Consider the following 288,358-nt stretch of genomic DNA (forward strand, 5'->3'; position numbering starts at 1 on the left):
GCTAGTTCATCAGCAAGACATTCCCTGGGAAATATCCCACCCTCTTTCACCCTCTAACTTCACCACTTCATCCAAGCTTCACAATCATCATAGCTGTGAACAGTATTAAATTGTTTGTTTAAAACATATACTGTGTGTGTATATATAGTGTTTTGTCTGGTGAAAAAAATTCCCTGGAACCTAACCCCCCTATTTACACTAATTCTTATGGGGAAATTGGATTTGCTTAACATCATTTCGCTTAAAGTCACATTTTCCAGGAACATAACTACAACCGTTAAGTGAGGAGTAACTGTATATCCCATTGACTTACACAGAGACTTAGGCACTCTCTCAAAAATTTAATCCTGAATCTTACTGAAAGTCAATGGGACTTAGGAGCCTAAGTGCCCAAGTCACTTTTGAAAAGGAGACTTTTGGGTCACCATAGCCACTTGCACAAAAAATGATGGCATACCCATCTTTATATATATTTGTATTGTGTGTCTGGCAGTCAGAGTGTTAGTTGTCTGGAGGCAGGGAGAGAGTAGGAGAGTGAGAAAGGCTGTCATTTAAACTCTAACAAAACTGAGTGGTCAGATGTTGTCAGTGTGAAGAGCAGCATTGAAAAGGCAGAGAGAGAAAGAGGGGGAAATGTTCTAGTAGAAGAAATGTCTTTTATTTGGAGATGTTTATAACACGGTCTCATTAGAGCTTATTACAGAAGCATCTTTGCTTCTCTCTCTATCATCTATATGACATGCAACACTGTGGGGAACAGGTCTACTTGAAGAGTAGGTAGGACAGCACTGCTAAAGATTAATTGTCCTCTGAAATTCCGTGAAATACAAAAAGGGTCCAACTTCTCTTTTTCCTGATGTAATATTTCCATTGACATATAATTTAAATTCATCCCTTATTAATGCCATTCTCTGTTACTCGCAATATCTATAACATATATTTCCCTTTCCCCACTGAGTTCAATGGGACTTTTCAAATGAGTAATGTTACTTGCATGTATGTTTGCAGAATGGGATTCAGTAATTGGAGGGCAACCTCTTTCTCCTCACTAAAGTACATTATGCTCTTTAATTTATCCTGAGGGCAGAGAAGAAAGTCATTACCCCTTGTTGGAAGGTTAGGATTTTAGTCCGAAGTATAAATGTGACTGAGTCCTGGAGTTTCTAGTTAGGAAAGCCATGCAAATATGCACAAAACATCTCCAACATCTTATACAACAACAGGAAGACATTGATATACATGATCTAATAGTAGAATATATCAATTCATTCATATATCAGAATATATATTATGTAGGAGGCACTGATAGAATATATCAATGTAAAATTAAAATTACTTATGTAGGGACAGAAAAAAATTGCTGGAACACTTTGAACACTATTCCATTATTATTAATTATTAGAAGAAGCTGTGAATGTAAAGTAAATAATATGCTTTACTAAAATTTACCCCTAACTACTGAAACCAACTAGATTTATTTTCATTGACTTCAGTGACAGTCAAGATGATGGCCCAAGATGGCCCAATTCAGACCACATACATTTTTCTCCCCTCAGTTAACTACATGAGCAAAATTTCCATCCCATGATGGAAATGTCATTCACTGAAATGTGAAACTGTATTGCTTGAACATCTCTGATATAGAGGCACCAGCCAAAGCTTAAAACTCAAAGGATTTTCTTCAACAAAATTTCCAGCAAAATCTGCATAATTTATCAAGACTTATCTGGTCAGAAAGGGACACAACTTGATCAATTAATTGTGTAAACCTTAAACAACTGAAGTGTGCAACACAGCCTAAGAAATAATGCCATCAGTTTAAGTCAACTAGAGTCTGACCCAAATCACATTAAAATCAACATGCTCAGGGTTTAGCTGATGGCCATATTTGGGGTCGGGAAGGAATTTTCCTCCAGGACAGGTTGGCAGAAGCCCTGGGGGTTTTTCGCCTTCCTCTACAGCGTGGGGCACGGGTCACTTGCTGGAAGATTCTCTGCACCTTGAAGTCTTTAAACCATGATTTTAATGGTTTAAAGGTTTCAATGGCTCAGACATAGGTTTGATACAGGAGTGAGTGGGTGAGATTCTGTGGCCTGCATTGTGCAGTAGGTCAGAGTATATGATCATAATGGTCCCTCCTGACCTTAAAATCTATGATTCTATGATTCAATGGAGACTCCCATTGAATTAACTTGATTTGAAACAGATACCTTGTGAAGAATAATTGGCAAAGTAAACGGAAGTCCAGTAGAGTTGGGGTTTTTTAAAGTAAAATATGTTATGCAGCATAGACAGCAGTGCTATATGAAAATACAGCTAATTAACATATGCTACTTGATCAGTCCAATGTACAGCTGCGCTTGTATAACTGCATAATATGAAACTTTGACTGCCAACCTTTTCATCTTCTCCAATATCTGATACAAAGGAAATTGAAATAAATTCCTAATTATCGTAAATATATGCAGCAGTTTGAGAAGAAACATGCAGATGTGCCAGGGAAGTGGGTTATTTAATCTCGGATCATACAACTTGATCAAGGTATTTAAGAAAAGAATTAGTAAAACCATGGAATTTGGTCTGCATAGCCTTCCCAGCAGAGGTTGCTCTATCTACAGGTGGAGTAGGCTGCTTTGGGCCCTGGGGCAGCTGGGCCAAACCTGAGTGTGATACTGTGTGCTAGCCAGGTCACAATGCCACTCACTGAGAATTGGCTCACCTACCACCTAAGGGTGGCCAGGTCATATCTGAGTGGTGTGCCCCCCACTTCTACCATAACCAGGGAAAGATCAAAAGGATTGCTGCACTATCCCTCCCCCCACCCGCCAAGTCTGACATCCCCTCCCAGGGGGGCAATCCCCAGTTGAAAAGCTGTGTTCCACAGGAAATGGGGGAGGGGGACACAGTACACTGAACTTTTGCCTGAAGGGGCAGATTGTCTTGAGTCTTCCTAGGCATGCAGGGAATTTGAAGTGTTGGAAAGGTTTTCCGAAAAACACACACATCTTCTGTGTGAAGCTTATTAAGGGTATTTCGCTCACTCTTCCAAGTTAATCAGGAACATGTGCCTCTTCTATTGAGATATATTTAACTATATCCTGTAGCATAGCTTCCCTGCTCTGACACCCACATCCTGGGATAGATGATTCTTCCTACACCCATGTGTCTGTTAGTTGTCTCCTTCCCAGTGGAGTGCATGCCAGCCTGCCTTACCGAACCAGTTCCAGGAGGACGCATCCAGCCTAGTTCGCATTCCCCTCGCACGCAAAAGTGGGTCCGTTTCACACCAACTCCCACACCGGTGGCGAGGGAACTTATGTGCTAACTACCCGCATGCTGTGCCACGAGTCTGTGTGCTATGGATCCTGCTGCGGGCGAGCCTAGGAACTGCAGGAGCGCCCTGCTGAGCACCCAAATCCCGGAGCCTGACTCTGTCCCGGCCACACCAGGAACCTCCAGCAGGCTAAATAAGCACCTCGCCTTCCCCTTTGTCTGTTCGCGGAGCTCCCAGCCGCCGCCGGGGCGTTAGGGGGCATCTGCAGGGAGACAAGCGGCTTACTCTGCTCCCGAGCTTCGCGCTAGCTGGGCAGGGGCAGTCAGCAGCAGCAGGCGGTGCCGCGCCGGGGCCAAGGAGCTGGGGGTGAGGCAGGGGCTTGGGTTGGCTGCGGGGCTGCCCGGGGCAGGGCGCGCTGCTGCAGCCCTTGCCCCAGAGGCGCCTGGGGGGGCGATAAGCATCTGGCGTGACGTCAGGGAGGAGGCTGGTAAGTGGCGCTGCCAAGAGGCGCCCGGGGCTCTCAGCGCTGCTCCCCCCGGCCCAGCAGGACGCCAGAGCGGAGCCCAGGCGGGCAGGACCCGCGGAGAGCGGACGGAGACCAGCAGCAAAGGAGCCGCGCCGGGTAAGCGCAGCAGCAGCCGGGGCGCCCCGCGGAGCTCGCCGGCTAGTCCCGGGCTGGGAGCGAGAGATAATGGGCGGGAGCCGAGAGTTGGGGGGCAGGGGGCCTATGTGGGGGGCAGAAGAAGAGGGAGGGAGCAAGGGCAGAGACGGGGAGCGGTGACAGAGGGGGGCAGAGGGCTGTGGGGGGGCAGGGATAGAGGTGGGCAGTGGGGGGCTGTGGAACGTGAGGGGGCAGTGGCAGAGAGGGGGGAGCAGTGACAGCGGGGGCCAGGGGGGATGTGAGGGAGCAGTGACAGTGGGGGGTGGGGCAGTGACAGTGGGGGGCTCTAGGAGCGTGAGGGGGACAGTGGCAGAGAGGGGGGGAGCAGTGACAGCGCGGGGAAGAGGGGATGTGAGGGAGCAGTGATAGTAGGGGTGGGGGCAGTGATAGTGGGGGGCTCTGGGAACGTGAGGGGGCAGTGGCAGAGAGGGGGGAGCAGTGACAGCGGGAGGCAAGGCGGATGTGAGGGAGCAGTGACAGTGGGGGTGGGGGCAGTGACAGTGGGGGGCTCTAGGAGCGTGAGGGGGACAGTGGCAGAGAGGGGGGGAGCAGTGACAGCGGGGGGAAGAGGGGATGTGAGGGAGCAGTGATAGTAGGGGTGGGGTCAGTGATAGTGGGGGGCTCTGGGAACGTGAGGGGGCAGTGGTAGAGAAGGGGCGCAGTGACAGCAGGGGCCAGGGGGATGTGAGGGAGCAGTGATAGTGGGGGGCTCTGGGCGCGTGAGGGGGCAGTGGCAGAGAGGGGGCGCAGTGACAGCGGGGGCCAGGGGGGATGTGAGGGAGCAGTGACAGTGGGGGTGGGGGCAGTGATAGTGGGGGGCTCTGGGCGCGTGAGGGGGCAGTGGCAGAGAAGGGGCGCAGTGACAGCGGGGGCCAGGGGGGATGTGAGGGAGCAGTGACAGTGGGGGGTGGGGGCAGTGATAGTGGGGGGCTCTGGGAACGTGAGGGGGCAGTGGCAGAGAAGGGGCGCAGTGACAGCGGGGGCCAGGGGGGATGTGAGGGAGCAGTGATAGTGGGGGGCTCTGGGAACGTGAGGGGGCAGTGGCAGAGAGGGGGCGCAGTGACAGCAGGGGCCAGGGGGATGTGAGGGAGCAGTGACAGTGGGGGGTGGGGGCAGTGATAGTGGGGGGCTCTGGGAACGTGAGGGGGCAGTGGCAGAGAAGGGGCGCAGTGACAGCAGGGGCCAGGGGGATGTGAGGGAGCAGTGACAGTGGGGGGTGGGGGCAGTGATAGTGGGGGGCTCTGGGCGCGTGAGGGGGCAGTGGCAGAGAGGGGGCGCAGTGACAGCGGGGGCCAGGGGGGATGTGAGGGAGCAGTGACAGTGGGGGGTGGGGGCAGTGATAGTGGGGGGCTCTGGGAACGTGAGGGGGCAGTGGCAGAGAAGGGGCGCAGTGACAGCAGGGGCCAGGGGGATGTGAGGGAGCCGTGATAGTGGGGGGGCTCTGGGAACGTGAGGAGGCAGTGGCAGAGAGGGGGCGCAGTGACAGCGGGGGCCAGGGGGGATGTGAGGGAGCAGTGATAGTGGGGGGCTCTGGGCGCGTGAGGGGGCAGTGGCAGAGAGGGGGCGCAGTGACAGCGGTGGCCAGGGGGGATGTGAGGGAGCAGTGATAGTGGGGGGCTCTGGGCGCGTGAGGGGGCAGTGGCAGAGAAGGGGCGCAGTGACAGCGGGGGCCAGGGGGGATGTGAGGGAGCAGTGACAGTGCGGGGGCTCTGGGCGCGAGCGGGGCAGCGGCAGAGGGGGAGCAGTGACAGCGGGGGCCAGGGGGATGTGAGGGAGCAGTGACAGTGCGGGGGCTCTGGGCGCGAGCGGGGCAGCGGCAGAGGGGGAGCAGTGACAGCGGGGCAGAGACAGATTACTGGCCAGCCAGTGTTGTCCTTTCGATGAGACTGTCACACCTCCAGCCTCCCATCTGCCTGGTGGTTCGGAATCGGGAGCGAAGCGCGAGGTGAGCTCTGGCCGCAGCAGCAGCTCCAAGTGAGAGCAAAGCCTTTGATCTGCTGATTGGAAGGGCCGAGGTCCCAGCATAACTCAGCCGTAGGACAGTGAATGGGAGCAGCTGAGTGAGACAGAGGACTTAGAAAGGGGGCAGTTTGCTAGACGCTCTTGTTTTCCTGCAGATTCACGCCAGGTGCTGCCTTCTCTCCTGAGACGGGGCTCCCAAGAACAGTTCGGCCGCACTATATTTGGAGGTAGGCAGGCATGGGGCAGGTTGAGCCCGATCAGGGGGTACAATGTACCAGCACGGCTGACATGGCCCCGTTAGTCCCTGCAGAATCCAAGCTTCCTTTAAAGAAATAAGTTTCTAGCCCGTAAGGCTAAGAAGTTCGGTAAATATGAACCAGTGCAGGGATGAGTCTGCAAGCGGAGAGGAGGAAACCGCGCTGTATCACCTCTGTTTGTGGGGAAGGTCCCAAACCCAGCGGAATGGCTGCGATTCCTCTGTGCAGAACCGATGGCTGAGGGGTAAAAGGCATAACGCGGGAAGACAGGAGTGAAGGGCTGAGTAGATTTGTTCCATTTCTTTGCAGCAAGAAGACTAATCCTCCACCACGTATTGGAGGCCATTGTGCTAAATTGATGGGTTGCGGGGGGCGGGAATTTCCTTCACTTTATGACACACAATAATGACAATTTGAAGCCAGGATTTAACTGATCATTTTGAGAGAAATATCAGGCTAGTCTAGGATTATGGGTAGAGATCTAACTACGCCTCTGCCGTCCACCCCTGAGTAAGAAAGAAACTAATCAGGGTCTACAAATTTCCCCTATTGCCAGAAATGGGGAAACAAACCTGCGCCAACTAAGCGGGTCATGAAAGCAACAGGGAGGCAGCTTTTCCTGGATTTGCCTAACTCTCCTTTATATGTTTGCAGTGTAAGTCGTTGCCTGAGGGAGCCTAAGCCATGGCTTGGAATGAATTCAGTGTCCTCAGCTGGCTCAGGGAGAGTCGGCAGTCCCGAAAACTAATTCTGCTTATTGTTTTCATTGCATTACTCCTGGACAACATGCTGCTTACTGTAGTGGGTATGCAGAACCTTTCTTTCCAGCTTATTTTAACAACAAAATCTTCTCAATGGATGCACTGAACAGTCTGTGTACAGTATCTTCTTCTGCAAGTTTGATTGGTGTTTCTTTCTAAACAATATATTCTCTGCAATACATTTTTTCAAATTATATATGAGATATTGTAGATTTTGCACAAATACATACTCTACTCATCCACTCACCTCATAGTTTTGGTTTAGTTTATATTTATTAAAAATACATGATAATTGTCGAAAAAGTTCTTCACAGAGATATCAGTAATTTCTAGTGGGAAAAAGTTATCTGTTATTTCCTAAATGATTTTAACTGTTCAGCGTTTTCTTTCCTCTGTGGTCATGCAAACCAGAAGGACAGGCTAGATAACACTTGAGAAATATGTTTCCTCATGATAATTCCTATGCACTTGCCCCATTGCTCTTATGAGATGATTTTGGTGGCAAAGCAATGTTATTTAGTCAGACTAATATGAAGGCCTTTTAGATAGATTTTAAATAACTCATAACTAGGTTTAACAAAATCAGCTTTGATCAGAACAAAGATTAAGGGCCCAACTGTGCAACATTGAAATCAACGGCAAAAGTTCCATGGTATAGATGCAGAACCTAACCACATATTAGGATAGAATACTTACAGTTAAAAATGCATTTAGAGTTCAAGTTTTTGAACATTTTTAACTGATTGTTTTAGAAGTCCTCATATTCGTATAAATTTAGATACAAAGATGCAAATAAAAAAAGTCAAAAACAAAGGAAAAATACCAGTTTGTGTTTACACACTTGTAGTACATTGATATACACGTATAGATTCTACAGATTTGACACCTTGGGCTATACCATGGCAGTTTTTAAACTAAATTCCTTATTTATTTCATTAGGAAGATCAGCTTAAAAAGAAAAAAAAATGATGGCACAATGTGGTCTCTAATGAAAGGCTAATATATATTTTTGGCAAGTAATTTTTTTTTTAAAGGAAAAATGTTATCTTGTAAACAATATATGCATTTCATTAGTTGTTCAATAGTTATGTTAGAAGACCTTTTATGTAACCTCAGTTTGCAGGTTTGCTGAAAAAATATATTTCAGAACCATATATAGTTTCAGACCTTTGCAAGAGGCAATACACGTTAACTGTTGATTTTGTTACTAATATTTCCTGATTAAAAATTACTGTGTCATCTGCTTTTATTATTTTAAAAATACTAATTTTCCTTTATTATATATTAATCCAGTTAGGATATAGCTAATATCTTAAAACATGTACAAAATTTTACTTTTAAATGACTTCATTTTATATGAACTGAAAACCCTCTCACCAATGAACAGCGTGAACATCTTAGATCTCTACTTATTTAATATAAAAATAATATAAAATCTTTTCCCTCTGAATAGTGTTATTCCGAGCAACATTTATTGAACATAATATATTTTTATTGGAAGTGCCCATGGTTTAAATGCCTTCTTAGCTCAGTAAGTGTTTCTTGTAAAAGTATCACACGACAAGACTGGACAAATAATGTCTTGGGGTTCCTCACATGTTTTGCCCTTAAATAGTACTTGTGTAGACAGTCATGCCTGTCAACATAAACTGAATATCTAGGGAAAAGCCTTGCAGAAGTTGCTTATAACTATACTTCCTAATTATATTTCAGTACAGTGAGTATTTTTTTTCCTGGAATAATGTATGTTGTTATAATTCTTTGCTGAAGGCACAATAATAATGATAAAATAAAAATAAAACCCAACAAACTCTTTATCATTGTTCTATATAACAAAGCCCTATTTTTATTTGTTCTGATGTTACATTTTCTGTGATAAAGTATGCAAACTAATGAAATTATGGCATTTACATACAACAGATACTAAGTTACTTACAAATTGTGTTTGCTTTTCCAGTGCCAATAATTCCAAGTTACTTGTACAGCATTAAACACCAGAAAAATGAAACAGAAATCCAGACTATGAGACCTGAGATAGCTGCTTCAACTGTGGTCAGTTTTCAAAGCATCTTCTCCTATTATGACAACTCCACAATGGATACTGGAAGTCAGTCTGATAGGACAAGATCAAGAGATTTGTTTCATACTCAGACAGAGCAAATGGTGGTAAATGTGACTAACGTACCATCTGATTGCCCCACGGAAGACAAGGACTTGCTAAATGAAAATGTCCAAGTTGGTTTATTGTTCGCTTCTAAAGCCACTGTGCAGCTAATCACAAACCCTTTCATAGGACCAATGACAAACAGGTATGTTATTTCTCTTATATTGTTAGCATTTTATACTAAGATTTTACTATAATCAGTATTTCAAACAAAGATTTATTTTCTTTTTCTATGGCCCCGACTCCCTGGAGTTCTCATTTTTTTTATAGCCACTGGAATATGCTTGACTATCACATCTGCTTTATAACTAAAGGTTTTTCAAAGTAAACTGGTGTATTATGCTTGAACCATTTTGCTATTTTAATAATCTAATTTCTTTTCTCTTAACTCCTCGGTCTGCATATCTTTATAGAAGCTTTTACTGAAGCTTTTCCTGAAAGGGTCAGTCAAAAATACCACATTACTGGGCCAGAAAGACAAGATGGGTTCAGTAACTAAAACAGCCAGATCATTGTGAATAAACCTATAATGTGAGAATTTGATATTGAAGTTGTAGGCAGCATTCACAATTTTTTCCTTGCATGTGCTGTAGAGACTCATTATTTATAGTGCATCTTGTGAATCTAGGACTCTGGTTAATGTTCTCTATCAGCTCATAGTGAGAAAAAAAAAACGCAAAGCTGTGCTGGACCTCAGTGGGAGAGGGAGCAAGACTATTGTATACAATACATAGTTGATGCTTTGTTGTTCCATCACTGAACTACACTGTAGGAGGCTAGATCCTCAGCTAGTGTTAATCATTTTACTTCATTGAAATCAATGGTGTTGCATTGATTTACACTAGCTGATGTTCTGCTCGAATGTCTTCATACAAAAATGTTCTTTTGTAGATGTCATATATGTGGAAATATTGAAAGTGTGATTAAAAGGGACATTGCTGAAAATTTATTTGAATGGAATTAGAACCACAGATATAGTATTCATACTATTAGTATTTCATCAATGAAATTCAAAAAGAAAATAAATGAAGCACAGTGTTCTTTGTTTGGAGATAGCGTATTTATAATTGTAGTTTATTTTAAGCATTTCGTGTAAGTGGAACAGACTAGAGGTTATTTTATTGATAATAGCTCAAGTAGTACAGAAATGACAGTATCATAATAAGTGACATGATGAATATGTGGACAGCAGTGCCATGTGCACAAAGTACAATACTTGTAAACTTGATAGATTTTTTTAAACAATTGTGGGAGTTCCATTATTAATTATGAAAATGAACATAATTTTAAAGCCCCTTTTTAATGTTAATGATTTGTGTGCATGTTCCCCATTGAAGCAATTTCTTTCAATTCCTGGGCATAATACTATATGTTACCTAATCACTTGTTACGTGTTACCTAATCTGTAAAACGTATGAGAATATAGGATCAAAGTTACTTCTGATTTTGTTTAAAGTCAAAGCATTATTTTCTGTGTTTTTGTGTTTTGTGTAACTTGTTCTTTCAACAGTTTGCTCTCTGGAAAGTGTTCTTTGGCAAGCTCTCTATTATATTATCCTGGTCAGATGGTTTTCTTTTGTTGGAGCATGCAAAGCTTATCATGCAGGCCTGTTATACAAACAATCAAAACATTTTTGGGAGTACTAGATATTTCTGCTTCTGAAGTCAAAACAGATATCCCTCTTAAACCTTTGGGTTTGTCTATACACAGAAGATGTAACAGTTTAACTAAATTTTTTGTGATATAGAGATATATACTGTACTACAGCGGGGTTTGCACTGGTCAAATCTTCCATTAAATCTGTACAAGTTTGTGTTTATACTAGCCTTTAAACAAGATTCTCTCTCATCTCACCTCACACCCCCTTGCAAAAATTTGATGTGAATATCTAGTGGAAATAAGGGATTTTTTGTTGCTGATGAGCAACTCCTATCAATTTATTCATCAACGGTCGTCATTATGATAAAGGTAGCATGTAGATTATTTGCCTAGATTGGTACATTTTGATTATAATTTTGCAAGGATATATCCCACACACAGACACTTTCATATAAAGAATAGTCATCTTTTAATAATATGCCATTTACAAGTATTCTGTTGATTTTTTTAGTGGTCAATTTAAGTGGTCACACTGATAATACAGTTTATGTAGTATCTTCAGAAAAAATACACCGTGGAAGTGCCTGGAAGCCACAGTGTGTGCATAATTATGGGTTCATATCTGTTTGTATTTTATGAACATAGTCCTGATGTACCTGTGTCTTGGGAGGGGTGGCATTGCTCCTGTGGAGCTGTGTTCTGGGAAGGATATTGGATGTGATTCCTGCTGGGGCACAAAGCCTGCACACAGATGGCCCTGAGCTCCTGTGGATCTTGAGGGATCTGTGTGGATCTCTGGGATCCACTAGGTTTGAGATTGGTCTGCCTAGCTTATTTATTTATTTTAACATGGCTATCCCCTCCTTCCTATCAGGACAATGTAGGGCTAACTTTCTGAGAGGTTGCATACTAAGATTTCCTCCAATGGGAGGGAATGTTGTGAGCCATTGCATTACCTACCATGTTATACGTGGGCAGTGTAAAATTTATGTTGTCCTTAACTATTAATTTCCTGTTTAAGTGTTTGAGCCTTGTAAACAAACAGTATATTCTTTTTAAGTATACAGAAAAGAATGTGATCATGACACAACAACCCTAACAAGGTATAATTTTTACCTTGATCTCAGTATCTAAATACTTTCTTTTGAGGGATGTTTTAAGGAAAATGTCATCAATTAATATATTCATCACCTCACAGCAGAGTTTTTTGGTGAAGAACTTATAATAGCTGTTTCTCTCTCTCTGTAGGTTAAATAGAAAGTGTAACAATATTGATTTATTATAGGTGGAACTGGTAGCACTGCCTATAGTTAAAGTTGCCACAGACTTCTCTTTATAAACACTCTGTTTTCAGTTGTTTATAACTTTGCTAATCTAAATTGTTCAGGCTGAGCTTTTCCATACTGGGTATTTTCTTCAAATTGAATTATTTTTGGAAAGTTTCAATAAAAATGGTTCTGCTATTTTAAAGAATGGGATTGGGAAAAAAATACGTTTTGTCCATGTTAAAAAAAAGTCATAACCTTTTTGGTGAGAAGCTCAGCATGTTTCTTTCTCAAAAGAATTGCATGTTAATGTTTTTGTTTTTAGATTACTGGGGAAAGAATGATATTTATTTTGGGTTATTCAGATTGTATGAAGAAATGTGCCCTTTCAAGCACTCAAGTTTGTACTTGATGCCACAGATAATTACATTAATTTCACTTTGCAGCTGCAACTGGCTCTCTTTTACTTGTTTTTAGAGTTTCTCAGCATTTTTTCCCATCTTTAATTCACTAATCTAATAATTAAAAATTAAAACCACCTCTAACTACACAAAAGAAAAAATGAGTGAGTGCTGCTAACTAATAGCTGTTGTAAATTCCAGCATCATTCAATGGACAGCTGACAAAATACAAATATTTCTTAGAGAACTAGGGGTATGTCTACACAGAAAAAACTGTGCCTAGACTAGCTTACCTGAGCTAGTTTACATCCAGCTAGTATAGGAAACAGTAACAGTGCAGACAGTGCAATGCAGTCAGGATAAGCCCTGTATGGATCTTGGGTACATATTCTGTTCACTAGCCTGCTCCAGCACCTCCACTGCGCCGTCTTACCTGAGGTTGTGTCTACACTACACTATGCTTGCCTCTGTGCTCCCAGATGGGAACAAGAGGAAGCCACCCAGGGCTTCTTGCCTCCGGAAGGGAGACCCACATCCCGAGTCAGGTCAGCTGCTATGCTCTCTGCAGGAAGCTGGAACTCTGAGGGGTAGCAGGGCTCCCAACACAGAGTGTGATGTCTGGACAGCAGGCCAAGTTGGGAGCCTGGTGGAGACCCAGAGACAGTTTCTTGTCAATCTCCAGGAGAGCCCTGAAATTGAGAAGAATGACACCCAACAGTGGATGTAAAGAATGCAGTGTCTACACCAATGGTCTCCAACCTTTTTACACCCAAGATCACTTTTTGAATTTAAGGGCAACCCAGGATCTATCCTGCCCTTCCCTGAGGCCCTGCCCCTTCCCCAAAGCTTCACTCTGCTCACTCCACCTCACCCCCCAGCCGCCCGTCGCTTGCTTTCCCCACCCTCACTCACTTTCACCAGGCTGGGGTAGGGGATTGGGGTTCAGGAGGGAGTGTGAGCTCTGGGCTGAGGCTGAGGGGTTTGCAGTCTGGGAGGGGGCTCTGGGCTGAGCCTGGGTCAGAGGGTTGGGGTGCAAGAGGGGTTGCAGGGTGCAGGATCTGGGAGGGAGTTTGGGTGCAGGAGGAGGCTCTGGGCTGCTGCACAGTGTTGGAGTGCAGGAGAGGGTACAGGCTTCTGGCTCTCGGAAGGGGGGTCAGGGCTGGAGCTTGGAGTGCAGGAGGGAGTATGGGGTGTTGGCTATGGGAGGGGGCTCAGGGCTGGGGTTTGGGGTGCAGGAGGGGGTTTGAGGTGCTGGTTCTGGGAGAGGACTCAAGGCTGGGGCTTGGGGTGCAGGACAGGGTTCAGGGTGCAGGGGGAGTACAGGGTGCTGGCTCCAGGAGGGGGCTCATGGTTGGCAGTTGGGGTGTGGCTACCTGCTGGGCAGCACTTACCTGCAGCGGCTCCTGGTCTGCGGTGCAACGTGGCTGCTGCTAAGGCCGGCTCCCTGCCTACCCCGGCCCCACGCTGCTCCCGAAAGGGGCCAAGGCACCCCTGAGGCCCCTGGGGGAGGGGCAGGGGGCATGTGGCTCTGTACCCTGCCCCTCTCTGCAAGCACCACCCCCGCAGCTCCCATTGGCCGCAGCTCCCTGTTCCCAGACAATTGTAGTGGCGGGGGCGGTGTTTGCAGGCAGAAGCAGTGCACAGAGGGAGACCCTCCCCCTCCAGGGCTATGCTGGCTGCTTCCGGGAGCGGCGTGGGGCTGGAGCAGGCAGGGAACTTGCCTTAGCGGCAGGGCTCTAGCTTTCTTGCCGCCCCAAATGTCGAAGGGAAAAAAACCCAACCCCCCGATTAAGCTGTCGCCAAAGTGCCGCCGAAGAGGAAGAGAGAGTGAAGGATCCACCACAGAATTGCTGCCAAAGACCCAGATGTGCTGCCACTTTCTATAGGCCGCCCAAGGCAACTGCTTCCTTCGCTGGTCCCTGGAGCTGACCCTGCTTAGCAGCAGCCCCGCTGCACCGCCAGAGATCGTGATCAACTGGGAAATCCTCTAGGATCAACCAGTGGATTGCGATCAACCGATTGGTGACCACTGGTCTTACACATACACACTGCATTGCCCTAACTACAGCAACATAAGTCCTTTGTCTCTCGTTGTGGTGGTTTTATGATGTCAGCATAGCAGGGGAGTTACATTGGTGGAAGGAGCATTTGAGTATGTACACCTCCACTCTTTTGTCCATGAAAGCTGCCTTTTGTCAACAAACTGTGTGGGTCTCATACTGTTACCTGTGCTAGCTAGATTCAAGTTAGCTTGGATAGGGTAGCCCAGTGGTTCTTAAACTTTTGTACTAGTGACCCCTTTCAAACAGCAAGCCTCTGAGTGCGACCCCCCCCCATAAATTAAAAACACTTTTTTTATATTTTACACTATTATAAATGCTGGAGGTGAAGTGGAGTTTGGGTTGCCAGCTGACAGCTCACGACCCCCATGTAACAATCTTGCGACATCCTGAGGAGTCATGAGCCCCAGTCTGAGAATCCCACCCCATACACAGCTTTTGTTGTGTAGGCATACCCTTTGTTTGCCATGGAAGAGTGAATAGCACAGTCTGCTTTCACTCTAAATATTGGTAAAAGTCACTTAACAAAAGCAAATGTAGAGCTAGATTGTGGCTTTTCCATAAGCCCACAGGCAGAATCTAGTCATGCTGCCTCAGGAGCAGATCAGGGATCATATAAGTCAGTCACAATTGATCCCTGCTTTCTCACCTGGATTGGAGTGGAGTTGGTAGGGCGTTATCTGCTGCAACAGGAGGAGTCACTTTACCATATCTGGTAGGGTTTCACATGCCCTTCCCCCCCGCCCCTCCCCAGACTTTTGAAAAGAAGCTTAGACTGGTTCGGAGGTAGATGATGAAAATATTCTCCTTTGCCATGATGTTTCCACTTCATAAACTTGATTGATAGTGAATCATGTCCAGCTTCCACATAGTGGCAATTTCAAGTATTTTACTATTTCTACCCTTGAAAATGGGCTCCTGCACAAGCCAACATCAAAATCTACCTAGGATTCAAATACGATGGTATAATTTGACTTTATTTAGCAGACAGAGGGACAGAAACAAAAATTAGACACCTACTGAATGTTTCAGAAAGCAGCCATTTTGAAGTCTTGCAATCTCTAAGTGTTAGTTGAATTTTAGATTTTATATAGAATTTTCTGCTAAGAAATTTCACACTTAAAATCCTCCCCTATGCTTGACAAGACAAGTTCAGGGCCTCATTAATATCCTTAGTGAAATAACACAAACTCGTACACCACATTGATAAACAAATAGCGCTTGCCATATTCGCAACCAACATCAACTTTTGATATATTGAACATCCACAAGGCAAGAAAGTTAAAAGTATGTGACCAGGCTATACTTTTCCCTCAATGATTGCAGCTTGAAGTCAGTGTGTCTTGTGCTCCTAAGTGACTTCAGAGTTGGATATTCTAAAGCTCCTAGGGGCCTAACTTTTGGCTTCTAATTTTTGAAAAATTTGGCCTGTGTGTATAACAAAATGTTTGTGAACTTCTAAAATGTATTGAAGTATAAATATTTTTTCATTGTTAACACTGAAGCAATTTTGTTTTGAAGTGACAAAGGTTTTAATGCCACCAGGTCAAAGATTTTAATGCCACTAAGAGAAAAGATTAATATAAGTCAGTTTTAGTTCCTGTTACTGCATATAGATATGTACTGTGCTTAACATTAAACACAAGTAATTATTTTGAAGTCAGGGGAATTATTCATGTGAATAAAATTACATACCTGCCTAAGTATTTGCAGGGTGATGGCCTTAATTTTCAGTATTTTGTTTTTCCCTGTAGCACAGGGGTAGGCAAACTATGGCATGTGTCCCAAAGGCAGCACGCGAGCTGATTTTCAGTGGCACTCACACTGCCCGAGTCCTGCCCACCGTCCGGGGGGCTCTGGATTTTTATTTAATTTTAAATGAAGCTTCTTAAACATTTTAAAAACCTTATTTACTTTACATACGACAATAGTTTAGTTATATATTATAGATTTATAGAAAGGTACCTTCTAAAAACGTTAAAATATTTTACTGGCACACAAAACCTTAAGTTAGAGTTGTCATAACATTTCTTCCCAGATCTGGACCTTAGCATCCAAAATATGGGTGTTAGCATGAAAACTTCCAAGCTTAGTTACCAGCTTGGACTTGGTATTTGCTGCCACCAGCTAGGAATTATACAGTGCTTAGCTCACTGTGGTCTCCCCAAAACCTTCCCTGGGGGACCCCCAGACTCAGATGCCTTGAGTCTTACAACAAAGGGAAATAATCCCCTCCCCTTGTTTCCTTGTTACTTCCTCCCAGACTCCCCTCCCTGGACGACCCTAGGAGATTCCCTGCTTCCAGTCCTGGAAACACAAGCACCAAGAGAGCTAACCTCTCTCCCCCCTCACCCAGAGGGTATGCAAAGTCAGGCTTAGTAAATCTAACACAAAGAGATTTTCCCCCTGACGTCTTCCTCCCACCAATTCCCTGGTGAGCTGCAGACTCAATTCTCTGGAGTCCCCACTAAAGAAAAACTCCAACAGGTCTTAAAAAGAAAGCTTTATATAAAAAGAGTGAAAAAGGACATAATATATAGTCTCTGTATCAAGGTGACAATGTACAGGGTCAATTGCTTAAAGAAAAAAAAATGAATAAACAGCCTTATTCCAAAAAGAATACAATTTAACACATTCCAGCAACTACACACATGTAAATACAAAAGAAAACAATATAAACCTATTGTCTTACTATCCTTGTACTTACAACTTGGAAACAGAAGATTAGAAAGTGAGGAGATAGAAAAATCACTCTCAGAGCCTAGAGGGTCAGACCCAAGACAAAGAACAAAGAACTCACACCCAAAACTTCCCTCCACCCAGATTTGAAAAAGTCTTGTTTCCTGATTGGTCCTCTGGTCAGGTGTTTCAGGTTCCCTGTGTTAACCCTTTACAGGTAAAAGAACATTAACCCTTAGCTATCTGTTTATGACAAGAGTGAATAAATTAAGACTCGGCACACCACTTCTGAAAGGTTGCCGACCCCTGCTGTAGCAGTTTTGTAAAATTCAAGTAAGATGCCTTTAGCAGTAGTAGCATTTAACCTCCCACTCCCTAGCCTTTATAAAATGTAGTACATTATAAATTTTAATCTAAAGTTGCAATAACACAAATCATCAAATTAGATTTAGAAAGTCTCAACCTGAATTAAATAAATTATTTTAAAAATAAGTAATTTAATTTAATCATCCCACACTGTCAAAACCAGGGTGATAAGTGCTTGAAATGTTAATTATGGAGAAACCATCTACTTTCTACAACAAAGCAACATCAGGCAGGCCAGAGACTGAAACCTTTGTCCTACAGCTCCCAAAACACAGCTCGCTAGCCCTCGAGCTGAAGAAAGTCACCATTAGCTGTCTGTTATAGAAGTGCTTTTATGTTCTTTTTAAGTTATAGGCAGCGATTATTGGGTAGTGTTCTCTCTCTCTCTCCCACCTACCCGCACTAGTATTTTCAAAAGGGCATCAAATACTCAATGCTTCAGTTTTTGTTTGCCCAATGAGTTAAGCACCCAAAATCAGTGGATATTTTGGAAAATCTTGGTTGTAGCAGCTTGTCTTGTTCCCATTTAAAATAACAGAAACCCCCCACCTCCCAAATTGACATTAATGGCAGCAGGATGGATCTCTGCAGCTATCCATAAAAAATCATTAATTATCTTACTTAATTTCAACTTAGGTTCTTTTACTATAGCTCATGCATGGGATTTATGAGCTAAAAAGAGAGAATGAAATGTTTTAAAAAAAGCCAAAACATCTCAGATCTGGATAAGTTTTTAGTTACATGTATTAACTCAATAACTTAAATTTTAAGACAAAATTACAGGAGAAATAAAACAGGTCTTAATAATAATGGAAGCTAGTTGCTACCTTAGCTATGGAGAGTGACAGTTTGTTGGAAGAGATCAGGGCTCTAACAATATTTGGGTTTGCTTCCTGCTGCCTTATGTACTTATTTACATAGATATAAACTGGGTGCAAAACAGTAGCATTTTATATTTAGTTTAAACATAGATTCATAGATTCTAAGGCCAGAAGGGACCACTGTGGTCTGACCTCCTGCATAATATATGGTTATAAAACTTGCCCAGAATAATTCCTTTGGAACTATACCATCCACTCTTGATTAAAAGATTGTTAGTGATGGAGAATCCACCATAAGTCTTGGTAAATTGTTGCAATGATTAATTACCCTCACAGGTGAAAAATTTACATATTATTTCCATTCTGAATTTATCTAGCTTCAATTTGCAGCCATCGGATCTTGCTGTACCTTTGTCTGCTAGGATGAAGAGCCTATTATCAAATATTTGTTCCACCACATGCATATGTATGGGATAATCAAGTCACCCTTAACCTTCTATTTGTAATCTAAATAGATTGAGCTCTGTCACTGTAATCATGTTTTCTAATGCTTTAATAATTCTTGTGGCTCTTCACTGGCCACAGCATCACACTGGGAGTCATGTTCAGCTGATGACCTACCATTTACATGTGTAAATGTCTACAGAAGGCGTAAGGAGGTTAAGAATCAGGCCCATTCACCTATACCCAGAGAACAGAAGTATGAGGTAACAGGACAGTGAGATGATAGACTAAATTGCCTTTTCTGAAAATGGCAGAATTCTCAGAGTAAACATGCCAAAATGCAGAACCAGACAGCCTATTCTCAGTTACACCAATACTACTCTGGAGTAATGGCACTGAAATCAAAGTGTTTGCACCAATGGAAGTAACAAAAAACACTGTTTCTGCTACCTTTGCCTTGTTTCAATTTTATTTCATTGCAGCACAAAACCCATCAATGGTTTGTCTCACCACCATAAGGTAATCTCGCTAATTAGCGTAAGACAGGGTCTGAATGAACTCTTTCCTGCTATTGATGAATTGGGGGAGCCCCCCTCGCAGGAGCAAAATATATTTGCTTGGACACACCTACTTTGCCTAAGTGATCAGCAGGCAGACCTGCTTTGCCTAAGTGATACATTTGGGCTGTTGTGGTTTAAAATTTACTTTTGCCTTGGTCACAGGGGCAATGAAATGTTATTTTCTGTATTGTATGACTAAAGGGCAGGAAAAAAAATAAATTAATGGAGGTAAATGGTAAAGGGGATGTAATGTAACACAAGTTTACCAAAAATAGATCATGCCAGAGTGACCTGTTTTCCTTCTTTGAGAAACTAAGAGATTTTTTAGATAAGGGGAAATGCAGTAGATCTAATATACTTGGATTTCAGTAAAGCATTTGGCATGGTACCACATGGGAAATTATTAGTTAAATTAGGAAAGATGGGGATCTGTGCAAGAATTGTAAGGTGGCTAAAAGGGAGAAGGCAATGGGTTTTGCTGAAAGGTGGATTATCAGACTGGAAGGAAGTAACTAATGGAGTTAGTAACTAATGGAGTTAGGATTGGTCTTGGGAACAATTTTATTCAATATTTTTATTAATGATCTTGGCACAAAATGAAGGAGCTAATGATACTACATTGGGAAGCATCATCAATACAGAGGAGGACTGGAATATTATATCGGTAGATCTGGATGACGCTGAAGACTGGAGTGACAGAAATAGGATGAAATTCAATAGTACAAAGTGCAAGATCATGCACTTAAGGTCTAATAAGAAGAATTTGTGCTACAAGTTGGAGGCTGATCAGCTGGAAGCAACAGAGGAAGGGAAAGACCAGGGTGTTGGGCGGTTGATCATAAGATGACAATGAGCCACCAGTGAGACATGGCTGTGAAAGAGACAAATGCAATGTAGGATATGTCAGCTGAGGTGTTTCCAGTAGAGACAGAGAAATATTAATGTCATTGGGCAAGGAACTGGTAAGACCTCATTTGGCATACTGTATACTGTTCTGGTCACCCACATTTGTGAAAGATGAATTTAAACTGGAAGAAGTGTAGAGAAGAGCTACTAAGATAGTCTGCCTTATGAGAGGAAACTGGAAGAGCTTGGCTTGTTTAGTTTAGCAAAAAGAAGGCTGATAGGGGAATATGATTGCTCTCCATAAATACATTAGGTGGTAAATACCATGGAGGGTGAAGAGATATTTAAGCTAAAGGACAATGCTGGCACAAGAATAAATGGATATAAACTGGTCATGAACAAATTCAGGCTGTAAATTAGAAGATTTCTAACCATCAGAGGGGTGAAGTTCTGGAACATCCTTCCAGTAGGAGTTGTGGAGGCAAACATCATAATTAGTTTTAAGAGAGAGCTGAGCAAATTTATAAGTGGAATTGTATGATGATGTTGCCCTTGGTGGCAGAGGGCAGGGCTCAAGAGGCCCTAGGGCTCACTTACGGTTTATGTCTTAGGTTCCAAGAAACTCATGCTTCAGGGTTTCAGCTGGTCACCTGCAGGAGTCAGAAACATATCCTCGCCCACTATGAATTCTGGGTAGAGGTTGACCTTCTTCCTTTGATGTATCAGGTATGGCCATGGTTGGAGATGGCTCATTGGATGGTATGGACCAGGGCTTTGAGGTGGCTCCTAGCAGTCTCTCTCCCAGGTGCTTGGCTGGTTGATTCTTGCTCATATGCTCAGGGGCAGGAGGTGAACCCAAGTGAATGCACCTCTGAATTCTGGCACTTCACTGAGCTAGGACAAGCAACTGTGAGGGGGGTGCAGCAGAGGGAAGTAGCATGTTAAAGGGACATTCACCTATTGGACTTTCACTCTGCAAGGTGGGAAACGAAGGGAAAGGACTTGTGTTCAAGATACTATGGGGCAGATGTTTTACTTATTGTTAGTTCACTATTGTGGACTTATTTTTGATTAATTATTATGGCGTTTTCCCAAATTAATAAGTTTCCTTTGGCTCTTAATAAAAGTTTTCTTTTCTCACACAGATTTGGTGCTTGTGAGCAGGGAATTATTGCCTCTTGGCACCGAGGGGTGTTTAGTTCTTTCAGATTTCTGGGTATGAGCTGGATTTGTCTTGTACTGTTAAGAGGAACTCATAGATATGGAACCTTGTTGCTGCCGATGCCACCTGGCAGAAGGGTTACATGAGTGTAATCACTACCAGACAATCCTGTAATATTGGATCAATCTTGTCATTGAATCTCAGCAATTTATACATACTTTATCCATGGCTGCCTTCCGCCACTGATTAATGATAGATATTTTTCCTGAAGTCACAAATACTTGCGAAACCTTTTCTAGCTGCAGAGAGCCCTTTGAAATATATTGGATTTTGTCTCAGATTTACCACTGAGCAAGTAATTCCTTACTTGTGGAATTAAAGAGAGAGTGAAAGAAAAAGGAGCAGTAGAGATAGAAGAGATTTACAGGTCTCAGGGTTTTCCTCTGCTATATGGTGTAGAGATATCAAAAATTTAGGGAGAAATGTCATGGGAAGGGAACAGAAGCTACATGAAATGTTCCAACCCATTGCATAGTCACAGCTTTTCCCTGTACAAAAAACACCACAGAACAATGATGGGGAGTGGCCCAGGAGAAGGAGGGAGGAGTAATTAAAATAGTTGCTATGTGGGCTTATTTACATGTAAAAAAAAAAGTTTAGTGACTGATCTGATCAGAGCACAAACTCCTAATCTGTGCTTTGTAAACTCTATTGGAGGGGTCAGAGAACACAACTACAGGATCTAATGGTACCATGGCAACCAACTAATCAGTGCTGCTATTTTAAGAAGATGTGCAGGTGTATTAAGAGAGGACCAAACAGGAAGAGACACTGCACATCTGTAACGTGTGGGTGAGGGTTTCCCCAAGCCTGTTTGTTAAACCCAGCCCCTGCCTTCTAGTGAGCCAGGAGCCCCATGCCGAGTTAGTGATGCTGCATCAGATCAGCATCTCCCCAAACCCGGGGCAAGATTTCAGGCAAGCCTTTCCTTTCCCTGTGTAATTTCCATAGTAGAGGGATCCAGGGCTATAATAACTTGAGCCAGCAAACACATTTTGCATTGAACCAATACCTTTGCCTCATACTGTTGAAGGATTAAAGAAATTTGAAATTCTGTTTTGATTCAGCTAAGGGAAATGAATATGTACAAATGAAGTCTGGGTATACAGCAATTAATGTCTATATGGACAAAAAGTTTTGTATCAAATCTTAACCAACTGCATTACTTGGCATGGCCCACTAGATAGGGCACATGGGACAGGAGATCTGGGTTCTATTCCTAGTTCTTCCGCAGACATGCTCTGATCACAGTGCAAGTCATTTTCTCTCTCTGTGATTCATTTTCCCCATAATAAAGCAGGAATAATAATAATGCTTATCCAGCTTTGTAAAATGTTTTAAGATATAGGAATGAAAAGTACTATATAAAATGTTACAGTTCTTCAGGACCAGTGGGTTCCAACATTTAGGTTTCTTTAGTGCCTTCAGTCTACAGAATTTCCATGAGTAGAAAAATTACTTAAAGACAGTGAAGTAAGTTAGAACTTGAAGGCCTTGATCCTGCAGTCAAGCAGAGTTTGACCTGCTCCAATGCGGCAGGATTGGATCCTAAATTAGTATCTGTTCTCTTGGTGTAGCCACGTAGAGTATGGGGGATGTGACAGCTGTGTTCCCTAAGCTGGTGTTGGGGACTTCAGCATGAATGTGGCAGTCACCTTAGCATGTATCCTCATCCACATAACATAATTTGAATTCAATGCACCTATGGTCATCATCAGTCTGCTTCCTCACAACCTTACTCTCATAAATGATTCAGATTTTTGGGATTTCCTTACTAGCAGCAGAGATTCTGGTCACTCCTCTTTTAATTCTGAACTTTGTCCATCAGAGGCATATCTGCGGTGCCATTATTCACAGTCATAATCAAGACCTCACTTCACTGAGCATCCAAACATGTTTTTCTTAGAATGACTACTGTTATCTTCTTATATATGGCTTTCCTTCCCATCTATTCCCTTTCCTTACCTTTTTTCTTATTGCAGTACAACCATGTAAGCTGGTGTTCAGACTACCAGCTAAGGATAGAAAAATAAAGTCCAAACCATAAGTTTTTTCACATACTTTTGTTCAGGGCTTGCTTTATTTCCAGAAAACACAAACTCAAAATCAGAATACAACTCAGACTAATGGCTAATAACCCTTTCTACCTTCAGTCAGCTGGGAAAGGGCAGGGGACACACCTTCCTCTGCCCAGATCAGCCTGATGATAGACAACAACCCAGTAACATACCAGTGCACTTTATACCGTGTCACTCTCCCAGAGGACCCTTTGGACACTGCTTGGTACTTGCACATACTACAAAATGATGCCTGCCCTGAGAAGCTTACAATCTAAGAAGACAAGACAGAAAAAAAAGAGTATTATCCTCATTTTACAGATTGGAAACTGAGACAGAGAGAGATTAAGTGACTTGTTCAAAGTCATATATGAAGCCTGTGACTGAACTAGGAATTGAACTCAGATTTTCTGAGTCCCAGTCCAGTTACCTAATCCTAAAACTAACCAATTTGCTTTAACTGTTATCTTGATATCTAAATAATAGTGCCATATTATTTTTAATAAAGAGAAGCATTTAGGGCAAAACTCCCCCTTCTAATCTCCATTGCAGATTTTTATTTCATATAGACTCTTAGACTTTAAGGTCAGAAGGGACCGTTATGATCTTCTAGTCTGACCTCCTGCACAATGCAGGCCACAGGATCTCACCCACCCACTGTTGTAACAAATCCCTGACCTACGTCTGAGCTACTGAAGTCCTCAATTTGTGGTTTAAAGACTTCAAGGTGCAGAGAATCCTCCAGCAAGTGACCCATGCCCCATGCTGCAGAGGAAGGCAAAAAAAAACCTGGGCCTCTGCCAATCTACTCACAGGAAATTTCCTTCCCGATCCCAAATATGGCGATCAGCTAAACCCTGAGCATGTGGACAAGACTCACCAGCCAGACACTCAGGAAAGAATTCTCTGTAGTAACTCAGATCCCAACCTATCTAGTGTCCCATCACAGGCCATTGGACATATTTACTACTAATAGTCAAAGATCAATTAATTGCCCAAATTAGGCTATCCCATTTTACCATCCCTTCCATAAACTTATATATTCTATATTTCTTGCATATACGGAGCTTCCACTGATGCTAATGGGAGTTCTGCACATGAGTGAGTGCAGCATTTGCCTTTCTAAGACAGATGTATTTTGTGCAGCCCTTAATTAAGAAAGATTCCCATTAACAATTAGAGTTTCATTTAGTTCAGGACCACGCCATTTAGTCCATATAAGTCAGCAGCATTCTATTACTTGAAATACAATACACTGACTGAAAGAAGTCCTACAGTAGCGGAATGAGCTTATTAAATGCATGGACCCTCCCCATCACCTTTCCATTATCTCTGCCTACTTCCTTTCCTCCTTGTCTCTTTCCCCCTTCTCTGAAGTTTGCGTCTGTTCTTTATCTTATTTTAAAAAATAAGTTTGTCTATAAAAAAGGATAGGGCAGAATAAGATTTAAAACTATTTGAAATTTTATAAGCAATTTTTTTGTAAACTGTAATACAAATAATTGATATTTATTTTAACTACTCATATATATAATCAAATGTTTCAAGTAGAATTAAGGTTAAGTAACAAATGATTAACATTATGAGACATTTATGTATAGTTCATTATGTTTGTTTTTCCCTATATATTAAAGATTTAATAAATAGTAAATAGAAACAAAAGTTCTACAATAGAAATTCTTCCACTGTTTTGCTTGCAGTGCTAAACCGATCAAGCCTACCAATTTAAGGACCTGATCCTTGCAAGTCATTGAAAGGGTCATTCTGCACCTTTTAAGAAACAATCAGCACTGTGAAGGTTTGGAGTCCTAAAAGGCTCACATCACAAGGCTCACATCCCATGGAAATACTCATTTTGATGAAAAAGCCATTTCTTTGTAGCAAATGTTGCCAGTGAAGAGTTTTGACCGGCTGTATTCTTATTCCTGAAGCCACAGGAGAAGCAAAGTGTTATTTTAAGACTCTTTGGGCCCAGTCCTGCAGTTCTAGTGTAGGCAAAACTCCTGATGAAGTCAATGGAAATTTTTCCCAGGTAAGGGCTAGTAGACTGAGTCTGTCATTGGCCTGACCATATCTCACTGCAGTTAGTGGGACTGTTTTATGTGCTCTTGGTAGTCTAGTTTCAGTGTATAGAGAAGAACAGAATAGTTTCTTAACCAACAGTGATATGTTAGTAGAATATTTCAGAGTTCAATACGCAGAGCCAAATTCTGCCAGACTTATACCCCATGCAACCCCTCTGAAGCCCCGGGGGATTGCAGAGGATATAAGTGTAGCAGAGTCAGACCAATAGAATTACAAGGGGCAAGTCATTTGAGATTTCTGATACAGAGTACAATCTATTGAGTGAGAAGGTATGTATCTATATCACAGCCAATTTTAATCATGTGGCCCAACATAGATTCAAGTCCAAAACCCACAAACCTAGCAGCTAAGTTTTTGCAATTTTCTTAATACATAAAAGGAACCCTCCTTTGCCTTCAGCAAGGATTTTACCTGAACAAACCTGTTTTAAAGTGTGCATGAAAAAGTACCATTTTAAAATATATTTGTGCTGACTTTGTTTTCCAGAATAGGCTACCAGATTCCAATGTTTGCTGGCTTCTGCATCATGTTTCTGTCAACAATTAGTAAGTGTCTGTTTTTTGCATACTTCGATGCAGATGCTGCATTTTTCATAAAGGATCCAGCCGACCTAACTCTCTCAGAAGACTCCATGTTTCTATTGGAGGGCAGGGGGAACCTTATTTTCAAAGTAAAATACTGGGATGCCTGTTACAGGAAGAAGTTGGTGCTGAGATTTGAATGCATGCCTGGAGTGATTTTGGTGGGCATCAAGTAGGTGAACATGGGATGGTAGGAGAAAAGGATACCAATTCCTTCTCTTCATCTGAGAAACTCACCTGACTTGTTTTCTGCCACCCTGTGAATTAGACTGTGGCTCACACTAGCACAAATCATCAGTAACTCTATGAAACTCAGTGAAAACTGGTGAAAGACTAGAAAAGATGGTTACTCACCTTTGTAACTGTTGTTCTTCGAGATGTGTTGCTCATATCCATTGCAATTAGGTGTGCGCGCGCCGCCTGCACGTTCGTCGGAAGATTTTTAGCCTAGCAACACTCGGTGGGTCGGCTGGTTCGCCCCCTGGAGTGGCGCCTTTATGGCGCCGGATATGTACTCCTGCCAAGCCAACGGCCCTTCAGTTCCTTCTTGCCGGTTACTCCGACAGAGGGGATGGAGGGCGGGTTTGGAATGGATATTAGCAACACATCTCGAAGAAAAGACGGTTACTCACCTTTGTAACTGTTGTTCTTCGAGATGTGTTGCTCACATCCATTCCAGTTAGGTGTGCGCGCCGCGCGTGCACGTTCGTCGGAAACTTTTTTACCCTAGCAACTCCAGTGGGCCGGCAGGTCGCCCCCTAGAGTGGCGCCGCCATGGCGCTCTATATATACCCCTGCCGGCCCGCCCGCTCCTCAGTTCCTTCTTGCCGGCTACTCCGACAGTGGGGAAGGAGGGCGGGTGTGGAATGGATGTGAGCAACACATCTCGAAGAACAACAGTTACAAAGGTGAGTAACCGTCTTTTCTTCTTCGAGTGATTGCTCACATCCATTCCAGTTAGGTGACTCCCAAGCCATACCTAGGCGGTGGGGTCGGAGTGAGAAGTCGCGGCCCGGAGCACCGCAGTTCCGAAGGCCGCATCCTCCCTCGACTGCTGGACCAGGGCGTAGTGGGAAGCAAAAGTGTGGACCGATGACCAGGTTGCTGCCCGACAGATTTCCTGGATGGGCACACGGGCTAGGAAAGCCAGCGATGACGCCTGCGCCCTGGTAGAATGCGCAGTCACACGGCCCGCAGGGACATGGGCCAAGTCATAACAAGTCCTGATACAGGACGTAACCCGAGAGGATATCCTCTGGGAGGAGATAGGAAGACCTTTCATACGATCTGCTACCGCCACGAAAAGTTGGGGGGATTTTCGGAAGGGCTTAGTCCTGTCTATGTAGAACGCGAGAGCCCTACGGACATCCAGCGAGTGGAGCTGCTGCTCCCTGCCTGAGGAGTGAGGTTTTGGGAAAAAAACCGGAAGGAAAATCTCTTGGTTGACATGGAAGGCTGAGACCACCTTGGGCAGAAAAGCAGGGTGTGGTCTCAGCTGCACCTTGTCCTTGTGGAAGACCGTATATGGGGGGTCTACCACAAGAGCTCGGAGCTCCGACACCCGTCTAGCTGAGGTGACAGCCACTAGAAAGGCAGTTTTCCAAGAGAGGTAGAGCAGGGAGCAAGTAGCTAACGGCTCAAAGGGGGGCCCCATGAGTCGGGACAACACCAGGTTAAGATCCCAGGTGGGAGCAGGGGGACGGACGTTAGGGAATAAACGTTCCAGCCCTTTAAGGAATCTCGACACCGTCGGGTGAGAAAAAACGGAGCGACCGTCCGCACCCGGTGAAAGGTGGAGATAGCAGCTAGGTGGACTCGCAACGACGATAAGGCCAGACCTTGCCCTTTGAGGGACAAAACGTAGTCTAATATTTCGGAAACCGAAACTTCCATAGGGCGGAGATTTCTCTCTACGCACCAACAGGAGAAGCGCTTCCATTTCGCTGAATACGTGGCTCTTGTGGACGGTTTCCTGCTGCTCAAGAGCACCTCTCTCACAGGCGTGGAGCATCGCAGCTCTGGGCCAGTCAGCCACGCAGGAGCCACGCCGCTAGGTGCAGCGACTGCAGGTCTGGGTGACACAGGGTCCCGTGGTCCTGGGTAATCAGGTCCGGATGAAGGGGCAGGGGAACTGGGTCGGCTATGGCCAAGTCCAGCAGCATGGTGTACCAGTGCTGCCTGGGCCACGCCGGGGCTACCATGATCACGAGCGCCTTGTCCCTGCGCACCTTCAGGAGGACCTTGTGGACCAGAGGGAACGGGGGAAATGCATAGTACAGGTGGGTCGACCACCGGATGAGGAAGGCGTCCCCTATCGACCCCGGTTCCCTGCCCTGAAAGGAGCAGAATGCTGGGCACTTCCTGTTCCCCCTGGACGCAAAGAGGTCCACCCGGGGATAACCCCACCTCCGGAAAATGGAGAGAGCGACATCCGGGCGAAGGGACCACTCGTGCGACAGGAAGGATCTGCTCAGTCGATCTGCCAGAGTGTTCCGTACTCCAGGGAGGAAGGAAGCCCTGAGGTGAACGGAGTGGGCTACGCAAAAGTCCCAGAGACGTATCGCCTCGTGGCACAGGGAGGAGGACCTGGTGCCGCCCTGCTTGTTGATATAGTACATCGTCGTCGTGTTGTCCGTAAACACGGCGACACAACGACCCTGAAGCTGATGACAAAACGCTTGACAAGCAAGGCGGACCGCTCTCAACTCCCGTATGTTGATGTGGAGCCCCACCTCCTCCTGGGACCACAGGCCCTGTGTCCGCAGGGTCCCCAGGTGGGCCCCCCAGCCCAGATCTGAGGCATCCGTTGTCAGGGATACCGATGGCTGAGAGGGGTGAAAGGGAAGACCCGCACATAACACGGACTGGTCCAACCACCAGCCGAGAGAGTCCAAGACCTTCTGGGGGATTGTGACTAACATGTCTAAAGGTTGCCTTTGCGGCCTGTAACGGCTGATAAGCCACAGCTGGAGAGGCCTCATGTGGAGCCGAGCGTAGCCGGTCACAAAAGTGCACGCTGCCATGTGGCCTAACAGGGTTAGACATGTCCTTACTGACGTCAACGGGGCTGACCGCAAACGCTGAACGATCGCCGCCATGGTCTGGAACCGTTGCAGAGGCAGCGAGGCCCTGCCCATCGTGGCGTCCAAGACCGCCCCGATAAATTCCACCTTTTGCGTGGGCCTCAGAGTGGATTTGTCTGTGTTTATCAGGAGGCCCAGACTTGCAAATACGGCGGTGATCAGGCGGACATGGCTGCTGACCTGCTGCTCCGACGTGCCCCGAATCAACCAGTCGTCCAGATAAGGGAACACGTGGACACGGTTGCGTCGAAGATGCGCCACGACAACTGCCATGCATTTTGTAAACACCCTTGGGGCCGTGGACAGGCCGAAAGGGAGGACTGCAAACTGATAATGAAGAGCCCCCACAACGAAGCGGAGAAAGCGTCTGTGGCGCGGCCAAATGGCAATATGAAAATACGCGTCCTGCATGTCGAGGGCGGCGTACCAGTCTCCCGGATCCAGGGATGGAATAATGGTCCCCAGGGATACCATGCGGAACTTCAACTTCACGAGGTATTTGTTGAGTTCTCGCAGGTCGAGGATAGGCCTGAGGCCCCCCTTGGCCTTGGGGATCAGAAAGTAGCGGGAATAAAACCCCTTGCCTTTCTCGTTTTCCGGAACCGCCTCTATGGCTCCTTTGCTGAGGAGCGTCTGCACCTCCTGTCGAAGGAATTGCTCGTGAGAGGGGTCCCTGAAGAGGGACGAGGAAGGAGGGCGGGAAGGAGGAAACGAAACAAACTGCAGGCGGTATCCCGTCTGCACCAGGTTTAAGACCCAGCGGTCCGATGTTATTTGGGACCACGCCGGAAGGAAAAACGAAAGGCGGTTTGAAAACGGGGGGAAAGGATCCATAGGGGAAACTGCTACAGCGCCCTCGGGCGCACCTTCAAAATGAAGGCTTAGGACCAGGCGGGGGTTTTGAGGAGCCTTGGTTCTGCCCCCCTTGGTTCCCAGACTGCCTGCGCCTGCCGTTCCTGCCGCGGCGCCTGTAAGGGTCCTGCCGCTGGCGGAACTGGGAAAACGGCCTACGGTACGGCTGCTGCTGTGGCCTAAAGGGTCTACGCTGCGTCACGGGGGTGTGCATCCCGAGGGACCGCGCAATGACCCGGTTGTCCTTCAGACTCTTGAGTCTGGGGTCTGTCTTTTCCGAAAACAGGCCCTGGCCTTCGAAAGGAAGGTCCTGTATCGTGTGCTGGAGCTCTGGCGGAAGGCCGGAAACCTGCAGCCAGGAGATGCGACGCATCGTAACTCCCGACGCGAGGGTACGGGCAGCCGAGTCCGCAGCGTCCAAGGATGCTTGTAAGGCCGTGCGCGCGACCTTTTTGCCCTCGTCCAGGATGGCCGTAAACTCCTGGCGAGCATCCTGTGGCAGCAGCTCTTTAAATTTGTCCACTGCCACCCAGGAGTTAAAAGCGTACCTGCTCAGCAGGGCCTGCTGATTAGAGACCCTGAGCTGCAGGGCCCCAGCCGAATATACCTTACGGCCAAGGAGGTCCATGCGCCTGGCCTCTCTGGATTTGGGGGCCGGAGCCTCCTGGCCGTGACGCTCCCTATCGTTCACCGACTGCACCACCAGTGAACCGGGAGTCGGGTGAACGTGCAAGTATTCATACCCCTTGGAAGGGGCCATGTACTTTCTCTCGACTCCTTTCGCTGTCGGAGGGATGGAGGCCGGGGACTGCCAGATAGTATTGGCATTGGCCTGAATGGTCCGTACAAAGGGCAGGGCGACCCTGGTGGGAGCATCCGAAGAGAGGATGGTAACAATCGGGTCCTCTATCTCCGAGACCTCCTCTGCCTGCAGACTCAGGTTTTGGGCCACCCGCCTGAGGAGGTCCTGGTGCGCCCTGAGATCCAGCGGGGGGGGGACTGTTGGAGGAGGTACCCGCCACCGCCTCATCCGGGGAGGAGGATGAGGAGACCCCAGGCACGATAGTGTCCAACTGAGGGTCTTCCTCAGCCCTCGCCTCTACCTCCGGAGCCACAGCGGAGTCCTGCTGTTTGGACCCTTCCTCCGCCTCCGGGGAGGGAGGGGGGCGAGACAAGGAGGCTTCAGGGGCCCTACGCTCCGCATTCGCCGGTGTGGGAGGGAGCTGCTGGGGGCCCTGGGCCTGATGGTATGCCCAGGGTGTCCAGAATCCCCACTGTGGTGGGCCTTGGTCTTCCAGCGGCGGATCCCCGAAGAGCGCCGCCTGCCGGTCGGTGCCGAGCGCATACGCACTGTCCGCCTGCGAAGATACGGACGGCTGTCTCGAGGGCCACGGCGGGGCCGACCCCGGATGGTACGGGCCGGCGCGGGTCGGCACGGAGGATCGTCTCGGTGCCGGGGACCGGTGCCGGGAGTCGTATCGGTGCCGGGATCGGGACCGGGACCTGGATCTGTCACGGTGCCGGGATCCTGATCGGTACCGGGTGTCGCTTCGGTAGCGGGACCTACCACCGGCTCGGCGCCGGGAGGTCGACCGAGACCGGGACCTGCCACCATCTCGGTGCCGGGAGGTCGACCGGGACCTACCACCGGCTCGGCGCCGGGAGGTCGACCGAGACCGGGACCTGCCACCAGCTCGGTGCCGGGAGGTCGACCGGTGCGGCGAGTAGCGATGGGACCTGCTCCTGGAGTCGCGGTGCCGGTGACGCCGACTGGAGCTTGACCGCGACCGTCCGGAGGTCGACCGTTGCCGCGAGTGCGACCGGTGCCGCTGAGGGGAGCGGTGCCGGGACTGCGAGCGGCGTCGGGATCTGGAGCGCCCAAGACGTCGGGACCTAGATGGCGAAGGACTGTCTCTGGGCGGCGCCGACATCATGGGCTTGCCCCTGGACACGACCCGCACCGGAGGTACCGGGGGTGGCAGCCGAGTGGGCTCCGTCAGGGCAATAAGGTCCCGAGCCGAGGCGAAGGTCTCCGGTGTTGACGGGACCACTATCTCAACCCCAGATCTCATGGGGGAGCTCGGCGGCACCGGACTCAACGGACCCGCCTGGCCCGGAGTCAACGGTGCTGACGGTGCCGGCGGTGCCGCGGCCGATGTCGAGGCCGGGCGCTCAAGCCGGGTCTGCCTGGCCGGAGTAGCAGACTTCGACGGCCTAGGCTGTGATTCCGGTGCCGGAGAAGGTCGGTGCCGAGGAGTCTTCTCGGTGCCGGAGCGATCCGGTGCCGGTGCCGAGACCACGGTCCGCGAAGTCGACGGGTCAAGTGCCGCCTCCATTAGGAGAGTTCGGAGTCTCTGATCTCTCTCCTTTTTTGTCCTCGGCTTGAAAGCCTTACAGATGCGGCACTTGTCAGACCTGTGCGATTCCCCGAGGCACTTCAGGCACGCTTCGTGGGGATCGCTGGTGGGCATGGGCTTCTTGCAGGCCGCACACTGCTTGAAGCCCGGCGAAACAGGCATGAGCCTGGCGCCGGGTGCCGGGAAGGGCTAAGCCCCCGGCCAAGAACTATTTAACAACTATTGACTAAACTATTTACTTAACAACACTAATTAACACTATATAGAACTAGAGATAAGCGATTGAAAACTAGGAGAGCTAGGGACGTGGAGGACAGCTAAGCCGCGCTCCACAGTTCCAACGACCGACACGGCGGTAAGAAGGAACTGAGGAGCGGGCGGGCCGGCAGGGGTATATATAGAGCGCCATGGCGGCGCCACTCTAGGGGGCGACCTGCCGGCCCACTGGAGTTGCTAGGGTAAAAAAGTTTCCGACGAACGTGCACGCGCGGCGCGCACACCTAACTGGAATGGATGTGAGCAATCACTCGAAGAAGAACCACAGTTACAAAGGTGAGTAACCATCTTTTCTTCTTCGAGTGCTTGCTCATATCGATTCCAATTAGGTGATTCCCAAGCCTTACCTAGGTGGTGGGGTGAGAGTGAGATGTTGCAGAATGCAAAACTGTTGATCCAAATAACGCATCATCTCTGGACTGTTGAACCAATGCTTCATGTGAGGCAAAGGTGTGAATCGATGACCAGGTAGCTGCCCGACATATTTCCTGGATGGGAACATGGGCCAGGAAGGCGGCAGATGAAGCTTGAGCCCGAGTGGAATGGGCGGTGAGGTGGCTAGCCGGAATGTGAGCCAAATCATAGCATGTATGGGTGCAGGATGTTACCCAAGATGAAATTCATTGGGATGAGACCGGTGGGCCTTTCATCCAGTCTGCCACAGCTACAAAGAGCTGAGGTGACCTTCGGAAGGGTTTTGTTCTCTCGATATAAAAGGCGAGAACCCTGTGAATGTCTTGGGTGTGCAGCTGTTGTTCCCGACGCGATGGGTGCGGCTTCGGGAAAAAGACTGGGAGGAGGATGTCTTGATTGACATGAAAGGCGGACACCACCTAAGGGAGGAAGGAGGAGTGTAGTCGCAGCTGTACCTTGTCCTTATGGAATACCGTATATGGGGATCCACTGTCAAGGCCCGAAGCTCAGATACTCGTCTTGTCATAGTAATAGCAACGAGGAAGCCTGTCTTCCAGGAAAGGTACAGCAGCGAGCAGGTGGCCAGTGGTTCGAAAGGAGCACCCATAAGCTTGGCTAGCACCAGGTTGAGATCCCAGGTAGAGGTCGGGCGTCTGACTTGAGGGTACAAATATTCCAATCCCTTGAGGCACCTTGAAACTATGAGGTGAGAGAAGATTGATCGGCCATTTTCCCCTGGGGGGAGGGCGGAGACGGTTGCCAGCTGCACCTTTATGGAAGAGACCGTTAGTCCCTGTTCTTTCAGGGACCAGAGGTAGTCCAGGACAGTAGGAACAGACACCTGCCTGGGGACTGAGTTACGCTGAGCGCACCAGCAGGAGAAACGCTTCCACTTGGCCAGATATGTCATCGTATTGGAAAGCTCCCTATTGCCCAAGAGCATCTGTTGGACCGTGGCAGAGCAACGCAACTCAAACTGGCTCAACCACGCAGCAACCACGTTGTGAGGTGAAGAGACTGCAGGTCCGGATGTTGAAGCCTGCCGAAGTGTTATGACATCCAGTCAGAGTGGCAGGGGAATCGAATCTGCCACTGAGAGGTCGAACAACATGGTGTACCAGTGCTGCCTTGGCCACACTGGAGCAATCAGGATCAGGGGAGCACTGTCTCTGCGGAGCTTGAGTAAGACTCTGTGGACGAGGGGAAACAGTGGGAAGGCATAGAGTAGGTGCCTCTTCCATGGGATCAGGAATGCGTCTGAGAGGGAGCCCGGGGAGCGTCCCTGGAAGGAGCAGAACACCTGGCATTTCCTGTTCTCTCGGGAGGCAAAAAGGTCTGTCAAGGTTTCTCCCCCACTCTGAACTTTAGGGTACAGATGTGGGGACTGCATAAACACTTCTAAGCTTAACTACCAACTTAGATCTGGGTTCGCTGCCACCATCCAGATTCCTCTGTGTCTGGAATACCCCCTTTCCCCCCAAAACCTTCCCTTCCCTGGGTAGCCTTGAGAGGCTTTTTCACCAAGTTCCTGGATCTGCTGAGGTGATCCGCCAGAGTATTCTGGACTCCTGGGAGAAAAGACGCTACCAAATCGATCAAGTGGGCTATGCAAAAGTCCCAGAGGTGGACGACTTCTTGACAAAGGAGGGAGGAGTGTGCTCCGCCCTGCTTGTTTATGTAAAACATGGCTGTTGTGTTGTCCGTGAACACTGATACACAACGGCCTTGGAGATTGTCTCGAAACACCTGGCATGCTAGACGGACCACTCTCAGCTCCTGCACATTGATGTGCAAGGCCAGCTCTTGAGGCGACCAGAGGCCTTGAGTGCGAAGGCCCTCGAGGTGGGCACCCCAACCCAGAGATGATGCGTCCGTGGTTAGGGCCATCGAGGGTTGCGGTGGGTGGAATGGCATCCCTGCACAGACTAGAGTGGGGTTTAGCCACCAGGTTAGGGAGCCCAGAACCTTCCAGGGAATAGTGAGCACCGAGTCCAGGCTGTCTCTGTGTGGTTGGTATATTGAAGCAAGCCAGGTTTGAAAGGGATGGAGGCGTAGCCTCGCGTGCTTGGTCATGAAGGTGCAGAAGGCCATGTGACCTACTAGGTTGAGGCAGGTGCGCACTGACGTTGTTGGGAAGGTTTGAAGACCTCGAATAATTGAAGCCATTGCTTGAAAACATGACTGTGGGAGGCAGATTGGAGTCCAGAACCGCTCCGATGAAGTCTATTCTCTGCGTGGGTGTCAGAGTAGACTTCTCTGTGTTGATCATCAGGCCTTTGTCGATGCGCAGGTGCTACGTCACTTGTAACTGGGAAGTCCCTCGAATGAGCCAGTCGTCGAGATACTGGTAGACGTGTACCCGACGATGCTGGAGGGAGGTGGCGACTACAGCCATGCATTTTGTGAACACACGCGGAGCTGTAGAAAGGCCAAACGGAAGTACAGTGAACTGAAAATGTTGATGGTTGACCACAAAACAGAGGTACCGTCTGTGTGGTGGGTAAATTGTGATGTGGAAATACGCGTCCTTCATATCGAGAGCGGCATACCAGTCTCCCGGATCCAGGGACGGGATAATGGTCCCCAGGGTTACCATGCGGAACTTTAGCTTTATCATGAATTTGTTGAGTTCTCACAGGTCTAGGATTGGTTGTAGGCCTCCCTTTGCCTTGGGGATTAGGAAGTAGCGGGAATAAAACCCCTTGCCCCTCATGTCTTTTGGCACCTCCTCTATGGCTCCTGTGGCTAGGAGTGACTGGACCTCTTGTAAGAGGAATTGCTTGTGAGAGGAGTCCCTGTAGAGGGACGGGGAGGGAGGGTGGAAAGGCGGGGTTGAAACAAAGTGGAGGTATTATCCCACTTCCACCGTGTGCAGGACCCAACGATCTGAAGTTAGCTGGGACCAGACAGGGAGAAATTGGGAGGAGAAGGATCCGGTAGAGCAACTGGTGGTCCGCCCTCGGACGTCCCATCGAAAGTTCTGCTTGGGCCCCGCTGCTGGTTTAGTGGGCGCCTGATTTTGACCTCCTTGAGGGCCAGACTGTCTCTGATGATTCCCTCTACCACGCCTTCTGCTAAAGTCCTGACGCGGCCTAGGTGGAGAGTAAGGGCGGTGTGGCTGGAGCCGGAAGCTCCTGCGTTGGGTCACTGGCGTGTGCATACCCAGCGAGCGCATTATAATGCGATTGTCCTTCAGACTTTGCAATCTGGGGTCAGTTTTATCTGAGAACAGGCACTGGCCTTCGAAGGGCAAATCCTGAATAGTTTGTTGTAATTCAGGGGGAAGGCCTGATACCTGGAGCCAGAAGATACACCTCATCGTCATTCCTGACGCCAGAGTTCTGGCTGCAGGGTCCGCTGCATCCAGAGAGGCTTTGAGGGAGGTTCTTTCTACCTTTTTACCTTCCTCGAGTAGGGCCGTAAATTCTTGAAGGGATTCCTGGGGAAGAAGCTCTGTAAACTTCCCAGGGGACACCCACGTGTTAAAGTTATATCTACTTAGGAGGGCTTGTTGGTTTGCCACCCTAAGTTGAAGGCCCCTGGCCGAGTATATTTTGTGGCCTAGGAGGTCCATGCGCCTAGCCTCCTTTGACTTAGGATCTGGAGCTTGCTGGCCATGATGCTCTCTCTCGTTCACTGATTGCTCCATTAAAGAGCAAGGAGGTGAGTGATTGTAGAGATATTCATACCCCTTTGAAGGGACCATATATTTTCTCTCTGCTCCCCTTGCTGTAGGTGGAATCAAGGCTGGGGATTGCCAAATGGTATCCGCATTAGCCTGTATGGTGCGGATAAATGGAAGAGCCACTCTAGTAGGTGCATCAGCCGATAGGATGTCCACGACAGGGTCCTCTATTTCAGGGACTTCCTCCACCTGTCTGAGCCACTCGTCTCAAAAGGTCTTGATGGGTTCTGAGATCAATTGGTGGAGGGCCTGAGGAGGATGTTCCCGCCACCACCTCATCAGGCGAGGAGGAGGAGGAGAGGCCCGGGACCGGGGGTCCTGTGGGGGATCCTGCACTTGAGGAGTGTCCTCTGTGTCAGGTGGAAACTGGGTGTCTGCAGATGGTATCGGAGCCTCATCCGTGCCCCTGGGGGGGGGGCTTACTGTTGCCTCTGGTACCCAGTGTTCTGACGGAGCTGACTGTGGAGCCACTGATGGAGCACCTTGGGCTTGGTGGTATGCCCACAGTGTCCAGAAGGACCAGTGATGAGGCCCATGCTTGTGGCTCTTGCTCTCTGGGAATATATGGCTGGGGACGTCAGAGTCATGCTTCTGAGGATAGGATGCGCTACCAGCCTGCGATGACACCGATGTGTGTCTCGATGGCCATGGTGGTGCTGATAGACCCTGGGAGGGTGCCACTGTTCTGGATGCTTGATCCCGGGGCGGTACCAGGGAGCGGCACCGGGAGCTATAACGGTACCATGAGCGAGACCGAGACCTTCTACCGTAGCGGTGCTGGGAGGTTGACCGGGATCTCGAGTCCCTTCATCTGGAGTGACTGCAGGATACATGGTGCTGAGAACGGTGCCGTGAGTCGGATCAGTACCGGGAGTATCTGGCTGGCGAACGAGATGTCGAATGGTGCCGCGAGTGCGACCGGTACTGTGATGGAGAGCGGTGCCGGGACTGTGAGCGGCACCGGGAGCAGGAACAGCGTGATCGAGAGCATCTGTGAGACCGTGATTTTGAACAACGTCTCCCTGTTGGACCAACGGAAGGTGGCCTTACCAGGGCTGGTTTTCCGATGGATTGTATGACCCGCATTGGCGGGGCTGGGGGTTGAGGCCGTGTCTACTCCGTCATGGCGATGAGCTCCCTTCCCGTGGAGAAGGTCTCCGGTGTAGAAGGGAGGGCAAGCTCAACCACAGCATGAGCTGGGGAGCTGTCAGGCACCGGACTCAATGGCCCTTGTGGGACTGGAATTGACGGTGCCATGCTCAGTGGAGCTGCAATCGGTGGTACCACAGTCGACGGTGCCGCGGCAGAGGATGGTGCCGGACGAACCGTCTTCGAAGAGCGCTCCTTCTGTGGAGCTGAAGCAGCTGGAGCGCTATGTTGCTTTCTGGGTCTCGGGGACAGGGAGCAGTGCCGAGCAGATGTCGGTGCTTGTAGGGGTCGGTGCCAGGGCTCCTTCTCGGTACCGGAGTGGTCCGGGGCCAAAGGGGCGCTCCTTACAGAAGCAGTCTGTTGGGCGCTCGGTACCGACGCTGCAGGACTAAGTGCCGACTCCATGAGGAGCTGTTTCAATCGAAAGTCCCGCTCCTTCTTCGTCCTTGGTTTAAACGACTTGCAGATGCGGCACTTATCGGTAAGGTGGGATTCCCGTAGGCACTTGAGGCAGGAGTTGTGGGGATCCCCTATTAGCATCGGCTTTTGGCACGCCGAGCACGGTTTGAATCCCGGTGCCTTGGGCATGGGACCGTACCGGGGTGGAGGAAAGGGGCTAATCCCCGATCCCCCCTTCAACTATATACACTAACTATGAATAGAAGTACTAACACTAACTATAACTACAAGAACTCGAACTATACACACAATAAACAGCAAAGAACTACGAGTAGCTAGGGAAGTGGAGATCAGTTAAGTCGCGCTCCACTGTTCCAACGACCGACACGGGCGGTAAGAAGGAACTGAAGGGCTGTTGGGTCGGCAGGGGTATATATCTGGCACCATAACGGCGCCACTCCAGGAGGCGACCCAGCTGACCCACCGAGTGTTGCTAGGCTAAAAATCTTCTGACAAACACGCACGCAGCACGCGCACACCTAATTGGAATGGATATGAGCAAGCACTCAAAGAAGAATAAGGCCATATGTGCACATGAGGGCTGGTTCAAGGGCTCATGCAAGGTCAGGGGAGGAGGTACTTGAGACTCATGTGTGTTCAGCCAGCAAGTTGTCAGCTTCACCAGCTCAGCTGGTTGGGTACTCCTTCAAGTGGCCAACTTGCAGATTTTGTAAAACTGACAGTGACACAGGAACAGGCCCTGAAAGAGTACATTCCTTATTTTCAGGGACCAGTGTTCGCCCTACACCAGGGGCGAACTTTTTGGCCAGAGGGCTACATTGGGGTTGCAAAACTGTATGGAGGGCCGGGTAGTGAAGGCTGTGCCTCCCCAAACAGCCTGGCCCCCGCCCCTATCCGACTCCTCCCACAGCCCGCCCCCGACTGCCCCCCTCAGAACTCCTGACCCATCCAACCCCCCCTGCTTCTTGTCCCCTAACCGCCCCCAGGACCCCCCTATCCAACCCTCCGTGCTCCCAGTCCCCTGACTGCTCTGACCCCTATCCACACTCCCGCCCCTTGACAGGCCCTCTGGGACCCCATGCCTATCCAACCCCCCCTTGTTCCCTGTCCCCTGACCACCCTCCAGAACCTCCGCCCCATCCAACCACCCCCTGCTCCCTGTTCCCTGACTGCCCCCCGGATCCCCAGCCCCTTATCCAACACCCTGGCCCCCTTACCATGCCGCTCAGAGCAGCATGTCTGGGAGCCATGCTGCCTGGCTGGAGCTAGACATGCTGCTGCGCTGCCCTGCAGGAGCATGCAGCCCCACTGCCCAGAGTGCTGCCCATGTGGCGGCATGGCTGCGGGGAAGGGGGGAAGTGGGGGAGGAGCTGGGGGCTGGCTAGCCTCCCTGTACGGGAGCTCAAGGGCCGGGCAGGACGGTCCCACGGGCCGAATGTCGCCCGTGGGCCGTAGTTTGCCTGCCTCTGCCCTACACTAATGTCAGTGTGGAGTCTTTCCAGAGTAGAGTGTAGGATCCGGAGCAATACCCAAGAGGCTAGCTAGAGCCTAAGTACAGCCTTATGCAAGGGGCAGCGCACAGATGTAGTCCTCCAGGGGCAGCCCTGGGAGGCACTGTGCCTCACAGACACGGTTTCTCTAGTGCTCCCCTTTTAGGAGGAGCTGTAAGTTGTGAGAGTCTTTACAAGGGTGCCACACAGTCCTCTGCATGCCCAGCCAACTATGTGAGGCAGAACATAGTGGGGAGCAGAGTAGAACCATTGCTAAGTCTCCCTTTGCCCACTTACTTGTGGGAAGGAGCATCTGGGGTGCAGCTCCTGCTCTCCCCAATGCTTGGAGCTGCAAATTGGATCATGGTAATGCAGCAGTGCAGGTAGATGGGGTGAAGGCGGGGGCAGTTGCATTAGACCAGTGCATATTCTAACCCTTACTCATTAGTAAAGATAGCTTGTATACATTTTTTTTTCTTTGTTACCAGGAGGCTTAGATGTGGAGAAACAATTCAACACTGACAAATCTAAATGTAATAAGAGAAAATAATGTGGTTAGCATTGAAAGTGACAACAGTGACAGAAAACACTTGGCTGAATGGTGTTTTCATGATTGTTAAAATATCTTTAACTTTTTAACCTCGTTAGATTTAACCTGATTTTAAAAATCTACCTTGGCCTTTTCTGCAGTGTTTGCCTTCTCGGGAAGCTATACATTGCTTTTCATAGCAAGATCTCTTCAAGGAGTGGGTTCCTCCTGTTCTTCTGTGGCTGGTAAGAATGAAAGTGTAAATGATAGATTAAATTAACTGTATTTTAGCTTGTCATTCTAGTGACAGTCATTTCCTTAATTGTGTATTTTGTCTGGCAGTTTCAATAATTAATGTTGAATTCAATTACATTCATTTTACTTTGTATGCAAGAGGTTGGCTGAAAGTATCTCAGAGAAATGTCACTTCTAAATTCTTTGGTATTTGGGTCACATTATTGTAGAAGACTAAAGATCCATGCTTTTTCGGGTACTTGTGTACAAGTGTCTTTCGATTTTTTAATTCTTTTAATCAATGTAAAAGATCAGCAAGAATAGATGTCTGCACTGAAGGCTGGTAACTTGCCACTTCCCATTATAAGACCCTATTTTCAGTTGCTTTAAACTTTGCCAAACTTTAACTGTTTGGGCTGAGATTTCTATGTTGGGAGTCTGCCTCAGCCAGAATTGTTTAAAAATTTTTTAGGAAAATTTTGCATCAAAATAGTTCACAGAATGAGTGTCTGAATAAGAATGAGGCTAGGGAAAATCACATTTTTTTGACCATTTAAAAAAAAAATCATGTCGTCAACTTTTTTTTTTGGTTACAAAAAGCCTATATGCTTTGGAACAGGGACTTGAAATTTAGCAATGAGTGGCCTTTGTGTCGGGGACGTGCCTTTTGGCATCTTCATGAAAACCTACCCAAATTTAGCCAATTTAGGTCTTTGCAAAATTGCAGCGTGCACATGCTTAGCAAAGACTTGTTAAGAGGTTGGCAGCTATATTCCATGAAGACTCCATCTGCACTGGGCATGCTCCAGCCCAGGGCTGATCAGGACTTTCCTGAAGCTCTGGGCTGCTTGGGTGTTCAGGTCCAAAGTGTGGGCATCTGAATCAGTGGCAGGGAAAACCATCTTTTCTATACTTTCAGTGATGCCAGGAACATCAATGAGATGAGGAGACCATGGGGAGGGGCACTAGAACTGGGATGAGAAGCCTGAGAAGGGACTGTCTATGTGAGGAGAATGGGACTGTGATGAAGAGCAAGGGATAGAAAAGAGACAGGACTGGGAGAGGGATAGGTTGGAGGGGACAGTACAGAAAGAGTCTGGTTCAGGAGGAATGAGAAGAATAGTCAGTGCCAACTACAGTATACTCCCCCTCCACAGCCTGGAACAGAATCAACAATTCCCAGTCTCACTATTCCTCTGCTGTCAGCAAATATCTGTGAAATCCAGTGGCAAAGTGTCCCATCTGCCTTTAGTGTTGGTCCACATAGAAGATGACAACCTGCTACTGCTATCAGTTAGCTCAAGTGGCAGAAATCTGTACCATGGCTCTAAAGATTCCAGCCTTGCTGGTGACCACTTTGCTTGTCAGTATGCCGCCACATGCCTCATGAGGGAATTTGTTTTTTTTCAGTTTGCTTTTATAAATGAAATTAGAGGAAAAGAACAGTAAGATTGCAAAGTCACACTCAAAAATTAGGAAATGACAGAATTAAGATTGCCTGCATGTAAACGCTTTATGATACAGTCTTTGTTACATGACTACATACTATTTTTTCCACAGAAACTTTACCACATTCAGTGCACAGGATTGACCTGCTCTGATCCCAATCTCACTTGTTGCAGAATTTGCAAAATGTAGTGAATGAGACAGGGGATTTCAGGCAGACAAACAATAGACTCATGGTTGAAGTAGTTGAATACTGCCCTAGAGAACTGAATTCTATCCCAGCTTTTGCCACGCAGTTCCTGTGTGATGCTAGTCAAGTCACTGAAACCAGACTTTTCACAAATGGTCACCAATTGTGTGTTCCTCATTTTCTGAGCACCTAACTTGAGATTCTGGGGTCTGATCTACAGTACTGCTGAACACTGGCAGCTGCAACAGAATTCAGTGTGAGCTATGCATTGAACATATAAAATGCTGTACAGTACTAAGTACTCTGAAAAAGTCAGGTCCTAGGCACCTCAATTTGGGCACCCAAAATTAGCAGATACTATTGACCACAGAACAGAGATCAATATCCACTCGTTTTACAGAGGTGTTCTGAACCTAAATGCATTAACGTTTGTGAACCACTTACTGTATAATGATGAGCACCCTTGAAAAGTCCATGAAGAAATTAGTAATTCTGTCTTCAACCAGGATTTGAATTGTGTACAGTAAATAAGGCCTAGGACCACACATTGAACAAGGAGTAAACAACATATTGACTAGCTGCTCATTCAGTGAGCACTCTCCATTTGGTGCACTACATGGAAAAACGTAGTATGTGATCATGTAATTAGTGACTGTATCATAATGAATACATAGAAGGGGTCCAAAGTAAGGTTGCACAGGCAGCCTTCGTTCTGGCATTTTCCATGAGTGCTTGATTTTGCAACCTAATAATGTTCTTTTAATATAGCTTTTGTTTATGTAATGGCATATATAATGAGGCATAACCTTATAAGCCATCTATGCTTGCAGGACTTTCTTTGACTTCAGTGGGAGTTACATGTGGAGGCATGCATATATATATATATGTGTGTGTGTGTGTATATATATAATATACACACACAGAGTAAATGTCTAATATCACATCTTTCTAATATTCAGTAAACTGGTGTGATGAAAATAAATTATATTATAGAGCTGCCTAATTTATTTATTTTTTTATTTTAGGGATGGGTATGCTGGCCAGTGTTTATACAAATGATGAAGAGAGAGGCAATGCAATGGGAATTGCATTAGGAGGACTGGCTATGGGAGTATTAGGTCAGTGAGATGAAATATTAATGGAAATAAAAAAACCCCAAAACCAACCAATCCCCTGCCCCAAATCCAAAAAACCCACAATGCATATCTGTATTGTATGGATGCTATAGGAGATTCCACTTGGTATCTCCCGTCTATGAAATAGGATTTTGTCATCCTATCTCCAGATTATATTAACAGTGCACACTAAAAATAGTTTTAAAAAGTTAAAATAAATTTAATATGCAGATACATTTTGCTAAAGGAAGACAAATCTTCTGACTTTCAAAGTCGGTCACTAATCATCTTCTCTGATTCAGAATGCCTCTCCTTAACTGTGTGCTGGAGAACAGTGATTAACATCCAGAGGTATTATTGTTCATTCTCAGTTACATAAATGGCTTTTAAGCGGTGCAGCTGCAGTTTGTTTGGAAAAGCCTTTGAAGTTAGAAATACAAATACTATGGGCTATGTTCTCATCCACATAAATCTATTTTTAAATCCAAGAGTTGAACGTATTTAGATTAGATTAGATAATTTCCCAGAGATTGTTGTCTGCAGTCTACAAACATTGCCTAAACAAGAAATGTCAAGCATGGGCCACATCCCACTTGCTTTACTCACACAATCAGGTCCACTGATTTCCCTAGTACTATCTGTGTGAATAAGGCAAGCAGGATTTTGTCCCTATGAAAGTAAGAATGTTAGAAACCTGACAAAGGGTCTGAAAGGTGCTCATGAGGATGAGTATTGTAGAAATGCAGTTTGACTGCAGCATGAACAGGCTCTAAGATCAGTATTTCCACTATACTCATCCTCATGAGCACCTTTCAGACCCTTTGTCGGGTTTCTAACATTCTTACTTTCATAGGGACAAAATCCTGCTTGCCTTATTTACACAGATAGTACTAGGGAAATCAGTGGACCTGATTGTGTGAGTAAAGCAAGTGGGATGTGGCCCATGCTTGACATTTCTTGTTTAGGCAATGTTTGTAGACTGCAGACAACAATCCCTGGGAAATTATCTAATCTAATTTAAATATGTTCCTCATACTGAGTTACAGTGCTTTTGTTATTTTAATTAATGACCATTAAGATGGATCGGAATTTTCGCATTGAATTTCAGTGTTAAGAGAACTGGTCCCCCAATGTGCTGAAATCTTAAAGGAATCTTAAAAGAAAAGGACCGTTAATGTTTTCCTCGTTTTTCTTTCCTAGTGGGTCCACCTTTTGGGAGTGTGATGTATGAGTTTGTGGGAAAGACAGCACCTTTCCTTGTGTTGGCAGCATTAGCTCTGTTAGATGGAGGTCAGTAAATACTAACATTCATAATTCTGTTTGTTTCATTCATTGATTTTTACTATGTAGTATAGCCACCATCTTAAACAACAGCTACAGCATTGATTTCTTTTTGCAGCTGTTCAGTTAGTTATTCTACAACCATCCAGAGCACAACCAGAAGTAAGTACCACCATAAAAAAAACATTTATATAATGGGTGATGTTTTGCCCTTCCTAACCCTGAGGTTTTGTTATTTGTCTGACAGACTCAAAAAGGGACACCATTATTGACCCTCTTGAGAGATCCATATATCATTATTGCCGCAGGTACAGTTTAATTCTTATACAATTTAATTCTGACTCTGCTTTTTTGCTGTACCTTGAATCCCAGACTGCCTTACTCTGGCCCTGGTTACGAATAACTTTCTACTAATGCATCACAACTCTTTGCAATATTAATTTAAAACAAGATTCCAGGAACAAAATAATTCATGGACATTCAGATGGGCTCAAGATGCAAGTCTTGGATTCACATCAGACTTTGAACTTCCCAAAGAGCAGAGATTATGATTCACATCCGTCTCTGCATAGTACTATGTAAAGTATGCATTGTTCACCTGAGAAACTTGCAGGAAAAAATACTTGTATCAGTTAGGCTTATGTCAATACACACTTCTGGTCAGCTAAAAACATACGTAACTCTTTTTCAAAGCCTATTATTTACTAGGATAAATGCTTTGCAATAGGGAAAACTCTAATGGAATTGTAACAGACTGGTAGATTGGAAACACTCCAACCTGTTAACAGATGTTGGTTTTGCTGGGAAGGGATTAAGTGAGTTCTGCTGACTCACTGAGGGTATGTCTACATTGCAACCAGGGATATGAATGGCAGCTTGTGTAGATGTACTTGCGTTAGCTGTACTCTAGCTAGCTCACCAAAAAATAGAAGTGAGGATGCCACATGCAGGCTTCTGTACTAGCTCCATAAGCAAGTACATACCCAGAAGGTGTCAGGGTACGTCTACATGAGATGCTATTCACAATCTCATACACAATGTAGGTGAACCTTGAGTCAAGAGACAATTGTGCTACCTTGATATATGGGAAGTGTGGCTGTCTGAGGAGAAAGAAGATCCAGCATATGGCTGAGCAGTTGTGAGGGAAGATTTATCAGACCATCCAAGCCTGGGGAGAAGGATTAAGCTGAACTTTGTTTTCATTAGCAAAGGTGTGAGTTTGGATTGTACCTAGAGAATGAACTATGTTTATAGGATTTTGGGAAAGGCACCTGCTCGCATGTAGCTCAGGGTCTAACGGTAAGTGTCATTTGCTATTACTGGCATTATTCATTTGATTAATCTTTCTCACAGGAAGCGCAATCGTGGCTGATGTAGCTATGTAGGCCATACCTTAGGCTCAAATAAGTTTGAATTTTCCATTCTCTCTCTCAGGGTGCTATCCTAAGGGATTGGGTGGGGATGCCACTGTTCATTGTGAGCCTACTGGGAACTGTCAGGCTTGCAATGTACAGGAAGCTTATGGAGTATGACAGACTTGTAATCCATAATTAGCTACCAGGGCAAACCTTTCACTACAGCTCCACTGGGAAGCCTTGCTAAACACAGGTAAAAGTCATGAGCATTTTAGGAGTTATAAAGATTGACACTTTAAAATGTCTTCTGCATTCTCATTTTGGCGGTATTAGTTTCATAGTTATAAGTTCAGACTCCAGGGCTTCTGCGTGTAGGTCAAATTCTTGCTTCATGATTGTGTTCTTGATAGTCAAAGGTATATGTATTTCTCTAACTAGTTTGGCTTATCTGTAGCAAGAAGCTCTATGAAAAGATCTCTTGATATTTCTAAGAGGTGCTTCTTGTGACCTGGCTTACATTCAACAGAGCATTGGGGTTTAAAGAAAGACATAGAATTGTGTGTCATCCAAATACTGGTGAGATTGCATGTCAAAGTGCCTCAATATTTCCTCCAGTAGCTTTCACACATTGACAGTATATAGCACATTCAGGAATGACAAATTGGAGTCATATCATGAGAAAGCCCTGAAGAAGGAAGAGAGGGCTGTGTGTGTGTGTGTGTGTGTGTGTGTGTGTGTGTGTGTGTGTGTGTGTGTGTGTGAGAGAGAGAGAGAGAGAGGAGGGGGCGGCAAAGCCCACGCCCCACCACCTGGGGCCCAAGCCCAAGGGCTTCAGTCCTGGGTGGCATGGCTCAGGTTACAGGCTCCTTGACTGGGGCTGAAGCACTTGGGCTTCAGCTTTGAGCTCCCTGCCCAGGGCAGTAGGATCAGGCTCTGGATTTGACCCCCCCCTACCCAGGGTGGCAGGAGTTGGATGAGCTGAGGGTTTGGACCCCCCTCCTGGCTCTGTGTAGTAATTTTTGTTGTTGGAAGAGAGTCATGGTGCAATGAAGTTTGAGAACCCCTCTCCTAGAGACATTTTCTGTCATGTATTGTTAGGGAAAGGGATTCAACTCCTTTATACACATTTGTGTTTTCGAACTCTATTTTTGGGTAAGTTTATTAAGACCTGAATAAGAATTTTGTTACTTGATCTTTTCTTTGATTCTAAGACAGAATAGAATTCATTCCTCCACCTGTATTTTGTGTGAGATGAAGTGATTTTCCAGCATCAAGGTGTTCTTTCAGGCTCAATTGACTTGTGGTTTTGGACAAGTCATCTTTGTGTATTTAACTGGAACTGCTCATAGACATTTGAAGGTTCCAAGAGCACAAAATATAGCGGAAAGTTTACTTTAGCCATTGTTGCTTGCCCCAGGAATGTATGGGTAGTGAGTCTACAAGTTTGTCTTAGGGGTCTTAGATGTGCAGTCTAATACATCTTGGCATTTTTGAACAAAGAATGACAGTGGTGCTCATTTTGTGCTGAACTGTATGATGAGAGGTTTCTTCCAGGAGAAATAATTTCTCTATGACCTCAGACAAATTAGACTTGAGTTTTTAAAGATAAAAATTGACTGATAAACTACTGTAGGGACACCTGAATGTCTCTGAATACCAGTCCAAGACTGTAAGTATTAGAAAGAAAGACTTGAGGATTACATATCTATGGGTACTGGTTACAACAATGGCTTTAAAACTTTATGGAAGCTCACTTTGTGGTGCATTAGCAGATAAACATATATCTTTCACTATCCTGCACTTACCCCTCACCCCCCAGCTTGAGGAGCTTTAACAAATGGGGTAGGCTCCTCTAGTCAGGGAATCAGAAAAAAATACCTTGTGACTTCAACCATGTAACAAAATACAGTAGGAAAAATTTGGTGAAGATGCAGATAAGTGTGATTGGGAAATCTGGAAAGAAACTGAGTCATTCTGGCCCCTTGAATTCAACAGGTAAATTTATAGCATATTAAATTTCATAAAACATTCCACTTGGCTCTAGCTGAGGCATATTGTAGCACAGTGTAGGGATGTTTGAAATACCACTACCTGCACTAGATCTCCTTTGAGCATAGACGATTTACATCCAAGGCTGTAAATCCAGCCCTTATACAAAATAGTAGAGGGTTCCACAGTAATGGTCAATGAACAGTGCTATGGCAGCACTTTATAATATTACTGTAGAATACTTTTGATAAGGGTGCATCTTTCGCCAGCACTAAACTGAATGCAGCCAGTTCATTCACAGCTACACTTCAAAATATTTGAGACCACAGAGAATGCCACTTTTATCAGAGGCCAAGTTCTGGTCTTCTCTTACTATGGATCAAGCGTGTCACTAGTCTTTCATAGAATCATAGACCTTGAAGGAACCTTGAGAGATCACCTAGACTAGTCCCCTGCACTCATGGCAGGACTAAGTATTTTCTACATGTACACCCATGTTGGCTTTGCAGAGAGGCCTGACCCATCCTTGAAATGTTTGGGTTGGAGAGGAAATATCCTTGCATCTGGTTGGGATACATTGAGCCTCTCAAGGTGTGGATAATCCATAATAATGAGCACCCTGCTTCCTATAGAAGCCATCAATGGATCTTGGACCTTTTCCTTCACTGTGCTGCATCTACAAAGTTAACTGCAGCCCCTGTTGAGCTGCTGTAGTGGGAGAGTGGGACCAAGATGGACTTAAGTTTTACAAAGTAATAATAAATAAAAACATCTCTCTTTTCTGGAAGTAAGTAGGATGCTGATGAAGAAAAGGGGAGATTAACTTTCTATCCTCCCCAATATCCTGGCGGGAGTAGCAGGCATCCCTCAGGATCACAGCTCCTTTTTGCTTTAAGGGATACACAGCTCCTTTAAGATTCTCTGTGGCTGACAGAATTATGGGGACCTCCCACTGAGCCAGAAAGGACACAGTGCCGCCTCTTAATCATCCTCAGATACCTCGAGAATGGAGTCAGGGGCCATGCCTTGTACACAAAAGGGCTAGGATTTAGCCCCAAGAGAACAGATGTAAAGAACAAAAGATTATAGTTATAACTTATCATTTGTACAACAGTCAGACCTAGTGCACTTTCTAAATGTCACCAAGCTCACTGAAATCTTTGTCTCCCTCAACCCCATTATGGAAATAGCTTAACCTTTATTGTACAATTCCTTGGAGAACTGAAATAAATAAGAAGTCGGAAACTTAAGTGATCTCCCCCCTCACCATTTAAAGTTAATCAATATTTGGTGTACGAGAAACAGGGCTACAAAGAACACATTGTTTCTATAAACACTGCCCTTCTCTGTTCAGCTTTTGGTGTTAACATTCAAGTGATATAATCCCTGCATTTCCTTCCCCCAAACCCTCCTCTCTTTAAGGATCAATCTGCTTTGCAAACATGGCTATTGCTATGCTGGAACCAGCATTGCCTATCTGGATGATGGAGACCATGTGTTCAAGAAAATGGCAACTTGGTAAAGTATAGTGCAATATATTTTACTTGAGTCTTGAATATTGTAGCACAAGGGTCAGCAACCTCTCAAAAGTGGTGTGCCAAGTCTTCATTTATTCACTCTAATTTAAGGTTTCGTGTGCTAGTAATACATTTTAATGTTTTTAGAAGATCTCTTTCTATAAGTCTATAATATATAACTACATTATTGTTGTATGTAAAGTAAATAATGTTTTTAAAATGTTTAAGAAACTTCATTTAAAATTAAATTAAAATGCAGAGCCACCCGGACCGGTGGCCAGGACCTGGGCAGTGTGAGTGCCACTGAAAATCTGCTCGTGTGCCGCCTTCGGCATGCGTGCCATAGGTTGCCTACCCCTGTTGTAGCATGAGGCTGTTCCAATTGTGATTTTGTTAGCAGTGGTCTCCTTGGGTGCTTTGATGATAGATGGCAAGATGATCATTTTTTTCATCTTTTCGTCAACGTCATACTCAGTTGTGTGATAATGTACACATATTTAGAGGTCGTGAGATATACACACAGCAGAATTCAGTTTTTATTCTTTTATAATTTCAATGGATAATAGATTTTTTTATTGAAGCAGTTTTTATTTTTATTCATTTAAAATGTGGAAAATTATGGAGGGTCAGAATTATTTAATGAGAGCAGACATTGAGAATCAAAAAGTTAGAGTCATAACTGTTAAAACACAATCTGCCAACATATGTTGAAGTTTCAGTCTTAAATCAAACAGCATTTTTCTTACTTTGCCTATCAGTAAATTTCAATCATCAACAGAAATATTTTTTCATCAGTTTGTGTGTATATGGTGAAATCAATGTTTATTGACACTTACCAATAAAAACTTAATCCTTCCAAGTCTATATATCGGCGTGATGGAACAGCATGCCAGCTATCATGATTTTAGTATGAGTGTTGCAATATTTGATGTTTGACTTGACACCCCAGCTCCTGGAGACCAGTGAGTATACAAAAATCTCAATTTCATTTAAAAAATAAAGTTTCTGGCTCTTGTGGTTACAGAGAAAAGTATGAAAATGTGACCTAAGTGCACCATAAATGCTCAAAACCCAGAAGACAAATAAAAAGAACCCAAGATTATTTTTTATTAAAGTCTCATGATTTAAACCACTTGATTCATAGTTTTGTATGGTTGGGACTGGCAGTACTACATATGTATCTGTGCTGTATGTAGTACACACACGTATGTACACATCCCAGAACTGTCGGTTTACAGCAGTAATGCTGAGGGAGCTCTAGGCCCTTGTTAAAATTTTGCAACCAAATTGAAGGGAGGTTTGGGAGGACCTCCTTGAGTCTGAAGGATTTCATCCTCTTCTATTACTATTAAATCATCTCTGTCAAAGGGCTTCTCCATGGAGCTCCTAATACTTCTTAAGATCAAGGGCAAAATCCTGGCCCTACTGAGTCAATGGTAATTGTGTAATTGAGATCAGTGGGACCAGGATTTCACCCCAAGTTCTTTGCCTTTGGAATGAACAAGACTGCACCAAAAAGCAAAGTATTCAATAGTGAGGACTCTGCCAAGATACCAATCACAGCACTCCTTCGTACTCCTCAATGTTTGGGGCACATTATGAGCATTTATGGCAATATCTTGTTCTACTTTTAATATCTTTGCATTTTCTTTATCCCAGCCCATCCCCTTGTGTTATTTATCATGTTTATTATACTAGTGCTTACATAGAAACTGAGAGTGGGGTGGGCCCCATTATAATTAGTACTGTACAGATATAGATTAAGAGAGAGTCTTGCCTCAAAGTCTAATAGACATGACAGACAAATGGATAGAGCATACAAGCGGAGCGAACAATATGATGGCAGCAAACGTTTCTTTTGAGTTATTTTATTTAAATAATTTGAGTGGAGTTATTTTAGGAGGGGATTAGCTATATGGATTGATTTACCTATTCATTAATCTGGGCTAGTTTGCTTTCTGGAACGCATGCTGTGTCTGATGGAGTTGTTTGCATGTCTGAGAAGGGTGAAATGGTGAACCAAATTCTCTTTTCACATCATTGAAAATCAGGAGTTGTTTCATGATCTATTCAGGGAGAGGGAAGAGAATGTGTGCAGGGGATATTGTAGAATGATGTGCGAGCATGTGCATGTAGCTGGAGGTGGAAACTGGCTAGTACAATTAGATTATTTTGTGATGCTCCAGAGTGGGGTAAAGCAGTCAGAGTTTGCAGCTTAATCTGGCCTATAAAGTTAACATTTTAAGAGGCTGAAAGTTCATATCTTCACATTATTTGAGTTATCACATGGTAACATTCTTCGTGTTTCTTCTTTAGTGTTAATATGTGATATTTTAATTAAAAAGGTAATTTTCTAGTCAAACTTTGTTAAACTGTAGTTAACATTGAGCACATTGCAGTAGCTGAAGGATAACATTAAAGGGATGTTATAATTCTCCCAAATACTATTATCTACAAACAATATTATTCACTCATAATTGTATTATTATAGGTCATCGCCACAGATGACATGCAAACTTTAGTTCTAAAAAAAGCACCCTCAGGAAGCCAGAATGGAATTAGGCATCAATAATTAAAAGATTGCCAAACCATCAACCATGATAAAGAGTGCTATATTGTAATGTGAGAGCATTAATGCATAAGACGAGATTTTTAAAGCCTTCCTTACAGAAGGAAACATAATCCATCTAGTGGAAAGCTGCTTGTTTATCTGCCTTCCTCAACCAGAACATATTATTGATGTCAAAGAAATGAGGCTTGAGAACTTCCTGTTTGAATAAAGATTGTTTGGAGGAGACTATCCATTTTAATTAATACTAGTTTTATCCCCTAATGATAAAAGCAGTTGATTTCATCATGCTTTGTCTGATTTGATGGCATTAGCAGTTGAAAGTGTTTAAAATATATCTTGACCCGGAAGCTTTGAAAATGATGACTTTTATATGATTTAGAGTCTAGTTGTTTAAAGTATGATCTTGCAGTTCCTTCAGAAATCCTGATTTGGATCAGCTGGTTTTATAGTCCATAAAACTTAGAAAAGGAAAAACTGGAGATTCAGTATGTCACAGCTTACCCATTGCCTTACATAGCTAACTGCAAGTCTTAGCTAAGTTCAGTAACATTTTTGTAATTTTCCAGTTCTCCTATAGTAAGTAGAATGATGTATACATTCAGCTCACAACAGGACTAGGGTAATGGTGTCCATTTATTATACGCAAAAATGGCATGTTTTTCATTAAAAGCAGCAAAGAATCCAGTGGCACCAATATATACCTGCCCCTGGAAATTTCCACTACATGCATCTGACGAAGTGGGTATTCACCCACGAAAGCTCATGCTCCAAAACGTCTGTTAGTCTATAAGGTGCCACAGGACTCTTTGCTGCTTTTACAGTTCCAGACTAACACGGCTACCCCTCTGATACTTGATGTTTTTCATTGTAAGCTGTGTATGTGTGTGTAGGGGGAGGTCATAAGATGCTGCTGCTAAAATGTCTCCCTAAATTTTGTTTATGAACACCAAAGGGAACGATATAGGCAAGAAAAATATATGCTGGCTCAAGAGGAGAGGCTGTGGTGTACTTTAAGGGAATTGTTTGAACACATACCATGCTGATTTATTTGACTGTGAAATGATTGACTAGAATGCTAGGCATGGTCTGCATTGAATTGTCATACACTTGCTGGTTTGGTTTCAAAAGAGGTAAACAGAACAATATATTCACAGCAACAGTTCTGCATTCCTCTACTATGTGGAAGTTAGAAGTAAGGTCAGGAAATAAAAGAGGATTCACCCAGGGGGAGGAGCAACAACAAAAAATGCAGTGAGTGTATCTGGGGAAAGCTAATCAAAATAGCAGATATTCAGATGAAAGAAAGAAACCTGAGGAGCAATAATATCAAGAGAAACCTAGATGTGATAGCAAAGAGCAGTGAAATATGAGTTTGCTATATGAAGGTCATATGTAAAGGCCAGTATGATTTTTGGATACTTACAGTGACATTAAATAATAGGCCAGTATGTGACCATGGTGAGATTGCATTTGGAACAAGACCATCAGTTTTTAGTTCATTATTAGGAACGTACAAAGAAATGGGAGAGAGCTTAGAGAATAATCAGGAGTAATAGAATTGCTTCATTTCTTCTATCCTTTCCTAAGTGATCTTTGACAGTTACTAGGACCCTCACCTCACCTATCTACAGATATCTGAAGAATGTAAAAATACCAGAACAAAGGACAGAAAGGAATTACTAAGCCTTGTACAAGGAGGCATAACTAGGAGTAATGAGACAGAATTAACAGAAACTTCAGGCTGAATATTAGAAAAAGCTTCTTCATAGTGAAGTTTATTATGCTGTGGTATTACCTTTCAAGGGGTATGTTGGAAGCTCCCTTGCTTGGGATAGCTGTGAATGTGTAAGATACTAATAAGTTGTTATTGCCTGTTGTACATGGAAGGTTGTCCCTGAACAGATCCATAAGTAGAACAGATTCTCCTTCTTAAGGTCCTTTCTTAAGGACCCTTTCTGCTGTGACATCTGCAAGGAGTCAGGCAATTAATGTTAGGTATGTTGTGACAATCGATGAGAGTTCAGTGTTAGGGTGGTTGGCATTAAATGATTCTAGTTTATATTTTAAAAATGAATGATTCGGAACAAAGAAGTTGGTGCCGAGTTTGCCTAAGTAACAGCATTAATGTAATAGCCTTGTCCTCTCTATTCCCTTTTCTTGTTTAAAATGTAACTAGTATGTCGTAAATTAAGCTCCAGTTCTGGAATTGGCTCCACACGGGTGGAGAATCCTGCGCCTAAGAGAAGCGTAGGGAATGTTCAGACCCCCTTACATTGTAAATTGTTTAGGGTGAAGGGCTGTGTCTTTCTATGCCAGAAGTTCCCAGACTATGAGGCACACTATTCTAGGGGGAAGTGCAGGAATGTTTTGGGGGGCGGGAGGGCGTTGTGGCCTCAGGCCAGCCCAAGGGGGCAGTGAGGGCGTGGCACCCAGATCTGACCCACCCACAGCTCTGCGTCAGCTCCGCCCCCAGCTGTGACCCCGTCTCCCAGCCCTGCACCCGGTCCCACCCCGAGTCCCCAGCTGCAGATCCACATCTGGCCAGGGGGCCTGGCTGCCGGCCCACCACCATGGCCCAGCTGCGGCTCCATCCCTGCCCTCAGTCTCAGCCCTGGTCCCAGCTCTGCTCCCAGCCCCGCTCCTATCCCCAGCCCCACACCATCAGCTGCGGCCCCAGCCTTGACCCCCTTACTCCTGTCTGCATCCTCCAGCCGTGGCCACACTCCCGGCCTGGCTCCGGGAGGCTGGGATAGCATGGCCAGGAGTAAGGGGGGGCATGTTAATACAGTGCCTAGTACAATGGGCCCTGATCGTGCTACTATCACTATAGGGATTAATATAGCGAATAACACTCATGTCCTGGCAGGTGGATAAATAAATGTTACATTTTAGTCAGATATTTTCACAAACGTACTCAGGGAAAGAAATCCCACACTATTTCACCACACAAAAACCTGAGAGAAATAATAGATAGTCAATATAATCCAATTATTAGTCCCCCATATAATCTCAGTGTACTCTTCCTCAAATCCAGGTTCTGTAATCTCACAATGTCTAAAAGAGATAGGCATCTGAATGAAGATGATCTGGGTTATCACTCAGCCTGGATAAGATGCAAGTAATACTATTCTAGATACTTCCTTATGCCAACAAGTGTTTCTGAGCCAATGGGTCACAAAATACAAATTGAGGGGTTTGCGAGGCATGAAAATTTTGTTATATCTAAAGCAAAGAAAAATCTCACTCTGCCACTTCCTGCACACTCTTGCCCAGCACGTATTCTCTATCCATCTCAAAACACACACACAAATTATATATAGGTTACTGTTATAATTGATATATTAATTATAAAGTAAGTAAAAATAGAAGGGGGGGTCACAAAGGTATTTGACTTTGAATAAGGACCAAGCAACATGCGACAGTTGAGAAACACAAATCTAGAGGGATAGGTCAAAGGTGATGGCTATACAGTGTGTTACCAACATACACCTGACTTTGGTCAACATAATTTGCAGCCTTGGGATCCTACTGGCTCTTTGCTGCTCCTGGAAGCCCCAGACAGTACTGGAGCCTATGATGCTTATCATCACCCTCTGAATGGGCTAGAGACTGCAGTCATTTCTATCTGATGCAGACTTTCATTCACACTTTTCATCCAGTCTGCACTGTTGTATCCCTCTCTTTTATGGGCACGCAGACAGCCAGTTAGCTATAAAATCTCTGTTAGTAGCTGTACTCTACTTGCTTTACCTGTAAAGTGTTAAAAAAGTCCACAGGTAAAGGAAGAGAGTGGGCACCTGACCAAAAGAGCCAATGGGAAGGCTAGAATTTTTAAAATTGGGAAAAAACTTTCCCTTTGTGTTTGTTGTTCTCTGGGGAAGAGAGGAACAGGGCAGCAGTTATGCTGTGAGAAGCTGAAGGCCAGATATGAAAATCATCAGAATCATACCTAGAAGTTTCTTATTTGGAAACCCAGTTATGTAAGTAGATCAGAAATGTCTAGAAAGATGTAATTAGGTTTATTTCTTTCATTTTGTAAGGCTTGTGGACTTCTCTGTGCTAACCCTAAATTCTTTTGTTTTGCTTGTCAGCTTTAAGCTGGACCTCAAGAAAGTTATTCATTTTTGTAAATGCGATTTTTTAATCTAGTCAAAGCCTAGATCCAGATGTATTTCTTCCTTGTTGTTTTAATAAAATTTACTGTTTTTTAAGAACAGGATTTGGATTTTTGTGTCTTAAGAGATTTGTACACGTTTTTAATTAGCTGGTGGCCACAGCTGATTTATTTGTTTTCCTTTCTCGGCTCTTCCCTGGAGGGGGAGGGGTGAAAGGGCTTGAAGGTACCCCACAGGAAGGAATTCCCACTGTGCCTTCCTGGGTTTCCAGGGGTTTTACATTTGGCTGGTAGCAGCATCTACCCAGCCAAGGTCAGAGAGAAGCTGTAAACTTGGGAGTTTAATACAGCCTGGAGGGGCCAATATTAATTTTTAGAGTCCTTGCAGGCCAGGCCCTCACCTTCTGAACTCAAAGTTCCAGAGTGGAGAATCAGCCTTGACAGGGCCATCATGAATACATAGCACCTGTACTGGCTTGTTGCTTACTTCCAAATACAGTTCAAGTATTGATTGTCTATCTGGAAGCTCCAAATAGCATAGAAAGCAGCAGTCCACCTGTTGAGATTAATATATCTCTGATAGGAAATCTACTGTACTCTGTAATACAATCAGGTACATCTGAATACTCCATGTTTGATGGGATGGCTGTCTCAGTTAAGAGCCCTTGCCTTCAGCGCTTTTCCGTTCATCAGTCCAGTAGAATCAGACTCTGGTCACCTTCAGACAATACTAGGCACATTCATTTCCATTTACTATTTTATTTACTTTTTGTGCCTCCTGTTTTTTTAAAGTTATATTTGTTTATTTAAAGTGTTTAACTAACAAGGCAATAACTGCTATAGACTTTATTAACAACAACTATCACATGAAATTAGTGTACTATACATCTGCAATGTTAATCTTCTATATTCCCCAGCCAATGAAATATTTTCTTTCCTTATTTGTTCCAAGTCTAGAGATATGGAAAAATATATTAAAAAAAAAAAAGACAGGGAAGATATTGCAAAGAAAATCTCAAGTTTTCAGTGTTTCAAGCTCTGTAGGAGTGTGTCATACAGATTAATATGGAACATTTTTCTTGTTTTTTCAGCTGCCCCAGAAAGAGCCTTGGCAGAGAGGTTATGTTTTACTGAGGCACAATCTCTCCCGGAGCTTTCTGGTATGCAGGGAAACTGCTTCCCCTCCTCTGCCGCTGGCTAATCAGAAAGGGGCCGGTACCATGGTTCCTCCGCCTCCCCATCCCTTTGAACAATGTGCACCCTTTAGTGCACTCCCTGGCATTCAAGGACTGCTGTAATTCCTGATCCTTGCATGGGGCCTGCTAGTTTTGTTTTTTTGAGGGGCTGCAAGGGGCAATAGTGAAGCAATTTTTTTGCCTCCATCGCCTCATCCACTCAACTTCCTAAGTGCCCAGGACAATCTCCCCCTAAATGTCTTCTGACTCTTTCCAGCTTATCCCCAAATTCCTGATATAAATCTTACAAGAACATTACAGTTAAAAAATATACAGCATTACTGTTAAACATGTCTAAGAAATTCAAAGATCTTAGTGTATGAAAAGGCAGTTAGGCATCCAAACCATCTTAAACTTTATCCTCGTAGCAATGTCTTGGGAAGGCCAGACACTAAACAGCCTTAATGTTTCATAACAGACAGATCCATCCCTTCAGTAATCACAAAACTAGGATACTTTACACAGTCTGATAGCAACTCTGGTGTTTACAGCTGTACACACTTCAGAAAGAGATACTGTGCAAACGTCCACTTAGGCAAACATCATTCTCACTCCCATTCACAAAGATACCACTTGTCATGAACTAAGAGTACCATTAGATACAGACCTAGTATATCTACCCACACAAGCCTCCTAAGCTTACAGCATGACATTATAACACTCACATGAAAAACAAAGGTTAGCACAGTCACAAAACACCACCATGTCCTGGGTACCTACCCAGAAAAGTCAGATTTTTCCCCCAGCTCCCATCATCCCTGGTGCAGTGGGGAGAGAAAGCTCTATAAAGCTGCTACTCTTCCTTTGTGGGCAGAGAAGGGTGAAGTTGAGTTGATGCAGAGGGGGAAGTAATCTGCTAATATGAGTCAGCAGCAGATTACTCTGCCCCCTTGCTCAGGAACAGAGATCCAGGGAACAGGCTTCTGGGATGCTCTTGGAGCAGGAAAGTTGCACACCACACCTTATTCAGAGTTAGAAGGAGAGCAACTGTCTCGCTCTTAAATATCAGATTCAAATATTAAAAACATTTTCAGAACATTGCTTTCTGGTTCATGTTTAGTGCTCCATGCATAGTATGGGCAAAAAAAATGGGGATGGTACATTAACTTTACTGTATCCATATAGTTGCATAGCAGCAGCTTACCTTATCCAACATCAGAATGAATGCACTACCTCAGCTTCTGACCTGAGGCCTCAACTGATCTGGGATTGTTGAGGACTTGCTGTTTTGGCTAGAGGACTAAAGCAAGAGCCGTTCCAGGACAAACTGAGTCCTGTAACCCTCCCCAGTGCTCAGCAGTCCTCCTCTCCTCAGCATAGCATTTTTTTCACCATCTTTCCAGGCAGCTCATGTCCTCCCTACTACAGTGCTTGGGACCCTGAATAGGCCCTAAGACCAACTGTCCTGTTCCACTGGTTCCCAGAGCCAGTTCCTACAGCACCTTTTTCTCTGACTCTTCTCCTGCCTTCTTCCACAAACAGCCTTTCTCAGTGTCCTTTACCAGGAAAACATCAGTCCTTACAAGCACAGTACTATTTCTACCAGTTTTCTTCTCCTACTGAGGGCAAGGTTCCTCTTCTCTCTCCCAATAGGCCTGGCTCTCAGTCACCTGCTCTCTGTCATGTGATGCAGGGGAAGAGAGCTGGAATCACCAGGTACACTTGAACCTCTTAAAATCCTAGTTTACCCTCTAACACAGTGGTTCTCAAACTGTGGGTCAGGACCCCAAAGTGGGTTGTGACCCCATTTTAATGGGGTCACCAGGATTGGTTCAGACTTGTTGGAGCCGGGGGCCAGAGCCAGAGCCAAAGCCAAAGCCTGAGCCTACTGCCTGGGACCAAAGCCAAAGCCCAAGGGCTTCAGCCCTGGGTGGTAGGGCCCAAGTTACAGGTCCCCTGCCTGGGGCTGAAGCCCTTGGGCTTCAGATTTGGCCCCCATGCCTGGGACGGTGGGGCTCAGGCTTTGGCCCTGCCACCCAGGGCAGCTGGGCTCAGGCTTTGGACCCCCTCCTGGAGTCATGTAATAATTTTTGTTGTCAGAAGAGAGTAGTGGTGCAATGAAGTTTGAGAAAGCCCTGGTCTAACAAATAGTGAGTGTCAAGTATCAGAGGGGTAGCCGTGTTAGTCTGGATCTGTAAAAGCAGCAAAGAATCCTGTGGCACCTTATAGACTAACAGACGTTTTGGAGCATGAGCTTTCGTGGGTGAATACCCACTTCTTCAGATGCATGCATCTGAAGAAGTGGGTATTCACCCACGAAAGCTCATGCTCCAAAACGTCTGTTAGTCTATAAGGTGCCACAGGATTCTTTGCTGCTTTTACAAATAATGAGTGCAAATTCAAAATTCCACAGTCATAGTCTGTGGACTGCTCAACCTTTAGAAAAAGTCTTTGATCAAAAATAACATATCTTATAAAGTAAGTTTGAGGGGGAGATAGAAGGCTGGTGTTATTACAGGGTCAGAGTTAAGGTTGGTTGGGTGACCTTAACTGCAAATTGCCTTAGATGACTCAGATGATTTTGTTCTTAAGTTTAGCTTTAACTCTGAAGATATTAGCTCTATAAATTTTTTTTAAAACCAGTAGTGTTCTTTAAAAAAAATTTTTTTTACTCTTAAGTTACTGAGATGCACTCTTAACTTTAATTCCTGCCTAACAAAGGACTGGGTTTTGGCAGGAGAGAGAGGCACCTGGACTCTGCCCCTTAAGTAAGTGTGCCTCTTTGTGCCCACCTGCAGAAGGGGTAATGTAGCAGCTCTGTAAAGATGGTAGTGCCATGCCTGGCAGAAGCAGCAGTAAAACACATTGGTGTAAGGAAGTTAGAGGGAGGCACCCCCTTGCAGTGGCACACAGAATGGGCCATGATTTGGCCCAAAGTTTATTATATTTATTCTGAATATAATTTGTTGTCTCTTTCTCACACACATACAGAGATTCTTATAGCTGATACTGAAATACTCTTTTTGAAGCGTCACAATGGTATTGCATTTGATGGATAATCTTGTTAGATTCCATGAAAGGGCTGGAACAAACCGGATATTTAATGCTTTGGTACAGGCTCCAGGATTCCATTAGATTGTTTTAATCACAATTGCCATGTCTGAACTTATTAGTTTTTCACTTCACTGAAATCATTGTTGATAAAATGGTTTTGTTTTTTTTTTCATATTTTCCAGGCGTCGCTTTCCTTCCAGCTAGTATCTCTTATCTTATTGGAACTAATATTTTTGGGGTACTTGCACACAAAATGGGAAGGTATGCTTAATTAAAAAACCACTATCCTTCAGCATATTCATATAGCATTTCCAATTTTTCCTCAGGCAATTACTTGATAATAGAAATCATTAGATTTTATTAGATATTATTAACCTGAAATTTCATTTAAATATATCATGTTACGTATTTGGTTTCATAACCCTGCACTACTACACCTCTACCCTGATATAACGTGACATGATATAACACGAATTCGAATATAAGATGGTAAAGCAGTGCTCCGGAGGGGGGGCTACACACGCTGGTGGATCAAAGCAAGTTCAATATAACACAGTTTCACCTATAACACGATAAGATTTTTTGGCTCCCGAGAACAGTGTTATATCGAGGTAGAGGTGTACCTTAGAAATAGCATTGAAAAATTCCAAACCATCTCTAACAAATCTGCATTTTTTTGATGTCTAAGAGATAACATTTTTCCTTTCATAGGTGGCTTTGTGCTCTACTTGGGATGATAATCGTGGGAATAAGCATTTTATGTGTGAGTAAAATTGACATGTCAGCAGAATGAACTACCAAATTCAACTCCGCTCAAAAAAAATTTATATATTAGCTTTGAGTATGTGTTTTGCTCATGAGATTTTACTAAAGTTGCATTTTTAAACATCAGTTTGTTAATCAATCCTGAGTGTTTTCAAAAAAAATTGCCTTCTAGAGAGTGCTTATCATGTTGCAGGAGGTGACCAAAGAGTTGAAGAATACGAGCCATAATTTCTTAGAATTGTCGCCTAATCAACAACTTTTATAAGTTGTAATTAAATGCAATAAGTATTTGTTATGACACAATCATGCAAAACAATTACGTTTTCATCTGTATTTCTGTACAAATTGCTCCATGCTGCCATACTAAACATTTAAATCAATTGTTTTAAGCATTTATTGTGAAAAAGACAATGATCCCATTAGCAAGATGTTATGGGTTATACTTAAATCTCTGAAATTTAATTTGCAGGTACCATTTGCCAAAAACATATACGGGCTTATAGCACCAAATTTTGGGGTCGGGTTTGCCATTGGTAAGTAAAATTACTTGTATGTACATATTTTGCTGTTTATTTAGAAAATTAACATTAGTACAGAATTACATAAAGGATTCTTTTTCTTGCCATTCTGAATGGGCAACACCCACGGTTACACTCTGAAACAAATTTGTCAGTAGTTTAGCAATAGTTTTAAGGCCTACACTCAAGGCTGTTCAGCCTAGACTTTCAGCAATTGGGCTAGATTCTGACCTCTGTTACCTGGGAATAACTCTATGACCTCAATGCATTGTTAAAAAACAAACAAAACACAAAACCCCCAGCACTTTACTATTGCCTCACATTCACATAGAAGCAAACACACTTGACTTACCGCTGACCCAGCGTAAATCCTCTAGCATATACATGTGCCCTCTCGTCACAGTACACATGAATGTGTTTGCTTATAATGGGCCATGCAGTGAAACTTGAGTGGGATTTTTTAATGATTACAGGGTATAGAGGTTGACAGATGGCTTAGTAATTTGATATTTAGCAGGTATTCTGAAGTGTCTGCAAACACAAAGGACTTTTAGTAAGTGTAGAAATTACAGTAATGTTTATAAACCACAAATATCATGCAGCTTTTTGATCTGATAACTCATGAGGCTTTTATACTCTCAGTGAAAACAGCTCACAAATCATTCATGTGAAGTATAGCATAATAATGACAGACTTGAAACTAGTACAGTCCTTTATGCTCATAGGCATAAGCAAAGATGTATAAGCCTGGACTGAATAGTTTTTCTATAGGAATATGTTATTAAAAGCTTCTTTAGATTAACAATTCTTCTAGTTTCATTTACATCTTTTTAGATCATATGAGGTTGATATATTAAGAGAGAAAAATGAAAGCTGTTTCATGAAATATAATTTTCCTCTTATCATCATAATCAGGAATGGTGGATTCCTCAATGATGCCAATTATGGGCTACCTTGTAGATCTGCGTCATGTTTCAGTCTATGGCAGTGTGTATGCAATAGCTGATGTTGCTTTCTGCATGGGATTTGCATTAGGTAAGGGCTTAATTTTCTCTTGTTTGTAATGCATCTAATAGAGGTGAAAAGAGAAACTAAAAAAGGGCTTGGGGCAAATACCCAGAGCACTAAAGGCTCTATAGACTGCAAAAATGGTGTGATTCTGCTGCATTAGGTTGCTATGGGAACAGAATGCTGGCAGCCTATATGGAGATTCCACACTTCCTATATGTCATGATGGGGAAGGGCAGGTGCCAGTCAAGGAACTTATGTCCCCAGTATGGGGGCATTATAGTACCCGAAGCTACAGCAGTAGTTTCTCCTTTGCCTGGCTGGAGAAGGAAAGGATTCCATTGACTTCCCCTCAGTGCACTGTGCCATGGAACCTTGTGCCTAGCCTATTTACTTAGGTGTGGTGCAAGAACAGTGTACAAGAGTTCTGATTCCATGACCACTGAAACCAACATATGATCTCCAATTACTTCAATGGACATAGGCTTGGTACCCAACAGCATTTTGTACTTAAACATGAATTTCAAATGCATACACTATATTTACTTTTCTTAAATGGATTTTTATATCATGAATTTTGTATTTAAAAATATTTTTGCCCTCAATGCTTTTCATAAATATTTTGCCGTATTTAGAAAGAGCTTTTTATTTCCAAAAGGTCCCTCTGCTGGTGGTGCCATTGCAAAGGCAATTGGATTTCCATGGCTCATGACAATTATAGGGATTGTGGATATTCTCTTTGCTCCTCTATGTTTTTTCCTTCGAAGTCCATCTGCCAAGGAAGAAAAAATGGTAAGCAGAAAATGTTATTTTGCAGTAACACAAATAATGCCGTATTTATACTTCTCTAGCACTAATTATCCAGAAAACCAAAGGACCCAGGTATTTTCTGCCATCTCTGCCCTTCCTCTTTGGAGTAGTAACTCCACTGTGTAACTGGAATAGCATTTCCTGAGACATTCTACAGTGTTTTAGCACCCCCTCCTATTGTTTTTGTAATAAAATGAGCAATGCATGGTTTATTTGACTGAAAGCAGTAAGGGCCCAAAAGTTGTTCCCCAACAGTGTAATGGCTGGACTCAGTCTGAAATGCTGCAGTGCCTCTGGTGTGGAAATCTCAAACTCAGATTTGCTCTATCTGCTTTCCTCCTACCTCTGAAAAAGTGTTTTGCTGAGGTTCATCAAGTCCATGTTTATTACAGACTATTTCTTTGAGTCATTTCTACTGTACTCTTTGGGTATGTCTACACTGCAGTGAAAAACCCATGCCAGCTGACTCAGGCTCATGGAAATGTTTAATTATGGTGTCGCCATTCAAGCTTGGGCTGAAGCCCAGGCTCTAGGACCATGCCAGGTGGGAGTGTCCCAGAGCTTGGGCTGCAGCCGGAGCCCAAATTGCTACATAACAATTGAACAGCCCCTGACCTGAGCCCAAGTCAGCTGGCACAGGCCGGCTGAGTGTGTAATTGCAGTATAAACATACCCTTAAAGGCCCTTTATAATGTATTTTGCTCCATCCCCATCTCCTCTTTATTCCTCCTTTTTGCAGCCCCTCTTACAAGTTAATTGGTCCTCTTTTCCTGGCTGTAGCTGCAGGCCTTCTCTTGAGTCTCTTTTTGTTTCTTTTTTCTCACATCATCATATGCCTTAATCTTATCATCTACATTATCTTCAGCCTTGTTTGCTTACAAGCTAGCTTTGTGCAAGGCAGTTGTTGGTTTCCCCCCGCCTTCTTGTGTCATGGCTTCTTGTTCACCTCGTTCTTTCACTGCTCTCCTATTCCTCTTGCCATAGAATATCAGGGTTGGAAGGGACCTTAGGAGGTCATCTAGTCCAACCCCCTGCTCAAAGCAGGAACAATTCCCAACCAAATCATCCCAGTCAGGGCTTTGTCAAGCCTGACCTTAAAAACCTCTAAGGAGGGAGATTCCACCACATCCCTAGGTAAGCCATTCTAGTGCTTCACCACCCTCCTAGTGAAAAAGTTTTTCCTAATATTCAATCTAAACCTCCCCCACCTCCACAGCTCTCCTCCCCTCCTTGAAATCTGCTGCTCCCTCTCCCTTCTCTCCAGAACTCCCTCTTCAACTGCCCCTACCCATTATCTCCTTTCTCCAGTTACCTACATTCCTTCTGCAGGATCCTCTCACCACTGGAGCTGATGTACTGCTCTTCTCTTATACCTCTTCCAGCTGCCTGGCTACCTCAGGAGACATGATACAGCCCCATCATTAAGTTCAATACAGCCAGAACAATGTAGAATGACCACTATTCTGATTCCAGGACCCAGACAATCCTACAAATCCTGTACGATACTGGCTACAACATCTCTCCAAGCCCCATAGAACTGCAAGTCTAGCCCAATACTTCCTTCTAGGGGACCTGCGTCCTTCCCAATTTGGAAGAATGCTGGCTCTCACCCAAGATGTACTCCTTAAGTAAGCCAGGTGCAGTCAGTTTTGCACTTAGGATAGCAACAAGTAATTATGCATGGGCCTTTGTGTTCCAAGTGCAGTGACATCTCTCTGAAAGGTAAGAAAAGAACCACCTGACATGACTCTATCACACTTAGTACAGGCACATGCGGAACAGAAAATGGGATGAAATACTTGCAGAAAATCTGCCAACTGTGGATTCGGCGTATATACAGTAGTACACAGACTCTGAAGGCAATTCCCCAGAGATTTCTGCGGACTACTCATTATGACCTCTTTAGACTGTAATGATCATTTTGCACAGTGATTAGAGGTAGGGACAGGGGAGGAAAAATAACTAACTACTGTTGTTTGCCAGAGATATACACTTAGGCAAACAAGTTCTATAGCTTTGTTTCAGTCTTTGCTATGTGCAGATGCTTGTTTCTTGGAAAATCTGTTTGAAAGGCAGTAGATTTGGTGAGAGGAAACATAAGAGGGACATTTCCTGTCGCAAAGAGAGCCAGCCAAGAAGAGAAAATGTAGGCACTTCAGGAGCAGGAAAGCCTAGCTGCACCTATGAAAAAAATCCAAAACAAACACCTGGGGTTCCCAAAAAGTGGCCTGAGGAAGGAAGAATAAGCTAGAAGCCAGGGAAGTATACCATTTTGAGAAAGAAGTATACTTGGTGAAAGTGATTCAGCTCAGAAAATAGCCAAAGCTTAATTGCTGGAATGCATCTATGAGGATTGTAGCCACTAGAGTAGTTATAGAACACGGGGGCAATTGCCCATGTTAGTGATTTTAGGGTCACGGATTTAAACTTACTGAGGGTTCTTTTTTGTTTTTATAAAACATGCATTTTTTTATCCCATAAAATGACATTCTTCATACAAGCCAGGATAGGTGATACATATTTTCAGTTCAGCTGCCATATTAAACTGATTAAGCCACATTGAAGGAAAAGGAAAACAGAATTCAAGCATAACATGCACAAGCAGCACTTTCCTTCTCTCTGGTCCCTTTCCCCCTTTACTCTTTGCAGTAAGGAGCAGGTTATGATGGATGAAAAATCCAAGACTGATGAAGAGATATGCAATGATACCATTTTTTCCCCACTGAAGTTCTGATATTTGAAGCACTCATGATGAAATGGAAAATGTAGCTACATCATCACCATTAGTAAAACTACCCATCATTCACTATAACTTGCGGCATTCCATTAAAATTCAAAAGTATGGGGAGTTGGCATTTAGTTCTGCTTTTGTGAACGCATCATGACCCTGAATACACATGTAAATAACAGACTGACCTGTGAATGAACTATAACTAGCAACCTACAAACCCAAGAAAAAACAGAACTATTTTTGGGAGCAAAGAAACATTCAGTATACATTTAAAAAAAAATGTATTGTGTAATTTCTAACTAAACTGAAGGATCTTTTAACCTTGTATGTAGGCAAGAAATTCTTATAGAATATATTACTCTAGTTTGATATACAAAGTTTTCCCAAAATTCAGTTTAAAAAAATCTCAGGGACAACAAGACCAACCAAAAAGATAATCCTTGAAACTAATTTGAATTTAACTCTCTTGCAATATATTTAGCAATCTTTTGTATATAAGCAGTTAGACAACTGCACCTTTTTCTTCAAAAATTATATTACTCTCTTGTGAGTAAGTAGCTGCATTGAAACCATAGGTCATGTACAGCATCATTGATACGACCATTTTGTTTTCCTGTGGCAAGAACAGTAGACGAGGGGAAAACACTGTTCATGCATGAGTGATCAAAGCCAGTTTCCTTCTGCCTGTGCTGCAGGTGAGCTTAAAAAAAAAAAAAAAAGTGGCCCACTGTGATGACAAGCTTAGTTTCAGCTGTCTTGTTAAGGGCAAAAGGCCAATTCTGGATTGGAGAAATTCTCATATAACTATTTATACTGATGCAAAAATACATTGTCCCTTACCCTCAAAGATCTTAAAGTCTTGTGTGCAGATTGCTATTTTGCAATTCTATGGAATTAAATCCTAACCCTATTGCAGTCAAGGGGAGTTTTTTTCACCGACATCAGTGAGGCCTGGATTACACCTATGATGTGTAAGTTCTTCAATCAGACATTAATACAGCACCTCATGAGGGGCCCAACCTTGATTGGGGCCTATAAATGCTACCATAATGCAAATGTTAACTGCATAGTTCACTATTCTCTAAGTAACATGTTGCATGTCACTGATCTGGCACTGCTCTGCTTTCAATTTTGATTAAGAGGACAGAAAGGCGATTTCCTACCTTATTCACTTTGCATAATTAATAAAAAGCCATAATCAATAGAATGATAATGATTTGTAGTTAGTGGCCTTCCATTGCAATAACTGGATTTTTATAGGTTAGCATTAAATACAAATAAACAGGCCACCAATCTCTGTTCTCACAGATAAAACCTGATATTACAGTTACAACTCGCAGTGGTCTAATTTCAGTCAATAAAATGTACACTGAGATATTCCAGGAATTTGGGCTACCAATTTCATTGGTATCTAAAGGTATGTCTACACTGCAATTAACCCCCGCTGGCTGGCCTGTAGCAGCTGACTCAGGATTGGGGCTGTAGAATTGCAGTGTAGACATTTGAGCTTGAGCCCAGCCTCTGGGTTCCTCCCCTCTTGCAGGGTCACGGAGCTTGGGTTCCAGCCTGGGACCAACCGTCTGCATCACGATTTTATAGCCCGAGCCCCGTGGGCCTGTGTCACCTGACAGGTCAGCTGCAGTGCTTAATTGCAGTGTAGACATACCCTAAGAGCAGAATTTGGTCCACTCCATAAGAGTAGAATAAATGCTACAAGTTTGAATTGGTTTCTGAAACCAGAAAAAAAAATGTTCTCTATGTGTAGGGGGTAACTGGTAACATTCTGAACAGTAGTCATGGTGTGGATTATTCACAGAGCTGTGATGTGTCAGAGGTGGAGGTGGTGGGGAAATTAAGTGACCCATGATAGAACCATTCCTTAAAGCAATGGTATTCTGCTCTCTTGTGCTTTAGATTAACAACAAAAACGAGGAGTCCTTGTGTCACTTTAGAGACTAAAAAATTTATTTGCGCATAAGCTTTCATGGGCTAGAACCCGCTTCATCAGATACATGGAGTGGAAATGATGCAAAATGTAACTGTAAATTCATTATCTGTAACACACTGGAAAGATAACTTACATTTCAAGTTAGTGACACTGGGTGAAATCCTGGCCCCACTGAAGTCCTATAGATAGAAGTTTTGCCATTGACTTCAGTGGGGTCAGGCTTTTACCTATAATATCCTTTATGGGCTTGATCCTACTCTAGCTGAACTCAACAAAGGTTTTGCCACTGACTTTCATAAAGAAGAATCAGTCCCTAAAACAGTGGCTGAAGTTGTGTGGCTTTTTGTGAAAAACAGTCAGCTGCAGAGATCATTAAAATGTTTAGCAGATATGCTAATACCCCTGCTCTTTTTCTCTTTTAGGCAATACTCATGGATCATAACTGTCCTCTTAAAACAAAAATGTATACTCAGAACAACGTCCAGTCATATCCAGTAGGTGATGACGAAGAATCTGAAAGTGATGAATATTAAAAGCCATATTGAGTATTTTGGTGTACACAATGCAGTGTTTCTTGTGAAACATCTCATACAGAAATATGTTTTAGGTATACTGTACTTTCAATGGTGAAATAGTAAAAAAACCAAAAGGTATATTATTTATTTCCCATGGTTATAATGCAGATTGCCAACTGCCTTATAAAGAGAAAATAGCTTTTATAGGGGGTTTGTATCGTGGTGAAAACTTTATTTTATGTATTTAATTTTATTAAATATTATACAGTATATTTTTGATTAACTGTGTAGTTAAATCTGTATAAACATTTGAATCCAAACTATAATTTTCTAAATCTTATTCATGGACAATGACATAAGATTTCCTAGTTTGGACTCATTAGTGGGTAATGAGTTCTTGACAGTAAAATGCTTCTATTAATTATTCCTTTGATTAAAAAAATGTGAAGTTCAAAGAGTACACAACCTATCCGACTCTCAGCTCTATTAAATGTACTGTGCTCTTTGAAGCACATTCACAAGAGATAAAGTCTAGAATTAAGACAGCACTTTATTACCAGTTGCTCAGCTCAGGGTCATACAGTGCCATCAATTTTAGTTTCTTTGCAGAGCTCCCCAGATGATTCCAAAGGTGAGCTCTGCATAAAATTGATGGCATACTGAGACCTTACGGTAAGAAAATACAACTTTTAAAAACAAAAATTGTTTTCAGACATATCAGTGTATTGCTAAAAAAGTTAAAACGTGTTTCTGAAGGATGGGTACTGCTCTAACTCCAGTCTCTTGCTGGCTCATCCACTAAAGGGTATTGTCATAGCTTCAGAAGAAACTGTGTATTTGCTCTCTCACACAGGAGATACTATGGTTTCCATCTGATGTATGAAGGAACGCTGGGCAAGTTTCAAGTCAGGAACTCACTTTGGATATATAGGGATGAATTGAAAGGCCAGTGTTTGTTGGCTATTAATCTAAAATAGCACTAGGCCAACTAAGGAAACAAAAGATAAGGTCAAAATCTGTATGCATCCCCCCTCTTAAATATAGATGTAGCTGCACTGAAATCAATTCAGCTACGCCAATTTAAACTAGCTGGGGATCTGGCCAAGGACCTGTAAATATACAACATAATCAAAGTTAAAACATTGCCATTACTTTTTTGCCCTGTAATATAGTATTAGATAGCCAGACAGTCTTGGTGCTGGGAAAACTGGACAGAAGAGTATTTGATATCTCCTGCTAAAATTATTTATGTACAAGTGAGCTATTATACCTTCAAGAAGCGTTGACATTTACAATTTTTATATTCAGATTTTATTTTTGTCATCTCAACTTTATTTCAGGTACTACTTACACATTCATTTCAGGATTTTTATGATTAGTTAAGATCATTGCAGTACCACAGTATTTACATTTAACATCTTACTTGCAGGGCTCAACTTCGGTAGCTTTGACTAAACTATTTTACACTGATTTGCCTACATGTCTAGAAATTTTGTTTGTATGTTTCTTTTATTTGAAAATGAAGTCAAATTATAAATTTAGTCAAAATGGAAAAGTAACAAATAGCTCATTATCAATACCTCTAGTTATTTGATGAGACTAAATCTAATGCAATGAAAATACTGCATTAGACAATCTTCTTATCTGAGAAAAATCAAACTTCTAAAGTAAACACTCAACAAAAAATTGAAGTATGTTTTTTAATCTAGTGTTGTTTACATGTAGTTTTTGTTTGTAAATTAAAATCTTTATGTGCCTTCTTTCATGTATCACCAGATGTTTTATGTACTACAGCAGATACTCTATGTTTACATATGGTTTTGTAAAGCGTACATAGTATGGTCAGAAAGTATGGAAATGCTGTGAATCAAATCTCAAGTATTGCTTTGTTCATAATTATGCAGTAAGACTACATAAAATAAATAAATAAAAAGTAATCTAAAATAAATTCATGATTTATTGCAACACGGTACGGAAACTATCTCAGCACTTTCTATTCTGTTATGGCTTGCACACACCAAGAAGTGGAAAGAAGGTAATCAGAATTTATCAAAAGCAACATTTAATTCATACCTAGTCTATTTATGATTTCTAACAGGCAGGTTAAACGTTTCCATGCCAGGAGACAAGATGCCTGTGTATAACCTGCTAATGTAAAATGACCTCCCAAGCAATCTGACAAATGATTTTTGTTCCAAATTTTAATTTTTGTAAACTGTTCTAATAAATAATGCAGAAAGATGTAGAAGGGATTACAAGGCATACAGGACACTGTTCACTACTGAATGGACATATGTAAGTAAGTGGAAGTTATGAGGCCACACCACAGCAGGAATTGACTCCTTACAAAGTATGAAGGATCAGAGCAGAGTCTTTGACAGAGTCTGAAAACTAACTTATGCTAGTAACTAATTTTGCATGTGGCTGTCTTTTATTATATTTTATTGATGCAACAGGGTTGACAGCATTTCTGTAGTTTCCGACACACTTAAATTACAAGAAAATGATTCCTTCTGTGCCTCACAAAATATTTGGAGGACAAACATTTTTAATACAACAGAGACTGAGATTTGGCAAGTCTGTCACCAGTTCCTTCAGTCCACCGCATTGGTTGCAACACCAACTATATGTAAACTGCCATGAAGAGCAATATCCTTTCTACGGAGTTTTCTTTAATAGAAGTAGTTTGTATTTTCAAGATTAGCATTTTTTTAAAAATAGCTTCAACTGTGAGATTTAACAGTGAATCTGCATGACTAGGTAATGGTAGATATGAAATTCATGTTTTGATCACTGAAATGAGTGAGAAATGTGGTCTGCAAATTATGACTGTTCCTTTGGGATTTGGATTTTGCAATGTGTAATGAAACAGTAAAATAGATTATTAGCATTTTTCATGGCCTTGAAATTTGTTTCCAAACAATTCTTTGCCTTAAAATGTTATATCATACAAATCTGTAGATCAAAATAAAAAAAAAAAAATCAAACTTCAGCCCAAGGAAAGAAGTAAGTCTTTTACTTTGTTTTTGTGAACATTTCTGGTTGATATCAATTGTTCAGTAGAATTTATTGCCCTGAAGTTGGATCTATAATACTAACATTTAAATTTTAATTAGATACAGTATATTCATCTGGATGAAGTGCAATCACCAATTGCATTCATCAGTGTACTGTTTAAATTCATATTTAGATAACATAAGTTGCTACATTTAAAAGATTATATGGAGAAAAAAGGTAGAATGTCCTGTTCACTGGATTTATTTTTGCATTTTTCTTGATCAATTAAAAATTAAAAAAAAATGAAAATTAAGGGAGACATTCACATTGCTATACAAATCCCAAGTAAATGAGCTTTGTGGGAGAGATCCATGAGGAGAGATTCAGGCAGTCAGTTCAGTCCTCTTCAAGCAAGGAGCAGAATGCAGAACAAGCGGACTATGGCTCTGTGTATCCCCCCATTGTGGGGTTTCTAGTCAGTGTATCCAAACATATCATAGCTGTTCCCTATCACTGTGCCCCCAACCCACCCATATCCCATGGGAACAATGGAGACCCTCTGTATGGCCTCTCTCTCCCTCCCCCCCACCCATATACTAGAACCATGAAAATTCTGGGTTCTGTACTTTGGGTCTTCTGTGGCCATGGAGGAACAGGTGGATTTAATCTCAAATCAGTATTAACAACCCAATGGTACCTCATGGCTGTAATTATATTTACCTTTAACCACATGGGAAACTTTGAAAAACATTCTGTTTAGGAATAATTCTGCTGCTGTCATTTAGTGTCTTTTTCTGTCCCTATTTCCCCTAAAAATATTTGCTGCTTAGTAGCTTATTTGCTGTGCTACTCCTCCTCCTCCTGTAGTTCTAAATGTCTATTTATGACAAAGTACACATTTCAGGAGAATACAGATGGGGAATTAGCAGGAGGAACAAATAAAGTGAGTAAACTGCAAGAATTCTATTTAAAAAAATGTTACAGGGAATAAAAAAATAAAGCACGAGGAAGAAAAAATATAGGATAGATCAGAATTATTCTTAAACAGAGTGAATCAGATTGTTACCATCATTAGACCTAGTAGTATTTGGACAGAGCCCAGAAGTCTTAATCAAGGATGAGTCCTGCTATTCTAGGCATGCTGCAAACAGTGATAGAGTTACACCATGTATTTATTTGGCCAATGTTTTTGAAAAACTTCCATATTTTTTAAATTGTGCTGAATGTAATTAAAATACATATACTAAATACAGAGAATGCATTAAAGGCTTATACAGCAAATCAGTAATTTTACTTTTCTATAAACATGTATTCTCCCCAGCCCCCAAAAGGTACTGCGGTTTCTAAATTATCATACCTTAAAAAGTAATTTTTAAAATATTGCATTGCAGTAGTTTAACAGTGCAAAGAAGTAACTGATAATTTAGCAAAACTACTTTATTAAAGCTTGTTCTCATGATAAAATCATAGCCAACAAAATCATATCAGGCAGAGTTTCTGTAAATATTTGTAGCTGCCACCTAGCTACATATCACTAAATCAAATATATTCTCATTTTCTGTGGTATTCTTTATTTTCAGCTATTTACAGGAAAGCAAAGATTACATTAGGAATGTAGTATTACAGCTTTTCCTCAAGAGTCAGTGTTTATTGTAATTAATGCCAGATAAGATTTTTATGTTTTCCTTATCACTCAAATACAACTATTTCCCCTCCCCATTCAACATATTTAAAAATATTGCACTACATTTTTTATGTTTTACAATCATCATTAGCAGTGTTATATGAAGAAAATTATATCCAGCTTTTCATATCCAATGTATTACACAATTATGTAATTTAAAACCTTGAATGTGCTTTTGTGAAAAAACAAAATTTATGTTATTTCTGCAGCAACTTCATGCCTGGCGGAGTTTAATGATTTACTTGGATATATTTGAAAGCTCTTATGGTAATCCATAATGAGTTAACACTGATGGAGATTTAGTCCAGATTACCACCAATGGTGAGCTACTCAAAAATAAAATGTGAAAGACATAATATGCATTTCAATCAAGTAGACGGTTAAACAACTATTTTAGTCATTAAAAGGATTTTATTGTGTGACACTGTTTGCTGAAGCAGAATTTTAAAAAGTGTAATATATGCCTATTTGAGCATGGATAGTGTTTTCCACACATCAGCTAAATAATCATCAGGTGTCCCAAAACTTCACCAAAAAAGGGTGTTGCATGAGTGCAAATAATTGATTTTACTTAAAGGTACAAATAGGTTTTTCCTGCTGAAACTATTTTTTTTTTGTCCCTCACAAAATAAATTGAGAGACAAATTCAACAGAATACTATGTTAGTGGCTGCCTGCCAATTCAAATCATTTAAAAAAAAAACCAAAACAATTTAACTGTATTAGCTTCACTGTTGTTTGCACAAAGGCCTATTTGCTATGATACATGATACAATACAGTACCTAAAATAAAGATGAAAACAATATATGGTCTATCAAATATAGAAGATGAAACCTCAAGACACATTTATAATAAAATCAATAGGAATATCATACTTAGCCAGACGATGCTAGGATCCAAAACTTACACACAGCACAAGACCAGATGGTTCTTTTCAAAAAGCGCTGGCCAAAATTCCTCCTCACCTCTACCGGATTAATTTGTTTTGATCGAATGCAAAGATGTTACACTTTGCTGAATAAGGTGGTCTTTTTGCTCAAACCATTTCTTCTGGTTGAGTGGCTGAATGCAGTTCTGTAATGCATGGTGACACCAGAAGTGTTGAGACACGTAGCATATAGTGATTCTGTTTAAATATGAAATTTATTTTACACTTAATCTGTGGGTGCAAAATAAATCTTAAATCTTTTGAAATCTTAAACATCCTTGCACGTCTTTGCAAGGAGAGTGGTAACGCTAATTCTAAAAATCCACATTTTAGAACTGCAATTTTCCTTCAATAGGTTAAAATGTTACATTTAAAAATGTGATTATATTCTATAAGGCTGGCAGCTATTTCTATCTTAATAAAAATAATATTGCTACTTTTGCTGGAATAGTCCAATACAATTACTAAACAGTATTGGTACATAATTATGTATTATATTCAAACAGGGTTTAATATCCCAAAGGTCTAAGGAGGAAATATTTTGTTTGGTACAGCATTACTAGATTTCAGATTAGCCACAACTTTTGAAAAGTTACCTGTGTTTAACAAAAGTATAGAAAGAAAGCAAGCAACTTGATATGCAATAATACCTTTACTGGACAGTTGTTATAACAGACAAAATAAAAGCCACAGTGTTTTCATGATACATTTGGCAAAAAATATACAACTATTCAGAAGACATAAATCAATGCAACATGATCAAAATTTCAAAACCTGGTCCCTCAATGACTGCTGTGTTGTCATCAGTTTAGGCATGCAGCAAGCTCACAATGTTTTCATCATATAATGGAAATCAAACATTTCAAAAATTCTGTTCAAAACTTTCCTGTTCAAATCACTAATTCAAAAACAAAAAAGGTCAATAATACACAAAGGACACCACATATACATTAACATGAAATGTTAGCTCACATAATTAGAAAAAAGTTAAAAATAAATTATTAAAAATAAACTCCCAGTATAAACCCAAAAATGTAGTTTTAACACAATTTGAACCAGCCTGTTTAACAAAAGGATGGTACTGTTGCTGGAAAAATAGCTCTACTAACCTTACTCTTACACAGGCAAATAACTGTGGTGAAGCAGGTCATGTACATTGTACCAGTGTTTAATTAAATTTTGACTTATCTGATTTTTTTTTATTAAGTGCAAAGTATTCTTTTCAATCCATTCTTCCGAAAGCCAAATATGCAACTCTCAGTCTACTGAACGAGGAGTGTCAAGCGGTTCTTCCGATATGCTGTTGAATGTTGGAGCCTCTGTCACACTGACATTTTCATGATCCATTTCTTCTGCAGTGCTAGTGTCTTCTGCATATTTAGTCACTTTCCTGGATTGCTGGTCTAAAGGTGCATTTTCCAAAGATTCTATATCCTCAATGCCTGCTCTGTAGTGGATCATAAGCAGCGTAAGGGCTTGCAGTCTTTCACCTGATTTAGCCAATGCAGCAGAAATTAGCGCTTTTTTCCTTGCATCACCTGCCTCTTTTTCTTCTCGAATGAGTGAATTATTATTTTCCAATTCTTGGTCTATTTCATTCTGCAGTTTATCCAACATGAACTCTAATTTCTGGAACCTTTCCTCTGTAGGCAAGCTTTTATAGAGATCACGGCCAATTTCTTTTACTGCAACAAAGACATTGTCATCTAGTCCTCCCTCCTTTTTTGCTAACTTTATCCCTGTGCTTGCTGCACGTTTTGAGGGACTATTTGGACTGCAAATTTCAGTGTCACTGCTTTCATTATCTGAAGTGTTTGGAGTGTGCTTTGGTGAAGGTTCTACGATGTCCATCCCTGGCTCAACAAAGCGAGCTTTAGGGACTTGACGAAGATTTAACAAACGAGTACTTGTGTTGATGATATGTCTTGTTAAACCTGTGGTTTTGTTCACAGATTTAGATTCTGAATCAACACGAGAAGATACAGCTTGAGGAGCTTCCTGCCCGTCCATCCTATAACTTCCCATAATTCGGTCAAGTCTCCTTTCAGCTCCTACACAAAATGGGGTTTCAGCTAGACATTTTTCTTGACATTTTTTATGACAAACGTAAGCACAGAGCATGCACTGGGAAGCTGCTTTAGTCCAAACCTTCTTTTTGCAGTAGTCACACCAGGTTGGATTCTGGAACTGCGTATCTTGAAAATTATGCTTGTTTTCCGTAAAAATCATTTGTCCCAGATAAGGATCCTCTTTCTGAAGTGCATGAACTTCTTCTACCAAATTATATTCCTTTTCTTTCTCCAGCAGAAAACTTGAGTCTTCTGGTTCCCCTTCTTTTAGATATTTAAAGTGTAAAGTTATATCGCCATAGCAAAACTTTTCATTGAATCCCTTATGCACTGTCAAATTGCGCAAAGCAGTTCTAGTGACTGCTGCTTTAGGTGCAGGAGCGTTTAATCTAAGTGTTCTAAGGTATTCCATGGATGATGTAGCTATACAATCTAAAGCAATTTCTTCAAGTTTTATACTTATGTGTCCTAAACAGATAAGACCACCCATTTTGAAAGGGTCTCTGCACCAAAGTGCAACATTAAGGTACTTATGGTATCCTTCCACTTCAAATATACAGGAGGATGCCCTTATCCTTGCCCATCGACCTTGTCGATTGCGATAAGGAATTTCTGGTGATTCCCATGTATGTTGGTCATCGCCACTTTCCTTAGAACTACGTGAATTTTCTGAAATTGTATCTTTTACTATTTCTGGTTTTGTTATTGTTGGTTTTGATATCTCTGGGTCTTCCACTTGATCATTATTTTTTGTTACCTTTGCTGTGCATTTATCTCCATTGTTTGCAGGTGGAGGAGGCCTCTCTGGTTTTTCAGAAGATACGTCTCCTGTTTCTAACATATTTTGAGTTTCACTAGAAGGCAAAGTAAGTTTAATTTGTGGCCTAGGTGGTACAGGAGGTTTAGTACTGCTCCCCTGAGGTGGTCTAACTGATTGTTGTGATGTGTCCTGACCCTCGGAACTTTTGGGCACTACCAGTTTGATTCCATCTTTTGGTTGTGTTTTTAAAGTAGTCTGATAATTTCCTAAATGCAGCTTGCGATTTAGAATTGGAGATATTGTTCCAAGTGGTTTAGTAGCAAACGTTACTACAGAACGTTTGGGACTCTGAGTTGTTGGCATCTCTTCTTTGAGCTCAGGTGACTTTATCTCACAAGCTAAATCTTCAAATTCTGAATCCAGTTCTTTGTTATCAGCATCTGCTGAAACATAAGTTTGTTCCTCTTCTGGGTGTGCCAGAAAAGCAGGGTCTTCTAATTGTCCAAAACCATCCTGGAGTCCTGCACCATGCTGATTATAACCAACGGGCCTTTCATAGAACACTAAAACTCGGTCACCAGCCTGCTTGATAAGCTTGAGCACTTGAACAGTCGATGTGATTTTAACTCCTATAAAAAAAAAATAAACTTGAAAGCAAAAAGTAACGTCAGTGTCCAAAATCAGTACACAAATTCATTCAAATCTGTAATATTTAGTAATATTGTTATTAATATAGGGGAACAGTCAAGCTATTATGATAAAAAGATCCCAACTGGAAGGTAATAATGGTAGGATTATTTTCATTATTCTTACCGAAGTAGAAGAGTATTGGTGCGGGGGAAAAAGAATAATTGATAAACAGTTTACTATGAAACTAAAAATGAATTAGTGCCTATTGGGGATTTTCAGTAGTATTTAGCACCCAGACACTAGAAGGATGGGTACCTGCTTTAGAAATATGCATAGCTAAAATAATAAAGGTAGTGTTAGGATAACAAACAAATCAGCCCCAGTACATTAACAACAGTATGTAGGCACAATGGCCAAGAATCTCAGTTGGGCTCAATGGCGGGAGGAGGTGAAGACGGCTCTAAGCAACCTATTTTCCTGATCCTGACCCCCAGGCATAGCCTAGACTGATAGCTAAACATCGCTCTAAGGCCCTGATTCAGCCAGGTAGAATTGTACTTAAGGATGTGCTTAATTTAAGTATATAAATAGTCCCATTGAAGTCAGTGAAGTCCAGGGGTGATGTAAGGCAGGCTACACCAGCTTCATGCCAGGCAAGAATTCTGTCGGGCATTCTTCAGCTGCCTGTCTGAGCCAGCTTGAAATCCCTTTTAGACTGCTAGAGCAATGAGAATTTAATAGGGTCCAGGATCTGGCCCATTGTGTTGTTTAGTTTAACACTATAATGTAAATCAGTTTATTGTTAGAGTTCCATGGGGTCATCAACAGAAGTGGACTCTGTGGTCTGAATCACTGGATATCTTTCCTGCACTTGAGTACACGGGCATTTGATTCAGGATTTGGCCCTGTTTGAAACCCAAGCATGCCCTACTGCTGAAGCATGGAATTGTGTTACTGGTGACCTGAAATGTTTTAAATAATTGTCTGACTTATTCTGTGTGTCTCAGGAAAAGAGTAAATGGTGACTGAGGTTCTGGCTCCGTGATCAAGGCCTTGTCCTGCTTGCCATAGCAATCTGAACAATTCAGCATATTATTTTACCATAACTGGATAGTTCATTTTCACTTCAATTAGACTTGATATTTACACATCTATTTAGAGATAACTAACAGCTGTATCATCTTAATTTTCATACTGGTAATTATAAAGATAATAAATATGCAAAATAAATGGACTGTTTTCAGATTTTCAATCAACTGCTAACAAAAACAGCATCTAGTCAACTATTTTAAAAAGAAATAGAGAGGTTACTAGAATCAGTGGTTGATCACGGTTTAATACCACAGTAGTGTCTGTTGGACAAAGAGCAGCTATACGGTCCATTTAGATATGGGCCATATAATGTCAAAGTCTTCCTGTAAAGAGGGTTGAATTCCATTTTTAACTATGGTCTGTGAGCCCAGGTGTCATTTTAGAACAACGTACTACCCTCAGTCCATACCAGGATTCCCAATGATGTCAAGGGAGGTTTGCACAAAGATCAAGGATAGATCATGGCTTTTACACAGCAACTACACTTTCAATTAACATTAGGTACCCAGATTTGCAAATTTTGGCTAAAGTTAGACTCTTAAGTAATATTTCAGCTCCTAAATAAAAGTGGGCAGAAGGTCAGACACGATGGGAACCTACAGCTCCCAATATAAAAATGGTACTTTCATACTCAATCTCCTTGGGGCACATTTGAGTTGTATGTGATTATTTTATGGTCAGAAATAACTTAACACTTGTGTTAGCACTTCAGAGCCAATACTGGGTTTGCAGGCCTGGGAGACAGAAATACTCTATTTTGCCTTTTAAGTAAGCAGATGTTGTAGTAAAACATTAAAAGACCATGAACAGAGAACCCCACAATGCTGTTTTTAGAGCTGTGAAGAGTACAACTACACTTTAAATGTTTCTTCAACAGTTGTTTGGATTTACATCAGGTATAGAATAAATGTTTTAATATGCAAGTAAATGGGTCATAGTTAAATTATACACCTTAGGTGTCCACAAATACACAAAAGCTAATGTAACAATAGGAGACTGTTTTTGTTGTTGTTGTTGTTGTTGCTGTTTTAAACAACATTTTACTTGAATAAAACTGATAACTGCTCTTTTGTGATGACAAACTACTGTTCTTTTTAAAAACAAATGACATGATTGCTTACCTCCAATCGCTATAAGTCTATCTCCTCGTTGAAGATCAGCAGCTGCAGCAGGTGAGTTTGGTGTAACAGTTTCAACAACAACATGTCCTCCATCCTCTTCCTTAGACGGAACTAGACGGAGAGTGAGTCCAACACTTTGTAAATTCCCTTTAATTAGTTCTGCCTGGAAAGAAGAAACATAACGTTTACTGGAATACAGTGGCTAACTGACAATGTTTCAATGGTTAGTTCCAATCATATATTTAATTATAATAATATATATAATATATATAATTATATTTATATTTATATAATTATATATAATATATATATAATATATATATAATTATAAAAATAGGCATTATGAGAGAATATAAATCAATTTTTTTGACTGTACAAGGATCCACTTGACTTCAACAGGCACTGGATCAGGTCCTATATTCACCATTTACTAAGTCAGTTAACAGTTGGGGGAGGAAGAAATAAAACCTCACCAATTCTCAAGACTATATGCAACTTCTACATTGAAAGGTAATGTAAGAAATTCCCATGTATACATATTGTACATACTTTAAAATATTGTACGCACACACACACACACACACACACATATATACACACACACACACACACACACACACGTCAGATCCTCAACAACAGCTAAACTGTACAAATGCAATTCAGGAGGGAAATGGAGCTTAAAGATCACCTTTGCAATGCTCTGATCCGGCTGAAGCTGTGTGTAGGCTGCTCCCCCTTACTTATTCCTATATATTTATAGTATGGCTTCAAGGTTTTGGTAACAGAGCATCAAAACCACCCACTTTTAGGATGCTACTTTGTATGTAACACATTATATTTGAACCATTTGGCTATCTACTGTACTTCTGCTAAAGCGCTTTTCTATCCATTTGAGAGATTGCAAGTTCCCCCATGCCTAGTCTCAGCTTGAAGGAGTGAAATTTAATTTGCTTTTTTCCAGGACTGAGACACAGCTGCTGTTTGCAGAAATCCTCTAAAGGAAACTTTTTATTTGCTTTCAATTTACTGAGTTTAGGTAGGCAGTTCCTCCCTACCCCCTTTTCCTGAGCCACGATTCAATTGTCTATGTTTGAACTGTCTGGAGTTTATCCTCCTCTTTTGAGTGTATGTTGGTTTGCTCAATATCATAAGATGGCTTTTGTATATGAAGCAGATAACTTATGAGACCCTTTCCCTGCCCATACCTGGCTTTATCAATGCCCGTCTGCGATAGTCATGACACTCAGGGCAGTCTTGGGTTTTGATAAATCATTACGTTTTGTACCGTACTTTGTAGCTATAAAAGTGCTACGTACTACAATTCATTTTCTTCTTTTACCTAAAAATGGTCTTGTGGTTAAGACAGGAGATCTGGGTTTACTTCCCAGCTCTGATGTTGACTTTCTAGGTGAACCTGGGAAAATCATGTAATCTCTCTCTGCTTCAGGTCTCCATCTACAAAATGGGGATAATATTTTCTTTCATGCTCTTTGTCTATGTTGCCTATTTTGAATGCTAAAACTGTCAACTTGTCAGGGCAGCAACTGTTTCTTACTATGAATATGTATAGCACCTAGAACAATGAGGCCTTGATCTGGTCTCATCTGGGGTCTCAAGCGCTTCTGTAATGCAAATAAATCATCGAATTGCCTATAAAATTAGCTCCTCCCATTCCATTCTGTGTGAGACATAGCTCTAGTATAAGTGTTGCTTAGCAATAGGCTATTCAGTCAGGATTTAAAAAAAAAAATTGAAAAGTTTTAGAAATATTTTTGGAAGAAAGAACAGAAATTTTATAAAAGGCCAATTACACGGAAAGAGACTCTTGACAGTTTTTGATACACTTGATACACTTTTCACGTCATCAAGTTCATAGACAGAGCGACTTTAGGTTATGTAGCTTTGCATATTACAGGATTAGAAGATGACTACTGATGGCAAGAGACTGACAAGAATGAACTGTCTCTTTTGGTAAGAAAGTGACAGGAAAAACCAGGATGATTCCCATCTTACCTGCATTAGGATTAGCAGGTTTTTCAAATTTAATTGCACTTTATTAATACGTCTTTGGAGCCTTTCTGCCATTTATTTTGATGGTCTACAGTCCTTTATTAAATCTAATTCAAACTTATGAACCTCAGCCCATAGAGTCTGGAATCAATTAACAAAATGTGATATTTCGATGTCATGGTAAGAAGAAAGGCTGGGGTCTGGTCTGGTCTGTTAGCTTTGTGCTATCTAAGGAGAAGAGCTCTGTTATCCTAGTCACAGGCGTCAGCTTCTAATTTTCCCTGGGGATGCTCAACCTCTGCTCAACCTCAGGCCCTGCCACCACTCCACCCCTTCCTCCAAGCCCCTCCTCCCCAGTGCCTCCTGCACGCTGCGGAACACCTGTCCTGCTGCGTGCACGAGGTGTTGGGAGGGATGGGGAGGAGTTGATTAGCGGGGGCCACAGGCAAGTGGGAGTGGGGGGAGGGAGGGGAGCCTGGCTTACGGTGGGTGCTAAGCACCTGCTAATTTTTCTCCTTGGTTCTCCAGCCCTGGAGCACCCATGGAGTCAGCCCCTATGATCCTAGTCCTGAATTCCCGGATAGTTGAAGTAACTGCTCAGAAAGCTTGGCTTTCATAATATTTGAGAGTTGCTTTTCCAGTAGGGTCAAAGTGTAATTGGAGAGAAGTCTCAGGATTATTTCTAAGTCCATTTTGAAGAAAGTAATGATAACTTATTTGAAAACTAGTACCTGACAAGATGGCCTCTAATACAGTGCAATACAGTGTGAGGTAGCAATGATCACTAAATGGACTTAATATTAGTTCTGAGCAGTAAAAATATGTGGATGGGGAGGAATGGAAAGGGAGGTAACTGACTACAGTACCTAGCACAATAAGCCCCAGTCCAGATCATGGCTTTTGGATACTAGACTCATAACAATAAAAATAGACACTAATAATAATGTGTGACAGATTTTTGAAAAAAAATAATTACCAGTAGCTCTAGTTCTTAGAGAGCTTGTCAGCAAAGATCCCCATTTCTGGAAGGGGCATGCACTCTAAAGCACTGACTAGGAACCTTCTATAAAGCGCTGAGCATTAGGATCACACACATGTACTTCCTGGAAAAGACGATTACTTACCCATACAGTAACTGTTGTTCTTTGAAATGTGGGTGCAGACACGTATTCCACTCAGGTGTGCAGATGCTCAGCACAGCAAAGCCAGACTGTAGACCATCAAAATAAATGGCAGAAAGGCTCCAAAGAAGTATTAATACAGTGCAATTAAATTTGAAAAATCTGCTAATCCTAACGCAGACAAGATGGCGCTGGTGACCTCTGACTCCTAAACCCCTCCCTTGGCTATTTACAGGTAGCATTGCCCTACCTCCTCAGTTCCTTCACACCAAACTTCCAAGTTGAGATTCCAGTGCAGAGTGGATGGAGGATGGGTTGTGGAATACATGACTACGAATTTCAAAAAACAAGTTACTGTACAGGCAGGTAATCATCTTTTCTTCTTCCAGTGGGCTGCAGCTGTGTATTCTACTCAGTGACTCACAAGCAGTATCAAAGAGATGAGGCTCGGAGTCTCGTAAAGACCAACTTCAGACTGCTTACCTGTATGAGAAAATCAGGTTGAACTGGCTCAGGAAGAATGACCTCATAGTATGTCTGCAATGGAGGTGGCTTGGGAAGAAAGACTGCAGTTGGGATTGGAGATCTTGCCCTGGACCGGGTTGAAGAACTGGATCTTGCAGACTGAGAAATGTCCCAAGAAGGCCATTGGGAATAGAGGTAAGGCACTGATGGCCAGTAGGTACTAGGCCAGGAGCCCCTATTGCTACTGCAGCAAAGGTGACAATCTCTGTACTGATTGTGGTCCAAGGACAGTCTCAAGGACTTCTGAGAGTGTTGCTTGGAAAGCAAGGGAGAGGAAAAAAATTATGCTGAACTCAATCCCGATGAGCCCTGGAAGTTACCTGATGGTAGCAGAGGAGCCACTCCTGATGAGAGAAAGCAAATGACCAGTCTTGTCCGAAAATGAATATGGAGACAGCATCAGTACTGAGGATGGATTAGCAGTTGGTGCTTTCAGTGTCGAAACAGGTATAGCACTTCCATGCAGTACCAGAACAAAATATGGTAACCAGAGCTGAGACCAGTACCACCTAAGACGAGGTCTGCAGTTAAGATACCTTCAGTGCCAAAGATAACATCTGCACTGAGGGACTAGTCAGTGCTGAAAAGAAGACTGACCACCCCCCACTCCCATGCACTTTGAGTCTTAGGCAATGCAGAACAAGGTGCTGACAAATGAGACGACTGTGACCAGATCACTTGGTGCCAAGGGCACAGCAGCAGCAGTAGACATGGCAGCTGAATGCTACTGAATTATTGGGGAATAATCAGAAACAGAGAATAAATGCAGGTCTGATGCCACCTGCTGTGCCAATGACATAGGAACAGCTGGTTCTGACACTGACATCATCAGTACTGGACTCAACGGATGCCCTGTTACGGGAGTCACTGGTACAGTATCCAACTGATCTCGGTGTGGTACTAGATGGCCCCGCTCCACTCCAAGTATTGGAGGAATTACGGTGCTGGTCGGCACTCCTCTTAGAAGATGAAGAGAAATCTCTCAGAGTCCTGGAATGGCCTTGGTCTGTCTCATGAGAACTCTTCCTCAGAGGGCCAGAGGAAGGAGAATAATTCCTTTAAGGGGAAACATCAGATCTCAAGCATGGAGCAACATCTTGTGTTGGCTCCAAAAGGCTCTGCTGGATCAGATGATCTGCAGAGGCGTGTGGTGCCAATCTGGCCTTATGGTCTGCTCCAGAAGTGTTGCTTAAGGTGTAAGTCTCTCACCGCTTACATTCCCTTCCTGAACTACTTGCAGATGGAGTACCTTTCCTTAATGTGCCCCTCTCCCAGGAACAATAAGCACAAAATGTGTATGGGGTCACTATTAGGAATAGCCAGCCCACATGATGGGCAATGTTTAAAACCTGGGGAGCGCATTCCACCAGGCTAAAACTAGGATAAAACCTGTTACTAACTACTTCTAATTAACAAAAACCTAAGAATACTATTAAACTGCCAACTATACACATACCACCACAATTCAGAAACACTAAACAGAAAGAAGCAAGAGGTAAACACCACAAAGAATTCTCCCATTCAAGTTGCAGGCAGTGTGAAGGAACTGAGCGGAATTGAGGTGGCACCACCCTTATGTAGCTAGCAGAAGAGTTAAGGGGTCAGAGGGTGCAAATGCCTGCGGGCAGAGGCAGCACGCAGAACCGCCTAGCCATGCTTCCGCCTTGGAGCAGCAGAGACATGTCGCCACTTGTGGGGAGCCTCCTGAGGTGAGCACCACACGGATCTGGCACCCGGCACCCCCTCCCGCACCCAAACTCCCTCCCAAAACCCATGCCCTGCACCCCCACCCATGCCCCAACTCCTAGCCCTGAGCCTGCTCCCAAGCTCCCTCTCTCTTAGTTAACTGGAATTTTTGACTTACCAGCACTCCCCCCATTCTCCCATCATGCCGGATAACAAAGCTTTCACTGTACTTGAAAGAGTTATTTGAAAAGGAGAGATCCTTGGAACATGAATCAAACTCATCCTTGGTGTGACTGTGTTAAAGTTGATAAATACTTCTTATGAAGACATTAAACTGCTCTCATTTACCAAACTAAACCAGATGAATGGATTTCTTTCTGGCAACTTTGAGATTTTCAGAAAATCTAAGCAGCTCTAATGTTTCTGAATCTTTCTTTCAAAATGAACAGGTTATCATCTTGAAGACTTGATTAAGGGAGCTTTCTATCTGGGCTGATATAGGTCTGATCCATTTGGGCACTTACGAACTGATGGGTGTCTACATTTTAACTTTCTCTTCAGTGCCAGGGAAGTGTAAGACATTTCTTGTTGTGGAACAATATTAAATGTTTCAAAGATAAAACACAAGAAAGATAAATCAACCTCCTGATTAAAACTTGTATCTCTTGCCACTTTTTCTACAACTCTGAAATTATACGATAGGTATTTCTGTCACTCAAAGATGTAAAACAAGTATTTAAGGATCAGAGGGGTAGCCGTGTTAGTCTGGAAGAAGTGGTTATTTACACATGCATTCACCCATGCATCTGAAGAAGTGAGTATTCACCCATGAAAGCTCATGCTCCAAAACATCTGTTAGTCTATAAGGTGCCACAGGACTCTTTGCTGCTTTTACAAGTATTTAAGGAACACCTATATCCAGTTTTAACAAGTTTGCCAGAGCGGTCTTGTTGTCAATGCAGATTATTGCTCAAATGAGTGAGGGATAGTTCTTAAACTGTGAATAATTAGTGGTTGGCAGAACACTCTCAGATGGTCCCAAAGACAGAATGGTGTAGAATCCGCCAAAATACCAACAGTGACACTTCCTGCTAGTTATAGCGCAGTCCAGTGTGCTTTCAGAGTTCCCAGGGATTATTTAATCAACTGAACTCCCAAACTTCTGTGCCTTACATGCAGCTGTTTCATGTCTTTTTTTTGTTGTGTACGTTTTTTGGTGTAAATTAAACTGAGATTTAGAAGGATAGGAAACACTCAAAGATGGAATCAACTTGCTAAATGACAGAGCAATTAGAACAGTGGGGCTGCAGGTAATGCAAGGAAATTACATTTATTAGTAAAAAAAAAAAAAAGTCTTATTCCAGGGAGAAAAAACAAACTGTAGATATACAAAACCCATTATAGCCAAAAGTAGCTGCACTCCTCATATTAAAGTGAGTTTATTTTCATTTGGTGTCATTAAATATTAGATCTATCATTACTTTTTTTCATGTAACCACACACTATAGTTCCTTAAGTAATGCATGGGATTAGATGGTACGGAGGGGAGGTTGTCAATGAGAGGATCTCTATATTCAGAAATGGTTCAGTTATGGTTAGAGAACCACTGTACTACATTGTGGTATATCCTGGAATATATCATAAAAAGAGGGGCATAAATGTAAAACAGCCTCTCAAGCATCATCCTACAGATTGTTCACGAAACAATCTGATGAGTAGGCACACATTGGGATGGGAATAGAGAATTCAAAAGAAATACACCATAAAAAGCCAAATAAAACTTGTTCCTTTTTTTTTTAAAATATATATAACAAAGGACACAAACCTCTTATTCAGCTTGGAATTAATAAAACATTGTAATGTGGTGTCACAAACACAAAATTTAATGGGATATAAAGTGTATGAACATTGATTTCACAATAAGGGTTTTGGAAGCTCATCAATACTACTACTATTTGTGCTTCTAAATACATCATGGAACATAACCCTAACTATCACTATTCAGTTTAATAATAGGGCTATGTTCTGGAAGTAAACTGAAGGGGAAAAAAAACCAAAACCATTCCCTGTGACTCATAGCTTTCCCCACCCCAGTCTTGTCATTTTGGAAGTCTAACAGATGTTAGTTGCAAGTGAAAATCAAAGTGTTTCTTTAATCTTTATGAATCTGAACAATGCGTTTATGATGCTTAACTTCATAGCTACACATTCACAGCTTAGAAATGCACAGCTTGCTAATATAATTAAAAATATTCTCAAAAGGTGTTAACCAGAGTGTTAACCAGGATCTAATTTATATCTGCAAATACCTGCATCTGCAATTTGTTATAGGGGCAAATACTGTGCCTCTTCTGAGAAGGTGGGGAAAATGTTTTCAATATTACTGTAATAGCATAAGTAGGACATAAACTTACCACGTCTTTTAAAGGCTCAGTTTATGAATTAAAATTGGGTACAGCTACATAGTTAAGCATCTCTACGTAAGGAATGTAAATAATGCTCATTCACAAAGTGTACTTGGAAAACTACCTCATCTAATAACGGCAGTAATATTAGACTTTTGCAGGCATAGTGGTGGTGTCATTTTGACTAGCCTTCCAGAACATTAAACTACACCAAAATGATATACCATGACATACTTAGAAGAAAGAGAATTTAATTTTCAGTAACTGAAAAATTCCTGTCTCTCTTCAGTTTTACCCTATTCACATCTCTCTCTTTCTCATGCACACATGAATGACCAGTGGTACAAATTCTTTTAAGACAAAAATCAATGTAAAAAAATATGTCTGGCTTCTACCTAAGTGTAGAGAGGCTCTGAAAAATCCCTCTTCAGTGGCTCTGTATAGGTTTCCTGGAAACCTGACATTTTCTTTTCTTGCTGTATTGGCCCTTTAGGCCGAATAATCAGCTTTTACAAATGGTGGACATTTGAAATTAACAAAGGTGTTGTTCAATGTAGATCTGATTTTTTTTAACCTCACATAGAAGGATAGGAGCATTTTTACAAATAATTCCTATTAACTAGCCAATGGAACATGTATTGATTGTTTACTACTATGTGGCATTTACTATAATTAGAGGTAATTATAGCTTAGCTGTTGTCATTACGGTGGCAAATGTGTATGTCACAAATTGTCCAAACACAGCTATCACTTTCTTTAATTTATGTCAGCTGAAAGCATTTAACAGATTTTTAAAACTTGTTAACAGTATTACAGCTGATTCCTCTAACTACTGTTAGTATTGATAGGTGCAGCATAAAGTAGTTTTAGGGAAAAAAAAGTAAATAAATGTATATAAAGAAGTTTGTAAAACTAACATTTCTGAATGCAGAGCTGACATGGTGGAATCACATACAGAATCATATACCAGGATTTCATACTAATCATTACCATTGAAGATCACTATTTGAGAGGTAGTTGCTTGTTTTCTGGTGCCTCAGAAATAATTGTAGGTATAAATTATTAAAGACTGTTGCAGCACATCACCCTATAAAATAAACTGTGGATTGAAACTGCCATTTCTTCATCCCTAGAGTGAATGCAATCATCCTGGTTCCATCTGCTTTTGTGAATAGATTAGAAACTTATATTTCTGGGCCAGAATGAGCTGTGGAAAGGATCAGGGAATGCCAGTGCAATGGCATACACTCAGATTCCACTACAGCCCACAAAGTACCTCTAATAGATGCTCTGTTGGAGTCCTGATGTTAGGAGGGAGTAGGCTCTCCTCTCTTGGTGGCATGCTCCCACATCTATAGGGCAAAGAGAGGCAAATAACTGTCGTAGAGTCTGAAGTCCTCCTCTGCATTACAGAACACCCCTTGGGGGGGATCTAGTCTGCAGGGATAAAGAAGATCCACAAGTTTAGACAAGTGAACTCCCTTCCTGTCCCAAAGTGGAGAAAACGCCTCCTGAAAGAAGAACAAGGAGGAAACTCTACGAACATTTGACTAAATCCCGAGGGCCAAATTCAGCCCTCAAAACACTCACTTTACAGAAAACTATTTAGCACAATTTTTAGAAACAAGTTGGTTATTAGTTTATTAGGCTGAGATTTCCAAAACAGTCTATGAGAGTGAGGTGCCCATATCCTACCCAAATTCAACAGCAATTGGCCACTTAACTCCAATTTGTGCCTTTCAAAAACATCCCTTTAATCTTTATATTTCCTTTAGCATGTCAACAGATATTTTGTGAAAATATGCTTATAAAAATTAAATTGAGAGAGAAAACAAAAAATAAGTAATTGGAGATATACCTATCTCCTAGAACTGGAAGGGACCTTGAAAGGTCATTGAGTCGAGTCCAGCCCCCTGCCTTCACTAGCAGGACCAAGTACTGATTTTTGCCCCAGATCCCTAAGTGGCCCCCTCAAGGATTGAACTCACAACCCTGCGTTTAGCAGGCCAATGCTCAAACCACTGAGCTATCCCTCCCCCCAACTGAAAACAGAAAATAAACAATATATTTTCTCTGATTGTTTTATGTATATTATCTTATAAATTGTAGCAAGATCTCTCTTCAGTTCCTGTAATAAAATGATTAATTCTGGCTAACACTTCTGTATCTTTTCTAAATCCTATTCTTTCCATTAAAAACATACATATGGTAATTAGTCCATAGTTTTAGCATACACGTTTGATTATTTAATACAATAGATGGTACACAAATGTTATAAAAGCTAAGTAGACTTTCATGAAATTGCAGTTAGAAACCAGAGCATACTCAGAGAAAGCAAAGTGGACAGGTAACATATATGAACTTAGAAGGTAACTGAACTGTGCTTATTAAATAGGCTGTTAACGGAGGATGAGAAAAACCAGGCTCAATTATATGAAGCAATAACAGTGAGTCTGAAAAACAAAGGCACAAAGATATAATCAAAGCTTTCATTTTAAAATATGGCTTAATGAGCAACTCATGGCTGTGCTCTCGTCCTAGGCTCTTGAACTCCCTTTAGGCTGAGGTAAGAATGCCGATTCCAATATATATATAGAATTTTCAGTTTCCTCTTGTGCATTCAAGATACTCAGATAGCTTAGATTAGCCTTATAGGTATATGATGTAACTACGAGTTGCACAAGTTTCAGATCTGAGTTGGAATAGCCAATTGATAGGAAAGTAACTAACCGCTGCTCAGAATGAATTAAATGCCGCAAAACATCAAAAACTAATTTCACTCACATATTCAACCACCACTGAAGATGAAATTGAAATGAGAGATTCCCCCATCAAGCAACAGAAAAAAAAAGGAAAAAACCTCAAACCTTTAAAACTCAGTTCAAGCATTATTATATCATTTATATACTGTTACTCTAAAGGATATGTTCTCACATTTACTCTAACTATACACTTACGAACAAAGGATACAAATCTTGGAAATACTCATCAAGGAAAGTGGCATAGAGTAATGTAATGAGTCTTTCATGATTTTTGATGGCTAGGAATGGGAATTCTCCCATATTTTTATTTTACTAATTTCTAATTAAAAGATACAACTGACTGTGATGTTTTAAAAATATAGAGAAAAAATAACTAACACGCTTGTATGGTTAAACGTTTCACTTCACCCGATTACTATGGGAATAAGCATCTTAGAAATATGTACAAGAACAACTTCATTTTTTTAAAACCTTTTTTTTAATATTTGAACTCAAGTCCTATATAAGTGCAGAATAGTAAGGATCAGACACAATGCCACACTAGACTGATACCTCTCTTGCAGCCCAGTAAGAATGAATCTTTTATTTAAACAAATGGTTTTAGCCCTACTAGTTGCCAGGATAAGCTTCTTCAGCATAAACCAATGCAATGTTGTCTTAATGAACTGAGGACAGAACAACTGTTACACTGTGGTCTGTTCACTGGAGTGGTACAAATAAGTGATACAATAAGCCTATTTAATTAAAATATTTTATGTATCTCACTACTGATCATTTTAGCAGAAATATCTAGCTATTTATGGTCAGAGGTTGAAGAGAGTTCCACCCTTTTCACCATGGCAGCATGCTTAAATGCAACATTCTAAGGAAATTAAAATTACATTATTCACATTAAAAATTGTGAATAAACTTCATGTTAATTCATTGCAACACTAATTTATGGATTATAAATAAACTATATCTATGGAATATGTTCAATAAAGTTTCTTGACTAAAAAGTTTGAAACTTTCCTTGTTTCTATGATTGGGCCCAAATCTCCAAAAGTAGAATTTTGTGTGCTAAATATTTTTTCAAGACCCATGCAACAAAGATCCACATGCTCAGGTTGCTGGACAATTCTCCCTCTATACCAAGGAAACTGACATTTGCAGTATTATAGCTAGCAGAAAAATTTTCATCAGAAAATGTCAATTCATCAAATTGAAATGTTTTTTGAGAACATGATTTTTTTCTAAATGAAAGTTAGTCAAAACCAGCAACATGAAGTGTTTCAAACTTACTGGAATGAGAATTTGGAGTTTTTTTTTCAAAATGAAAAGTCATTTTGAAATATTTTATTGGTTTATTTTATTTATTTCATATTTAATTTTATTTTTAGATTAAAATTCATATGCCTATGTTGTGGCATAATAAAAGTAATGAGACAAAAGACAATGGAAAATGTTTGTTCTTAACGTCTAAAGGATCCCATTGTCTGCTGGGAAATTAGAGGTTCCAATGACCTTGGAATTACTTGCATAATAAATTCTCCAATATACAAGTGGGGTTTAGCCTGAAGTAGACTCTCCCGTCCATTCTGCTTTGTGCAGAGAAAGTCTGATCAATAAGAAGAAAACCAAAATTAAAGTGCAACACCAATTGACTTGTGGAAAACTAAAAACTAGGGACTAGATTTTCAACTCAACTAGACTTCAACAGTAAGAGGCATATAAATTCATGGCTACCAGTACTAAACTCCAGTTAAGTGAACGTAAAACACCATTTTAAAAAATCAACTCTCATCAAACAAGTCTTTTTCTGAAGGAATACTCTGGAATTTCTCTTGGTGCATGATTGCGCTCAACAATTTGACTGATGATATTTCCTGGTTTAATATTTTAATGCACAACTGTGCATTATCCATTATTCCACACAGTTGCAGAGTCATACTGAATCTCTGGACCATAACAACCATTCAGATTTCAGTCCTCAGTGTCTTCAGTGAATTTCTCTTTTGCTTTATTTTGGGCCATGGCTTCTGTCAGTTCAGCCCTTACTCTGACTCCTGGATTAGATTCAGAGGCTCTAGAGAGGTCCTTCAATGCTCACATTAATATCCTCTGCAGATATTAATTACCTAATCTGTCATCCACTAAGTCTTGAGGAAAATTCCTCCATCTCCATCTAACGAGCAATGTCTGACACCACCACAACATCCCGTATCTTCACTGGTCATAAATGAAGAAAGCAAATAACAAAACATTAAAACCAAGTAGTTAATGAGCAATACAGCACAGGCCTTCTCTCTTTCTCTCTCTCTCACACACACACACACCCCTACCCCCCATGGGAGAAAAATCCACCATCAAATCATAATTTTTTAATATAAGTTTTTATACTATATGGTATTTTACATATTAGATTTATTTTATGCCATTTTTATATAGGAAGAAAGCTAAAAAATGCTAAGAGGTTTAGAAAACTTGACATATGAGGAAATTTTAAAAAACACCATGTTCAGCCTTGGGAAAAGATGATTTGAGGGGGGACCAGATAAAAGTCTTCAAATCTGGTAAAGTCTGTTATTAAATTGTTCTCTGTGTCTCCATGAGAAGTAATTTTTCCACTCTACTCTGCACAGATAAAGCTCAACTGGAATATTGTGTCCAATTCTGGGCACCAAATTTCAGGAAAGATGTGAATAAACTGGAGGAAATCCAGAGGAAAGCAACAAAAATTATTGAAGGTCTAGAAAACATGACCTATGAGGAAAGATTGGAAAAAAATGGCCTTGTTTAGCCTGGAAAAGAAAAGACTGAGGGAGACATAACAGTTTTCAAGTGCATAAAAGGTTGTTACAAGAAGGAGGGTGGAAAATTGATCTCTTTAACCTTTGAGGATAGGACAAGAAGCAATGAGCTTAAATTGTAGCAAGGGAGGTTTAGGTGGGACATCGGAAAAAATGTCCTGTCAATGTAGTGAAGAACTGGAACAGATTACCGAGGGAGGTTGTGGAATCTCCATCACTGGGGGGGTTTAAGAACAAGTTAGACCAACACCTATCAGGAATGGTATACTTATTACTTAGTCCTGCCTTGAGTGCAGGAGACTAGACTGGATGATCCCTTCCCGGTCTAGATTTCTATGATTCTACCAACTGCAATACTGATTATCCATTACAATATCAATTACAAATGACTAGTTATACCAGTTACCAAAGAGCTAACCAAGCAGCCACCAGCAAACCAGTTAGAATACAAATTACCAATTAGAATGCCATTTACCAATTACCAAGTATCAGAGGGTAGCCGTGTTAGTCTGGATCTGTAAAAGCAGTTCATCTGCAAATTTGACACCATCAGCTCAGGATTGAACAAAGACTGTGAATGGCTTGCCAATTACAGAACCAGTTTCTCCTCTCTTGGTTTTCACACCTCAACTGCTAGAACAGGGCCTCATCCTCCCTGATTGAACTGACCTCGTTATCTCTAGCTTGCTTGCTAGCACACATATATATACCTGCCCCTGGATATTTCCATTACATGCATCTGAGGAAGTGGGTATTCACCCACGAAAGCTCATGCTCCAAAACGTCTGTTAGTCTATAAGGTGCCACAGGATTGATTTACCAATTACAGTATCAGTCACCAATTACAGGATTTTAATTTTGTTTCTAATTTTAAAATTATTAAATCCTAGTTTTACAATAAAATACAAATACAGAATAAGAATATGCAGTTGACATTTAAAAATATAAAAGTCAAAATCAAAACTTTTTTTTATTGAAACGAAACATTTTGATTAACTCCAAATGATTTTTTCCCAGAAATTCCATTTCACGGGAAATTTCTAAATTTTTGCCTTTTTATTTTAAATGCTGGAATTTCTGTTCCATGGTAATTCTGAGTTTTGACCAACTCTACTCAGTACCAAGGAATAAAAGTTGTGATTTTCTTAAAGTACTGTGTGTGTCCAGGGTTTAAATTTAATGAAACAATTACATGACAACATTAATGGAATAAAAGTTTGTACACTACTCATGGTTTACTGCCAATAAAGAAATGCCGGGTGAAGACAAGACAGTTTTAGAACAAACTATCAAAGCACAAACCCAGGTTTCATTAACACTGTTACACCAAAACAAAACAAAAAGTAAGCTTTCAAAAGTGGCACCTTGGGTTTCTCTGAGATAGGAGGCAATCCAAGATACTGGCCAGTCTCACTTCCTGTGGGACATTAGCAAAAATTAGAAAAGTCTTATTTTTCAATGTCTTTATTGTTTCACTAAAGAGAGGAGATGTTAGACTCTTATTCTGTAATTGACAGCACATGGGTGGACTTCCTTGCCCACAAGGAATCTTACTGATATTAATTAAAGGATCAAGGCCTTAATACTTTACTTTACTTTTATGAAAACTATTTTGTGGTCAGTGAATTTTTATATTTTTAAAAATGTTCATCAGGACACCTATGCAGTACATCACCATAAATCATAATGTCCTATAAAACTACAAAGAAGTGCATATTACAAAATAAGCAGGTACAATTCCACTCCGGATTATCTTATGCTTTAGACTGAGATGTATACAAGCAATAATTCACCAAAACCCTAATTCCTGCAAATGTTTATGGACAGGTTTAATTTTATTACCTTGAGTAGTCATAATGATTTTAAGGAAACAACTCTCTGTAGAAAAATTAAGCATTTGCAGAATAAGGACCTAACCAAATAAAATACGGACAAACTAGTCAGGCTGATTGGTCACCATTAAGCAAAAGAGGGTCTGCAAATTATTTTTCCTCAATATTTCTGACAAACTTGCAGTAGCAAGTACAATTATAAAAATTGTACAGAAAAACAGTTTCTGTGAAATGCAAAAAATAACCCGTTATGCAATTATCATGAATTGCTGACACACACTAACTAAACAGCAATTACAGGAGTTGAATGGAGGAGTTAAAGACAAACAAGGAAACAGGCAACCTGCATTTAACTTCACAATAATGTTAGAAGCAGGTAAAAAGCAAACCTTCAGTTTTACATGTAGCTCTTCCACGGAGAGCAATTTAGTAGAAACACCAATGTATCTCTTCTTAAAATGCTCTTATGCACTGACATCCTTTTAGTGTTTATTAAACCCCACTGTGATGATTTCCCTCAGCTCTGAAAAATGGAAAACATTGATTTTTTCCAACTCTGATATCACCTTTTATGTATTTGACAGAAAGAAGGCTTCCTCTTGAACATGACTCAGCTATTATTAAAGAATATTTTGCAAAAACCTCAGGCAAATAGTCTAACAATAAATATTGAGGCAGGTTTATTGAAACCGGGTACTGAGAAGAGGGAGAAAGTTGAGGGCATCACTTTGGACCACTAATATTATGTATAAGACAGGACAACTAAATTTGGTCTACTAGGACGACTTCTTGTGGACTCTTAGGATAGAAAATGTTGATGCAGCAGCTAATTACAGGGGACATCAGAAACATTTTCTTTCAAAAAGTGTTTGAGATGGAGAAGAAAAACGTTCAAATACGTATACAGTAAAAATCAGTATAAATTTCAATCCATCCACCCATAGCCTGTAACTGTCCTGATCTAAGAACCGTTCATTTTCCAGAAAGAGAATTCCAAAGTCCTCAGACATTCAAATCTACTAGAAATATGAAGTCAATGTGCTGCACTATGGAATTCTAAGTGACTGTGGGACAGGAATCAGCACATTTTTCTTTCTACACAGGTAAAATATATTGCTTGAAAATTTTGCCCATACACTTCAGTAATGAAAATACATATTCTGATCACTCACAGGGGTTTTACTTCAATAGTTCTATTTTTAACAAAGTATTTAGTTACCACTGTCATCATAGCATCATGTGGTATAGATACAACTTTCCAAAGAAAAACTCATCAAAGCAGCCTTGTGAATTTTTAAAAATAGCTTTAATATAAACAGATTTCCAAATTCCCTTGAATTTTTCTACTTTGTTTCTGTTGCTATATATAAATCCTTTCCTTTGTATGTATAAGAACAGGCAAACTGGCCAAGACTGTCAACAAGGTTCAAAAGCAAGGAGTTCCACAGGTTGACTATGTGTTGTGTGAAAAAAATACTTCCTTTTGTTTGTTTTAAACCTGCTGCCTATTAATTTCATTTGGTGACTCCTAGTTCTTATGCTATGAGGAATAAACAACACATCCTTATTTACTTTCCCCACACCAGTCATGATTTTATAGACTTCAATCATATCTCCCCTTAGTCGTCTCTTTTCCAAGCTGAAAAGTCCGAGTCTTATTAATCTCTTCTCATATGGCAGCTGTTCTATAGCACTAATAATTTTTGATGCCCTTCTCTGAACCTTTTCTGATTCTTATATATCTTTTTTGAGATGGCTGCAAGCAGTATTCAAGATGTGGTCGTACTATGGATTTATATAGAGGCAATATATTTTCTGTCTTATTATCTATTCCTTTCTTAATGATTCCCAATATTCTGTTTGCTTTTTTTGACTGCTGCTGCACATTGAGTGGATATTTTCAGAGAACTCTCTCTGAAAGAAAGATCTCTTTCCTGAGTGGTTACAGCTAATTTGAACCCCATCATTTTATATCAGAGGGGTAGCCATGTTAGTCTGGATCTGTAAGAAGCGACAGAGTCCTGTGGCACCTTATAGACTAACAGACGTATTGGAGCATAAGCTTTTGTGGGTGAAAACTCACTTCATCAGATGAATATAGTGGAAATTTCCAGAGGCAGGTATAAATATTCAGGCAAGAATCAGTCTAGAGATAACAAGGTTAGTTCAGTCAGGGAGGATGAGGCCCTCTTCTAGCAGCTGAGGTGTGAACACCAGGGGAGGAGAAACTGCTTTTGTAGTTGACTAGCCATTCACAGTCTTTGTTTAATCTTGATCTGATGGTGTCACATTTGCAAATGAACTGAAGCTGAGGAAGGGGGTATTCACCCATGAAAGCTTATGCTCCAATACATCTGTTAGGCCTTAGCTACACTGGCACTTTACAGTGCTGCAACTTTCACGCTCAGGGGTGTGAAAAAAAAACAAACCCTGAGCGCTGCAAGATACAGCGCTGTAAAGCCTCAGTGTAACCAGTGCCACAGCGCTGGGAGCACGGCTCCCAGCGCTGCAAGCTACACCCATAGAGGATGTGGTTTATGTGCAGCGCTGGGAGAGCTCTCCCCCAGCACTGGCGCTCCGAGCGCTTTGAAATTTCAAATGTAGCCATACCCTTAGTCTTTAAGGTGCCACAGGACTCTCTGTTGCTTTTTACAGATCCAGACTTAACACGGCTACCCCTCTGATACTTGAAGCTCAGCAGTTTCTCTTTGAAGTCTGATCCTGAAGTTTTTTTGCTGCAGGATGGTGACCTTTAAATCTGCTACTGTGTGTCCAGGGAGGTTGAAGTGTTCTCCTACAGGTTTTTGTATACTGCCATTCTGAATATCTGACTTGTGTCCATTTATCTATAGCAGATTTAAAGATAGCCATCCTGCAGCAAAAAAACTTCAGGACCAGGCTTCAAAGAGAAACTGCTGAGTTTCAGTTCATTTGCAAATTTGACACCATCAGATCAGGATTAAACAAAGACTGTGAATGGCTAGCCAACTACAAAAGCAGTTTCTCCTCCCTGGGTGCTCACACCTCAACTGCTAGAAGAGGGCCTCATCCTCCCTGATTGAACTAACCTCATTATCTCTAGACTGATTCTTGCCTGAATATTTATACCTGCCTCTGGAAATTTCCACTACATTCATCTGATGAAGTGGTTATTCACCCATGAAAGCTTATGCTCCAATACGTCTGTTAGTCTATAAGGTGCCACAGAACTCTATCATTTTATATGTATACTTGGGATTATGTTTTCCAACGTGCATTACTTCGTATTTATCAACACCGAATTTCATCTGCCATTTTGTTGCCCAGTCACCCAGTTTTGAGAGATCCTTTTGTAGTTCACAATCTGCCTGGGACTTAACTATCTTGAGTAGTTTTGTATCATCTGCAAATTTTGCCATCTCACTGTTTATCCCTTTTTCCAGATCATTTATGAATATGTTGAATAGGACTGGTCACAGCATAGACCCCTGGGGGACACCACTATTTACCTCTCTCCATTCTGAAAACTGACCATTTATTCCTATCCTTTGTTTCCTATCTTTTAGCCAGTTACCAGTCCATGAGAGGACCTTCCCTCTTATCCCATGACAGCTTACTTTGTTTCAGAGCCTTTGGTGAGGGATCTTGTCAAAGGCTTTCTGAAAATCTAAATACACTATATCCACTGGATCCCCCTTGTCCACATGCTTGTTGACCCTGTCAAAGAATTCTAGTAGATTGATGAGGCATGATTTCCCTTTACAAAAACCATGTTGACTCTTCCCCAACAAATTATGTTCATCTATGTGTCTGACAATTTTGTTCTTTACGATAGTTTCAACCAGTTTGCCTGGTACTGAATTCAGGCTTACCGGCCTGTAATTGCTGTGATTGCCTCTAGAGCCTTTTTTAAAAATTGGCATCCCACTAGCTATTATCCAGTCATCTGGTACAGAAGCTGATTTAAAAGGATAGATTACATACCACAGTTGTACAATTTTATGTTTGAGTGCCTTCAGAACTCTTGAGTGAATACCAGCTGGACCTGGTAACTTATTACTGTCCAGTTTATCAATTTGTTCCAAAACTTCCTCTAATGACACCTCAAATCTGGGACAGTTCCTCAAATTTGTCACCTAAAAAGAATGGCTCAGGTTTGGAACTCTCCCTGACATCCATGAAGACCGATGCAAAGAATTAATTTAGTTTCTCCGCAATAGTCTTATTGTTCTTGAGAGTTCCTTTAGCATCTTGATTGTCCAGTGGCCCCACTGATTGTTTAACAGGCTTCCTACTTCTGATGTACTTAAAACAATTTGTTTGCTATTACTTTTTGAGTCTTTGGCTAGCTGTTCTTCAAATTCTTTTTTGGCCTTCCTAATTATATTTTTACACTTCTTCATTTGCCAGAGTTTATTCTCCATTCTATTTTCCTCACTAGGATTTAATTTCCACTTTTTAAAGGATGCCTTTTTGCCTCTCACTGCTTCTCTTACTATGCTGCTTAGCCACAGTGGCACTTTTTTGATTCTCTTACTATGTTTTTTAATTTGGGGTATACATGTAAGTTAAATCCAAGTATATTTAAGTGTATCTTACTAAGGGGCTTAAAATTGCTTTTATGATGAAGAGGATAAAGTGGATTCAAGGAATAGCTTGAATATAAGCTAGATGGATTTTATTTTGTACCACTAATGTTTTTGTTATAATACTACTAACATTGCTTTTAGGAGGTTCTTTAACTACTGTAAGTTCTTTTCTTTTAAGCAGTGGCTTTACAGATTATCCTTCCCTGAGAGCCCTCACACAAAGCTACCATCCTTTTTGAGGTCCCAGTCATGTACTCATTCAGATCAGTGGGAATTTTGCCATTAAATTCAATAAGATTGAGAGCCAGCTCTGACCACAACTTGAGTCCATCTACTTCATGTGATGAGCCGTAACTACTAACACAGTTTTCAGAGTGGTAGCCGTGTTAGTCTGTATCAGCAAAAGGAATGAGGAGTACTTGTGGCACCTTAGAGATTAACAAATGCATTTGGGCATAAGCTTTCGTGGGCTAAAACCCACATCATTGGATGCATGCAGTGGAAAATATAGTAGGAAGATTACACACACACACACACAAACACACCATAAAAATGGGTGTTGCCATACCAACTCTAATTAGACTAATCAATTACGGTGGGCTATTATCAGCAGGAGAAAAAAAAACTTTTTTACTGATAAGCAGGATGGCCCATTTCAAACAGTTGAAAAGAAAGTGCGAATAACAGCAGGAGAAAAATTAGCATGGGGAAATAGTTTTTACTTTGTGTAATGACCCATCGACTCCCAGTCTTTATTCAAGCCTAATTTAATGGGGTTCAATTTGAAAATTAATTCTAGTTCTGTAGTCTCTCATTGGAATCTGTTTTTGAAGTTTTTTGTTGGAGAATTGCGACTTTTAGGTCTGTAATTGAGTGACCAGGGAGGTTCAAGTGTTCTCCGACTGGTTTTTGAATGTTATAATTCTTGACGTCTGATTTGTGTCCATTTATTCCTTTGCATAGAGACTGCCCAGTCTGGCAATTGTACATGGCAGAGGGGCATTGCTGGCACATGATGGCATATATCACATTGGTAGATGTGCAGGTGAATGAGCCTCTGATGGTGTGGCTGATGTGATTAGAACCTATGATGGTATCCCTTTAATAGATATGTGCACAGAGTTGGCAACAGGTTTTTTGCAAGGACAAGTTCCTGGGTTAGTGTTTTTGTTGTGTGTTGTATGGTTGCTGGTGAGTATTTGCTTTAGGTTGGGGAGCTGTCTGTAAGCAAGGACTGGCCTGTTTCAATCAAATGGTTGATTTAGGACATTTCATGTATTAATCATCTCATTAAGCATTTGTGAGAGTGCATTTACTTCTAAAACTTATATGGTGCCATGAAAGAGCTTGAACACAGGAACATTTTGTTCCCTTGTAAAAATAAAAATTTTCAGCAATTCATAGGAATAAAATTCTCAGCAGTGTGGTAGTCAAAGTATTGAGCTGCCTACATCTATAAGAGAGAGGCAACATGACTATACAAGTTAATACTGTACAACACTGATTAATACTGTTTTTGTGATTTTTATAGTACACACATCCTACTTTCTCACCTCCTGATAAGAAGTTGCACTCTACTATAAATAATGAAATAGCCACAGTAATACTATAGAAAATAAAGCAGCAAACCTAAATATCTAAGTAATCTGATCATTTTTGCATACTGTTAAATTCATACTGAACTAGTCACTATCAAAAGGAATGAAAACACGTTTAATAAAATTAATCAACATTATTATGACACTAGAAATTCTATCAATAAACACTGGGTATCAAAATGAAAAGTAACTTTAAAAGCTTTTCAAAAAAGAATAAAATACCCCGACTTTTGAAATTTTGCATGGCTAAAATGATCGTAATTATGACTGACATTCTGAAGACTTATATCTAACTTTTACTTTCAATAATTACCATTAAAAGGTCAAGATTTGCAAGAAACTGCTCACTTTGCGTCAATTCAAAAAAGAAAAGAGAACGAGCCCAATGAGTTTCTGAAGATCTTGACTTGATTCATGCTGCAGTATATATTATATACACACACACACACACACACACAGTAAGAGGTATCTTAGTCAATGGTTGTGTGCCGATTTTTGGTTCTTTCTTTCAAATACAACATGTCAAATCAATTTGCTTATGGTTATAGAGCACAAGTTGCTGCCAGGCAATAAAACAGCAGCTCACTGTCACTTTTAATTAGAAGCAGCAAGAAACAACACATCTGAGGCCAGAGTTTCATTCTGTTACTATCCGTCACTTGTAAAAGTTGCAACAACTATACTTGACCTTTATGTCAATCCAATGCCGAAAATTCATTACGCGGTGAACAGATTACAATCTATATGAATATTTGCTTAAAATGCCTTAAAGCATATTTTGGTAGCCATTTCAGAATTTTTTTTTCCAAACATAAAAAGCACCTTCCAATTTATCAGAAAAACCATTTAAAAATCGAATTTCACATTGGCTATAAATGGGAATCAATATGCTGTCAAACTTTCTGCCTAACATGTACAAACACAAGCTGAAGAGTTGAAGGCTTGATGTCTTGTCTTTCTTTCTGAACCATCCATTTCACTATATAATTTGATAAACAAAATTTAGTTCCCCATAGCGAGAAGTCTGACTGGCAAGAAAACAAAACGGACATAACTCTTCAATATGTTTGAACAGCTGAATGTCATACCTATCTAGGATATGGAAAACATTAATTTTAATACACAGTCAAAAAAAACCAACTATGTCACAAACTGTACAACCTTTTTTACGTGGGTGTGGGACAGGGCATAACCCTGAAGCTAAACAACCTGAGTTCTGGAAGGAATTCTAAAATTCATCATATTTCCATATTGCCAAAATAAACCTCTGGAGATGGTGGAGAAAGGCTATGTTCAGGAACCCCTTCTATGATCCAGACTGTTAGAGTTCAAGGCCATAGAAGGTGGTCTGAGAATCAAGAAAAAAGTGAATCTTCCAACAACAACCTAATCAAGGAAACCCCCAAATCCTAAATCTGTGTCTGCCTACCGCAAAAGTAATCACTTATCCATTCTGATTTTTTTTTTTTTTTGCAGTACATACGGGCTCAGGTAGAGAGGAAGAGTACGTCCACACTATATTGTAAGCCCTGGCTCAGATTCAAGTTTGCATCCAAACCCCCTACCATCCACATACGGTAACTCCTCACTAAATGTTGTAGTTATGTTCCTGAAAAAAGCAAAACAATGTTAAGCAAATCCAATTTCCCCATAAGAATTAATGTAAATAAGGGGGGTTAGGTTCCAGGGATTTTTTTTTTTTGCCAGACAAAAGACTTTTATATATATATATATATATATATATATACATATACATATACATATATATACACACACACACACACACACACACACACACACACTCTCTCTCTCTCGCGCGCGCGTGCTCTCTCTCAGTTTTAAACAATTTAATACTCTACACAGCAATGATGATTGTGAAGCTTGGTTGAGGTGCTGAAGTCAGAGGGAGGGATATTTCTCAGGGAATGCCTTACTGATAAATGATGAACTAGCAATTGGCTGAGCCCTGAAAGGTTAACTCGTTAATGTAGCCTCACACTCTACAAGGTAGCAGGAATAGAGGGAGGACAGACAACATAGCAGTCAGAGACAGACACACACACGGGGTGTGTGTGTGTGTGTGTGTGTGTGTGTGTGTGTGTGTGTGTGTGTGTTGCGCATTTCCCCTTTAAGTATGCTGACCACACTCTTAAGTGCACTGCCTTGTTAAGTTAATTAGCAAACTGAGACACAGCTGTTGCCAGGAAACTCCCTCCTTCGTCCTGAGCCCTGTCGTGTGTCCCCCCTGCTCTATGGAGATGGGGAAAGCAGGGTGCAAGAGCAGGGGGGAGGGAGACACCCTGACATTAGCCCACTTCTTCTCTCCCCCCATCCTCCATATAGCAAGCAGGAGGAGAGGACAGGAGCAGCACATGGCAGTGGGGGGAGGGACAGCTGAACTGCCAGCAATTGATAGCCTGCTGGGCGGCTGCTGCACATGGAACTTACGGGAGCAGGGAGCTGATGGGGGGCTACCGATCCACCCTGGTACCAAACCCCACCAGCTAGCTGCAACAGGCTGCTATTCCTGCAAGCAGTGGACAAAGCAGGCGGTTGCCAAATGACGATGTTTTAAGGGAGCACTGCACAACTTTAAATGAGCATGTTCTCTAAGGCTACGTCTTCACTACCCGCCGTATCGGCGGGTAGCAATCGATTTATCGGGGATCGATATATCACGTCTAGACATGGGGAGCCGCGGACATCGATCCCGCGCCGTGAGGACGGTAATTCGATCTAAGATACTTCGACTTCAGCTACGTGAAGAATCTTAGATCGATTTCCCCCCGTAGTGTAGACCAGCCCTAATTGATCAGCAATGTAACAACGGAACGACTTTAACCGGGACGACTTTAAGTGAGGAATTACTGTACAAACATTTTTGACTTGGTCAGTAAGCCCTCAGGACCAGAGTCCTAGGACCTGCTGGGTTTAGCGTGAGTGAGAGGGTGTATCTGAGTCCAAGTCCCACTGGGATTTCGGTCAGAGTCTTTTTTTTTTTTTTGCTGCGTGAAAGTAGCTCAAGCTTTAGTCCCTAGTTTCATGTCCAGAAACTCCATCATGACTATCCCACAATCCCCTGGGCCAGTGTTTCTCAAGCCCTTCTATCCCCAAACTACTCACTTGATTTCTAGGAATGAAGCAACCCATCCATCGAATGCTGGAAACAAAGTTTACCATCTCCTGCATTAGCTACGGCCACCAACAAGAAGTGGTCCTACGCCAAACGTGCTGTTAGCTAGCCACAAGAATGCAGCCAGACTCTGGTTAATCTCTGGTGTGAGGCAAGCAAGACACTCAGCAAAGCATCAGAAATTATGTGTACCAGGAAATTAGGGTGACCAGATGTCCCGATTTTAGAGAGAGAGTCCTGATTTTGGGGTCTTTTTCTTATATAGGCTCCTATTAAACCCCACCCCCGTCCCGATTTTTCACACTTGCTGTCTGGTCACCCTATAGGAAATCTCAGAGACAGCTTGCGGCATTGCAGATTCACCAGACCACTGATCAATGCAGATAGCCAATCAAGCAGCTCAAGACTAACTACTGTGAAGTTAGGAATAACCACCACTCTTCTGAGTAAGATTGAGACACCCAGGTCCAGAACCTGTAAACCTGGGTTCACTATATAGCATGGATGCAAAAGTGTTGGTTTAGAAGCACCAAGTCTGCAGACTAGTGTCTGACAGACCAGGGTTTACAAAGAAGTGCAGATATACCTGAGGTTGCACTCTCCAAGACCTTGAAACACTGTAACCCATGCAAAACTGAGAGTAGGAAGCCGTGCCAGATTTAAGACAGATTGTCCTTTTTTTGTTTTAGTACTTAACCACTGTTTCATATAATCTAGTCTATGAATATTATCCTTAAAGCTGCAACAACTCCATTGATGACTGTCACATTTCAGGGTGCAATCCAGACCAGTGAGGGATTATGTCACCACCTGCCTCACAATCTTGAGTGCCTCACAATGCTTTGCTGTTGTAGCTCCCAACCTGGGTCGCTCCCAAACAGCTCACCAGCATGCAGGTCACACACTAAGTGTCTGTGTATAGCTATAACCCTGGTTCAGCAATTATGACCCCAGCAACTTGTCAGCATCACACCAGTCACAGTCTGGCTTCCATCAACCTTGTTTACTACTTATAGGGTGACCCCAACATGCTCCCAGTCCCAAATTTTCCCCAAAACACGTGTTTTGCCTGTCCAGCCCTTTCCTGGACAGTTCAGATATTGAAGGTCCATTGCCCCTGTCAAGAGTCAATATTCAACAGTTTGCTGCTTTAACTAGAGTTACCGAACAGTTCAGTTTAAAACACAACACTGGGTTTGTTTAGATTAAAAATCAAACAAGTTTAACTACACAGAGATAGGTTTTTAAATGAGTCTAAGTATAAGGTATTAAAGTTAGAAATGGTTGCAGGAAAAATCAAGACAAAAACATTTTCTAGAAGCTATAAACTTAAGTTAGACTTGGTTCCAGGTAAAATCCTTACCACGAGTTCCCAGCAACATGGCTGACCAAATTCTCAGGTCAGGATCCCCCTGCAAAGTCAAATGACTGGTTCCTTTGTCTTCTGAGGTAGAACAGAAAGAGTGCAAGAGTGCTTCGAGCGTTTTTGCCCTTCACTTTTATAGTCCAGCCACCCAGTTACTCCTAGATAAAATTCATTCCAACTGTGAGGACAGGCACAGAGTCTCATAGTGAAAGAGGTTCCATGTTGCTGTTTACTAAACTGTAGATTGATCTGTTCCTGCCTCTTTTGTTGCCAAAGAATGGCCACTTGACAAGTGTTTGCCAATCAGCTTTGATGACACCTGGTTAGAGGCATTGATTTGTCCTTTTTCTTTGAGAAACAGGTTTATTTCCCTGCCCGCATTTGTCCAGTAAACACATTTTAGTCATAATTTCAGTGTATGCTCATAACTCTTAATATGTATTTCATACATAAAATATGCAAGAACATTAATGATAAGTGTGTTGTTTTAAATGATACTTCACAAGGCATATTTTGCACAAAGATTATTACATTAACATGCAGAGCGTGAATAGAAGGGTGCTTTCAGTCACAATGATACCCAAGGAAAATGTAATAAACAATAACTACAATACTGTGAAGGCTCAATAGCAAAGTGTTCAGATTTAAAACATCTTTCCATTTCTGATTTTTTTTCAAATAGAACCAGGACTTGGTAGCTATTATTTACTAACTAAATTACAAAGATTCAGTTTTCAAAACTAAATCATTTTGGGGCTAGCGCGTGACAAAATTCAAATGGAAACCTGAGAAATTATCTTAATCAATGTATCATTTAAATCCTAACTCCATCACTTAAGTCAGTCATTTTAAAATGATCAAAGTAGTAGTAAATATACTCTAAGGATAAACCTGCAACGAGAAGGGGTCTGATTTGAAGATTTAAGCGATTACTTCCCTCAATTTCTAAGCACTAGAGTCTGCTCTCAGTTACACAAGTACAAATCCAGATGAAGCCCACTAAATCAAGAATTTACTCCAGCATGCCTGAGAATAGAATCTTGCTCATATGATTCAGTTATACAACACAAGATCATGCACAAGTAATAAAAAAGGAAGTTGTCAAATTACATTAGAAAAAATATCTACATGTAGATATTGCTCCGTTTAAAAGCAAGCATGATTTATTGTTCCAAATATCACAACACTGATATCTGTATCAGTTCTCAAGCCACTAGTTGCCTTATGTCTTGGTTTGCAATGCTCAAGTTTGAACATTTCATTTTATCATCTTTTGATTGCAAGACCTTTATCAAAGAAAAGCAAAACGAAATATGCTTGTGGCTTGCTTTTATTTTTATGCTGGACCTCAGGCTGATGGCGGATCATCTCTGCAAGTGTGTCTGTTGACATTTAAGGGGGCAGACAAAGTCAACAATGAAGCTTCAGCCTTAGTCTAAAAGGCCCAGGCTGCACCTGTCCCATTTTTGTCATAAGCTAAAGGTTGCAACTTCGCAAAACACTGCTATGTGCTTCAAGTGCTTTCTTTACAAAGTCCTGAACTGCAACCCTGAAATACTCTCTTTCAAAACAAACATGACTCACAGTTCTTGGGTATACAATATTTTTGGGTATTAAATATCTGCTCTTGCTCAATTATGATACACTAAGGTAAAATAATTTCTGTTTTTAAAAACATTCCAGATAGTATGCTTGGTAAAAAAACATGTATAAGGTGTCTAAAATATAATATTAAACATAAATTGATCTGAGGCTTCTGAATTCAAAATGAACTTTTTTCTCTGTAATTTTCCTATAAACAATAGTATGAATACATTTTTGTCACCAAAAATAGTGTAATTAAAATTCTTAATATAAAAACGTGTTGATAAAACCTGTCAATTGATCTTGGAATGCTAAGCCTCTAAGATGTGTTTCTACAATGTAATTAATATTGAAGAACTCCTGCAGTCAAACTTCAAGATACACAATTAGACAGGATCACTCACCAATTTCTCCATAACTAGCTATGCAACTGCCCATCCCCCATGGTAATTTGAGGAGAACAAGAGTTACATAGATTAGAGTCTGGACAACTGGAGTCAGTTCTTCTACAAAGCAATCCTCTTCAACACAGTCAAACATACTGAAGAACTAGTAAAAAGGAAGTATTTGAAAATGACAGAGATCAGAGTTTAGAGGGAAAAAGATAGTAAGGACAGAGTAGGGGAAAATTTTGCAAGCCACTCTTCTCACTATTCTGTCTTCAATTCCTTTGGTCACTAAAATATCCCAATTACATCCTAAAAAGAAGAGACAACCGCATCTCTGATAGCTGGAAATGCCATAGCTGATTTTTAGACTTAAGTAGAGTGAAATGCTTAGTCTCGGAGGTGATGACAGCTATACCACCATTAAAACATTCTCCTGAATAAGGTAGGAAGCAACACTCATGTTTGTGCTGTTAAGAGAAAAACAGGTTGAGATTTAAGAATTAAATATTAAAAACAAATCCAATTCTTATTTACCATCAAGTTAATCAGAGACATGATAGTAAATTGTCTCACTTAAAATCTGAACAGAAAAAATAGCGAAAGAGGATATATAACAAGAGATGAGTATGCTTTATAGAAAAGGTACAGAAACCCAAATTTGTTCTGTTACATTCTAAACTTAAGGCAAAAATTAGTATATTTGCAGTGAGGCAGATGTACAATACAATATAGCCAGTCGGACTGTGGACAGCACAGAAAATATAACTTCATAAGAATACGTTTTAGACCCTTAAGGGAAGTTGTAACAATGATCACATCATTGCTATTTGAGCTCAAAAGCCTGAGAGGGGGAAAAATTGTATTTTAATGATTGCTCTGCAATACATTCATATTTCATCTTTCATCTTTTTTAATCCTATTGAAGTCTCATTTTGAGTTTTTGATTTGCAGCAAATTTAAATTTTATGTGAGGAAAGGATATAGAGGCTGGGGTTGTTATGGAGACACTAGCAAGAGTACTGCTTTTCCCCTTTTTTGTTTCTACTCCCAATCAGAAAAAGCTCGATGTTCCTGTATCATCTAAACACCACTCATCTCTGTAGGTTACCATAATGCATCAGTAAGGGGTTTTACTTCCTACTGAAGAAGTTTGCTAGCCTTCAAATATCAGCAGTAAATCATGAAGAGTAAACTCATGTTTTCATCACGCAGAGCCTTTCCTTCTTGCTGAACTCTTGGGGTTCATAAAAATATCCTTTAACTTACATACTTTAATACCATCTAAACAACAGAACTGTAAGATAATAAAATTGAAAATTCTACATTACATTGTATTTTGATATTTGTATGATTTAGTAGCGTAAAACCTCTGAGTGGGGATAGGAATGTATGTTTATGCCTTTTTACGGCAAGGACTCATTTCTGGGTTGAACTAGAAACATTAATGTTTTGCATATAGTGTGCCAAGATTAACAGCTGTGTGTAACATCAGGGTTTTTTGCATATATTGATGTGATGGAGAAGTGTTTTGTTAATAATTATTTGTACAGCTACAATTGAATTTACTTTTATATAGAGCATATGGCCCACCTAAAATGTCTCTCTCAACAGTAATTGGTTGTACTGTACTTAAATGCCCACATTTCTATTTACTGAACTACATTTGGTATAATTTTATGATTCACCCCCCTCTGCTTCCTCTTCAAAAGGTGATTAGATATTTATATTAGGGCTGTCAATTAATCGCAGTAAGTCACGCGATTAACTCAAAAAATTAATTGTGATTAAAAAATTAATCATGATTCATAGCAGTTTTAATTGCACTGTTAAACATCAAAATACCAACTGAAAATTATTAAATATTATTGGATTTTTTTTAAATTTTCAAATATATTGATTTCAATTACAACACAGAATACAAATATTTGCACTGTAAAGTGACAAACAAAAGAAATAGGATTTTTCAATTCACCTCATACCAGTTCCGTAATGCAATCTCTTTATCGTGAAAGTGCAACTTACAAATGCAGAATTTTTTTATTACAGAACTTCATTCAAAAACAAAACAAATGTAAAACTTTAGAGTCTACAAGTCCACTCAATCCTACTTCATGTTCAACCAATCGCTAAGACAAACAGGTTGGTTTACATTTACAGGAGATAATGCTGCCCACTGCTTATTTACAATGTCACCCGAAAGTGAGAACAGGCATTCATATGGCACTTTTGTAACCGACATTGAAAGGTATTTATGTGCCAGATATGCTAAACATTCATATGCCCCTTCATGCTTTGGCCTCCATTCCAGAGGACATGCTTCCATGCTGATCATGCTTGTTAAAAAAATGTGTTCATTAAATTTTGACTGAACTTCTTGGGCAGGAATAGTATGTCTCCTGCTGTTTTATCTGCATTCTGTCATATATTTCATGTTATAGCCATCTCAGATTATAACCCAGCACGTTTGTTTTAAGAACACTTTCACTGCAGATTTAACAAAACGCAAAGAAGATACCAATGTGGGATTTCTAAAGACAGCTATCATTATTTTCATTATCCTAATTATGGCGCATGGGATGAGAGTCTATTTTGGGCTTAGCCTGGTCAATTTTCATATTGCTCAACTAACTGACTCAATAAGGGAAAACAGGGTATTCTTTTTTCAAAATGTTAAGATGACTACGTTTTGCATTTTTAAAAATCAAGGACCTGAAACCCAAGATTTACAACTTCTCCCTCTAGAGTAGTTACTGGAGCCCACTGTGGCAACTTGCTTTCTTCCTTGGAACGTTACTGTACTCCAGCTGTGGATGGCAGCTGAAGGTACAATGTGAGAAATGAAGGTATTGCCATTGTAAATTGTTTAATCTTTGTATTGCTAGATTTTTGACATTATGTTTAATTAAAATTCAAACCAAATTGTCCAAAAAAAATAAATATGTAGAAATCATAAGAGGGCACAAGATACTTAAATATATCAGCATCGGAAATAAATACTGCTAAACTTTTACAGGCCAAATATTCACGGACTGTCACATAGCTTCTATTTATGAATGCACAATTTTTGCATTCTCATTTTTGCACAGAAATTATGACTTTTGCATGTATGAAGTCTATTTTCTCCCAGTTGTTGGATGCCAATCACACTACCTTTGCACAGCATGCACCATTTTGAAATGTCTGTCAGCAATACAATGTCATCAAACGCCTTGCTCATTCTAAGAGCTTAGTTTTCTTCACTGCTGTTCTTTTCTCCACATAGTCACCAGATGGTATGGTGCAGATTATTATGTACCACATAAGAATACAACTACGTTTTGTGCCCTTTATATGCACAGTTTTATTTAGTAATTTACTTGCCATTCTTTCACACTATTATAAACAACAGTCCCTAACCAATGCTTTCTTATTTTGGCTTTCCACTCTTATTAGGAATTAAGTTGCTTTTATTGAAATCAAATTGTTCAAATCAAAATAGACGAATGTCCAGGTTATTACAGTTTGTATTTAATTGTTTATAAATCTTCAAATCTTTCTCTATATAAACCAATGTGTTAGGCAGTTATTGCCACCTGGCAGTAGATGGGAGAAAAAGTATATAATGACTGGCTTTCAGTGATCTGGCAGTTTTTCATGTCAGTAGAGAAATTCCTTTAATAAATTCATGAAGTTACTGTGAAATAAAACTGTAGCAATGTAGCTGGCTATCTAAGGTAATGCTAAGACTCCTAACACCATGGTATTTAAGCAAATCAGTTTGGGTTCATTTATATCTTGTCCAATACAGGAGTTCTTAGCATGCAAGAGAGCTCATATTTGGACTTTCTATTTAAATGACATGATCATTCACAATTTGTAAAGAGTTACAATTTGTAAACACATACAGTAGACCCAATGCAGGGACTCAGATGAAGATGTTTGCACCTCCACTGTTTGCTGTTGCTGGGAGCCCATTGTGCAGGTAGACAAGAGCAACCTTGGGGCTATATTAACCCTGTCCCTCCTTCAGCCACAGCCCAAAGGGGTCCTGCATCAAGAGGGAATTGCCAGTGTGATGATATGTCCTAGCCATTCTTCTTCCTCTTCCTACATGTCCTGCTCTACTCCATCTACTCTACCTCTGGGCCTCTGCTGCCCTGTCCTAGAATGCCCACTCCACCATGGTTTCTGTGGCACAAGTTATGCACTGGTTATGGCCCCATGGAGAATCTAACAGGGAGCAGAGCGGCCCCTTTTTGCCAGCTATGATATTTCCTGAATTTACTGACTGAATCCATCCTTCTGCATGTCTTTTTCTCTATCTAATGTTATTCTATATAGTCCCAAAATTCTAGCTGCCAAAAGAAGTCCAACAGAGACACTAATTTCTGTGAAAGTAAGAGGGAGATGCAGCAACATGGCTAAAAACTGATTGTTTATTTTATGTTCTCACTTTACTGATGAGAGGATAAGTCTTTAACAAGCTTTTTGTATTTCCTGGTAGCTGTATTTAAAGTCTATAAATTAGTGATATTAAAGTAGGCAGATTGTTGTGCCCAAAACCTTAGTACAGATCGAATGATAAGAGTTTGAAGTCTGATGCCTATCGTTAATTGCGAGCAAGGCAATTAGTAGATAATTTGTTCTGAATGTTTACAAGCTTATTTTAAAAAATATTGCAGGCTCTCTCTTGCAGTCTTTGAAGCAATAACTAATGTAGCACAAATATGGATAGACTCCTTTCCAGGTGGAGTCAAGAAATTTATTACAGGCAACACAGCAGATTTTATTGGCCTACACTGAGCGATAGCTAGTTGTATAAAACATGGCATCATGCTATGATTAAAAATTACGAGCTACTCAGATAGACCGATTACTTGATGAATCTTCAGTTCCAGAGCTTCTGAGAACTAAATGTAATACAAAGCATCTCTGTAGTTAACTACACTTATATGACAGTGGAAGAAATTGCTCACCTTGTGCAGTAATGATTCTTTGAGATGTGTCCTCCTAGAATGCTCCACTGCAGGTGTGTTTGCGTTCCTGCGCTGCTGATTGGAGAACTACGGCAGCAGTGTCTGTTGGGCCCGCACATACACTGTCTGTCCTCATGCTGCGCCACGAGGCCTGCCAGCATGCATGGGCTAAGCCTCCCTACCGCAGAGTCACTGACAAGAACTCCGAAGTAGAGGGGAGGAGGGTGAGTTGTGGAACACCTACAGGGGGACACATCTCGAAGAACCATCATTACTGCACAAGATGAGTAACTTCTTCGAGTAGTGTTCTTATGGGTTCTACACTGTAAGTGACTCCCGAGCAGTACCCTTCTGGAGGGCTGGGACTTCGGAGTTGGGTCAGTTACAGATCACAGTACTGGGGAACCAAAGATGGCATTGGAGGTGGAGTCCCCAGTAATTGCATAATGTTATGCTGACGCCCATGTCGCCGCTTTACAGATCTCTGAGATAGGGACACACTTGAAGGCGGCGACGGACGACGAAATTGACCTTGTGGAGTGTGTACAAACAAAGTCTGAAGGGGACATATTGTGAGCTTGGTAACACTGTCGGATGCAAATCGAGACGCACTTGGAAAGCCTTTGGGATATTGCTGAGCCTTGGATCCTTCCGCAATGGAGAGAAAAAGTCTATAGGATTTCCTGAAGGACTTTAGTTGGAATCCCCCACATTTCGGAGTTACGAACAACTTCTGTTCCTGAGGAGTCTAAGTCTGAGGTTCTACTGTAAAAGGATCCTATTACTAAACATTCTCTGAAACTCTGACTTAATGTCTTAAGTAATAACTCTAAATTCCTACTATTTCTTTGAAACATAAGAAAGAATAAAACCAAAATATTGACCCTTCACTGTTACACAGGGATGGAGTCACTGGAAAAGACTGCAAAAAGCAGAATCATTAACAGTCTAACATACTATTCAGAATTGGTGATTCCTTAAAATACCCAGAAAAAAGATTATGACTTATACTTGTAGAAATGAACAGTTTACTTAAACACTATTTTTATGTAGCCATCATCTTGAGTGTATCTGCAATGTAAGCAATTTTATATAAACAGACCGTGGCATGATAAAGGGGATATTTCTCAAGATGCCGCTGATTATCTTCTAACATGGAAAATTATTTTACTCTTTCTTATAAGAAATTCTTGCAAGTGTTTGTAGCAAATACATAAAACAAAGACATCAAGTGTTGCCAACTCTTGTAATTTGATAGTGAATTTCATAGTATTATGAGTTTTTCTTAATGCACCATCTCCTGGAGTTCTGTGAATGCATGAGAATCTCAACTTTCCTTTTTCTAAAAGAAGGCTTTAATCCTCATGGTTGTAAAGAAAAACTTGAAAATGTGACCTGACTGCACTCTAAAAAAGATCAAAAACCAGAAAGCCATGGTTTATAGGACCCCTGACAGGATTTTTGAATGATTGGTTTTGGCAATACTTTCAAATTTCACTACTGCAGGTCAGTGTCAACACTTTTCTAGTCACATTTTGGACAACTTGTGTTGTAATATAGAAGATATTTTGGTCACAAGAATAACTTTCCAGCATGAAATAAAGTAAAAGTCATCATTTTTTTTGCTGTTTTGTTTCCTTTTCTTGATCACGCTGAATTTAACAACCAAGTAGCTAAATTCCCTAAATTTTACTGTCTTTTGTGAATTTAGTGGTTCTCCAATTTAAATCTTATTTATAAATTATATATAAGCAACTTGAGAATTATTTTATCATTTGTAACCAATACTTGTCATATTTTATAGCTGTAATTGTATAATCACATTTTTTCCTGTGACTTTCAAAAAGAAAGTTAGATAATCTGACTGCTAAAAGATTTCATGCTAATTGAACCGTTAGTTGCTCTACTCCTGTGACCTTATTACCCAAGTGACTTTGTTGGCAGTGACAATTATCCACATTAGATATTCTTCTCTTTTTGCTTACACGGCTAAATTAATGCAATCTTTCTCCATCATCACAACTGGTCTTCAGTGCCAAGTTCATAATCGGTACTTGACTTTCTTTCCCATCTTCCCTGCCACCTCTCCTTTAATAATTAATAGATTTTAGATCAATTAAGTAAGTGCTGCTGGTAAGAGGTGATTTGGTTAAACACCAAACTTCATGCCATCTACTTTATTTTACTTAATACATAATAAGCATATTAATTTTAATAAACATGTAAATCCTGAACAGATATTCTTATTCTTACTGAACTCCTCAAACAAGGCTTTATATTATGTGTTCATGCACACATGGATTCATTTCATGTGTGTCAGTGCACAGATCTTGATACCAAAATACAGAGATGACTGCAAGTTGTGATAGATCTTCTCTAACAAACTTAACACAAATAATTTTTCACTATCCAGATACAGAGTATTCTATTTACGTCACAAAGTAATTGTTATGCTATGTTCCTCATCATTTCAATCCTGTAGATTTTTTCATGCTCCCTAGAAACAGGCTGTGCAGATCACAGGAGGATTCTCATTGCAAGTTTCACAGCAAAATGACTTGGTCCAACAGCAGTTGATAATGTTGGGGAGCTGCTTGTTATGAATGTGGATTTCATAATGTACATAAAGTGACAGTAGATTTATGAATACATGTATTTTTGTCTTTAATTACTGAATGTGTAGCAGACTTGAGGAAACAGAATTGTTCTGTAGATATCACTGATGGGGTGATATGCAATAAAAGAATAAATATTAGATTACTAGTTGTTCCTTCATTCAAAATTCATTCTGTGTCTAGGTTCTTCTCCTCCCCTGTCCCACCCAACCAAACTTTTTAGTACAGTGGTAAAAGGACATTTCCAACAATAGGGAAGTGAGACATTCTGGTGCTGTCTTTTTCTTTTCTGTCATAATATACCAAAACTAGCGGCGAACATAGTCACTGGCTTATATTCACTGTAGAAGCCCTTGCAAACCACATGAGATACTATTCCCAAAGAATAACAAAGAAAAACTGGCATCTTCTAACTGGCATCACTGCCACATTTCAGAGGGGTAATTCTGAATACTTCAGCAAAGAAGGATGGTTTACTATTGCTATTCACATGTCAGCCATGAGTTTGCACTAAGCTTTGATGGAAGTGATCTGGCTAAAGCTACATGGGTGTAGCCCAAGGTCCAGAGTGCTTCAACAGCAGCCATGGGAACTACAAGTTGTGGAATATGAACTGTGGCATGTTGTGAGAACTTCTGATTCCTGCCAGGACGTATCCTCCGCCCTCCCAGCAGGAGGTCTCAGCACTGACTGACCTGGGAGCACGCAGCAGGCAAGCAGAAAGGAGGCTGCTGGACTGTAATCCTGTTCTATGCTCTTTACACTTAGGAGGAAAAGAGCTTAACGAGCCCTCTGATAGGAGTTTAAATGACACAAAAGGAGAACATGGGCTTGTTTGTTTTGGGGTTTAGTAACTGTGAGAATTAGAACATGTTTGTAAGGGGGGGTTGTGTTGTACAATGTACCTCCGCTCTCCCAGGAGAAAGTCTCAGCACTGACTAATCTGGGAGTGCACAGCAGGCAAGTAGAGAGGAGGCTGCTGGACTGTAACACTGTTCTATGTTCTTTACAGAATAAAGCCTTGTTCCTGGTGGTTTGTCTGAGTGGGTCTGGTGTGAGGTGAACACACACTGACAGACAATGCAGAACACACAGAAGAGCCTCAGGCCCAGTTTCCCAAAGTTGTGTAAAAAGTCGCAAGGTAGGTTTCCCCTATCTTGAACAACCTCATACTGGGCCAGTGAATGGGGAGGAAGGGTGGGGTTACATATGTTGAGAGGAAAGTAAACCAATAGTGAGGGAAGAGATGGGGGGGCAGGGCGAGGGGTGGCACAGAAGGTAAACACTGGCACCAATGATAAGTCCCAGAATTTTCAAGTGCAGCACTAACAGCCAGCTGGGGGATTATTCAAAGAGAGCTGCTAGTTTAAAGGACAAAATTTTCCAACTGGTTCTACTAATTATGAGCATCTCTGTTTTCGGATGGCCAATGTGATTTTTTAGACCTATTTTTAATTACGGTCTGATGTTTTCAGAAGTAGTGAAGATACATCACTCCCATTAATTTCAGATGGAGCGGGGAGTGTCCACTCATTATGGAAATCAGACCACAGCTGTTTTAAGTTGGGCATCTAGAAATAAAGGCACCCAAAATTAGTGGACACTTTGGAAATTTTCAGCTAAAGGACTTGTCAAAAGTGATTCAATTTATCTCCCTGGAAGCTAGGGGAGACAGCTTTTTGAGAGCATAAGACAAAGGCTCCATTTTCTGTCTACTCACCACATACACAGGTTTCTTTTACATAACCATCAGTCTCCTAGCTCCAGCCCTCTGGAACAGACTACTACTCTGGAACAGACTTTTACCCATTCATTTGCACTGGAGGGATCAATTTGTCATTCAAGTTTCTGACTCCAAAAGTTTTCCCAGGATACCAGCTACACTCTCCATGTCTCTCCCTCTTTTCTATTTGGCACCATTATAGAAGATGTAGAGAAACATGCACCGTAAATTCACTGACAAATGCCTGATTATACTGCCTGCAATATGTATTAGACTGTGACTATCTTAAATACTTACAAAATGTTTGGCAACCTTCCATATCTTTAACTCCATGAAAAAAGGGGTTGGTAGATCGTAGCCTTGTGAATAATTTACCAATCACTAATACATGGGATGGATTTCTGACTGCACACTGTAGCTAACATCCAGTGATACTTCCCTTCTGCTTTTCTCCACAGACTGAACAGCCACAGAGTTCCAGCTAGTGAAAATGACACTGACAGAAAATACTTCAAACACTATCCACTCTCTGTTTCCTCTATTCTGTATCTCTTCCTAAACGTTGACTTCATCCCCAAGAACAAAGTTAATGGAAATTAACCTCAGGTTGCTGTTTCACATAATGATTAAATAGGGAAAGGCAAACAGAAAAATGAATAGTTTCCTTCACCAGATAACATTAGTTAAACCATCAGCATGACTGAATTGATCAGCTGTGAGAATGAGTGTCTTTTTTTTTTTTTTAAATTAGTTTAACTCAGCCGAAAGGTAAGATCCAAGCCCTGCAACAGCACTGTATTACCTGGGTTTCGGAAATCAGAAATAGATTATTTAATTAACTGAAATTATTTTTGTGTGTGTTGCAGAAAAACACAAACACTCTGAAAAGGCAGGCAAATAACTACTTGTAAAAAAGTTTAGATTAAAAGTGGTTCTAAAGATTCTTATCCGAAAATGCCATGATCTCTATAGAATAAGGAATTCTCCCCATTAAGTTTACATTTTTCTTCCCAATCAGAAAAACTGAAGTTTTTCCAATAGTTTATACTTCAGTACTTAGGACCAATACTGGACATAGTGACTCTTCACTGATATAAACACTACATGAAGGAAAAAATATAACATCCTAAGTTACCAATCACTCTGCTGCAGCATGGTCAGTGTCAATAGGACTGATTTTTCTCCAGCTGTACAGCAGGACATTCATATATTAAGAACTGATGATATTTGGTTTAAGAATAAGACAAAGAGATCCTATGGGTCAAGTTCATCCCCAAGGTAAGCTCACTATGCGCTGACTATGCTTTTACTTACATCAATATAAATTTACACTTGTGCCAATGTAAGTCAGCAAAGTAGAATCAGTTCCAAGTACAGTCTGTAATTTTCATGTGAGTTAAAAATTAGACTCCCCTCAGTTTCTGCTTGAGTCTTTTCAGTGAACATGCAAACACATCCCTCTCTAGATTAAAAAAAAATCAAGGAGGCAACATTTCAAAGTGTGATTATATCCTGATGAAGTGCAATAGTTTCTGACAATAGTCTTACAGCTCTTATACATAGCAAAAAAGACTGTGCTTATACCTCAAGCCCTGTATCTGCCAGCCTTACTCACATTAAATATTTCTTTACTCCATGAGTAGTCCCATTGACTTCAATTGAGCTATTCATGGAGCAAGAGATTCAACACATGTAAGGAGAGAGAGAACGGGCCACAGGTAGCAATACTCCCCCTAAATTACCTTTGAACTGTTTCTTCCAGATGTGTCAGTCTATTTCAGCAAGAAAAGACATTTCTGATGGGAGAAATTCAGGAATATGAAATTTATGGACAAAGATTAATTAGAGAAGAGAAACTGAATTTTGGGGGGAAAGGGAGTTAAAAAGGTTAGCACTGTTCGCTTATTATTCTATGCCATGACAGGTAGCGAATCCGCTTAGTATCCTAACCCCTCCACCTTACCCCTGAACTAGACTGTAGCAGTGGCACCATGGTCACAGTTTTGGGAAAGCAATGGAATAAAATTTATATTATCATATTTACTGCAATTGGCTGAAAGGCTATCAAATGTCTATGCTACCTTTCTATTAAGTCAGAAAGTAACTGTGATGTTATCTTAAAGCAAGCAACATTGAGTCAGTTGGGGAAAGGGAGGCAGAGTATTTAACCAACCACACCCATTTAATAGACCATGGATTTTTAATATAATTGCAATGTTTCCCAGAGCTCTACACAGAAAAGAGGCTTAAGTGAAATCAGAAATAGAAGACATTATCTTTCTGACCTGAAAATAATAACTCATTTGCCTGGTAATTCAGGGTCAGCTTTACAAAATGCTTTGTTTTACAAACTGATAAACTGGCATACTGCTGTGGGTTTTTAGTGAATACTTGAAATGAATCTCATAAAGGTGTTTCTGTATTAATGTTTTTTAAAAGTAAAATGTGTATGTTTCTAAATAAAAATAAAAGTGATGTCTATGCTAACTCGCCTGTCTTAAGAAGCAGAAAAACCTCAATCTGCACAAGTTTTCATTTTAATAGCATGATGCTGTGGAAACCTGGTGTAGAACCTTTCTGCCCCTCCCCAAAAAAATCCTTATGACCCTTGCATTGTTTTGTCAGAAGAAAGCCATTCAACTTTTTAAGTGTTTTAGGATTAAAATTATAGCATTAAAATTTTCTTATCTAATCTAAATATAATTAAAATAATTTAAAGAAACGTATTTATCACTCATTAAAAGTTAACCTGGTATTCCCCATTCTATAAACACAGAGTACCGCAATTACTGTGCAAGGTAAATACTGTTGTGCAATAAATATTCAGATTAATGGCACCCACTGAAATTTTGTAATATTACTGCTTAAAAACCAGGCAGTTCTATTAATTTTATTTAAATAGCTACTGTGGCTCAATAGATACAAGTAACTTAGGGTATGTCAACACAGCAGAATTACATCGCTGCGCAGAGAGTGCTGACGGGAAACCGTTGCTGGGGGTTCACACTATCAGCTGCCTGCACAATAGTGTGTTCACACTTGCAGCAATATTCGCAGAAGTGCACTCTGGGCAGCTATCCCACAGAGCATCTCTTCCTCTTCTGCCGCTAAGAGTTGTGGGAAGGCAGAGCAGGTCCCAGGGCATCTTGGGTCCTATCCCAATGCCCTGTGAGGCATTGCTTCACATCCCAACAATCCCTGTACTTCCGTCCGCATTTGGCACCATCTTTCAACGGTTTCTGTATTGCGCACTCTGCCTTCTTCGGTGTGCGGGAATGGATCCCACACTGTTGACCAATATGCTGCTCACTCTCACTAACACATCACAAATGGCACTGGAGTTATTTCTTAAACTACGAAGACAAGAGGAGTTTGACATCGATCTCGCCACGTGTAGGAATGAGGCTGCCTGTGGCATTCATGAAGGTGCTGACCACAGTGGAACACTTCTTTTGAGCTCAGGAAACAAGGACTGAGTGGTGGGATCACATCGTCATGCACGTCTGGGATGATGAGCAGTGGCTGCAGAACTTTTGGATGAGGAAAGTCACATTCATGAGACTGTGTGATGAGCTTGCCCCAGCCCTGAGGTGCAAGGACACAAGAATGAGAGCTGCCTGGTCACTGGAGAAGTGCATGGTGATTGCACTGTGGAAGCTAGCTACTCCAGACTGCTACCGACCAGTCGCTAACCAGTTTGGAGTGGGAAAGTCGACCACTGGATGCGTGTTGACGGAAATGTGCTGGGCCATTAATCGCATCCTGCTCCAAAAAACAGTGACTCTGGGCAATGTGCGTGACATTGTGGATGACTTTGCACAAATGGGCTTCCCTAAACTGGGGCATGCATATTCCAATTTTGGAACCAGACCACCTGGCCACCGAGTACACTAATTGGAAGGGGTATGTCTCTAGGGTTCTCCAGGCACTTGTGGATCACTGTGGGCTTTTCACAGACATTAACGCAGGCTGGTCCGGAAAGATGCATGATGAATGCATTTTTAGGAAAACTGGCCTATTCAGGAAGCTGCAAGCAGGAACTTTCTTCCCTGACCAGAAGGTCACCATAGAGAAAGTCGGAATGCCCACCGTGATCCTGGGATACCGTGACGACCCCTTAATGCCATGGCTTATAAAGCCATACATGAGGAACCTTGACAGCAGCAAGGAGTGGTTCAATAACAGGCTGAACAAGTGCAGAATGACTGTTGAGTGTGCGTTTGGCTATTTAAAGGCCCACTGGCGCTGCCTATTTGGGAGGCTGGACCTGGCCAAAGACAATATTCCTATGCTTATAGTCGCGTGCTGTACGTCTATAATATTTGTGACGGGAAGGGTGACCGTTTCACTCAGGGCTGGACTGTGGAGACACAGCGCCTGGAGGCTGAATTTGAACAGCCAGAGACTAGGACTATTAGAGGGGCCATAAGGATCAGGGATGCCTTGAGGCAGCAATTTGAAGCTGAAAGCCACTAATATTGGTTGCTATGCTTGGAAGTGCAGTGCTTGTAATGCTAGGAGGTGATTCTGATTGGTGCAGACGATGCACTGTGAAGGTTTAAGAAAATTGCCTGTTGCTTTGCCATCCCTAAAGCACATTGTTATAAATTTAAGTACAGTAATCATTAGCACACTAATACATAGAGTGATAGATCCAGGCCAGTTGGGAACAGCAGAGTAGTAGAAGGGAGATATACTGGCCACTGGATAAGCAGTTTTCTGTTCCCTGAGTGACCAGGGCAGGGACTGCTCCAGGCTAATGAGAACACCTGACTCCAATTAACCTGCTAAGAGTCAGATGAGGCTGTAAAGCACCTGACTCTAATTAAGGCCCCTCTGATGCTATAAAAGGGCTCACTCCAGTCAGGCCAGAGGAGAGGAAGCGCATGCAAGGAACTGGGAGCCAGAGGCATGCAAGAAGCTGAGAGTGAGTAGGCATGCTGCTGGAGGACTGAGAAGTACAAGCGTCATCAGAAGCAAGGTCTGGTGGTGAGGACAAAGAAAGTGTTGGGAGGAGGCCATGGGGAAGCAGCCCAGGGAGTTGTAGCTGTACCAGGAGACACTCTAGACAGCTGCAGTCCACAGGGCCCTGGGCTGGAACCCGGAGTAGAGGGCAGGCCCAGGTTCCCCCCAAACCTCCCAACTCCTGATCAAACACATGAGGAATTGACCTGGACTGTGGTTTCTAGCTGAGGGGAAGGTCTCTGGGCTGCTTCCTGACCCACGGGGTGAATCTGTGAGGTGAGTAAATCCGCCAATAAGCACAGGACCCACCAAAGTAGAGAAGGAACTTTGTCACAATACGTATAGACTAAGAAAAATAGGCCTGATTCTGATCTCATGTACACCTATGTACATAAGGAATAACTCCACTAAAGTCAACCGAGTTACATCAGTTTATATGAAACCAGAATCAGTTCAATGTGTTATTTAACATCAATACTGAATATACAGCTAATCAAATTAAATCTAAAACTTTGATTGTGTGCAACTCTGAGAATGAATAGGTGGAAACACTCACAAATTAAGATTACATTTAGAAATAGTGTGGCATGGTAATCACTCTACTTATGATTGGCAATTTTAGATGGAGTGATTTTAGCATTAGGCCCTAATTCTGAACTGCTTGTGCATTGAAACGATTTTTCATATTTCTTCTAAAATCCATAGAAATTGATTTAAGGTTAGCAATAAATTTTTCATTCAAAATGCTGAACTATTTTCTCATTTAAATGCAACAAATATCATGTTCATGACTTGACAAACAAACACAACTTTCACTTTAATAAGAGATTAATGTTCTCAGCAGTGACTAGGAAAATGTAAGTAAAAGGTAGCAAGTTGGAAGCCCTGAAGTTAAAAATGCACATGTGGGCTTTGATGTTGTCATGTTTTACCTCACAATGTGAATGACTTTGGACAGATATCTTGTGTGTCTTCTGAAGAAGGAAAAAGAGAACCCAAAAATGAGACTTTGGTTTTGAGTAAGAACTGCTAAATACTTGGCTAAGATGAAGAATTTTTTAAAAATTCCTGTCAAAACATATATGATATGAAAGGACTTTAAAAATACAATTCTGCAAGGCTGGAATATTATTAATGCTTAAACAGATTTCATTACTGGGTAAATTAGCTAGCTAAAATTCTTCAGTAATTAGGAAGCTTTCGAAAACTAGATACATTTACAGTTTATGGATTTAATCGAAGTGTTTCTGATTTGGATATTTTTAGTGTATAAGAAGAGTTAAACATTTGCTAAGTGGTTATTTTTCGATGCCCTTGGTGCATAGCGGAGCACTGTATCCAGAGAAGTTTTACATCCACTCTACCCTTATCAGTAGCACTGAGAGAGAGTCTCAAAGAGTTTTATCTTGATATTAAAAAACAGAAGCGTTCCCCCCCCCTCCAAAAAAAAAACCTGTGTGTGAATTCTACATCTCTCTCCAGTTCTCCTTTGGAAATAGGTCATTATGCCAGATCTTAAACTGATATTAATCAGCATAGTTCCCTTCAGTTCAATAGAAGTGCAACAATTTATACCATCTGAAAATCTGTTCCATTGTAGCTCAAGTATTTCTTATTAGACACCCAAAAAGCCACAATCCCACACTCAAGGAAGATAGCCATACTGCTTAAAAAACCAACCTGGTTTAGAGGGGAAGTGAAGGCAGCTATAAAAAAATAAAAATAAAAAATAACGTACAACAAATGGAAGAAAGGGGAAGTTGATGATAATGAATATAAATCAGAAGTTATTCTTCTAAAATTCCTAAGGGATGCAAAGGGACACAAGGAGCAATCTATGGCCAGCAGACTTAAGGACACTATATTAGGAACAAGAATAATCCTGACAATGGTGTTGGCTAATTACTATATGGAAATAGTAGAATCATCAATAATAATACAGAAAAGTTAGAAATGTTCAACAAATATTTCAGGTTTGCATGGGCGGGGGGGGGGGAGAACAGATGATATCATTTCATCGTATAGGGATAACATTTAATCTTTCCATTCCATTAATATCTCAGGAGGATATTAAACTACTAAAGTCAGACATTTTTTAAAATTAGCAGATCCACATAATTTGCATCTAAGAGTTTTAAAAGAGCAGGCTGATGATCTTGATGAACCATTGATGCTGATTTTCAATACGTCTGGGAACACTGGTGGAGTTCCGGAAGAAAGCTAATGTTTACCTTTTTTAAAAAATTGGCACTAAAGGACCCATGTAATCATAGGCCTGTCCGCCTTACAGTGGATCTTGGCACAATAATAAAGCAGCTGATACAGGACTCGATTAGTAAAATATTAAATGTAATTAATGCAAATCAATAGGAAAATAGATCCTGACAAAACTAACTTGATATCCTTTTTAGATGAGATTACAAATTTGGTTGACGAAGGTAACAGTGTTGATGTAATACACAGACTTCCGTAAAGCATCTGACTTGGTACATGACATTTTGATTAAAAAACAGAACATAAAATTAACACGGAGCACATTAAATGGATTAAAACTGGTTAACTAATGAGTCTCAAAATGTAGCTGTAAATAGGGAGTCGACATTCAGTGGGTGTATTTTCAGTGGGGTCCCACAGCAATTGGTCCTTGGCCCTACGCTAGTTAACATTTTTATCAATGACCTCGAAGACAACATAAAATCATAACTGGTACAGTCAGTAGCTGACAAAAATTGGGGAAGTGGTAAAAAATGAGGAAGACAGGTCACTGATTCAAAGTGACCTGGATTGCTTGGTAAACTGGGCACAAGCAAGTAATGTGCATTTTAATACAGCTAAATGTAAATGTTTACCTGTAGAAACAAAGAATGTAGGCCACACTTACATGATGGGTGACTCTATCTTGAGAAAGAGTGACTCTGAAGAAAACTTGGAGGTCATGACGAATAATTAGCTGAACATGAGCTCACAGTGTGAGGTTGTGGCCAAAAGAGCTAATGCTAACCTGGAATGCATAAACAGGAGAATCTCAAGTAGGAGTAGAGAGGCTATTTTACCTCTATATTTGGCACTGGTGCAACTGCTACTGAAATACTGTGTCCTGTTCTGGTGCCCACAATTCAAGAAAGATGTTAAGGGGTGACCTGATTAGTCTATAAGTATCTACACACAGAGGCGGATTAATATTTATTGAGGCCCTGACTTTTTTGGCAAAACTAATGATCAGTTGGCAACAGCAAATGGGATAAATGCCTAGTTTTGCCCAAAAGAGGCTTGGGGGGGATGAGTGACGGGGCTCTGGCCAAATCTGCGTGTGGGTTGTGGGGAGATGAGAGGGGCACAGGCTAGGTCCACATGGGGGTGAGGGAGAAAGATCACCCTCCCATAGCCTTGACTTCTGGCCTGGACAGGGTCTCAGGGGAAAAGAGCAGGAGCAAGGCAGTGGGCCCAAGGGGGAGATGAGGGGCAGGGGACATGGCTATGGGTCCAGCATCTGTGGCCTCCTGCCTACATGGGCTCCCAAATTGGCCGGGGCCCGTGCCCTGCCACTGTCTACACATGGGGAACAAATATTTAATAATAGGCTCTTCAATGTAGCAGAGAAAGGAATAACATGATCCAATGGCTGGAAGCTGAAGATAGACAAATTAAGACTGGAAATAAGGCGTCAATTTTTTAAAAGGTGGAGAGTAATTAACCATTAGAACAAATTACCGATGGTTGTGGTAGATTCTCTATCACTGACAATTTTTAAATCTAGATGTGATGTATTTATAATATATGCGCTCAAGCAATTATTTTGGGGAAGGTCTATGGCCTGTTTTATACAGGAGGTCTGTCTAGATGATTACAGTGGTCCCTTCAGACCTTGGAATCTATGAAAGTGTAAGTCAATTTGGCCAAGATTTTCAGAAGTGACTAGTGATTTTGGATGCCTAACTTGAAACATTTCAAAGGGTGTGATGTTCAGAAAGTGCTCAGTACCCCCTCTGATCTATAAAAAGCAACAAAGAGACCTGTGATCTATGGTGTTTCACGTTGGATGCCCAAAAATTTAAGCACCCAAAAAAAATCAGTTTATTTTTGAAAACCTTAGCCTTTATAAACAAACATGGAATATCAGTGCAATATGGAGAAGTGTGGGTGGTGACTACTTGTTGTTTTTTTTTTTAAAGATTGTTCTGTTATAATATATTTGGAGAAGTTCTCATTTTAACCACAAACAACAGACATCAATTTGAGTACAATGGCAGCAGCGCTTCACAGTAGGACACCACACAAATAGTTTGGAAAGCCATTCCAGAAACAAACTGAATTACCCAGAAACCATCTGTTTACCCTGATCAATAAAACACTGTTATCTTTCTTACAATAGGCCATACTGTTTATATAAACAAAGTTAGGTGGCCTGTGCAGGAAAGCTATTTATTCAGTGAGATCAGCTATCACTGTAAATCAATTTCTTTGCAAATGAGAAACACAGCTGTCTGCAAAATCTACTTAAAACTCCTTCCTGTGTCTAATATTTGTATGTGTAGCAGAGCAGATTATCACGAGAATACAAAAAGGATTGTCAGCACAATACGTCTGTGGAAGCTAAAATAGAACAGCTCTTCTTGGGTTTTACATCTGCTTCAAGCAGAAAGATCATGTTCAATTTACTTGCCTTTTTGCATTGCTTTATGAGAAACTTGATTTGTTGATACTATTTGCATAATGACAACTTAAAAATGAGACCTGTAAAACAATTACATTTGCTATTCAGAATAGGAGCCTTCAGAAAGACTGTTAATTAAATCAGTTATTAAAAATGCCAAATAGAGAACCTAAAGATTTTCAACAAAAAATTGTCATGTCACTGACCTTTATATAGTGTAGCTGTAAAGGGCTGCATTGTTAAACTCATTAAAGGCAAAATCCATGTTAACGGAAATATTAAAAGAACAGAAGGACAAAGCTACCCATTCTGTAAAAAGCCTCTGCAAGGTTTTCCTCATGGAACAGTAATAGAGGAATCATCTCCAGATGGAAAACCACTTGCCTACACTCAACCCCATACAGAAGAGATTGCAAACCTCTCACCCCCAAGAACCTCACAGATCCCTTTGGAACATATATGCTTCTTGGGGGATCAGTGAGAGGCCAGTGCTATCCTTGCAGAGAAGGTAGCAACTATGAAGCATGGGCTATAAGATTCCATCACCTTTTGTAATGACAACATGAGCGGCAAAGTGGCAGCCGCAGCCCAGTTAGGGCACATAATCCCAGTCTAAGCCCCCACCTATTTTCAGTTGCTTATAACCTTTGACTCTTTCACCATTTGGGCTGAGCAATTTTTATTTGCTTTGTTTTTGGCTGAAAATGCATTTTCTTCTCAGAGCATGAGTAAAACTTGAGTTTAGTTGATAGAGTACAGAGGTTTTTTTTTTTTGAAAAAGTACACTTTTCCCACTAGATTTTCTAACTGAGTGCTTCACTTCACAATATTAATTTTAATTCAGTTTTTATGTGGCATATTATTTTTCAAATCTAACAGGCAGATCGTAACCTAAAAAGCCCTTGGTTGGGGGTTATATAGAGCTGCAGGAGGGAAAATCTGGGAGGGAGTGTGCCTCGGAGATTGGGTTACATGAGGGGGAAGGAGGAGGAGAGAAGAGGAGAATTACATAGGCTGCACATGATGCATCTGTCCTGTTCTGCCAGCTAGTGGGGAAACTGAAAGGCACAGCCATGGAACCTGCTTCCTCCCCTTTGGGCAATGTTTGTCCTCAAAACAGCAAGGAAGTATCCCCCACACACCCAATCTCAGGTTCTGCAATTGTCCCTGACCCTGTCATAAGAAGACAGAGAAGGCAAAGGTTTCTCCGGTCACAATATGACCTAATGTAATTATATTAAAAACTATCCTAGAGTTCACATGCAAGAAGGTAGGCATAAATTGGGACATGCATGAAAAAAAGACTAGTTCCAACATTGTTGCAGCAAAATATATACATACAGTAGAATTTTACGGAAAATCTCTAGTTAAATAGTAGAAAAGCTATCTGAAGCCTGAAGTTAAAAATGTTTAATGCTCAAGGGTAGAGGGGAAAAAATCTGATGGCCTTCAAGTTTATTTGAAAGACAGATTACAGAATACTACGTAAGGCACAAATCTCAGATCTATTCCCTGCTGTATTTACAAATATCTAATTTTATAAGACCATGAATTTTCATAAAAAGTGACATTTTCAAAAACCTTTACTTGCTTTAATCCTTCTCTTCTCTTTTGATAGGATTAAACTCTCAAATGGCAGACTGTTAAATAAGTGCACCAAAATGCTAACTGTGAGGCATTTGGCTTTATATATTTATAAATTAGTGTTTCACAGCCACTTCAAATTGACATTACAGTTCAGTATCTCCAGGCAACTCATTTCAATGGTGTTGAATTTGATTTATATGATTTTTCTCATTTTAACATGCATGTGTTGCTAGGCCTGATACTTTAAATATAATTTTTTTAAAAAAATCAACTATAAGTAATTTATTTAAATGAAGGTCCGCAAAAAGATGCAGCCTGTTTTTTTTTTAAAGCACATCAACTGACTTGCCTAAAACAATTTTAAAAATTGCATGCAGATTACTCATCAAGGGCCCTATTCAGCCATAAAATCTACCAGAAAGTCTGCAAATCTTGGCGAATCTATTCAGCTGAAAGATCAGGTTGCTGTAGATGCCCCTAATTGCACAGCCTTTTCCCTGCTGTAGTAATCCTAGAAGATATCTATTTGCTAGGTAAGAGGACAAAACCTGCAGACTGATGCAGACAATCTTCCCTAAATATTTAAGTATTCTGAGGATTGACTCCCCGAATGCTCAGAGTAAGTGCTTGCTGGCATCTCTTTGGAAAATGATGCTGGGAAATTTACCCCAAAAAATCTGCAGTTTTCTCCAAGACTGTGCTGTTTCAAACTCACAGAAATCTTGTGAAACAGCTGGAAAGACAAAATTCTCCTGGACTGGGTATTCTAAATGCATTTCCAGTACTACAATAGCAGAGCAATATGTAGATAGTAACTGAACTAATGATGCACACTACTATTTCTATTATTTTATTTTCAAACAAATAGTAAACGCATAAATTATCCAGTTTAAAGTTTACATGCTTATATTGGGCATGAGACACGTAGAAGACAACAATTTATAGTAGTTATGCAGTAGGCTGAACTATCCGGCATAAAGGTGAAGCTACTGTGCAAAGAAAGAGAGAAAACACTATCCCCCCTCCCCAAGCATTGCAGAATAACTTACATTAACAAATCCTAACATCCTAGGCACCTCAAATCTCAGTTCTCGGTTTGTCTGCTTTGTTGGGAGCAGGCACAGAAATGCTACTATTCTTAGAAAAGTGCTCTGGTACTATATGGCCATTTCTGGGGAGGAGGGGGGGGTTGGAAGGATACCCACTCAGAAAAGGCGTTCATATCCACAGCTGACTTTGAACTAACAAAACTCTATTAAATAAAAATCTAACATTTGGGGTCCATTTCTGTAACACATACACTTGTTATCTGGAGTTATTTTCATTTTTTTCCCATAAGATAATTAAAAGTCTGGATAGAAAAAAAAAACACTTTACTGTGGGTGAAATCCTGGAACCACTGAAGTCAGTGGCAAAATTCCCATTGACTTCAATGAGGCCAGGATTTCACACTATGTGAACAAAATAAAATGTAGCATAGGACAAATCCAAATTTTTCCATTAGTATGTACCCACCTAATTGGAAAAAGCTGGTTTCCATTTCAGTGGACAACTTTCAAAACATCTATATAAAAAGCTATGACCCTTACACCCCATACAAGGTATTGCTTCTAGTTAATATCGGTATACTAAAAATAAATAAGTGTGTGAAGTGTAGCAAGACACCCATCTTTAATGATCTTCCCTTCTAAGGTACAGAATACTAATTAAGCATAATTATGACATTATAGTTCAGAAATTAACATTAATTCCACCAGTCTGCACTATTAATTAATGCTTTTAGTAATGTGTGGATTTTGTATGGGAATATGCCAAACCATCTCTCAAATTATTAGTCTGAGCTCTGAACATGATCTGATAAATACCTTGGAGGCATCAGACTCCTTTGTATTATAACAGACATTTCAGTAAGTCACTGGATATGTTTAATAACACAGCATCATTTTTAAAACTAATTGTGACACCTACTAATATTCCATAAATAAAGGGATCAGATTAGAGTCTAACCATCATTCATTATGAAGTATTAAAGCTGTCTAATCTCTTATCACTGCTAACATAATAAAGAATGAAAATGCCAATAACTACAGAATGAGAATTTTCCTTATGAAAACAGTAGAACATAATTCACAGTCCAAATCAGATGCTGTGCCTTCACGTGGTTATAAAGCTCGTCTGAATTAAACAATTCTAAAATTGAACACGTAATTATTTCATTTTTCTTAAGTTGTCTATTGTTCTCATTTAAGATTTCTGAACTCTTGGAAATCCATTCTAACAATTTTATCTCAAGTATCAGAGAGGTAGCTGTGTTAGTCTGGATCTGCAAAAGCAGCAAAGAGTCCTGTGGCAACTTATAGACTAACAGACGTTTTGGAGCATGAGCTTTCATGGGTGAATACAGTCACTACTGGACTGACTGGCATTAAGAGGAGACAATGTTAAAGAGAACCTATAAGTAATATAAAATCCTCAACTTACCAATGAATAACATCTCCCCACTACAGCCAAGAGTCAACTGCATAGATCAGGGGTCGGCAACCTTTCAGAAGTGGTGTGCTGAGTCTTCATTTATTCACTCTGATTTAAGGTTTCGAGTGCCAGTAATACATTTTAATGTTTTTAGAAGATCTTTCTATAAGTCTACATACAACGATAGTTTAGTTATATATTATAAAGTAAGTAAGGTTTTTAAAATGTTTAAGAAACTTCATTTAAAATTAAATTAAAGTGCAGAGCCCCCTGGACTGGTGGTCAGGACCCAGGCAGTGCGAGTGCCACTGAAAATCAGCTCATGTGCCGCCTTCGGCGCATGAGTCATAGGTTGCCTACCCCGGCATAGATTAATGTTGGAGCTCAGGAAGCTTCTCTTGTTTGGAGGAGCAAGTAATGATGAGGTACAACTTCCCATCCAAATATTCAATCAGTTATTCCTATTGAGTGACTTGTCATTACTATGTGTTAAGAGATTCAAGTATATTAAATTCCAGTGTTATTTGTTTTACTGTGTTGTCAACTCTTATAATTTTATCATTATTCTTGCAATAATCTGGTATTTTTCTTAAGGTGCCAATTCCTAAAGGCATTTGATTAGGCGAGAATCTAAAGAAAAAAAAAAGGTGGTGGTGGGGGGGAAGAGAATCGAGCCCTCTCGTTGAGGAGAAAATTCTGACTGAGCATACCCCAAAGACTCTACACTAAAAAAAACAAACAAAACAGCAAATCAATAGAGAGCCTCATTTTTTAAATTAAAATAAATCTCATGATGTTTTGTTGCGTGGTTTGTGATTTTTGCATGCTTGGGGTTGGCAATACTGGCTTTCACAGTGCCAAATTCTAGCCAAGTTTCATGAGTACACAATGGAAGGAAGAGTGCAGCAAGCCTTTCCTTGACTCTTGCATTTCCGAACAGGGGTTGCCCAGAATTTGACTGAGCATTACAGTTCCTCCTTGTGCTCTCTTTAGGCTAGCCTTGTCCCCACACCCCACCACTTTCACAAAGGATCTCCCGATCTGGCCGAGTGTAAAGCATGCTACACTCTTCAAGGGTACTGGAGCAACTGCTCTGATGTGTACTCCCAGGCATCCTCACTTGGCATTCTGACTGATTCACCCAGAATTCTTACTGTGGGCTCCAGCCACACCGCTGTGCCTCAGTGCATGTCTACTCTGCGATAAAAAACTTGCAGGTCCTAGTCTCAGAATACAGGTCAGCTGACTTGGGTCATGGGACTATAAAACTTCAGTGCTGATACTGGGGCCAAAGCCTGAGCTCTGAGACTTTCCCCACTTGCAGGGTCTCAAGAGTCTGGGCTCCAGCCCAAGCGTTTACACTGCAATTTATTAGACTCACAGCCAGAGCCCCGTGAGCCCAAGTCAGCTGAGCTGCAGGTCTTTTATTTAAATGTGCACATACCCTCAGTCCCTCCTCTGGCATGCACAGTAGAAACTGGTACTTCACATCTAGTCTTTTCTTAATCTAATGCCTTGTCTACACTACAAATGTGTTACTAGTATAGAGCTGTAGTAGCAGAGCCTCAGTGTCGATGCAGCATATGCCAACAGGAATTTCACTGTCAGTATAGTAACACCACCTCCTCAAACAACAGCTATACTAACAGAGGCATTCTTCTTAGAGCGTGTGCCATATTTGTCCATGCCTTATATTAGTATACAGCTATATAACTCATTTACAGTATGTGTTCAAGATCCAAGTCTCACAAAGTCACTGAATTTTATTCCTCTTCCATGTATTCTTGGAATTTTGATCATCAGATAAATTCACCCCACAATAGTACCTCCCAACTGAAGAAAGAAGCAAGTTTTATTAGGAATATTTTCTATCCAAGCTATTACTTTGTCAATTAAAATAGCTCACTTTAAAACAAGCAACAACAGGTTACTAACTCCACATGGACTCCTCCTGAGGGTCGAAATGACAGTCTGGACCTATACATTGAATGCTTCCGCCGAAGTGCACAGGCAGAAATTGTGGAAAAACAACATCGCTTGCCTCATAACCTAAGTCGTGCAGAACCCAATGCCATCCACAGCCTCAGAAACCACCCTGACATTATCATCAAAGAGGCTGATAAAGGAGATGCTGTTGTCGTCATGAACAGGTCTGACTACCAAAAGGAGGCCGCCAGACAACTCTCCAATACCAAATTCTACAGGCCACTTCCCTCAGATCCCACTGAGGAATACACTAAAACTGCAACATCTACTCAGGACACTCCCTACGCTAACACTGGAACAAATCAACATACCCTCAGAGCCCCGACCAGGTTATTCTATCAACTACCCAAGATTCACAAATGTGGAAATCCTGGACGCCCCATCATCTCGGGCATTGGCACTCTCACTGAAGGACTGTCTGGATATGTGGACTCTCTACTCAGACCCTATGCCATCAGCACTCCCAGCTATCTCCGTGACACCACTGATTTCCTGAGGAAACTACAATGCATTGGTGACCTTCCAGAAAACACCATCCTAGCCACCATGGATGTAGAGGCTCTCTACACGAACATTCCACACAGATGGAATACAAGCTGTCAGGAACAGTATCCCTGATGATGCTACAGCACAAATGGCTGCTGAGCTCTGTGCCTTTATCCTCACACACAATTATTTCAAATCTGATGACAATATATATCTCCAAATCAGTGGCACTGCTATGGGCACCCGCATGGCCTCACAATATGCCAATATTTTTATGGCCAACCTGGAACAACGCTTCCTCGGCTCTGGTCCATTCATGCCCCTTCTCTACCTACGCTACATTGATGACATCATCATCATCTGGACCCATGGGAAGGAGACTCTGGAAAAATTCCACCACGATTTCAACAGCTTCCACCCCACCATCAAACTCAGCCTGGACCAATCTACACGGAAGGTCCACTTCCTAGACACCATGGTGCAAATAAGCGATGGTCACATTAACACCACCCTATACCAAAAACCTACCGACCGCTATGCCTACCTTCATGCCTCCAGCTTCCATCCCGGGCACATCACACGATCCATTGTCTACAGCCAAGCACTGAGGTACAACCGCATCTGCTCTAACCCCTGAGACAGAGACCAACACAATCTCCACCGAGCATTCTCAAAACTACAATAGCCGCACGAGGAAATAAGGAAACCGATCAACAGAGCCAGACGTGTACCCAGAAACCTCCTACTGCAAGACAAACCCAAGAAAGAAACCAACAGGACTCCACTGGCCATCACATACAGTCCCCAGCTAAAACCCCTCCAACGCATCATCAGGGATCTACAACCCATCCTGGACAACGATCCCACACTTTCACAGGCCTTGGGTGGCAGGCCAGTCCTCGCCCACAACCTGCCAACCTGCCAACCTGCAACATATTCTCACCAGTAACTGCACACCGCACCACAGTAACTCTAGCTCAGGAACCAATCCATGCAACAAAACTCGATGACAACTCTGCCCACATATCTACACCAACGACACCATCACAGGACCTAACCAGATCAGCCATACCATCACCGGTTTATTCACCTGCACGTCCACCAATGTAATATATGCCAGCAATGCCCTCTGCTATGTACATCGGGCCAAACTGGACAGTCGCTACGGAAAAGGATAAACAGACACAAATCAGATATTAGGAATGGCAATATACAAAAACCTGTAGGAGAACACTACAACCTCTCTGGCCACACTATAGCAGACCTTAAGGTGGCCATCCTGCAGCAAAAAAGCTTCAGGACCAGACTTCAAAGAGAAACTGCTGAGCAAATTTGACACCATCAGCTCAGGATTAAACAGACTGTGAATGGCTAGCCAACTACAAAACCAGTTTCTCCTCCCTTGGTTTTCACACCTCAACTGCTAGAACAGGGCCTCATCCTCCCTGATTGAACTAGCCTCATTATTTCTAGCTTGCCTGCATACATATACCTGCCCTTGGAATTTTCCACTACATGCATCTGACAAAGTGGGTATTCACCCACAAAAGCTCATGCTCCAAAACGTCTGTTAGTCTATAAGGTGCCACAGGATTCTTTGCTGAGGTTACTAACTGTTCTGTAACTGATGTTCTTTGAAATGTGTTGCTCATGCCCATTCCACTTCAATTGTGTGCATGCCCAGTGTACTAGAATTGGAGATTTTCTCCTTAGCAGTACCAGTCAGGGCAGCGCGCACACCCCCTTTTGCCTTGTGCTGCTGAGTGATGGTATAAAGCATGGAGCGAGCTTCAACAGCCGTGCCCTCCCCACCCCCACCCCGGTCCTTTTTATGGGACAGACTCTGATATAGAGGGGTAGAAGGGTGGGTTCTGCAATAGACAGGTACAACATCTCAAAGAACAATAATTACAGAACAGGTTAGGAACTGTTTTTCTTCTTCAGGCGATTGCACAGCTATTCCACTTTTGGTGACTCACAAGCAGTTCAAACCAGAGGTGTGTTTCGGAGTCCAGTCGTTGTTCAAGGAAAGGACTGCTTGTCCAAACTTGGCACAGTCTCTTCTGCAATGCTGATATGGCATAAGGAGTTATACAGGCGCATACTGATGACCAAACTGCAGCCCTACAAGTTTCTGACAGACAATTGAGCTAAAAATGCTGCAGAAGCGGCATGAGATCTTGTTGAATATGCTACCACCCTGCTTGGCAGAGCTATGATGTCATAGCACAGGCATATACAGGAGGAAATCCAGGACAAGATCTTCTGCATTGAGGATGAAAGACCCTTCATCCTGTCCGCAACTACCATAAGAAGTTGAGAAAATGACCTGAACTGGGTCAGGACAACCAACACACTTCTAACATCCAAGATATGGAGCCTCTCCACATTCTTATGAGAATAGGGCTTGGGAAAGAGAGTCAGTAAATATACTGTTTGATTGTAGTGGAAGTCCAGCACTAAACCAAAAATCTTGGGTGTGGACTTAAGTCCCTATAAAAGATTATGTAAGGAGGTTCAGCTACCACCGTCCGTAATTCTCCCACTCTTCTCCCAGAGGTAATGACTACCAAAAATGGATGGCTAGATGAAGAGTAAGTAGCCATGGGGAGGGGGGAGAAATAGCATCTGCCATCCGGGGATATCAACTGACCAAACCCTTTAATAACCTAATTGATAATGACCAATAACTAGAACGTGGAAAGCAGAGATAGGTGAACTCTAATAGAGCTAACAGATAGAACAGAAACAGTCCAGAATATGTTATATAGAGGCACAGACTGGCAAAATACTCCTTTGCTGTGACCACTTCAACAGGTAAGAATATCTAATTAAAGGCTCTCTGTCTATTCCCATAATAGTCTACCTTCTGAGGCATTAACCCTGGAGCATCCAGGCTGTAAGATCAAGAGCATCTGGTCTGGAATTTAACAAGCAACCGTGGTCCAGGAGATCAGGTCTGGCTCTGGAAGTAGTGTCAAAGGAGCATTGGCTGAGAGGATCAGCAGACTGGAAAACCAATACTGTTAAGGCCACACTGGTGCTATGAGGATCCTGTGAGCATGATCCTGAGCAACACTCTGGAAAGGAGCAGAACAGGAGGGCAAACATAAATCAGATTTTCTTTCTGGGATAACATGAAAGCATCTGTCAGAGATCCCTGACTGTGACCTGCTCTTGAATAAAATAGTTTCTTGTTGTGGTAAGTAGCAAACAGGTCTATTTGAGAGACCCTCACCACAGGTCTGAAAAATAAGACTTAACTGTACGTGCCCTGAGACTACTTGCAATCTTTGCTGAAAGATCTGCCAAATTGTTCTGAATTCCCAGGATGCTTTGAAATGAATTGCACTGGGGACACAAAAACACCCAAAGCTGTATTGCACCTTGATAGAGACTGTCCTACCTGGCCCCTCCCTATCCCTATCCTCCACCTTGTTTGCTTGGGGACTGTTCCAAGGACATTGGCTCTTTGGAAGCATACTGCCTATGCTTTTTCCTTGGCACTGAAGAAGGGAACAGAGTCCCTGCAACGTTTGAAGGGGCACTTCTGACAGAGGCAGATGTGCTCAGTGCCCATCCTAAGTGGGAAGGCTTTGACAGTGGACATCAGACTGCCTCCATGAGGAGATGATGCAGTTTTACCTCTCTATCTTTCTTAATCTGGGGCTTGAAGTCTCTACATATTTGACACCTTTCCTGGATGTAACCCTCATCTAAGCACTTCAGACACTGGAAAGAGGGTCACTTAATGGCACAGACTTCTCAACGCCAGTGCAAGGCTAAAGACTGGAGACAGAGGATTTCTTGGTACCAAGAATTGGTAACCAGAACAAACAACTCTCTAAGTAAAACCAACTAAATTAAAAATGAAACTTATTCTAAAGCTCTAACTAACTATTGGTGAGTACACTAGCTATAATAAAAATAAACTAACAATCACAGACGGTAAGAAGAATCTGAGGGTGATCTGGGACAACTGAATGCTTTATACCATTGTGCAGCAACACAAGGCAGCAGAGAGCATATGCTGTCCCAATGAGTACCTGTGACGAGTCTCATGGTATACAGGACTGTCATCTTGTTACCCACTGCCTCTAGCAAGGGGTAGCCCTGCCTGTGGTAACTGGGTGTTCAGGAGCTAAACCACCAGCCTGTTAGCCACTCCAGCTCTCTCCTCTACATTAGCCCTGTCTATCTCTTTCAAGTTAACAATAAATGCACTCAAGTCTCTTTGAATCCATGTAATATCCAGCCCGACATCAGCTACTCACAGAAATCCCAGACTCTCTGCCCCCAAAGAAGCAGTGTGAGCCAGTTCACTAGTTTTACCTTAAATCATCACTCTTGTAAAAATCATACAGCACTTGTGAGCACTTAAAACAAAAACAGGTTTAAGTAAGAATGGAGTTTAGATTCAAGAAAGTGGTGAGAACAAATGGTTATGATACAAAACAAAAACATAACACGCAAACCTGGATCTACAGTTATTACTAGTTATCTTTCCCATCTAATAAAGTGGGTTTTCTGCTGCAGAGCTGGCTGGCTTCACAGGAACCAGGATCCAATTTTTCCCATGAGAATATCCCTGCTCACCAAGATGTCTCCTCAGTGTGAGGATTCAGAGTGCTTTTCACCACCCTGTGTTACGATGAAACAGTTTTTTGTCACTATTCATAGACAGGGCAAACCTGTCTTGTTGCAATGCTGCTTTACCACCTCCAACTGGTTTTGATTGTTTGCAGTGGTCTCTGATAGTTCTGTAATTGAGCAAGGCTAGACCACTGAGGGACGATAACTCCCTCATACTTGAATGGGCCCATAATGAGACATTTTATCCCCTGATGACTAACTTTTACTCCAATATCATAAAATGTACTTGCAATATATTTAGATATTCCTGAAAACATAACCCATACATACTTCTTGCAATGATTCTGAGTCTTGCTAAGTTACAAGCTTTCTGTAGGTACCTAACAACACAATATCCATTATGGATAAATAGTCTGTAATACATGTGTTTGATGTAGTGAATTTGTCACATCTGAGACAGGCGTTATTTGCAAAGAACAGGGACCCTTTGCCAAAGGGTCTCCATATGACAACATTACTAAGGGAAAAATCTGACTGGAGCACTGGGTGTGCACATACCTGAAGTGGAATGGACGTACAATCACTCAAGGAACATGTGGTTCTTACCTTACAGACTTGTTCTGTACATCCACTGAGAATATACTTCAGTTAAATTAATAGATTTCATAAACTAGCTAAGTTGTGTGGAATTTCTCAAACTTAAATTGCTGTGTGCAGTATTTTATGTTGAAAGCCACACAATATTGCACACAGCAATTTAAATTTAAGCAATTCCACACACAAAACACATATGAAGAGCTTCCAGTATTATGATACATGCTCTCTAACAAACATCATCTCCACTTTGCGTGACAAAAAATGTTCCCAGTTGTCAACAACACTAGTATTGTTCCAATAGAGTTCTTTTGGTATTCATCTTGTTTAACACTCAAAGGATTGCTATCAACGTACCAGAAACATTTTAACAGCTCAGCTGTAGGTAATTCACAGTTTGCACCGTGCTTACTATGGCACTGAAAGTTATCTACGTAAATTAACTTTTTTTTTTGTACATTACAGGACAAAATTTCCAAAAGTGTTCAGGTGCTTAAGTAGGAGCAGAGCTCTTTTGAAAATCTGTCCGAAAACTATTTTCTATCTTTTAAAATATTCACACCCTCTCAAACCGGCCAACAGTTTCGCTATACTGCCACCTGCTGTCAAAAATGTACTACTGCAATGACAATTATAATAATTTTCAACTTCTACAGCTAATGAAGAAGCACTAGAAAGGAAGCACAACAATATTCCTGCCCATACTGATTTTAAAGAAAATATTTATTCTTTGAAAAAGCATGAATTTGAATGTCCTTATTATCACATGCTGTCAACATAATTTTGTGTAAAGGCACAGATCAGGCAAATGTCATACAACTTTATACATATCAACAAGACCACGCAGATAAGGACCTGCTGACAATATTGGGTCCAATCCTGCAATCTCCTCACACAGAAATATGGTACAATTCACTTCATAAGGAATTCTGCCCCCAGAACTGCTATCGGAAGCATATTAGCAGTCATGAAGAGATGTGAGATGGGTTTATTGCTTGCTCATATTGGAAAAAATATTGATAAGCAAAGATCAGTAGTACTGAAGAAGCAGAATGTACTATTCTTGTTGAGCAGAAAGGAGAGGGGAAAGGATGGGAGCACCTTACCCCTCTTCTTCCCTCTGGCCCCCAAACAAGTACCACTGGGCTCTAAACATAACAGAAAAAGATATTTAAACAACTTTCACAAATATTTGTTAAAATGAAGATTTTTTAAAAAAATCACTTTTTCAGAAGAATCCCCAGACAATTTGATTACTACTATCATCATAGTATCTGAAATTACAACTGTTTCCAGTTTTTGAAGGTAATATATGTTTCAATGACACTATACGTTTGAGAAACACTCTTCCTGTTTGTGGGCTGTGGGCTGCTAAACAAGCAGAAGAGCTCAAATAGGATACATGATTATACACAATCTTTAAAGTCAGAAGTACTTCTGTTACTCATATTTGCAGACTCTTATTTAGTTCTTTAGGCATGTAATGTCTTCATCACTTTTCCTTTATATTTGGACTGTTAAGCATTTCAACTGTGAAATTTTTAAAGAATGCATATGTGCAGTTGTGCACTTAATTTGTGCATGCAATGTTGGTATTATATGAGCAAGCAGCACTGTGATAGTAATCGCTCATGCAAGTCATTTGTGTGTGTCTTTTTTGATAAGCAGGCCTTTAGTGACAAAAAGTTGGTACCTAGCAGTCCTTGACTGCACTTGATGTACCAGTTACTGAATAATGAACATATATAGTTTAGAGCAGGGGTCCCCAACACGGTATCCTGGCCAACGGTCGAGCATCCGCCAAAATGCCGCCGAATCAACGCCTCTCAATGATGCAGCTTGCCGCCGACAAGCGACATCACTGAGAGGCATCGCCACCGAAATTTGGCAGCATTTCGGCGGATGCTTGATCGCCACCACGGTCCTTCGTCTGGCACCCACCAGACGAAAAGATTGGGGACCACTAATCTAGACAGAGTATATGAGATTTTAAGTCATATAGTAATACAATATGTATGCATATTACCGTTTTAATGGAACTCCGAGATTTTTCTTCCCAGACATTACTGCTCAGCTCAAACGTGCAATGAACATTCGTTTCTCTTTCATAGGATCCAAAAATCAGTAATCTGAAATACAGAAGTAGTAGTAATTTTTAATAATAATTTGGGCTCTGTGTAATCTGTAGGTTAAATATTTATTATAGAATCACATCTTTTCTTTTTAAACTCATTCATCTTTTTCATATACTGCAATATGAAATCAGGAGTTCTCCCCTATTAAAATTGACATACATATACATACACACCTACAACTCAGGCACTGCTCTCACTCAAAAGGGAAGTTTATAGAACACTTCCACCCTCTAGTGGAAGACTTAAGTAAAAAAATTGGCCATAATTCTTATGGCCTTTTATAAACCTCTAATATTCAAATAAGTATTTTTTTATAAGATAAACGGAAAAACAATCTGTATTTACAGACAAGTGTTTTGCGTATCTTGACTTCATTTCTTCCCCTGCTCTCCCAAAGCCCACTCTCGACTTGCTTGATTCTAACAGCAGACCATTATTATAACACTTAAGATTTTGCTTTGTAGCAATTTGTTTCATTACACTGAAGTCTATCACCCTTGTGATTTTCTTCATAATAGTACTAACACACACCTATTTCATGTATAACATCTTAACCCAAAGATGATGATGAGCTTTTCAAACTTGATAACATGCATAATAAATTAAATTCAGAGAACTCTGGGGTGGAGAGCAGCTCCCAAGCTTGCTGCATGAGAGCATACAGATGGGACATTTCGGGGTGGATACTGGAGCAAACCCACTGTCTTATGAAGAGAACTGCTGGATGTTTTCAGTTTGTGCAGAACTGACAGGATTGCTGTTTCCAAGGTCTCATCCAACAGATCTTACTTATAGTAAGCTTCATAACCCTCAATATATTCACATCAAAAGGATGGACAGCTCAAATAATCCTGGGATGCCAGCCTGTTCTAGGAAGCTTAGATACTCCTGATATAGGGTTTCCAGGTGTCTGTCTCTCTCTTTTTTCCCCCCCCCCCCCCCACAGGAATGCACAGCTGATCGGACCAGTAAAAGTCTGGTTGGCAGGCTCCCTACCTGCAGGCAGCTCCCCGGAAGCGGCGACAAGTCCCTCAGCTCCTATGCACAGGTGCAGCAAGTGGGTCTCCACACACTGCCCTTGCCCCAACTGCCAGCTCCACAGCTCCCATTGGCTGGGAATTGCAGCCAATGGAGGCTGTGGTGGCGGTGCCTGTGGACAGAGGTAGCATGCAGAGCCCTATGGCCGCCCCTCCACCTAGGAGCTGAAGGAATTGTTGCTGTTTCCAGGAAGCCGTCACAGAATCATAGAATATCAGGGTTGGAAGAGACCTCAGGAGGTCATCTAGTCCAAGCCCCTGCTCAAAGCAGGACCAATTCCCAACTAAATCATCCCAGCCAGGGCTTTGTCATGCCTGACCTTAAAAATCTCTAAGGAAGGAGATTCCACCACCTCCCTAGGTAACCCATTCCAGTGTTTCACCACTCTGAGTGAAAAAGTTTTTCTTAGTGCTCAGATCCTGCACTCTTCATCCCTCCCATGCCCCAAACCCCTGCCCCAGCTCTGAGCCCCCTCCCACGCCCAAACTCCCTCCTGCAGCCCACACCCTCTTCTGTACCCCAACCCCCTGCCCCTGCCCAGAGCTTCCTCCTGCATCCCAAATCCCTCATCCTCAGTCCCACCCCAGAGCCCACACCCCAACCCCTGCTCCACCTCTGAACCCCCTTCTGAACACATTCCAAACCCCTCAGACTAAGCCCAGAGCCCCCTCTGGCACCCCAAACATCTTATCCTCAGCCTCATCTCAGAGCCTGCATCTCCAGCCAGAACCTTCACCCCCTCCCGTGCCCCAACCCCCTGCCCCAGCCCGAAGAAAATGAACAAGTGAGAGGAGATGGAGTAAGTGGAGCGTGGCCTCAGTGCAGGGGGCCCCGAATATACCTGCATTTCAAGGACTGTACCTTCATTTTAATTTAGTGAACTGTGCAATACACGCGCATATCTTTGATTTTGATCAATGTGATCCTGAAGCTGGTGAAAGATACACAATGTAACATTTTAAGTGCAAGTGGGGAGGAAGGGGAAGAAGAATGAAGACAAAGGAAGTTAGAAACCCACAGTAGAAGTTATTTCATAGCTAAAATTAAATTTTTACCACATTCACATATCTCCACCCATTCCGAACAACCTACACTTCTGAACCATGGTTATCGGTTATACAGTCATGTTCAAGGAAGTGTCTAAAAAGCACCTCTGTCTGAAAGCTAAACTACATTCTCCCAAAGTTAAAAACCTGTTAGAAAAGGTTTCACTAATAACTATTAGTATCTGAAGGACCCTTGTGCACCAATCCCAGAAAAACTCTCTCCAGCTAACCTCTGAGCCATAGCTTTGTAATTGGCAATCGTCTTCCAATACCTTTAATAATAACAACTTTCTTACAGCTTCTTCATATGAAGAATAAGCTTACGAATCTTATCTGGATCCGGGGGGAGGAGGAGATGTGAATAGCACTACGTAGGACAGTAGTCCCCAACGTGGTGCTTGCAGGCACCATGGCACCGCCGGGGCATTTATGTGCGCCCGCCTAGTGCCTAGTATGGGAGACAAGCTGCTGCCCCGTGCCTGACGGGGACAGAGAACTCTGGGGCTGCAGGCTGTGGGTGCCAGTGTTCTCTGTCCTCGCAGCTTCTCTCAGTCTTCTCTCTGGATTCACATATTATGTTATATTAAATATGATGTTTTTCGTATTATTTAATGTACAAATACAAAAAAGTCTTGAAAATTTGTTGGCGCCCGCCACACTCTTCTGAAAACATGAACATGCTACTGGCCACAAAAAGGTTGAGGACCACTGACGTAGGAAAACAATATTTCATCTTTTTACCCTATTACAGGGATGTCTGGCAATGTATAGCACTTCTTGCAGTTAGTTTGTACCAGTCTCTCGCATGTTAAGTTCTCATCATACTACTCTCTCTTCTGGGCATGAATTCTAATCTTTATTTCAGGGACAAGAGGATGAGATCAGGACACTGGTTTACTTGCTGACATTGTTCTTCTATCTCCATATTCTTAAATACCCTCAAAATGAAAGCACAAAGAGAAATGGAATATTGAGCAATGTCAACTATTTAATGAGGAAAGCCTGTTATTAAAAATACAAAACATTTATCTGATAAAGCTAAAATTTTAAATATAGAAATAGAAGAGTTGAATATGGCTCTAATTTACCACTGGAATATATCTAGAGTAATGCCATTAAAGCCAGTATTAACCTACTGCAGTAGAGTACAATGCTGTCACAAAATGACAATTTCTTAAGCAACAGATGCTGAATTACTCCAGTAACCAGGCTATCGGAACATAACGCAACACTGCATATGATACAGTTGTTAATCGGTTCTAATAATTTAGATGTGGAAGGAAAGTTAATATCTGGGCCAAAGTCAGCCCTGGTGTAACCGGTCATAATTCCCATTGGCTTCAATGGGAAGTACACATGCATACATCCAAGCTCATTTTGGTCAGCAGTCTTGTTTCTCTAAGCAGTGAAGCAAAGAAAATAAAAAAAAAGATAGTTCTGCTAGATATTTAGGAAAAGAAAATAAATTTTCAGCTAACAAAATAATATTTAGGGAACTAGCCAGTACCTTCAATATAATAATCACAGAGCATATTATTTATAGGATACCAACACCTCCTCCACTTTAACAAACATTTACTTCATTCACAGACTTTTCCCTTTCACAAATAAAGTGACTTTATCAACTCCAGATTTCTCCTTGAGTGAACAGGTATGCCATTATTTCAAAGATATATAAATACCAATCGTTACAGTTATTCTTGAAGCCTTCGGTATCAAAACAGATTTGCTTGTTTCCTTTAAGTTACAGATTAATTAGGTGGCTTAAAATAAGTGATGAATTAACATTTTTTAACCCTTTATTGATCTATTTGGTGGTATTTATAAGCAGAGGAGTTCAAACGTTTGTGCTGTGATCATCCACATTTTCCCCCAACTCCTATTTATGTCTAGCAACTATTGTCATAACTCACTTGCAGTTCAACTTTACCACTCATTTGTTTAGACACTTCTGATTTGATTACTTCCCCTGCTCCAGTTCAGTTGATTAGTCCTTGTTTGATTACACAATACCCAGTTCATGTTTGGGCAACGGATTATCTAGACCCACAAATTCATGCCTTGTTTGCCTTCTTTTTTTCCTTAAAGCCATCCCAAGTAAATCATTGTGTTTGTTTTCTGTTCCCCTTTCCAACTTCAGATGTAAGAGGAGATTTTGGGATCTGTGTCCCATTTTTGCTACTTTTTAACTGTTAAAAGCTGATATATTTCGATGCTAAAGCTTTTTTTAAAAATCAGACTTAAAAATCTTAGCTACTGTCAACAACTGAAAAGTATTAGAAACTTACAAAGACAGAGAAGTCAACTGTGAATTTAAGTAGAGTGTCATTACAACAAGAGTCACGCAGATGTCTTTGGAGTGCTTCGTTATTTGTACAGGCCAATATTTTTTAAATATGAATGCCTAAATTTCAGCACTTAAATATATAAATCTGATTCTTCAGAAGAAACAAGCATCACACCTTCTGTCACAGGGTAGCTAGGTCTTTAAAAGCAATCCATGCCCAACTCTTGCCTATATATTTCCTCTCAAATTATGCACCTGTAAGCTACAAAGATTGATGGGAAGAGGAAACCAAGATATAAAAGGCAGGTCCAGTTCCCTCACTCTGGGGACTGATTGCCTCTTCACTTCAGGTTAGTTTACACTACAATTAAAAAACCCACAGCACTGAGTCTCAGAGCCTTTGTCAGATCACTCAATCTCACAGGGATCAGGCTCTGGGGTTATAAATAGTGTAGACCAGGGGTCAGCAACCTTTCAGAAGTGGTGTGCCAAGTCTTCATTTATTCACTTTAATTTAAGGTTTCGCGTGCCGGTAATACATTTTAATGTTTTTTACAAATCTATATATTATATAACTAAACTATTGTTGTATTGTAAAATAAACAAGGTTTTCAAAATGTTTAAGAAGCTTCATTTAAAATTAAATTAAATTGTTGATCTTATGCCGCCGGCCCGCTCAGCCCGCTGCTGGTCTGGGGTTCTGTTCATCTAGGCTGGCAGTGGGCTGAGAGGAGCCTGTGGCCGGGATCCCAGCTGGGAAGGGTCCGGCAGCCAGAACCCCAGACCGGCAGCGGGATGTGCAGGCCTAGCAGCCGGGATCCCAGACTGGCAGTGGGCTGAGCGGCTTAGTCCACTGCCACTCAAGGGTTCCATCCGCCAGCTCCTGCCAGTCGGGATCCCGACTGCTGGACCTGCTCACCCCGCCGTCAGTCTGGGGTCCCGGCCCTGCCCACATACAGTGGGTACCTACCTTCTCCCTGGTTCTGGCCCATTCTCTTCCTCTCTCTGCACTGAGCTGAGGGTGGGAGTGGACTGAGCACAGGGCTGGAGGTGAAGGGTCTGGCCAGGAGCTAGAATGAGGGAGGGAGGGGGCTCAGGGTTGGGGCAAGAGGTTTGGGTGTGGGGGCACTTACCTGGGCTGATCCCATTTGGTATGAGGGGTACAGATGGGAATGTAAGTGGCGGTGCAGAAACTCCCATTTGGTGCTTAGGGTGGGGATAGGGATGTGGGGAGGTGCAAGAGTCAGGGCAGAGGGCTAGGCACATGTGAGGGGGGTGCAGGTGTCAGGGTAGGAGGACTGGGTATGTGTGGGGGTGCCAGAGTTAGGGCTAGGGTCATGCAGGGGGCTGAAGGAGTCAACAGAGGGCTGGGTGTTAAGGCTTCATGGCAGGGGCCTGCGGGTGTGGGGGGGGGAGGGGGATGCAGGGCTCAGGGCTGGGTGATTGCCCCCCCCCCAGAACCCTCAAACCCCCCCGCTCCTTGTCCCTACTACCCCCTCCTGGGACCCCACCCCCTATCTAAGCCTCCCTGCCCCCTGACTGCCCCCTTAGGACCCTGTCCCCTGACTGCCCCAACCCTTATCCACCCCCCCCGGCACCCAGACAGAACCCCCCGGACTCCCATGCCTATCTATCTAACTGTTACCAGCCCCCTGACAGGACCTCTAGAACTGTGGACTCATACAACGCCCCCCTGCTCCCTCAGCCCCTCTCCACATCCCTACATCCTGACAGCCCTCCCCCCAGAACTCCTGACTCATCCAACCCCCCCAGCTCCTTGTCCCCTGACCACCCCCTCCAGAGACCCTCCCACCCTAACTGCCCCCCAGGACCCTCCTTGCTCCCTATCCCCTGACTGCCCTGACCCCTATCCACCCCCCACCACCTAACAGCCCTGGGACTCCCATGCCCCATCCAACACCCCCTGCTCTCTGACTGCCTCCACCAGAGAGCCCCGCTCCAAACCACCCCCCCGGGGATCTCACCCCCCATCCAACCCACCCTGCTCCCTGTCCCCTGACTGCCCCTACCCCTTATCCAAACCCCCAACCCCGGACCTTTTACCATGAGGCTCCCCGCTGATCTGGAGCCCTGCCGCCACATGCACAGCGCTCTGTGGGGAGGGGCTGTGCACGGCAGCAGGGCTCCGGATGAGTGGGGAGCGTCTTTCCCTCCCCACAGAGCCAAATGCTGCCCCGCAGGAGCACGCAGCCCCGACCCCCAGAACGCTGTGTGCGGCGGCAGGACTGCAGGGCTCCAGGAGAAGGGGGGGAAGATGGGGGAGGGGACGGCGGCTTGTTGCGCTGGGCCCGGTGCTTCAGCCTGGGAGTGCGGACACGCGTCGGCAGGATTTTTAATGGCATACTGGGGTCCCGGCAGGCACCAGCGTGCCATTAAAAATTGGCTCATGTGCCATAGGTTGCTGACCCCTGGTGTAGACAATCGAGCTCAGGCTGTAACCTAGGCTTTGAGACCCTCCCATCTTCACACAGGGTCCCAGAGCCCAGGATGCAGCCTAAACAACTACACTGCACTTTTGTAGCCCCGCAGCCCAAGTCAACTGATGTGGGCCAGCTGCAGGTCTTTTACTGCAGTACAGACATACCCTAAGGCAGCGGTTCCCAAACTCTCACAACCTGTGAACACCTTTCACTAAAATGTCAAGTCTCGAGAACCTCCTCCTAAAAATAAATATTTCCAGGGATTTTCTCATTTACCTGAGTATAAATTATAAAAGCAGTGATCTTGAAAATATAAAAATTGTTTTTAGGACATGCTTATTACACACTATTTATTATTAAGTGTCCCTGGCCTCTGTTTGCCAGAAGCTGGAAATGACCGACGGGGAAGGATCACTTGATTACCTGTTCTGTTCGTTCCCTCTGGGGCACCTGGCACTGGCCACTGTTGGAAGACAAGATATTGGGCTAGATGGACCCTTGGTCTGATCCAGCATGGCCATTCTTATGTTCTTATTTATCATTATAGTATTTTTATTACATTATGAAAATGGCAACGCTCTTCCATGATCTCACTTTCGTAGCTTGTGTCACTTTGAATAAGCCTGTTCTAAGACAAGGCTCCTATGTTTCATCAAAGAGTATCAGATGTGAAACAGCATGAAGGAATTTAAGAAGCCAACTCAAAGAGTTCCTCCTACACAAGCATTCAGGTCTTGAGCAGTCCTGACAAACAACGCACGTTACAACAAAGCTTAAACTTGTTGGTCATAATAATTTAAAAATACTAGTTGCCTATTTAATTTTAAAAACAGCAAAAAATATCCACCTCTCTTTCCATTTCTTATAAGGAGTCTTGAAGTTTAAATCTCCTCAGTGTTATAGATACGCTTGCTTTGATCCTCTTAGCTCTTGGAAGCCCAAGGGTTCCAGGCTGCTGGCCCCATGCTCCCCGGTGTTCCTAGGGACAGCTCTGTCTGCCATTAGGGAAATTTTTTCCGAGAACCCCCTGTAACATTTTGTGAACCCCCAGGGGTTCTCAAATCCCAGTTTGGGAACCACTGCCCTAAAGTATGCTTTTAAACACCTGTGTTTGGCCCATGTTAACTGACTTGGGCAGCTGGCTGTAAAACTGCAATGTAGACATTCAGGCCCAGGCTGCAGCCTGGGCTCTGGGATCCTCCCTCCTCACAGGGACCCAGAGTTTGGGCTCCAGTCTAAGTGTCTGCACCACTACTTTACAGCCCCACAGCCTGAACCCAAGTCAGCTGACATGGACCAGCTGTGGGTGTTTATCTGCGGTGTAAACATGCCCTTAGAAGCCTGAAGGGGAACAGCAGTGGCTAAGGTTTCTCTAAAGAAAAGCTTAGGGTTAGGTTTAGGATTAGGGACAGTGACTGCCTGGAACCTCTGTGCCAAGAAGGGGACTTCTAAAACATAGGAAAAAATATTGGGGAAACCATAATACAAAGTGAAAATTAGTAATATTTGTAAAACTTTTGTTTAGAAGAAATTTTTGTAGTCCCTAAGAAGAGTCAAAAGAGATAAGTATCTTGCAGAGGTGCTGGGATATATTTTGTGCATTAGATACTAAACCAGACCTTAGGAAGAACGACTGGTTTGGAATGTCAATCTGTGTCTGTGATTAATTACAAATGCAGGAGGTAAAGGTACCGCCACATCGAAACACCAGAGAGAGGAGTAGCCCCCTCACTCCTGCTGACCTTGAAAATTTTGACCACAGTGTCTAACATGTCCTATGTGGGTGCTTTGAGAAATGGCAGTTTCAGTAGAGACTTCAGATTTTTAGCAGCTAAAATCTCCAAAGATTCCATCCTCACTAAGCATTCTACATCCTCTTACAGCTCCTACAGTTGACCAGCTCGTACATGGGCCACCTCAACAGAGTAATTGAAAATGTTCCCTCCAGCCCGTGGCTAAAGGGGTGAGGCCTGACCTTCCCTATAATGCAGAGGTGGGCAAACTACGGCCCACGGGCTACATCCGGCCCGCGGGGCCATCCTGCCCAGCCCCACCTCTGCTGTCCCCCTAGCCTCAACTCATCGTGCCAGCAGCGTGGCAGGCTCTGGCTGGACAGCGCAGCTCAGGGGCAGATTTATAAGTGAACACAGGATGCCCTGGCACGGGGTCCCCCACCCAGGGCCAGGCACTGGAGCAGCTCAGCACTGGTGCACCCCCTGGGGGGGGGGCTGCATTGAGGGGGCAGGAGACCAGGCGGCAAGTGCTGGTGTTGGGAAACACGGCCGGAGGACTCAGGAGCACCTGGCGACCATGCAGCCGGCCGTAGAGAAGCAATGCTTTGAAGGGGAAACTGGCACTTCTCTCCGGCTGCACCTGCTCCTCCTGAGCCCTCCACCCATGTTCGCAGGGTCACATTCCGAAAGGGGCTTGGGGGCAGTGGTGGATTTGGGGTGGAGTCCCAGGGGGGTGGGGTCCCAGGGGCAGTTGTGGCAGGGATCCTGTGAGGGGGTGGTTGGATTGGTCAGGGGTTCTGACGGGGGCAGTCAGGGGGAGGAAAGTGGAAGGGGGCAGAAGCCAGGCTGGTTGGGGAGGCACTGCCTTCCCTACCCGACCCTCCATACCGTTTTGCAACCCTGATGTGGCCCTCAGGCCAAATAGTTTGCCATCCCCTGCTGTAATGGCTGCTCTGGGCTGGGGAGGAGCCAGGCACTGAAACTGAGAGCAGGCAGTTTGTCCTATGGTACCAATGACCTCTTCCTAGCAGCCAGGCAAGGTGGAGGAGAAAACCTCCATCAATACAGGTTTACTGGCTGCTGACTGAACATCTATAAACTTTTATTTTTCTAATTTTCAGCAACAGTAACTTTTAAACCCTTAATATTTTAGAAATAGTAGAATATTCCTTGGATTATAATAGTTTCAAAGTAGATTCATTTTTGTTCTAAATTCTTTAAAAAGAACAACATGTACTTTGTGCCGGTGCCATGTATTGCTGTGTTTTTCCATTGTAGGGCTGTTTTGTCAAGTAGGCCTATCCAATGGTCATATACTTTAATTACTATTTTACATAGCATGATATATATTCCAAGATAAAGAATGGTAATCATTTAATCCTGTTTGCTTTACAAAGGTGAACCTACGTAGATAAATGTTATGTTTAGCAGATTAGTCTGAAAAGATTATTTTCCCCATAATAAAATCAAGTTAATATGTGTCTTACTTGTAAACTAGTCTCTACAGTTTAACATCAAAATCTTCACAGTTGGAGAATGAGAGTTTCTTTTCATCCTCCAAAGAAAATATAAAAATGATTATGAAGTTGTCAATCTGACTTATTTGCTCTTCCAATTCTTTGAGAACATACTCAAATATAGGTAACAAACTGAAGGTAATCTTGCTTTGGTCTTAAAACATTACCTAGAATATTTATCAAAAACTAAATATATTATTTTTGCAGTAGTAAAAGATCATATTGCCCCGGCAACATTCATTTACAACTTTTATTATCTATTACCTAGCACCAAGAAGTCCTAGGCCTTGTCTACTCCACAAAGTTGCAGCGATGGTGAGGGAGTTATAGCACTGCAACTTAGGAGGTGTACACATCTGCAGGGCATCACCAGCGCTGCAACTCCCTGTTTGCAGCGCTGGCCGTACACCCGTTGAAACTCGGGTGTAGAGGATCCAGCGCTGGTGATCCAGCGCTGGTCATCAGGTGTAAACACTCACCAGCGTTTTTCTTGACCTCCGTGGAATAAATAGGTATCCCAGCAAACCAGAGGAAGCCTCTCTGGTAATCAAGCAGGTCTCCTTCCCCGCGGTTTGCAGGGGGGTTCGGGGAACGCGAGAGCAAACCGCGGGGAAGCAGGTCTCCTTCCCCGCGGTTTGTTCTCGCGTTCCCCGAACCCCCGTGCAAGCAGGTCTCCTTCCCAGCGGTTTGCTCCGGTGTTTTTTGAACCCCCGTGCAACCAGATCTCCTTCCCCGCGGTGTGCTGTCGCGTTCCCCGAACCCCCGTGCAAGCAGGTCTCCTTCCCAGCGGTTTGCTCCGGTGTTTTTTGAACCCCCGTGCAAGCAGATCTCCTTCCCCGCGGTGTGCTGTCGCGTTCCCCGAACCCCCGTGCAAGCAGATCTCCTTCCCCGCGGTGTGCTGTCGCGTTCCCCGAACCCCCGTGCAAGCAGATCTCCTTCCCCGCGGTTTGCAGGGGGGTTCGGGGAACGCGACAGCACACCGCGGGGAAGGAGATCTGCTTGCACGGGGGTTCAAAAAACACCGGAGCAAACCGCTGGGAAGGAGACCTGCTTGCACGGGGGTTCGGGGAACGCGACAGCACACCGCGGGGAAGGAGATCTGCTTGCACGGGGGTTCAAAAAACACCAGAGCAAACCGCTGGGAAGGAGACCTGCTTGCACGGGGGTTCGGGGAACGCGACAGCACACCGCAGGGAAGGAGATCTGCTTGCAGGGGGGTTCGGGGAACACCGGAGCAAACCGCTGGGAAGGAGACCTGCTTGCACGGGGGTTCGGGGAACGCGAGAACAAACCGCGGGGAAGGAGACCTGCTTCCCCGCGGTTTGCTCTCGCGTTCCCCTAACCCCCCTTGAAGCCGCCCAACAGCGCTGCAGTGTGGCCATATCTAACAACACTTGCAGCGCTGGTTGCTGTAAGTGGGACCACTCTGCAGCGCTGGCCCTATACAGCTGTACTAATACAGCTGTAACAACCAGCGCTGCAAAATTGTAGATGTAGACATACCCGTAGTTATTGAAATTATATTTTTATAAGCAATGCTTAAATTGGGGAAAAATAATCCTGCATATTACTACTATGGCCCCTCTTCTCTTCTTTGGTCTCTCTCCTTTAAAAAAAAAAAAAAGCAACATTTAAAAAATGCAATTTTCGGGCATTTCCCGGGGGGCGAATACTAAGCTCAGCTCTAAATGCAGTGCATAAGTGCACACACAAAAGACTGATTGGGGTGAAGAGTGTTAATTATACTAATCTGCAGTAGAGAACAAAAAACCTTTGGTTTGCAAAATGTCATCCCAAAACTTAATTAATGTAGTTTAAAGATCCAATTCTTACTAACATGTAAAGGAAGCTAAACATTACTCATATGTCAATAGTAATAAGAGGGTTCTTTTTAAATTTTATGGAACTGCATTTCTCAGAGAATTGGTAATGAGGACAACAGCATTCTGTGTTTGAATGTGATCAACATTGGTAAGGACTGTATCACTGATGTCACGCAGTGTTCAGTGCTGAAGCCAAGTGACTGTTAATAAGGCTAGGGGTCATAGCCAAAATAACAGAGAGGGTAGGTGAGGAGAGCAATGATTCAAGCAGGCAGGTTTTAGCTGATGAAACAACCTAGGATGGGACACTTGTCATGTGGAGAAGACAGGTGTTAAGCTGAACAATTTTTTTTGTGTGGCGAAGGGGAGGGGCACGGGGTGGAGTGTTCTGAGCACTCCATACAAACTGAGACTGAATTTGGAGCCTTCCTGACTCCACTACTGACCCCACTTCCTGACCCCTCGCCCCCCAGTGTTCAATAATTCAAAAGGGCGGCTCTAAACAGAGACCTGCCACAGAAAAAAAATGGTTATTCATCTTGCAGTACCTGTTGTTCTTTGAGACAGTCTGTCGTTGTGAATCCTACTACTGGTGTGCATGTGACCTTTGCACAGGAATTTGGAAGTTGTCCCCCATAAAGGCTGCGCATATGTCCTCACTCTCCCCGAAAGGAATAAAGGGCAGAGTGATCCTGTCCACCATTCAAATTTCTTTTGTCATCCAAAGATCCCAAGAGACGTCTCTGAGCTGTGGGGATGGAGAGTGCGCTGTGGGATCTGTATGCACAGAACACCTCAAATAACAGTTACTGCAAACTGAGTAACTGATTTCTCTCCTTTAAATTCCTGTGCATCTGGTTCCCACTTACGGTGATTAGCCAGTAGTTCAACATTCCAGGCAGTGGGGACTAGGAGCTCATTTTAAATGACTGCAGGACTGTTCAGCCAACCTGTGCATTAGTTCTAGAAGTTGATATTAGCGAATAACGATTAGTGAACAATGTACCGAGGACCATGTTGCCTCTTTACAATCTCTGTGATCAGAACTTTAATGAAGCATGCCACAGACAAGGCCTGCATTCTGGTGGAATGGGCAGAGTAACCTGATCAGGGAGTTGCAGTTTGTTAATATCTAAGGTTACCCTTACAGTGCATTTCAAAGTTCCTGAAGCAGAAAGAGGTCTACCTTTAGATGAACTTCCATATGCAAAAAAGTCTAGGACAGTGCTTCTCAAGCTCTCTGATGTAGGGGACCGGCAATTTTTTTCCTCCAATGTGCCAGGGACCGGTGCCATATTATCATCCTATTTGACGCTCTTATGAGGAAACTCGCCGCGGACTGGCAGCCGATGGCTCGCAGACTGGCACCAGTCCACGGACCACCACTTTGAGAAGCACTGGTCTAGGAGATCTTCTAGCCAGTCTTTGTCTATTAAGGTAGTACAAAAAAGGGTCTTTTTCATATCTAGGATATGCAGTTTTGCTTCATCAGGAGAAAAGTGAGGTCTTGGAAAAAATACAGGTAACTGGATATGAAAGTCCAAAAATACTTTCAGAATAAATTTTGGGTGAAGCCTCAGTTCCCCTTACGCCATTTTTTATATAGACAGTGTGGTTTGTCATGACCGCCTGGATTTTGATTACTCTGTATGCAGAGGTAATAGCCACCAAAATTCAATCTCAGTTGAAAGTGGTCAAGGGAGCAGGATGATAGGGGTTTGAAAAAAGGTACCATTAGAGAGGTAAGCACTAGGTTCACGTTTCAAGAAGGTGGTATTTTCCTTCCGGTGGAAACACTCAGTAGGACTCAAACATTTTGAGCACTGGGTGATAAAAACTGAAGAACCCTGAATATGAGAATGAAAGGCTAAAATTGCTGCTAAGTGAATCTTAATGGAGCTGTGAGAAAGGCTGGATTGTTTAAGAGATAATAGATAGTCCAAAATTACCGAAATAGATGACTGAAAAAGGTCATATTATCTTCTGCCATAACAAGAAGCACTTCACTGAGAAATATACGTCTTCCTAGTGGAATGTTTCTTGCTTTCCATAAAGATTCTCTATACATCAGCTGAGCATCCCCTAGCTGCTGGCATCAGCCAGAGAGTCTCCATGATATCAGAAGAAAGTTTATTAGTCAATTGGAAAACAGTATTGGGAAGTCCTTAGTTTAGTCCTTCAGGTCTTCAGCTCTGACTCAGGGGCATCATTTTAACCCTTCTGTACCCAGAGTAGCAATACCAAAATGACCAATACAGAGCCATACAGATAGTCCATAAACTATTACAAACAATTCCTGCACTCATCACAGCAGAAACTTCCACTTGGCTCACACCACTTTTTGCGACAAATTGGAGAACAAGTTTCTAGTTGTGTCAGCCTCGTTGTTTTGAGCATTGAAACCTTTACTTTTAAGGAAGTTTTTAAAGAGAACACACACTGAATGCATAAAAAAAGCTAGCAAGAATTCAAGTTTTTAAATTTCAAATGGCAGCATTAACTAAGTCAGCAGTTTATTTTGTGCCAGGTGCTGTTTTTTTGAATTTCACTAAATAGTTTAGAATCTTCTCAAATTTGCAATGAAACAAGCGTAAATCAAATGGCTTTATGGGCCTTTTGTGGTTCAGCTGACAGTCTACTCAAGTTTCAATATCATGAATTATGATGTCATTAGGAATGACAAGAGTAACCTAACATAGCATTGTAATTCAAAATAATATAAATACTGTACTTTTTAAAAAAAAAAAAAATTTCCAGATAAAAAGTTCCATACATTTCAAACATGTACAATGCTATCTTCTTCTAGGAGAGTGAGGGTGCCAGGAAAGTAATAAAGAACTGCTCTTAGTTCACCTTCAAGTTTGGAGGAGATTATGAATTCCACACATTGCAAGAGAGCTAAAGAAGAGGAAGTGACCTTCTCAAAAATCCTTCAGAGCCAACAAATGAGCAAAGGCAGAAAATACTGGAGCTGAACTGTTGGCCGTGCATTTTCGTTCTCTGAAACATTTGGTCAGATTCCAGCCTGAAAGTGGAATTTTTGAATGGCATGACATGCCTCTCACAGGTGGGGGGAGAAGGGGCTGATCTTCTTGGCAAGAGACTACTAGGTGGATCAGCTGGAAGGGTGATAATATACAATGCAAGGGGAGGATGCTGTGGAGGAAAATACAGAATAATCTAACTCTGTGTGCCATGAACAAACTGAACTGATAGTGGGTATTAGGAAACACTACTTCACTAGGAGGGTGGTGAAGCACTGGAATGGGTTACCTAGGAAGGTGGTGGAATCTCCATCCTTAGAGATTTTTAAGGCCTGGCTTGACAAAGCCTTGGCTGGGATGATTTACCTGGTGTTGATCCTGCTTTGAGAGCAGGGGTTTGGACTAGATGACCTCCTGAGGTCTCTTCCAACCCTAATATTATGAGATTCTATGATGTGCCAAAGAATGGGAAGAGAATTTTTTTCAGCTGCTTATATCTCAAAACTAAGAGTTTGGGTAACATGCAAAAGAAACTGGAAATTCTCATCAGTAAGAAAATTGATATAAGTGGCATTACTGAAACCTCGTGAGACAGTTTGCATGTTGGAATATTAAAATCACTGGTTATAACCTGTTTAGGAAGGACCAAGTGAGTAAGAGGTGGGGACTCTAAAAAACACCATTACTGATTTTAATAGTTATTTGTAACTCAGAACCACAGGATCTTGAATGTATGTAGATCAGCGTGCTAGTTAAAGATCAGGAAGGGATATTGGTGGGGATCTGTTACAAAATAACAAATCAAACCAGAGAACAGAATAAAATACTTCTTAAGCATCTGTCTATAACAGAAAGAAAAAAAGTTGTATTTTTATGGGGGACTTCAGTTTGGAAAACATATGCTGAGGTCTCATGCAGCTAGTAGTAAATCATTAGAATTTCTAAAAATTCTAGATAATTTTCTTACACAGAAAGTATTACGCCCAACACAAGGTAACTAAAAGATAAAGATGAATTAAATGCTGGACTTAAAGTAGGTGGCTGTCTACCTTGGGATCAGTGATCATGAGAAGTTTTTAAACTACGGGCGGGAGAAAACTAACAGGTGCAAAAGAGCACACAGTTCAGGCAGAGACATCCCTTAGCAGAAGATCTATTAATGGGGATTCTCTATATTCTAATAAAGAGGAGAGGATGGATGATGAAAAAGTACAGGTAGGATGTGATGAGAAACAGTCAAATGAAAAAAAGGCCCATTCAATTATATCACATAATGACAGCTAAAAAGTGATACATTTTATAAGTGCTTATATAAAAATTCTAGAAGCTTAAATACTAAAATGAGTGAACTTCAGTGCCTTCTATTAAATGACGATATTGTTATAATAGGCATCCCAGAAACTTGATGGAATGATGATAATCAATGGGACACAGTAATAGCAGGGTACAAAATTCTCATGAGTGCACAGGCTTGGTGCTCTGGTACCGCTCTGAATGAAGTCAGACAGGACCCTCTGCCAGGGTGACTCCCCTCAGGGCATACTGTCACTAGGGCAAGCCTCCTTCGCTTCAGCACCTCCTTGAGTCTGACTTCAGAGCAATTACCCCCCCATTCCACGCCGTGAGCTCCCCGCAGTGAGTCCACATGGAGGACACGTGGGGAAGCCTTATGTGCCCCTCAAAAGGCCCATGCACCCTCAACTTCATAGTCAGCAATGACTCTCACCAGCGAGATAAAACAGAAGCATTTATTAGTTAAAGAATCACAGAACTGGAAGGGACCTCGAGAGGTCATCTAGTACAGTTCAGACGAAGTATTATCTAGACCATCTCTGACAGGCGTTTGTCTAACCTAACCTGCTCTTAAAAATCTCCAATGAGGGAGACTACACAAACTCCTGAGGTAATTTATTCCAGTGCTTACCCACTCTGACATTAGGAAGTTTTTCCAAATGTCCAATCTAAACCTCCCTTGCTGCAATTTAAGCCCATTGCTTCTTGTCCTATCCTCAGAGGTTAAGACAGACAATTTTTCTTCCTTCTCCTTGTAAAAACCTTTTACATACTTGAAAACTTATGTCCCCTCTCAGTCTTCTCTTTTCCAGACTAAACAAACCCAGTTTTTTCTATCTTCCTTCATAGGTCATGTTTTCTAGACCTTTAATCATTTTTTTTGCTCTTCTCCAAACTCTCTCCAATTTGTCCACATCCTTCCTGAAATGTGGCTCCCAGAACTGGACACAATACTCCAGCTGAGGCCTAATCAGCACAGAGTAGAGCGGAAGAATTACTTCTTCTGTCTTGCTTACAACAGTTCTGCTAATACATCGCAGTATAATGTTCGCTTTTTTTGCAACAGCATTACACTGTTGACTTATATTTAGCTTGTGGCCCACTACGACCCCCAGATCCTTTTCTGCAGTACTCCTTCTTAGGCAGTCATTTCCCATTTTGTATGTGTGCAACTGATTGTTCCTTCCTAAGTGGAGTACTGTGTATTTGTCCTTATTGAATTTCATCCTATTTACATCAGACCATTTCTCCAGCTTGTCCAAATCATTTTGAATTATAATCCTATCCTCCAAAGCAACCCCTTGCAACCGCTCTGCAAACTTTGTAAGTGGACCCAGAATAGGACCTGTGGGACCCCACTTGCTATGCCCTTCCAGGATGATTGTGATCCACTGATGATTACTCTTTGGGAACGGTTTTCCAACCAGTTTTGCACTCACTTTATAGTAGCTCCATCTAGGTTGCATTTCCCTAGTTTGTTTATGAGAAGGTCATGTGAGACAGTATCAAAAGCTTTATTCAAGTCAAGAACAGATCTTATTAGCACAGAAAGCAGGAAGTTACAACAAAGTCCATGGGGTGGGCAGGGGGCAGAATAGAGAGACCAGAGTCCTAGGCTTACCCTCCCTTGAGTCCCAACCAGGAGACTGACCAGCTTCCAGCATTCCAGCCTCAGTCATGCCCACCTGCCCTCCTCCTTCCTTCGTCTCTTTCTCAGGCCAACAGGCCACCTACTCTCCACCTCTCGCTTTGTTCTTTTAAACCCCATGTCTGATTCTTACAGAGGATAGCCTCGGCCATCAGTTGCCAGGTTACAGAGTGTCGGTCTTTGTCTGTGAGTAACTTGAGTAACACAGGAGAAACTGAAAAAGCAGCAGAGTCCTGTGGCGCCTTATAGACTAACAGAGATATTGGAGCATGAGCTTTCGTGGGTGAATACCCGCTTCGTCGGATGTACCCATGAAAGCACATGCTCCAATACGTCTGTTAGTCTATAAGGTGCCACAGGACTCTTTGCTGCTTTTACAGATCCAGACTAACACGGCTACCCCTCTGATACAGGAGAAACTGAGGCGCACACACAGTATTCAGACAAAACTGTAAGAACATTCCCACTTTGTCACAAAAATATATAGCAATGACTGAATAGGTCATGCTCGCAGCGGAGCGGCACTATATGTGAAAGAATGCATACGGTCAAATATAGGAAAAAACTTAAATGAACCAAACTGTACCATAAAAATCTCTACAGATAGAAATTCTGTGCTAAGAAGAATACAGCAGTAGGGATATACTACCAACCATCTGATCAGAATGGTGATGATGACTGTGAAATGCTCAGGGAGATCAGAGAGAGTTAATAAAAATAGGAAAAAACTCAGTAATAATGGGGGATTTCAACTATCTCCATCACCTCAGACCGGAATAAAGTTTATTTGCACCACACATGACTGCTTCTTGGATCAGCTAGTCCTGGAACCCAGAAGGAGAGAGGCAATTCTTGATTTAGTCCTAAGTGGAGCACAAGATCTGGTCCAAGAGGTGAATATAGCTGGACTGCTAACTAGCAGTGACCATAATATAATTAAATTTAAGATCCCTGGAGGGCGCAGGGGAGAAGACCACTACAGTAGCATTTAACTTCAGAAAGGGGAACTACACAAAAATGAGGAAACTAGTTAAACAGAAATTAAAAGGTAAAGTCCCAAAAGTGAAATGATTGCAAGCTGGATGAAAACTTTTTAAAAACATCATAATAGAGGCTCAAATTAACTGCATGCCCCAAATTAAAAAACAAAGTAAGAGGACCAAAAATGTGCCACCACGGCTAAACAACAAAGTAAAGGAAGCGGTTAAATGCAAAAAGGCATTATTTAAAAAACTGGAAGTTAAATCCTACTGAGAAAAACAGAAAAGAGCATAAACACTGGCAAATCAAGTGCAAAAGTATAATTAGGGCAGCCAAAAAAGAATTTGAAGAGCAACTAGCCAAAGACTCAAAAACTAACAGCAAAAATAAAATTTAAGTTCATCAGAAGCAGAAAGCCTGCTAAATCATCAGTGAGGCCACTGGATGATCTAGGTACTAAAGGAGCACTCCAGGAAGATAAGGCCATTGCAGAGAAACTAAATTAATTCTTTGCAACAGCCTTCACTACAGAGGATATAAGGAAAATTCACAAATTTGAGCCATTCTTTTTAGGTGACAAAGCTGAGAAACTGTCCCAGATTGAGGTGTCACTAGAGGAGGCTTTGGAACAAAATTGATAAACTAAACAGTAATAAATCACCAGGTCCAGATGGTATTCATCCAAGAGTTCTGATGGAACTCAAATATGAGATTGCACAACTGTAGTATGTAATCTATCCTTTAAAACAGCTTCTGTACCAGATGACTGAATGATAGCTAATGGGACGCCAATTTTTAAAAAAGGCTCTAGAGGCAATCCCAGCAAATTACAGGCCGGTATACCTAGCTTCAGTACCAGGCAAAGTGTTTGAAACTATAGTGAAGAACAGAATTATAAGACACGTAGATGAACACAATTTGTTGGGGAAGAATCAATATGGCTTTGTAAAGGGAAATCATGCCTCAACAATCTATTAGAATTTTTTGAGGGGGGTCAACAAACATGTGGACAAAGGTGATTCAGTGGATAGTGTACTTGGACTTTCAGAAAGCCTTTGACAAGGTTCCTCATCAAAAGCTCTTAAACAAAGTAAGCAGTCACGGGATAAGAGGGAAAGTTGTTTCATGGTTCAGTAACTGGTTAAAAGATAGGAAACAAAGGATAGGAATAAATAGTCAGTTTTCACAATGGAGACAGGTAAATAATGGTGTCCCCCAGGGGTCTGTTCTAGGACCAGTGATGTTCAACAAATTTATAAATGATCTGGAAAAAGGGGTAAACAGTGAGGTGGCAAAATTTGCAGACAATACAAAATTACTTAAGATAGTAAAGTACAAAGTAGACTGCGAAGAGCGACAAAAGGATCTCACAAAATTAGGTGACTGAGCAACAAAATAGCAGATGAAATTCAATGTTGGTAAAAAGAAAGTAACACACATTGGAAAACATAATCCCAACTATATATACAAAATGATGGGATCTAAATTAGCTGTTACCACTCAAGAAAGATCTTGGAGCCATTCTGGATAGTTCTCTGTAAACATCCACTCAATATGCAGCGCCAGTCAAAAAAAGCTAACAATGTTAGGAATCATTAGGAAAAGGACAGATACTAAGAAAGAAAAATTCATAATACCTCTATATAAATCCATGGTACATCCACATCTTGAATACCATGTGAAGATCTGGTCACTCCATCTCAAAAAAGATAATAGAATTGGAAAAGGTAGAGAAGGGCAACAAAAATGATCTGAGGTATGGAACAGCTTCCATATGAAGAGAGCTTAAAAATACTGGGACTTTTCAGCTTGGAAAAGAAACTGCTAAGAAGGAATGACAGAGGTCTATAAAATCTTGAACGGTGTGGAGAAAGTGAAATAAGGAAGCGTTATTTACTCACTCTCTTAAGACAAAAACTAGGCAGTCGCCAAACTAAATTAATGAGCAGCAGGTTTAAAACAAACAGAAGAAAGTACTTCTTCACAAAACGCATAGTCAAACTGTGAAACTCATTGCTAGGAGGATGCTGTGAAGGCCAAAACAGGGTTCGAAAAACAACCTAGATAAATTCATGGAGGATAGGTCCATCAATGACTATTAAGCAGAATGATCAGGGATGCAACTCGGAATTCCATGCTCAGAATGTCCCTAACCTCTGCTTACCAGAAACTAGGAATAGGCAACACAAGAGGGATCACTTGATGATTACCTATTCTATTCATTTCCTCTGAAGCACCTGACGTTGGCCACTGTCAGAAGACAAGATACATATGGATGTGCTTCACAACGGCTAATTGTAGAAACTGAAGAAAATTAAAAGCACAATTGATTGGAAGGAAAACGTCAGATGAAACATGTGAATGAAAACAGAGTTCGAGAGGAGTTTCTAGGTGGCCAAAAAACCACAATTTCACAATCCAGAAGCAAGACAACTGTGGGTAAAAAAAAAAATCCCAATTCCAGGGTGAAGTGAAAGCATAAGTTAGAAATAAAAAAAAGTAACATAACAAATGGAAAAAAGGAGTTTAGATAGAAAGCAATATAAATTAGAAATTACGAATTGTAGAAAATTGATAACTGGAGCAAAGAACGTAAGGGGAAAAAATCTATAGCTGGCAGGGCTAAGGATGATAAAAAGGAATGTAAGTATATACAGAACAAGAGAAATCTTAGCAATGATATAGGCCCATTATTAGATGGAGATGGTAAAGGCATTATCAATGGTGCAGAACAGGCAAAAGAAGTGTTCAATAAATATTTTTGTTCTGGTTTTAGAAAGGAACACGATGATGTACTCATATCACAAAGATGAGGAAGTACTTTCCAGTCCATTAGTCACTATGGAGGATGTTAAACAGCACCTATTAGGGATAATCATTTTTAAAATCAGCAAGCCTGAATAACTTGCAGCCAAGAGTGCTAACAATGTGGGGGAGAGGCGATCACTGGCCCACTGATATTAATCTTTAACAAAAAGACGGTTACTCACTTTTGTAACTATTGTTCGAGACGCGTTGCTCATATCCATTCCAATTCAGTGTGTGTGCACCGCGTGCACGCTCGTCGGAAGATTTTTACCCTAGCAACACTCGGTGGGTCGGCTGGGCACCCCCTGGAGTGGCGCCACTATGGGGCTGGATACATACCTCTGCCGACTCAACGGCCGTTCAGTTCCTTCTTGCTGGCTATTCTGACAGAGGGGAAGGAGGGCAGGTTTGGAATGGATATGAGCAACACATTTCGAAGAACAACAGTTACAAAGGTGAGTAACCGTTTTTCTTCGAGTGCTTGCTCATATCGATTCCAATTAGGTGATTCCCAAGGCTTACCTAGGCGGTGGAGTCAGAGTGAGATGTTGCAGAATGCAAAACTGCTGAGCCAAAGGCTGCATCATCTCTGGACTGTTGAACCAGAGTGTAATGAGAGGCAAAGGTATGTACCGAAGACCAGGTAGCTGCACGGCATATCTCCTGGATGGGTACACAAGCCAGGAAGGAGACAGATGAAGCCTGGGCCTGGTAGAATGTGCAGTGAGGCAGCTCGAGGGAACATTAGCCAAGTCATAACAAGTACGGATGCAGGCCATCACCCAAGATGAAATCTTCTGGGAGGAGACAGGTGGGCCCTTTATTCGGTCCACCAAGAGTTGGGGCGTTCTACGAAAGGGTTTTGTCCACTCAATATAAAATGCGAGCGCTCTACAAACATCTAGGGAGTGCAACTGTTGCTCCCTTCGTGTTGAGTGTGGTTTTGGGAAGAAGACTGCAAGGAAGATATCCTGGTTGACATGAAAGGCCGATACCACCTTAAGGAGGTACGCTGGGTGTGGTCGCAACTGCATCTTGTCCTTGTGAAATACAGTATACGGTGGGTCCACCGTGAGAGCCCGAAGCTCGGAGACTCGTCTTGCCGATGTAATGGCTACAAGGAAAGTGGTTTTCCAGGATACGTATAGTAGCGAGCAGGTTGCTAGCGGCTCGAATGGGGCAGACATAAGTCTGGATATAACCAGGTTGAGGTCCCAGGTTGGGGCGGGGCGGTGTACCTGGGGGTATAGGCGCTCCAAGCCCTTGAGGAACCTAGAAACCATAGGGTACGAGAACACTGAGCGGCCAGTCTCCCCTGGGTGGAAGGCAGAGATAGCTGCCAAGTGCACCCTCAATGATGATATTGCTAGGCCCTGCTGTTTGAGAGACCAGAGGTAGTCCAAGATGGTGGGGATCAGGACCTCAGTGGGAGTAACATTTTGCACCAGCAGGAGAAGCGCTTCCACTTGGCCAGATATGTGGCCTGAGTGGAAGGTTTTTTGCTACCCAGGAGTACTTGTTGTACTGAGGCAGAGCAACGTAATTCTGATTGGCTTAACCACGCAGCAGCCATGCCGTGAGGTGAAGGGACTGCAGGTCTGGGTGTGGAAGTCTGCCATGGTCCTGAGTTATGAGGTCTGGGCGAAGAGGTAGGGTAATTGGGTTGGCTATCGACTAATCAAGCAACATGGTGTACCAGTGCTGTCTGGGCCACGCTGGAGCGATCATGATTAAGCGAGCTCCGTCTCTGCGGAGCTTTAGCAGGACCCTGTGAATCAGCGGAAACAGTGGAAAGGCATAAAGCAGTTGGCCCGTCCACAGTATCAGGAAGGCGTCCGAGATTGAACCCGGGGAGAGACCTTGAAAGGAGCAGAACATCTGGCATTTCCTATTCTCGCAGGAAGCGAAGAGGTCTATGTGGGGAAATTCCCACTTCCGGGGGACAGAATGGATAACTTCCGGATGAATCAACCACTTGTGAGACAGGAAGGATCTGCTGAGTTGATCTGCCAGTGTGTTCCGAATGCCTGGGAGGAAGGACGCTACCAGGTCTATCGAGTGGGCTATACAAAAGTCCCAGAGTTGGATGGTTTCCTGACAAAGGGGGCGGGAAGACCGTGTCCCTCCCTGCTTGTTTAAGTAATACATGGCCGTTGTGTTGTCTGTGAACACTGAGACACAACAGCCTTGCAAATGCTGTTGAAACACCTGGCAAGGAAGGCAGACTGCTTTCAGCTCTCGGACACTGATGTGCAAGGCCAGCTCCTGAGATGACCAAAGGCCTTGAGTGCGAAGATGTCCGAGGTGAGCACCCCAGCCGAGAGATGACGCGTATGTTGTCAGGGATATAGAAGGCTGGGGTGGATGGAACGGCATCCCTGCACACACCAGGGAGGGCGTCAGCCACCTGTCCAGGGAGCGTATGATGCTCGGGGGAATGGTGACTATCATGTCTATGGCGTCTCTGCTCAGGTGGCATACCGAATTGAGCGAAGATTGGAGGGGATGGAGGTATAGCCTGGCGTGTTTGGTCACCAAGGTGCAGGCAGCCATGTGACCCAGGAGACCGAGACACGTGCGAGCCGAAGTCATTGGGAAGTTCTATAGGCCTCGGATAATTGTTACCATCGTCTGAAACCGAGGCTGAGGTAAGCAGGCTCTGGCGAGACTGGAGTCCAGAATGGCCCCGATGAAGTCTATCCTCTGTGTGGGAACCGGAGTAGATTTCTCTGTGTTGATTATCAGGCCTAGACAAATGAATAGGTCCTTGACGATGCCCACATGATAGGAGACTTGTGACTCTGAGGTCCCTCAGATGAGCCAATTGTCCAGATACGGAAAAATGTGTATCCGATGGGGGCGGAGGGCGGCGGCAACTACAGCCATGCGCTTTGTGAATACTCTTGGGGCTGTAGAGAGGCCAAACGGTAGGACCGTAAACTGGAAATGCTGACAGTTGGCCACAAACCGGAGGTACTGCCTGTGAGGAGGATAAATGGCGATGTGAAAATATGCGTCCTTCATGTTGAGGGTGGCATACCAGTCTCCGGGATCCAAGGACGGGATGATGGTCCCCAGGGATACCATGTGGAACTTCAACTTTATCATGAACTTGTTGAGTTCTCGCAGGTCTAGGACAGGTCTGAGACCTCCCTTGGCCTTGGGGATTAGGAAATAGCGGGAGTAAAACCCCTTACCCCTTTTGTCGTTTGGCACCTCCTCTATGGCTCCCATGGCAAGGAGCGACTGCACCTCTTGTAAGAGGAGTTGCTCGTGAGAGGGGTCCCTGAAGAGGGACAAGGATGGGGGGTGGAAGTGGTACCCAAGTTCCACCGTGCATAGGACCCAATGATCTGAAGTTAGGAGGGACCATGCAGGGAGGAAAAAGGAGAGGCAGTTAGAAAAAGGAGGGAAAGGATCCTGGAACGTAACTGATACGCCGTCCTTGGGCGTAACTTCAAAAGTTAGGTTTTGGCCCCGTAGGTGGTTTAGAGGGACTCTGATTTTGGCCCCCCTGGGATCCTGACTGTCGTCTACGGCCGGTCCTACCCCGCCTTCTACCAAAGTCCTGCCTTTGTCTAGGCGGAGGGTACGGCCAGAGAGGCTGGGGATGGAAAGGCCTGCACTGAGTCACCGGCGTGCGCATGCCAAGAGCGCATGGTGACCCTGTTGTCCTTCAGGCTTTGTAGCCTAGGGTCCGTCTTTTCAGAAAACAGGCCTCGATTGTCAAAGAGCAGGTCCTGTATCGTATGCTGAAGTCTTGGCGGGAGGCCTGACACTTGGAGCCATGAAATGCGCCTCATGGTGACTCCTGAGGCCAGAGTCCTGGCTGCAGTCAGCTGCATCCAACGAGGCCTGGAGGGAAGTTCTCGCTACCTTTTTCCCCTCCTCCAGGAGGGCTGCAAATTCCTGACGGGAGTCTTGGGGAACTAGCTCCGTAAACTTGCCCACCGCCGCCCAAGTGTTGTAGTTGCAGCGTCTAGGCAAGGCTTGTTGATTCATCACCTGGAGCTGGAGGGCCCCTTACGGCCCAATAAGTCCATACGCCTAGACTCCTTCGATTTTGGCACCGGAGCTTGCTAGCCATGGCGTTCCCTCTCACTGACAGATTGTACGTCCAGGGAGGAGGATGGACGTACAAGTACTCATACCCCTTGGAGGGCACCATGTACTTGCGCTCAACTCCCTTGGCAGCAGGTTGAATAGAGGCTGGAGACTGCCAGATGGTATCAGCATTGGCCTGGATCATCCGGATAAATGGTAAGGGCACTCTTGTGGGGGCGCCAGCTGACAGAATATCCACCATTGGGTCCTCTATCTCCGGAACCTCCTCTGCCTGGAGATTCATATTGAGCGCCACACGTCTCAGGAGGTCCTGGTGAGCCCTCAGGTCAATTGGAGGAGGGCCCGTGGAGGATGTCCCTGCCACTGCCTCATCAGGAGAGGATGAAGATCAAAGGCCAGGGACAAGTGGGTCCTGTGTGGCCTCGTGGACCTGGATGCCCTCTGACTCCCTCGGTAACTCAGACTCTGGTGGGGGAGCTGGCACTTCCTCTGTAGTGGGAGGAGGGAGGCAGCTGATGGCCGCCTCCAGCACCCGGTGCTCCAATGCGGCAGAGCGAGATGGGGCTGAAGGTACACCTTGAGCCTGGTGATATGCCCAAGGTGTCCAGAATGACCACTGATGAGGGCCTTGATCTTGGGCCTGGGTCTCCTGGAAGATCCTAGTGGGCACATCGGGGTCCCCGGTCCTGTGTATATGAACTGTCCGCCTGGGACGACACGGATGGGAGCAGGGATGGCCAAGGAGGGGCTGAAAAACCCTCTCTGGTTGTTTTTGCTTTGTGAGGCCCCGGGGATCAGTACCGGGAGCCACACCGGTACCGGGAACGAGATCGGGACCTACGACCAGAGCGGTGCCAGGAGTCGACCAGGATCTCGAAGCTCGGCGTCTGGATCGGCTGCAAGAGTCACGGTGCCTGAAGCGGTGCTGGAAGCTGGATCAGTACCAAGAGTACCAGGCCAGCGAACGGGACGTTGATCTGCGCCACGAGTATGACCGGTACCGAAGAGGTGATCGGTGCTGGGACTGCGAGCGGCATCGGGACCGGGATCGGCAACAGGACCAGGAACGCCAGCGGGATCGCGATCGTGAGTGGTGCCATTCTGCGGTGCTAATAGAAGGTGATCTTATCAGGGCAGGCTTGCCCACAGACTGTATGACCCGCACCGGCGGTGCTGGGGGTTGAGGCAGCACAGACTCAGTCATTGCAATGAGATCCCTCGCTGTGGAGAATGTCTCTGGCGTGGAGAGAATTGTGAACTCAAATCACTGCTCTTGGCAGGGAGCTTTCAGGGACCAGACTCGACAGCCCTTGCGGGACCAGAATCAACGGTGCCAAGGTAGTCGGTGCCACGACAGGTGTAGGTGCCAGGCAGTCAGATCTATCCAGGTGATTCAGCTGTGGCGCAGAGGGTACAGAATCAGAGGAAGTCTTAGGCCTCTTTACCCTCAGGGAAAGAGAATGATGCCGAGGAGGCACCAGTGCCGGAGATGGTCGGTGCCGAGGGGTCTTAGTGGTGCCGGCGTGATCCAGTGCCGAAGAAGCGCTTCTGGCAGTAGATTGTCAGCGCTCAGTGCCGAGGGTGGAGGAGTAAGAGCTGCCTCCATCAGGAGCTGTTTGAGACGAAAATCTCGCCCTTTTTTTGTCCTCGGTTTGAAGGCCTTGCAAATGCGGCACTTATCGGCAAGGTGAGATTCCCCGAAGCACTTAAGGAAGGAGTCGTGACGATCTCCTGTTGGCATCGGCTTGTGAGAGGCTGAGCACGGTTTGAAACATGGTTTGGGCCCCGACACCGAGTGCGGGGAAGGGGCTAATCCCCGAACCCCTCTTAACTATATACACTATGTAAAGAACCACTAAAAATTAACTGCAAGTATAGAAATTTCAACTATATACACAAGAATAATGAGAAAAACTACAAGTAGCTAGGGAAGTGGAGATCAGCTAAGCTGCGCTCCACTGTTCCAACGACCGACACAGGTGGTAAGAAGGAACTGAAGGGCCATTGGGTCGGCAGGGGTATATATCCAGCGCCATAGTGGCGCCACACCAGGAGGCGCCCAGCCGACCCACCGAGTGTTGCTAGGGTAAAAATCTTCCGATGAGCATGCACGCATCGCGCACACACTGAATTGGAACTGATATGAGCAAGCACTTGAAGAAGAACCTTGAAATACCAGGAAAATTCCAGTGACTGGAAGAGTGCCAATGTTACACCGATATTTAAAAAGGGTAAGGGGGACGACTCAGGTAACTATAGGCCTTTTAGCCTGACATGAATCCCTAGCAAAATAATGGAACAGTTGATATGGGATTCAACTGATTAAGAATTAAAGGACAAGAATACAATTAATGCCAGAGCCAGTCAACGTACTTTGTGGAAAATAGGTCTTGTCAAACAAATCTGATTTCATTCCAATGAGATTATATATTTGGTTGGTAAATGTAATTGAGTAGATATAAGAAGGCATTTTGTAAAGCACAATATTCTGATTTGAAAATTACCATGATACAATATCAATAGACCACACATTAAATGGATCATCAACTGGCTAACTGACAGATCTCAAAAAATTGCAATCACCAGGGAATTGTCATTGAATGGGGGTGTTTCTAGTGAGGTTCCAAAGGGATCCATACTATGCCTAATGCTTTACAACATTTTCATCACCAATCTGGAAGTAAATATAAAAATCATTGCTGAAAAAATTTGCTGATGACACAAAGATTGGCATAAATAACCATGTGGACAGAGCAGATATGCAGAGCAATCTGGATTGGTTCGTAAACTGGGCCCATTCAAACAAAATGCATTTTCATGCAGCCAAATGCTAAGTTACACTTCAAGGAACAAAGAATGAGATCATAACTAGAGAATTGGAGACTGTCTCCCAGAAAGCAGTGACTCTGAAGAGGATCATAGGGTCATACTGAACAAGCAACTCAACATACGTTCACAGTGAGATGTAGTCAGTGGCAAAAAGGACTAATATCATCCTTGGATGAACAAACAGAAGAGTAGAAAGGTGATTTCACCTTTGTATACGATATTGGTGAGACCAATGCTGTATCCAGTGCCACATTTGAAGAAGGATGTTGAAAAATTGGAGAAGGTATAAAAGAGCCACAAAATTGATTTGAAAACTGGAGAAGATGCCCTATAGGGAGAGACTTAATATCAATCTGTTTAGTTTATGAAAAACAAGATTGAGAGCTGTCTTAATCACAGCATATAAATACCTTCATGTGGATAAAATACCAGATACTAAAAGATTCTTTAATTTAGTGGAAAAGGGCATAACAAGAATCAATGTATGGAAGCTGAAGACAGACCAATTCAAATGAGAAATCTGGTGCAAATTTCTAACAATGAGGGTAATTAACCACAGAGAAAAACTATCAAGGGAAGTGGCAGATTCTTTGTCTCTTGATGTCTTCAAATTAAGCCTAGATGCCTGGCTAAAATATATTTTCCCAAAAAACAAGTTATGCTTTAGTCTTCTTCTTTCGTATGGTGTCAGCAGGTAGCAACAACTACAAAATGTATATCTACGTTTGATAGCCAGCACACTGCCACAGCAGTGAGCTGGTGAATGTTTTAGTGAAACACAAAAGTTATTGGATTCAATACCAGGGAACTGGGTGAAATGTAATGGTCTGTGATACACAGGAAGTCAGACTAGATCATTTAATGGTCCCATCCAGCCTTAAATTTTATGAATTTGAGGGCATTTTCACAAAAACAAGTTTTACTTGCTTTGGGCTTTTGATTTTGTTATTTCTTTTTATTTTCAATATTAAAATCACTTCCACAGCAACAAAATTATGAAGTCACCAATAAGCCTATGAACCTATGAATTCTTACTTGATGGGGGGAAATAAGCAGTAGGAGCAGATTAACGCTTAAGCAACCAAAAGCAAAGAAGAAGAAAAATTATCATTTTACACAGATCTACATACACCCACAGAATTAATCTCAACAGCTTAGTGTGTGTGTTCCATGTTTCAACTGATCATTAAGAGAAATAATTTTTAATTTAAAAAAAGCTATATTCTAGTACGAGTTCAACCAGGAGAGTGAAGCTGCAGTGTTCCTGTATCAAAACAGCCTTAGTAATAATATCATGTACTTGAAAACCACTGTAAGGCCTAAATAAAAATATAGCAAACAAAACCAGAAAGTAAAAACAAAAAGCCTAAAAAACTAAAACTTTTATTAGTTTTTTAAAAAAGCTGCCCAAACACAGCACATTTGGTACTATGTCAAAAATGCAGCTTTTCTTTTATTTTACTTTTTTTCAGCGCTTGTAAAACATGCTGCTGCTTTTTAGTGTTTTTTACTTAAAAATTACCCACAAACCTTTGTTAGCCTGACTTTGGTCAGGTTGGCATACCTGGTTTTGTTTGCTATATTTTTATTTAGGCCTAACACCACTAAAAATTACTTAGTCCAGAAAGAGTGACAGAGCGGAGGATAGGACATACCTTGTACATTCTATTAAGGTAATTTTAAGTCGGCCTTCTGTCAATGGAAAATCTTGTATGTTGAGATCCCGATCTTCATATTCCTCAGGTGACATAACTTGAAATGGAAAAAATGGCTTGAACCTGATAAAAATAAAAATAAAGTCTCACCTTTTCATAAATAGGACTATTTTACTAGTTTAAAATACATTAACAGAACTATCAGGCACAAAGAAAAAGCATACACTTACAGGGCCATTTTTGTGTGTGTGTTTGTTTTTTTGGATGGAGGGGTTCTTTTTCTGTTTAAGACAATTAAGGACAGAAAATCTGATTTCTACAAGTCTTTCAGCCTCACCCCCAAAAGAGCCTCTGGAAGCTACTAAAAATTCTTCCATGAAAGAAGCTGAGGAGTACATAACAAAGTAAACACTTTGCTTTCCGTGGAATAGATTATCTTGAATGCCGTCTCCTAGCGTGCCAGTAATTTTGAATAAAGGAGTTTATAAAAATATTCTCTGATCTGAAACTGTGTAGCTGTATAGTATGTTAAAAAAAAATCTTGTGCTATTATGTGTAAAGAAACTACTATAAGCTTTCAATTTACCTATATAATAAAGTATTTAGGTGATTAAGGACAAAAAAACTACAGACAAATATTTACATACCACAGTATAGGTTTTCATACAATAGGATAGGCATAGCTAGAGAAATGCACTATTAAACAAGACACTGTTAGTATTGTTATCCATTCTAGTACCTGTTCTTACAACATTGAAAAAAACTTTTAGAGCATTATTTTGCTGAGAATGCAATATAAAAACTTTGAAAAGAAACTGAAGAAGGCAGTTAATATTACGTATAAATTCTGAATACCTTGATCAGCATTTTAATACTTCTTTACAGTCTCAAAAAATGATTTCCCTCATTTGCAGGGCATGGTCTGGTTTTGCACTGATTTTAGTTTAACCAGTGCAACTTGTGTTTTTGGACCAGGCCTAGGATTTACAGAAGCCCATAAACTCTCATTTGATGGAGCACGACACCAGAGAAAGAACACAGAAAAGCTCCCTTCGGTTCACCAGCAGAGGCATCCTTTTTTAAATTAAGAGGAGGTGGTAAGTAAATGCGGTGATGAAGATGTCAGCATTCCTAGAGCATAGTCTGAGCCCCTCTCCCCACACTCAAAACACAGAACCTGCATGAAAGAAGAAAAGTCTATTTTTAACTATCTTAAAAATAAAGAAATCAAAAGGAAAAAAGTTATGACTGCAATATTCTGACAAATTTTAAACATAAAATTGAGGAAATTCAGAGGTATGTTTCAATAGCATCTTAAGAGCCATATTGTACTTACAAGTATTGTGCTTTCAGATACCATGTTGATAGCTACCTTAGAAATAACTATCAGTGTATTTTAGATATAATGTTATAAGCAAGAAAGTGAGGCAAAATAGTGTAAGTTTGAATTTCCCGACTGCTGAGACTTTAAAAAATATCAGTCAATTTTGCATTAATGCAAGATGACTTACAAAGAGCATTCCAAATCCTAGGAACTCCAATACAGTATGTACTGAAATATGCAAAGCAGTTAAAGTTTTCTTTTCAAGTTGAACTTGAGCTCTGTAGTACTTTGTAGATAATTTAGTTATCTGATAATATTCTTTTAATATGGAATTAGAACACAGAAGTACATTTAAAACCAACAAAGTTGTGAATTACAAAACAGCAGGCTTGGATTTCATTTTTCTTGCCTAATGGCTTCAACATGCTTTTGGAAACAGATCCTTAAAGTCCTAGGCCAAAACAAGTTTAGATTATACTTCCATTCCCACTAATATTAGCAGGTTACAAATAAAATTAAATTTGGAGTATTTAGTTACATGTAACTGCTTCTTTACAACATTCAATTTTCATAACCCAGCAATTGCCATCTATTTAATGATAAGCTATTAGATGTTTGTATGTTTACAAAATTAAATGTAAACGTCTGTCAAGATTCCTTCCCCACTCTGAACTTTAGGGTACAAATGTGGGGATCTGCATGGACACTTCTAAGCTTAATTACTAGCTTAGATCTGGTACACTGCCACCATCCAGAAGTCAGTGTCTGGAGCACTTCCTGTCCCCCTAAAACTCTCCGCTCCCTGGGTGGCCTTGAGGGACTTCACCAATTCCCTGGTGAACACAGATCCAAACCCCTTGGATCTTAAAACAAGGGGAAAAAATCAATCAGGTTCTTAAAAAGAAAGCTTTTAATTAAAGAACAAAGGTAAAAATCATCTCTGTAAAATCAGGATGAAAAATACTTTACAGGGTAATCAAATTCGTATAGCCCAGAGGAACCCCCTCTAGCCTTAGGTTCAAAGTTACAGCAAACAGAGGTAAAATCCTCTCAGCAAAAAAGGGACATTTATAAGTTGAGAAAACAAAAATAAAACTAATCCGCCTTGCTGGCTGTTACTTACAATTTTGAAACATGAGACACTGATTCAGAAAGATTTGGAGAGGTCCCTCTTAGTCCCAAGAGCAAACAACATCCAAAACAAAGAGCAGAAACAAAGATTTCCCTCCACCAAGATTTGAAAGTATCTTGTCCCCCGATTGGTCCTCTGGTCAGGTGTCAGTCCGGTTTACTGAGCTTCTTAACCCTTTACAGGTAAAAGAGACATTAACCCTTAAAAGAGACATTAACCCTTAACTATCTGTTTATGACAACCTCAATGTATTATTATTCCAAGTAGGGTTTAATTACTTGTTTGTTAGTTAACTGAGCAGTTTACAGACTGCTCAAGGATGAAATAACCCAACTGCATTTATTAAGTAAAAATGTTTGGAAAGATTATTTCCTATTGGCAACTGAATACACAACTTAAAAGCCTTATTACTTTAACTAGTAACATTTAGCCACCTTGTGATCTTACTGTAAAATCCATACATGGGCCATCTACAATACAAGATGCCCAGTTCCTCCAATTCCCACCCTCCCAGATAGGGAAAGGGACATCCTTTAGGCTCTCTCACTCACTTATGCAGACAGTCGCCAACAACTAACCCCACTTAGCTGCAACCTTCCCGCTAGTGAAGAGTGCTCCCTGCAGAGCTGTCATTGCTACTCCTTTGTTCCGCTAAACAGGGGTGCTAAAGAACAAATACCAGGTATTCCAATTCTCAGAAGCCAGGTTTACTCCTTCCATAATGGCCTTGCAAAAGGTCAGCTTGGGAACACTCCTTATGTTATGAAGAAAGATAAACTACAACATTAATTTAATACAACATTTAAACAGTAGTAGGAATAATCCAGCCACACGTAAAGAACAAGTGGATTTATTTAAAATACTGTACTTAAGTATTACTTTAAAATACGAACTTACATTTGTGTTTTAGCAAAAAGACTTCATTAAGCAGACAAGGTGGGTGAGGTACAATAATATCTTTTATTGAACCAACTTCGGTTGGTGAAAGAGACAAGCTCTCTAGCTTACACAGAGCTGTTCTGCCAGACTCCAGTATTCTGAGACTAACACAGCTATAACACCGTCGCAAACATTCTTTATTAAGCTAATTTAATGAGATTTAGCCAAGAGATCTGGGGTCTGTTCCCAGCTCTGCAACAGATTGCATATGACCTGTACAAGTCAAGGTCTCATTGTTCCAGTTTCTCCATATAAAAAGAAAGGACAATATTTTCCATTTTCAGGAGTGTTGTGAACTTAGGGTATGTCTACACTGGCACTTTGTTGGCAAAACTTTTGTCATTCAGGGATGTTAAAAAAACAAACACACACACACGAACACCAAAAGTTTCACCAACTAAAAGCGCCAGTGTGAACAGAGCTTTGTCGGCAGAAGCACTCTGCCAACAAAGCTGCTGCAGCTTGTGGAGGGTGAAAGATTCTTCTTAGCAGGATAGCTCTAATGCCGACAAACAGCAGCTACACTGTGCAGCTTTCGGCGGCACAGCTGTGTCATTAAATGCTGTGCAGTGTAGCCATAGCCTTAAGTCGGGGTTGGCAACCTTCGGCACATGGTCTATCAGGGTAATCTGCTGGCGAGACATTTTGTTTACATTAACCATCAGCAGGCACGGCCCCCCTGCAGCTCCCAGTGGCTGCGGTTTGCTGTTCCCAGCCAATGGGCGCTGCGGGAAGTGGTGCAGGCTGCAGGGATGTTGCTTCCTGCAGCTCCCATTGGCCAGGAACGGCAAACTGCAGCCACTGGGAGCTGCAGAGGGCTGTGCCTGCAGATGGTCAACAAACAAAATGTTTCGTGGCCCGCCAGCAGATTACCTTGATGGGCTGAGTGCCAAAGGTTGCAGACCCCCGACTTAAGTCACCGGAGTTTGTAAACTGCTTTGCACTTCTATAATAATTTCAGAGGATTTCAACATCTACCATTATATTTAGTTCATCTTTAATACACAAAACGCCATTATACAGTGCCTAAAGAAAACCTGTCCAGACTAGGCCAATCAGCCAGAAACAGAAGAACGATGGCACATTCCTCCCTCTGTCCAGCAACATTCTGAAACAAACCCTTGTGCGAAACCAAATGCTCACGTCAATCTCAGCCACAACATGGAGCAACTGAGCTGGATTCCCATCAGGATTCTGTCCCAGGACCCGGCTTGAAGGTTCAGTCTTTCAAATCAGCCTCTGGTTTCTACAGTTCTTATAAATCTGAGGCTCCAGGCCACTGCAGCTGCACATAAAGGAGCTCTTTCTGTGAGGTAGTAAGTTGACTTAAGTAGCCCTCCAGTATTTCTATGACACTGTTAAACCTCAGCCAGTAACCAAAGGCCAAGTCCACACAATACACTTGCATCAGTGTAACAACTCAGGCATGTGAAAAATCCATACTCCTGATCGATGTTGTTATACCTCACTAAGCACCAGTGTAAACAGCGTTATGTCTACGAGACAGCTTCTCCCATCAACATAGCCATCATCTCTTGCGGAGGTGGACTAACTACGCTGACAAGAGAAGCCCTCCTGTCAGCATAGTAGTGTCCTCATTGAAGTACTACAGTGGTACAGCTGCAGCGCTGAAAGTGTAGCCCTGCCAAAAGACAGTTTCCATTTTGTTATATATGTCATGCAAGAATCAGATAATGGTGTGACAGTGGGGAGAATTTTACCAAAAAGCACTTGCAAGAAGTACTGTGTTTTTCTGAGTATTGCTCTGCCTTCTCACCATAGTTCCCAATGCCAATTTCCAATATATTTTTATTAGTTCATCTCTTAAGTCTTTCTATAATGCCATCAGCCTGTCCAGCGAGACTTAAGTCACTCATCAAAGTGAATATTCTGCTCCGATTTTTAAATGGGTCAGTTACATCTTGATATAAAAGGAGGCTCTTTTAAGGTAACCTTATCATTAATTTCAGTTTACAAGTGTCCAAGATTGAAGTAAGGGCCTTCCCTTCTCCACTCCACTGCCGATTAATAAGTAGACATTTGTCTAAATCCGCGTTCAATTGTTTCTTCAGAGAGACACTCCCATATTAGAGGTAGTAGATTTAACAGTTTCATCTCCTACTTTTTTCCATTATCTGAACCAGAGTTTCAGAGTCACTTGATCATAGGGGACTGGTAAGTACTCGAGCGAATGTCTCATTGGCTGGTCATTTTACACTATTTTCTATCATCAGTTTGCTGAACAAACTTGTTCTCCGTCTACTCTTTCCTCTTAACCAAAGAATATAGTCACATGATGCCTTGAAAACAAAGCTTCTCTAGTGTTTCTTCACTGCATTCACCCCATAGCAACCAGCTAGCATAACAGAAAACAGGCACACTGACAAAATACCACAAAGTTAGAGATTAGAGAACATACATTAGAGAACAAGAATTGTCAGGAATCCATGAAGTCCACCCTTTTAAAAAAAAAAAAAAAAAAAAAAAAGTGTGGATGCTCTTACTACTTCTTTGCAATCTACAAAGGCAGCCAAATAAGGTTTGGGGGGGGGTTCTATTTTTTTTTTTAAATGGATTTCTGTTTAATATCAGAAATACCATAGTTTGTCTTCCTGGTTTGAGTGGAGGACTAAGATTAGGAACTAGTGGGATAACATCACAAAATGATAATGAACATTTAGCAGATGAGCTGGGAAGACTGTAACTTTCTAAAACTTTGTTTTTGTTAACTATTTAACTCAAACTCCTGACACACTTGGGTAAAAGCTCACTTTGAGAATTCAAAAAACCCAGTCCCATCAACTTAAGATTTCTACTTCTCCAAGGAGGCCTTTAGCAAAGCTATCACAAAGCTTCATGTTCCTGATATTTCTAAGGTTAAACTCCCTCCCAAACACTTACAAAAACCTTTCAGGTGGAGAGATACATCATAAAGCAATAAAAAATGCACACATTTTTCATTGCTGTGCAGGCCATCTTTAAACTGGCTTTATTTTGATTTAAATCAGTTATTTCTATTTTTATCTACAAAAAGAACAGTTTCTCTCCCACTTTCAGTAACCCTTTAAGTATATACATAGTTAAATTCTATCCCATAGTCAGTTTTTTCCAAGCTGTACAGTTTCCTCAGTTCTTCATAACCCACTGTCTCCAAAAACTCTCTCATTATAGTAGTACTCCTTTGCACTCCATAAACTTGTCCTTTACAGCAGTGGTTCTCAACCAGGGGTACATGTATCCAGAGATCTTCCAGGGGGTGGTATATCAACTCAACTAGATATTTACCAAGGTCCGGGGTCGGCAACATTTCAGAAGTGGTGTGCCGAGTCTTCATTTATTCACTCTAATTTAAGGTTTCACATGCCAGTAATACATTTTTACATTTTTAGAAGGTCTCTTTCTATGTTTATAATATATAACTAAACTATAGTTGTATGTAAAGTAAATAAGGTTTTTAAAATGTTTAAGAACCTTCATTTAAAATTACATTAAAATGCAGAGCCCCCCGGACCGGTGGCCAGGACCTGGGCAGTGAGAGTGCCACTGAAAATCAGCTCGTGTGCCGCCTTTGGCACACGTGCCATAGGTTGCTTACCTCTGGCCTAGGTTTACAACAAGCTACATAAAAAGCACTGGCGGAATCAGTACAAACTAAAATTTCATACAGAAAATGGCTTGTTTATACTGCTCTATATACTAAAATGTAAGTACAATATTTCTATTCCAATTGATTTATTTTATAAACATATGGTAAAAATGAGAAAGTAAGCAATTTTTTAGTAATCGTGTGCTGTGACACTTTTGTGTTTTTTTCCTGATTTTGTATGCAATTATACTTTAAGTGAGGTGAAACTTTGGGGTACTCAAGACAAATTACTTTCAGGAGTCTTGTCTGGAAAGGTTGAGAGCCACTGCTTTACAGTCTTTGCATTTTATTTATATTCTTTCTATACTGTAGTGCCTACGTTTGTATTCAGCTAGTCAGCTGTATCCCATGTAATATAGTGAATAGTGATCAATAACTTCCCCTTTTCCTTAAAGTAAGTTGAATAGTTTAACTGCTTTCTAAAACTGGCTATGCCCTCACCCTACAATACAGTAAAACCTCAGAGTTATGAACATCAGAGTTACAAACTGACTGGTACACCACACAAGTCATTTGGAACCCAAAGTATGCATCAGGCAGCAGCAGAGACAAAAAAAACAAAATAAAAAAACAAATATAGTTAAATGTAAACTACTAAAGTAAAGGGAAAGTTTAAAAAAAGATTTGACAAGGTAAGCAAACTGTTTCTGTGCTTGTTTCAGTTATATTAAGATGGTTAAAAGCAGTATTGTTCTTCTGCACGGTAAAGTTTCAAAGCTGTTTTAAGTCAATGTTCAGTTGTACACTTTTGAAAGAACAATCAATGATTTGTTTAGAATTATGACATTTCAGAGTTATGAACAAACTCCATTCCCAAGGTGTCTGTAACTGAGGTTCTTCTGTACATAGAAAAAATCATAAAACTACTTTCTCACCAAGTCCTTGACAAAACACATGATGTGAAAGGCAGCACATCCCTGTATAACTCTAGTAGATGCAAGTTTTCTAACCGAATTTACTAACATTTAAGACTACCCTATGGCTTAACCATCCTATCTTAACACACAGTCAAAATTTATAAAACCATTCCTAAAGAGAAAGACAAACCAAAAAAAGCTCTAAATGTCTCCACCACTACTTCAAACAATCTTTGTACACCACAAAGCAGTGACATAAAAAGCCATTTCATTTTCCTTGTGAAGATTGCTTAACTATGGAATCAACTACAATGAATTTATGTTGGAGACTTCTCTGCAACTGTACCCAATAATCAAAAACCCCCTCTACAGAATGAAGAAACTGAGTAACCCAATATCAGAACTAGTTTTTAAAACTGTAGTGTTTTAGTGTTTGTAGTGCTGTTGTCTAAACAATATGACTTTGCGCTTATCTGGAGCAACTATACAATGAATTTCAAACTTTAAAATTTTATCTGATTTACTGGTCACTTTAAGATATTCTGGTTAATTATCTGCCCACAAAAAGCTCATCAACATTCCTCCACTAATAGAGCTGTCAGCTTCCATCCATGCAAATAACTTCAGCACAAGTTAGAAATGTTCTACTTGATTTTCAAAAATTGCCATATCAGTTAGAAAAAATGGAGACATTTCAAATTAAGGTAAAAGAATGCACTAGTTGGCTAACCCATTCCATCAGCATCTCTGAATAAACTTTGCAAGAGAAGAATGCAATATTTTTCTTTCAGTGTAAGGGTATGGCTACACTTGCACCGCTTTGAAGTTTCAAGTGTGGTCCCAGCGCTGCACGTACTCCACATCCTCTACGGGTGTAGCTTGCAGTGCTGGGAGCCGCACTCCCAGCGCTGCGGCACTGTTTACACTGAGGCTTTACAGCGCTGTATCTTGCAGGGCTCAGGGGGGTGTTTTTTTCACACCCCTGAGCATGAAAGTTGCAGCGCTGTAAAGCACCAGTGTAGTCATGGCCCAAGTCAGTCCTTAAATAGCACCAGTGCATTTCAATCAAATACATAAGATAGAAAACAAGCAGCAAAAAGTATGTTTTCACAACAGCAGGTCAGATGAGGTTGTCAAAGAAATCTTGTTAAAAGAGAGCTACTCAATTAATACTTAAAGATATTACACTTAAAATAGCACAAGACTCAGTCCTTCTGTACATGAAGCCAAAAAAAAGAAAGATAAATTTGTTTCAAATACTCTACCTAAAACTACTTAAGTTCCCTTTATGCTTAAGAATCCACACTCTCCGTCCAGGGTTCTCCTTGAAGGAAGGCAAATCCAGCAAACTTGATATTTTATCCCCACCTTTAACTCAACGAAAACCCAAGCCAAAATATCTTATCAACTACCGTAGGGGGGGAAAAAAAAAAGTTCTGTGCTTCTATAATGGGGAGTATATAGACCATATAATCTTCTACTCCCTCCTTTTTGAATTTTGGGAAAAGCCCTATCCATCTAACTGCAAAACAGCCTGAATTAATATTTAGTTTTTTTAAAAGTGTCCGGCCCAAACTCACATCTATTTGTATTAGCTATTGTATGTGGATTGTTTTGTGGGCTTTAAGCCAGTGTTTCTTCCTAGACAAAATGAAGACAAGAAATAGTCTTCTATACCGAAGAGAAGAGAAAAACAATAAAAAAAGATTCAGCCTATTAGCTAAAAGTATCTGTTCCTATCGGTATCTACTCATTTACAATGTCTTCAGGTACACCAAGAAACAAACCACCACCAAGCTCTGCCTGGCCAAAGACAACCAAGGACTTATGTAATTCTATTCACTCCATCTGCCAAGGATATCCAGAACCACAGTGCAAAAACAGTCACAGGCTAAATACCAGGAGGGACAAACTAAAATATCAACAGCAGCTGGACTCCTTTTCTGCTCTTCCGAAACAGGAGGAATTAGACTGGTTAAAGAAAACCAGACCTTTTTCATAGCACGGAAAGGCTATCATTTGCAAACTAAGTCAGCTTGAGCTGAAAAGGCAAGAGCATGAGCATATAACAATATGTTCTGAGAAAGGAAGAAAAAAAGCTTTAAATTATTCACCTGTTTGATGGAGGGAATTTAATGACAGTGTTCTCCAAAAACAATTACTCAGATTTCTCTTTACAACCACATCATCACTGTGGGTTATATAACTTTCAGTGCTACATTTTACTGCCATAGATTAATAGTGTCAGGTTTACAAATTTATAGTCAAGTTACATGCTTATTTTAGAAAATATACAGCAAATATTCAGTTAATCACAATACTTTAAAACTAAAATAGGTTTTAAATTCAAATGCCAACAAAAAAACAGTCAAAACTTAAAATGTAACAGACATTTACAAATTTTAAAATTTTTAGTGCAGAGTTATTCTGAAGGGTTTTAGAGAGATATTTCAAACTGTATTTGCAGGAACCAACTTCCTAAACGGAAAGCAAAAGACAGCATCTTATAAAGTTATCTGTATTTAACAAAACCACTGATTTATTCTAACAGATTGTACCATTAAGGAAGATATGCAAGGATGACAATTACTTAATTGCGTTTGGAAAAAATAAGTTCTGCACTTCTTCCATTTTGCAGGTACAGAAACCATTTAACTTCCTATGGAAGAAATCCAATAAATAAAAACTTTAATAAAATCATTTAAAGTTATTCTGATTTTGAAAAACCAGATTAAAAAAAAGTCATGCTTTTGCTACTTAAAAACATTTAAAGCATCAATATTTTTGGTTTCAAGCTTAAATAGCATTTAAATTAGGTTTGTTACACTGTTGGCAAATTTAATCCTAAACTGCCTGGAAAAATTCTAAAACCATTATAGGCCATTCCTAATAGCATGAAAAACAATGTTTGTGATATTTAGTCACTTTTTTGAAAGAAACTGTCTAACAAGTTACATAATCCTACCAATGCCTTTGCTGAAAGGTTTTATAACTCAGAAAGCTCCATTACAGATCACCAGTGAGAGAAAATATGAGCTCATCCTTATTTAAAAACAAAACAATTTATTTTGCAGAATTCACTTTCTTGCCCACACTGAAACCAATGAAAACTGTACTGCAGGAGTGTGACTGGATCTACATCCAACTGATTTTAGCAAATCAAAGCATATTTCTATTTGATAGTCAGTCTCAAACACGATCAAAGCATCTTAGCTTTACCACATCCGTTAAAATAGCTCAATTTAATTAAAAACGCCTCATTATTGGAGCATGTGGGTCTTTTCAGGAGATTATGAAAACATGCAAAATCAGTTTTCTGACATTTTAGCACTCCACCCACTTCATGGATTCCATTTTCCCATTAATGCAGGAGGATCACATGCATAAACTTTCAGTACCCTGAGGCAGTGGTTCTCAAGCCACCGCTTGCTCAGGGAAAGCCCCTGACGGGAAGGTCTGTTTACCTGTCGTGGCCGCAGGTTCAGCCGATTGCGGCTCCCACTGGCCGCGGTTCGCTGCTCCAGGTCATTGGGGGCTGCAGAAGGCGGTGCAGGCCAGGGGACATGCTGGCTGCCCTTCCTGCAGCCCCCTCATTGGCCTGGAGTAGCGAACCGCAGCCAGTGGGAGCCGCAATCAGCCAAACCTGCGGATGCAACAGGTAAACAAATCAGCCTGGCTGGGCCCGCCAGGGGCCTTCCCTGAACAAGTGGCAGCCCTAGTTTGAGAACCACTGCCCTGAGGGACTTAGTCAAATCTACCAAAGAGGAGGAAATGTAGCACCTGTTTTTCTCTTAAAGATCTTCCACTTAATCCATATGCATACATTATGCTCCTTCCATTACTTTGAGGGGATAACATGATATTTTGATGACATAAGGGAAGATAAGGATGGAACTTACTATCACAGAATTCTTCACAAGGGAGTTTGTAGAAGTTCTACCCCTGCCTAGATGATGGAAAGATAATAGTTGTACAATCCCACAAGTACCATGTTTACTCCAAAGTAGCTTTCAGCAACTTTCTGCATCGTCTTTGGACTCAAAGTCTATGACTACATTTTTCAAAAGTAACTGGTGATTTTGGATGCCTTACTTGGCAAAAAAAAAACAACTTTTGTGGTGTCTGATTTTCATAAAGTACTCAGCACCCACCCTCTGAAAATCAGGCTGTTTGAAATGTATCAAAATGGGAACCCAAGTTACTAGTAGTCACTTTTGAACATTTGAGCTTTAGTATCTGGCAAAATATGCACCAATATTCGGTTGGCTTCTTTGCCAGTAACTAGCTCAGATGCTTTACCTCTTTATCAGAAAGTCATAGATCTGGTAGAGAGAGTCTTGAAAACACTTAATACTTCTGTCAGTACTAAAACAAACAAGTACACCTCTCAAACTAATTTCTTTATTTAAACAGAGAAGACAGGCCTAAGAATGGCCACGTTTCTGTTTGGATATTTCTGAAGAATAGTCTCTCTGAAAACCTGAATTCCATAGTTATACGAGAGTTTTCAGGTCCCTTACTACTGCTGGGTTTCCTTGGGATGTTTATAGGACACGGCTGAAGCCAACTGCTCACTCCAAAGAACAACAAAAACCTCACATAATGCTAGCTTCGAACCAGGCAAGGCCTGAACCCACTGACTGACCAAATATATTAAGTTTGCAATGGTCCTTTTCTGAATAGTTCAGATATAAGACCCAAGGAATCCAGGAATAAGGGTAGAGTCATGTCATACTTGAGCAAAAACCTGACATAAATCTAACCCCTATGCCTCAGTAGTTTCCACTGCAAGGAACTCTCCTTCATGACCACATTCACATGTTTTTTGGAAGAAAGATCTGGATATTTATTTATTTATTTTTAATCTCAGAGGGAGAACAATTTCCACAACATGGATTATGCCCAAAGTACAATGGTTGAGATAACTATTTGAGAAGCCTCTCTTTTTTTGCCTTTTCTATTCAAGAATTGTACTATATAGGCAAAAACGCACAGGGATTCCTTGTGATGGAGTGGGCCTTCCATCTCTGTTGCTACTAGCCAAAGGGATTATTTGAAAAACAGGTTGATCCTCTATGAATACAAGTGACTCAGCCAACTGGAAGCTATTACTATTTTTTCCAGGAGCATATCTTTCATTCTCATTTTGGTGAGCAGAGCAGCATGGCAGTGCTCCTTGCTATAGGAACGCAATACCCAGTCTTCCTGGGACTAATCAATCAATCAATCAGTCGGGGGGAGGGATAGTTCAGTGGCCTGAGCATTGGCCTGCTAAACCCAGGGTTGCGATTCAATCCCTGAGAGGGCCACTTAGAGATCTGGGGCAAAGTCAGTACTTGGTCCTGTTAGTGAAGGCAGGGGGCTGGACTCAATGACCTTTCAGGGTCCCTTCCAACTCTAGGAGATAATTTAATTAATGGAGATATCCTAATTAATTAAAACTAACCATTTATTCCGAGGCTACAACAGGCAGGTGAGAATACCTCCAGCTGGAACCTGTTCAGGAAAGCACTTAAGAACCTGCTTAACTTTAAGCACATACTTAGAGATAAATATTTGATTAAATGCTTTCTTGAATTGGGCCCTCTGTAAGAATGTCCTTGATATAGTGGGCAAACTACAGAGAATCTGTGTAAGAACTTCCTCGTGGAGAGGTAAGTGGAAAATGAAAAATAGATTACAAAATGAATAATAGATCAGTGCTCAACATGGGGGAAGTGGTTTTCCAAGGTTTTCTAAATTACCTTCAGAAGTCTCTCAGGTTACAAGCAGGGTACAGTGGTCAACTGCACAACATTATCACGAAAGCCTGCATAAATTAGGAGGAGCACACTGAGAGCAAGAGTATATTCAGGGAGGAAAAAATTCCTCTACACTAAACTAAACAGTAAAGAATGTAGTATGCATCTCCATAATCAATACAGAGAGCTGACTAAGCTCCAGTTCCCCTTGATTTGTTTCAAAACAACTCCACAATGAATTCAAATAGATTTGTAATAAGACAAGTCAAACTGCTCTTTAGCAGGTATTGCCAACAAGATGGCAGATGAATCATTAAGAAAGGGATAGAAAATAAGACAGAAAATATCATATTGCCTCTATATAAATCCATGGTACACTAACATTTTGAATACTGCATGCAGATATGGTTGCCCCATCTCAAAAAAAGATATATTAGGGGTACGGAAGGGCTGCCGTAAGAGGAGAGATTAATAAAACTGGGACTTTTCAGCTTGGAAAAGAGATGACTAAGGGGGGAATATGATAGAGATTTATAAAATCATGACTGGTGTGGAGAAAGTAAATAAGAAAGTGTTATTTACTCCTCCTTATAACACAAAAACTAGGGGTCACCAAATGAAATAATAGGCCCAGGTTTAAAACAAACAAAAGGAAGTTTTTCACACAATGCACCATCAACCTATGGAACTCCTTGCCAGAGGATGTAGTGATGGCCCAGACTATAACAGGGTTCAAAAAAGAACTAGATAAATTCATGGAGGATAGGCCCATCAATGGCTATTAGCCAGGATGGAGAGGGATAGTGTCCCTAACCTCCATTTGCCGGAAGCTGGGAACGGGCAACAGAGGGTAGATAACTTGATTTCCTGTTCTGTTCATTCCCTTTGGGGCACCTGGCATTGGCCACTGTCGAAAGACAGGATACTGGGCTAGATGGACCGGGGGGGGGGGGGGAGGGTGGGCAGAGGGGAGAAGAGAGAGAACTTTTTGAAAGTTATTGCAAAAGAAGAAAAGAAAGAATGTGCTCTCCTTCATGGACACTGAAAGACTAGGCAAGGTGTGATTGCTCCAGAAAACATGCCACCAGACAGCTTTTAGTTAATCTTAAAATAAAAAGATAAAATAAAGCAGCAACTCTGCCTTCATTCAGTGAGATTAAATGCCAATTCTGATGGTAAAAAAAATCCTTCTCTTGCATTAGACAAGTAATAACTGTTTAATCAGGCACACTGTATTCAGAGTTACGAACACCTCGGGAACTCAAACATTTGTAACTCTGAACAAAATGTTATGGTTGTTCTTTCAAAAGTTTACAACTGAACTTTGACTTAATACAACTCTGAAACTTTACTATGCTGAAGAAAAATTTGCTTCCCTCCATTCTCCTCTCCCCCCCCTTTTTTTAAAGTAGTTTACGTTTAACAGAACACTGTACTATATTTGCTTTTCTCTTTTTTTTTGGTCTCTGCTGCTGCCTCATTGCATACTTCTGGTTCCAAATGAGGCGTGTGGTTAACTTGTTAGTTGGTAACCAATGTCCTAACTCCAAAGTTCTACTGTATTCTATGTTTCAAAAACTTGTGCAATCTTGTTGCACAATAATCAATAATGGATGTTCAGTTTTATTTGAAGATCATTCTTCAGAGCACTGGGGAGCAACAAAAAGCTGTCTGTCCACTCCCTACTGCAAAGCATTATTTTCCAATTCTATAACACCTTCTTCCATATAATAGACTCTTAAAGTACTATACAAACTTTAAGCCTCAAAATAGTCCTGCAAGATGGGTTTTTATCCCCATTTTATAAACAGGAAAAAGCTCTGCTAACAGTAAGGGCAAGTCTGTGGCAGAGCTGCATGTAGAACCCAGATCTCTTCAATTCCAATCCTCTGCTTTCACCTCCAATCCATACAGTGAGATTGTACTCCATACGTTTCATGGAAATATGCTAATGAGGGTGACTATAATGTAACTGAAATATGCTTTATGCAAAAGGTCTCTTGTAAGGTATCATTATAAAGCTTATAATCTACTGAGTGTGGTCATCCTATTTATATAAATATATCATTCTTGTATCTGAAACTAGAAATATGAAATAACTCTGAGGTCCTATTGTAATTATGCAACATGTGGGCCATTAATAGTGGTTTGGAATCTTGATGACTCCCATTAACTAGGACAATTGGTTGTAAATGGCTCTATTTACTTGTAAGTCTTCCTGTATATGTGCGCGCCAGCAAGTGGGTAATGAAGTCTTACCATGACATGTGATCTCGTCACCTGAACTGGATCCATCTTTAATCTGGTGCTTATACATTTAAATGGAGGGGTGAGAACCCAGAGAAGGGGGACACAGGATTCCTGCCTTGTGCCAAAGACATATAAGGGGTGGAACAGAACAAAGTGTGCTGCCAGTCATGAGAAACCCTTGGAGTTACCACCTTAGCTGGAACTAACACGAACTGTACCAGGGGAAAGGATTGGGCCCAGACCAGGAAGAAGTCTAGTCTGTGAAAGAAGCTTATTGGAACATCTCTAAGGGTGAGATTTACCGGTTGAGACTTGCGTGTTTTGTTTTATTTTGCTTGGTAACTTACTTTGTTCTGTCTGTTATTACTTGGAACCACTTCAATCATACTTTTCATACTTAATAAAATCACTTTTGTTTATTAATTAACCCAGAGTGAGTGATTAATACCTAGGGGAGCAAAGAGCTGTGCATATCTTTCTCTCAGTGTTATAGAGGGCGGACAATTTCTGAGTTTATCCTGTTCAAGCTTTATACAGAGTAAAATGGTTTTATTTGGGGTTTGGATCCCATTGGGAACTGGGTGTCTGGGTGCTGGAGATAGGTGACTTGCTGAGCAGTTTTTGGTTAAAGTCTGCAGCTTTGGGGGCATGGACCACACCTGGGTCTGTGTTGCAGCAGGCTTGCATGTCTGGCTCAACAAGGCAGGGTTCTGGAGTCACAAGATGGTAGGGAGAACAGGTTCAGAGGTAAATTCAGCACATCAGGTGACAGTCCCAAGGGGGTCTTTGTGACTGAACCTATCACACATACTTCCTCTCCATGTCTACATCACGAAAACCACTGATATCCTTGTTATAAGATTCTATATTGACCAAGAACTGACTGATTTTGACTCAAAGATAATCCCTCCACATGAGGACTACAGCATTAGTGAAGCACACTATGACTTTCAAAAGCCCTAAATTCATTTACACATAATTTTTAAAAGTTGAACGGGTTACAGAAGTTTCACCGGTATTTATATGGTCCCTGACCACCACACATACAATCATTAATAGATTTATCAGCACAACTAAATCTGAGTGAATAACTGATTTTCCTGTTCTTTGGAAGTGGGAAGGGAGGGGGGAGAAATGAAAAAAAAATTCAGTTCAGGTCAAACAAAATCCAAAGCCTATATTCACCATGTCCAGAAGGAGCCACCACCCCATCTTTCAACTTTTAGCCCAGCTGTAGGGCACTCACCTGGGATGTGGCAGACGCAAGCTCAATTCCCCATGCTAGAGCTGGGATTTGAACCCAGGTCTCCTCTCCCCTCTTCCAGTGAGTACACTAATCACCACACTACAAAATTACCTCCCTCTCACTGTGTGTGGCCCAACAACTATTCAGGTATTTTACACAAAGTGGAACAGCTTCAACAGAAGGGACTGAGACCCACTCATTCCCGAATACCCTACCGCCTGATAGTTGGGTCTCCCCATTCATAGGTAAGCTGCCTAAATTCAAGTCTCTGCTCCCACTTCCCAGGTAAGTGTCCTAATTACTGGGCTAAATGTTCTAATGTGGGAAAACAGTAGCACTATCCACTATTCCACCCATTATTCCAGCCCAAAAACAGCAGTTTCAATCAGAACAATTCAATCAAATTTGCGGACAGTTTCAGGTTGACCAAAACTGTATGTTTCGGTAAATAAACTATTTGTCCAACCAAAAAAGCTGTTAATTTTTTGGCATTGTCACCCCAAGACTGTGAATTTCAGTTCCCTCGTGTTCTACATTGTTACTTTTGCCTGTGATAGTAACCTCTTGGCATTATAGGTCATTTGCTACACATCTGAGATATGGCCTGATTAATTTTCACTAGTAAAGTCACCGCCTATTTGATTTTTATTTTAATGCTTACATCACAACATGGAATTCCATACTCAACTTCATCATCTTCAAGTTTCATTCAAAATGGAGTGGTATATGGAAACTGGCAGATTTTATACAAGGACACAAAGGTTTTACTGCCATTCACAGTAAACAAGACCAGATGTACAAAATGCTTAAGTGTTTTAAATTACATTAGTGACACTGGCAAACAAAACATGATCCTGTTTTAACACATCATATTGCAAAACCAACATGAAGATCTTAGTACATACATATAGGCAACCTTTACCATGAGAACATATGGTTCACAAAGTTACACTGATGTGTAAAACTGACATAGGAAAATAAAATAAGTTCACCATTAAAGACATTCAGAAACTCATACAGAAGATGTTCATAAACTTGCAGATAAGTATTGTAAATCATAGTGAACTTTCTCCTTGATTTTCTATCAAGGATTTGGAAAGATTTTAGAACTTTACTTTAAGCCAAAACAGCCAAAAGTGTACACATTGAGAACCAAAGATTTGCAAACATTGCGGTTGAAATGTAAAATATCTCCCTTGTCCCATACCATATAGTATTTTTAAATACAGAAGTTCAAAGACCAAAAGTATTATGATCTTACCTTTCCCCCCCATTTCCCTCACAAATGTTACAACAGAAGATCTCTAGACATTTTTTTTAAAAAGAAAATCTTACTGAATGATAGACCCCTGAAAATAGGAATGAAATGTTAATATAATTCAAGTTATATTTTTTAAAACATCATATTTATAATCTAAAAAGTTAATGAATTCAAGGTGTCAATTCTATCATGAATTGCCCCATAATATGTTCTTCACTAACACCTTGTAAGAATCTGATTTAGATGAGACACGTATTTCACTGTTGTGATCCCGATGTATTTTTTTTTGTAACCAAGATACAGTTTTTATGTACAGGGGAAGGAGAATTGTTCCTCAAGAACACCAGGCTGGTTTACAAAATAGTTTAAAAAAAAATAAACAAAAAAATCTAACAATGGCACTCGGGGGGAGGGGTGGGAGGAATTCTATGTATTTTTAACAAGACTATTCATTACCATCCTTGGATCTTAAAATAAGACACCCCGGTAGAAGTAATCCAAACTACTACTACTGTAGATAAATTTTAGTTATCTGAACATAGTACAATTTTACTGTTGCTTAAGTGAGTGTCAAATTAAATCAAATCTGAATAAACTATCCACTGAATTTAGAGTGCAGATACTATATACACAGACCAAATACTTGGGTAGCATTTTTTCAGCAGCTCTACAATTCTGAGTGGTATTTAGAAGAAACATATTTTATCAATATGCACTGTGGAGAATTCAGTTAGAGGTTTATTTCCCATTCCACATTTTACCTGTGCTTCAACCTACGATTTAGATTTTCAAACATGATTTTTTTGATACTTTACCTTTGAAATGCCACACAGGTTGTAGCACAGTTTGTTGCCATGGTTTCAAGTTTTAAAAAAATTAGTTCACTCTTTCCACTGATCAGAATATAGCAAGCTATACAAACATGATCTATTTAAATCCTTCTCATCAATATTTGAATACTCCCGTTTCCAAGTTTATCTAACAGTATTGTTCCGCCCTGTTATGTGGGAGAGACTGGTTTGAACTTTGTGCCAGCCTTTCACTCCTCAGGCTTACAGGAGCTAAGGAACCAGATGTCCTCTAGGCCAGAAGTGGGCAAACTACAGCCCGCAGGATGATCCTGCCCTGTCCCCCGAGCCCCCACCCCTCCCCTGCCGTCCCCCCCGCCCCCCTCCGCAGCCTCAGCTCACTGTGCCAGCAGTGTGGCGGCGTGGCTGGCTCCAGCCTGGCAGTGCGGCTCAGGGTGAACACAGAGTGCCCTGGCACAGCCCCCCTACCAAACAACAGGGGGCCCCCCAAGGCTGGGCTCCTGGGCAGCTCAGCACCAGTGCACCCCCCGCAGGAGGGGAGGGGCTGCACTGCAGGGGCAGGAGAGCAGGTGAGCGGTGCAGGTGGCAGGAGCTTGGGGAATGCAGCCGAAGGACTCAGAAGGAGCACCAGGCATCCACACAGCTGGCCGGAGAGAAGCAGCACTTAGAAGGGGAAACCACCACTTCTCTCCGGTTGCACGGCTGCCCCTACTTCTCCTGAGCCCTCCATCCATGTTTGCAGGGCCACATTCCAAAAGGGGCTGGGGGGTGGATAGAGAGGGGATCCCAGAGGTGCGGTTAGGGGCAGGGTATCCCAGAAGGGGGCAGTCAGGGGACAGGGAAGGGGGTTGGATGGGGGTGGGGTCCTGGGGGCAGTCAGGGGTGGGAGGGTCCAAGGAGGGGGCAGTCAGGGGAAAAGGAGCAGGGGGGTTGGATAGACCAGGGGTTCTGAGCAGGGCAGCAAAGAGGGATGGGGCGGGTGAGGGGGCAGGCTGTTTGAGGAGGCACAGCCTTCCCTACCTGGCCCACCATACTGTTTCGCAACCCTGACGTGGCCCTTGGGCCAAAAAGTTTGCCCACCCCTGCTCTAGGCTCCAACACATAAGAAGGACCTCACCCCCCCACCCCTCTCCTCAGCACCCAAAAATCAAGTTCTATGTTTTACCTTTGCCATCCCTTACACTTTCTTTGCAAGTATCAGAAGGGTAGTCGTGTTAGTCTGGATCTGTAAATGCAGCAAAGAATCCTGTGGCACCTTATAGACTAACAGACGTTTTGGAGCATGAGCTTTCGTGGGCGAATACCCACTTCGTCAGATGCATCTGAGGAAGTGGGTATTCACCCACGAAAGCTCATGCTCCAAAACGTCTGTTAGTCTATAAGGTGCCACAGGATTCTTTGCTGCTTTCTTTGCAGTTCTCTATCACTCTTACGTAAACCTGGAGTTTCACAAGTCTCTGTTAAACTGGTCTCATGTTTTATTATTTTTGTCACCATCTAAAATAATTAAATTGAAACAAGTATATTTAAGGTGCCCAGTGACACTTCAGCATCGCTGAAAAGCCACAACATGCCACCCATTTTAGCCTAACAATGCATTGGAGTTCTACTCTGAAAAGTAAAACACAAAACTCACCTTATTGTTTGTAAACTAAAAATATCTGAGCTGGATTCCGTGACACATGGTAACTATGGAATGCCACAATACTCTTTTTGTTGTTTTAAAAGCTAAGAGCCCTGAAAAATAAACCTGAACTCCAAGAGCAAAACTGGGAAGGTGTCACACACATCACCGATAAGAGAGTTACTGCAGGCCAAAGTTTGTGCTTGGTTAAATCTTTGCAACCGAAAAATACACAAAGCAATATGTTAGTGCTTAAAGTAGTTAGTCTATTTAGTTTTACAAAGAAAATGTCGAGAGAAGACTTATAGTCTATAAGCACCTAAATAGAAGGAAGATATCTGACAGTAGAGAGGTCTTTAAACTGGCAGATAAAGGCATAACAAGAGCTAATGGCTGAAGTTATTCTAAAAAGTTTCTATACCACACTCATCAGGGTAGTATCTGAATGCCTTTCAGTAATCCATTAAGCAATATGACTAACAGCTGTCACACATTTGTTCCCTCATCCTCTCGCTAGGGGAGAAATGTGTGCAGTGGAGTGTTTTGGAACATAGTTAAACAAACCCAGCTATATATCTGTTGCACCTTGCTCTTGGAGTGGAAAATGGTGAGGTCTGCAACAGACCTTAGTGCCTGTGAGACTTTGTTCCCCTGTCTTGGGTCAGCCCCCAAATAAGTTGTCTCCTGCACCGGCAACCTTTGCTCTGAATTGTAGGAAGTTCCACTGCACAGAGGGAGCAAAGCTGTCAATCAGGATTTATCCTATAGGTTCAGGCAATCTTCCAGATACCCTAGTCACAGAGTACTAAGCACCTTGGATACAAGGACCAAATGCAGAAGCTAAACAGATTCAGACTAGAAATAAGGTTTTGTTTCTGTTTAAACAGTGAGGGTAATTAACCTTTGGAAAACATTTACCAAGGATTCTTCATCACTTTATGTCTTTAAATCAAGAACGTATCTTTCTAGAAGATTCGTTAGCTCAAGCAGAAGTTTGGAGATTGATACAGGAACCCTTTAGTGCAATTCTATGGCTTTTTAGCAGGTCAGATGAGATGACTAGAATGGTCCCTGCCTTCTGGCCTTAAAAATATGTGAATTTATGTTTTTACTCGGAAAAATCATGTGTCTTTTTAATACTTCAGAAATGAAAGTTAATCTATTTTTAGATCCAAATCTACTTGATTGCTCAGAAGCCATAATACAGCAGTAAAAACAAACATACTAAGACACCTTCGGTGATGCATTTTTTAAAATGAAGCATACATAAGGTGACTAGGTGCTTTCTCATCACTTATGTACTGCTGTTCTTTATTTTATCAAAACTGCCCCATTAACACACAAATATCACTTGACTATCTTCAGGAAAACTTGTAAGTTGTTCAAGAAAAAAAAAAAAAGACAGAATAAAACTGCTCTGCTTCATAACTTCATTGGTCCAATCTATCACTTAAAAATGTCGCTGAAAAAAGCTACAATTCAATGTTATACTACTAACATTAGTCCCTACTGACACTTCTTTACTGAATTACCGATCCTGTCATTTGAGTATGTAATACTTTCTCCCAAATGCTTCTTCCACTCTCTCTCACCCCTATTTTATTGTGTTTACTTTTCAGTACAATTAATAAATTCTCCTATTGTTCAATGGAGAGTGATGAAATGTTGAAATAGTTCAAAACCAAGCAAGCGTGAACATGAGTTACACACAGAGAAGAGTGTTGGTGACTTGAGGCAATCACTGCAGGAATGTTGAATAAGCAGTTTACCAGTTACCCAATAACATGAAATGACTAGCTACTATAGTGAAACTGTCAGTATGAGATGAAGGCCTTGGCTACACTTGCATGTTATAGTGCAATAAAGCCACCAAAAGCGCTCTATCTACTCCCCGTCCATACTGGCAAGACACGTAGAGTGCTCTGACTCCGCAGCTGGAGCACTCCTGGTACTCCACCTCCCCGAGAGGAATAACATTTGCTGCGCTCTTGCTGGAGCACCACAGCGCCAGTGTGGACACCTAATGCGCTCTGATTGGCCTCCGGAAGTGTCCCACAATGCCCGTTCTAGCCACTCTGGTCATCACTTTTGAACTCTGCTGCCCAGTTCTCAGGTGACCAAGCATCAGACCTGCCCTTTAAATTCCCATATTCAAGCCTATGAGTGAACCCGATCCCCACCCCACCCCCTGGCCCTTTTGGTATTTCTGTGTTACTTTGTGTTTTTTTCAATAAATGAATTTTCTTTTCAATAAATGGAGTTTTTTACTTTGAAAACATACTTTATTAGTGCATAAAGCAAAATATACCTTAGCCCAGGAAAGCAACAAACACTGCAAGTCAGTGTACCAAACACAGCCACTGCACTTAACTCCTGTGCAGAGCACCAGACATTACTGGTGGCTTTCAGCCTCAAATTGCTCCCTCAATACATCCCTAATCCTTGCAGCCCCATGCTGCGCCCCTCTAATAGCCCTGCTCTCTGGCTGTGCAAATTCAGCCTCCAGGTGTTGAACCTCCAAGGCCCATGCCTGAGTGAAGCTTTCACCCTTCCCTTCACAAATATTATGGAGGGTACAGCACGCGGATATAACTGTGGGATGCTGTCTTTGGCCAAGTCCAGCTTCCCATAAAGAGAGCACCAGCGGCCCTTCAAACAGGCAAAAGCACACTCCACAGTCATTTGGCACCGACTCAGCCTGTAGTTGAACCGTTTCTGGCTTCTATCCAGGCTCCCTGTGTAGGGTTTCCTGAGCCACGGCATGAATGGGTAAGCAGGGTCTCCAAGGATCACAATGGGCATTTCGACTTCCCCTATGGTGATCCTCTGGTCTGGGAAAAAAGTCCTGGCTTGCAGCTTCTTGAACAGGCCAGTGTTCTGAAAGATGCGTGCGTCATGCACCCTTCCAGGTCAGCCTGTGTTAATGTCAATGAAACGACCACAGTGATCCACAAGCGCCGAAAAACCATTGAGAAATACTCCTTTCAGTTAACATATTTGGAGGCTAGGTGGGCTGGTGCCAGAATAGGAATGTGTGTCCCATCTATCGCCCTTCTGCAGTTAAGGAAACTCATTTGTTTAAAGCCAGACACAATGTCACGCACGTTACCCGGAGTCACGGTTCTTCTGAGCAGGATGCGATTAATGGCCCTGCTAACTTGCATCAACACAATTCCAACCGTCGACTTTCCTACTCCAAACTGGTTAGCGACTGATCGGTAGCTGTCTGGAGTTGTCAGCTTCCAGATTGCAATAGCCACCTGCTTCTCCACCAGAAAAGCAGCTCTAAATCTCGTGTCCTTGAGCCACAGGGTGGGGGCAAGCTCAGTACACAGCCCCATGAAAGTGGCTCTTCCCATCCAAAAATTCTGAAGCCACTGATCGTCATCCAAGATTTGCAGGACGATGTGATCCCACCACTCAGTGCTTGTTTCCCAAGCCCAAAAGCGATGTTCCACGGTGGAGAGCATGTCCGTGAACGAGACAAGCAATTTCGTGTTGTATGCATTACGCTACTCGATATCATCGTTGGACTCCTCACTGTTATTTAAGCAGTAACTCGACAGCCAAACGAAACGTGCTGGTGAGACCCGTCAGCATGTTCCACAGCAGCTCAGGCTCCATTCCCGCAGACCAAAAGGGAAGACAAAGTGCACTCTGCACAGAAACCGTTGAAAGATGGCACCAATTGTGGACGGAAACACAGGGATTGCTGGGATGTGAAGCAATGTATCACGGGGTCCCTTCGCACAAGCCACAGCGCCAGAATGGGAAGAGATGCTCTGTGGGATACCTGCTCATAATGCACTGCTCCAAATGCCGCTACAAGAGGTGCAAATGCGGCCACACCAGTGTGGACAGACTGGAGCGCTTTCCCTGGTGCACTGTCCGAAGGCTGATTTAACCCAAAGCGCTCTACATCTGCAAATGTAGCCATGGCCTAAGTTCCACAGTGAATAGAGTGCAGCATTCTATGACACTACATTGCTGAAACTCACTTTCCTCACCCAAATTGCTTTCTAAAAGCTTACCTTTTTGTTTTGCTGCAAAGATTTACAAGATCTGGACCAACTTATGCAAAGGAATAAGTTTTTCATGTGTGCGTATTACTTTCTATATGAGAATCTCCAAGTGATATATATTTGCATAACACCCATATGATATAACAGAGTATCATCCCTATTTTTAAGTCGGAAAACTTTGGCAAAAATTAAGTGATTTACTCAGAGTCTCAATGGGAAGTTGGACTCCCAGTTTTGAACCTTAATAGGCCATGCCTTCTCCCACTTAATATACAACACCTAGTGCTTTGGTTATCTTAATCCTAAAAATAAATTTGAGTTTTCAAAGATAGGATTAGTAGTCAGCTGAAATAAACAGTAGAGGTTTTACTGAAAGCCTTGAAAATATGCAAGTTATGACAGACCTGTTAGGAAAACACTAAAGTTTGTTGGAAAATAACAAAGGCATTTGTCCTCACTGAGAAGCAAGTTTGAAACAAGTCTTTTTTGAGATATCAGAACACACAAAAAAGCAAACATTCAAAACATTTAAGTTTTTTTTCCACACTTTGATATCAAACTGAAGAAGTCTGCAACAGAACTTTCAGATTTCCCCCAGGCTCTCACCCCACCAGCATCTACCTACCCAAAAAGTACATCACTGGTCTGAAAGCAAGCATTTTTTTAAAAATGCACCATTGTACAACGTAGGCTAGTGCTGTAGTTTTATTTTCATTTGCAACTCTGTCAAAGAATCTCACATACATCCTTTCAAATAGGAGGTAGGATTGAGGGTCAATATTTTGAGAAAGAAAGTGCTATTGCCCACCAAATCAATTAACTCTAATCCTTAATTAGATCAGTTTTTGAAGCAAACAATTATAATTACCACTATAAATCTCACACACTTTCAACCTCAATTGATTTTATGATTTTTATTTTTATTTTATTATTATTCCCACCATCCTTTACATTCACTGAGATTTTCTTGATCCCCATGTAATTCTCCTACACAGGATTTTGTCACACAGAAATACATAAATTGCAAGCAAAGCACGAAAATGCAGTATTTGGTCATCACTCACATGTCAAAGAGCTTATGACCTCACTGATCCAAAAAGCACACCGGTAGCCTACTAATTAATACATGTCCTGTGAGTGGTTTATTGCTTATAGAACTTAATTATTTAAAAAAAAAAAACTTTCAGAGAATAAGAGATTCTGAAATTTACCTTCTGACTGTGAGAACCCATAATTAGACGATATGAGGGAAAAAAAATTTAAAACCCTTTTCTCTGCTATTCTGAACCAATGGCCAAAATCATCAATACCAGCAGAATTAAAGCTTTCATTTGATCACAGACTGAATTTGGTGACCTTCCAGGCACACTGAAAAGACATCTTGTTCAACAGGATTTTTGGAGTAGGCGGAGGGAATGATGAAAGGGTGGAAAGCAGCTTTTTAGTTGGTGGCAAGCTAGCCAAGTTCCTGTATGAATAGTTATTTGATGCTGCTGGGGTTTTGTTTTGCTGTAATATTAATTACAGGTCAAGGTGCCTAGAGCTTTGTATAATTCAAATAAAAAAATAAAAACGTTTAAATAAAAAGGTATTTGCTCTTGTGGCTATGAAGATCTTCCAAATGTGATAAACTGCAGTGTTTACAGAAAGCTCTACTGCCTGTTTATCATATTTTGCCAAGCGATATAGTGACGTTTCTGGTCAGTTTCACTGGTGCTATTAAGAATCATGTGAGCAGCACTGAAACTGTCATGAATCATGACAATGTCATAATGATACCTCTATCAACTGAGGCAGGTACTGGAATTTTTCCATGGAAAGAAGGACCCAAAAAACAGAAAAAGAGGGAGAAAAGAGTAGCAGAAACTTTTCCACCTGGGATAGGTGAGCAAAGGATAGGAGAGAATAGATGTGTCTTTTCCCTTCTGGCAGCTACAGCGAACAGACTTTCAAATCTGTAACAGGCACCTGTTTAGTAAAAGTCTCAGCATCTTCTCTTTCCAGGTGAGAAGAGCTGGGAGGTGGGATTCTCAACAAAGTACTGCTCCTGGACATTGCTGGTGCCTCTAATCTTATCTTTACAAGGTAATTCTGGCTAAGAAGTTTAGACTTCCATTAGATGTTCACTACATTTTTCAAGACCTCTGTTACCTGATTAGGTTTGTCACTTCAATAGCAAAGAACCATTTTAAGCCAATATCTTGCTTACATTACATTTTTGGCTTATACTTCTTGGAAAATATGGAGTCAAGTTAAAAGCTATGTAACTAATTCTATAATGGATGAATTAAAATAGGTTAAACTAAAGTTTTCGGGTCATACTGTTAAATGAACTGAGGATGCTACCAGTTATCCACATTTGTAAAGTACTTGGAGATTCTGATTAGTGAGATGTATTGTACATTGCAAGTAAAGCAATCTCAATTTTCAGCAGTGTATGGAAAAAACTACCAAGGCATGTTAAAGAGTTATTTAGAATTTGAGTCAGATTCTTCTTCCTTACACCCAACTGCACATTGCTGTTACTCCTGATTTACACAAGTGAGAGTCAAAAAATTGTACCCTTTGAATTTTTTAGGCCATGCTACATGAGAATGCCATTTAAAAGCTAGGTTAAGATAAATCAGTGCAGATTTACCTAACATGGTGCAAACCCAAGTGGATACTCTTATTTTAGTTTAGGTTAAACCTGATCCCAAATTAAGCTTAAAAATTTCCCATGCTTAAACTGAAATAAGTGTGTCCATACAGATTTGTAACAGTTTAAATTCACACCTTAGTTTAAACTGATGAAAGTTTCTCATGCAGACACAACCTTAGTATTCTGGTAAATTCGATTATGAGACATCTATAGGGAATGTAGAACATACTTCACTAGATAGAAGATACAGAAAGTTTCCTTTATGTGCAAGACAGCCAATGATTTTAAAGTCCTTTAGTTATCCTGTCCTCCTGATTCTACCACCACTTACTTCTATAGCCATAATATTACAAATCTGATATTGTTGTATTTCCAAATTCAAGGTCTTGCAAATTCATCCATTTAGATACTTAATCCACTTATTATAGCCAAATCAGTAAGGGAGTTCTGTATATTAAGGACATGAGGTTTTTCAGTGTGCTAAATAAAAGAAAGCAATAGCTTAATTTTTTTATTATTAGCTTACTTTTAGAAACTGTATCTGATTTTGTTTTATATATAACTATTTGTTTCCAATATTTTTTCTTACTATCGCTTAAATATCGCTTTGATAATAAGCGTATTATTTTCACTATAAATACATCTCAGTGCTGATCCTGAGTTGAATCATTCAAGCTGATGTGAATATTGTTCTTCTGGGAATAGACCTGGTATTTCTGTGAGTGTTCCGTGGATAAGGGGCTGAACACTACCAGGGTATGTTTCAAAGGGACTCAGGTGCACCTACTATTAACTTACAAGGTAAAGTAAGGGTTGGCATAGCCTAAAAAGCACTTGGATGGTTAACAGGTTGATCGTGTCAGAGAGAGGACACTCAGTTAAGTACAAGAAAGTCTCCCTGGAAGTAGGGGAGGCAACAAAATGACTTTCATCCCTGGATTCCCCAAGAACCATCACATCAGTAGACGATTAAGGAAAGGAAAAGGAAAAAACTTAGGACTTAGATAATATTGTGGCCTCCTTCAGAGAATTTTAGCCAACTGACTCTTGGAGAGATGGCAGTTTTGCCCTTGAATGACAACTGTTGCATCAAAATAACTGTTTTTTTAAACCCAAATACTCTTGATCAAGAGCCAAGGAAAACAGACAGGTATTTTGGAAAGTCTCAATGGAATATATATAAATAAGAGTTTGTAAGTATTTCAGCATAAGCTCTAACAGCATGTCAAAACATTTGTCCTCTTGGCTTATGGATTTCTAAATTGCAAAATTGGAATAAATCAGAACATGAACATCTGATTCAGTGTGATATAATCTAAATAGGAACATTTCAGGAATGCCACTCTGAAGCCTATTATGTCTGCAGAGTCACTGTGCAGGACGGAAACATCTACAAACAGTGTTGAGGACTCTTTTTGTTCAGAATATCTCCATGTTCAATCATTATTGGGTTTTGTGGTCTGTTACCATGCAATTTTTAAGTTCCCAGCCATTTTGACTTACAAGTTACACCAATGCAGTGTGCAGCTATGGTAAGACATGCATCTGTGCTGTGCCAACAGTCCTTGATAACAGAGGTAACAATCACCCTCCTTACTCTACAACTAATTTGCATACAAGAATTTCATTGGTTATATGCAGGAGACAGATGGATTGATTGGCCCAACTGCCACCTGCACAAATCAACACAACGAGCATACACAACAAACAAAAATACATACACAGCTCAACGCAGCAAATGCCCCACATCTGCCACCTGCACAAACCTAGGATTGTCACTCTGTCTGTCACTCTGAAGACCAGAATTTCTGTTGAGTGAACGTCCAGTGATAGAAAAAGCTACAAGCATGGTTGAGGGCCTTTTGTTTAGAATATCACCAGGAACAATCATCTCCAGTCCGTGATTACCAGATGGAATGCTGGAATCCGAAGATTCTCCGGCAGTTGGAACATGACAGCTTACCAAAGAAAATGGGAGTAACAGCCACATGGCGTAACAAAGAGGTGGTTGTTCCTCCAGCTGGGTGGCAGGTCTGTGGACAAACTCTGGGGCACGTACAAACTGCAACATTTCTCACTACAACACAGCACATAGAAATAAGAGCCCCTCAATTTTGGCTTTTTTAAACAAAGACTTTACAAATTACACAGCAGTCCGGCTTTCAGTTCCCTTTAAAGTAAGTTTGTCAACATCAACCTTAAACAATTCAACTTTTGTATTTTTTGTGCGCCAAATTATGCTCTTTGCAATTTTCTGCTGGACAGTTCCACTTTTTTTCTGGATGATAACCCAGAATCGCATCCAATAAAGAATAACCAGCCTAAGAAATTCAACATTAAAATAAACTGTAACGTTATGAACAGATTGGTAAAGTGATATATCTGTTAAAAATCAGAAAAAAAAATCAGAGAGGCAAAAGCCTTTTTTTAGATTACATAAGAGGAGAGATGATTTGTAAAGAGTCTTACCAATCACTGCTTATTACAACTTTATTTATATTTGGAAAAAACAGAAGTAGGCTGCGTTATTTGCCTGTAAAAACACTTAATAATCACAAAAGATTAAGCAAAAATAAATGAAAACTTTTAGTTTACACAAGCTTTATCAGGACAGTCAGAATAGACTGCAGATTAACACGGAGCTCTCAATTTCTGTCATGGGGAGCCATACCTTAATAAAAAGATTGTTTGAATGACCATATAATCAATCCATTTACAATTGTCCAGACCTCCTCTCTTGCCACTGACCATTAAATATCATCTCTGTAGACTCTATAGCAGTTGCTTACTTACAAACAGTAATTTTTTTAAGTGTACTTTTAGCTTCTTTAAGTGTTATTTAACAGCTGGAAACAAGATAGGACAGCTTTGAGGCTTGCAATATGGAAATTACTGAGCCAAAATGATGTCACCTTTTTAAATTGTTAAAAAGAACTCCTTGTATGTTAACATCTTCGCTTTCTAAGGCCTTGTTTAAACCTAAAACTTATGCTGACCCAGCTACATAGCTCAGGGGTCTGAAAAATTCACACCTGAGACACATAAGGTATGTCTACACAGCAATTCGTTACCCATAGCTGGCCAATGCCAGTTGACTCATGGTCAGACAAAGGGGCTCTTTAATTGCAGCGTAGATGTTTGGGTTTGGGCTATTACCCCACCTCGCATGGCCCTAGAGCCCAGGCTCCAGCCCAAGCTTGAATGTCTACACCACAATTAAACAGCCTGTTAGCCCAAGTCAGCAGGCATGGGCCAGCCACAGGTTTTTAATTGCAGCGTAGACATACCCATAGTTATGCCAACCTAAGCCTGGGTATAGACACAGCTGGGTTGACAGAAGTAGTCTTCAGTTGACATAGCCACTACCTCCTGAGGGGTGGATTTATTACAGCAACAGAAAAACTCCTCCTGTCTGGAGCAAGTATCTATTACTGTGGTGTAGCTGCAGCACTGCAGCTGTGCTGCTATAGCGCTTGTAGTGTAGACATAGCCTAAGACTACTACAACTATTCAATTATTTGTTTGCAAGACTCCTAGAGTGAGGGTGGAGAGGGGAAAGCCACAGAAAGGGCTTGAACTGCAAACAACATACTGCTTATCAAATATTTAACCAATAATATTTTAGAATCACAGAAGAGAGAGGACGGGACAAATACATTCCATACAGATGAGAAATTATTGAATGTTTACGTCAGGAAAAATTTATCCGATTTCCTCCCAAACACTGAAAAATTGTATAAAAATAAATTAGCATAACTGTCTGAATCACAGGTTCAGTGTTTTGCCTTCTTTTAAAGAAATTTAAAACAGGAAATGCCTGATAAGAAAGATTATTTTTGCAAAACTGTTATCCATGAGGCAGTGTGGTTTAGAGTTGAGAACAGTATTAGAACTCCTGGGCCCCTGTCATCGTGCCATTGACATCGTGCTACCTTGGGAAAACGTTTGTGCTTCAGGTTTCACCCTCTGTATATGGGGGTCAACACTATACACACAGATTGTGCTCTAAGTTTTAAGTTTCAATATCCATAAAGCACATTCAGATTTCTTGAGAAAACAGTCATATACGGGAGTGGATATTTTGTTACCCAACACCTACTAGCCTGTGTACTAAGTCTTCAAGCCAGGGTGAAAAATAGCTAAGCTACCATGATGCTTTCAAAGCCAAACTCCCTGCTATTTAAGGGAATAACTATTTCGTTTTTAATATTTTATTGGATTTTATTTTTTTTAAATTAGGTTCCAAAATTTCTTAGACTCTCTTTCCTTGGAATTCATACTCTTCTTTCCTGTAACATATAATGCCATATCTTTCCTGCATTTCTTTCAGTTACCTTCTCTCCCCCACCCCTTCTCCACACTCATATCTCTTTCTTACTGAGGGCATGGCTACACTGGCAGATGTAGAGCGCTGAGAGTTAAACCAGCCTTCAGAGACCGCAGTAGGGAAAGTGCTGTGGTCTGTCCACACTGACAGCTTCAAGCGCACTGGCATGGCCATATTTGCAGTGGCATTGGGAGCGTTGCATTATGGGCAGTTATCCCAGCATGCAAGTGACTGAAATGTGCTTTACAAATGGGGGGGAGGGGGTGGAGTGTGACAGGGAGCATGTTGTGTGTATGTGGGGGGGAAGAGAGTGGGTTTTTGGGGGGCTGAGAGCATGTCGGCATGCTGTCTTTAAAGTTCATGCCCCCCCCCATAACATTCCACATTAATCTGTCTCAGAGAACTTTTATCTGATCTGATGCGCAGATAAGCATCCAGCTGCCAGAAATGGAGCTTTCAAACGGCATATCCACATTCCTACAGGGAGTTCAAAAGAATGAGAAGAGTGGTCACTTGACTTAAGGGGATTATGGAACATTTCTGGAGGCTGATCGGCGCAGTAATGCGATACCTCATCCACACTGGAGCCGCGGAGCTCCGGGGGGGGGGGGAGGGGGCAAAGCAAACATTATTCCACTCGCTGAGGTGGAGTACCAGCAGCGCTGTAGCCATGGAGTCAGAGTGCTCTAGGTGCCTTGCTAGTGTGGACAAGTAGTGAGCCAGTGCACTCAGGGCTCCGTTATTGCGCTGTAACTCACAAGTGTAGTCAAGCCCTAAATTTTGTGTTCTACCTCTGCCCGGTATTTTCTGTCACTCAGAATTCTCTTTTCAAAGTCCATCTCCCCTCCACTACGATATATTCCTCTTTCTTAACTTATCACTTTCTTTCTTTCTCTCTCATCCGCACTCACAATCCTAACCCAGTAGCTCTCATGCACAGGATTTGAAAAATTTCCCATGACATCTAATATCTTGGACTGAATGAGGAGAGGAGTCTCCACTATCCAGGGACATCTCCCAAGTGAGATGCAAGACCCCTTCCACAACTGCTTGAAGAGGGGAGTGAGCCATCACTGATCTACACATAGATACCCTGGCAACTGGAAAGAAGGGAGGAGAATGTTCTCTCCGTCCCTCCCCACTTTGCTGCAAGTGGTTGTTGAAGTCAGTGGGGGCCTTACTGCCCTAGCCTTCAGAGAGTAAGGTCAGAAAGGACCACCATCATGATCATCTAGTCTGACCTGCAAGCTGCAGGCCACAGAACCTCACCCACCCACTGCTGAAATAAACCCTAACCTCCGAGTTACTGGAATCCTCAAATCACAGTTTAAAGTCTCTGTTTTAGGTCCTTTTCCACAACTATTAGCTTAAGTTCCTTTCCCAAACTGCAACTGTATGCAACTGACCTGATTCTTGTGAATTTCACGGCTGTCCACAATGTTCTGAATAATAGCCCTTGAAGCTGACAAGCTTCCAGTCAGTTTTCATTTTGCTGCACTGTGGGAATGTTATGAACAACAGCTGAAGTACTGGAGGTGTCTGTCTGAAGACTCAGGAAGACCCAACCACATTGGTTTAGACTTGAGTCAGACTTTGTAAGTTATATTCACAACCATAAAGCCTCTAACTTGTTAAGAGAATTAAGATTCTGATACGGCATTTACCCTGAGAAGTTTCTTACCTGCCCTGCTTTTGTGGATTTTCCAAGTTCCAGACCATTTTCCACACATGCACATATATAGCCATTCAAGCTTAGCATAATTTGTAACAAAAAATAGACAGGAAAGGCTTTTAAAGCCATCTCCTCAACATAAAAGTTAAATATACATTAGGATTCAGATGGACCTCTTCAGAGATCCCTTTGTGTGGCTTCCCCTGAAAGGAACTTTACATTGGTCTTAGTACTGAGGAACCAAGTAAACAGGGTCACATTAATATTTAGCAAGTAATCATGCAAACTATAGAAGAACATACAGGTGAATAAAAGGACAAATGTGTTCCCTAAGACTGGTACGTAACTGATCACTTGGATTCTTCCACTACAGATATATCACTGGACATCCCATTATATGCAAAACAGCACTGTGTATAAAACAGACAGAAAGTGCTCTTCACACTCCTTTACTACAATAAAGGAAGTTGACACTAGAAAATTCACGATGACAGCTTGAGTAGCAAGCAATAGTCCCCATATAACTCTTAGACTTGGCCAAGGGCAGCTGGAGGAGCAGGCGGAAGCAGCAATGAACTGGGGAATAAAAGATAATATTTTGCACTTTTACAGTGCCTTTTAGAATATTAAAGCACTTTACAGTGAGTGAATTAGTCTCTGCCTCATGTGAGAATTACTGCCCCTATTTTTTAAAATAGGAAAAGTGAAGCCAAGTAACTTGCCCATGGTCGCACAGTCAGTAGCAGACCCTGAAACAAAGGCAACATATTCCAACAGCTGCATCCTGTGCTTTAGCCAGAAGACCATCCTTCAACATTCCAAAGAGGTAGCATGGAGCAAGTGGATAAGGCAATGGACTAGTAGTTGGGATACCTGGTTCTGTCACCTGTTCTATCATTAATTTACTATCTGATCCTGGGCCACACTGTGTGCTTCATGTTCTTCATCTGTAAAACAATTAAAGCAACACAAACTCACCTTTACAACGTGCTTTGAGATCACAAGATGAAAGATACTATACAAGTGCCATTGTCATATGTCTGAAAAAGTGCCAATAAAAACTTTTCCCTATCTGTGAGTACAAGACAGGCATTTGAATGCAGACTGCGCCAAGGTAACTACAGGGAAGAGGGGCATATGGCACCTTACCTGATTTTATAATTGGGTAAGGTGTGCTTGCGCTTGATGACCTTCTTGAACTGGTTGACGATGATAGAAGTGAGCTGGGGCATGGGCCTCCCCTCAAACTGGGATTTCACCTCAAAGCCGATCACAGGATCATCCATGAAAGAAAAGGACCAGTGCGTGAAGGGCAAGCGGGTGAAGACCAGTCTCAGCTTCCCCATCACCCGGGAGATCTTGACGAAGAGATACGCCGACTTGCCAAAGACCAGGTCTGCATCGATGGCTAGGTGGAAACCACCATTATACTCCAGGTCCACCTCGAAGCTCAGTTCCTCGGGGCAGCCCTCGTCACTGCAGATCACTGGCCGGATGAGCTTGATGGATTTGAAGAGGGGCACCACGTCGCCCAGCGACACATCCCTGAGGCTGAGCCCCTCCAGCACCTTGCCCGTCATCTTGGTCTGCAGCAGCTCCTCGAACTCCACCTTGATCTTCTTGGTGACCCAGTGCCTGACCAGGGAGGTGTCCCTGAGCTCCCTGAAGAGGAAGAGGCAGATGGCATTGAGGAAGTAGCAGGTCTCCTCTCGGGAGACGGGGGACGCAGAGGGCTCTTGCTGCTGCTTGGCGGCGGGCTCAGCCTGAGGCTTGGCGGCGCCAGGGGAGGGGGCAGTAGCGGAGGCGGCGGCAGGGGCAGGCTCCTGGGGCGGATGGCTGCCCGCCGGGTCTGAGCCGTGGAAATAGTCCCTGAGGCTGTGGTCAGGCAGGACCCTGGCGTAGAAGAGGCCGCCGGAGGCTCTGGCCACCGCGGGGGGTTCCGGCTTCCTCCTGTAAAGCAGCAGCAGCTGGAGCAGCAGCGTGATGCAGGAACCGGCCAGCGCCGAGATCAGGATCACATAGACCAGCAGCATCTCCGCCTCAACGCCCGCCAGGCACGCACCTGGGCACGGGCTCCCCCCTCACACCAGCGCCGCCGCCTCCATCTTGTGGGCATGGAGCTGGGGCAGGTGCGGAGGGGCTGGGAAAGAGGCGGGGGAGGCGCAGCCTCCGCCCGAGACACCCGCGCGGCTCCTCTGCGCTCCGCCTCACACAGCAGCAGCCAGCTGCCGCCTCATCCGGGTCTCACTTCCCGCCCCAGCCGGGCGGAGAAACCCACGGCCGCTTCCCTTCCAGTCCACCCGGATTGGAGGAGCGAGGAGATCCTTACCCCTCGCGTCACAGGGCACGGCGCCCTGCGCGGTGACGTCATAACACCGCCGGTAGGAGGGGCGTGGGAAGGAGGAATGCGTTTGCGCGTGACGTCCGCAAGTGGGGCCGCGTGCTCTGGGGCTGGCCTGTTTGCTGCTGCTGGCAGTGTTGTGCAACCCGGAGGGGGCTGCAAGGGGGTACGGGGCAAAGCAGAGGCTGGAGCTGCGCTGACGGCGGGAGACGGGGGTTGTTTGCAGAAGCTGCCTGCGGCTGCTGAGGGTCCCCAGCAGCTTTTGCCAAACATGCAGCCCGAGGGAGACTCGGCATCCTTCGGGCTGTTTCTGCAGACCCCTGCTGAAGAGGATGACTGGCCGGCGGAACGGAGGAGGTTCCGACATAGCAGGGGTGGCTCTAGGATAGCGCCAGCCTTCCCCCCTCCCCCCCTACAGCCGTCCCGCGCCCCCTTTGCAGGTCACTGACATGCCAAGGAATTAGCATATTACACCCTGCAGCTGCCCATCTCTGCCCTTCACTCCCAGGACCCCCTCCCCGCTCAAGACTATGCACCGCTACCAACCCCTGCAGTTCACTCTCTGCCATGTTTATTACACCCAGGCAGTTACTTTCGGCACACTTTGCACAGGCGCTAGAGAAGGGCCAAAATGCTATTTTCTCAGTGGTCCTTTGTCCTTCTAGCCTTTGCATCCGCCCTTGAGCAGGTCTGAGAGAGCCCACTGGGCATTGCCTTTGCAAATGCTGTCTGGAGGCTGGGCTGATGTAGACTGAACAGCTCTTGAAAATGGCTAGAGAATGATGGTGGTGTCCTGGTTTCCAACCATCCAGAGTTCTTAAAATGCACTCACTAATAAATGAATTCAGTATCCTAGCTTTTGGGAAACTATCTTGGGAAAACGTGTTTTAGTCCCTTTCTTGTCTAGCAATGGAAAGAAGAAAAAAGTTCCTACCCCTGGTTACAAAACACGAGGACAAGCTACTTCAGTGATAGTTAGAGCCCTGTGTGGATACAAAATGTGTCCACATCCGATCCATCAACATGGTCCATGGTCCATATCTTCCAATTTGCAAGGCACTGGTGATAGTTGCTCTTCTTCCAGTCTGAAATCTTGAAAATGGTTCTCTTCCTCCACCAACCCACAACTGTTCCCAACTGCCATGGAATCATCTAAGTGTCACATTTTGACCAGTCTCCAATAAAAGGGGCTCCCCAATCATCATGGAACCTTTTCCTGTCTGTTATTTTATTATTTGTATTCCAGTAGCATCCAGAGGCATCAATCTAGATCTGGGCCTCACTATGTTACATGCCATATAAAGATCTTCAAAAACACGGTCCTTCCCCTTAAAGTGCTTGCACTCTAGTTTGATTAAAGGGCCATAACTTAAACGTTCTTCTATCTGTTTAAATAGCAGCAGAACTGGCTATCATTACATACATATCTAATTACACATGCAGAAATTTTTCTGCTCTCACAAGCGCAACTGTGGAATTGTGCTACCCTTTGATACTATATTTGCAGCAAAAATATCAGTTTGGCTGTGAGACTGGATGACCAGTACAAGCTGGATTCTTGCCATAGGCAGCAGTACTCAATGACACCTCCACTCTACCTTAAGGCACCAAGAAGGAGCTGCTCTGTCCCTCAAACAGGTATCAGGTTTACATGGATCCTGACTAGGGCCAGTAATGAGGCATTATGAAATCAGTGCAATAACTTGATAAATTTTAGGCAAGTCAAATAAAAATCTTACTGGCAGGGAGAACTCAAGACATAAATTAGTACATCTTGAAAGTTCTGGATCAACACCAACAAGATCGAATTCAGATCCTGCCCTGCAACATCCATCTGCAACTGCTATATCAGTCCTGCATAGTTATTGCCAAATTACACAGGTGGTTTTTCATCTGTTTGCCTTATGTGGACCCATATTCATCAGGAACTAGAATGAGAGCACCATACGTATATGGAATCAATTGCAGTAGCCCAGTAATGTCCTGGGGGAAGGTGGAAATGTGTCAAAAACTGGGTTGAAAGAGTGGAAGGGGGAAAGAGCTGTGCCACTTTACAAGATACTCCTTACCTGAGAGCTTACAAAAGTCACTTAGTGGGACCACTGCAGTATCTATAGTTTTGGATAAAGCAAACATTTGATTGGGGTGAAACTGAAAAGCAACTTCTCTGCAGAATGTTCTCTTCAGGACCTGATGGATTTCCTGACATAAATCAGCTTGGAAGTTAATGATGCTACTAACAATGTTTACTCCCCCACCACAACTGCCAGCCCCTTTGAGGGAGGAGTATTAGATATTATGGTAATCGGCATAACACAAGAACTTAAATAGCACAATGGAATAGAAGTTATTACAAATATTGTAAAAAAGCTGTAATAAAGTCTGTTGTGGACAAGGAAAGAATGTGAAAATTGTAAAGAGAATAAAGGAAAACCAAGAATTCTAGATGATGTAGTGACATTTTAATTTGTGATGTATACATCGTTGAAACTGTGAGGAAAAAGAAAGCAATCCACACTTCACTGAGCATATTCTTTTCAAGCAAGGAAACAGATGAATCCTATACAGATGGGATGAGTTCCATCTAACAACAATGTGTACTTACAAAAAGAGTAGACATTTCTAGGGAGTGCTTTGAAATCAGTGTTGCACAGAGATAAATGTACAAATGGCATAAAGAAGCTAAAAGAAAGCATATTGCGTATGAGGCTTGGCCAAAAGGAGGAAAAGACATGCAGCAACTTTTTGAATAGAAAATTAGAGAAATTTTGAATTTTTATGAAGGTATGTAACTGCCACAAAAGCTTATGCTCAAATACATTTGTTAGTCTCTAAGGTGCCACAAGCACTCCTGTTCTTTTTGCGGCTACAGACTAACACGGTTGCTACTCTGAAACCTGTCAAAAGAGCTATTTATTTCATTTGTTTCATCATAAATGAAAAGTTACCAATAGAAATAAAACACTACGTTATTGATGGAAAAGATTACATACAAACATGATTATAAAAATCTATTACTCTAATAGGGTAAACTGGTTTATAGGATAAATCTGGGCATAAATGGGCCAGAAACACAGAAACAGTAGCCTCAGTACGTTTTCCAAAAGTTGCTATTAGGTGCTATTTATAAATTATATTTTACTAGCTGCTTACTTGTGCCATGGATTAGTCACTTGCCTGTCTTTTGTACTTAAAAAGTTTTTAAAAATAGCTTTAAGTTTGTTATTCATGAGGATTTTTAGCCCAGACTTCAATGATAAAGGCTATTTTTTAGAACCTGTTTTACACTTTAGTCCATCTTGCTGCATTTTAATTAATAAACTACAACACTATAGTATTGATCACACAGGTGAGTTTTTGATACACTATATTTTGTCCTTTTGTATTTTGGAATTTATGCAAAATAGACCTAATTTTGGATTTATTTACCTTTTTTAATTTAGAAAAGTCAACTTTCTGAACTCCATTTTTTTTAAACATCATGGAAAACAAGAGGTACAATTTTTTAGTGCAGGTAAGTATTAGTCCATGAAATACAGGATTTCTGAGAACCTGGTAATGATACAAAGCCATGGATTGAGACTAGAGATGATTCAAAGTGTGAACTTTCTATAGTGCCCATGACTGACAGATGAAATGATTGGATGTTCATGATTGGCTATCGGAAGGCCAAAGAGGTCATAATGGGAGATTTTAACTACTGAAGCACAGTGGTGTATAAAATAGGAACAAATAATGGAAATGAATTGTGGATTTAAAATTGAATTGCTGTTTAATTAGGAATTAGTCATAGAGTTTATAGTAGATTTGATTTTAGGTAAGGAAAAACACCAGAAAGTACAACTGCCGATTTCTACGTTAAGGGGTGTATCCTTTCCTCTACTATTGTGATCAATTTGATTCCAAACTTGGCATAAACCATTAGTAATTTAGTTCCATTGGGTTCCCTGTAGCTGCCACTGGGGTGCACCTTTTAGAGTTTCCAGGGCTTACTTATCCTTTCCTGAAGGTTTTTCTCATGGGAAAGAATAGCATGCTCTAAAAGGAGCATCAGAAATCAGAATTTTGTGGTTTGTAGTTTTCTTAAGAATGAAAGAATGAAGGAAAACACTAAGCAACAAATATGTTAGAATACAAACTGACAGGATGTGTCTGAAATGTAGAGTAAAATGGAATGGGATGAGAATCTGATGGGAAGGTAAGGAAGTCTAATTAAATGTGACCTGTAAATGACAAAAAGGGGAAGGGGGGATTGCATCCTTATGTTGTATCAAGAGGGCCTGAAATGGATTTATTTTGTTTTGTTTTTTTGTTTTAAGATTAGAAATTCAGCTACCGTTAATTTTTCTGGAAGATTCTATGGACAACTGAACCAAAGAAATGAAATATGAGTAACAAAGAGGAAGGGATTTTAAAACTGTTTAAGATGGTCTTTGTTATTTAACTCAACACACCTAACAAAGATAGGACAAAAGATCTTTCTTAGAACCAGTGGGCCAGATTGAGGAATGCACATAAGCACATACTTAACTCCCATTGAAATCACTGGGGTTGCTCTTGACTAGGAATAGATTTAAGCGTATATTTAAGTGCTTTCCTGAATCAGGGCCAATATCACTATCCATTCAATGAAGGCATAGAAAGCTAAAAATTCAGTACTGTGGTCCTCCAAAGAGACCTTTGAAAAGAAAAGGGAAGACAATAGGCCTGATTCTCTAGTGTTTTCCACGTCATATTATGACTTTACAGAGTGGGTATAAAACCTATCCATCATGTTTTAATTGTATTTTGCACACTTTTTGAACAGGTATAAACAACTGCCTAAAATGCAAAATCAGGCTCTCTCAATATATATATTCCTGGTATTTCTAAGATTAAAAAAAAAGTAAGGAAAAACATTGTTTTCTTCTCTAGAAAAAAACCATGTCAGGCCTCCATTATACATCAAAAAGAAACAAAAAATGTCATGTCCACTTTTTTTTTCTTTGCAGGTGACCTTTAAGACAAACATGTGAGGGGCCAGAATATTTCAGGCCTACAACACTGATTTCTGTGTTCTGCAAGACACTGGAACAGTGAAAAAGGATAAGATTGCAAAACATGGCAATGCATAATTTAGCATCGAGCATTTGGTATGAATTCATGAAAGAATGAATGTACTTGAGCCAATTCTCATATGTATTAAGCAAAAGAATAGCAAACACCATGAAACACAAGTCCTTTGTTCATATAAATCACCACTGATCAGGAGAGATCTCTAAATGAGGAAATGTTAAAGAGGCTTTTAGTCAATTTACCACAGTGTAAACGGTTGATAAGCACATGTTAGAGTGTGATGTTTGTCATGGGGTAGAGGGGAAAAGATCAGGGTCACAAGCTTAAAAGAAGAAACAATACAAGATAAAAATATGATGGAGTATTTTTTTTAAACAGCAAGCGAAGATAAATGGCAAATGCCACTTGAAATGAAAAAGTTGCTTGAAAGCAGGAAGAATTGGATTATTCTGTAACAAGTAGTTTGGGGTCTTTTCTTCATAAATTATTAAATTGCCATTACCATCCACTTTTAAAATGTCTTTAGGACAGACTATCTCTCCCAGACTCTCTCCCATGCCTCCTTTTTAATGTAGTGCATCTCAAATTAGATCAAATTAGATTACCAATCTCAGTGGACTGCATAAAACAAAAGACAGATTATTTATTTTAATAATTAATAAAATGTAAAAAGGAAGAGAAACTATATAGAAGAAAATACTTATGTTTCAGAACAATCTCTGATTCTCTGTTTGGATGGTGTCTAGCATAATGGGGCCCCATTATCAGCTGGTCCCTAGGCCTTACTATAATAAACATGATAGATACATTAAGAAATTAGGCAAACAAATGCACAAACTTCACTTTGATACTATTGAGATTTCACACAGAGAATCTTTTTTTAATTCTGCAACATTAAGGTTTAGACTGGCATAAATCCACCTCCAGTGCTGAGAGAAATTGCAGAGGGATTGCTGCTTTGTAATGGAAACCACCTCCTTTTTCCCTCCACCCCCGAAGAATTCTGCTTGACTCAGCAGGAAATACTGGATAAATGATCTACAGTTCCCCTTCAGAGCTCACACTTTGAGCTGATGGCAAAACACACCTTTCTCTAGCTCAGGTTGAACTCCAGATCCGTCTAGCACAGGGGTTCTCAACCTTTTTCTTTCGGAGGTCCCCACAACATGCTATGAAAACTCCATAGCCCACCTGTGCCACAACAACTGTTTTTCTTCATATAAAAAACAGGGCTGGCATTAGGGGTTAGCAAGCAGGGCAATCACCCAGGGCCCCTCACTACAGTGGGCCCCCATAGCTGAGCTGCTCAGGCTTCAGCATCAGGCCCAACTGGTGGGACTTGGGAAGGTGGAGCTTTGGCTTTCTGCCCTTGGCCCCAGTGAGTCTAATGCCAGCCCTGGTTTGTGAACCCCCTGAAACCTGCTCAAGGCCCACCAGGGAGCCTCAGACTCCTGGCTGAGAACTGCTGTTTTAGCATTTTTTACAATCACAAGCTAAAATTCCTCTATCCTGAAGCACAAGGAAATGCGTTCTCGGTGATTCTTAACCACATTTAGCATAGCTTAGTGCTGTAGAGATCCACGGGCAGATCCTCCGCTAGTGTAAGTTGTCATAGCTTCACTGATGTCAACAGTGATGACAATTTACACTCCTGAAGGATCTGCCCCCTTTCATTCTCTAAGGGGTTGCATTCCACTGTTCTTATTCAAGGATTGTGATTGTGAATCTTTTAGGTTTTATTCCTAGTCTGTAACGGATTCACTGTGGGACCACATACAAGTAACTTAGGCCAACACTTTCAGAAGTGGAACTAATTTTTGGAGCCTCCATTTTTGTGCATCATATTTCAAACAACTACGGCCTGATTTTCAAAGATGCTGAGCAGCCACAAATTCCTTTTACTTTAGAATTATGAGTGCTTAGCACATCTGAAAAAAGTTGTCTCAACTAGGACACCCAAAAATGGAGTCACCAAAAATGAATGGCTTCTTTAGAAAATGTGGCCTTTTAATTTCTTCCTGCCTCTGTCTACACATGTCCAATATGACCTAGCTGACAAGGTTTTGATTATAAACAGCTTTGTGATGCTTGAATGAAAATGCTACATGCAATAAATGTAAAATAGTCTAGTTATTTCTATTACTAGTGATGGCCTAGAGTTACACACTTTGTATTTGGATTCTGAACCTACCAGAATATGGGGGTGTTTGGATCCAAGATTTGATCTGGCCCAAATGCAGATACAGGCCTAGGTCTTGGTTTGGATGCATCTCTAATTTTTACATGAGGTATTTTACACAGTTGGAATGAAAAATGTCTGCATGCAGTATGTTAGATGCTTATTTTAAGAGGATCACATTCAAGTTTAAAGTAATCCATATTTTAATCATGGTTTCCATTGCTATGTGAACACTATCTAACTTCTACTGCAACATGAAACTAGATCCCTCACTTGGGAATTGTATCTCCACAACTTCTTTTCTTGGATAATAAGAAAAAAAATGTCATTTTAATGTAACAGATGGTCTGATTCTTTATATATTTTTTTCACTATTGTTTCTGATTGGATATATTTCCATCTGTAGCTTCTGCCTATTGTTATAATATTTGAAATCAAGAATCTTTGTTCCAATAAGCAGCTGTAGGTTAGCATTTTATATTTCTTTTCCTCCTTTAATTGTCAGTTTAACTTGTTCTTACTTGTGGTATTCATCGTCTTCATCTTCCTTAATATTTTGTCATTAGTACCATGTTTGTCTGTTTAGATTTCATTGATGTACAAATCTATCCACCTTTTCTCTGAGTATGTCCCACTCTTCTCTGAAAGAAATTCACCGTACCTCATGAGAGAATTTCAATCAGCCTTCCTGAGGGCATTTTGCATGCTCCTAAATCAGCTTTCCTAAAGTCAAAATTGTTTTAGTTACTTCCCCTAATACATTTCAAGTGTAATTACACTGTGATCAATAAGACTTAGATGTTCCACAACCTCAGATGTGTTTTTCATACTTGGCTCACTTCCTGGGTTAGTCCAGAAGAGCCTCTGACTGATGTAGAGTGTTCAAGAAACTGCATAAAAAAGCAATCCTGCATTTTCAGTTCATGTACCTTTTTATAGATATTATCTCATGCTGCAGATTCAACCTTCTGCAGAAGGCCCACGGAAGACCTTGGGCACCATGTATGTATCACTTAGACCGTATGTTAAAGGTGAATTTTAATATAGCCATTTAAGGTTAGAGTTCTTGCACATTAATAGCGTGAAGTGTGGATAGACTATGGAATGTTTCTCCAGTCTGCAGTGCAACCTCCCGCTTCTGAAACATCTGTTCCATCCTGTGGTCTTTAATAGCAGTTGCAATCCCTGTTGTGCGGTGTGGTGGGCTGGCTGGATTCATATTTCCCCCTCTCCCAGTCTGCTTCTTTGTCTCCTTTTATATTGGGCTAGTCTATGCAGGTTCCACTCATACAGAGCACAGAGGAGATATCAAAGCATCCTTGCCTGGCAGCCCCATCAGTGGCCTCACAACCTCTTTCCCTTCAATATAATGCTATAGTACTGTGGAGGGCCTTGTGTTGGCCCCTTTACAGCAGCATGATTTTCACCTAAATAATGAAGTGCTGTTTAAGTGGTGCAGATCAGAGAGCTCTTTTCACATTCAGTGCATAAAGGTGAATTTCCCTCTATTTAAGCTATTAAAATAATCTGTGAACATGATCAACATTCCAGCCTTTACACAGACGTTGCTTACTTGTAAAAGTATTTCCTAATCTACTTTCGCCAACAACTCTTACCCCGAGGTCTGTGACACACAAATCCAAGAATCATTTTGCTATCATTTTTGTCATTAACATCTATCCATGCTGTCATTGTTGTCTCACAAAATACAACATAAGGAGACAATGGAAACCTCTGGAGAAGTTTTAAAAATTCAGTTCAGGTTCCCCGCCCCCAATCAGGAACTTTTGCCAAAATCCATGAGCTTTCCTTGAGGAAGGAGGTTGCTTGTGGGATTTGTTCTTTACTTTCTATTGCTATTTGGCTCCATTCCTAAATTTAGGAGCTGGTATCAAGCCAGATATAAGGAAAGTCATTCAAAAATGCTGGTAAAAGTTTTTTCATGTGAACCCTTCAATGTATTTCATATCTCAATATTTTAACCTCCTAGTCAGTTTTCAGAATTAATTCTGTTATTCCAGTAATATTGTATGTACTGTACTTCTGCATTCTCATACCTTGCTAACAACTATCTAGATCCCCAATCGTGCAAGAATGTGTGCATGTGCTTAATTTTATGCACAAGTAGCAGTCCTATTGATCTCAAAGGTGAATTTCCCAAAGATTAAAGTCCAACAGGACTACTCGTGTGTAGTAAACTTAATCATGTGCATACATTTTTTCAGAAACTAAGCTTTAATATACACAATGCCACCATCTGTAAAGATACCTTTTTCTGTTGCATTGTTTCTGCTTCTCACCATTTCCTAGTGTTTGCTTTTGAGCAAGTACATTACTTGTTATGTTCTTTAGGTTCCAAGAAATTATATTTCATAAAACCCCACCAGAAACAGATTATTTTGACTGAAATCCAGAAAATGGAGAAACAGCAGCAGGACATCTCTCCTTGCCCAGGCAGGAGGAAAAGCAGTGTGGGGGCACAGAATGATGGGGAACATGACAGAAAGAGAGAAAGGTCTTCTTTGGAAATGGGGGGAGCCTGGGACCTATTGATGAAGGGCTGAAAGGGGGAGCAGGAGAGCTTGGGATATGGTGAGAAGGGGGAAAGATGAAAGCAGATCAGTTGGAGCCCCCAGCTTTCATCAGGTGTTGGGGCTGGAGGAGTAGAGAGCAGAGTGGAAGGGGGCTGCCTGTTCATTTTCAGAAAAGCAGTGGTGGGAATAACAGCAGAGGAGCTATTGGTGAGGCAGAATTTATTTCCTGGAGGAGGGGAAGAACTGTAGTGTGGTTACCTAGCTCAGTTTACTCATGGGATCAAAAATGTGTGTGAAGAGGGGTGGGAAGGTCAGAAATATTTTTCTGTGGGATACAGGGAAGGAGAGAGAATTTTATTTGCCAGACCCATCACTTATTTTGGGCCTCAGCCTCTACGGATTCCAATATAAAGGTTGCGAGTGCTGCATTAACTCAGCCACAGAAACTCACATTCCTAGGCATCTAAGCATAGACTGCTACCCTCCGGAATCATCCTGAAGTAACTCCCACCCCTGCCACAATTTCCTTCTTTCTAAACAGTATGAAAGATAAGACAGGCTGAAGACACATGGAATGTGGAGTTTAGCCAGGGGAAGCACATGGAGTTTAGATAAATAAATATACATATTTACTATGGCAACTACAGTTTGATTACTTTTCTGAAGGAACATACAGCACTTTGATTACATAGTTTGAGGCCATTAACAGAAATAATATCTGTACACTGCTCAAGAGTAACATGGGCATATCCCACACAAGGAAGTCTTGTATTTCATTAATAATATATAAATACAAGTCACTGGGTGGGGGAAAAAACCCACCACAACCTGGTCTTGTTAATTTACTTCTGAGATGCTAATCTGTGGCTCATTAGCTTTAAACATAGCCTGGCAACACTGTTTGTGCCATGTAGAAATAATCTACGTTAGAGGGAACATGACACAGTAAATGTAAGCATATATTCATCCATTATTCACTCAGTAAATATACACACCCCTCTATTTGTTCTCTGGAGAAATTTAGTAATGAGGGACATCAAAGGCCAAGAAAGAGCAACTGCAGATAAACATGCATAATAAAGTTCTGAGGCGGATGGGAAGAAGAACTGGAACAAGGCATGCAGGTGGCATTGAGGCTTCAGTTATGGGCCCTATCTGGAATGAAGCACCCATGCACATCCAAGCTATACAAGCTGTGGCAGGTCACATAGGCTGGCTCCATGACAGGCCAACCTCTTCAGGAGAGAAGTCAGAGCTTTATAACATTAGAGACAGAGAGAGAAAAAGCCAGCCCATGAAGTGATAGAATTGCTGCTAAGAAGGACAGTTCCTGGCAATGCTCTCCCCTCCTCTTTTTCTGCGCAGTTATGCTCAGAGATTTCATCTCTCTCCCCAACCGGGGAGGCACTTACACAGCCCCATTATTGCAGTAAACTGTCCTAGTCTGTCAGATGGGGCTCTCCACTCTTTCCACCCTTCTTCCCTGACCAACCAATTGACTTTATTACTTTGTGGACAAGGAACCTGGGAAAATCTCCAAGATTGAGTCCCTCCATTCAAAACAGAGCTATCAGCCAGGAAGGAACCTAGATACACTTTAATCTTTGTCCCTGGTTAACCCACTGTTACTTCCCTGAGAAAGACTGTCAATGGGAAGCTGACTGAGCAGAGTCTGTGTGTGAGTCTCTAGGAAGGGACACCCATCAGCAGCAGTGTAATGCATAAGGTAGCAATGGATGCCTGCTACCAAGGAGGGGAATTACCTCTTTGGATTGAGGGCCAGTCTGAAAATCCTCCAAAGCATTCATGGATAACTGCTGGGTAGGCTGCTTAGAGGCTTGATTAAGCCATGTATGTGATAGGTTACTAATCTTAAGGTAATTGTCTGTGTTTAATTTTACACTAGAGAATTGTAGGCGTTAATGCTACCTCCACATCAGCTGTTCAGTGTATCTGATGCTGTAATGTGAGCTTACATGCTACCTTCTGATTGGCTATAGGGCATTGTAAAGGACTTTTTTTATGTATATGCTCAGTTACCCTCTGAGAAATTTGAAAATTATACATCTTTTCCATATGACAAATATTACTTCTTCCCCCTCTTTGATTCTCACTTGTCACTTGTCAACATGGCTTTTCCTACTGTAGTTATTTCCTTGGTGTCAGATACGCTGGAAGGTTAAATAAAAGAAGCATTTTAAGGAAAGGTATAAAGAAGAAGATAGAGGTAACTTGACACACAGGGAAAGGATGGCTGCATGAGTGTACAGGGTGTCATTGAAAAGAGTTCAAAGTTGAGAGGAGGAAGAAGTTTACGGGTTCATTGAAGAATGATTACATTTTAAATCATTATTGCCTCCCCATTCTTAACCATCTCCACCTCCTTCACAGGATTTCTAAAGATGATATTTTGTACTCTGTGTGTTTTTTACACACAATCATTATCTACAGAAAGAGGGTGGTCCCTTCTGACCTTAAAGTCTATGAATCTATAAATCACAAAGTTCTGATCTGACACCATTATTACACCCAAAGTTCAGTGTTCTGATCCAGGGTTTTGGTTTGGCTTAAAGTTCAGATCTGGATCTAAACTCACTCAGAGTTCAGAGGTGTCTGCGTTTAAGCATTTGGTTCAGATTCATCTCTAATTATAATATTGTAGCACAAGTGATGCAGAGAAAGGAGGATGATCCAGTGGTTAGGATGCTAACCTGGGATTCATAAGACCAGGCTTCTGTATCTTACTTCACTACAGACTTCCTGCGTGCTCTTGGGCAAGTCACTAATCAATGGGAGTTAGGTGTCTTTGAGGATCTGGGCCACAGTGCCTCAGTTTCCCATCTATGAGGTGGAGATAATAATACTTCCCTGCCTCACAGCGGTGTTGCGAGGATAAATACTTTAAAAAATAAGATTGTGATTTGCTCACAAACTACAGTAATAGGGGTCTATCAGTACCTAAGATAGAATATCTGTCTTTATTCCTTGCCTACATTAGTGAAATGAATATAGTTCGTGGTTATGGAACACGTGCTATGGGAAGCTGCATCATGTGGTATCAAGGGACAGTGGGGCCAAATGAAGATGCTGTGGTTGCTTGCATACTGCATTTCTTTGCTCTGTGGTTTTATGAGTCAGCTTTCTCATTTCCTTACCATTCTGTTTACTGACAATATACGAATACATCTTTCTGTGTTCGAACTGAGGTACCTTTTGAAGTTTCAACACATGTTTTTTGTGTGTTTCAACACAGGTTTTTTGTGTGTTTCAACACAGGTTTTTGGTAAATGATCTTAAACCCACTCTCTTTGTTATATAAAAAGAACTTGACTTCCAAGTTTTGCTTCATAACATAGATGAAGAGGGCATTTCTCCCCAGACAAACAAAACACTTCAGACAAACTCACACTCTTTCATATATTTTATTCCTTATACAAGGCCCAAACTTGCAAAGACTTACATCATAAGTAAACTAGTTATATTCCACAAGGCTGCTCACCTGCTTAAAATTAAGCACATGCTTAAGTGCTTCACTGGATGAAGGGCTCTAATTGGTAATAAGTGTTTGCAGGGTCATTCCCTTGTATTGGAAGGTAATGTGTATAATAATTTCTATACCTTTGTTTTTTTTCCTAATCAAAGAGCATTGCTTCCACTGACTTTCACTGACATTGTTTTGATGTCCTCCTTTTTGATTAATCAAAACCTGCTTTTGGTTAATCAAAACCTGACTTTTTGATAGGCTATTACAGTATGTATATTCTTATTTGGCAATATAAAGGAAAAGAAGAAAGGTTCCATGCACACAATTCTTTATTTTGCAAATGCAATAAGAATACTGGATATATATGTTAATAGGATCTGCCAGCAATTCAGGTCTCAGCAGGCAATTCCTAAATAAACCTAGTACCGTAGCACAGTTAAATGGATTACAAGACAAACAACAGCAAAAAGATGAACATTATTACAGAAAATACTTTTTCCTAGAGAAGAAGATGGAGGAATCCTTTGTCCTCTCTTTAGATAAACATCTCATTGATTTTTATGATATTATTTTCTTCAGGTTTTTAGTAAGCCTGAAATATACTCTAAGGCATTACTTTAGGGTATATTTAACCACATAGTGGCTTAGCTCTAGTCCTCAGGCTTCCTGTGCTTATGCTTCAGTAACATTAATAACCTCTCTGGCTAATCAATGTGACATAAATATATTTTTATACTAACATCTTTTCTTGGGCAGTACAGTTCAGGTCTCAGACTTCACTACAATAAATAATGTAATCTCACCTCAGTAACAGAAGCTGCAACACCAGCCCAGATATCATCCCTGCAAGACAATGGACATTGTTGGAGGGTTCATCACAGGAATGAGTCAGTCAGAGAGTGGACAGAATGGAGGGGAGTATTCCATTATATGAAATAAAACTTGAATTGTTAAATCTTGCCAAGATTTTAGTCTGACCACAAAGAACCAATATTAGATAAAGGAAAGCAGTAGTTTACCACATGAAGGACTGAGTGTTATTCTTTGAGCAATCAGGATATACCATTCATTCTCCAAAGCAATGAGGCTAGTCCTGCACCCCTCAATGTCAATAGGAAAACTCCTAACGACTGGAGTGGGAGCAGGATAGAGTTAATTGTCAGTTACTGTACATAATGTATCTTCTAAATTCCTCTTTCTGCTCCCAACGATTAGCAAACACTAAACAAGTTACATCACAATAGAATTTAATATTGTTTGCATGAAAAGAAATGCTGCTTCAGTTATTCTTTTTCCCATCATTGGGTTATATTGATGCAACATATGTTTGCGCGAAAATGTGACCTTCATTGCTTAACACTCATTTAAAACACTACATGGGGATTGAGTCTCCAGCTGACACTGATCACTGCACAGATTAGTTTTCCTTTAGGTGCTTCACTGTGGCTTAGGCTACTTGTTTTCCATTAGTGCCTTTTGAGTAAGTAGCTGAGCACCCTTAATTTTCATCAGCACATGTTCCACTTCCCTGAGTTCTGAGGAGTTTGTGCATTCTCGCAATGGAGGCATCAAAGTGGCATTCAAGTAGACCCTCTCTTCCAGTCAGAATGGAGAGTAGCAGTCATTTTAGTCTGTGATAAAACTACTCTGGTAATTCTGCCCACAATACAATTGAAATAACATTAACTTCCTTAATATTCCAAACAGCTCCAACTGCCTATTCTTGCCAGACACAGTAGGTATTTATATCGCACACATCATTGTGACATCTGAGCATCTATTGCAAAAATTAAAATAAAAACCTGTTGCCAACCATTGATACAATTAGACTCACTCAATTTTTTGCCCAGTCTAATGATGGATAAAAATCATCCATCTAGATGCCAGAGTGCATAAATGCATCTTGCACTATGTCCTTCTACTGACTTTAATGGGAGTTGACTTTGTCCCCTGTCTTTGGGCTGCAAGAAAGAGTGAATTTCAGCTTGGAGGTCCCTCCCCCAAGAATGGTACATATATTGTGGAGTTCAGTGTTAGAGACGGATAGCAAGAGCTTTCCAGTGGAAACGAATTGTCATGATAAGATGTAAAGGAAAAGCCTGAGCTACAGCAAAAAAAAAAAAAAAAAAAAAAAAAAAAAAGGACACAACATCTTGCTTCCTGAACCTGTAAGATTCAGGAATTAAACACAACTGGTGAATTCCTGACCTCATTTAAGTCAATGGCAAAATTCCCATTGACTGCAGTGGGTCCAGGATTTCACCCACGCTGTCCCAGTACTGGTAGTTCATAAATGCACACTGGAATTCCAGGATGTCACTGCAAAACTGCTGTGACATAAACAGTTCAATAACCAGCTGGTTATGTCTGTGACAGATTGACAATATCCTATAATATCTTGGACAAACCTTATGGAACTGAGATAAACTTCATTGAATTAAGTTTCAATGAAGTTTAATTAACCTATTGAATTAAGGTTAATATCTTTGAGGACTCATTGGGTTAAAATAAAAATAAATATGTGTTGTGGTATTATATGTATCTTCTCTAATAGGAAGGGGATGCTAATATATTTCATCTGTTATCAGCCCATTGAAACAACCCCCCTGGAGAAATGTGTATACATTACTTCAAGCTGGATTCTCCAGGGACCTATAGACAAAGAAAGGATTTTTGGATATATAACTTGGTTTTAAACTGTTCAGGACCTTCTTCCTGATCCAACAAATGGACAGAACCCCTGGTCCATGGAGAGTCCCAATGCCTAGGATAGGGTTGGAAGCTCAGGGCCTACTGAGGCCCCATATGAGTGGGTTCTTGTTCTGACCTGAAGCGCTGATGGACTTGTGACCACCAAGAAAACCCCATGGATGGGGTGCTGAAAGACTGCTCCTCCCAGAGCCTATGTTATTAGTAGGGTCCTCCCAAATTCACAGTCCATTTTGGTCAATTTTATAATCATAGGATTTTAAAAATCTTAAATTTCATGATTTCACTATTTAAATCTGAATCACAGTGTTGTAATTGTAGGGGTCCTGACCCAAAAAGGAGTTGTGGAGGGGTCTCAAAGTTATCGTGGAGGGGGTTACAGTACTACTACCCTTACTTCTGCGTTACTGCTGGCGGCGGCGCTGGCTTCAGAGCTGGGTAGCTGGAGAGCGGCAGGTACTGGATGGGAGACCAGTTCTGAAGGCAAAGCCACTGCAAGCAGCAGCACAGAAGTAAGGATGGCATGGTATGGTTTTGCCACTCTTACTTCTGCATTGCTGCCTGTAGAGAGGCCCTCAGTCAGCAGCCACCACTCTCAAGCCACCCAGCTCTGAAGGCAGCAGTGCAGAAATAAAGGTGGCATGGTATGGTATTGCCACCCTTACTTCTGCGCTGATGCTGGCGGGACCCTGTCTTCAGAACTGGGTGCCTGGCTAACAGCCGCCACTCTCTGGCTGCCCAGCTCTAGTACTAGTGCTAGTACTGTGACTCCCTTTAAGTAATCTTGTGACCCTCCTGCAACTCCCTTTTGGGTCAGAACTCCCAATTTCAGAAACACTGTTCTTCTTCATGAAATCTGTAGAGTATAGGGTAAAAGCACACAAAAGTCCAAATTTCATGGTGGGAGACCAGATTTCCAGGTCCATAATGTGCTTTTCATGGGCTTGAATTTGGTAGGGCCCTAGTTCTTAGTATGCAAGGTTCTTTTATTGTTTTCACTATGCTTTCTCTGTAGTGCTTTTACTTTAAGAATAAAATAGGCTTGCAAAGAAAGAACTGTGTGGTGCTTATAACTGTTGACAATCACTCTGTTATCAGTCTCTAAAGAGAAAGCAAGCAGGTGTGCTTGGACAACATGCTTCTCCTCAGAATAGCACAGTGAAGGCAGGGAACTATGCAGCCTGGAAATACCCTGGTCAGAAGGGCGAGAGACGCTGGTCTCCACCCAGAATAGCAATGGCTGGGGGGTTGGAAGCATGAGAATGGGTGCCCTTGCTGGACCACTGAGGGGAAATACAGGTGAACTGTGACAATGTCACAGCAGTATTGTCACCTATTGGCAGCTCATGTTACCTGCCATAAATGGCTCAATACACTTTATCCCTTGCCAATGGCTATCTGCCACTGAGCAGTGGGGGAAACATTCCTTTTCCCCAGTAGGCTGTCTCATGGTGTGAGGAAGAGAAAACTTCACCCTATCCCATCCAACTCTCTCTCACTGTATGGGTGGAAGAGGACCTCCCTCTATTTCTTGCTGGGGGGGAAGGGAGATATATCCCAACCCCTCCTTTTTTCCCTTTAGATAAATAATTTAATAAATAAATAATAACTTGTCTCCATGTCAGCAGGAGTTGAATCCAAAGACTCCATAGCTGCAATGGTGGTCTGCCCTTCACCACCACAGTGTTGGCTGCCTAGGAGCTTATATGGAGAGACATCAGAACATAAGAACGGCCAAACTGGATCAGACCAAAGGTCCTTCCAGTCCAGTATCCTGTCTTCCTACAGTGACCAGTGCCAGGTGCCCAGAGCCGGCTCTAGCCATTTTGCCGCCCCAAGCATGGCGGCACGCCGCGGGGAGCGCTCTGCCGCTCGCCGGTCCTGCGGCTCCGGTGGACCTCCCGCAGGCATGCCTGCGGAGAGTCCGCTGGTCCCGCAGCTCCAGTGGACCTCCTGCAGGCGTGTCTGCGGATGCTCCACCAGAGCCGCGGGACCATTGGACCCTCCACAGGCACGCCTGTGGGAGGTCCACCGGAGCTGCCTGCCGCCCTCCCGGCAACCGGCAGAGTGCCCCCTGCGGCGTGCCACCCCAAGCACGCGCTTTGCACGCTGGGGCCTGGAACCGGTCCTGCAGGTGCCCCAGAGGAAATGAACAGGCAGTGCATAAGTGCAGCGTACCAAGGTAACATGCGTAGAGCTAGTAGCTCAGTACACCTAGCAAGACAGCCATTATCCAATAACTTACACCTCTGTTTTGCTTAGCAGTAATCAGGTCTCCTTGTAAATTATTCATTCAAGAGCCAGTGTATCTAAATAGAGACAATAATTGTGTTACTGCAATATCAGTGGGGCCCCTTGTACATTTTTCTAATGATTAGGAAACTGGGTTGAAGATATTTGAAAGCAGCACTGTCGGGAGTGCTCACAGACCAGCTCTATTCATATGAATTACCTTAATCTATATGATTGTTATTAAAATACCAGTTGTGTATAAATAATTGTGAGTACTTGGTGTGGTGAAAGTAAGTAATATGAACCTGCTGCCATGTGAGTTCCTTTTGCAACCCCGGCATTTTTTTTAACTCTCAATGAAGGACTAAGCATTACAGACTAAATAAACTAGTGTCATAGGAAAAGGGAGAGGGCTCTGTGGGGCTAACATAACCCCAGAATCCAAACAACCCAGACTCTGGAGGTTCAAAATCCAGAGCTGTATTTTGTAGCTCTGGCCCATTGCTAACATTTTGTAAATATACTACAAAACTTTTCTTTGTTGTGTGCACTGGAAAATTGCATGTTTCATGCTCATTTTTTCTTGTAAAACATGCTTTTTTACTAGCAATGAAGCTCGCTGTTCTCTAGAGATTTGAATCCTGATTCATAGAATCCAAGGCCAGATGAGACCATTGTAATTATCTAGTCCAGGGGTTCTCAAACTTTTTTTTGCTGGGACTCCCTTTGAAAATACTTCAGGCTGTGATGACGCTTCCCCCATACCGTGCCACCCTTACCCCTGTGCAGCTTCTGACGGCAGTGCTGCCTTTAGAGTTGGTGCCCAGCCAGCAGCCGCCATTCTCATGACCCTCCTACAATAGTCTTGTGACCCCCTTTTGGGTCAGGACCCCCAGTTTGAGAAATGTTGACCTAGTCAGATCTCCTCTATAACACAGGCCAGAGAATGTCCCCAAAATGATTCCTTTTGAACTAGACTAGAGCATATCTTTAAAAAATATCCAGTATTGATATAAAAATTGTCAGTGATGGAGAATCTACCACAACCCTTGGTAAATTGTGCCAATGATTAATTACCCTCTCTTAAAAAAGGTACATCTTGTTTCCAATCTGAATTTGTCTAGCCTCAGCTTTCAAGATCTTGTTAACTTTTGTCTGCTAGATTGAAGAGCCCATCATCAAATATTTGTTTTCCCATCTAGGTACTTCTAGAGTAATCAAGTCACCCTTGAACCTGATCTTTGTTAAGCTAAATAGATTGAGCTCCTTTAGCCTTTCACTAAAAGCCATGATTTCCAATCCTTTAATCGTTCTTGTGACTCTTCTCTGAATGCTCTAAATCTATCAACACTTTGCCAACTTCTTGAATTGTGAACACCAGAACTGGACACACTAGTCCAGCAGTAGTTGCACCAATGCCAAATAAATAGGTAAGATAACCTCTCTACTCCTACTCAAGCTTCCCCAGTTTATGCATTCAAGTATCACAATTGCCTTTTTGGCCATAGCATTGCACTGAAAGCTCATGTTCAGCTGGTTAGCCACCACAGTGTCTTTTTCAGAGTCATTGCTTCCCAGGATAGAGCCCTCCCGCCCGCCATCTTCTATGTATGGCCTACATTCTTTGTTCCTAGATGGATATATTTACATTTAAGTGTATTAAAATCATGTTGTTTGCTGGGTACTCTACTTATTAAGTGATCTACTTCACTCTGTATCAGTGACCTGTCCTCTTCATTATTTACCACTCCCCAATTTTTATTTTATCTGCAAAACTTTATCAGTGATGATTTCCTGTTTTCTTCCGGGTTATATGATGATTATAACATCCCCATAGTAATAAAAACAATACACATGGCCTTTCTATTCAGATATCATGGTGATAGATGCAGTATAAGAAACTAACAGGTAGATAGATTCCAGGATCTCAGAGGACTTTTCAAGCACTAATTAAAGCAAGCTGTAGTCCTTCACATAAACAATTCAATTTTCCCTTCAGAAGGCTTTTGTTTTAATGTAACTTTAAAATAAAGTTGTTAAGTACTCTGTATAAACCAGGCTGCTCTCAAGTGAAATCCCAACTGGATGTGGACATATTTCAAAGTGCCAGGTCAACCCTAAGAAAAATAGTTTTTGAAGTAGTGAGGTGCTTTGCAGAATATTTTTGCAATATGTTTCTATCCACTGCATTCCTGTCCAGCCCACCCCCCCCCCAAAGAAAATTGTTTATAAATCTTTATAAAGTATTAGTACAAAGAACAATTTTGTTAGATTCTATAAATAAATCAGTATGACTATTTTGAGTCAATTAACTTGAAAAAATATCACAGACATCTTATAAGTCTTTGTGGCCACTGGGTGTCGCTACTGATCCATTTCAAATAAGTAGAATTTTATGGGATAAAAAACAAAACAAAAAAACCCTACTAATTTGAATAAGGTAAAAATCTGTTTTATTTAATAATGTTGTTCACAAGACATCATTAGCTCTTTTTCTCAAGTCAATATAGTGGGCCTGTCACCTTGTCATTCCTCATTTCTATAAAAACAAATTCACATCATCAATAGTTCCTCACGCTGTCAGGGAGCCTCCCAGCATGAGGGAGAGGAGGTCTCAGGAGTGTGTGGAAGAAGCCCTGGTGGCACAGCTGCTATGGAGATATACCACCAGGGAATGGGGAAGAGTTGTAGGGAACTTCTGAGCCACCATGGAGTGAGGCCACCGAGCTAATGGACCTTGTATGTAACAGACATTCTGAGATTCAGAGATCTCAGGAGGCAGGCGGGATCTGGGGACTGGACTGGCTGCTTCTTCTATGGGTGGTGCTGGAGGCAGCTGACTCTTCATCATTCTGCCCTTTCTATGCATATGCAGAGCCGCCCAGACGATTCAGGGGGCCTGGGGTCTTCAGCAGCAGGGAGCCCCCACCGCCAAATTGCTGCCGAAGACCAGGCCTGGGACCCGCCGCCAAAGTGCCGGAAGGACCCCCCCCGCTGCAGGTCTTCGGGGCACTTCGGCGGTGGGTCCCGGAGTGGAGGGACCCCCCCTGCCGAATTGCTGATGACAACGCAGAGCAGAAGAAGCTCCAGGGACCCAGGCCCCGCGAGAGTTTTCTGGGGCCCCCAGAGCGAGTGAAGGACTCCGCTCCAGGGGCCCAAAAAACTCTCATGGGGGCCCCTGCGGGGCTTGGGGCCTGGGGCAAATTGCCCCTCTTGCCCCCCCCCGGGTGGCCCTGTGCAGATGAGGGAAGATCTTCTCTCTCATTTAGGGGGAATGGGATTGCCCCCAAGTGGTTTGCAAAATGCGATGCACACCTTTAGTGTTACGTAAATACAAACAAATCCTTTGACAGCTCATATATTATTTTCATAATAGAAAATAATAGTAGAACCTATTGCCCTCAGTCTAGATCAGTTCCCATTATTCCAGACATGATAGATCATAAAGTTCAAGGCCAGAAGGGACCACCAGATCATCTAGTCTGACCTATATAACAGGCCACTAATCATCACCCAGCCATCCCTACAGCAAGCCCAACAACAAGAAATAGACAAAAGTATTTCAGCCCTGATGAGACTAAAATTTCTGTGCACCATAGGCAGAAAGCAGGAGATACTGAGGTGCATCAATACCCAAGGCCCCTTGAATGGCAGAGAACTGAGTTAGATATACCCGTTTGATTCTGGCAAGAGGCCAATGCTGCAAATGAAAGTGAAAAAAATCCAAGTTCCCTGCCAATCCGACCTGGGGAAAAATTCCTTCCCAACCTTAAATATGGCAATCAGTTAGACTCTGAACATGTGAGCAAGATCCACCAGCCAAGCACCTGAGACAGAATTCTCAGTACCACATCACCAGCCCACCCCACTAGTGTCCCATCTCCAGCCTCTGATGCTTCAGAGCAAGGACACCAAACCACCCCCCAAACTAGACCCTTTTCTGACTCCTAAAGGTGATCAGCTGAACCATGAGATTTTAGGAATATAAGATATGATCTGGAAGGGACCTCCAGAATTGTGAAGCCCAGCCCCACAGGAAATCCTGTCATGCAATGCCACTCACAAATTAATTAAGCGCTGTCTTAAAACTAATCAGGTTCTTTGCCCCCACAATGCTTACTGGGTGGTAGTTCCAGTGCCTCACTCCTCTGATGGTTAAAAACCTTCTAATATCCCGTCTAAATTTAATCATGGCCAGTTTATATCCATTTGTTCTTGTGCAAGCTTTGTCTCCTAGCTTAAATAGCACTTCACCCTCCTTGGAGTCAGGGCCGGCTCTAGCCATTTCGTCGCCCTAAGCACGGCGGCACGCCGCGGGGGGCGCTCTGCCGCTCGCCGGTCCCGTGGCTCTGGTGGACCTCCCGCAGGTGTCCCTGCAGAGGGTCCGCTGGTCCCACGGCTCCGGTGGAGCATCCGCAGGCACGCCTGCGGGAGGTCCACCTGAGCTGCGGGACCAGCGGACCCTCTGCAGGGACACCTGCGGGACGTCCACTGGAACCGCGGGACCAGTGGACCCTCCGCTGGGATGCCTGCGGGAGGTCCACTGGAGCTGCCTGCTGCCCTCTTGGCAACTGGCAGAGCGCCCCCCGTGGCATGCCGCCCCAAGCACACGCTTGGCACGCTGGGGCCTAGAGTCGGCCCTGCTTGGAGTTTGACCCGATTTATTTATAGAGGCCAGTCATCTCTGCCTCAGACCTTGTTTTGCTACGTTAAACAAGCCAAGCTCTTTTAGTCTCCTCTTATAACATAGGCTCTTCATTCCCTTGATCATGCTAATGGCTCTTCACTGCTCTTGTTCCAGTTTGAATTCATCTTTCTTGAACACTGGTGACCAGAACTGTACACAGTATCCCATCACAATGCCTTGTGCACTAGCTCCAATGTTTCCCTTTCTCCACTGGAAATACCTTGCTTAACATATCCTAGGATCACATTTGCCTTTTTCACAGCCGCATCATATCGGCGGCTCCTAGTCATTCTGTGATCAGTCAACACACCTATGTGTCTCTCTCTCATCTTCTGTTGCTTTCAATTGATGAGCATGGCGCTTATAGCAAAAATTCTTGTTATTAGTCCCTAAGTGCATGGTCTTGCACTTTGTACTGTTAGTTCATTTCTATTAGTTCAGTCCTCAAGGTTGTCCAATACTTAATGCATAATATTCCAATCCTCAACTGTATTGATGGTGCCTACCAACTGTGTGTCATCAGCACATTTCATTAGCACGTTTCTACTTTTTGTGGCAAGGCCATAATCCAAGCTGTAGTTTTCTGTGTTTAATAGTATTAAGAATGATGCACTGGTATATTATACATTACTATAAATACAAATTTTTTGCATAATAAATATATGGTTGCTAATGCCTTTCCTGTGAAAAAGATGCACCGTGATTTCACAATGCATTATATTAATTGGCTTGCTCCCCAACCACAGAGGAGGAGGCAAGGTAAAAGAAAGCAGCCTTAAGCCACCTTCGTGCTCCCTAAAACAGAGCTTTTAATCTTCCACACCCCCAATAAAAATCTTCCCTGCTACTTCCTTTCTTGATAACTATGGACAATAATACCATTCTGCCTATCCCTCAGGACCATAACGCGGGTGTTATCTTTGATGGGGACCTCTCTTTAGGTCCTCACATCCATGCTAAGTCCTATTCTTTCTGCATAACAGCTGTAAGATTTGGCCTTTCTTGTCTATCCGTATCTAAAACGCTTATCCAGGCTCTCATCATCCCACATGACAGTTACTGAAACATCCTTTTCATTGGCCCTGACAAATGCTGTCTTGCCCTGTGCATATCCATTCTGGGTGCTGCTGCAATGATAATTTTCCTACCCCATCACTCGGATCATGTCACCCCTCTCTTTGCATCCCTCCATGAGCTCCCTTTTCTCTATCATATCAAATATAAGACACTTGTCTTCACTTTCAAGGGCAAGACACACTCAAGCATGATAGAGGGCTCAGCTACTTGTTCATGCCCAGGGTCGGCTCCAGCATTTTTGCTGCCCCAAGTGTCAGGAAAAAAAAAGCTGTGATCGGTGACACTTCGGTGGCAGCTCTACCGCCGCCGCTTCATTCTTCGGTGGCAATTCGGTGGCAAGTCCTTCCCCCCGAGAGGGACTGAGGGACCCACCGCTGAATTGCCGCCGAAGACCCGAGCATGCCGCCCCATTGTGTTAACTGCCTCAAATACCTGCTTGCTGCGCTGGTGCCTGGAGCTGGCCCTGTTCATGCCTCCAGAGGAAGTGAAGACGAAGGCTATGTCTACACTACAGCCTAACTTATGTTCCTCAGGAATGTGAAAAAACCATTGCCTGAGCGACATATGTTACATCGATATAAGTGCTTATGTGCACAGTGCCATGTTGTTGGGACATAGCTTCTGCTGTTTGTGGAGGTGGTTTATTATGCCGACACAGAGCTCTCTCCGGTCGGCATAGAGCGTCTTCACAGGACGGCTGCAGCGGCACAGCTGCATTGGTACACCTGAACTGCTGCAGTGCTATACATGTAGACACGTGTTTGTTACAGGACAATAAGTAGAATTGGAGTTCCTCGATTTAGCATGATAGACAGCTCTTTTTGCTTCCTGGTAGGGGGAGTCGTATTCGTTCGGTGGGGATTGGAAGACAGAGGATCACATGTCTACATGTAATAGTGCATAGTAAAAATAATATACTGAGTGGCTGAGATGGTTGGCCAAGCCTATTCCACAAAAAGCAAGTAACTGTATTTAGGTACCTACTTTGTCATCTGCAAGTAGAAAAGTTATTTTTCTCTCCATAAATCAATAACTAATGAAAAACAGCTCTCTTTCTCAATGGCTTCCAATACCCCAAAAAGCTGGGGGAATTGCTATGGGAAAGAAAACATGGAAAATACTCAACAAATATAGGTTTTGTTTTAGTTTAGAAGCTTGTGGGATTGGCAGGCTTTCCAGTTCATCTGATCTCAACATTGGATGTCTTTGTAAACATTGGGGAGCCTGGGGCAGAAGGCAGGCAGTGATTTTTCATTCCCTGCAGCATTCCCAATTTGGCACAGCAAGTCGAAAGGTATTTCAATATATCAACAAAAAATAGGTATTTGGGGCCATTTCTGCTACCCTTACTCATGCTCAACAGTATTTTAACTCCACAGGTAGTTCCACTGGTTTCATTAGAGCTACTCATGCAGTAAGATGCTACTTAATGTGAGGAAGAATAAATGAACTGGCCCTTAATTTGCATTGTAAGGTATACCCCATGAGACAAGGACTGGATTTTTGTTACATTGAGGGCCTGATCCAGCTTCCCCTGATGCTAAGGGAGGGAACACTAAAAATCTAATTGAAAATCTGTTTCCTACCTTATCTTCTAGCATCAACTTAATGTCACTGCCGCATCATAAAGTACACCAGGAAAATCGTATATTTCTAACAGGAAGCAAGGTAGGGAAGAAGAACATTGTTGTTTGAAGTTCTTTCTAGGCATATTGGCAGAAGCCTCATTTTCATACCACATCACATGCTGCACAGGTTCAGTTTGAGCTAGCATGCTACAAGTAGCTGTGTGGACGTTGCGGCACAGATGGCAGCTTGGGCTCACTTCCTGAGTCTATCTGACCCCCTAAGTCTGAGTTCAAGCAGCTGGCCCAAGGCACTGCCTCGGCCACAACATCCACATTGCTATTTTTAGCATATTAGCATAAGCTGAGGTAGCACGAGTCTGCCTGACTAATGCTGGGAATCACACCTCCCATCTGCAGTGAAGACCTAACCTGAGGATCAGAAAATGACAAGGCAGAGTTGCTGGAGAATAGCTTTCTGAACTGCTGGAGCATAGCTCCATCCTGGATTTCAGGTCCTAGAGTGATGTTCCACACGGTTGTGGCACCACTGCATCCCTGCTATTACTCATGTTGAGTACTGCCTTACTCTGGAAATAAACCCAGTGACATCAATGGGGCTTGTCACAGAGTATGGTACTATTTCAGTGTGAGTAAAAGTGGCAGAATCTGACCTGAGTTAAGCTGAAGCTTCACATCGCCCTTCGTTCCCTCCCCTGTAAAGTATGTGCTATCTCCATTTTACAGAAGGGTAAACTGAGGGACGTGGAGGTTAGACAATTTGTCCAACATTACATAGTCAATCAGTAGTGGAACAGGACACAAGAGTTCTGAGGTCATGTTTGCCTTAACCTCTAGCAAAACTTCATTAGATACACACAGCAGCCTAGCCTTTAAACTTACCCTCAAGTTTGCGTAGCCTTAAGAAGTAATTTTCCAAGCACATGAAGACAGCAGTTACTTGTTCTCATATAGACTTTTATGTACTTATAATTATGAATAATTTTAAATGACTCTGTTAGGCTGGTTGGTTCAAACTACCCATTCTCCAGGCAGAGGTGTAAGCACTGGGGTGACAAACTCAAAAACTATGACACATACACACACTTAGTTACTCACAGGCCACCAAATGATGATCCCAATTACACTGGTGTAAATCCAGAGTAACTCCACTAAAGTCAACAGCATGTGCCGTATTTACACGAGTGTAATGGAAATCAGAATCTAGTCCACAATCTCCAGCACGCCTGCGAGCTCTTGGTTCAGAGTGAAGGCTAGGAACTCCTGCAATGACCATTAGTTACAGAGAGACATTTAATAAGTTGTATAAAGCTTTCTGATAGCATTACAAATTTTTTGCCTTGTAAATAGTGTAAATTAATCGCTACACAAAAAGACTTTTAATAAGGACATATCCAACAGGATTTTCTCTGCCTTTCATTGCTTATTTTTGTTTTGGAAGTCATAGAGGGAAAAAAGGGATTTTGGTAATTTAAAAAGCTGCAGAAAATTACGAGTCTACAAATGTACAGATGAAATACAATTACAAAGAAGGGGCACAGAAATCTAGCATTAGGGACATTGTAAGTACAGAGGGTAAAATAATAAAGGTAACAATTACAATGAAGTATCCCAATGGGATATTCAAAGTTGTATGGAATTATTTATTCCAAAGGTTGATTGATTTAATAGCAGGAACACTGGATTCAGGATAATCAGTGGACCAAATAACAAAATATTTTGAATAGAGTCTATATTTGTAGTTTGTGAGCTTTTCAGCAGAGCCAAGATACCCCAACTTTACAGAACTAGTATATACAATTGGTACACAAGAATTGGGCCTTTGGGGCAGTGGAAAATCTGGGAGAAATTAGCAAGGAAAAAGCTCAGCTGGACTAGAAGAGAAGCATTCTTGGTACCTAACAGTGCTTTTGACACAATAATTTTAATTGGGTACCCCAAAATTTTACCAAACACATGTTTAACATTTCCCGAACACCTAGATTTTGGAGGCAATCCCACTACATATCCCCCACTTCAGCAAATTGTGCCAGTAGTACTGAGTATCACACATACCCTCTTTACAAACCTTGTCTACACTAGACAACTGCACCATTGCAATGGTGAAGACCATTCCCACTAGCCTGTCCTGTTTAGGATGCACACAATCTACTTTGTTCAAACACAGCATGCCCTGTACCATTGCAACTAGCAGTACATTGTGGTTACATATCACACAATTCCTGGGACAGTTCCCATCCACTGCCCAATTCAGTTTCCTTCCTGAAAAATATAAACACTTGGGTTTTATTAGTATAATTTGCAAACATATAAAACACATACCTGTACATTGGTACTCATGCTAATTGTATACATATGAAAATTATATTTATAAAATTGACATGACTGTGAGTTATACATATGTCTACACATATAAAAGGTAAATATATTTTAAACATACAATATCATATCTGTTCTGGAGTGCAAAGGCTTGGCCAGAGGTCACTGTGGGGCACCATGAGAATGTTCTGAAAGAACTATTTGTACTGGTGCGACTGAAACACCCAGTGCTTTCTGTCCTGTGTGGCACTGCAACAAAGCAGAGTTACCTGATACAGGATGCAGTGGTGGTAAATTTTTCAAAATAGCAAGTGTATTCGCAGTGGTGCTGGCAACACATGCAGAGTTGCAAGCTTTTCTGTGTGTGGACATGTGGTGCATTACAAGTATGCACTATTGAAGTCTTGCACTATAAAAACTACCCATTACTGAGAACTTGATGTCAGAAACGAGTATAGCTGCAGTCATGCTGAACACAGTTGAGTTGCAAGTGTAGACAAGGGCAATAGTATTCTGCACTGTTTCGTAGATTCCAAAGCCAGAAGGGACTATTGTGATCATCATGTCTGACCTTCTGTATAACACAGGCCAGAGAACGTCCCCAAACTAATTCCTTTTGAACTAGTGCATATCTTTTTTTTAAAAAATCTATTCCTGATTTAAAAATTGAGAATGATTGATAATCCACTGCCACGTGTGGTAAATTGTTCCAGTGGTTAATTACCCTCCCTGTTAAAATTTACACCTCGTTTACAGTTTGAATTTTTCTAGCTTCAGCTTCTAGCCATTGGATCTTGTTATACCTTTGTCTGCTAGATTGAAGAGACTGCTATAAAATATTTGTCCCCCAGTTAGGTGTAACCTATGTGCCCAACAGGGAGATATCTCTTTAAGAGACCCATTGGGGGGAGGTAGGAGTGAGCTGTGTCTGCGTCATTGTTGCTAGGCAAATTAAGCATTCCACATCCAGAAGCTTCTGGAATTGAGTGTGGTAGTTTTGGGTATGCTCCAATAGGTTCCCAGTTGCTGGGCTCAGACTCCATGAGGGCGAGCAGCCAGGGCAGCTGTTTTGCGGAAGGCATGTGCCCTTTGTGAGTCGGGAGAAGCTGAGCCCAGGCACAGGAAGCAGGCTGTTGTCCCTAACTCTGACACATTTGGCAGCAGGGTTTTCTTTAAATCTATACACTTAACTAAGTGGTTGGTTAATCAGTCAGCTGGCTGGCTAGCAGTGATTTCAGCAGAGGAAGAGTCTGCATGGATTCCAGCTGAAGATCCCTACAAGCAAGAGGAGGGAAGATGTTGTTTTAGACTCAGCAGACTGTCTAGATTTGGTGATCAAAGACTAACTGAATCTTAGGTGAACTAAACCTAAGCTTTTGGGAACCCTCAGTTTCTTCTCACTGTGTTTCTGTGAGGACTGAACTGTTCAGATTTTAATTTGTTTTCTTTATTTATGTTTATGTGTAACTGTGAAGGTGATGTCCATGGATTATAAAATAGCCATGTTTTGTTGTAAAAATTAGATTATTAATAGTTTTTTTATCATAAGATTTTATAAAGTTATTTAATTAAATTCATTTCTTTTGTTCCGTTTGGGACTTGAATGTGGGGAGGTTGACCCTGTGCAATCCTTGCTGAAAATCTACAGAGACTGAACTCTGGGTCTCCAGCTATTTTCTATGAGATTTGGGTTTGTTTTTTTGTTTTTTGTTTTTTTTTAAGGCACTGGAGATGGGGAATGAAATGAACTCTAGCCCACCCGAAGGTTACATAGGTACTTGTAGACTGTGATCAAGTCATCCCTTAACTTAATCTTTGTTAAACTAAATAGACTGAGTTCCTTGAGTCTATTAGTATCAGGCATGTTTTCTAATCATTTAATCAGTCTTATGGCTCTTCTCTGAATCCTGTTCAATTTATCAATGTCCTTCTTGAGGGCCCTGGTCATGGGCCTGGGCCTGGGCCGTATACTGTTTTATCACAACTAATATTTTAATATCAGTAGTCTTACCTTTCTAATGCAATGGATGTGCCCTCTCTCCCCTGCAGCGGCAGGCCCCAAGATGGGGCTGGGAAGGAGAGGGCTCTCTCCCCCGTCACAGCAGCCACAGAGCTGAGGCTGGGAAGGAGGCCATCTCTCCATGGCAGCTGCAGTCCTGGAGCTGGGGAAAGTCGCCTCTTTCTCTGGCTGCCATAGCCCTGCACATCCCAAATTCCCCCCACTCCCTCTTCTCACCCTACTGCCGCCTGCCACCTACACCCTATTCCCCCCAAGGCCACCACCTCACCTTACATGTGTGTCTTTTCCAGGGTCCAGGCACCTAATTAGTGGAGCCACGCAAGTGTGCCTGCGTGGCTCCACTAATTAGGTGGGTGGCCCTTCATTCTCTTGTGTGTGGCCACCCAGGCACATATCTTAGAGAGAGGGAACTATCCACAGACCACCTGAATGGATCTCGTGGACCACAGTTTGAGAACCTCCGCTGTTCAGGAATAAGCTATACCAGCATGGTTGCATCTATCCTAGAAGGTTTGTACCACTGTAACTGTACTAATATAGCTAAAGGATTACAACTTTCTAGTGGTAGATAAATCCTCAATTTAAAATAATAATCAGAATTTTAAAGCATACAAAAATCATTAAATAGTAGTTAAGGGTCTCATTACGGTCAATATTAGCTCTCCTACATTGCATACAGTAATCGTGATACATAGTTAAACTGTTAAATGTGTAACATAATAAACCGAATACAGAATGTGCAGAATCAATTAATATTGCAGAGAAAACTCCACTTTTTCATTTGCCGACTTCACTACATATATTACATTTCAACCTTAGCTTTGCATTAACATGAGTTGTTGCACTTAATGTCAACTAGGTGATCACTTGTGATCAAGCTAATTGTCTGAGTCAGTTTCAGTGAGGTGGAAAGGGGCCTAACATCAGAGTGAATATTTTCCACTTGGAAATTCTATGGATTTTTAAAAAATGATTAGTAAAAGTTTATGGCTGTGTAGGAACTGATGACTAAGGAAAGGCTTAATAGATGTGTTGGCAGTTGGGACCTTGCCCATGGGAGAAGCTTAGGTAATTCAGGACAATCTTCACAGGTGTGGAGGATTCTGGTCTTTGAAAAGGGAATTTGTTTAAGATTGTGAGGAAAAGGATGCAAAGGGATCTTGCACTGCAAAATTGATGGGTCTTATTTACTTTCACGCAGAGGGCCTTTTCACCACTTCAGTGGAAGTTACTTATATCCTGTGATGGGAGAGTAGGGCCCACAAACCTTTTCAATAGTCTAATAGGATTGTACTCGTGAGTAGAGCTAAAACAGACCATTCTGGCAAGGTCAAAATTCTTCTGTTAGAATCAGTTGTAAATAAAGTTTGGGGTGGGATTTTCAGAAGTGCTCAGCGTTGGCTTACCTCTGTCCATACTGAAATCCAGAGTAAAACTCCTATACACTTCTGTCATAAACAGATAAGTAAGAGTTAATAGAACAAAAGCACTTCATATCTCTTTTGCCTGTAAAGGGTTAAGTTCAGTGAGTCTGGCTGTCACCTGACCAGAGGACCAATCAGGGGACAGGATACTTTCAAATCTTGAAGGAGGGAAGTTTTTGTGTGTGCTGTTAGTTTTGGTTGTTGTTCACTCTGGGGGTTCAGAGGGACCAGACGTGCAACCAGGTTTCTCTCCAATCTCTCCGATACAGGCTCTTATAAGTTCAGAATAGTGAGTACTAGGTAGATAAGGCAAGTTAGGTTATGTTTGTTTTCTTTATTTGCAAATGTGTATTTGGCTGGAAGGAGTGCAAATGTGTATTTGGCTGAAAGGATTTTAATTTGTACTTGTATACTTAGGCTGGGAGGGTATTCCCAGTGTCTACAGCTGAAAGACCCTGTAACATACTCCATCTTAAATTTACAAAGATAATTTTTACTATTTTTTCTTTCTTTAATTAAAAGTTTTTCTTGTTTAAGAACCTGATTGTTTTTTTTATTCTGGTGAGACCCCAGGGGACTGGGTCTGGATCCACCAGGGAATTGGTGGGGAGAAAGGAGGGAAAGTGGAGAGAAAGGTTAATTTTCTCTCTGTGTCAGGATTACTTTCTCTCTCAGGGAGAGTCTGCAAGGTGGATTGAGAAGGAGGGGGGAAGGTGAATTTTCCTCTCTGTTTTAAGCTTCAAGGAGTTTGAATTACAGTAATCTTCCAGGGTAACCCAGGGAGGGGAAGCCTGGGAGAGGCAATGGTGAGGGAAAGCGTTTACTTTCCTTGTGTTAAGATCCAGAGGGTCTGGGTCTTGGGGGTCCCCAGGCAAGGTTTTGGGGGACCAGAGTGTACCAGGCACTGGAATTCCTGGTTGCTGGCAGCGCTACAAGTACTAAGCTGGTAATTGAGCTTAGAGGAATTCATGCTGGTACCCCATCTTTTGGACGCTAAGGTTCAGAGTGGGGAATTATACCATGACAACTTCAGTGGGAACAAAGTTATCTAAACCAGAGCACTTTGGAAAATCCCACCCCTAATACACTGTAAATACAAAATGTTTATGTAACATGCTGGAACCTACAGGTGTAGATCATTTGGAGCCACTGATGAAGCATGAATATGTGCGGTGTTAAGAAGCTTACTTCAAGGGGCAAAGGCTATCAGCAAGACAGTTTCCCCACATGCCCCCTCTTTGTCTTTGTACAATATCCTAGCCTTATTTTGCGTCCCTGCAAAATAAACCAGTGAGGTTTCAATTATTTCGCACCCTTTGCTATTGATATATAAAGCATTTAAAACCAGCTACATTAGATCCATCCTTGATTAGAAATATTGCAAATACAATAGTGTAACTATTGTATCATTATCATCCTGTATGAGATACACAGAAAGGCTTCTTCAAAAAGCCATTTTCCATTACTTGTAATTTTAAATCTTTAAGCCCCTTTATGAAAAGCCATCTGGAAATAAATGTAGCTGGGCCAATTTATTTAATGAATTTAATGTGACACTCTTCCATATTAAGGAAAAATCTAAAAGGATGATTGAGTGGGGCCAAACTTCTCCAGGAAATTCTTTTATAATACCAACTGAATTATTGTTTTTCTATAGGACAGCCAAAACATTTACTGTCCTTGATAATATAGGATATGTGCCACAACTTGCTGCCACTAAGCGAGGCACACTGCATCTGGATATGTGCCCAGTTATTTGAATATTTCCACATGAGTGATTTATTTTCAAAAGAAAGACTACACACATTATACTGAATACTGCAAGTTCCTATTGGATTATATGACAAAGCTAGGTGTCTTGATGCCAAATGGATAAAATCTGTCCAAGTAATCCATACACATACACATTAAGGCCAAGACTTTCAAAAATGGGTGTCTAAAAGTTAGGTTTGTGGAATGGGGTTTTAAAATGATCCAAAAGGAGTTAAACTCCCAACTCCCATTTCAGTCGGAGTCAGGCACCTAACTCCCTTTGGCACCTTTGTGTATTGAAGCCCAAGGCTTTATATAGGCACCTAAATAAGAAGCTTGATTTTCAAAAGCACTGAGCACCCAGCCACTCTCACTTATGCTAGTGGTAGCTGCTGGGTCCTTAGCACATTTGAAAATAAGGCTACTTATTTAGGGGCCTAAATAAGGTCCTAGAAGTCAAATTCTAGGTATCCATTCTTTAAAACCTTGGACCGACAGTTTTATCTGTTTAAGTACCAGAGAATAAAGTGTTTGACCTAGAAATGACTGAAAGTGACCAAGCCAAGAGGGCACCTATATAACATGAAGGATGTCAGGTTTACAAGATTGGTTTGAGATACTTTGCTTTTTAAGAAGGATATTGTTAAAACAGGACTAGGAGATTTAGATTTTATTCCAGATTGCCTGTGTGAATTTGGGCAAGTCACCTAGCGCTCTCTCAGGGCTTTACGTCTGAAGGACTAGGACTCTCCTTCAAAGATCTGCAGGAAGTGTGGGATAGAAGGAAGAAGGGGCAAAAATCACCTGCCTGTATCTCCTGCTGCTGCTCAGACCTCATGGAGGAACCACATCTTTCCTTGCTTGTGAATTCACCTCCACTCTTACCCACAGTGAACTTTAGGAGGTTCAGCAGGGTTCCCAATCCCCCAGCTGGCCTTAGGAGCCTCCATCATTCCATCAATCTTAGAAGCTCTTTGGCCCCAAATGAGTCAGAATTGGATCCTGAACATCAAATGAGCCAAAGCTGAGTTATTAGAATGCCAGCTGTCCAGAACAGGCCTGCTTTTACAACAAAATATTGCCTGCTTTGGTAGCACACAGTTTTGGGTTTGGGCTCTCTTTATTAGAAAACGATACATCATTTCCACAGTTTGGTCTGTTAATCCTCCTTAAATCTCCCCTGGCTCAACTGCCATAGAACATACTTCACAGTCAGAATCCAGAGACCACACAGCACTATCTTGGTAGAGATCAAATTCTGAGCTTTGGAAACATCAGCAGAGCCCAGAAATGGAGTTAATGTTTACAACACGGGTTTTGTCAGTAAGGCGACAGGAAACTCCCTACCTTTCAGCACCCAACACTTTAAAATAAGTCCAAGTGGCTCCATAGCTGTCTCAATGCAGCTAACAATTAGTTCACAGACAAAACTCTTAAACTGCTTATTGTGCTGATGTTTCGTTACATGTGCTCCACAATCCTGCATTTAAAGATATTATTACTTTAAAAACTTAACAGACTATCCCTTTTATGGAGGGTACCAAAACCATCTGAGTGTTTATCATCCTGAAAGAATCCAGCCCATAGAAATTCAATCAATTTTTCATATATCCATAAACAGATTCAAGATGTTCTCTCTCAGCTTGACCATAAAGGTCTTTGCTTTTATCAAAATTCTAGATCGGTATGTGACCCACTTTGATATTTCAAGATTCCCCCAAAGTCACAACTGCCATCATCTGTATTTACTAACTCAGGCTTACTGGAATCCTGGAAAATGAGTACAGGAATTATTTCAGTGTTAACCTCAAGTCCAGATTATCCCAGCCTTCAAAAGCTAGTTCAATACACACCTGTAGCCACGTGACCTGGGGCTGTGATCTCATAAGCTAAGCAGAGCTGCGCCTGTTCAGAAAATTAAATGGCAGCAGCAAGTGGTATTGATGAGTCATTACGTGGCATGGCATTTTAGCATTGGCCTGCTAAACCCAGGGTTGTGAGATCAATCCTTGAGCGGCCCATTTAGAGAACTGGGGTAAAAATCTGTCTGGGGATTGGTACTGCTTGGAGCAGGGGGTTGGACTAGATGACCTCCTGAGGTCCCTTCCAACCCTGATATTCTATGATTTGTTCCAAAGAGTCCATATTGAACCAGTGGCTCAGCACCTCAAGAGTAGAAATGTTAAAACCTGGTATCCTGACCAAATTCCTGTTCAGGTAATTACACTACCAAAATTTCCTATGTATTTTCAATTGGACAAGGAATTCTATATTCCATGTCCTAAGCTGCAGTGTGATGTTGCAATGCATTGTACAACTGCTATCACTTTTCCTCCTGGTACTACCACATTTCAGTGGTTGGTGGAATTATTCATATAAGGGCAGAATTCTCAGCTGGTATAAAATTGTCGGAGATTGATTCAAAGGAGCTACAGCAATTTACACCAATTGAGGATCTTCCCCATATACTTTTAAAGCACTTTGGGATCCCACTGAATGAAAAGTAAATTTTTACTAAGCCAAACACCTACCATATGTCCAGCTTTCCTTATGCCTGCATTGGCCTATGCAATCTCCATCAGAAGGCCATTTCAGAAGAGCTGTCATAACTCCCTTGTTGTAGACAGAGAGCTGAAATCTGTTACCTCATCTCTGCTTCCACATCCCTTAAAGTCAGAAGACAAGTTATTTGTCCAGCAGTAGTTCTGGCCAGGCTAATAGTGCATCCAAGTAATTTCGGGGGTCTTAAATAAAAGCAAAGGTTATTTGGTATAGCACAGGGGTTGGCAACCTCTGGCATGCTGCTCACCAGGGGGTCCCAGACCAATGGGGGTGTCGGGAAGCAGCGCGGGTGAAGGATGTGCTGGCCATGGCTTTCCACTACCCCCATTGGCCTGGGATGATGAACTGTGGCCAGTGGGAGCTGCGGTCAGCCAAACCTGCCGACGCGGCAGGTAAACAAACTGGCCCGGCTTGCCAGAGTGCTTACCCTGGCAAGCCGCGTGCCACAGGTTGCCAACTCCTTGTATAGGGTTTTGTGAAAAATCACAAAACATTAAGCTGAATGTAAGCACAACTAGACTAAATCCAACCTAAACCTTAACTAGCTGGGATATAAGCCAAGTTACTGAGAAAACAAACCAAAAAGGTGAAAACATTGTATCTTAAAATATCCTTTGTCTCAGCCACTTGCTGGCAGCCTATCTGTCTTTCAGTGTCTAGAAAGATATGTGAAAAGTTCTAGCAAGGGGAAAAAACTTTCCTACCCATTTTCTTATAATAGAAAAAAAATCTCTCTTGAATAGGGCTTTTCATCAGATCTTCAAAGCACTTTACCAATGAGGTAAGTATGGTCATCCTCATTTTATATGTGGGGAAAATTGCATTAGAGTTGTTTGCCTGAAGTTACCCAGCAAGAGAGCTGGGAATAGAACACAAGTATCCTGAGTCCTGGTCTAGTGCGCTTAGCCACTAGGCCATACTGTCTTCCCAGTCTTAAGTGTTCATGTATAACCTCATCCTGTAGTCCAGACATTAATACACAAAGACAATTGTATTTCAAGGTCATGCCAGATATGTATAGGTTGAGTATCTCTATTCTTTTCATTTCCATCTTCTATCTTGCTTGGGTGTATATCTACACTTTACAAAAGCTCTTCTGCCCATATGATAATGAAGTCATTGAACTTGTTTAAACAGTGAGAGCCAAGTACGCACGCCTTGTGAAACACTAGTTAAGAAGACCAGACATTTTACTTTTAAGACCTTGGAGCCTTTTAAAGCACCTCCACCTCCCATTGCATGTCTGAGCATATATTGTCTTTGGAACAGCTTCTGTTAGCATGTTAATGAACACTTCACCTTAGGGGTTCTCTCTGTTTCCTGGCTGAATAAAGTTTGGAAAGTTTACAATTCATAAAGTACATCTTTACATCCAATCTGCCATGGCAACAGTTCCATTTCATATCAGACAGCAAGAAAAGGACCATTACAGCTATCAAAAGAGGAGTGACTTTAGAGAGGTTAATCACATATTCATCTACAAACGGACTTCTACTAAAAATCCATCCAGCTCAGTAACCTATACTGACAGGTCTTACCTTCTCTGCGCTTACTGTCTACCATACGCATCTATCCAAAATCTCAAACAGAGCAGGTATTTCTGGTTCACACAACCTTCAGTATATACAACTTCTTCTTTCATTCTTGATGCAGTTCTGTCATTCTCCTCTGGAAAATTGGTTGCACAGGCAGATGATATGTCAGTAATCACCTGGAAAACAAACAAACTGTGTAATAAAAAGTGGTGGAATTTTCCTTAGTATAGCATTTTCCAAGGAGATTTCCTGTGTACAGTGTGATGAATCATATCGCAGACTATAGGCAATACTTTCCTGTAACATTCATTAAGTTAACTTAATTGGTACTTGTGTTATTCCTGAACATCTTTAGCAGCTAAAAATGCCTATGAAATATACATCTTCTTTTTTTCCTATGTATGGGTACAAATATAGGGCCAGATCCTCAGCAGGTGTGAATCAGCTCCATGGCAGTCAATGGAATTACACTAATTGGAGATCTAGCCTATATCTATTTAAAATAGGCAAGGTGACCTGAGGAGGCACTTCTATGATATTAACAAAGAGTAGCAGTCTACAGAACATTGCAAATGACCACATATGCCCTAAAGCCAGGGTATTGATTAGTATGTGAACAGATACCTTTTTAAAAATGGGACATAAACACCAGCAGCCAAGAATCCACACAGATATTTGCTGAGAGGAAGACTCTGTCCCAGGAAAGCTGAAATATTTGTGTGCCTTGAATGTTTGTATATGCTGATGTGGAAATACCTACTTTGTTCTCAGGGCTGATCCTGCTGGGAATGGAGCAAGTGAGTTCTGTTAACTCAGTGAGACAGATAGCTTTTTTCCCAGTTGAGTACAAAGAAGGTGTCAGAATTCTTTAGGAAGAGAAGATCTAGGGTGTGGACAGAGCAGTCCTGTGCGAGGAACCTTAGAAACAGTCAGTCCTGGGGAGAAGGTTTCAGATGACCTTTTCTTACTTTATTGTTAATTTCAGTATTAAATTAAAACCCAAGAAGAGGGTGATTTTGGATTCTATATAATGTGTATACTGTGTTTCAGAGCAGAGTGGGAAAGGCATCTGCTCACGGGGCCTTTGAGTGCTACCGCAATGCAAACAATAAATAATTTTAATTCATCTGTAACAAACATTAGCTTGAACTTCTCTCCACAGAACCCTCCAGCTAACTGGAATTAGAGGCTTAATTATTGGAACATGTACTTCAATATGTTTTAATTTTGTGTTTTTTTTCCTTTAATTGTTTTATACCATAAGTCTGCTTTAGAAATAACACTAATAAAGTTTCCTTTCAAAATAAAGATCAAAGAGACAAGCAATTATTTCATTATCCTTAAAGAGCTCATAACATAATGAAAGAAATGTTAAAAATAAACTAAATGGGTGTTTTTAATTGAAAGAATATATCAGTCATGATGACTTTCCTCTGGGAATAAAAATTATCCAGGATTACATTTTCACTGCTTTGAATATATCATGGATTCTCTGTTCCTAATAAATAACTATGGGAGGTTTTCTCCAATAATAAACTAAGGATGAAATTAGCAACAGTTGTATCTGCATGCAAGTAAATGCGTGGGATTAAATGCTAGCTAATAGAGCATAGAGAAAAGTTAGATAATATGGGGCCCAATTGTTCCCTCTAAATCTGTGTGTGGAGTGGACTCTGGACTCAGAGATCTTGCCCTTGTGCCACAGTATGAAGAGGGAGGGTCACCACCTTTATGACACCACCATTCCCAGTCTATTGAGGTCTCTCTGTAGGGCCAGGGATCTGTGCATTTGAGTGCTGCAAGGACTTGCATCATTCCTGACACCCAGTAGCAAACCTGGTGCCAGGCGGGACAGACTGGGGCTGTATTTATGTTTTATCAGAGTTCTGCTGTGCTTGGGAATGCCTCTGCAGACAGAGTTACAAGCGAAAACACTGGATGAGGGAATCCTAACAGCATGCCTTTAATGTAGCTGTGCTGCCTGCCAGGGGGCTCTGAAATCATTACTGAGATATGTTTCCCCAGCTGACTGTGTAGCTCCCTGGGGATCTCCATATATTTGCTTCTTTTAGAGAAGAGGGTAGGGAAGAAAGCCACCCTCACCCCCCCAGTGACGATTTGAAAATAGTCTGCACAATTTATGAATTCAGTGTGAGATTATGACCCCTGTGTGTCAGTGTCATGCTAACAACTGCAGTTTGAATGTGCAGCCTTTTGCCTTCTGGAATTGGGTTGCTTAGGCAGCACTCTTTTGGGGATCATCGGGGCACAACTCACTCAGCTGCGGGTCCCAGGTGGTTGGGTGATGTAGTGCCTTAGCCTCCTGGCTATAGCACACGTGAGTTCCCCCGGTCCAAGATATTAAAGTCTAAAATAAAAGGCTTTGTCGCCAGCACCCTGCCCTCCTATTCAGGGCTCATCTCCATGCAGCCAATCCTTTTTGTTAATCTTCCTGGGCTGCACCGTCTCATTCACTGGGAGGCTTGCCCAGGTAGCAAGCTGTCCCAGGCTCTTGGCTGGAACCAGGCCTCTCTCGTTGAGAAGACGCAGAGCCCTGCTTTCCTTTCTGGTTAGCCCCTAACTGAGCTGTGTCTCTTTCTTTTAAGTTTCCTCTGCACGCTTCACAGCTAGTACAGGTGAAGTGAGACGGAACCTATTGTGCCCACAGGCCTTCGTTAACCCCTCCCAGGCTCCTCTGTGGAAGGGTGGATGGGGCAAACCTGAGGGGTGCTGCAATCCCATGTGGTAGGCCACAACACCAGAGCGTGGAGCTGGGCCCAGCCCTGCAGGACAGGAGCCACTGTTGTGGAGTGAGTGTGGGAGTAGGGGCTCACTGTCCAATCCCTCTCCTCCCTAGGCCTCACCTTTTGGCACTCCCACTATACTTTTGGGTACGTTGATCTAAGGAAAACTGCATTATTTTAAGACCTTTCCCGAATTTATGTCTTTCTCCCCACACCTCTTCTGTGAAATTTACTGAAAAGTTTCTGTGCTAAAATTGTAGCCTTACTCATGAAGCTGGGGACTCCTGGCCTGCCCCCTAGACCCAGATGTTCCCCCCTGGACTCAAAAGGGATGGATGAGCTAGTGAAGGCCTTTGCAGTTAGAATGTTTATTGTTTTGTATGATCTGCACTCTCTTGTGCTTTGTATCAGTAAGTAAAAGAGTACAAATGTGTCAGACTCTGTGCAAAGTGTGTGAGTGTGTGTTGCATACTTTCAACTGCTGCATGTCCCTGAGAGAGCTAAACTGCAGACTAAGAGTCAGTGCTCAGCAAATGTGCCAGAGAGGCCAATGGAGGAACCAGCACTGCAGCCTGCTGAGGATCCAAAATCTTGAAACACCTGGGGATCCAGAGCAGCAGAGGTTTGGATTCCCCTCACTGCAGTCCTAGTAAGTGGCCCGGAGGGAGTGCTGCTCAGTAGGATCACTAAGATCTGTGACACCCTCATCCTCTCAATTGAAGAATTGGAGGAAACTGAGAGGAACCTTGCAGAATTTTCCTCTCCTCGCCCACCTCCTGTAACTATTTCTACAGGAGCGAGAGTTCTGAGACATTTTTTTTTTAAGTTGCAGAAAAAAGTTACCCACTTCTCCCTGTGACCGGTGAGTAATTGTGTGCTTTCCAAATTGGACACAGACTTGGCCATGGTGATCCATGCATCTGCAAACTTAAGTCTTGATTTTTGAAACTCATGATATTGGATTTTGTAAGAGTAGTCTGTCGGAAGTACAACTACTGGGGGAAAGAAACAGAGGTGGAGAAGAATTCTAAGGGAAACTTTTGTGGCAATAGTTCTCTTCCAAATAACTTCAAAAAAACCCAAACCCTGTACAGTTAGGAAATGTATAATGGGAAAAGCCTCTTCCCTCTAGGCTACCTGTCCCAATCTATCTTAGCATGTTAGTAACCTAAAGTTATCATCTGACAGCTGTTTGGTGACCTATCTGAGGAAAATTGGGGTGGTCGCATTTGAACTACTAGGAGACAAATATGCTATATATCACCAGTGCTAGAACTGACCTCAGTTGACCTCCTTACTGGAAGTCTCAGTAGAAAAACCAAGGACTGAATGAGCCATAGAGAACGAACTACTATATGTGACCTCTATATGTGATCCTTCCAAGATAGGGTTGAAGTACATTGGCAGGGCGGAATGGGTAGGGTACTATGAGACTTTCATTGCTACTGCTCAGACTGTAGATGTTCTGTGGATAAAAAGAGGCCTACCAATCTAGTTTCTTTCACAGAGAACAGAAATCCATTTAAAGAAAAGGGCTGAGGGGGAGTGATCCTGTGTCCACTCCAAATTCATCCCTCTTTAGCACCAGTCAGCTGATGGCAAACAGGTAATATTAAGCCTCATGTCTGTTATCATATCATACCTGTACAATCCTACCAGAGCAAGAATGAGAAATAAGAATGGGAAAGAACATGATGAAGAAGGTTGAGCCCTGGCCTACACTTAAAATTTAGATCAATCTAGCAACATTGCTTACATGAGAAATCCACATGCTTGAGCTCCATAGTTAAAGCTGATCTACCCCCACTGTACAGGCAGCTAAATCAATGGAAGAATTTTTCCATCAACCTAGGCACCACCCCTTCGGGAGGTGAATTACCTACATCAGTGGAAAAAAAATCCCTTCCATCGATGTAGGAAGCATCTATGCTACAGTGCTACAGCGGCATAGCTATAGTGCTGCTGTTGTAGCACCTGTAGTTAGATATACCCTTAGTGTGAAGATGAAGTAAATGAGAGATGTTTTAAGGAAGCTCTCACTATGTAGAATCTAAATTACCAGGGACTGAAACAGATGTGAGAACAGCCAAGGTAGCATGTGATGTACCCAGAAGTCTCTTCCAAAAACAGGTAGCCACATTTTCAATAGAGCACCATTCCCATTTTGTCACTCGAAATGAAGTGGCCTGTGGGAACTGCTGCATACTAAGCACTTTTGAAAATCTGCTCACTTCATTCAAGTGCTTAAATGAGTACAGCCCTTTTTTGACAAACTGGTCCAGAAGGCCCTATTCCACCCACTGAAGATAACTGGTTTCAATGGGAGCAAGAGCAGGCCCTAATTATCAGAAATAGCAGCATGCTCATTATCTCAATGTCCCAGCATAGCATTTTCACTGGTCCGCACACAGTTTTTGTCCTCTATAACTAAATTGGTTAAGGGTATGATTTGTTACTGAAATAGTTGTTCCCATGTCAACCCTACTGTGGATGTGTTTGTACCAGTCTAAAGATGCCTTCAACAAGCATAGTTTCTTCCCCTTCTCATATGGGAATAAGCTATCCCAGGATAAAGCATTGTTAATACTGGTATAAGTACGACCACAGTAGGGGCAGTTGCACCATTTTAACTATTCTGATATATATAAAGCAGCCCAACTTTCTAGTGTAATCAAAGCCTTATATGGCAAATCAAACTTTCCATCTCATTCACAATTTTTTGCTGTGTTCCTGTCTCTTACGTCATGGAGTTTAAGGCCAGGCGGGACCACCAGATCATGTAGTCTGATCTCCTGTATATCACAGGCCTCTAAACATCACCCAGCCATCTCCACACCAAGCTCATCCACCAGCATTAGATCAAAGCTTTACAACCCTCAAGAGACTAAACTACTGTGTGTCAAGCAAAGAACAGGAAGGACCGATGTACACCACTGTCCGAGGCCCCTGCAGTGGTAGGAAAGTGATTGAATGAGATGTATCCAGATGATGAAGTCTTACTAGGGTGACCAGATGTCCTGATTTTATAGGGACAGTCCTGATTTTTGGGTCTTTTTCTTATATAGGTTCCTATTACACCCCACCCCCTTCCCGATTTTTCACACTTGCTGTCTGGTAATCCTAAGTCTTGCTGGAGCAATTCTTTTCACATTTTAAAACTGTTTTTTAATAAAACAAAATAATACATTTTCATAAAAGCTTAGCTTGGAAGACAAAGTCGCGCGGGCTGCCAGAGGATCAGTAAGGACTGAATATTGGCTGCAGACTTGGGCTTTTGTAGTTAGCCAGTAAAAATACTAAAACAGGCAATTCTGTCATCACATAAAGAGACAGCTTTCAGCTTTACTAAATGTCTTTCTACTTAAAAAGCTAATGGAAACCAGTCATGGTGATAAAATGTGCAACTGTCTTAAAGAAAAGGAATTCTTGGTTTCTTGTGGTAGAAAGAAGACTGAAATTTAAATTCTTGGAATGTTCCTACTTGTTTTTAATTTTTCTCATTTGATTAAAAATGCCAACATTTTTTGTATTAACAATCTAATACACGGAGGGAAAGTCCACATTTCAGTAAAGTAAAAATATGAGAAAATAATACAAAAAACCCTCAAACTATGGGGAGAAGAAACAAAACACACACTGAGCAAAAACAGAAGGCAATGAAGCTAAAGATATATCTGAAGCTAGAGATAACACACAGAGTACAGAAACATTGTGAGAGAAATTGGAGGTAAAATAAGAATAGCATCTGTTTGCATAAAGAGGAATATAAAATGACCAAATGTGCTACAAGACTGCACAAAAAGAGAGGATCCTAAAAGGAAGAAGTTCTGAAAATGAAGAGAGGGAAACTCTATAAAGCTGTTGTAGCTTAACAAAGTATTGAACATTTTAAAATTTCTCTATATACATAATGGATCTTTGGTTATACCATAACCTATTTTTCCTATTGCAACTACCTTATGGGCCAACTCTTACATCCTTAGATTGTAAATTCTTTGTTCTGTTACTTTAAAAAGGCAGCACTATTAAAAACAAAAACAAAAACAAAAAAAACCATCAGAAGAGGAATGAATAGGACATAAGCTTTGCTTGGTTTTATACTACATTGTACCACTTGATAGAAAAAAATAGTATGAACTTAGATAATTCTTCATAAATGTTTAAATTTAGCAAGTCCATTCAATGTTGAGCATTCATGATAGCCTTTATGGGCTTTAAAGGTTAATGGACAGTGAATCATTAGTATAAGTGTAATATTTTTACACCTGGACTCTTTTATAATATTGCTACTCCTGTGCAAAATTAAATGTCAGCAAATGAAGACATTCTAAAAATGCGCTTTTAAATAAATGCACTACTGCACAGAAGAGGTAAAATGGTGATTAAGTACTAGTCACACCTGAATAACTAAAGAGCTTGTTTTTGTAGGAAAGCTCTTTTGTTTTACTAAAATAAAGGGAAAGTATCAATTACAAATAGATTATCTTAGAGGTTTTTTTCTTGGTTTGGTGTCAAACTACAAGGAGAAGCTGGAGTCTGACAAGGATGATGCTATTTTAAAAAAATGTTACCAAAGGAAGGTTCTTAGAGATGAAATGCTACAGAAGAATTCCTGAATGGTCCAGTATCCATCGCTCACTCTCATGGGGCCAGGTACTGCAATGGGCAGGATCCCTCTGCATGGGCAGAGCCCTCTGCCCAGACAGAGACCCATTCATTTCACTTTAGTTGTAGCACTGGGAACAAGGATTGAAAAGTCCCCATTGACTTCTATGGGGTGAAATTTTCAAAGAATTCAGTGATGGCCCAATGGGAAAACTTTCATTGACTTTAATGGGAGCAGAAGTAAGCCATCTCTGGAACAGATCTGAAAATCCCACCTATCAGTCTCAGAACAAATAAATCCAAATACAACGATTCTAACTCTTAGAAGCAAAACCCTGATTTTGTAGAAAAATCTACTAGTTTCTCCCAGAAAATGGCTCATATTCTATTGACTGTAGCTTCATTTTCTATCACCTGCAGTTGTTGCTACGGTATTTCCTTGTTCAATTTTGTGTCCATTCTCTACAGTTGTTCATTAGATAGGAGGATTATGCTAAGAGAGAATTTTAAAAAAGAAAAAAAATTTGTTCCCTCAATCAGGGCCTGATCTAGGGTGACCAGATGTCCTGATTTTATAGGGACAGTCCCAATTTTTGGGTCTTTTTCTTATATAGGCTCCTATTACTACCCACCTCCTGTCCTGATTTTTCACACTTGCTGTCTAGTCACCCTAGCCTGATCCCAAAGTCCAGTGAGGTCAATGGCAGTCAAAGTAACTGACAATGAGAGTCAAACTAATTGAAGTTAAATGTTTTTCCCAGTAAAGTAAAATAATCCCAACCAAACAAAGATTCCTTGTAGATGTTTTTCTAAGAGAAAGTAAAACATCATTAAGTTAACGTACTTTAGTTACTACAGTTATAATCACACACTGTTATATTAATGTTATACAATGTAGTCTCTAATCTTCTTAATACACAGCATCTTAGGCTGACTGTTTCTTACTGCTGGAGGCTGGGGATTGCCCTTTAAACAAATACAATCTCTTTGTTTTTAACTTTGGAAATGACAAACAGAGAAGGCTCTGAAGTAAAAAACAAAGAAAATACATAAAGAGGCACATGCAGAAGGAAGTGATCTGAGAGAGGAGCCTTTAATAAGCCAAATAGGTTTAGCTTAATGCACATTCCTGCCTTTGTTAATTTAGCTGATGATTTTCATGAACGTGCCCCGCTACCCCCATTTTACAGAAAATGTAGTTACCCTCACTGCCTGCCCCCTGCTGATTTGTTGTGGATGAGATCATTGGAGATCACTTAATCTGAAGGGGGAAATCCTTAGTTATTTCCCTAAAGATGTGCTGAATAGGCTAAGTGTGGCAATCACATAGGGGGGGACGAGAGTTTTGCTGCAGATTTTCCCATGCTGCAGTCTCCGCATTGCTTCCCCAACTGCCTGAGACCAACTCTCACTCGTCTATCTTAAGCTGAGGACTGATCCAAGACATTTTAATAGTAGTTGTTCTATCTGTACTGTACCCAAAGGCATGCTAGATACCTCACAAAGCAGAGATAGCTCCCTGCCTCAAGAAGCTTACCCTCTAGAGTTTAGACTTAACAAAATAAATGACAGTAAGTAAAAACAAGAGAGAGGAGTTGGACAGGGTCACTTAGATGAGAGGACAGTTGGCAACCAAGAGTTCTTGGGGCACCGCTGCCAACACAGTGCTCTCCCTTTGAGCCGACTAGCAGGGCATTGCTGTTCTCTCTCAATAGCAGCTGTCCAGCAATACCAAAAAAAACCAGAGCGAATTTGCAACTGGCCTCCATTGTGCAAAATAAAACAGGTACAAAATAAGCTAGTTTTGTGACCAATGGCCCTAAAGTCTAGCCTAGGAGTTTCAGTAATGGTGCTGAATCAAGGGATATTGCTGGAGACAACACTGAGTAGTGAGAAGCTGCTCTGTTCACAAATAGCATAATTTAGTATCATTACAATAATCCACTTCAAATTAGTCAGGGGAAAATGTGATGCAAAACGAGGCCAAAATTCCATTTTGCTCAACTACAGTTTGTTTTTTTGGAAACTGTTCAATTCAGTGGGAAAAGTAGCTTTCTTTCTGGTTTATTAACTATATAAGATCTGTCATTGTTCAAAAGTTACCTTCAGCATATTAATTCAGGAAACTGCACATCCAACTACTGGATTTTAGACAAGGAGGAGTTCCCGTGGATTGGAATACATTATTGTTCTTATTTAGGCCCTGATCATGGAAAGGGGGCTCTGCAGGGGTCCGCCCGCCTGGAATTGCTTACAGAATGAGGGCTTATGCATTTTACAGGCCATCTCGCTTCTCCTCTATGGCTTCTCCTCTGTGGCTTAAATGGTCCTCTGTTTCAATTTAAAGCATACAACACATTTCAAATACTTAACCCTTGCACAGCCATTCTCTATCATTGCTGTGGCCTACCCTATCCTGACCTACCCTCTTCCTATGGAGAATTTATCCTACTTTGGGCTCCAATTTCCCAAGCACAATTTTGCACTTACAATTAAGTGCTTGTATAGTATTGATCCTAATTCAAAAGGAATTTTAAACTAAATGACGACTGGTAATAGCCAGACCATGCAGCTAGTAACTGAAAAGGTGTGTGTGTGTGTGTGTGTGTGTTTTTATTAACATGCTTGACCTCTGTGCAATGATGATGGCTTTGGGAGCTTGCTGAATGGTTACTGTTATCTAGCTCTTTCATGATCACCTGTTTAACAATTTGCTGTCTTCAGGTTGATTTCCTATATGACTGAAAATGATTTAACATTTACCTATTTGTGACCTAAATACGAAGAAAATTAAACTGCTGAAAACAAATACTTTTATACACAACGTATCAACCTGTGGAACTCACTGCTACAAGATATAGAGGCAAAGAGCTTAGAGGAAGATTATATAGATAATAGGAATATCATCCACAGTCATACTATTATTACTATTATTTAGGACTTCTATTATGTTGAAGGATCAGGCACTTATTGTGCCAGATGTTATACAAATATATAGTAGGAGATAGTCACTGCATCAGTATAATTTATGAAAAGATGCAACAAGGGTACAATGAGCAAACAGAGGGGAAAGAGGTAGGGAAGATAGAGGTAGCAGTGATGTAAACATGTTATGTAGGCTAGCTTTTGAGTCTAAAAGTTCATAAGGACCAGGCAGTAAATTAACACATAAGCATTTACTGCATAATTGCCCACTGGGTGTGTATGGGGCAGGGAGATTGACACTTTCTTCTGCAGGATTTGGAACTGGACTCTGTCAGAACAGGATTCCAATCTAGATATACCATTGGGCCCACCTGGTGTGGCAATCCCTATATTCCTTTGTGTAAGAGTCTCTCTACCCTTAAATAAGCCCATGTTGGAAAAAGTTCTTGCTACTGTCCTCCAGCAAAGTGAGGATCAGATCCAGTCACTGTAGAAAGAAATCTGAAATAAAACAGGTTTTTGATTGAAGAAATGTGTACAAGGCGGTCTTAAACAGGATAATGCAGCAAAGACCATAAATGTTATATTTACATCATATGTGGAGTAGATATTGCTGCAGTCTCAAAGAAACCAATCCCCAGAGGTTTATTTCAACTAATTAATACATTTCAATTTTTAAAATATTTTAAAAACTAATTGAAATAATCCATATTTTATATACAAGGCACCTGTGTCTGTGCACATCTATAATAACCTCAAGCACATAACAGTTTGTGCTTAGGATACTGCTTGACCTTATTGGTGTATTATTTGCCTGTATTACTGTAGTGCCTCAGAGCAGTCACAGGCCCACTGTGCACAGTGCTGTACAAACAGAACAAAAAGACAGTCCTTGTCCCAAAGAGCTTACAGTCTAAGTATCACCTTTGTCCATTGCCTCTCCTTATTTCCAGCTTATTGTTTGTTGCTTTCTCTCACTGCCTCTTGTCTAAATCTTTAGACCAAGTTCTGCAGGGCAGGAATAGCGTCCTTCTCATGTGTTTGGCTGGCACCTAGCACACTCTTGAGTGGTCGGTGAATAAATAACAGTATCCATAATGGAACTTTATAGCAACAGTTCTCAACCTTTTCTCTGCCACGGCACATCTCAAGCTCCATGGGCTCTTCTCGCCACCCCTGGCCAGGGGCTGCAGGAGGGAAGGAGAGAAGCTGACTAATTGCTCACACAGGAGGGGAGCAGTGGGAGAGAGGGAGATTGAGCTCTGATTGGTTGCTGTGCCCTGGGCGGAGTCAGGGCAGTGAGGCAGATGACCAATCAGAAGGCGGCTTTCCCCCTTTGTAGTTTTTTTTAATTCTGCAGCACACCTGTTCAGGCCTGATGGCACACCAGTTGGGAAACTCTGTTTTATGCAGCTGTTTTTTGAAAATGGATTCTGATGGGCAATGGTCTATTTAGACTTTGATTGCTTTCTGGATGCAAATATATCCATAGAATCTAAGGTATGGCAAACCACATGGTCACCAACAATTTTTATTTTCTCTACTGTTGTATGATTCTGTTGTGACCTGTAGTGAGGCAGTGTGGCTCCCCTCCAGCCCAGAGGAGGAAGAGTCCAGCCGGAGGCCAGAGTGGGCGGAGCTAAAGAGCGCTGAGCCCGCCCCTCAAAGAGTCAGGCGCTGACCCGGAACTATAAAGGCCGGCCCTCAGAGCTCAGTCAGGCCCCAGCAGCCGGAGCAAGCAGACGTCCCTCAGGAAGTTCAAGACTGGGAAACTCCTGCGACCCAGGGCAGCCAACCAGACTGGCCAGAGCCCCCCCACGCCTGCTACCCGGAGGAGCTGCCAGAGTTTCCCCGCGCCTGCTACCCGGAGGAGCTGCCGGAGCTCCCCCGCGCCTGCTACCCGGAGGAGCTGCCGGAGCGCCCCCGCGCCTGCTACCCGGAGGAGCTGCCAGAGTTTCCCCGCGCCTGCTACCCGGAGGAGCTGCCGGAGCTCCCCCGCGCCTGCTACCCGGAGGAGCTGCCAGAGCTCCCCCGCGCCTGCTACCCGGAAGAGCTGCTGGAGCTACGCTGGGCCGACTATCCAGAGGAGTTGCCATAACTACCACCCAGCCCCGGCCGCGACGAGCCCATGCTCCTGGACCCCTCAGAGGCTGACGTCAGGACCGAGGTAGACCCCGAGGTGGAGTACGGAAGTAGCCCGGGGGCAGCCGACCCCAGTCTGGCTGCAGCCTTATCAGAGCCTATGTCAGTGTGTTGCGGTCAGGATCCCCACTGACTGAGCAGCAGATCGTTAGCTGCTGCTAGGGCCCCGGGCTGGGACACAGTGGAGTGGGACGGCCTGCGTCCCCCATGCCACCCCACTCCACGGTGGCAGACTCTCCCTGGCCTGAGGAGGCCTTAACTGTGATTGTTGCTCAGCCCTGCCCAAGGGCTTGAGCTTCCGGACTCAGTGTTTGATGCCCTGCCCTGACCTAGGGCCAGGGCCTTAACTGTGATTGTTGCTCAGCCTTGCCCAAGGGCCTGAGCTTCCAGACTCAGTGTTTGATGCCCCGCCCTAACCTAGGGCCAGGTCCTTAACTGTGATTGTTGCTCAGTCCTGCCTAAGGGCCTGAGCCCCTTGCCTCTACAGGGCAGGCGATTGCCACGAGGACTGCCGGGCTATTTCCCGGACCCACCGGTGTGTAGTGTGCCGGTGTGGCTCCCCTCCTCCCACCCGGAGAGGGTCGAGCCCCAGCTGCACTCGTGTACATGACACTATGGAAGTGGATGCTACTGGGTGGCCTTTTGTCAGCAGCTTTGATATAAAGCCATGTGAACTCATGCCCACTGAAAGCTCAAAACGATTGTTTGCATTTACATGCTTCCAGGGGTACTTGTGGCACCTATTTTAATTCCTAAAAGCTTTGATTTTGGGGTACAGCAATGCCAACCAACCTATTTTTCAATATAGATTCGAAGTGGAGAGGTTGTGAGAAGATTTGGATGCATTTACTCTGATTTGGATGCATTTACTTTGAAACTCTCCTTTGCTTCCTGGCTTCCGCCTTTGTGGACTGGATTTTAAGACCAGGTCTTTGATTTTCCACTTTGCCCCAGTTTTATCTGGACAGAGTGGAGGGAAGGGAGATGCAGGAGGACCATTGTGGTGTCCAGATTCAGAGCTGTATCACTGAAAGCTCAAAAGGCTTATTTGCATGTACGTGTTTCCACACATCCCTCCTCAAAACTCATTTCTTTCAGTTATTACAACCAGTTTGTGACTTGTGCTTTTCCCCTTCCACTGTTATTCTTGGGACTGCAACATCTCTAAAATTTTCATTTATTTTGCTAGCTTTAGGTCTGTCATCATCATCCCACAGGAAGGAATTATACAACCTGGCCCCACCTATGACCCCATTTACACCTGTGTAACTCCACTGAGTAATGAAGCTACCTCTGATTTAAGATGAGGTGAGATCGGAATCACCCCTTAGAATACCTTCTCTCCTGCCATGTGTAGCAATGGTGAGGCTCTCAGAGCATCTGGTTTCAGAAAACCCCAGTATTATAGAAAATATGTGAAACCTCAGCAAGCCTCCTTTCCAGGTTTCTGCAATTTTTCCTTCAGAAATAAGCACCCATTTGATAGGATGACAGAGTTCCTCTTTATTGTTCCAACAGCAGCTTGAACAGTTACTTCCTCTCAGACAGTAATAAAAGCAGTTTTGTTTCTGACACTGTCACATACATGCTATATTTTAAATACATAAGATCAATCCAGCACTGCAGATGTTCCAACATGTCTTCCTTTATTAACTGGACAACTCAATTTAGCAGTCCCAGATCATATGACTAGTATACAAGCCTCAGTAATACTGTGTTGATAGGTTCTTAGAGCTAAGGAATGTACCCTTGCCCATGAACCATTGACATTTTCCAGTTTTTCAGAGAACAACTTGAGAGTATTTTCATCATGATCCAGATTTCTCTGTCATGAAAGTTACAAGCAGGATTTCTCCACTCGTCTCCAATCAGGTAGGACAGGCTCAGTGCAAGCTATTCCTTTTTTACCTCCAGCTTTGTTTATTCCACTTCCTGTCCTTGATTTTCTCCATTGTAAAGGACTTCACAGTTATCTGCATGTGTAAGCTTTCTCTTGGTCTTTTTATGGGCACAATTGAGTAGCTGATCAGCAACATAACTTCTCCCTCCGCATTGCTAACATTTCCGTCCTCCGCTTCCCTTTTGCTGTCCCTAAAAGAGCTGGCAACGTGCACCTCCTTTAAGGAGACATTAACCTTTCCAAAGCGTGGAGTTAACCAGTTTATTACAATTCCAATTGAATAGATTAATACTATTAACTTTTTAAACTTAAAGTAGGTTGTACTTTCCAAGGGTTCTGTACTTGCGTAACATTACAGTAAAGAGAAAAACTACTTTGTAAGGACACCATAGAGTCTCATAGTCAAGCCACAAATTCAGTGTGGCAAAACTGGACTAAATTCTGCACTCATGCCCTTTGGTTCATACAGCAGTCAGGGGCTTACTTCTGCAGCAAGATGGAAACACTACAACAGCTTCAAATAAACTGAGTAATACAGGATTATAGTGAATTAAATATGAACAGGACTAAAACTGTCATGCAGTCCCATGTGTCATTTGTTTTGGCATTAAATTCCGTTTTCTTACAGTGTCCTGAATTTCCTATTTTGTGCAGATTTTTGCTGATATTCATTCAGCATTGCAGAAGCTGGAGATGTTGACCCAGGAGATGATCTTCAAGCTAATAATTTGATTAAATAGCAGTTCATCTACAACAGAAGCAAGCAGCAAACTTCTAACAGTATATTATAAATACATAGTAACACAGTCCAAATGCACGTTCCTTGTTTTAAAGAGGTCATAGGAAACCTATAAAAATAACCTCAACAATCCCTAGCAAATTTGACTTGCCTATAATACACTCACTTAAAATGAGTTCTATAAACGTTAACTATCCTAATTAAAGAGATCAAGAGTTCTAAAAATATATATGTTGTGTCACTGTGACACAGCCTGTAATAAAGGGAAGTATGTTGTTGCAGCACCATAGAAACAGCCCAGGGAAGGAACTATGATGTGGGGTGCCCAGTTCCCTCCCTTCCTTCAGGAGGTAGTAATATTCTTTTGACCTATACCAGTGGTAAACTACTATCCACCCTCCCCCATTGGCTCATCTGCATTTACTGTGCATTTAGGGGCAAAGCCAAGACTCTTCCCACGTTTTGCTGCTCACCTGCTCCTAGAGTGCAGTGAACGGGCATGCAGAGGTATAAGTGGGGTTATTAATCTCCTTTGGGTCCCTGTGCAGGTACACAGAATGAATAAAAATCTATCCCATCATAAGACTGGAAGGGCGCAAGCCTGCTCCTTGAGAAGACTGCTTTATCTCCAATGTACCATAGAAAGAGGTAATCTTCAGTATCGCCAGCCCGGAGGGTGGTAAAATCATGAGTCAAGTCTCCAAAACTTATGAGATTGGCTTGAAAAATGAGGAAACTTAAAAATAAATGTGGGATTCTTTTTATTCACTTTCTGACTTTGGAGCCTTTGGGGTACGCTCACATTTTCAAACTTCTCTCTAACTGAAACTTACTTTTTTGAAAGCTCAGATTCTCAGCTAATCACATGTCTCCAGGAGCTGGAGCTTTAAGAAAGATACCAAATATTGCAAGACTCATGATGAAACCATTAGACTTGGCAACACTGAGTCTCTTCTTTAGGAAAAGGATGTCCTTTCCAGGATATTCATTATTTCTAAAATTCCTTTTAATTCACAATTTTTCATGATTTCATAAGTTAATTTAAATGGTGTATTAGGATATCATACTACAGCAATTTTTACTAAAAGTTTTCTATTCCTAGTATAGTAATGGAATATTTCCTGCTCTGAACTTTGTACATTTTTTTTGCCAAGTTAAAGTAGAAAGAAAAACTGTAAAATGTTCACTTAATACAAATGCCAATTTATCTTTCTGAAAGCTTTCATAGTGTTTCCAGCATTTATAGAAGAAATGAAAATGCAGACACAATGATGCTTTTATTTCACATGGCAGTGTCTGAAACTTTCAGCATAATATCATGACATGTAGGGAGAGAGAAGTACTGTTATCTCCACTTTGCAGATAGGGAAGCTGAGCATGAGAGGGTAAGGGACTTGCCCAAGGCTACACAGCAAGTCAGTGGCACAGTCTGGTTTATTACTCAGGAGCCCTGGCTTCTGGTCCATGTTCAGTGCATTAGAACAGCGATATGCAAACTTTTCCAGTCAAGCCATCCCTTACCATGCATGAAATTTGTCATGCACCCACTTCATTGCCACCCTTACTTCTTTGCTGCTGCTGGCGACGGCGCTGCCTTCAGAGCTTGGCGACAGGAGAGTGGCGGCTCCTGACTGGGCATTCATGTTGTTTGCAGCATGGGAGGATGATTTTTTTTAATCCTGCTCCTATCCCGCCTTGCAATACCCACTCTATTTTTATCCTGCTCCTGCTATTATGGCACTAGGTCCTGTGGGACTCATGGGTTCCCAGTTTCTTTGTGCCTCCCAGAACCTCTTGTGCACCCCTCAGTTTGTGCTCCTTCACTGGCTGCTTTATCCTGCTGAAAAGATTTCACTTGACAATCCAATGACCTTCTACAAAAATGTCTTTGCTCAGCTCAGACCTTTCCCATCTGCTGTAGTCTGGGCAGGAACCATTAATATTTTAACCTTCTTGGCAACTAGCCCACTGACATGTCCTGACAAGGCTAAAGCAAAACGGTGAGCTAATTTCTCTCTCCCTTCTTCTGGCATCCTCAGACTTCTCTAATTATTCTTATTATTAATAATAATATTTGCACTGTAATGGTGCTGGAAGCCTCCAGTCAGGTCTAGGGGCCTCAAGCTGGGTTTGAAGCCCGATTGAGTGAGACATTGTACCCTAGAGCTGGTTTAAAAAAAAAAAGTCCCTTACAAATATTTTTAGTAGAAAAATTGGCTTTTTGACTAAGCAAAAAAAAAAAAGTTGTGGAAAGTGTCTGCTTTCCTCTAATTTCTTTTATCAGAAAACTAAAAACTTGAAAAAATATCAGTTTTCAGACTAAATGTTTTTGGTTTTCAGCCATTTTTAGCTGAAAATGTTCAGTTTTTGCCTGAAAATGTTCTGTTCTGCCAAACAAAAATTGTTTTTTGATGAAAAGTCAAACTTTTCTGTAGGAACAAAAAATTCCACCCAGTTCAACTGTACACGCCGATATAATAAAAAAGGTGGTCACTGCTTCAAAGTGTTGATAATCTAAGTAATCTTTAAGCATCCTTAAAAGCCTTGGCTGCCATATAAGTCTTTTTGGCTGGAGTCAGCCTCCCTTACTTCCTTTTTTATATTCCAGATATCTCTTCAGTTCCTGGCTTCATGATTACAATCTTCACTGACTTTTGCTCAGGATTATTCATGGCAAAGGAGGCAGAGGGCAGAATTTACATATTTTGACACTTGTCTCCCTTATTCTGGCTAAGAAAGTCTTTTATGGAATGTTATAGTCCATCAAGAGTTTGGGATTGGTTTTTGGTTTTTTTAGATTAGCAATGAGCTCAAACTACAAAACCCTCATCCAGATTTCACATCTGGCATTGTTTGGCTGTAGAGTTTTTATTTAGCCCAACATAAAGATGGGCCATTTGCAAAATTTGGATCCACATTTGGACTTTAAACACTGCCGAGATTTGGAAATGTACATCTCCCATGCTTTGGTTTGAGCCCATCTCTGCTGAAAATATATTGTCTTTACTTTTGAGAGGACACAATGGAAACAATATTTCACAAACTACAAGGGAACTTTCACCAAAGGCTCTCAAAATACTTTGCAATTAAATAATTAAGGCTAACAACAACACTGTCAAGTGGGGAAGGGTTATTTTCTAGATTAAAAGGTAAATGGAGATATTGAGTGACTTGCTTGTAGTCACATAACAAATTTGCACAGACTTGGGAATGGAATCTAGGAGTCATGACTCTCTAATCTCTTGACCACAGCTTGTTGTTCACATATGTCCATCATCGCAATTTATCCACAGGCTTACACTTTAATACAGTCAATCACATTGACATCCACAGCATTAAATTACTGTTCAACATTTGTAAAGAACATAAACACTTCTTGCCTTTTCCTTTTTTTTTTTTTTTTTAAATCTTTGCTAAAAGGAATTAGCAGGTCAAAATGTATAATCTCGTGGGAATAGCATACAGCTCATACAACAGGGAAAATGCTTGAGTGGTCCCTAAAATAATGTCAGGTTAAAATGATGATCGCATTTATTCAAACCTGAATTTTCAAATGTGTGTATTAACCTTGGTGGCCTCCTATACTGAATGCCCAATTTGAGACATCTAATTTTCAAAGGTGCTGAGAATGCCAGCTGAACTGAACAGGAGTTGCTTGGCATCTCTGAAAACCATTCCCAAGACATGTAAAGTTGAGCACCTAAAAACTGAAATCCCCAAATTAGTGGGCACTTTTAAAAATGCCTGTCTGAATGTTTAAACTGATATGTGTGCTTGTAACTCCTCTATCACCGCAGCAGATGGCAGTATATGCATGTAGGAGGGAAGGGGGTCACATTACAAGCTGTCCTAAATAAAGGGACAAATCAGAACAAGGAACACATTTGGAATGAAGTAAGTATGCTTGAGCTTGGCAGTGTAAAAGGAGGATGAATGGATGGTCTGATAAGACACATAGAATTACCACATAATGAAATGACAAACTACCCAGCATAAGACAAATGGGTAAATATAATATGTTCCCACAGTGCAGGAGGAATTTGCAGGCAACCATAAGCATAATTCCCCTATTCCTCTAAAGGGCTGTACATTTGGCTGTGCCAAAACTTGTTTGCTAGTGACAGTACCACAGAGGGAAATTGACAAAATGCCTGGGGCGCAGAGGTTACTAACATCCTGATCTTAAAACAAAGAAAGGAAGAAGAACAGTAGGACACTGCAGAAAGAAATGGGCTGGTTCTAGAGAAACTGAAGAGACATCCTTGGGTCAAAAAGATGTAACTAGATTAAAATGAAAGAAGTGGAACCATTTACAGCAGGGTCCTTATGTTCTGTTTTTCTACCGTGCCTACCACAGTGGGGTCCTGCTCCATGGTTAGGGCTCCTATCTGCTATAGCAACAAACAACAAATAATGTAATAATACAAACAATTACTAGATTCCACTTCCACAGGTTGTGTAACCAAACTAGTCACTTCCCACACTTCTAAAATTAGAAACAAACTTGGACCCCTTCTAGAAGCAATAAACAGCATCTTAATTGGTCTATGACCATAAATCTGTCAGCAACCAGTTATCTTGATTCCATTATGTGGCCAGTAGTTTTGAATATACTTCTGTGTTTCTCACATAGTGTAACATTGTGATCTGGTGTCAACAATAAAAACAAAGAGTGATCATACAGTTCAGCACAAGTGGCCGCCTCTGGCTCAGGAGAAATCTCAGACTGAGCTAGTGTCTGATCAATGAACTAACTCTGACCCCTTCAGAGGGTGGTCCCTCCAGATCAAGGCTAAGGGTATTGACAGGGCATCTTAGGGAAACTCACACTGCAGCTGCCTGACTGTACATGGTCAGTCAATAAAAAGAAGTCTCCATTATTGCCAGACATGGGTACCTATTCAATAAATAAAATATGAAATACCTATTGCAATGACTTATTTTTCCTGGACTGAAACAGTACAGCAAAGTTCAGAGTTTATATGTTACACAATAGGTGTTTATTTATTTTAAAAAAACCCACTTGATCCAAAATTATATCAAGTGTGAAACAAACAATGCTACAGAGTGAATGATACTAATGTCCTAGACCCAGTCATTTTCTCCCATGGAAAATCTTACAGAGACAGAAAATCGGTGTGGGTAAATCAATATAGTGCTTTGTATTTCAGATGCAGCATATCATTTCTTCAGAGTTCAGACTGACAGCCTCATGGCAAGGATAGAACCTACAATTTCAGGATACATAAAGGATCAACAGGAAATCACACCTTGATACTACCTTGGCTAGTGTGTGTGTGCATGCGCGTGCCCCTAAGGGGGGAATTCCCAGGTGTCACACTGCTGTCATAGAGATCATTCTGTAGGTAGTATGACTTCAGTGCTAATGGACTCATGATCTCCATCAGGTAGAATGGCCCTTTAGGGGTAGGGTGGGGGCATTACCAGCCAACACAACTTAGAGCAGCTGGGAGGTTGCTCTAAGTTGCACTGATGGCCAAATGAGACACATGATCAGGTAATGGAGGCATAAAGTTGGCATAAGAAACACATTTACTCCTCCTCAGCTGTGCTACTTGGCTATAGTTGAAGATTCAGCCCGTTATCTTTGAATCTTTACAATCACAAACAAACAAACAAACAAAAAACTATTTTGACTAAGCATCTCAGGTGCAAATCATAAAAACCTGGAAAATGTAATGTGTTTGTATTTCAGGGGGCAGAGTTTGTTCCCCCTGAGGAGTGGCTCCTCTAATCTATGGAAATAACCTAATCTCAGGGTATCCACAAAGGATTAATGCCTTTGCACTGTTCTATGGATACCCTGTTCACCATGGCAGCATTAATTCTTTTGGTCATGCTCCCAGTCTTCCCTTGCCAGGCTTGGGCCAATAACCCCTTCAGCAAGGTTTGTGGGAATGGAGTGTGTGCCCATGCAAGTTTTAGCACTCGCTATCTTCTCTGGGAAAATCCCAGTGGGTTTGGAAGGGCGCAATGCCACAGAGTGGCCCTTTCCCAGCACCATCCTCTTCACAATCCACATGCTCCCACAGAACTGCAAAGCCCCAAACACACAGAGGTGATCCATAGAGGTTGTGAGGGAGGAAAAGGGAGATGAAGCAGCAGAGACTCCACTCCCTTCTCTGTAACATAGTGGTTTTTTGCAGGGTTTAAGACACAGCTTGCCTTCCACACATGAGAACAAGGGGTACAACCTAGTTCTGGATACTGTGACTATATTGCATAAACAAGAGCACACAACAAATGAGAGTTGATATATGAGGAATTTTGTGTACTGCCATGTACCATCCCACACATGACACCAGGAGATGTCATTATAGAACCTTGGACACAAATATTTTTAAACTGACTAAACTAATATATTGCCATCACCTTCAGGAAGAAATGGCTAGCAACCCATCAGAACATTATTCTTTATTTATTATTTTTTATTTATTTGCAGTGTTGTGGTAGCCATGCTGGTCTCAGGATATGAGAAACACAAGATGGGTGAAATAATATCTTTTATTGGACCATTTTCTGTTGATGAAAGAGACAAGCTTTTGCGCTCCAGAGGCCTCTTCCTCAGGTCTCTGGAGCTCAAAATCATGTCCCTCTCACCAACAGAAGTTGCTCCAGTAAAAGATACTACCTCACGCCCCTTGAATCTCTCATTATTAATATTAGTACATACTGACACCATGAAGATGCCTGGTGCCATACAGAGAGATTCAACTATCTAGAGATTCAGTATCTAATATAGAACAGTTGCTCTTAAAATCTTTCAGATGCTTTTGTAACTGAATAACATCACCATGTGTTCACATACAGAGGAAAGAGAAATAAAGGGAGTAGCACAAATACTGCAGAAGGATGAGCTAGTTACAGCATTACCAACCCCAGATGTTCAAAAATCTTGAGTCAAGTCCCTAAAAACTCATGAGATTGGTGTAAATAATCATGAGATTTTAGAAGAAATAATACATGTGGGGTTCTTTGTATTTGCCTTCTGGGTTGTGAGCCTTTAGGGGTCATGTTTTCAAGCTTCTCTCTGCGACCATGAGAGCTAGAAACTTTAGCCCATATATAAAAGAAAGCTGAGCTCTCACAATCACATGACTCGAAAAGAGCTGGGGCTTTAGGAAAAACACCAAATATCGTGAGATTCGGATAAAATCACTAGAGTAGGCAACACGGTAGTTATCCAAGGAAAAACTGGAAGGTAGGAGGGCAACCACTATATTAATTGTATAATATACAAGTCCCAGATCCTCTTTCATGGAAAACCCAAGCGAAGGAGAGCAAAGGGAAAGAAATCTCCATGAAGACTTCCTTGGGGAGATCCCCCCACATCAACCTGTCAAGGGTGCAGTGTTTTCCCTTGTCTCCCTTGGAAAATACTGTTCCAATCTGGTGGATCTTCAAGGATGGGTAGGAGGCTGGATCTGTATGTCCAGAGCTATGTGTCTGTGTAACAATTCTGGCCCTGAGTACCGGCTATCTCCTGGCTCTCTGTAGCGCAGCTTCATCATACAATTCCACTAACAATTCCCCTGAGGTGCAGCTCTCCACAGGACCTTGGGGGAGAGGGGAGTGCCACAGAAATATACAGCCCAGAGGACTGGAGCACTGGGACAATTTGCAGCCATGAGGGCCTGTTCTGCAATACCCACTCCTGACTATGGCCTATCCAGTCTCCTTGCTTCCACGGGGTCTGGACATAGGTGGGTGCAATGCTGCAGTGCTGGCTAAGCCCCCCTTCCATGCAAAAGGGAGAAGATCTACAGATCTACGGATCTACAGGTCTTCTCTATGCATGGATCTTGCAAAGGTGATGGGGATGTGTGTCTGTGTGTTAGAATGAGATTCAAAATCACCTTTTAAGAGATATCTGACAAAGGAAACAATTTAAAACTGAACAAAACCAAACACTTAAAATATTCCAAAGCACTTGCAATAATTAGCAGTAACTGAAAAAGAAGCCAAAAATCATAGAATCATAGAGTTAGGAGGGACCACAAGGGTCATCTAGTCTAATTACCAATGTTTGCCTTTTAATGGCATATTCTTTATAAGAGGGAGCTCTTGGAAGGTAAGTATTACTGTGCCTTGTGAAATTGAAGGTTTACTCAAAAATATCTTGATCCGGGGGCCTTTGGATACTGTAACAGTGCAGAGAAACACACAGCTCTAATTGTATCTGAGTTCTGGGGCAAGATTCTCAGGTGGTATAAATCAGCAAAGCTCCATTGATGACAACTACTGTAATACTCATCTAAAATTAATTAATTAAAATAATAATAATAATTAATAATTAATGAATACCTAATTTTTAACAGAACTGGTTCTACAGATTTTTTAAATATTATGTATTTATAACCCTAAACAAGCTTTCTTGTCCTGTAAAAACACATTGGAACATTCCCCCCCCCCCTTTTCCTTCACTTTAATGAGCAAGAAAGGAAGTGGGGGAAATGCCAAGGAGCAATTACACAAAATATATACTGTGCTGATTAGGGATTCCTTTTCTTTAATGTCAAGAAGTCTGCTTTGAGTTCAAATCTCTCTCCCTCTCTAATGAGATATGGCTTATCCAGCTCAGAACAGAGAAAAGATACAATTAACTTGGGGGGAAATGCAACAGTTTTCGGAGAGAAAAGGAGAGGAAGGGAAGAATTTGTGTTACAAAGGGGGAGCATGAAGGTCTGACCCTGCTGTAGGCCCTTATTAAAGTGAATAACTTTACTCAGGTGAAGATTACCATTGAACGCAATATCTAAACGTGATCAAGGTATTTTCAGGATCAGGCTCTAAAATAATTCTCCTTTAAGTTCCATAGTGCTGGATTCCACCTTTCCCACTGAAATCAATGGGACTTTTGCCTTGGACGCAGGATCGGGCCCCATAATTGCAAATGAGAAAACTAAAAGAACCATACAAGAGACATTTAAAGGCCAGAGTTGCACTTTATTTCAAAGAACTCTATTGGGAACCCTTGGGGAGGGAGTAGGGGGCTGTTGGCATGACATTCCCCGGAGGGATCTGTATGCAACGTGTCCATATGGATCCAGATGAGCTACCAGCCTTTCCCTGACAAAATCCCACTCTGTCTCCATCCCGATTATTTATTTACCTATTACCGCATACACCGTTCAGAAAACTCTGGGGAATTAGGGCCACAATCCTGAAGTTCTGACTCAGGCAGAAATTTTCTACTGGTGTCAATGGATTTACTTTTTTTAAGTAAAGAGTGTTTGATTGGTCACTTCATCAACTTGCTCTAACAAGCAGCTATGCAGCTCAGCAAGCCATGAAAAGCTGGGTTAATAACCAGGAGTCCAAAAATTCCAACATAATCATTAGGATAAAGGAAAACTGTGCCGATTTAGCGAGCGCGCACAAAGTACCAGTGTTCAATGAAATACGGGGCTTGTGAAATGCTGTTTATTCAGGGACACCCGCTAATGGCTTGATCCTTCAGCGGGGAGAGTGCTTTTCTGTGCGTGTGTGACAAAACCCCCGACCTTTTCATGGATCATAGGAGGATTATAATGAAGGATTGTCTCCAGCCTTTGAGAACTGAAGATTGATCACTTTTAATATGGCAAAGTGGAGGTGTTTTCAACGCAGGCATTTGGAAGAATCGGTTGGAAATTGCAGGCGTGTGATCAGCCTGTCGGGTGTGCGCTCGCACGCACAAAAAGTGCCTTCTTTCAAGTTGATTTTTTTTTTACGGCCGGAGTCTTCCTTACTACTGTAACCTCCGCTGAAAATAGTCTGCGCCTTACATAAACACGCACATAAATAAACCAGAGCAAGGTCGGAACATTAAGTGAGGTTCTCCTGGGCCCGATCCTGTCTAGTCAACTCCCATTGGCTTCAACGAGAGCAGATTTGTACACTGCGGAACCTTATGTCGGGGTCCAGCCCTTGATTCGGTTCGGACCTCAGGTCTCCTCCTTTGTAAGAGGAGTTAGTTCTCGAAACGTAGAAGGGGGTGGAAAACAGAACGGTTGGAAAAGTCACCCCAGAACTACCCGGCGGGGAAAGGCGCAAATAACCGTGCGGAATTCAAGGGTGGAAAATGACACCAAACTTTTAGGAGCGGGCTCTGGGCTCTGCCCCGGGCTGAGTCACACGCTGATCTCTGCAACAGCTCAGGCTACCGGTTGAAAGGGGGGTCTGGATTGGAGCACGATCCAGCTTCCCTGCAAAAGAAAACAACCCAAGAAAAAGAAGGGCTTTGTCCGTATCCTTGCAATGAACCTGTCCAGCATTTCTTGTGCACCCACCTCTTCCCTGGAGTCTACAGTGAGGTTTGAGGTTTATAAGGAATGCGGGATCTGGTCCCAAAGGGATCATTTTCGGAGTAAAATACCATGTAATCTGACCTCTGCTTAGCTGTGATTAGCGTATCACTAGACCCTATATTAAACCCTCGTATGGAAGGATGGTTGGATGTGTGGGTAGGTGGAATTCATTAAATGACCTTAAACCCGAAGTCTTTTTTTAATCCAGTCATTCCTAATCAGCATTTTTATAACCCTGCTGTAATAAAATGTACTGAATAGTTATTTATAAGGAGGAAAGGCTCAGACCTGAAGAGCTCAGAGTAAGCGCCAAAGCAGAAGCTGGTCCAATAAAAGATATTACCTTACCCATCTTGTCTCTGACACGCTTAGTTGACATTTAAACAACGAGAAATAAAAATATGATCTGAACGGGGTGTGTGTATATTTTAAACAGGAGCGAGCAGAAGCAGTTTATATTCTGGAGACCCAGCTGTGTGTGTAAATATCTATGTGCTGATGGGAAACCTTTGGAAGCAGCGTAAGAACAAAAACGTAGCTCAAGTTAGTTCCTACTGGTGTAATGACATGATACATCCATAAGTGACTCCCCTGAGTTCCGATAGTGAAGCGGAGCACGGGGCTCCCTCCAAACCGCAGCTTCGCACACGCTCGGGAGATGAAACTGCTCGACTTCAAAGTTTAGAGCAAACTGAGATCGGATAAAAGCCAAAAGCCGGGAACATAAAGATGGATTCTAGTGTGTGTCATGAAGGGGTCTCGGACTGTGAGTAATGACCGTACGTTATACACGACTGGGTTGCAGGGAGTCACACAGCGGCTTTAGAGACGGGTTCCTTGCACTGTGGTCTAAAGCTTCCCCCCTAAACTCCCGTCCTGCTTTTCCTTTGGTACAATAAAGCTCACTCTGCGAGGCAGTCCGATTGAGAGTGGGCTGCTCGTCGGCCAGGGCCAGGCAGAGTCCTTGAGCAGAGCATTTCACTAGCATTTCGGTCCTTTTGATCCCCTCCCTAAGGGCAGCCCGGTGGGGACTGCGCCCCGGGACTAGGAGAAGGGGCTGGGGTTGCTTTGGGACCCCTGCACCCGACTCGGAGGCTAACCCGACCCTCTTCGTTGGGCACCTTCAACTCGCTTTGCCTCGTGTCCTCCTGCGCCTGGCTGGATGGTTCTGAGCGGTGTGTCCTCCTCTCCGGAACAGGCAGAGGTAGGTTCTGCGGGACCCTTTCTCGCTAGAAGAGCGGACCCCGCAGAAGTGGGGCTTGCGGGGTTTTTCCCAAGAGCAGCACGACAGGTGTGTCTGCCTCATACAACCCGCCAGGGAGCGGAGGCCAGACAGGGAAGGGGGCGGTTCTCCTTTGGCACGGCACGACATAAGCAATTGTTCAGAGCGTCTACACGGATTTCTGAAGGCAGGTTCCGCTCACACCCTCCTAGGAGGCTCTGCCTCTCCTGAACATGAGGTGGGTGGGGGCACGAAACGACAAAGGGTTTGCAAAGTGGAAAGCCTGACGTGACGCGATTTCTCTGTTCTTCCTTCCACTCCCCTCTCCCCACTTCTTTCCTCCTCCCGCCCCCACAAGAAAAGAAAGAAAGAAAGAACCACACTCCTAAACCCCAAGAGGACGTTTCATTGCACAATACACTTCTGTAGCATCGACGACAACCCGGGACAGATCGGTCTCGTGAGGGGTTGAATGGTAGCAAGCGAAGGCAAAGAGAAGTCAGCCCGAGGCACGCTCGGCCTTTCTGTGTGTGAGGCTGGTCCCACTCCCCCGTGGCCCCGGGGAAAGGGAAGCCCCCCTCAGCTGTCTCTGGGACAGCCCCCGTTGTCTACTCGATGAAGATTTCGGATAACACTGAGTCAACAGAAGGAAGTTTTTATAAGGGGGAGGGGTGTGTTCCCCCCTTAGCAGTCCCTTGCTTGCCCTAAGAAGGGACGGATGTGACTCTTCCAAAGGAAACCATCCCGGGGGTGTAGAAGCTACAGCGGACCGCAGGACTGTGACGGTCATTAGAAACAGTAATAAATACCGCAGATTGAAACCAGGAGTTCTTGGGCAGGGACAGGCTCGGAGCTGGGCGCAGGTTCGCCGGGCGGGTTGGAGGGAGGAGGAAACAGCTGCCTCGCCCAGCAAACCAGACTTGCCCGTAGCAGTTCACTTTTTGCCTGAAAAAGACCCAGCAACAAGCTCCCCCTCCCCATCTCTGGCCTTTTCCACCATCACGCCAGATGAGATCTTCCGTCCCAAATACTTCGCGGCACCGTAGCTCTGGCTGCAAAGCGCTGCGATTTTAGGGAAAGTCAGGCCAGAGTTTAAGGAAGGGGGTGTTTTAACCTGGGGGTGAGGGGGAACCAGCTCTTCCACCACAAAGGACTGGATCGAAGCCCAGTTTCCCAGTCAATCGGGATCCCAATCTGATTTTTTTTAAAGACTGTTTGTTTGTTTTATAAAATATAATCGCCTGCGTTTTGCACGGTCCCAGCGTTGCTCTGCCACTAGTGAGTGAAACAAATAAAAACCCTGGGTTGCTTTCATTCCATTGGCGCATGGCCTCTTTGGTTTGCATTGCAACTGCACTGTATTTCGCGGGTTAAGGGATCATTCCGCTCCCATTAAGGCACGGTTTATTGTGTCTCTTTGTTTGTTTTTGGGTCATCAATGGGAATGTTGGCATTGACGGCCAGGGGAGCAACATCGAAGCCCAGTTTCTCTGAATCCTCGCATGTGCCGCAGTTTTTGTTTAGTTGTGTGTCTGTTTGTCGGACTGTTTTCCAGTCACAGCGTTTTCTCGGTGGGTTTCTCCTCCTCCCCATTATCTTTTCCCTGTGGAGTCAAATGGCGTTGTGCTGGGGAGAATGGGATCCAACTTAACAGCCAACACGTCGGTAGTTCCCATGTTTGCCTCTTGATCGTCTCGTTATTCTTACATTTATGACGGGCGCACTCCAAGTTCCTTTGTCTACTGTTCTGCATCTCAGTCGGTTATTCCAACCTACTCCCTCCTTTTGGCTGCCCTGATGTACCCAATGCCAAGGCGTGTGGTGCTGATCTCCCCTAAGTATCTTCCCTTCCCTAAGTACAGTCAATCTAATAATCGAGGATGTGAGAAACACTAGCCGGAGTGTTAAAATAGAAATTCTTCTTAAACATAGAGCGAGGTCACAGGGGAAAAAAACTCTCATGAACATAAATTGGACGCAGGAGGGCAGATGTAGACTGAACAGGAAGTGCTGGCCCAAGGCTAAATGAAACAGCTGGTGCTATTGTTCTGGATAGAAACTGCCTTTGCAAAGTCCGCACCGCCCAGACTCCGAAAGCAGATGTTAATCATTACAGCACATGAAAAGAAGGGCACAGGATTAGGCAAGTGACGAAAAAGCAATGGGACCAATAGATTTATTACTCGCTAAGGCGAAGCAACAGCTATCCAGGCGAGTGTCAAAAGCCAGCATTTAACGCTCAGAGTGCACAATTCTTCCGTAACACCAACTCGAGCAAAGTGTGTCCCTGCTCATTGTCCCTCTGCGCTGGTACTGAACTTGCCCAGGGAACTGAAGAACTAAAAACACCCCGATCAAAACCAACCCTCTTGTCTCCCAAACAATGCTCGCTTCCCTGAAATCCCCGTTGGCTGTAGCCACCCATTCCAGCAACTGCCTGGTTAATTACATGTGGGGGTCTGGCTGGTGGACAAGTTGGGGTTCCTGCTTTTAACACTTTTGCTGTAGTTTGAGTTCAAAGCCAAGTACGTCATATGAATGAAGCAAAAAATCATGACTATCAAGGCAAAAATCTTCAAACGTGGGTGCCTGACCATAGGAAGACACCAATGACCGGCTGAAGCTGAACATCCGCAAATCCTGCAATGGAAGCTACTGGGTGCTCAGAGAACCAGACCCTTCACTGAATGTAGATGTAGCGCCCAAGTTTGAAAATGGTGGGGTAGGATTTGAAGATACTTCGGTGAGACAGTTACTCTGAGGGTAGGACTCAGAGGCAAGCTGAATTATCATCTCCCCCCTCTCTTTGAATAAGTAGGGAAGGGAGAAAGACCTACGCTGTACATTCTTTATGAAAATTCTTCAGCGCGTTTTCATGTAATGATGGCTGAAAAAAAGAAAAGAAAAGAAAGAAAACTCCCGCAGCTTTCTTTTTGCAAGGGGTGGAGAGCATAAGAAAGGTTAGTCAGAAGGTAAAGCATGTGTTTGCCATCGCAGCTCCTGATATGGGAACCACATGCTTAAATACACCAGCAAACATACTTAATATAACACTCTTTTTTATTAAATGTGGTTTTCTAAGCGCTATCCACCTTCTATACACGAGTGACTTCCTAAGAGGTCACATATTCCTCCTTGCAACTATCAATGCATATTTGGGGTAAATTAGACCCCCAAATAGACTGTTTCTGATTATTATTGCAAAAGGAGCAAGAGGGCATTTTATTTTTTCTCCTCTGATAAATTAAAAGAACTGTAATGGGTGATTTTTGCAACCTGTAAAAAGGCGAAACCATCTGTGACTCATTTAGCATCGCTTTAAAGAAGATTTATTTGATTAATTCAGGCAGAATATGGAGAGAATATAGGGTTCCCCCCCCCCAAGTCCTACTGCTCTGGGGGGGAAAACGGCATAGACATTTCAGGAATGAAAAATGTCTAACGTTATTAGAAGTGCAGAGTGTGCTGCCTCAGTGGTGAGATAGCAGATTGTTGCCCTGCTAACTGGATGACCTCAGCTCGGGAATGGCTTTAATATCCGATAGGCCTTATGCCACTGAAGCATAGTAACAGGACAGAATTATACCCACCCCGAGCGTGGGTCTGAGAGCCTGGCTGCTCCGAGAACCGCTTCGCAGAGAGGTCACCGGACCAATACTGCAGGAGGCTTATTGGAAAGGTGCACACAAGATCTGCAGCCAGAGAATGCTGCACTCCTTTGGCCAGCAGGTAATTTGGGAGAGAGTGGGCAACTGGTAATTTGGGAGAGAGTGGGTGGGAAAGGAGGCCAATTTTCCATCCTTGAAACAGAGCTTCCTTGTAGCAACAGGCGGAATCTGACCTAAACTTTACCACCTTTATCTTGCCTGACAAGCAGGAAGTATGGAGAAGATCAAAAGAAGGCGGAAATCAATAGGATTAAGGTGTTGAAATTCTTCTGTTTTGTCACCGGCTGTCACCCTTACTCCACACATTGCTCGGCCGGACAGGGTTTCTCTGGGGAAGGCGAAGCGAGGGAAATTGAGAAGTTTGCTCTCCCTTCTTGGCTTGCCGGTTCTGAAATTTAATCTGCTTGAAGCTTTCGAGCAATCTCAACTCGCGCACACACGTTTTGTTAATAATACTAATATATGCATCTTGATACCACACTGCATCCAACGGCCCAGTTGGCAGACTGGGTCTGGCTCCAAAGCAGAGCATCTCCTGACATCTGTATCGTTGCTGGGGTTTGCACATGGCAGGGGGAGATGCGGGGCCATGTGTGCTCCATTTGCATTTTGACACATGCTAAATTACTTACGACTCTTGGTAATCAGATGCTCAAAGTGGGCCAGAGACTGGTCGCTGGCCAAACTCCATTGAAGTGAATAGATGAGTAGCTTGGAAACGTTTCTCATTCGTATTGAACAGAGGCAACGCTGCAGGCTGCTCCGCAGCAGAGTAAGGCGCTTGGGGCTGGTTCACAGCTCACAGGAGTTAAAGTGCTGTGCATGCAACCCTCCTGTCAGAGTGAGTTGTGCAGCTAACTCCTTACCCTGACCTAACACCCTGCATCCTCCGCGGGGCTGCTTTGCCGAGATCACAGGAGATGCTGGTCTACGGTGCTCAGCACCAAGACATACCCTGCCGCTGATTTCCTGGGCACAGGAAAAAGGGCCATGAGCTGCATATGAATATCAGCCATTGGGGGTGGTGGATGGGTGGGACTGATCTCACGATCAGGAGTAACTGTGCCCTGACATTCCCCCGCTCTCGTTGCCACAGCGAGGCTGCTGCCAGTGGTAAGTAAATCCTTGAGAAGCACTCACAAACGGTGAGTGAGTCCCTTCCTCCGGCTGTGGTGGGGAGGGAGAAGCAGATTTCAGAAGAGGTTCCAGGCATCCATGGCCAGAACTGTATTGCTTTTGGGGAAAATCAAAAAAGAGGGGGAATGCGGGAACACCTACAGCCCCAGCCAGCTCCTTAGCATGACCAGAGCCTCAAGCAGCTCTGCAATTGTCCATAGATCAAACAAGTGATTGATGGCTTCCATTAACACCTTACAGCATAACAGGATGCTAATCTCATCCCTGCTTAGCCTCCCCATAGAGTTTAAGGATTTGTCTACACTTAGGCCTGGTCTACACTAGAAAATTAGGCCAGGTCTTTGCTACAGACCTATATCGATATAACTACATCACTCAAGGGTGTGAAAATCCACATCCCTGCATGATGTAGTTATATGGACCAAACCTCTCCTGTACACAGCTCTGTGTGGACAGGAGAGTCTCTCCCATCGACATAGCTACCATCTCTCAGGACTTGTCTACACTACCGCTAAAGTCGATGTAACTTATGTTGCTTAGGGGTGTGGAAAAACCACTCCCCTGAGCAACATAAATTACATCACCTTAAAGCATCATCTACATGCTGCTATGTCAGCAGAAAATGCTATCCACTGACATAGGCCTGGTCTACACTTGGGGGGGTGGGGAGAGAGGGGATCGATTTAGTTTAAGCAACTTCAATTACATGAATAGCGTAGCTGAAGTTGACGTACTTAGATCTAGTTACTGTGGTGTCTTCACTGCGGTAAATTGGTGGCTGGCACTCTCCTGTTGACTGCCTGTGCCTCTTGCTGGGAGAGCACTGGGCAGTCGATTTATCACGTCTAGACTAGACACGATAAATCGACACCTGCTGGATTGATCACTGCCCATCGATCCAGCAGGTAGTGTAGACAAGCCCCTAGCTTCGGCCTCTCTGTGAAGTGAAGTCGACACAGTGCATCTTTGCCATCAATGCAGCTGTGCCGATGTCGCGCGGTAGGGAAGACAAGCCCTCAGGGAGCTGGATTAACTACACCGATGGGATAAGCTCTCCCATTGGTGTACTAGTGTTTTCACTAAAGCGCCATGGTGCAGACAAGCTGTTAAAATGCTACAGTGGCACAAGGGCATCTCTGCAGCTGTGCTGTGGGAGCACTTCAGTGTAGGCCCTACCTATGCCAATGGGAGGAGTTCTCCCATCAGCGTCTCCCCCAGAGGCAGTAGCTAGGTCCACAGAATTCTTCCATTGATCTATCGCTGTCTACACAGGGACTTAGGTCAGCTTAACTATGCTGCTCAGGGTATGGATTTTTCACCCTCCTGCAGTTATGGTGAGCTAATTTTCTACTGCAGACCAGGCCTAAAATGATGACAGCCTGAACAACGTTTCTTCTGCACAAATCATGATAGTGGGGAGGAAAAAGGGGAAGGGGCATGGAGGAAGGTAGGTAATGGGGCATGCATGCACATGGACTCTAGTATGAGGGGAGAATAGGAAACCTGGTATAGGGAGAGGAGGATGGGGGCACACAGAACCCCTAGTATGGGAGAGATAGCGGGACTCTGCTATGGAGGAGGAGGAGGAAGGGAGGCACATAGAATCCCTGGCATGGCAGGAATGTGGGAATTGGGGGGCACACAAAGACCCTGGCATGGCTGGGAGGTGGGAATGGGGATAGGCACATCAAGCTCCTAGTGGCGAGGAGAATGGAGGACCCTGGTATGGGAGATGGGAGAAATGGGAGACACACAGAACCCTTTTCAGAATGGAGTTGCAAGAAGTCCCTGAAATAGAAGGTGATGGGAGGGTGACACACAGGGAGCTGGTGGACAAGGAGCCCTTGGGGTGTGCAGTAATCTCAACCTCTACAAGCTATGAAATGTTTGACTGCCCAATGAATGTACATAAAGCAGGTCTGCTATGGCCTGGTTTTCTTGATTGGTAGATGCTAATTTTGTGTGTGCATCCTTGGCACATTACAAACTGGACCCACTGTAACTTGTCTTGGAAAGTCAGATCCATGTCACATCTTTAACTTTGTTGTGATTTAGACAAGCAAAGCCTACAGGATGATAACTTGCCTTCCAGCTTTCCTGGACACCAGTGGAACTTACACTTCATATCTAGAGCTTGTCAACATTTTTAGGACTTTTGAAATTGACAAAAAAATTCACCAAAAATGGAAAAGAAAATCACTAGACATTTTCCCTTTTTTCTTTTTGACACGAATATTCAGATCAATGCTGGGATGGTCTTGACTCCCGAGAGTTATAATTGCTTGTGTTAGCTGATCGGTAAAAACAGGAGTGTTTAAGTGCATAGGACAATGGTGAATTTAGTGTTCCCTTCCTTCTTGATGACTATCTTTCCAAAGCAGATTTCAGCCTAAATAATTGACGTTAAAACTGATGTTAGTGAATTACTTTATTTCAAGGACTATGTATTTCCCATGGTTTGCTCAGTCATTGCATATGTGCTGAAAAAAATGTCACCAGTACCCCCTTAAGTTGTTCAGTGCTGCGGGTACATTACTTAGACAATATTATGTGCACTGTATTATGCTGCACATTTTCAGAGGTGCCTCCCATCAGACCCTGGTTCTATGGTGCTATATCTCCACAGGAAGGTTACTGATCTCTGAATTTACATGTGACTTAGTGTGTTGGGAATGAGAGAGGAACAATTTGTCCTTTTCCATCACCTGCCTTTCCTTTCAATTTAAGTCATTTTGTGTTTTGTTATGAGATACTCTGGTTCAATATCCCACACACATACTCATCACTTGGACAGCTTTAAGCACAATATATGGGCATGTCTTGGTATGACGCTGTAGGAATCTGGGCGACACTTGAGGATATTATGAATACCAACATTGTAATGAGCTATGCCAGATATGCCATGTAAGATATCTACAAAAATGTTATAATTTGCCAGATATGATCATCTCATTTATGTGTTTGTATCACCTTTGTATTTGGGGTTATAGATATGTATGTAAGCCTGTATTACAAAACTTGTCCCATGCTTCTGATGACGTACCCAGACAGTCTGGCATCAGCAATGCCTAGCCTGCTTGATGGCCCATTAAGGACCATCAGCTACACAACTGACCCACTGAGAGAAGGCAAGGGATACACCTCATGCTTCAGCATGACTCACCTCATGCCTACTTGCAGAAAAGGCTTGCAAGCCATGTGCTGGGCAGCTCGTGTTTGAAACAAAGGAAGCACAGGCCACATGGCAAAAGACTATAAAAAGCAACTGCATTGTCTCCATTTTGTGTTCAGTCCTGCTCAGGGCCATCCCTAGGAGGGTGCGGTGCCCAGGACATTAGAAACTCGGCGCCTATCCCTTGGTGCTCCCCACAGGCCCCATCCCCACTCCACCCCTTCCTCCAGGGCCCCACTCCCGTTCTGCCTCTTCCCACCCCTGACCCAACTCTTTCCCACCCAGTTCCACTCTCTTCCCCAGCATACTGCACCCTTGCTCCTCCCCCCTCTCTCCCAGCGCCTCCTGACGCAGTGAAACAGCTGATCCACAGCAGACACTGGGAGGGAGGCGCTGATCAGCGGGAGGCACTAGGGGGAGGGAGAGGTTCTGGTAGGGGGGCTCCTCCTTGCCCCACCACCCACCTGCCTACATGCTGCTTGCCTGCCCATTTGCCTCCTCACCCTGCTTGCCCGCCTGACTCCCATCTCACCTCCCTGCCTGTGAGGCCCCCCAAAGTGCGGGGCCCAGGGCAATGGCCCTGATTCGCTGTACCCAAGGGACAGCTCTGCTTCTGCTTCTTACCTCTGGAGGAACTTTGAAGCTCTGAACAAAGGACTGAATGACCCATCCAAGCTGTGAATGTGATCCAGAGGGACTTTCAAGCCAGCAAACGCAGTACTGCTAGGAACCTGATATATGGACTTTGAAGTCTTTGTATGTATGTGACTGTTTTACCATTTAGCATTTCTCTCCTTGTTCTTTCTTTTTTCTTGATAATAAACCTTTAGTTGTAGACACTAAAGGATTGGCTGGCAGAATGATATTTGGGGTAATATCCAGACCTATACTGACTCCTTTGGGGGTCAGAAGAACATTTTGTATAGTGAGCAGAGTTTTTTTTTAAAAAACTTCTTACTGTACTGGACCGAGGTGCTGACTGGGAGCCAGAGGACTGAGATGCAATAGAGGGGGCTCTGTGATTTCTTTTTTGCTTCTTGATAACTGATGTGGGGAATCAGAAGCACAGTTTGTGACTGGTTGAGGAGTATAACTTCAGTGTTACCCACCAGCCTTGGGAATATCTGCTTTCCCCTTTGCAGCCTGCCCTGACCTTGGCATTTCCAGTGTAGGCTGCCCCAGGCATCAAGGGTCACATTGGCATAGTCAACCAGATCCACAGAACCAGATTTGGGATCAGAACCCCACGCTATTCCAAATTTGAAATTTAAAACTGAGAGTGTTAAAGCTTAAAGTTGGTCACCATGAGTGATCCACAATCAAAACTGCAAGCCCTGAGAGAGAGCCAGCGTCTTCAGCATGAGCGAGAAATGGCAGAACTTCGAATACAAGAGAAGCAAGCCTTGGCCCAGCTGGAAAAAAGAAGCCGAGGAGAGAGCCAGGCGAGCTGAGGAAAGAACCAAGCAAGCTGAAGAAAGAGAATCTCACAGGAGGTGAATGGAGCTGCTGCAAGCTGAGACCAAAGTTGCCAGACAAACTCCAAATTAAAATAATGATAGAACAGCAGGAACTATGTTATCCTGGAAGCCCAGCTCCTCTCTACATCAGTGATGGAGATAGAGTCTTTTCAGTTTATCAGAATGTTGGTATGTTGTTTAATAATGATGTGGTAACAATGTTTAATCAGGGTAATGTTATAACCCAGTCCCAGAAAAAGTGTAAATGGGAATTCTCTGTATTATCTGTAACTAACAGGGAGATTTTTGAAAGGGGGCTGTGTGACTTCTCTTTTGCTTCTTCATAACCAGTCTGGGGATCAGAAGCACAGTTTATGACTGGTTGAGGAGTTTATCTTCAGTGTTATCCACCAGTCTTGGGAGTATCTGCTCTCCCTTTAGCAGCCTGCCCTGACCTTGGCATTTCCAGTGAGGGCTGTCCCAGGCACCATGGGTCACACTGAGCACCACATGAAAACACCTTGTTATTATCTCACTGTATATTATATTCTGTTGCTGTAATACATAACTCAGAGGCCCTTTGGGTATGTGCTTATATTGTGAAAATGTAATCTAGTTATTAATTAGTGTTTTAATAAAAAACTGATAGCTCATTCAAGCTTTATTATTGCAAAACACTGACCCTAAAAATCTTCTGTTGGTTCAGAATGTACTTGTTTACTTAGCAAAGTAGTTCTCGGAGGAGAGCACATCAAACCAATGCTCTGCTTTCGGTCCTAATCTCCAAAGCCATTCCTGGCAATCGGCACGAGCTATCGGAGAGCCTGCCTTATTCTGGGGAATCATGACTTCCCACAAGTGCCATGTCAGGGCTGTCAACTACTGGGGTTGATACTTGTGAATGTGGGAGACCAAACTTGCTTGGTATTTGACCAATGACTAGAATTCACTTCCACAGCGATTAGGCTGACCATGAATCTCATTAGTTTCAGAAATAAATGTAAAATTCACTTTGACTGAGCTTTCCTACTATCTATATAATAAGATTCTAGGACTGTGACCAGTCCGTTTGTCACTCTGAAGCCTAGAAAGTCTGAGTCAGTGTGAAGCCATTAAAACAGCTACAAGAATGGATGAGGGCTCTTTTTGTTCAAATATCACCAAATTCAATCATCATTGGGTTTCACAAGCTGTTACCACTCAATTTTTAAGTTATCAACCATTCTGACTTTACAAATTGCACCCATGCAGTGTACTGCTGCTGCAAGACACATATCTATGACATGCAAAGAGTCCTAAACCATTGTGATATCAGAGGTAACTCAACCAATCACCACCCTTACTTTCCAGCTAATTTGCTTGAAACAATTGCATTGATTGTATGTTGGACACTGCACAGGTGGATTACTTGGCCCAGCTGTGACACTTGCGCAATAGCATGGGCTTTCAGCTACTAGTTAAACATAAATTGTCCCAATTCGGGGGAACTAGATAAACAGATAAACCACAACCCTCATTAGCATGGGCTTCACTTTTCAAAAGTAACTAGTGATTCTGGGTGATTTCCAGAAGGGCTGAGCATCTGCACTCTGAAACTGAGGCCCCCTTTTAAGATGTCTCAGGTCAGGCATCCAAAATCACAAGTCACTACTGGAAATTTACTAGAATTTGTACTGATACACGGTGATGGGTGTGGTATAAATAGATAGATAGGAAACTGATCTAATTCTGAAACAGAGACTGAGAATTCTGCGTATTAATAAGGGGACAATTTGTCTCTTAATATGGAAGCCCTATGGCTCCAGTATATTATTTAACCAAATATCAGAACACTCCTTGATTCCGTTTTCTTTTTCCTTCTTATTCTGCAGTTCTTAATCATGTGCTTTGAACTTATTAAGCTTGCAAATCAAGCCCTGGGGTTAGAGGCAACCCTGTCTAAATATCTTATCATTTATAAAAAGATTATCTTTAAACGTCATATGGAGGAATTCTGAACCAACGTAGGGTCTGCAAAAAGTGTAGAAAAAATGGCTAATGTGTCTACTTTTTAATTAAATGTAAATACATTTTGTAAATCCTCTGAGTTTTAAACAGGGAGAATTTACTCTGAATAATTTTGCAGCAGGAATCTTATACATTTTCCTTTTCTGATTAAACTTAGGTAGGAGCATACCTAGGTTGTTCAGAAGAGTTTTGTTAACTGAAAGCCAGTTACCTCCTCCAGACCCATCATTCCAACCTTAAGCATTTCCACAGATGTTTCCTGTTTGTCAAAAGAAAATCATCCTAATTTAGGTCACAGTGTTTTATCTCTTTTTAATTACAAAAACAAAGTGTGAAATTAGCTAGTGGTAAATGCTTATGCATAACATATGCAGCAGAGGGTCTGCAGTGAGGACACTGGAGAGCAAAATGACAAACTGAAAGAGGGATGGAAACTGCATTCATTTTGTCTGTAGCACTGTTAAGTTGAGATTTTTAAAATGTTAGCTGCACAGCTCACATTCATTCCAATAGGAATTGTGTGGCTATATCCCATAGTCATTTTTGGAAATCTAAACCATAATCTTCCTTCATTTCCCAGCTTGACTTGACTTGCTGCTTTTGATTCATGGACTCAAGAATACTTTTTAAAATCTGGTTATTAAATTTAATTGATGCCTGGTTCAGGCCAGATTTTCTTCTGAAGGCAAAATTCCTATTGACATTAATAAAGGTTTTGTTTATATAAAACTACAATGTTTTGCATTATGTAATTCCTTTCATTGTACTATATCAGAATACTTTGCAGGCCTCATAACACTAACTGGAGCAGCTAAGTATTATAATGATCTGGCTATTTGTACAATTGTCTTCTACTAAAAGGACTCAGAACAAATTAGCTGTGGTCATAGCCCCTGTACTGCTAACAACTAGGAAGAGTCTTCTTTACCTTAAATGGTATGGACCTATGTTCTTGGAGCATGGAGACTCCGACTCCTGTCAGTGCTGTCACAATGGAGTTCTGAATAATCATATTGTGCAGCAGTGACAACCATGAAGTCCAAAAATACCTATGGATTTTTTTACTCTGGGCTTGTCTACAGGGATGCGTAGTTTGTGAGAAGAAGGATGTCTCAAACTAGCCAGCTGTTCATGAATTGTCTGTGTGGACGCTGTTGTTGCACATTAAATTTTCCCAGATGTGCTTTAATCTGCTCCCACTTAAAAGCAGCGTAGATCAAAGCGCACTACAGAACTTTTAGTGCGTGGCACCAGGGCAAAAAGGACACCTAGTGCGCAGACGCTTAGTCTAGCATGGGATAGATTTACACCCCAGCTTGCTCTGAACCAAGTATTCATTAGGAGAAGCCCTCAGTATAGTAAAAGAGTGAAATATGTGTAGGTTGGGTATATAACAACTAACCCCCCTTTAATTTTCTCCCAAACTGCAAAGGATATAAACACCAAGGAGGGAAAGGAATTGTTTAGAGAGAGTTGAAGAGACTCCAACCAGGTGTATTGGGATTAAGGAAAAGAAAATGGCTGCTTTACAGTCCTAAAATGGTGTGTCCTTTGGTTTGTTCTTTGTTAAGGGCCCATTCCAGCCAGGCAGGGAGCTCTCAACAGCCATAAAGCCCAGCTCGACTCCTATGTGAATTGAAAGTTCTCAGCATCGTGCAGAGTCGGGCTCTATATGAATGGATTATTAACTCACTGGTTGTCTTTCCTGCCCGGAAGCTAGGTCGGAAGGGGTGGACTGGTGATTAAGGCAGTGATCTGGAGAGCTGGCTTCAGTTCTTGGCTCTGCCACAGACTCCTCTCCGGCCTTTGGCAAGTCTGTATCTCAGTTCCTTCTGTAAACATGGGGATCAGTCTCTGCCTCACAGAGTGCTAAAAGAATACATTCATTAGCGACTCTGAGGAGCTCCGATGCTATGATGATGTGGGCAATGTAAGTCTATCATGAGGAAGGCTTTTGGTCCAAGTTGTGATAATGGACTATGATTCTGAGACGTTGGGCACCTAATAATGAAAGTGAATCCAGTCGTTTCTGAGCAGTGTAAAATACGCAGCTTCTTGGAGGAAGAAAACATTGGCTGAAAAGTCTGAAATTTCCACAATTCCACGTCCCTCCGCCCCTTAAAAAAAATTCTAATTTTTCAACCTGCTCGAGTGAGCATCTTGAAAGCAAGACGAATAACAACTTAAAAAATTGCTCAGAGCAAAATTCTTACATTTGAGAAACCTGAGACCTGAAGAATGTAAGTGACTTGCTCAAGATCACAGAGCTTTGACCTATAAAGCCCTAAATGGCCTGCGATCTACTTATCTAAGAGATTGCCTCTCGCCCTCTGAGATTCTGCCACAGTTGCCATCAGCAGAGGCTAGAACCCATTTGGTCTAAAACAAATGGGAGCCTGCCAGCAGGGCATTCACTGTTAGGGCCTCTCTTCTTTGGAACTTGCTTCCCACTTTAGTTTGCATTAGCCTGAGCTTGTTAACTTTCAGGGCATGATTCAAAGCTCCGTTCTTCCTCCTGGCTCACAGGGAGTTGGGAGATAGGTAACGTCAGGGAATGGCTGGAGAGGCACCCCAGTGATTTTGTTATTGAGGTTTACTAAATTCTTACTTACGGTTCTGCCAGGGTAGTGTTATCTGGGGGTAGCTGTTGGAGTCTGGCTGTTTTGTGTGAGACGTGTTTTAAAGTTTATCAAGGGTGCCCAAAGCTTAGGATAGATGTTCAGTTTACTGTAATGTAAATAAATCAGTAGCAGAGCTGGGAATAGAATCCAGGTGCCCTTACTCTGATCCAGTGCTCTAACCATGGGGCAGTGCTCTCTCCTTGTATGAAAAATGGAGACGTGGGGAAGAGGAAGGAAGATTTCAAAACTCCCATTGACTTCAACAGAGTTTCAGCCAGAGTTCCTAATTTACCCTGACGCCAGCAAGCCTTTACCCATTAAAAAGAAATTAGTTATTTCAAAGTTGTTTGCACGAGTTTACAACTTGTTTGGGATGTCTGCAGACTTTTCATCTTTATTACTGCAGAGAGATAGTAAGAAACACATCTGTACTTGCCTGATCAGAGTTACTTACGCAACTTCGACTAATGTAAAAGTGATTTCTTGGTTATTTTAATATGACAAGTGAATATGAAATGTTTACAAATACGTGGCCAGGATAAATATTCCCAACAATACACAGATGTCTAGATGACTGCCAGCTTAGTTTAACACTTCTCTGATGGTTACTGGTTCAAAGAGTCCCATAAAAAATCAGAGTTAATTTAAAATAGACAGCAATCCATGGGAATTTGTCTTACTCACACAATAAAGACTTTTCTTACACACAGTTGTGGTTATGTCCTATAGCTATGGAACAGCTTTAGACCCCAGTTCAGGAAAGTATCCTTATTCAGCAAAGCACTTAAGAACACTTAACTTTAAGGTTATGCATGTGTTTAAGTGCTTTGTGGAATAGGGATGGACTTAAGTTGGGACCTTAATTATTTGCAGTTTTGGAAAAAGCTCCCATCAAAACCACTCTGAGTTCAAATGGAGCTATAGTTATAAATAAATCTTTATTATTTATTATGTGGACTAAAGTAGGGTCGCAACCAAGACTGAGCCCCATTGCGCTAAGTGTTGGACATACACCTAGTAAAAGACAGTCACTACTCTAAAGTCTAAGGCTTTGATGCATTTGCTGCTGAAATCAATGGGAAACTTTCCACTGATTTCAATGGGAGTTGGCTCAGAACCTAAATAGACAAGAGAGAGAGACAGGGATGCAACATACAAGCAAAATGATCAGAGCAATAGTTAACCCAATAGATGTATTATAACCAACCCCAGTGAGGGGGTCTCTGCAAATGCTGTGATACAGCAGTCTCCTAGACATTTGGTAGTGTGCTGAGTGTCCTATGAGCTTCAAGGCTGGCATTGCGGGTGCTCTAAGCTCTAGTCTTTCCAGACTCCAGCCCTCAAGGAGTTCCCCAAAAGAGTCTCACACTAAACAGAGGGTTTCTTTACTGAGGCTGCCAGAAATAGAAGGTGCAAACACATGAGGCAGACTTGCTTTAACAAAATGTAGAAGAGAGGAGAAACCAACAGTTCCCTTGCAACCCAGCTCCTATGGGCAGTCCAGTCCAGGAGTATGAAAATATCAGAGTCCCAGAATAACCTCTTCATACTGTGTTCCTGCCTGCAGATTACAGCTTTGTGTCCTCCTGCTGTGGCTACCACTGCCTCTGTTCCAGCAATAGGGTGTATCTCTGCTCAGTTCTCTGGTTCTCCAGTACCAGTCTTCAGTCTGCCTGATAGCTAAGCCTCCCTCTGCAGTTAGTTCCCTGACTTCTCACTATGACCTATTGCTCCTGGTCACAGGCAGAGGCGGGTTCCCTCTGACAGAACTTCCCTTTCCTATACTATGGAGGTTATGGAGTCCTGTACTAGCTGGAAGCTGCCCTGGTGGTTAACACAGAGCCATATTTCATATCCAGTATGCAACCAGCTATTGGCTAGGCCTTTAGGGCTCAGTTTATCCATCCACCTCATATGGCAGTCTGCATTCCCCTGGAGACTCTGCCAGTGGCCCATCCACTGACTGCCCTTGCCAGACCGTCTTCCTGACCAGCATCACCCTTTTTCAGGGCTGCATTGGCTGCCTCTGGGTTCCCCTGTGGAGTAAGAGTTGTGGGTACTTTCATCACTTCACTCCACTCTACTCCGGGCAGACTTTCTGCCACATGATGCAAGCACAATCTTGAGGTCTGTGCAGGGTACTAGCATAATCCTGCTTGGAACAAGCCCTCAGAACACTAGCAACAAGCATTGCCCATTAGCTTTGTGTCAGGCTCATGGAGGCCTAGGTTCAAAGGAAAATATTCTTTATCTGCAAGGAACACTAGTCCAATAAACTGAAAGGCAAGTTCCCAGCTGCCTACATGATCCTGGAGAGACGTAAACATGTGGCTGTGGGAGGGGGGACGGGCATGGGAGAGAGAAGGAGAGACCGAGGCTAGTGTGTGAGCTGGCTGTGAGACAATCCGCAACTAAACAGGATAAATAACACACTAGAGAGGATTGCAGTGGTGGGAGCAGAGAATGCAACTATGAAGAGAAAAGAGAAGGAGGCCTCCCCACTGCTTCTGAGAACAGAGGGCTAGATAAAAAAGCAAGCGTGATACCAGTAGACCCACAGGAGACTCAATGGGTTGTCTCATTATTAGGGGCAAAAAGAGAAAGCTCATGAGTTTGGAGAGATAGGAAGCTTTTATTTATATTTTTTTTTTAAAGAGCTCAGCCTTTATGAGGGGTTTTTGCAGTTCAAATGCTTTTATTTTGTGCCAATTACTTATGCAGGATCTGCATTATTTCAGTAATCAGTCTAAATGAAAGTCAAACATGAAAGATTCCTAACAATCAGCTAATTGGAATGCCATTACAATTTAGATTTAATAAGGTAGTTGTAATAAAACTTGCCTCCGTCTATGGAGCTGTCTTATTCTCTCAGACCCTGCAAGAGTGTAAGAGGCAACATTTAACATTTATTCTGCAAGACGTGTGTAAACTTCAAAATGTTCAAAGCTTTCAGCACTGTGAGTGAAATGACATAGAGGGGAACTAAGGATCGCAGTATGCCATTGCTTTGTGTGTGTCTGAAACTCATCCAAGTTAATGGGAGTTATGCTAAAACTCAATGGCAGATTATGGTCCCAGCGATCTTTGCTGATTTGTACTCTAGACATTTTATACTTTAGGACCAACAAATATCTTCCTGCGCTACCTCACTAATTATGTTTTGTATTGAGACAGTGCCTTTGGGGCCTCAATTAGGAATCAAGGTCTAGGCATTGTACACACACAACAAAAAGACAGAATTAAAAAATCTAAATAAGTAACTCAGCTCACAATCTACTTTGGAGCCCCCTTGTCCAGTCTGTGGATGTAAAAGTTAACTAGATATTCATGCTCACTTAACTCTGAGGCAAGTCTCACAAGAAGTTATTTCTTCTACTGTACACTTACGAGTAAAGTCTGCCCACTCAAACCAACCATGCATTCAGAGAGCTTTTCTTGCAGTGCAGCCAGTGACACACTGCTACGCTGGGGCTGAGGAGAAGACCAAGATACCTTGGGTTGCACACACCATGTGAGCTAGGCTCTAGTCTCATGGCTTCTCTTTCTGTGGCAGTGTAGAGGGAGGCTGGGATGGGCCCAGGGAGCAGCAGGGAAGGCCCGTGGATATACAATTCTGTGGATCCACCTGCCATGCTTCCCTTCTATCCCAGCAGAGCAAGAGTGCAGGAATGGCAACAGAAATACCTTGTTGCTGCTCCACAGCCTACAGCAGGAGAATTCCTTCCAGGCCCCCACGATATCCTCAGAACACAGCCCGGTTATGCAGGTAATTCTAGGCATGGTTGATAAGGTGTCCAGTGCTGTTGCAAGCATATATTTTTCCTCTCCAAAAATGTATACCTTTCTCTCTCTAACGCTTTTAAGAGGCTTAGGCCAGAAGTCTGCACTTAAAATAAGTCTCTGCTTTAGTGCTTTGCTGGATTAGATTTTGGGGACTTGCAAGAGTGTGAAAATCAGTATATCTTTGGATGTTTCCACAGAAGAGAGTGTTGTCTAGTGATTAGAATATGGGTGAGAAGTCAGGAGTTCTTGGTACTAATCCTGGCATTGCACCTCTGGTAAATCACTTAACCTCTCTGTGCTTCAGTTTACTCATCCACAT

General features: G+C 42.2%; 2 protein-coding genes across 6 annotated transcripts; one reads left to right on the top strand and one right to left on the bottom strand.

Moving 5' to 3' along the window:
• Positions 1 to 3,779: 3,779 nt before the first annotated feature.
• On the top strand, positions 3,780 to 73,986 carry SLC18A2 (solute carrier family 18 member A2). Of its 4 annotated transcripts, none has more exons than XM_030568328.1 (17): positions 3,780 to 3,896; positions 6,053 to 6,124; positions 6,809 to 6,959; positions 8,873 to 9,224; positions 25,972 to 26,030; positions 40,483 to 40,566; positions 43,217 to 43,309; positions 44,507 to 44,596; positions 44,706 to 44,749; positions 44,835 to 44,895; positions 49,354 to 49,449; positions 60,546 to 60,624; positions 61,075 to 61,126; positions 61,598 to 61,661; positions 62,562 to 62,681; positions 63,313 to 63,446; positions 68,566 to 73,986. In XM_030568328.1, exons 3-17 carry the CDS (start codon positions 6,839 to 6,841, stop codon positions 68,674 to 68,676), a joined length of 1,560 nt encoding a protein of 519 aa, XP_030424188.1. In that variant the 5' UTR covers positions 3,780 to 3,896; positions 6,053 to 6,124; positions 6,809 to 6,838; the 3' UTR covers positions 68,677 to 73,986. The 4 variants fall into 4 exon arrangements, with proteins under 4 accessions (XP_030424188.1, XP_030424191.1, XP_030424189.1 ...); XM_030568329.1 differs by lacking the exon at positions 3,780 to 3,896 and adding an exon at positions 5,784 to 5,880; XM_030568331.1 differs by lacking the exons at positions 3,780 to 3,896; positions 6,053 to 6,124 and adding an exon at positions 5,777 to 5,880.
• Positions 73,987 to 74,900: 914 nt separating this feature from the next.
• On the bottom strand, positions 74,901 to 206,338 carry PDZD8 (PDZ domain containing 8). Of its 2 annotated transcripts, XM_030568326.1 has the most exons (5): positions 205,261 to 206,338; positions 170,621 to 170,743; positions 140,364 to 140,466; positions 79,940 to 80,102; positions 74,901 to 77,725 (listed from the first exon to the last, which is right to left on the bottom strand). In XM_030568326.1, the coding sequence occupies exons 1-5, from the start codon at positions 206,142 to 206,144 to the stop codon at positions 75,525 to 75,527; spliced, it is 3,474 nt and encodes a 1,157-aa protein (XP_030424186.1). In that variant the 5' UTR covers positions 206,145 to 206,338; the 3' UTR covers positions 74,901 to 75,524. The 2 variants fall into 2 exon arrangements, with proteins under 2 accessions (XP_030424186.1, XP_030424187.1); XM_030568327.1 differs by lacking the exon at positions 170,621 to 170,743.
• Between the last annotated feature and the right edge of the window lie 82,020 nt (positions 206,339 to 288,358).

This window comes from Gopherus evgoodei, chromosome 7, assembly GCF_007399415.2.
Source record: "Gopherus evgoodei ecotype Sinaloan lineage chromosome 7, rGopEvg1_v1.p, whole genome shotgun sequence".
Lineage (NCBI taxonomy): Eukaryota > Metazoa > Chordata > Testudines > Testudinidae > Gopherus > Gopherus evgoodei.

Excerpts from the sequence above, each read along its gene's own strand:
- SLC18A2 (XM_030568328.1), top strand. The coding sequence starts at position 6,839 with ATGGCTTGGAATGAATTCAGTGTCCTCAGCTGGCTCAGGGAGAGTCGG. Across the intron at positions 61,662-62,561 it reads TGGGGTCGGGTTTGCCATTG|GAATGGTGGATTCCTCAATG; the intron begins GTAAGTAAAATT and ends CATCATAATCAG. Across the intron at positions 63,447-68,565 it reads CTGCCAAGGAAGAAAAAATG|GCAATACTCATGGATCATAA; the intron begins GTAAGCAGAAAA and ends TTTCTCTTTTAG.
- PDZD8 (XM_030568326.1), bottom strand. The coding sequence starts at position 206,144 with ATGCTGCTGGTCTATGTGATCCTGATCTCGGCGCTGGCCGGTTCCTGC. Across the intron at positions 170,744-205,260 it reads TTACCCAATTATAAAATCAG|GTTCAAGCCATTTTTTCCAT; the intron begins GTAAGGTGCCAT and ends TATTTTTATCAG. Across the intron at positions 77,726-79,939 it reads TAGACTTATAGCGATTGGAG|GAGTTAAAATCACATCGACT; the intron begins GTAAGCAATCAT and ends TTTTTTTTATAG.